The sequence below is a fragment of the Schistocerca piceifrons genome, chromosome X (genome assembly GCF_021461385.2).
Source record: "Schistocerca piceifrons isolate TAMUIC-IGC-003096 chromosome X, iqSchPice1.1, whole genome shotgun sequence".
Taxonomy (NCBI): domain Eukaryota; kingdom Metazoa; phylum Arthropoda; class Insecta; order Orthoptera; family Acrididae; genus Schistocerca; species Schistocerca piceifrons.
In genome coordinates, this window is record NC_060149.1 from 26,590,975 (window position 1) to 26,846,742 (window position 255,768).

The 255,768-nt window shown below is 40.0% G+C and overlaps 1 protein-coding gene across 1 annotated transcript; it reads left to right on the forward strand.

The window, feature by feature from the left end:
- The first annotated feature begins 7,028 nt into the window (after positions 1-7,028).
- Positions 7,029-154,307, forward strand: LOC124722164 (band 4.1-like protein 5). Its single transcript, XM_047247366.1, has 17 exons — positions 7,029-7,264; positions 37,914-38,018; positions 38,231-38,273; positions 45,660-45,836; positions 47,709-47,829; positions 52,949-53,036; positions 62,920-63,008; positions 63,180-63,281; positions 65,252-65,389; positions 65,476-65,595; positions 66,624-66,841; positions 98,634-98,777; positions 117,857-118,003; positions 125,337-125,400; positions 130,061-130,136; positions 130,769-131,476; positions 152,604-154,307. The coding sequence occupies exons 1-17, from the start codon at positions 7,115-7,117 to the stop codon at positions 152,766-152,768; spliced, it is 2,655 nt and encodes an 884-aa protein (XP_047103322.1). The 5' UTR covers positions 7,029-7,114; the 3' UTR covers positions 152,769-154,307.
- Positions 154,308-255,768: the final 101,461 nt, after the last annotated feature.

Here is a 255,768-nt window from a genome sequence, read left to right on the forward strand (position 1 = left end):
CCACAATCACCACACACGCAGCCAAAGGTCTGCGTTCATAAAGACCTCTGCCAGTGTAAATTCATAATGAAACATGATGACACCATATGCCCAGCCCTTCGGTCACCATACACAGGGCCTCACAAAGCACTGTCCCACAGGGAACAGACATTAGATGTACTAGTGCATGTCACACCAACAATAGTGTTGCTCCTGAGGCTCAAACCTTCATGGATCCTGCAGGACAACCACATTAGGCCCCTCACAGAATCAGCTGTTCACAGAGCTACCATCGCCATCACCTGCACAGGGTGTCTGCTCTGAATTGCATTACAGGTGCCTCATCTGAACGCCATACACCAACACAATGCTCCTACTTCAGCGGCAGAAACGAATTCTTATGCATGCTGCAGGCTTCAAACGACCTTACCACCATCATAGGGCAGCCATCCAACACATATCTCAATGAGACACGGCCCAACCATCTCTTGCTCACACAGCAGCCATAGTATGGTCTGTCTGGCAATCACCCTATCACTCGCCATCGATTCAACCCACCATGCACTGCACTTTCCGCATGCAGCTCTGTGAGAACATCAACAGCTTTGAGAGGTCGAAACCTCTCTGATGTTCTAAAGAGAGGATCTTTGGTAAGGACTACCAGTGCATTTTGGTGTTTTAATAGTGTGAAAGCTCTATAAAGTCACTCTATGCAATTAAACAATTCATGTATAACTGTGTCACACATCATTCAGTAGTGGTTGTAGTACACCTTAGTACCCATCTCCACAACCTTATGCACACAAGCTTAAAACAATGGTATTTTGGTCGGATCAAGATGGCTGTCTGTTGAAATTCTTGGCTTCACAGTCGTGATGTTAGGGCCTCTTCTTTATTTTATATCTCCATGATCAATTCATCACCTTGGTTTCTTACTGGGTGATTGAAAGCCTTCCACATTTGTTTCGGTTTTGTTCAAAACACAATCTGGTTTCATAACATTGTGTTCCTAATTATGATCTCGTGTGTGTGTGTGTGTGTGTGTGTGTGTGTGTGTGTGTGTGTGTGTGTGTGTGTGTGTGTGTTTCACTCTTTGATTTGTAGTGTGAATATGTTGCTTGTAGTGTGCTTAATTTTTTATTGCACCTGTAATACTGTGTGGCGCTGGATTTGTTTTTGTTTCATATAAAACAGAAGCTTGTTAAGTAGCATAGTGTTACACAGACATTTGTTCCTGCCTATAGATCTGTGTGTGAACTGCTCAACTTCAATGCATTGTACATATATTGTTTGTATTCTACTTTATTTTAGACCACATTCGTTGTTCCGCTATGGTCGCAGGTTCGAATCCTGCCTTGGGCATGGATGTGTGTGATGTTCTTAGGTTAGTTTCATTTAAGTAGTTCTAAGTTCTAGGGGACTGATGACCTCAGAAGTTAAGTCTCATAGTGCTCAGAGCCATTTGAACCATTTGAACATTCATTGTTGATATTTTCTTGCATTTAATGGAGAAGTCCAAGCTGACAACTTCTGACAGAGATGATACTCAACTTTACTACAGCTTCTCAGGGAATGAGTATGTATTTCTGCTTCGAATTGTGTTGCTTCTTGTCACCAGTATGCTTTGTAGTATTTGTAACACACAACGTAGTTATTGTAGTTATTGTACCAGGTATTATCACATAGCATAAATATTTTACATCGAAGCACACATTTCTATATGTGATAGAGTGTGAATGTACTTCTACTGTACTTAATTAATGCTATCACATTTAGTTAGTAAACTCTGCTTATGCATAATTCACTAGCAGATTCAATTATGAAAGTTTTAGAGTACATTTTAGTTGCTTTTAAATTTTCATTGGCGTGGAAGGATAATTGCAGTACATTGGTTTCTGAAGCAATGTATTGTTTGGAGTATATGTCAATAATGAGTGAACACATCTGCATAATTACTGCTGCATTTTTAGCATTTCCAAGGAAGAATGCATTAGCCCCTCACAAGCATTCCCTGACAACATCTAATAAACACCAATTCTGTCAAAAGCTGCTAAGATGGTATTCTCCATCGAATTTCAGAAAGTATAGAAAACAGATGCAAACTAAATTAAAGCAGAATATGAACAAGATACTTAAAAAGTATTTAAATAGAGCAGCTCACGCACAGATTTATAGGCGGGAACAAATGTCCACAGAACACTATGTGACAAAACCAGCCTCTTTTATGTGAAACAAAAAGATACGGAATCATTTACTCCATACAATATCATAGATGAATGCAAAAATAAAACAAAGTATGAAGAACATATTGACAATGCTGTTCAAAGATTTCACCACACACAAGAAAACATAACCAGAAACGCGATGCGATGAAAAGGACACCAACTTCTGTGACACATCATGCCAGACGATTTTTAACATGACCTTTGGAGCAATTGCTTCCACTCGATAACGGCCACACGGTCGCAACTGAAGTAATGTGTTTTACAATTAAATAATTTTACAGTTAAAGGCTAACACTAAAATTTAAAATTTTTTTCTGTTTATGAATCCCAGCTATGAAAAGTTGCTCCTAGTTTTTGGTTGAGATTTCTCGAATATATTGCGTTGCAAAGTCACAAAAACCTTTCAGTTTCCAGGCACACATTAACTGCTAGACTACAGGGCCTACCCATGAAGCATAAATGAAAAAAATTATCATCTAAATCAAGTATTTAGAATTAAAACTACAGATTTTCGACCCATATTTTCTCGTATTCAGAGTTCACAGCCAGGCTATTAGGAGTGTTGCTGTCGTTCTCTGTTTTCCTATCGTATCACAGGACCTGACTTTCTTTTATTTTTGCCTCTGTGATTGATGGTCCCATTCCGTTAAAGGAGGTTATTTCCAATGACGTAGTATATGAATTTTAGACCATAGCTCATCAGTGGTCTAAGGTGTAAACGGACTTAAAATGGTCTTTAAATATCATCTGTTATTTCTCAATTCCTGCCCTCATACATCTCAACGAGTTAATTGATACAGCTTAAGTTTCATCTTATGCCCATCATCTACCGCTATGCAGCACCTCCCAGATATTTACCTTCCAATATCCAATTTTCAAGCCATAACCTATTATTAGGCAATTGACTCAACTTACTGCGTAGCCACTTGCCACAACTTGTACAGCTACAGCCACCTTGGATACCTTAATCATACATTATACCTAGATTGGACAGTCAGTACCCTCTTCGAGTAACACTTATATCACTCCATTAGTTATTCTATATAAGTACGAACAACGTTCTCTTTATTTTGACTAGTACCACAGTCTACGACAAACAGACATGGAACTCCTGCAGTCTTTTGCAACTGCTGCTGCAGCGCTGACAAGCAACTGGCGCGTATAAAAACACAATGAAACGATTGTTTATTGTTTGTATGGAGTGTAGAAGCACATTCAAAACGCAAATGAGATTGTATTTCGGAGTTAATTGCACCGCTATAAGTTGTAACATCAATAAAAAATATCGCCAACGTTATAAAAAAACACTCCGTTTTGAATGTATTAAAATAAGCCTGAAATCCGCAAAAAGTTTGTGAACAGAAGTACAATCGACAAAAAGCATCAGAATTCAGAAAGTACATGCCAAGCATGCGGATATACAAGTAATCAGTTCATTTTGAACTTAAACACATCAGGTCACGATTCATTTTCCACCTTAAATGATTTTCGATGATGCCATTACGACTCTGGTACTGTGAACTGTTTATATTACACTGCACTGGTAATTTCATTATTATATGCTGACATTAACAGGAGAGGTATATTGGCATACTTGGCATATACTTTCTGAATACTGATGCTTTTTGCTGATTGCACTTCGTTTCACACATTTCTTTGCGAATTTCAGACTTACTTTAATACCTTCAAAACTAGGTATGTTTTTTTACAATCTTGGAAGTATTTCTTATTGCTGTTACATTGATGACATGGTCCCTTTTCGTATTGGAAAAGTCACCACCACTTTTAGTGACTGGGAAATATGGAAGTTACACCATTAAAAAAGGCAAGTTCTTCGTTTATATCATTCCACTCTTCTGTTACTACACACCACCAGCTTGGAGTGCTAGCATGACTGCAAGTGCCAAAACCTTTTTGACAACTGAAGCGACTCCAAGGCGTGTAGCAAATTGACTCAAAATATTGCATTTTTTTGCCCCATAGAGTTTCGAAACTGCCTATCATGGGGTAAACTCATATGGAGACTCCTGGTAACACTCCTTTGATTCGCCGCCACACCACTTGGAGCACTGCAAGTTTATCAGTCCATCATCTCGTTTTCTTATCAGCTCGTTTTTAGTCTTCTATGTTTGTTTTCGTTTAATTGTTAACAGAAGTTGGTTTCATCAAAGTGTTCTGCTGATTACGAGTTGTCCTGGATTGCGTTGTACACTGAAGTGCCAAAGAAACTGGTGTAAGCATGCGTTTTCAAATACAAAGATTTGTAAACAGGCAGAATATCGCGCTGCGGTCGGCAACGCCTATAGAGGACAAAAAGTGTCTGGGGCAGTTGTTACATCGGTTACTGCTGCTACAATGGCAGTTTATCAAGATTTAAGTGAGTCTGAACGTGATGTTATAGTTGGCGCACGAGCAATGGGACACAGTATCTCCGAGGTAACGATGAAGTGGGGATTTTCCCGTACGACCATTTCACGAGTGTACCGTGAATATCAGGAATCCGGTAAAACATCAAATCTCCGACATCGCTGCGGCCGGAAAAAGATCCTGCAAGAACGGGACAAACGACAACTGAAGAGACTCGTTCAACGTGACAGAAGTGCAATCCTGCCGCAAATTGCTTCAGATATCTATGCTGGGTCATCAGCAAGTGCCAGAATGCGAACCATTCAACGAAAAATCATCGATATGGGCTTTTGGATCGAAGGCCCGCTCATGCACCCTTGATAACTGCAACGACACAAAGCTTTATGCTTCGCCTGGACCCGTCAACACCAACGTTGGACTGTTGATGAATGGAAACATGTTGCCTGGTCGGACGAGTCTCGTTTCAAATTGTATCGAGCAGATGGATGTGTACGGGTATGGAGACAACCTCATGAAACCAAGGACCCTGCATGTCAGCAGGGTACTGTTCAGGTTAGTGGAGGCTCTGGAATGATGTAGGGTCTGGGCAGTTGGAGTGATATGGGACTGCTGATACATTTAAATTTGACTCTGACAAATGACACAAACGTTAGCATCCAGTCTGATCATCTGCAACCCATCATGTCCATTGTGCATTCCGACAGACTTGGGCAATTCCTGCAGGAAAATGCGACACCCTAACGTCCAGAATTGCTGCAGAGTGGCTCCAGGAACAATCTTCCGATATTAAACACTTCCGCTGGCCACCAAACTCCCCATAAACGAACATTATTTAGCATATCTGGGATGCCTTACAACGCGCTGTTCAGAAGAGGTCTTTACCCCCTCGTACTCTTATGGATTTATAGAGAGCCCTGCTGGATTCATGGTGTCAGTTCCTTCCAGCACTACTTCAGACATTAGTGGAGTCCATGCCACGTCATGTTGTGGCACCTCTGCGTGCTCGTGGGGGCTCTGCGCGGTATTAGGCAGGCGTACCAGTTTCTTTGGCTCTTCAGTGTAAATTCGTACTCTGATTACGTTCTTCTAGCATCTGTAATATTGGATAAGGTGGATGATTCCAAATTTATTTTTGTTTCAGATAAAACAGAAGCTGCTTTCGTTGCATGGCGTTCTGCTGTCTTATATGTATCTGTCATTGCTTACGAAACTGAGTATGAACTGACCGATTTAAATGCATTGTAAATATATTGCTCGTATCTTACGTTATTTTTGTTTGCATCCGTTTTTCAAACTTTCTCACATTTAATGGAGAGCTCCATGTTAGCAGGTTTTGACTGCATTTGTATTCAGCTTTATTATATCTTGCCACAGTAAGGGTATACAATTCTGCTTTGAATTATGCTGCCTGTTACCACGGAGTGGCATACATCTTGCAATGTCTTGCAGAGTATGGTTGTAGTAGATGTAAATGAGTAGGTCCTGTGCTTTGTGTACTTCCTTGCAAATGGTAAAAATGCGACAGGAGTTACGTAAATTTTTTCACGCGTCATTAACAGGTACAAACAGTATAACCTAGCAGAAGTCAATGATAATTTCGATGGTTTCCATTTCATGCGAGAGTACGAAATACGGAAGGTAATAAAAATAACGTAGAATACGAGCTGTATAGTTATAGTGCATTTATATCGAGCAGTTCACATACTGATTCGTAAGCGATAGCAAATAGATATGAATACCATGTGACGAAACCAGTTTCTATTTCATATGAAACAAAAACAAATTTGGAATCATTTAGCCCACGCAACATTACGGAAGAGGGCAAAAATGAAGTTAGAAGAGTGCAATACGCACAACAAGGCAGTAATGAGGAACATAGTTTCCACTTGATAACAGCCACACAGTCGAAATTTCAATATTGGGCTTTACAGATAAATACACTTTACCACCAGACGTACCCATAAAATATAAATGAAACGTATTATTATCTAGTACTCGTATTTCAAAAAGCAATGACACTGATTTCCGCGCCATATTTCTCGTATTCAAATTTCACTGCCACCCCACTTTGAGCGCTGCTATCGTTCTCGTTTCGTGTCGTTTAACAAGGGCTTTGCTTTATGATATTTTGGTGTTTTGTGCTGTTTGTTGTTGATTGTGCCAGTACTTTGACTTTCACAGTATTTACTATAATCTCTAAAACACCTTTTATTTCCAGTTTGTGCTACTTGAAAACGTTTAACTCAATCAGTTAGAAAATTAATAACGAATTATCTTCTCAGAGTTCTTATTACCAGAAGAGAATGCTAAATAATATTACGTTTACCCGTAGTTATTTCGTCATAAACAATGACAGGTTATTCCGCTCGACGCTGTTGGCAATATTTGAAACAATGCAAAATGTTTAAGTTTTCATTCTTCCGATAGTCGTAAACTTTGCCAGCGTTGTTTACATATCTTTGGTGTAATGTGTACACAGTGGTTTGTGTTTTGTATGTTAGTGAAAGGATTTATTTGATTTAATGCCTCGGATATAATTAACAATGTTACGGTTCCTTAGTCGTAGAAAGGGGCGTAATGCTCAAAAGTCCAGTCATATGAAATTAGGTTCTCAAAGATCTGTGGTGAATAAACATTCCATCCAGTGTAGGGTCATTCTTTTGGATGGCACTGACCTCTCAATTAATTTACCTGTAAGTATGATAAGGAGATTATTTGAATGTAAAATCTATTGTATTAAATTGATTTTGCTTCATTGCAGAGTCGATATATCAAGTACACATATCTTATGATAAAGAACGTACGTGTCAGTTAACTTCATAATCGTTATGTTGCGAACTGTTGTTGAAACAAAATTTTGCGTGTTATGTCAGTGTTCTCCGTAGGTCTGTTCACTGAACATAAAAATTATTTCCTGGCTTGTGTAAGTAGCATAGAAGCAACTATCGTACCGTTTCAAAAGTTGAAATTATAAACAAACATACTGATAATTGTACTTGATAGCAGTGATATACTAAGGATACGTTTCGGAACTTAATGTACAACCAGTGTTGGCATTTGTATAGTGTAGAGTAATTGGGTGGCTATAATTCCATGTCACTCATTGGAATTAGTTACTAGTTCTCAAGCTTATGTTCACAGTAACAGTCAAGTACTTATAGTTATCTTTTGCACAAAACTATCAGATGTTCAGTTAAGTACACACAGTGTGTAGTAGTATGGACCAACTGTCAAAATGCACTTAGTTTTATACCAGGTGCCATTGTTATAGAAATCTTTATAGTGTTGATTTTCAATTTATAAAGTAAGATTATTATATTGCTCAGTTTTCAAACTACAAATAATAAAGTGCTTTGTCTCATATTCACACTCTAAATCAGATGGCAAAATGAAACTGTGACGTGTGTTATCATTTGCAGTGTGGTAGACTAAGTGATTCAGGAAGCCCACCACTGTAATCAACACAATCCAGTGTGTCAATCACAATGTATTTCACCACTATTTTCCGCTGTTTCACTCCTGGTTTATTACCGGCTTTTCACACTTGTTGCATACAGCTTCTGTAAACTGTAATAGTTTTATCCTTTAAGGAACAGCTAAATGGTGATTGTTCGCCCTCGTTTTATTGCACAATTCATGTCATGTTTGGCATATTGTAAATCTGTGTCAGTTAAGTATTAGTACAGTTCGTGAGCCATATTCCATGTGCTAATAATAAGAAATTGTAGAGTTAGAGTATCAGCCAAGTATCAACATTATGCTGAATCAACATTTCTACATGTTTCATATCCACCATCATCACTTCTGAATTTTCCTGTTTTTACTTTTCAATTTTGAAGATAATGACTAGGGAACATACTGAAATGACACTTTAAATACATTAATCATATTCCATCAGCACCATGGAGATTATTCTTTTGCATGTTGAAAGAAGTCAAAGATATAAATTTAAGTGCATCACAATGAAATGACTTACCTTTTACACAGACTGTTGCGTAACGGTGCTGATTCTAAGTAGAAACTGATCTGAAACCTTGAATTTAAGACTTTCTGTGATCGTACTCTTAAGTAGAAGTTGCAAAACAGAATATTCCTTAATTCCATAGTAAATTCTACCTAGTATCAATGTGACATTTGATGTGTTCTGGCAGCTTGTTAAATATAAGGGACAGTCAGATGAAAATGAGACAGGAAAAAAAAGTAAGTAAACAGTTTATTATTTCAAAAGTCATCGCCGTGACTGTTAATGCAGTTGTCCCACTCTGAGACAATATGGTCAGCGCCTTCATGGATAAATGTTTGTGGTTGCCTACAGAACTGTGTTTGTACCCACACATGCAACTCTTCAAACAAAGCAAATAGACAACCATGAATGTCTTTCTTGAAGGCTCCAAAGTTTTCTTATCATTTGGGAGATATTATGACTGTATGGAGAATGTGTAAGGGCTTCCTAGTGAGACATCTGCAGCCTAGTCAAAACAACAGGCACGCCAGCCCCGGGAAAGTAATGATGACCTTTTCCTTTGACTGCAAGGGTCAGCTGCTTCACCCTACAAGAGAATGATGCCAATCATTAACCCACTTTTCATCGATTTTCTGGACTATCAAGTCCAAATGCCCAGGAATGTTGATGGATGGTGTCATTCTGTTACAGGTTAGTGCCCATTCACATGTTGCCAAGGTTGTGTTGACTGCACAACAGAAGTTTTGCTGGGGAGCCCTTACACACCCTCCATACAGTCCTAATCTCTCCCCACGCGATATACATATTTTTAGAGGCTTGAAGAAAGACATTCATGGTGTCAATTTGCTTGGAATGAAGAGGTGCACGCCTGGATACAGTCATGGTTCTCTTGGCAACCACAAACATTTTTCCACAAAATCACTGGCCATCTTGTCCCACAGTGAGATAACTGTATTAACACTTATGGTGATTATGTTTGAAATAAGCAGCTTCACTTACTTTCTTTCTGTCTGACTCAGTTTATCAACTCATTGAAATGTTTGTAGAAATTGCTTGGGCCAAGTGTTGCATTGACCATGTTTGAGAAAAGAGAAATATTGGCAAAAAAAAGAACATAAATGAGCATATGTAGGGTAAGGTGGGGTAAATCCGACCTAGTAATTTCTTGTGGCTGTAAAATGCTTATCCGAGGTTAGATCTTGACGTTATATACGTTAAATTATAGGTAATATAAAGGAGCAAAATATTTTTGTTAAACCATCAATAGTTTTTGAGATATCCATATTTTAAGAAACTTGCCATTTGCAAAAATGGTGGGTAAATCCGACTCCTATTTGTTTGGCTGATTTTGCAAAGAAATAGTTCTAAATGAATGGGTTTTTTTTGGGAAGTAATTATAAGCAATTATGTTTTTTACATAAACGAACAAAATACATTAAAAAATAATAATGTTTAGAGTACTAAATTTACTGAAAGTTAAATGAATGTAAATTTTAATTGAAAAAAGATGATTTCATTGCACATCGGTGCAACAGCAACGTCGATCTCGGAATGTTAAATCATGAGCGACAGCTCATAAAGATATTCCCATTTGCATTGCAACAACTGCTCGGCGAATATCGTTTTGATTGTGTGTTGTCATTTTTCATTTGTAATTTTGTACTGTTTTCCAAAAAATAACAAAAATTCACTTTGTTTACATTAATAAACGATTCCATACACATAAATGATAAAAAAATATGCTGTCAGATTTACCCCACAATGCCATGTTTCATTTAACACACATAGAAACAATTTACATGACATTTCCAACAAAAACAATACATACACTGAATAGGTCACTTAATGCACTACGAAAATCACTTACCTATTGTGGGGGACTGATGACCTTAGCTGTTTAGTCCCCCTTAAACATCCCAACAACCACCACCACTTACCTATTGTTTTGCAATCATTTTATTTAATAAGGGAAATCAATTGAAGCAATTTGCACAAAAATTAAATTGAAACAATCGAAAACTCACTTGTTGCCTTTTGGGTCTCTAAATGTCAAATGCGGCAAAGCTGTCTAGGTGACATTTTCATTATTTCGAATGCTCTATATGGTAACACTAATGCAAAATCACTCCACTTTGCTGTTTCTCACAAATAGAGGGCGGTTGGGTTTACCCACCCAGTCAGATTTACCCCACCTTACCCTGTGTATTGTAGTAGTAGTCAAAATATCAAGTGATGTTTTTACCAGTCTGCAGGGTGTTCTAGTAGGCAATTACTAAGCTGAACATCTGATATTTAAATTACTTCTGAGAAATTTTCCAAAAAAATTTGAAATGTTGTATGTTCCCTGTATTTTGTTACTGTAATGTGAGACATGTTACATGAATTACACAAATAAAATTTTCTCAGTGTGTCTAAGGCTGTATGCAGAATATATACATGCGTGAGTAATATTTATATGCAGGTGTCCCTCCTAAAAGTCTTCAGATGTGTTTCCTCTGGTATTTTGGCAGATGTTTGTAATTTCCTTTTGAAATGTGTTGCTAGAGTCAGCCCAAATAAATACTGCTCAACACATCTTTCATTTGATGCCCAGCATCAATGGAAAGCATCAGTTTGTTTCCCATTACAAACAAAATTAGATATGTATTAACAGAAATATTAAAACATGATGAGTAACCAGTACCCTGACAGCAGCTGAGCAACAATGCTGCATGGCAGTAGCATGCATGCATCCGATTGATTGACTCAGTGGGGTTATGGGACTAAATGGTGAGTTCGTCAGTCCCTGCAGCATGCAAGTTGATGCTGGAGTACTGGTTAGTCATAAAGTTTTACTGTTCCTGTTAATAAAGATCAATGAAATGAATAACATGCTAGGCTAATTTGGGACCACTCTATCAAATGAGCAGGTAAAAATCTGCTTTAAAAATCACTTTTGTAACAATTTGTCCATTATAGTTGGACTGTTGAGCTCCGTGGCCGTGGATAATGATATTTCATTGTAAAAATACAGCAACCAGCCACTTTTTAATGCGTTTTATTTATGTCAATATGCATTTCGGGTTTGCACCCATCTTCAGCTGGCAAATTACATGGATCTTCAGTTACTACAGTAGTACAATCTCGACAGCAGTTTGGATGCTGCAGCAGGCCTGTGCAAAAGCAACGATTCCAATCATTTCATGTAAGTAAAATGAACAGCTGATAGTGCGTAACTTTAAACTCGCGAAATTGAAGTAAATGATTGGAATCGTTGCTTTTGCACAGGCCTGCTGCAGCATCCAAACTGCTGTCGAGATTGTACTACTGTAGTAACTGAAGATCCATGTAATTTGCCAGCTGAAGATGGGTGCAAACCCGAAATGCATATTGGCATAAATAAAACGCATTAAAAAGTGGCTGGTTGCTGTATTTTTACAATGAAATATCACTTTTTTGTAATGAGAAAGAAAACAATACTTTCCATTGATGCTGGGTGTCAAATGAAAGATGTTCCAATAAACAAAATTTGATTGGACTGACTGCAGCCACACATTGTAAAAATGAAATTGCAAATATCTGCCAAAACACTAGAGGAAATGAGCCTGACGACTCTTAGGAGGGGCACTGGTATACAGTACCTGAATACATGTTTTCTGATATTACCTATACTCTTCCCTTAACAAATTCCTCTGTTAAACAGTTGTCAGGCTATAATGTTTTTATTTGTAGTTGTATGAAGATGGAAGTGCATAAAGAATGGAAATCTGCGTATAAATCACATGCTTGTCGGTAACCAGCAAAACGGGCCTTCAGTTCTTGTTCTTACTGGTAATCAAATAAATGGGCTGTCCTATCTCACAATTCTGGAATCTACTACTTCAAATTTTATTTCTTTACTGTAATATAGAAATTGAATTGTTATATTAAATTCATTGTTTTTAGAGAATAACTGTAAAACAAAGGTATTGGGTGACACTATGTGAATTGGCAACAGCTGTTAAGGAAATCATGTTGAGGTAATGGAAATTAGTGTATTGTGAAGTGATAAATCTCAGCTGATAGTATGTTTCTTTTAATTTTCTCATTGAAGGAAAGAAGATTGTGCGGAAAGAAAGAACCAGATGCATAAAATGTTATTTCGTGTTTAATTCGAAATAAAGAATATTTTTCTTCAGTTGGTCTTCAGTTTTGCACTCAACTGTTCTACAAATCGTTGTATCTTAGTGTCATAGGTGCTAGAATTTGAGGTGAACTAGACCCTTATTCATCCATCCATCCATCCATCCATCCATCCATCCATGCATGCATGCATGCATGCAGGGACCATCTCATAGTGATATAGGATTTTTTCATCACCATGAAAATAAATATCTTCAATATACATAGAATGCACACAGAATGTGTTACTGTGTTTATGAGGATAGGGCAGTGGTCAAATGTGGCTTTGATGAAGGATCCAGCCCAGCATTTGCTTGAAATGGTTTAGGAAAACTTAAATCAGGATGGCTGGATACAGCAAACTCTGTTCTCCCGAATATGAAGCCATTGTTTTAACAACTACACTGCCTCATTTGGTTTTCCCCTTCAGTACATCCTCTTGATCATACACAATTTGCACTAAATATCTTATGACAACTTGTTTTGCATTGCACATGCCATGGACCACTGCTGGTGACAACAGGATCACAAACATGTATGACACCATGTACTCCCTTAATTTGATCTGGGAAAACTGAGTCAACATCATCACTGTTGAGTGAGATGCTGAGGTCAGAAGAATGACATGACATTACTATCATGCACTATAGGCATTGGCACTTTTTCTGGTAAAAGCATTGCATTGTGATATACACTCCTGGAAATGGAAAAAAGAACACATTGACATCGGTGTGTCAGACCCACCATACTTGCTCCGGACACTGCGAGAGGGCTGTACAAGCAATGATCACACGCACGGCACAGCGGCCACACCAGGAACCGCGGTGTTGGCCGTCGAATGGCGCTAGCTGCGCAGCATTTGTGCACCGCCGCCGTCAAAGTCAACCAGTTTGCCGTGGCATACGGAGCTCCATCGCAGTCTTTAACACTGGTAGCATGCCGCGACAGCATGGACGTGAACCGTATGTGCAGTTGACGGACTTTGAGCGAGGGCGTATAGTGGGCATGCGGGAGGCCGGGTGGACGTACCGCCAAATTGCTCAACACGTGGGGCGTGAGGTCTCCACAGTACATCGATGTTGTCGCCAGTGGTCGGCGGAAGGTGCACGTGCCCGTCGACCTGGGACCGGACAGCAGCGACGCACGGATGCACGCCAAGACCGTAGGATCCTACGCAGTGCCGTAGGGGACCGCACCGCCACTTCCCAGCAAATTAGGGACACTGTTGCTCCTGGGGTATCGGCGAGGACCATTCGCAACCGTCTCCATGAAGCTGGGCTACGGTCCCGCACACCGTTAGGCCGTCTTCCGCTCACGCCCCAACATCGTGCAGCCCGCCTCCAGTGGTGTCGCGACAGGCGTGAATGGAGGGACGAATGGAGACGTGTCGTCTTCAGCGATGAGAGTCGCTTCTGCCTTGGTGCCAATGATGGTCGTATGCGTGTTTGGCGCCGTGCAGGTGAGCGCCACAATCAGGACTGCATACGACCGAGGCACACAGGGCCAACACCCGGCATCATGGTGTGGGGAGCGATCTCCTACACTGGCCGTACACCACTGGTGATCGTCGAGGGGACACTGAATAGTGCATGGTACATCCAAACCGTCATCGAACCCATCGTTCTACCATTTCTAGACCGGCAAGGGAACTTGCTGTTCCAACAGGACAATGCACGTCCGCATGTATCCCGTGCCACCCAACGTGCTCTAGAAGGTGTAAGTCAACTACCCTGGCCAGCAAGATGTCTGGATCTGTCCCCCATTGAGCATGTTTGAGACTGGATGAAGCGTCGTCTCACGCGGTCTGCACGTCCAGCACGAACGCTGGTCCAACTGAGGCGCCAGGTGGAAATGGCATGGCAAGCCGTTCCACAGGACTACATCCAGCATCTCTACGATCGTCTCCATGGGAGAATAGCAGCCTGCATTGCTGCGAAAGGTGGATATACACTGTACTAGTGCCGACATTGTGCATGCTCTGTTGCCTGTGTCTATGTGCCTGTGGTTCTGTCAGTGTGATCATGTGATGTATCTGACCCCAGGAATGTGTCAATAAAGTTTCGCCTTCCTGGGACAATGAATTCACGGTGTTCTTATTTCAATTTCCAGGAGTGTATATTTTAATGTGACAGGCTATTGTAGTTGTCCCTTTTCATTACTAACCCCCATTCTTGAATTTTATAACCCTTGTGTCGCATACATTAATTATGATGTATGTTTTAGCTGTCTTTTTAAATAGGTTTATTTTAGCAATCTTTTTTATCTGCTTTGAGCAATTTATTATACAAATTTATTCCCAGCGGAAAGTGCTGTTATGGGACTTTTTTTTCCTCTCCTTTCCTTGGTAAATGTGAATCAAAACTGGCACTTGTTGTACAATTATTTATAGAAAACTATTTTTTAAATACGTACTAATGTTTTCCCTGATATACACAACATATTTCTAGATGTACTCAATTGACGCAATAAGGATACCCAGTTTTTTAAAATGGTTCTTTACTGTGAGCCTGACTACTATTTTCAGTTATTATTCTTATTGCACCTTTCTGCAGTTAGAAAAGTGTGTCCATGTTTCGCTCCTTTGATTCCTTGAAAAGAAACGCATAGATAATAATTGAATATATGTCTTCGGATATTAATAAAACTAACATTAATAGTAAATTGTCATAAAATTTGAGCACATTTTATATGCACTATTACATGTAAAGTATTGCTGTGGTGATATTTAAACTATGAAGGACATCACATGCAATTTTCAGCTCACTGTTTCAAAATTATTAATGCGTGTATATCTGAAGTGAAGCAACATAATGTAACAAGTAATTGTAGGCATGGGAAAGTAAACATAGTCCTGTGGCCATACAATTAAGCAAGGAGCTTCACAAGCTTGTTTTGACATCAGATACTGACACACAAACATTACCAATTATAACATTTAACTGTTCTCACATTTTACTTTAAATTTTTTTGTATGAAAACTAGGTTGATTCATCCAGATATGAATTTCAAAGTGGAATGGTTCATTGTGTGTTGCAGCTGAGATAGCACACAACTATGTTATTTTGCACTATTAATTGAGAGAATTTATTGGAAAACATAAAGTTGCTGAAACCACATGAAATTAATGGTTGTTGTTTGATGTTTCTTAATTATTTGCTCGTGTCTGTATGTGACAGGAATGAATGAATGAATCAATTAATCACTCAATCAATCAGTCATGGCTTCATTTATGAAAACTTTCTTAGGAAGGTAATGTGCTTTATAGATATTAGAGGAAGGAAATACATAAAAAAGATGAGTACAGAAATGACGTACCATATAGGAGACCAGTGTCTTTAAACTAATTACTCTCCCTTTTATAAGGGCTTTTACAAACCCCACAGCACCAATGTTATTGTCAAAGAATGATGTGCATAAATTGTGATTTTTTTAAATGTAATAGTGGTGTTACTAATAAATAAGGCACCTTTCGGATGAATACAATACTTAGCAACATTTCAGTGGGCTGTAATGATGGAGGATCAGCGTTCCAGCCCCCATCAAGCCATTCAGCTTCATGTTTTCCAGAGTTTTACTGAATGATTTCGCATTAATATCAGCACTACCTCCTCCCTCCCACTCCATCTTGCCCCAGCTGAGCTAATACTGTCTCTAATGGCCTTAACATCAGTGGGACATGAAAATCTAGTTTTCGTTTAACTTTTGAAAGACAAGTTGAGCCATTCAGATCTGATTTCACCCAATCTTGTCAGACTTAGAATACCATGGCTTGCCACATTGTCTCACACACACACACAAAGGACCATGAAACTGTTGCTATTTCATAACTTATCGCAGTATTAATTTCATGGAGCATCATTGACAAACATATGACTGCAGACACTATTGAATTTTATACTTTATCTGAGTGGAATAAAATGAAAATGCAAACTTAAAGTGGGGCTTAGTAGTGTATTAAGAGCAAATGAGGGATGAAATTGTACCTATCTATTTACAATAGTACAGAAAACAATATCTTACAGAAATATTCGTACTGAACTTAGGATCTTAGTGTTTGCTTGAAGTGCATTCTGGTTCCTCCTTTCAATCCTCACTTAGATGTGACTGCAGAATTGAAAATTCAACCAGAATCACTCATCAGAGCAAAACGCAACCAGATGGTATGTAAACTCTTTGCAGTTCTGTATAAAATTATGTAAAATAACTTGCTCTCAATATAGCAGTGCTTTATCTTGAGTTACTGGGGCAACAAAGTAAGTGGAAAAAGATGCAGGTGGTTCCCATCTTCAAGTGTAGGCATCGAGCAGATCGCTGGAAGCAATTGAAGCAAATATTTGTACTCCTGTATTATGACATTTTTTGATGTCGCCTCTGTAGTAATAAACACACATTTCTAAACCCACAGTTGTGTTAAATTCTACCTTCCCTATTCTTAAAGATCTCACCGGCATAGTGATGTCCTTATGGATGAAGTGTTTGAATTCAGGAAGACATTTTACACAGTTCCATACTTTTTCGTAGTGGAATAAGTGCTTTGTGTCTGTATTGAAGATTATTTGGGAAACAGAACTCGTCATATTCAATGGGGAGAAATTGTCTAAAGTGAAAAAAAAGCTTTGGATGTACCCAAGGAAAGATAATAGGATTTTTACTGTTCATATTGTATGTAAATGACCTGTTAATTAAAATCAGGAGTTCCATGGTGCTGTGCATATCGGGAAATTGCAATGACTGAAAACGGTAGTAAAATGCAGGAAGATTTGCAGAGAATTGAAGTTTAGTGCAGGGATCAGCATATAACATTCAACATAAACTAATTATGACATGTTGCACTTAAGGACTGTTAAGGAAAGTTTGAAAATATTCTTGCTTAGCAAGAGTGACAGGGTATATATTGCAGAATGTCTGAGCAGTCAGCATCAAATATTCAGTGCAGACAGTGAAGATGTGGAGCACAAATGGATAAAATTGAAAAGCATCATTCGGTACACCTGAGACATATATGTTCGAAGCAAGGTTTTAAAGGATGAGAAAGGCCCAGTGTATTTTAATAGCCATGTTAGTAAGTTGCTTCAGTAAGTCACTTCATAATCAGAGAGAGCTTCATCACAGATTTAAGTGAAGTCAAACTCTAGCGGACAAACAAAAGTGCCGAAATACTGAATTCGATCTTCGGGAACTGTTTCACCATTCATTCAATTAATGCAATAACATTGAAATAGCAGATATTTATATAAGTGATCGCAGAATAGAAAAACAACTACAATTACTCAGTAGCGGAAAAGCATCTGGACTAATGAGATACCTGTAAGGTTCTACAGAGATTGTGTGAAAGAACATGTTCCCCTTCTAGCAGCAGTTTATCGTAGGCCAGTGGGTCAATAGACGGTACCTAGAAACAGGAAAAAAGCAAATGTAATTTTTGTTTTCAAGAAGAGTCGTAGGACAGATGCACATAATCATAGATCCATACCACAGACCTCAATATGTTGTAGACTTAAGAAGCATGTTTTATGCTCACATATTATGATGTTTTCAGAGAACAAAAGTCTCGTCTATAGGTATCAGCATGGATCTTGCAAACAGATATCTTGTGAAACTCAGCTCGCTTTGTTCCTCTGTGAGTTCCATAGCACTATAGACCTCAGTGCTTAGGTTGATACTGTGTTCCTAGACTTCAAGAAGGCTTTTCATAAAGTTCCATGGTGTCATTTCATGAAAAAAAAATGAATATTGGACCGGATTTCAGTTTCAAAAGTACCCCTAGAAAGCGTGACATGACAGTTATTGTTTACAATATGTAAATAAATTATTTAGTAGATAACATCAGAAACTCCATAAGACTGTTTTCATATAACATGGTTGCCCATAAGAAGTTAGCAATGCCAGAAGACTATAGTGAACTCCAGGAAGACCTGCAGAGGTTTGATGAATGGTGCAGAGACTGACAGTTGACCCTCAGAGTAAATATGTGTAACATATAATGCATACCTATTAGGAGAAATCGTCTACTGTACAGTTACATTATTTGTGACAATTTGCTGGAAGGAGTAACTAGCATAAAATATGAAAAAGTAACCATCCAGACTGACTTTAAATGGAATGAGCTCATAATACAAATTGTAGCAAAAACAGTTGCCAGACTGAGAAGGAAACATCATCAAGTTGCCCTCATATTTTGTGAAAAAGAAACACAGCTGCAAGATACGTGCTCCGGCAATTGATCCCACTCAAGCAGCCGCGCGAGGTAGCCATGCGGTCTGAGACATCCTCTCACGGTTCGCGCGGCTCCCCCTGTGAGAGGCTCGTGTCCTCCCTTGGGCATGGGTGTGTGTGTTGTCCTTAGTGTAAGTTAGATTAAGTAGTGCATAAGCCTAGGGACCAATGACCTCCACAGTTTGGTCCCTCAGTCCTTACTACAAATTTCCACTCTAAAATTTGGGCTGTAATTCTGATAATACACGGCTACGAACTTTCGAAAGTACAGCTTTAAACCTTCGTGTGTACAATTTGTCACCAATTCTGCCATGCTACAGCCACCTAATGCCTGAGTGCGAAGTGCTGTACATTGGAGTGACAACCAAGAGCTTCCCTACTCACTGGGTGTTGAAAGCTAGGGAAGAGGAGATGGAAGATGGACACATCTGCCCAATGTGTTTTGAAATCTTGTTTGAGAACACGTTATTTTACTTGAAAAATAGTAAGTAATTTGAATACGTAATATGTCAACCTCACACACATATGCATTCAGTGTTATTTTAACCATATATATATTTATATATAATGTCCGAGATATCTCCCCAAATTCCTATATCGATTTCAGCCATGTTTGGCACGGACACAGATGATGTCATGAGTATCAGCACTATGGGATTTATAATGTAGCCCCAATATGAGCAGAGATATGGGGCAGAACATATTTTTCCAGCCCCTAACATATAGGGTGCCCTGCACAACAGGTATCAGTCTGCCAAATCAAACTGCTTTGCAAGGGCAGCCTAAGTATCAGGGACAAGAACTGTGTTCTGGACCCCACTGTGTAGGATGCCATGCATGACACATGTTCCGTTTTAGTAGTATCAACCAGCTTTGCATCACAGCCTGTATGTCAAAGGCAAGTAAATGATTTTCAAGCCCCTGATGTGTAGCCTGCCCTGCAGGACAGGCATGTTGTGGGAATAGCATTGGCCTGCTGTATTGCAGGGGCTACACATGCCATTGAGCATGGCTGGGGACAGGTTGAGATGAATAGAGGAGGGGATGGACAGAATGAGAATGAGCAGCTTTACAGAGAGAGGAGAGGAGGAGGAGATGCGTGAGACAGGTGGAAGGCGTAGAGGGCTGTTGGAGAAGGATGAGTGAGAATTGGAGATGGAAAGAGAGAAGGGGAGGAGCATATGGTCAGAGGGGGAGAGAGGAAGATATAGTCAGAGAGGAAATGGACACAGAGGAGGAGGAGGAGGAGATGAAGAGACAGAGAGAGGGAGTGTAGAGGATGGTGTTTGTTGAGTATATGTGTCGAACATATATGTGGCCGAAGCCACGGGAAAAGGGCTACTGAAGAATTGTTATGTATTGAAGTTAATGATTTTCAGTCTACAACTTAATCATGGCTGTCATGTTGAGGAATAGCACATCTCCAGCAAGTGTATTTCACTTTACGGTTTTAAAGTCCGAAGAAGATAACACACAACAGTTATGTTAATAATTAAAAAGTGCTACACTACTTCTTTAATCACACACTTGTACATTTACACTGCATTTGTGAATTGCAATATAAAAATGTCCACAGCAAAGACATCTCTGGTGTCAGCTAAAGGTTAGAAACTGTGCAATTTAACACAATGAACGAAGTATATTACCAATGTCAAAACAGTATTTCATGAACTTCTCACTCACTCCACCATACAGTACTTCACATGTGGCAATTAAGTGGCTGCAGTGGGGCAAAGTGAATGGCAAACAATTGGTGCATGCAAAAGATTAAAAGCTGTACTTACAGAAGGTCATAACTGCATGCTATCAGAATTATGGCCCAAATTTTCACACAGGATCAACTGCTGTAACTGATATCTTTTCTCCTTAAAATATGAGATCAAGTTGGTGATGTTTCCTTGTGAGATTAATAGGAATAATCTTAAGGAACTGTAATTCATGCATGAAAGAAATGGCTTACGAAACATGTTTGACTGATTCTTGAGCATTGCACATCAGCCTGGGATCCTTACCAGGTTGGGGTAGTAGAAGAGATAGACAAGATCCAAAGAAGAGTGGTGCATTTTGCCATGGGATTTTTTAGTCAGTGTGAGTGTGAGAGCTAAACAATCTTGAGTGGAAAACATGGAAAGAGGGGTGTTGCACACCACAGAGAGGTTTACTATTCAAATTTTGGGAGAGTACATTCCTCCCACATGTGTCTTATGAAATGTCCACAAAGAGAAAATTTGAGGAATTAGAACTAATAGAGAGGACTACAGACTGACTTCCCACACACCGTTTGCAAATGGAATAGGGAAGGAGAGATCAGATAATGGTACCAGAAATACACACCACCACACAATGTCAGATGGCATGTGAAGTATAGATGTAGAAGTAATTGAAATTTTAAAGTACTGAGGCACAATACGCACTATTTTTTGGTCATACCACTTGTAATTAATCACTGGTAAGCCACAACTTGAAAACATCAAAATGTATTCCAAGGGATTCAAGGTAGGAGAAACACACAAAGCTAAGTGTATGGAAGAGAGCTGCCAGAAGGTTGTATTGGAAGCATCCTGAATAAGTGTCTGCTAAGAAGGTAGTGTACAAGACACACATTCAGCCAGTTCTTCAGTACTGCAGACCACCCATATGTATAAATTTTACAAGGTGAGATCGGTAGAAGAGTTAGGGAGTATTCAAAGAAGTACTACAGGAAGAGACAAGCAATGTATTACTACATCCCACAGACATCTGCAAAAATTACCACAATAGTAAAATCAGAAAAGTTCCAGCTAATACAGACTCAAAGAAACTGGTTCATCTGATGCGACACTTTATGATTTGAACAAAAGTGGTAAATGGCAGGTATACATGATGTATCCTCTGTCAGGCTCACCTTCTAAGTTTGCTTGTGGTATATAAATGTAATATAGATGTACTTGTTTTTCCAGTGTTAAATGCTATTTTGTTTGCTGTAACTACCTTTTCAGATGAAAATATATCTCTTGTTACTGGCCACTTTTCTGTGGTATGCAAATAATTAATGAACTGCTGTGATTTTGTTAATGATTTACATCAGTTTGTGTTCCAGAGTACAAAGTTCCTGTTAAGTCTTTTCACATTGAATACTCAAAGTATAATACATTTATACGGAAGTTTGTTTTGGATTTATGATAAAAAAAATACAGTTAATAATGGCAGTGGTGTAAAACACTCTTTATCTTTTATATAGCCTGTCAACTTTTTACACAGTTTGCTTAGTTTTAAAATTTTTCCTGGTGTTAATGATGGAAAGTGTAAAAGTAATCCCTTATAGGTGTGTGAACTAAAACTGGTATACAGTAGCTGTCCTTACAAATTCGCGTTTTCTTCTTGGTACCACATGTGCACCCACAGATGCATTGTCCCAGAGCTGTAGCCCATCATTCAAAATCGAGGGCTAGCAGTACTACATCGCCCCATCATTTTGTTATTTGGCTGTTATTCTGTACTCAGTACAGTTTTACACTGTTTATTTAGGTTAAAATCAATAGTCGGCATTGCACTAATATTTGTTTATTTACCTGTTTTGGCTTATGTTAAAGCTAACTTAAGAATTTTTGGCCCCCTGTGGCTGGTGCTGGTGGCTCCTCGGTTTTCTCATGATACCATGATCATACACTGTGACATGTTATTCTGGAAACAAGTAATTAAAATGCAGGACAAGGTGGTGTACGCAGCTAATTTGTAGGAGTGGGGGGGAGACTCAGAGTGGTTTGTTTGATTTTCTTGTCATTGCAGAAATAGTGTTTAAGCTCAGATTTGTATTTATGTGAAACAGTGGACCACTGATAGCTGCAGTATGCTGTGAGGGAAGTTAAACTGGCGATAATAGATGAACCTTCACTCTCCTCGTGAGTAAGGAGTGTTTTTGGGTAAGATACAGGTTATGGGGTAGTTTGTTGTTATTTACAAAATGTATGGCTAGGCCTAGATGATTCAGTGGGGTGGTTGGATGCTGGTGAATATCACCCGCATAAAAAAGTAGTGATTATGATAACATGGAAGATACAGTGCTCTCACAATATTGACTCTTGTAGGACACTTAAAGGAATGTGCCTTTGTCATATCTTTTCTCCACTGTTCTTCGCACATAATTGATAGCCAGTAGGTCAGATTTGCAAATTTTTGTGTTGTGATCAAAAGCTTATCATGATTGCACGGGAACATCACAACTGCTGTAGTTTTTACGTACTGTGTAGCTGGAACAGGGCACAATATAATTGCCTTTTAATGTCTTTAGACTTTTTTCATATCCACTGCCAACTTGATCAGCGTAGCTGTAGTGCTATGAAATGTCTTATAAAGTGAGAGCATTTACCCTCTAGTATTTATTTAACTGAGTTTGCTCTCTGTATTCCAGAGTCTACAACAGATAGTCTATAATTTGAGGATCAGTTTGGTGTTTCCTTATTATATTCTTGTTGGTACTGCAGCTATATGATTCAGTTATTTTGACATAATATTTCAGCATCCCATCTGGTTGCTGCCTTCAGGTGAGAACACTCTTTGCTGAATCTCACTGGAACTATTTGTTAGAGTTGCAGAACCATTAAGAATGTAATGAATTAATGCAGTGGGAAAGTTTATGTGGTCACATTGGTGTTTCCTTGCTTCGCATGGGATTTGTTATGTCATATTTAAAAGTCATGCGCTGCATCACTACTCCACAATCCATTGCAGCATGTGTGGCATAATGTGCATAAAACAGCTGCTTTCCCCCATTTACTGTGGCGTCTGGTGAAAATGACGGTTTGTGCACCTTATTGTAAGCCCATATATCTCCATTTTTAGTGTCATGATCCTCGTGTGAAACATGTTAAAGGAACTATATTTATTGATTTTCCTTGAAAAGATATTGTTGGAATTTTAACAGTAAGCCTCTGTGTGATTTACAGAGTCTTTCTTTCCTAAGCATTTTTGTGATACACATAGACTGAAATGAGTGGGAATATTCATATAAGATAGACATTGGAAAAGTCTTGTGGCAAACAGTGTTGCATTAATAAGTATGATCATACAAATGATAATGCTGTTGTGCCCTGCATATCGGCAGGTTTGGGTATAATAGGTGTAATGAATCTACAGAAGATCTTTCTAACCATTTCTGCTTACATTGTTGGGATTTTTACACTGCTGACTTTAAATGTAATTGAGAAGCGATTACTGAATTTTTCATTTGAAACTTTGTCAGCGTTTGTGGAAAATAAATTCCCTATTCCCATACTATGCCTTTTGCCAGAAAATTCGTAGTGGTAGGTCATTAAGTTTTAAAATAAATGCACTGTTGTTACAATTAAATTTTAAATAGATCATGCCTACATTCAACAAAATAGTGTCATTCTCAATGGCTGCTGTCATTTAAAATTTGCACATTAATTCTTGCTGTGTTGTCAGTAAGACAGGACATGAAGTTGCAAATATATGCAGTTTGAATGTAAAAATAATCCTCTGTGTAACATTTGTTCATACTGTAAAGGACACTGACCTATATTGCTATGCAGTGTCTGATATTTTCTATATGATGATAATAAAAACTACTGCACCACATAATAAATAAGAATGGTGCTACTTATGCATAAACTGAGTGAGGTAGGAGAGTGGTTAAGACATTGAGCTCACATTTAGGAACAGTAGCATTCAGCACTGATGACCTCGATGTTGAGCGCCCATAAGCCCCCCAGTAGCATTCAGATCGCCATCAGTCTTTTTTCTAACTTGCGTCAGGTAAGTGCTGGAATTATTTGTTGTTAAAGCTCACATTCAGTTCCATCCTGCATCCATCTCATGCTGATTTAGTGCTTCTTTTGGTCGTTGATTGTTGAACAATTCTTACAAATTGGTTGTACCTATAGGTACACCACCCCGTTGACATATTACTGTGGGGACAGGAAAATTTTGCGAAAACGATAATTCGAAATTAGCAGTTTTTAGGGAAGTAATGCGAAATTGGCGGGTTTTATGAGACCGTGAAATTTGTCATTCTACCACATAAAAATTTAGTTCACTAATATTCATAACTGATAGTTACTAAATGTTAAAACTGCATTTTGGATTCTAATCTCCTCAAGACTGAGCCTCATGTATAATCTTAAACTGACCCTTCATTTACCATGTAACGAACTTTGATGTGATGACAAAAATAGCACCAAAATTAGCAAAACTAATGAGGAATATGGCAAAACATTAAATTTAACAAAAAAAAACCACCAAATGTGACAAAAACACTGATTTAGGCAAAATAAAGAATTGTGAATTTGGCACAAAAATAGTGCCAAATTTGTAAAAAAAAAAAAAAAAAAAAAATAATAATAATAATACTGTATTTAACGAAAAAGTAACACAAAATGTGTCAAAAACCAACATTGAATTTAACAAAAACAACTGTGATCTTTGCAGGAAGTAATACCAAATGTAACAAAAAATACTCTGAATTTGGTAAATAAATAATAACAAATTTGGCAGAAATACGAACTTACCTAGAATAAATAATAACACCTAATTTGGCCATAAAATAAAAAGAATTTTTTTTCCTATTCTTAGATATCAGATGTTATTTTGTTGTCTGTCAGTCACAAGGCAGTTCCCCTTTTGTTTTTTGCACAGGACATCACGACTGGTTTCCTGTAATACTAGATCAATTTCAGTGTAAATATGCTTATTCTGTAGAAAGTCTGATCTTACAGTTTGCCAAAGAATGTTTAATGCCTCCATTAATAAATAAAATTTGTCAGTTTGCTTAAAATTGATATAGATCACATGTGGTCTATTCTTTGGATATCACAGATAGCCAACAAGGAAGATTACTACTTCAACATAAAACAAGATGACTCATACTACTAAGAAAGTATTTGTCATTGTTCTTTTCTTCTGTGACTGTTTTTGAATCTTATTCTGTGACAAGTTTAATCAAAATATATCAACTTGCTGACAGTAGACCAGTAGTTTATTCAATTACAAACTTGCTATTGTGCTCCACTGGAAACCAAAAATGCCAAGTCACCTGTACAATTTCTTGGAAAAAGGTATGCAGATGTGTTTTGAGCAGTGAGAGGAATGAGCGCAGAGGTGTGGACTCATTGTTTCGTAGATGAGCACCACTAATTGAAAGTATTGGTAAGTACACAGATTTTGCAGTATGAATCTTATTTCTTTCATTTCAGACTTCATACATAACATTTTGTGGCAGTAAATATGAACACACCCACAGTGAACTGCTCATCTGCTATTACCGACTTGGTCTGTTTTGATTAAAGTTGTCACACAATTGAAATCTGAAAAGCTGTTATGGACCTTCATGCGACTAGTAGTAGTTTCATAGGAGTGCAAGAAGTCTCAGTGGCCATCTTTTTAACTTTCTCAACAAATAACTTATAAAACAAATCAGATTCTGTGGAACTAAAAACTGGCAATTATGTTCACATAACACTACTACAATGTGTTTCGTGGAACTAGAATCAGAGATTAACACAAATTAAAAGAATTTCCTAATTCAAAAGTTGGTCTGGATACCAAAGTGCTGTGCTGTGAATCTTTCTAATTAGACAACCTTCTCATCATTGGAGCATTTGTAGCCTCTGGACAATGGAAAAAATTGGCATTTTTCAGCTCTGTAATGAATCTCAGAAATCGCTGACACTGCTGTTAATTGGGACATCAATAGTGCAGTGGGCATCCATACTGCACTGCAGTTTGGTATTTTCCATGAACACAAAAGTATTTTCCAAGTTAAAGTCAAAATAAAAAATTCCGAGTCAATCAGGCACTTAATTCTAAAGTTTTGGATTCCTTTCCTGACACTTAGCCTATCAACTAAGCTTTTAAATTGCACTTAATAAAAACCTGCAAGGAAGTACAGATGATGATAGAATAATAATAATAATAATAATAATAATAATGTTTGTTGTTTATTTATGGATTTTTTTGGTAAGTTACTAGCTTTGGTTAAGGAAAAATAGTGAATGACTGCACCATTTACCTATATTAATTTAAAATGCAGTAGTGATAACAAATAGTGCTGCTTTTAAAAATGGTATGTGTGTTTTAAACAGGTGTTATTCAAATCTTCCTCAAACCAGATCTGCTGTAGGTTCACACTAGTTTCTGTAAATCACTTCAAGCAAATAATAGAGTAAGTTCTTTATCAGGGCCATGATCATCTTCCTCTCCCATCATTTTCTGACAGTTCTAGTGTTCTGTCATCAAAGATTTCAATGACAAGGTATTAAACCACAGTGAAAGAAAGAGAGAGCAGGGGGCTTGGAGAGTAATCACAGCACATTTTCATTTCATTACACAAAACTGAAATGTGCAATAGTGCATAATATAGGCATAGGTCTTGGGTGTAGTGGTTGTGGCTGTGTGTTGTGCAGATTTGGCACCCAGTGCTAGAGCCCTAGAGAAGGGTGACAATACAGCAGACACATTTGCATGATGATGCATGTGGCCAGGTTATGGGAAGACTGGAGTCTGGCCACAGGCAGTACAAGATAGAATGGGAGAGCACCCACAGTGTCATTTCAGTAGTGGTCCCATCTGACAGATGATATCCTAACTACACAGGGACAAGTATTTGAGATGTGAGGATGTCACTGGTGTAGAGTGGTGAACTCCCTCTCAGACTTAAGTGCAGTTATATGTACTTGAACACTCTAGGCCAAAGGACTCTACACCACCACCGCCATTGACTATTGCTGACTGACATAGGCAACTTGTGCAACAATGGAAAGCATTACCTAAGCTGTGCAGGAGGAGTGAATGTAATTGAGTTGAGGAGCAGGTTAGGTTTAAACTTATAAACCTACCTGAAATAAGGGACACAAAGGGGAAAAAAGGACAGGGGTGTCATGAAATAGGAAAAGTGGCAGATGAATGCGTAGAATAGGGACTAATGGCAATTGATACCAAGAGGATTGTGTGACCAAATGATGGTTTTGTACAGTGTTTCCCTCTTGCACAATTTGGAGCATCTGGTGTTGCTTGATGCATCCTACTGTTGTGGATTGTGAAGCGTGTTCTGCTGAGAAACGTACTCTCCCATTTGTTGTCCACCCTCGTCCTTGATCACACTCAGACAGTAGTAATTAGTACTGGCAGAAAGCTGGTTGATGTTCATACACATAAAAAGCTGTGCAGTATTTGTAGCACAACTAGCGTAAGAGGCTACTTTTTTCAGCAGTAGCTCTGCGTGTAAATAGTGTATACCAGTGACAGGACTGGAACAGGTCTGTTGGGTGGATGACTGGGTCAGGTTTTGTTTCTGGATGTAGTCTCAGGGATTGGGGGACAGGAGTGGGATCCAGATGGCCCAGGTTGTTTTGCATGTTGGGTGAGCAGCAGAGTACCACTTTAGAGAGGTTGAAACGCTATTTCTAATTTCATTGAACAATGTTTGCATTGTCTGCTCACGTTTGCTAGGATCTTGTAAAACAGTTAACATTATAAATATTAATGATTTTAGCATAGCTTTATATCTGACATTGTCACCAAGCTCAACATTGAAATTGATATGTCTGCAGAGAAATAGGCTGGATTCCATTTGTTCTTGTTCGTTTGTGATCCTCAGAAGCCGCCTTCAGAATTAAAGCAGATATAGAGATTTTTACTTAAAAATATTTTTGTGAATTATTGTTGATCATTTGTGGGCTTGCTTTCAGTTTTCTCAACTTTATAAAATTTATCTGAAGTTTCTGTCCTGTCTTCGTTATCACTCTACCCTCACAACATTGTTGACATAGATGAAGAAAGGCAGTAACATTAGTATAATGTATACCTATAAACAATTAAGTTAAAGTTAGCTGCCGTGTCAGAGAAGCAGAAGTCATGTTGCTTTAGTATACCATTGGACTATGGCACTATCAGACCTTGTTGTGGCTCTCTGAGACAGTCAAAGACAAGATGGGCAAGGCATACATCTCAGTACATTTAATCACAGTTAAATGCAAAATGCACTCTGCCTTCAAGATGTGCTGTAAATTGGCTTTTTGTAGGCCACAAACCTAATCTAAGCATTTACATTTGAAGTACTTGCGACTGTTGCTAGCCACAGCAACTATAGCACAGTACTTGTTTGTGTGCAGCTTATGTTATCACCCATGCAACTGAATAGTCCCTCATTTCTATTTTCATTGTTAGTTTAGCACTTGTTATTTTTTCCCCCTCCTGCAGGGTAGCTATGGCAGTTACAAACTATTTTTAGACTGGTTTTTATTTTCCAGGTTTCTGTATTAGGTCTTTTAAATTTTCTTGTGCATACCTAATTGAACTTATCATTGAAGGGGGGAGGGGGATTGGCTGCTGTGCACAAACAGCTGCTGCCTCAGGATGAGATGACAGTGAGACATCTAGAAGACAGTTGTGACAGTTCATGTGCATCTGATGTCACCTTCCACCTCAAATATTTCCGTGCCATCTGATTTGCTTGACACAATCCTTTTCAACTTCTAGCTGAGGGTGAATGTCATGTCCAGGTTTTATGTTTCTGGGCAGAAGATACATGTGGGCACTCGATGCAAAGCTGTGCCTTACAACTTGCCAGTAAATAACAAACCATTGTCTATTACTGAAAAAATATTTGAGTCACCTCATCTGTTGAGATTGAAGATTTCTGCAAGGTCCAAGCATGCTCTCAAATGGCACACAAGTACTTTTTACACAATTTCTGCCAATCTCTGTGTTGTCAGTGGCTGTAGAGTAGCCATGGGTCTGTGAGGCATTATAGACATAAATTATCCCACAACAGCCTGTGTGCAGAGTATCAAGAATTGGTATTAAGTGAGAAATCTAGAGATATTCATCACCCCCCCACCCCCCACCCCCCACCCCACCCTCCCTACTTATCACTCCCATAGGGATCATGAAGATGAAATTAGACTGATTACAGCACACACAGATGTATTAAGCAGTCATTCATACTGTGGTCTATATGTGATTGGAACAGGAAGAAACCTTAACATGTGATACCATACTAAGTTCACTTTACCATGCACTCCAAAGTGCAAAGTACATATGTCGAAATATGTAGTGTGTGTCATCAGGCCTGTGCTGCACTGAATACCCACCACTGTCACTGTGTCAAGGGTGTGAAATCCTACTGGGAAAACATATGTATGTAATTTTCACATTCATGTGTTCCATGTGTTCTTCTCATCCTGGTCCCTGGTGTCAAGTATACCCTGTACTATCAGATATTGGAGGGGAGGGGGGAGGAGATAGAGATTATGTAACAGTTGCAGAAATTGTGAGAATTTCTTTTAGAAGTGCATGCCATGTCCAAATTGGCAATACATTTGTTCCTGTGTTGATGGATATGGGAGAAATTATTGGGTACAGATGTAACTGAGGGCGGAAGTGAACAGAATGGTCATTATTATTGTGTAAGTATGGTTTATGGATTATAATAAAGTATTTGAATGGATAAAAATTCATTTCGTATAAGGTTCTTGGAAGTAAAATCAGTTTGTATGACAGCTATAATCAGTGATGAAGTTGAGAACGTTTCAAACAACACTTGTAAATTCATTGTGTGTAGAAAGCTGTGCTGGTTGAGTTCTTTCTGTGGTGAGATAAAGAAACAAAAGTCCAAAGTAATCAAAATATCTACGGGTATGCTGCCGGTCTATAGTGTCCAACGGGCACAATATTTCGGCGATCAAACATGTCGCCATCGTCAACACTATAGACCGGCAGCATACCCGTGGATATTTTGATTATCAAATACGCCGGGAGAAACTCAAGAATCACAAAAGTCCAAAGTGATTTCAATGTTGCAGATTATTATTTTTGAGGAGCATAAGTCACAGTTAACTCTGGTCCACAAGAATGTGAAGCTCACTAATTGACAGAGACTAATTACCCAGAAGCCCTCGAAGTGGAGGCACAATTTGTGGCCAGAGAGTGACAAGTCAGTGGAAATAAGAAGTCAGTAGTTACGAGAATTAAAAACTTGTGTGTGAATCACGTGTACAGTATAAAATGTTTGTATTTGAGTAATGTTTAGTCCAGTTACTAAGAAACTAATAGAACCTTTAAGCACTGCTATATTATTCTTCATGAACTATAAGAAAACAGTGAAGCAGTAAATAACATCAATGCTTACAAGTGTAAATTGAGTACAGTATGTGCTTTAATGTGCATTGTAATATTGGATTTTCATGCTTATTTCATTATTTAGGGCCATGACCAGATTCTACCAGCACATACAGAAACTGACACCAGCCCACTTATGTGGAAAAATTTTGTAATAGAGCCACAAGAGGAAAAATTATGTAGTAGTACTGATGACAATTATTTAATTCTGGTCACTTATGTAAAAGCAGTGCCAGTGATGATGATAAATGTTTCAAATCCTACATGTACGTATATACTACACGCGCCACGTAATGGTGTATGGTGTAGGGGAACGTACGTTGTGTTCATTGTCACAACCCCATCATCAGGTTCCAGTCTCAAAAGGTGCATAGCCTCCATGTGACCTAGAATCTCTCTGATTTTATCTTCATGATCTTTTCACAAGATATACATAGGAAGAAGCAAAATATTGGTTGACTCTTCTAGAAACATACACTCTCGGAACTTTAACAGCAAACAACACCGTTCTGCTGAATGCCACTCTTGCAGTGTCCTCGGCTGGAGTTGGCTGAGCATCTCCATGGTGCTTTCACAGTTACTAAATGAACCTGTAACGAAACATACCTCTCTATTTTGGATTGGCTCTATTTCCTGTGTCCTTCCCATCTAGTACAGATCCCAGATATATGAGCAGTATTAAAGTATTGGTCAAACAAGGGATGTGGAAGCTATCTCCATTGTGGATAGACTACACTTTTTCAGGATTTTTCAAATAAATCTGTCTGACATCTGCCTTACCTGCAATTAGTTTTATTGATTGTTCCACTTTGTCATTCCTAATGCATACTCCAAGATATTTTATGGTTGTCATTGTTCTGAAATCATGGGTACTTTCTGCCTATTTATGTGCAATATATTTTATTTGTGTATGTTGAGGGACAACTGCTGATCTCTGCACCAAGTATCAGTCATCTGCAGGTCTTCCTGCATTTCGCTACAATTCCCTAATATTTAGACTTCTCTGATACAACAGCAGCATCTGCAAAAAGCTTCATGAAACTTCTGACATTATTCATTAGGTCCTTTATGTATATTATGAAAAGTAATGGTACTCTAGCACTCCCTTGGGTTACACCCAAAGTCACTTTTACTTCTGAAGATTTCTCTCCTTTATGAATGACATGCTGTATTGTGTTTGCTAGGAACTCTTCAATCCAATCACACATCTGCTCTGATATTTTGTCCATTAGGCAACAGTGCTGAACTGTGTCAAACGCCTCCTGTAAGATAGAAACAGCATCGACGTGGGTGCCACCGGTATCTACTGCTTTCTGGATCTCGTGGACAATCAGGGTGGGCTGGATTTCATACGATCATTGTTTTTGGAACCCATGTTAATTCGTGTAAGAGAGGTTGTTGGTCTCAAGAAATATAGTAATACATGCCCATAAAACATGCTCCAAAATTCTACAGCAGAGCAGCGTCAGAGATGTGGGCGTATAGTTTTATGTCTGTTCAGTGGTCTTTCTGGAAACCTATATGACTTGCACTTTTTTCCAGTCACTAGGAACAGTTTGCTCCTTCTCCGACGTAACGGTACATTGCTCTTAGAAGAGGAGCAAGTTCTTTTGCATACTTGATGCAGAATCTTATTGGTATTCCAGCAAGTTCAGTAAACTTCCTTGTATTGAGCAATTTCAGTTGAATTTCTGTCCCCTGGTCGCTTCTTTCAATACTTGTCATTTTGACATTATGCTGTGATTTGGAGGAGGATCCACAGTAAAATCTTCCTCAGTAGAACCACAGTACAGTCTTCCCCAGTGAAACTACTTTGGAAAAATTGAAGAAGTGAAAGGAGTGATCTATATTAAACTTGAAAAAACTTTCTATAGCCAGTGAGTGAGCTTTCTTTCATGGGAGACAAGAGTCGTATAGAATTTCCACCATTTGACTATTAATTGTTCATTTATTTTATGCAATCATAATATCGGTCTTATAGCATTTGAAAATGGTTATAAAGCCGAAATCATGATTGTGTAAAAAAATGAACAATTAACAGCAAACAGCAGAAATTTCTTTTATAGAAAATTATAAGCAAGTTCACATGAAGTAATATTTATGAATTACGACCAGTTTCGACGGTTTAAGTCTAAATATTAGGGAATTGTAGTGAAATGCAGGAAGACCAGCAGATGACTGATACTTGGTGCAGAGATCAGCAGTTGTCCCTCAACATACACAAATAAAATATATTGCACATAAATAGGCAGAAAGTACCCATGATTTCAGAACAACAAACTTATGTAAAATGTGCTGTATATTCTCCACTATGATGATGACATGGCACGAGTGATAAACTCGTAATGGAGTACAATTTATAACCAAAAATATTTTGAAAGTATGAAAACATACAATTTCCATTTCCTTCTTTCAATGTCAAACAGAAAATTTTATCACAAATTGTGATGGTCGATGCATTCTATGTAAATGCATTACATTACAGATCAGAAGATGACAGTTTCAGCTGTCGAAATCAGTTCTCAATAATAAATATTACTGAATGCAATCTTGCCTATAAAAGATTTTTTCGAGTTTTGGAAAAAGATGTTTTAGTATTTTGCCTTTCTCTCTGTCATTGTATGTTTCAGTGCCATTATGGTCAGTGTGTGTCCGAACTGTTGGCATTGACCCATTTATTTATTCAACATAAAACCATAACTTCTGAGGATTTTCTGTGAGATCAGGGGATGGAATTTTACTTTTGATTTCATTGAACTCTTCATGCATGGCTCTCATTACACCAATATCAACTTCGGTCAGTTTTTGTCTGTCTGTGGGCTTTGGCTATGTTAAGTTTGCAGTGAATCTCTCTCTCTCCCTCAAATTTTCTCAGCACATACTTGTCTAAGGAAAGCTGCACAATGCTCTTAAACTTCGTCTGTGTATTCTGAACATTTTCGGTCCTGGAAATGAAAGGTTCCTGTTGATCACTCAGGAGATCTGAAATCTCTCTTTTTTACATTTGTTAAGCAGAAATATCTTCCTTTCCTTACATCCTTATTTACAGTTGTACTAATGATGCTGTAATGGCCTTATGATCACTGATGTCCTCTTCTGCATTGAGTGAAAAATATCGGGCCTGTAGGTAACCAGATCAAAGGTGTTATAGTCACATTCATTCTGATTAACTCTCAAGGTAATTTTTGGATAAGTCATTTAGAATAATTTCACACAATTCCCTTTCCCTAGTCTCATCCTAATCAGTTGAGTCTCCCAATCTAACCGATGAATTGAAATCTTCCAATACTACAACATGACCAGGGACACTTATAACCTCTTCATTGAGTGCCCCTAAATGACATGCACACAACAAGGAAATTTACTCGAAATCCTATCCAAATTTTCTCTCAAATATTCTGCTACTACCGATTCTATAAAATCATCTGATGAACCATGTTTCATCCACCTTTCTGACATATGTGTCAATTGTAATTTAACTCTTATTAACATTCTCTTTCTCTGATGTATCATAATGCTACTCTGCCTAATTAATAGGGCTGTAACAATATTGTGAAAATGATAGTTGCTGCTCACCATATGCTGAGTCACAGAAGTGCCTATCCACAAATCAGCATCTCCACTATATGGTGAGTAGCAACTATCCTTTTCATAATATTGTTACATTCCATCCTGGGTTTTCCATTATTAAATTAATAGGGCTGTTATTTTTCCCTGTCTGAAATGAGAACTTGTCTAATCGGACCTGTGGAGGGATTTCCCTAGCCTAAAAGACCCACACCACACGTAACTTCGTTACCCTACTTCCTAAATGTAGTTCACAACTGAGCTATTAAGAGGAAGTCAAAAAATTTTCCATCTGATAGCATTTGAAAAATCTGTGTTCAGGGTAGTCACAGAATAGTCTGGGCCTCTGGTTTAAGCCTTCCACTTCAGTCCAAACCAGAGCACCACAGTTGGTTCTGGGAATGATGCTGCAAAATTCTATCTCTGCTTCCACCTGCATGTGAGGCTAATTGTCTTCACCAAAGCAGCCAGCTGTCTGTACGAACTGAGGATAGCCTCTGAACCCATATGGAAAGTGTCATTCGTGCTAATACGAGTCATGATGACACGTGTGCCCAGTGCACTCAGTTGCTACTGGCAGAACCCCCTCCACATCTCAAATATGACACCACACAGTATCAATATTGTGAAAAGGATAGTTGCCGCTCACCATATATCGGAGGTGCTGAGTGAGTCACAGATGTGAGATGTGCCTATCCACAACTCAGCATACCCCCCCAAAAAAAGGTCATGGTGGACACTGACCTTGCTTCCCATTTTGCTTAGGGGCTCCGTCCTCTACCTGATGTTGGAGCTCTCAATGACAAGCTGTCCCCTACTCTGTAGGAATCAGCACGGGTTTAGAAAAAGACGGTCGTGTGAAACCCAGCTCGCGCTATTCGTCCACAAGACTCAGAGGGCCATAGACACGGGTTCACAGGTAGATGCCGTGTTTCTTGACTTCTGCAAGGTGCTCGATACAGTTCCCCACAGTCATTTATTGAATGAAGTAAGAGCATATGAACTATCAGACCAATTGTGTGACCGCTACGGTCGCAGGTTCGAATCCTGCCTCGGGCATGGATGTTTGTGATGTCCTTAGGTTAGTTAGGTTTAAGTAGTTCTAAGTTCTAGGGGACTGATGACCACAGATGTTAAGTCCCATAGTGCTAAGAGCCATTTGAACCATTTTTTTTAACCAATTGTGTGATTGGATTGAAGAGTTCCTAGATAACAGAACGCAGCATGTCATTCTCAATGGAGAGAAGTCTTCCGAAGTAAGAGTGATTTCAGGTGTGCCGCAGGGGAGTGTCATAGGACCGTTGCTATTCACAATGTATATAAATTACCTTGTTGATAACATCGGAAGTTCACTGAGGCTTTTTGTGGATGATGCTGTAGTATATCGAGAGGTTGTAACAATGGAAAATTGTACTGAAATGCAGGAGGATCTGCAGCAAATTGACGCATGGTGCAGGGAATGGCAATTGAATCTCAATGTAGACAAGTGTAATGTGGTGTGAATACATAGAAAGATAGATCCCTTATCATTTAGCTACAAAATAGCAGGTCAGCAACTGGAAGCAGTTAATTCCATAAATTATGTGGGAGTACGCATTAGGAGTGATTTAAAATGGAATGATCATATAAAGTTGATCATTGGTAAAGCAGATTCCAGACTGAGATTCATTGGAAGAATCCTAAGGAAATGCAATCCGAAAACAAAGGAAGTAGGTTACAGCACGCTTGTTCGCCCACTGCTTGAATACTGCTCAGCAGTGTGGGATCCATACCAGATAGGGTTGATAGAAGAGAGAGAGAAGATCCAACATAGAGCAGTGCGCTTCGTTACAGGATCATTTAGTAATCACGAAAGCGTTACGGAGATGATAGATAAACTCCAGAGGAAGACTCTGCAGGAGAGACACTCAGTAGCTCGGTACGGGCTTTTGTTGAAGTTTCAAGAACATACCTTCACCGAAGAGTCAAGCAGTATATTGCTCCCTCCTACGTATATCTCGCGAAGAGACCATGAGGATAAAATCAGAGAGATTAGAGCCCACACACAGGCATACCGACAATCCTTCTTTCCACGAACAATACGAAACTGGAATAGAAGGGAGAACCGATAGAGGTACTCAAGGTACCCTCCGCCACACACCGTCAGGTGCCTTCCGGAGTATGGATGTAGATGTAGATGTAGATGTAGATGTAGATGAGGATGAGGTGTCCTGTACTGGCACAAATATTACCTTCAGCAAAGGGCAACTTCTCAAACCTGTTTTTATAGCCTAAGGGGACAGCCTTATGACTAGAACCCGCTTTTGTCTTCTGCCTATAGATGCACTACCTCACCACTGTTCAATATTCACTGTCAGGTGAGCCTCGAATGGCCAGGACAAATGACTTGTAGGGCACTGTGACACAAGGGATCATAGGTGATGCTATAGGCATCTAAGGTCCCAAAGCATTCCTCTGATACATCAACACCACTGCAGCCAAGGGCAGCAGCCTGAAGCATGTTGACCATGGTCTACATAGATGGTGACCAGTATTCCTACATCCATTCACAAATGCTGTTCTGATCAATCATAATCAATGTTCATCTATACCACAAGGAATAAAACACTAGCCAAAGCAGTCGCTGGATGCAATCTAATTACTGCTACTACCACTGCTTCTGGTTATCACTGCACTATGAAGTTAGTTCACGTGATATTAATTCTGGAAAAATATATAAACATGTTTAATAAATTGACACTAGTCAACACAATTAAATATACTGATACTGTTAAGTTCTTCACTGAAGCATGTGGAAACAAACACTAAATTAAACACTGTGTATGAACTTAAATTGTTGCCGCTCCTTTGTGTCCACTTGGCTCTACGGCTGTGACTACTTATAAAGTATAGAAACCACTGAGATGTGAAGTATCAGTTTGTCTTGGGTCCCCCCCCCCCCAGCTTTGCATCATTTGGGGCATCGAAAGAGAATCCTTGGAAAAGGTGCATTATGATTACTGTCTATTTCTGCAATGTTAATTGTCATACTTCACTGGTAAAGAGAGAGCTGTTACAGAATATTTACTATTGTGAAACCAGTTGTTACCAATTAAAAATTGAGAGTTTTATCACCTAATTCTTATTATGTAAAGTTATGGATTGACAAATAATAGTAATCTCTGCATTAGTGAAAGATTTAAGAAAGAGAGAGTGGAAGGGAGGGAAAGTGAAGATGAGTTCTTATTCCTTATTTCTATCGAGCCTATTATGTAAGGTCTGTATTAGATTCGTTTTACTTATAAAACAATTTTTCCTTTTGTTTCTGTAAATTGGATCAGCCATTCTTTTGATGTTCACAGAAAAAAGCTGTTGGGAGTGATCTTTATGAGCAAGTGTTCTACTCCCTTGACCTCATAGAAAAGGATTATTTTGGGCTGCAGTACACTGATGCAAACAATGTACAGGTACAACACTAGTATATTTTTGCTTGCAACATGTTTTTGTGATGTTCATGGCATTCATTACAGTGCTGATCCTCACCACATTTTTAACAGTCTATCTTTACTCACACAGTAAATATTAATATCTGATTTTTTAAATTTTATTTTCACCTGAATTGTGTATCTGCAACACAAAAATTTTTAATACAAACAAGATGTGTGTTGTTCATTTTCAGCATTGGCTTGACCCAACAAAGGCGATAAAAAAACAGGTGAAAAGTAAGTTCTCCCATATTATGAAATATTTTTTTATTCTATATCACAATTACCTATGAGTTTTGAACTTCAAAGAGTCCCTTGTGTAAAGACTGTTAGTAGACATAACACAAAGATACTTCAGGGAGGATATCCACACCAATGCCTATATGTGACACTTTTACCACTTGGTTGGCACTATTGCACAGGTTTTGCTATATCTGTGAGTACCCGAAGATCAGCACCCACAGCACCAGGAGAGAAACGGGTGAAGCCACAGGGTGGAAGGGCCACCTGTGGAAGAGAACATGACACTAACTGGTAGTGGAACCACATATGGCTGAATGATGGCAAATGGAAGACTGACAAGGACAAGCCAAAAGCAACCTATGCAAAGGAGGTACAAAGCAGAAACTTTCGCCACAACAATGGTCAATGGGGCAAGAGCAGACAGGCACAATCCAAATTGCAACCTAAGAGAGAGACCAACTGCCAAGTGAGGTTGGTATCGAATAGTCCAAGTACAGCGATGATAGTAACTGACAGTGTCAGATGTGAATACAGAACTGCCTGATGCGATACTATGCCCTCTAACAGCCTTCTAGGTCAATTTTGTCCAGTAATCATTCAACTTTGGCAGAGCCAGATACCAGGGGTTTCTTTGTGAATTATGATGATCACATTAAGAAACACATTGCTTCAAGTTTTTCTAGATTGTGTGCCCAGTGTTGGGCAGCTGGATGCCCATGGGCACGGGTGGGTGGGAGTGTGCAAACAGCTGATCCGTGGACAGGCGGCAGACAGCTGGCCCAGAGCCTATGCGGCAGTTTCGTACTGGCCAGGTAAATGCAGGAAGGACTGGCCAAGCGATTCATACATGCGCAGAATCCATGTAATTGGGCTACTTGTAGAGTAGCCTATACTAACTGCGGCAGTCTGTGAGAGAGTTGAGGCAGCATAGGAACAACCTGCATTACATGCTAAAATGTATTTGGACACAATCTAGAAATGAGCATGGAAGACACATTGATATCACTACTTGAGTTAGCTTTCACAGTTGCGAAAACATAGTGCAAGAAGCAAAAGTGATAGGCCTCAGCTCTCTTAAATTAATAAAACTTTTATCCATTCTGGATTTGAAACACTGCAACTGTCTTGTTAAAGGTTTCAGGAATTACTGCAACCAATCACCGTTTTCTTCGATTTTTATTTATTCATAACCAGTTTCGAATCTCCTGGCGATTCATTATCAGATGATACAATTTAGTTTGGAGTATTGTGGGGGGTCATGCATCTGTGGCAAATATAGACGAGAAAGTGAGCACTGTATATGGGAAGAATATTAAGATTGTAAGATTAATTTGATGGTATTACTCACCGTTTTTATTCTTGTTGCAAGCACTGCTCTGGAAAACAATGTATGCTTTCCAGTATTGTTAAATATCAAGTGAAACAGGCACTTTTCCACCGATAGTGACTCCCACATACTTTCAAAATATAAACTAACCATAGTGTGTGCTGTTGTCTCCAAAGAGTTTTGTGGAGGCAGAGATTTTCTTTGCTCATTTTTCGTTTTGTTTGGCATTCGTAATAAAATATATATTTATTACATAACTTTCTTTATAAAAATTAGTATTATGTTTTTACATTGCAATTTTTTTTTCTTTTATGCTATTTACAAAATCTACAACAAAGTGTTTAGGACAATATTTCTGGTAGTGAAGTTATGTTTGGCATGTTTCACATTGCTGAATAAAGAGGGTAGTATAAATATGGGGAGGGGAGGGGGGAAAGGGGGAGGGGGAGGGATTGGGGGGGGGGGGGGAGAGAGAGAGAGAGAGAGAGAGAGAGAGAGAGAGAGAGAGAGAGAGAGATTTGTGTGTGTGTGTGTGTGTGTGTGTGTGTGTGTGTGTGTGTGTAAAAAAGAGGTGGAGAGGATTGTTTTTAGGTGTGGTATGAGCGAGATGGGGAATGGGTATGGGAGTGGATGAGTACAGTATTTATTAGTTTTTCAAATTTAAGGACACACTAAAATTTTGGAAGAATGGGTTATTTGCTAAATCAATTTGTTCATTTAAGATGGTGTGGGGTGTTTCGTTGTTATGCATGAAAATTTCTAGTTGTTCCAAGAGGTCCATTTTTATTCCTTTGTCTGTGATGTGTAGAATGCTGATGTTGGTTTTTATGTCTGTGATTGAATGACTGTTTTGGGCTGGATGGGCTGCAAAAGTGGATTTATTTAAATTATTAAAACGGAGTGTGTCAGTGTGCTCTTCATATCGGATTTCAAAATTTATTCCTGTCTGTCCTATATATTAGCAAGAACAGCTGTCACAAGCTAATTTGTATATACCTGATTTGTGATATAGTGTGCTGGTTGTTTTAATGTTGTGAATTATTTTGTTTTGTATTTTGTTGTTTGTGTGGAAACTGATTTTGACTTTGGGTGGTTTAAATAGTTTTGCAAGTTGATATGATACATTAGCAAGGAAAGGCATACAGACACATTTAGTTTCTTCTGGTGCTGAGGAAAGTTTTGTGGATGGTTTTTGCTTAGTTTTCATTTTTGCATCTACTTCATCAGCTATGGTTGGGTCATAAGCATTGTTGTGGGCTATTGTTTTTGAAATGTTTAGTTCTTTGGTTTTTACAGCAGGTTCAGCATGAATTTCATTTACACAGTTGAGTGCTGATCTGAAAAATGCTAGTTTATGCCGATTTGGGTGGCATGATGTATTATTTATAACATCTGTTGTTGTGAGTTTCCTGTATTTTTCGAATTTGTGTTTGGTGTTGTGACATGTTACGTTTAAGTCAAGAAAATTAATTCCCTGTTGTGTTTGGTGTTCAGCTTTAAACTGTATTTTGGGATGTATATTATTTAGTTTATTGGCTGAGTTTTCTATTTCAGTTGCTGTTCCATTGTATAGTATCAATGTGTCATCAACACAGCATTTATAATAAATGACTTTGTCTTTTTCCATTGGATTATCTTTAAAGAATTTGTTTTCCAGATCATTAATATAGATTTCAGCTAGTAGGCCAGTTAAACCACTGCCCATTGCTAAACTGTCTTTCTGAATATAGATTTTGTTATTAAAGGAAAAGTAATTGTGAGACAACACTAACTCGAGCAAATCCATCAGTTCATAGATTCCTATGTTACTTAGCTTTTTGTGATGTTATAAGTTCTTTTTGATTATGTGAAGTGTTTCTGTTATAGGTATGTTGGTGTACGGGTTTACTATGTCGAGGGACGTAAATTGTGCTGTTGTGGGAATAGTGATATCTTTTATGCTGTCAGTTAGTTCATAGCTGTTCTTTATGGAGTAGTTGTTTGTAAATGTGTAGGATTTACAGAGAATTTCATGAAGTTTTTTGGTTATTTTGTATCCAGGACTGTTTATTGAGTTGTCTATTGGGTGTAGTGGGTGGCCTTGTTTATGAACCTTGGGTTGTGATCTGAGCTTTGTGGACTGTTGGGTTCATTATTATGCAGTGTTTGGCTTCAGTAGTTATTAGGAGGAAGTTGCATTAACGGTTTTTTTTTAATTTTGTTTTGGTAGTTTGGGGTAGGATCAGATTCTAGTTCAGTTATGTTGTTATTTTTTTAAAAAAATTCTAATGTTTTGTTAATTTGCTCTGATTCATACATTATTACAGCTGTATTGGTTTTGTCACCGTTAACCACAAGATTATTATTATCAACTAGTTAGTAATTTGTTTTAATGTTGTAGCCTCATTATGAATAATATTTTGGAGTTTTTTTGTTTTCGTGTTTTTCTTTATTATTTTATTTGCTTCATGTGCAAGAGCATTTAGGTCATTTTGATTTAGTTTTGCTGATAGGCAGGCTACCTTTGTGTCAGTTATTAGGTCTTTGACAGCGTTTTCATCAAGTTTGGGGGAAGTATTGTGTTTTAGCCCTTTATTTAGCAAATTTAGTTCTGTGTTGTTGAAATTAATGTTTGTTGTGTTTACTACCCTCTCAGAAAAATTGTTTTCCATCAGGTAAGATGGAGTAGGAGTTGGCGGATTTTTTGGCAATGAGGTTAGAGAGCTTTTTCTTTTGTTTAGATGAAATTTTCAACATTTCCTTATCCACAGATTGTTGAACTAACACTCTGAATGTTACAATTTGGTGCAGCATAAGGTGATTGTTTAACTCTAAGTGCAGCCTGTAGATGTCTTTGTTGAGTAAGTCTTTTTGTTTATAATGAGACCTAATTTCATTTTTGATCCATGTGACTCCGCATTTGCTTTTGGCTGCCTGAGCCAATTTAGGTCAATGATTACAACTTTGGCATAATTAGGAGTAATGTTTTCTAATATGCACTGCTTATTGAATTTAATGGCAAGAATAGTTTTCATTAACTTCAGTTTATACTTTCGGTATGTATTCGTTGTTCCTTTTACCTCACTAGATAGCAAAATAAAACTTTTATCCATTCTGAATTTGGAACACTGTGACTATCTTGCTAAATGTTGCAGGAATTACTGCAATGAGAAACATGCCAAACATAACTTCACTGTTATTGTTGTTGTGGTGGTGGTGGTGGTGGTGGTGGTGGTGGTGGTGGTCTTCAGTCCTGAGACTGGTTTGATGCAGCTATCCCGGCTACTGTATCCTGTGCAAGCTTCTTCATGTCCCAGTACTTACTGCAACCTACACCCTTCTGAATCTGCGTAGTGTATTCATCTCTTGGGCTCCCTCTATGATTTTTACGCTCCACGCTGCCCTCCAATGCTAAATTTGTGATCCCTTGATGCCTCAGAACATGTCCTACCAACCAGTCCCTTCTTCTTGTCAAGTTGTGCCACAAACTCCTCCTCTCCCCAATTCTATTCAATACCTCCTCGTTAATTATGTGATCTACCCATCTAATCTTCAGCATTCTTCTGTAGCACCACTTTTGAAAGCTTCTATTCTCTTCTTGTCCTAACTATTTATCGTCCATGTTTCACTTCCATACATGGCTACACTCCATACAAATACTTCCAGAAACGACTTCCTGACACTTAAATCTATTCTCAATGTTAACAAATTTCTCTTCTTCAGAAATGCTTTCCTTGCCATTGCCAGTCTGCATTGTATATCCTCTCTACTTCGACCATCATCAGTTATTTTGCTACCCCCCCCCCCCCCCCAAAATAGCAAAACTGCTTTACTACTTTGTCTCATTTCATAATCTAATACTCTCAGCATCACCCGATTTAATTCGACTACATTCCATTAATCTCATTTTGCTTTTGTTGATGTTCATCTTATATCCTCCTTTCAAGACACTGTCCATTCCGTTTAACTGCTCTTCCAAGTCCTTTGCTGTCTCTGACAGAATTACAATGTCATTGACGAACCTCAAAGTTTTTATTTCTTCTCCATGGATTTTAATACCTACTCCGAATTTTTATTTTGTTTCCTTTACTGCTTGCTCAATATACTACCAGAAATATTGTCCTAAACACTTTGTTGTAGATTTTGTAAATAGCATAAAAGAAAAAAAATTGCAATGTAAAAACGTAATACTAATTTTTATAAAGAAAGTTATGTAATTAATATATATTTTATTACGAATGCCAAACAAAATGAAAAATGAGCAAAGAAAATCGCTGCCTCCACAAGACTCTTTGGAGACAACAACAGCCACATTTATATTTTGTAAAGTATGTGGGAGTCATCATCGGTGGAAAATTGCCTGTTTCACTTGATATTTAACGATACTGGAAAGCATACATTATGTTTTCCAGAGCAGTGCTTGCAACAAGAATAAAACCAGTGAGTAAACCATCAAATTAATCTAACAGTCTTAATATTCTTCCCACATACAGTGCTCACTTTTTTGTCTCTATATTTGCCACAGATGCAATACCCCCACAATACTCCAAACTAAATTGTATCATCTGATGATGAATCCCCAGGCGATTCGAAACTGGTCATGAATAAATAAAAATTGAAGAAAAAACTGTGATTAGTTGCAGTAATTCCTGAAACCTTCTTAAATTAATATTTCCAATTTGATGGTGAAATGGAAATGTGATGCAGCAATTACAGATGACTCAGCAGACCGCACTTTTTACTTGCAGAGACTGCCAAGTATCAAGAAGAACATACTGACAAATTGACTACCTTCTGTTGCTGTTTTTAATGAGGAGTTTAGCTCTGTGTTAGCATATTTTGCTAGAACTATGTTGTTTTGACTCTTAAGGATGGAAATTTATTTTTTGTGATTTGGTAACTACCCTTAAGCCACACTTCAGTGACGATGTGATGGTATTATAAAACACTGATGAGATGTTGCATGCAGAGCTTACTGCAGTATATTGTGTAGTGTACCAATGTATGCGTGCACACTCTGGATATGTCTTACCAGCAACAGCGTATGGACTGTATAGAGCCCACCAGTGAGGTTGTGCTGCAGAATAGTTTACAGGAGAGAACTATAGCTTGGATACAGACTCACATGGTTAAAATTCCATCTGGACAGTTAGGGGCTGTTTTGAAATGCCAACTTTGTGCCATGCGTCAGTGATCCACATTATATGCGTGGGTTTGACGGAATTGTAACAGTGAGAATGGGGTTTCTCATGATCATATCCTTGTGTAAATGTTCTGTCTTCTTGTCACATAGAACTAGAGCAAATAGAGCAATGATTACCTCCCTTATTTTCGTCAGGAGCTGTAGGGGAGCGTTTGTCCACAGTATTGTATTTCCCAGGAGAGTCTATATTGCAAGATATTGGAAGTAGTCTCTGTGGAGTTCATAAAGCACAGAAATACTGCATTTGAAGATAAATTAAAAAGTGTGCCATGACATCTACTTGAAAAGTATGTTAGTAGTTGAAGGCTTGTTGTTTGATCCTCATGTAATAATTAGACCTCTTTTTTTATGGGTACTGTTATTTTCACTTCTGAAAATACTTGATGTATGTGAATATGGCCATTCACAACATGGCTCAGTTTCGATGTTAATTTGCAACTAACTGTGAGCAAGTTCTCAGTTTGGAAGTAAGTAAGAGCATACAACTTCCAATAAGATTATACTCAGTAAGGAACTTTGATGTTCAAACTGACCTGCATATCATATTGTTATGGATGGTGATAAAGGATACAGTCTCATACTGTACATAGGTTCCACTGGTGTACAAAATAATTAATAAATAACAGACAAGATCCCATTCTTCACCTTGTCTTATTCTCTACTTTTGTTGTACTTTTTTCAAATTATGTAGTGTTAATAGAATAAATATTAAAGTAACTGTATGCATAATGGGTGTGGGAGCTTGAGCAGCATAAGGCTCTTAGGGAAGATACACTAGACTGATATATTCAGTGCCACATTCCTTTAATAGTATTATTTGTTTTGAGTGTTAGTTCATTGCAATTGTTGCATTACACTCTCTCATTTGCAGTTGGACCTCCATACACTCTGCGCCTGAAAGTTAAATTTTATTCATCAGAACCAAACAGTCTTAGAGAAGAACTGACCAGATACCAGTTCTTCTTGCAGCTGAAGCAGGACATATTTGAAGGACGTCTAGAATGTCCTTACCAGACTGCTGTGGAATTAGCTGCTCTAGCATTACAGTGTATTTATTTTTTCTTTCTTTTCTTTGTAATTCTAGTTGACTCAAGACTTACAAAAAGTTGGTAAATGTGTCTTCAATTAACAGCACCTGAAATTGTGTAGTAACCTATACTAAATATTTCATGTAGCTTCTGGTATTGTCTGGTGGTTGATGTACTTGCTCATTTCTATGCATGTGTGATAGTTCTCACAGTGATTCAACTCCATGCTATTTTTTATTGTTTTACTACATTATTATTTAAATATGCTGCTGTTAATTGGACCCATAAGTACATAAATGCATGTGTTTTATTTAAATATTAATTTGAACAAAATGAAAAAGATAAATGAAAGACTAATCAAACTGTTGTTTAAGTACATAATAATTACTAGCTGGAATAACATAGCAATACAAAAAATTTATAAACAGCCAAGCTTCAAGGACTGTGGTTGTCTGATAGAGTTAAGGGGAAACCTGTAAAAGAAGAAAGCCACTCAAAGAATATACCATCTGGAGTGAGGCAGAAAAGGTTTAGAGAGAGAGAGAGAGAGAGAGAGAGAGAGAGAGAGAGAGAGAGAGACTGACTGACTGACTTTTTGCTGCCACTAATACTATTGCTGCTGTGTCTTCTTATTCTCCTCCTCCTCCTCCTTCTCTCCTCTTCTTTGCTTCATTATTCCACCAACACAAAAATCAGCAATAAACAGGACGAAATACAGATAAAATCAGTATGCGTAATACCTGCTGCAATATTATCATGTATTGAAATTGAGATGACTGTGTGAAATTTCATATTACGATTCTTTGCACATATTATATAGATGATTCATTGTAAGAACAGCTAAAACAGATAGTAGAGGCTTATGTTTCTATAGTTGGAATTGCAGCTTATTCATTAAAAGTATACACAAAATGGAAATGTAATCCTTCAAGTTATAGAATAAATAATTTTCTTGAAGAAACCAAAAACAGAGCTGGTAAGAAAACTGGATGACTGTAGAGTGATTTGGGACCTAAAGTATATGAAGAGTTGAACATTATTTCTATGTCATGAATGATAATTTGTCCTACACCCGAGGTCTTACTTTGCTTTGAAATTAGTGACACATGAAACCTGTCATGAATGGCAACAAATCTTATGCAGCTTAGTTGGTTTAAACTGTGTCCGGTTTTCCTTTCATAATTTACAATAACCAGCTCAAAACCCAAGATGGACAAAACTCTCATCACTAAAAGTGTTGGAGGAAATAGGGGGAAGGTGATATTCATTGATGTAAAGTATAGTGCAGGACATACCAGATCTATTTGTCTCCCTCTTTTCTTTCTCTGTCCTGCTCACTCATCAGCACTCATCTTGTACTCATTTATTATCATGAAGGCTCTAAATGGTTATTCTACACTCTTCATTGTATGTTAGAGCCATCCAGCACTCACAGTGTTTTCTTGTTTTTGAACAATTCCTATCTTTCTTTTTCTATCCAGCTGTCATCCTCTCATATTGTTAATAAAATACTATCACAAACTTTTAGACATTGTCTCTGGCATGCCCAAAATCCAGCATCTCTGGAATTGGATTGATTAATATTACATCTAATGTACATCATAATTTTCTGGCTTCTGATCTGCTGTGTATGGAAATAACCATGTTTTTTCTCAAAAGTAAATAATGTTTCTTATTTTCAGGTATTGTCATGAGTTAAGTTAGTGTGACACTTGGATGTCTGTGAACGTCTTGGTGCTTTTATTGTTATGACACGTCTTCCTTTTAACTTCATTCCTTACAAAAATATATGTAGTGCATTAAGTTATAAGCTTACAGACTAGAGCGACTGAAATTTTGCAATGTAAATCAGTTGTCTGCTTTCCTAATGGTGTAATTTGTTTTGGCTGTAGCGGAATTAGGTGATTATGATGAAGCTGTTCATACTCCAGCAGTGGTGTCTGAATTCCGATTTGTTCCAAATCAAACAGAAGAGATAGAAATTGCTGTGTTGGAAGAATATAAAAAGCTGGGGTAGGTTATCAAAAGTCAATGTAAACAAATGTTTAATATATATATATATATACAAACAACTATAATTTGTGTGTTTCAGCCCTGATATATTATTATGTTTGTACCTATATCTGGAGCACCTTCTACATAGATCTAGAAACACATCACACATTTAAATAATATGGATTTCAAACTCTCACAGCTCAGTAGCAGAATACCAGAGTAATTGTTGAGTTAGTGTTCGTATGTTCACAGTTTAATTTTAATCACACTGCAATGGTGTTCACTACTTTCGTAATCTACACTAATTGGTGAGCACCTCGTGGAGCACAGCTGGTAATGACTGAGTGCAATTTGGAAAAACCAGAGATTATTGGCAGTTATCTACATTTGCCACAGAAATTACAATCCAGCTTACAGAATTTATATTTATTTTTAGTGTGTTAAACACCTGTCACTCGCCCAATAGCAAATGCATTGAGTAGTACGTTCCTCATTTTTGGGCATGTTGATAGATAATCAGAGCCCTGGCAAATTATGCCCAGAAATGAGGGACATCATAATCAAGAACCTTACCACCCCTCATAAAGAGCTATTCCATCATCCACTCAACCTGCACAACGTCCTGGTCCATCCCTACACCCCTCCTACTCCCAACCCCTTGCCACAGACCTAGGTGCAAGACTTGCCTATCCACCCACCCAGCACTTCAGACACCATTCTCGTCACAGGCTTGTCCAACCTCATTGGAGGCAGGGCCACCTATGAAAGCAGCCATGTCATATATCAACTCTACTTCAATCACTGCACAACTGACCAGCTGTTATCCAAAGTATATGGCCACCGCCAAAGTGTGGCCAAGAACAAAGTTGACAACCCAGTGGTATAACATGCAGCTAAGCACAACATCCTTGATTTCAGTTGGTGCTTCACAACTCATGCCATCTGGATCCTCACCTCCACCACCAGTTTTTTTGAACTATGCGGATGAGAACTACCCTTTCAGCGCATCCTTTGCTCCCAAAACTCTCTTGACCTCAGTCTCTGTTAACCCACTGTTTCCATACCCTCCATCCAACAGTTTCCCCTTCATATGAAACTTCCTGGCAGATTAAAACTGTGTGCCGGATCGAGACTCGAACTCGGGACCTTTGCCTTTTGCGGGTAGGTGCTCATTTCACTTTCCCCATCCTCTGTCCTGTCACCATCTCCCATTCCATTTCTCCATGTCAGCTTCATCGTACACTGCACCACACCTTTTCTGGTACATGTGGGTCATTTAGCTACTCACCCCAAACCCTTTTCCTGCTTTCTGCTGCTCCCCATGCCACACCACGCCACTCTATATGACACAACTCCCACCCCACCCCTCCCTGGTACACCTGGCAAAATGCAATCCCAGTATTGTGTGTCCGGGGGTGGGGGTTGTGTGCGTGCTCTAGCCCAACAAAAGATTTAGCCTGAAAGCTAGCAAGTTGTTCTCTTTTGTGTGTGCCTGTTGATGAGTCAACTCTCTACATTGTACCAGAAGTTTCCTTATTATATTTAAGCACATATCACTAATACAAAGTGGATGCTTGTCTTAAGAGCTGCAGTGCCAGCACAGCATTGAACATTAGTTGACATCACAGAATATAATTTCTTTCTGCAATTTGCCTAAAAGTAATTTCAGCAATTTGAAAATGTTAGCTACTCATACAATGTGCTGTTGTCAACAAATATGATGAGAGTACAAATACAACAAATTTTGTTACGGGATCCTAGGTATGTAACATTAAGTTTCATTGCAAAGAATAGTTCATAATGTGCATCTTTCTCCAGACGTGCTGTACTCTGGAATATTTTTTGTGTATGCCGTCTTCAGTAAATTGCATGAAATGCATTTTTTTATGTGTGTGGTCCACCAGAGCTAGAATTCAATTGCAATTACAGTGGAACACATATATAAAAAATACATTTCGTGCTTTACTCTGTTTGTCTTCCTTTTTCAGAAGAGGTTAAAGTTTGACACACCTCCCACATTGAATATCAATTCAACACATCTTTCTGCACTGTGCAGCAATCATAAAAGGAGCTGTCAACCTCTAGTTTGAATACAACAGTATTTCATTACACATCCGTCTATTGTTGGAGCTTGATGCCTGTCTTCCTGAGACTCAGAAACTAGCTTTTTTAACTATTTAACTACCTGTAGTGGTTAGCACACTGGACTTGCATGCCTTGCTCTCCGTGACCCCCTCCCAACACGCATGCACACGCAAAGAAAGCAGGTGTTGATGCGAAAATTATCAAACTATCAGTTTAATAAGTCACGGCTGCAAAATACTAACACGAATTCTTTACAGACTAATGGAAAAACCAGTAGAAACCGACCTCGGGGAAGATCAGTTTGGATTCCGTAGAAATATTGGAACACGTGGGGCAATACTGACCCTACGACTTATCTTAGATGCTAGATTAAGGAAAGGCAAACCTACGTTTCTAGCATTTGTAGACTTAGAGAAAGCTTTTGACAATGTTGACTGGAATACTCTCTTTCAAATTTTAAAGGTGGCAGGGGTAAAATACTGGGAGCGAAAGGCTATTTACAATTTGTACAGAAACCAGATGGCAGTTATAAGAGTCGAGGGATATGAAAGGGAAGCAGTGGTTGGGAAGGGAGTGAGACGGGTTTGTAGCCTCTCCCCCATGTTATTCAATCTGTATATTGAGCAAGCAGTAAAGGAAACAAAAGAAAAATTTGGAGTAGGTATTAAAGTCCATGGAGAAGAAATACAAACTTTGAGGTTCGCCGATGACATTGTAATTCTGTCAGAGACAGCAAAGGACTTGGAAGAGCAGTTGAATGGAATGGACAGTGTCTTCAAAGGAGGATATAAGATGAACATCAACAAAAGCAAAACGAGGATAATGGAATGTAGTCGAATTAAGTCAGGTGATGCTGAGGGAATTAGATTAGGAAATGAGACACTTAAAGTAGTAAAGGAGTTTTGCTATTTGGGGAGCAAAATAACTGATGATGGTCGAAGTAGAGAGGATATAAAATGTAGACTGGCAATGGCAAGGAAAGTGTTTCTGAAGAAGAGAAATTTGTTAACATTGAGTGTAGATTTAAGTGTCAGGAAGTCGTTTCTGAAAGTATTTGTATGGAGTGTAGCCATGTATGGAAGTGAAACATGGACGATAAATAGTTTGGACAAGAAGAGAATAGAATCTTTCTAAATGTGGTGCTACAGAAGAATGCTGAAGATTAGATGGGTAGATCACATAACTAATGAGGAGGTATTGAATAGAATTGGGGAGAGGAGGAGTTTGTGGCACAACTTGACAAGAAGAAGGGACTGGTTGGTAGGACATGTTCTGAGGCATCAAGGGATCACAAATTTAGCATTGGAGGGCAGCGTGGAGGGTTAAAATCGTAGAGGAAGACCAAGAGATGAATACACTAAACAGATTCAGAAGGATGTAGGTTGCAGTAAGTACTGGGAGATGAAGAAGCTTGCACAGGATAGAGTAGCGTGGAGAGCTGCATCAAACCAGTCTCAGGACTGAAGACAACAACAACAATAGTAATGACAAGTGACCCATGTTCTGCATTATTTGTGGGGGGCTTTTTGAAGAGAAATATACCAGAAATCAGAGACCAAAGTTTCGAAAAATGTGTTGTTAATGTCAGTATTGTAGATCATGCACTTGGCATTTAAACAGGCTGCACACACAAAATATTTTTAATTATAAATCAAATCCCCTCAGATGTTATGAGCATTTACTTGTAAGCAGAAAGCTTGTTGCCATAATAACATAGATGTCCTTGGCAAATGAAATAAAAGTTGAGTCTGTCATCTTCATTCAGAGTCAGGCAAAAGTACATGCAAGAACTTCCCAAATCTAAAGAAATTTATGTACTGCAGTCATCTGTGTGCCCTTGGTGCTACACGTAAAAAGAAGAGCTAGTGTGTCATCTGAATTCAGCCAAAGATCAGCAAGTGGAACTTATTTGGCTTCTTTAGCTCCTTCAGCAGATGGTTGAATGCTGTTTGTGTTATGTAACACCACTTACCTAATATCTCTTCCCGTTTTCTCTCCAAGCTTTTCTCAGATTTATAATTTTGTGCAGTCTATCTGGACAGTAATTTGTGTACAGTAATTAGTATATGTGACAGATCTTCAGTTCCACAGAATTGTATTTGGTGACCAACCTGACCCCAGCACATAGCTACTGCTGGTTTATTTGTGTTGCCTAGATGACAAAAGCTCTTCTTTTTCTTGAAGTGGGTGTTAGTGCTACTTTTGTGAATTTCAAAGCTTTTATTTTATGATACATTTTTGTTCTATGATGATTTATTTCCAACAGTGACATGAAAACCACATTGGTAAATATGAACACATCTCATAAATATTAGATAATGGGATAAAGACTATGAAAATTTCAAAATGTTTTAAGTTTTTTGTTTCAATTGGCATGAAGTCCCACTGAATTATCCTTTGTAATTTGTTCTTTTTTAAATTATTATATTCTAATTATTTTGCAATTTCGTAGTCCTCTCAACAGTAATATTCCATTTTTACAGTGGGTTCTAGGGCAGTTGAGAATCTAGTTACATTACTTCATGAATTTTTGTCTTATAAACATATTCTATCCAGGTACTATAGTTGCTCTTTCATTCATGCCATTTCACAAAGAATTCCTACCATGGAATCCCCAGAAACATCACTTTATTCACGTGGTAGCTTATAAAGTAGAGTATTAAGTGTCCAGAATAAATTCCAAGCAATAAATGCACAATCTAAAAGCAGAAAGCAATGAACATAGCAAGTCTAGTACATTTAGCAATGTGTATACCGGCTGTACTGCCATGCCATCTTGTTCATTTTATATAAATGTGAGTTCTTTCAAGAAAGAACAATGTGACTCACAGTGAAAACTATAGTAAATATTTTATAGGTAAATTACTAAACCATCATTTAACCCAAGGTTTCACTTGATATACGTATATAGCGAGAGGACATAAATAAATAATCTTTCATATAAAATCACAGTTACAGTGGAATTAATTTCATGAAGATGCCTGCCTTCAGTGATTCTGTCGTAAATGATTTTCTGTTTATTTTACTCTTGTGGCTATCTCTTGAATTCCAGAGGACTGACTCCTGCCCAGGCTGAAATGAATTACCTAAACAAAGTGAAGTGGCTTGAGATGTATGGAGTAGACAACCACATAGTCTTGGTAAGCTTGAACTACAGTTTTATCCATTTATTATTTTATGAGTCGCTAAAAGTGTTAAACAGTGTTAATACAACTACCAAAACAGGGATCACAAGGTTGAAGCAATAACAGGAAAATCACACAACCTGAGCTTGTATATGCTGTAAGATGTCACTGTTGCTTTTGGGAGAGTGATTGAAATAATCAGCTGTCCTTCGTCTTACTGTTTCCCATTAGAAGATAAAATAATTGTTACCTGCCAGTCTTCTGTTCACTGACCATGGAGTCGTAAGAGCTGTTCTCTTACTGCAATTGTTTAGATTGGCAGAATTACTGACATAGAGAAATGAGGGAACAGGGGGAAAGCTTCAGGCTAATAACGCAAAGCACTTTTAAAAAATCAAACTATGTTGTTCATCTAAAACACAATGAATGGGGGGTAGTTTCATTACACAGTTAGAACGAAATAAACCCACAAGTCTAGATTACTTGGCATGCAGCAATTTTGCTGTAGGAAAATAAAAATACATGGAAAAAAATTAAAAAGACAAATGATAACTCGTACAGTCCATAGAGTGTCATTTGGTGTCTTTATATGAACTTCTGTAGGTAAGTAATAAGAAAGAAGATGGTTAGCCACAAAGAATTATGGATATGATTGCAAAAATGAACATTGTGACAAATTGCACCACATCACCATTGAAGAAATTGTGGTTCTGGCTGCTTGTGGAGCAAGAGGCATAATCGTGTAGTAAAGCTGGCTGAAGCAACCATGAGCATACTATTGCAAAGCATCCTAACTAAAACTGAACTGACTCTGTACAAGACTACTTCTAAGCTGCTGGAAGCCAAGCACATTTCCACTAATAATAAAACTGTAAGACCATCATGTCTCTCTGTTTGAATACTCTTATCTCCAGAACTAGTATACAAATTTTCATAGGGGTTTTGACAGAAAACTGAGCATAACTTGGTGCCATGTCTAGGCTTCATTTCAGGAAGGAAGGAACAAGAAGAAGAACAAAATTGCAATTTAAAGTTTCGTCTGCTCAGATTAGTAGTTTGAATGTTTAATCAACATGACATAGTAAACAAAAGAATGAATAGATGATACTGTTAGTTAAGTAGTACACCAAAGAACCAATAGACAGTGCTGTTAAGTTTTTAACTCAATGAAAGATGTATTTTCGGAAGTTTACATTAGTGACAGAACTAAGTGCTGCAATCTTATTTTTATGAATAAAAACTAATAGCAAATTTACTTGGCTAGGATATATGGATTTACTGATTTTGCTTTCTGTATTAAAAACAATGACATTGCTTTGCTCATTTTGATAGGTTTTATATACCGTATTTACTCGAATCTAAGCAGCACTTTTTTTCCGGTTTTTGTAATCCAAAAAACCGCCTGCGGCTTAGAATCGAGTGCAAAGCAAGCGGGAGTTCTGAAAAATGTTGGTGGGTGCCGCCACAACTAACTTCTGCCGTCGAATATATGTAGCGCCACACAGGCATGCTTTGTAGGGCACAAAGATAAATACTGGTACCAAAATCTCTGCGTCAGTAAATAAATTTAAAAAAAAAAAAGAAAGTGGAAGACGAGCCTTTTTCCTCCGCCCAGAGTTTCAACCACTGCGTTTTGGTACATTATCCAACAAAGTAAATACAAATTCTGTATTGTTGATCTTCGAATGTAGCAGTATTTCAATGTACTACGAAAATCCGACTGGCAAGACTGTTTGGGATGTTTGTCAATATGGCCAACTCTACGTTCTGAATTTTTTCCTACCTGTGAGAAGAGATGGTTGCTAATAGGAGCTTTTATGAATTGTGAATCACATGTCGTATTCTCTTCGCCATAAGATTAATACGAATATAAACATTTTGCCATGTATTGTTTCGTGTTTGTTACTATCTCATTTAAATCCTGTCTGCCTAATAAACTACGAAACTAGAGTGAGACAACAGCAAACGCGGAAGAATATACATATCATGTCATGTTTATATTCGTATTATTCTTATGCCCGATAGTGATACAGTCAGAAATGAAGCATGGCAACTGACTAGATTTTTAAATCTAACATGACTCTAATTTCTGTGCAGAATGTAATGAACTAAAGAGGCGCCTGCAAAGATTTTCAAACGGAGAAAAATTTTCGCTAAAATTTCGTTCAGAACATCATCTATCATACGCAGTCTATTATTTGGTTCTTGTTGATCATTATCAAAGAAAGAAGTAGTGTAAGTAACAACAAATGTTTTGCTAATGAGACGACTCTTCTCTATTTTTTATTTGTAAGCGGCGGTAGCGCGCACAAAAGCAAGCCACGCCGCGAGCGGCGACAGGCCGTAAACACGCACTATCAGAATGCGACAAACAATGCATGACACAGTACAGTAATGCATTTTCAGCTTAGAGTGACGTAAACACCTATAACAAAGAGAACGGCACTTGTCAGATCAAAGAAAAATAAGCAATCAATTCAAACCAGACGAAGCACGTGAAAAAGGAAGGATATCCGGACGGAGCGCGTGACGCGTAGCAATGGCTACTTGGTAAACCGTAACTGCTAAGCTTACGACTCGAACCAAACTACTGCAGCTGTATCGTCATTCATTCGACCTAAATTGTGTCTCATATTACAACTAGGCGAACTTTGTTTCAATTTGGAGGTGCGACCTAAAACTTTTCTCTCCCCTTGATTTTCGAGTCTCAAATTTCAGGTGCGGCTTAGATTCGGGAAAAATTTTTTTCCTTGATTTCGAGTCTCATTTTTCAGGTCCGCCTTAGATTCGAGTGCAGCTTAGATTCGAGTAAATACGGTACATTCTTTGCTAGGGAAAGCAAATTTATTAAGTTTGCTTTGTGATTTGGGTGCTTGCTGATTACATATTGATTTCGTTTTTTTTATGAATAAAAATGCTAAGAAAACAATAGATTCTTTCTTAATACACCAGAACAGCTAAAAGATAGAGGACAATGCTGGCTGAAGAATCCATTGAAGATTGTGAGATGAGAGTCACTGTGACTCAAGATCATCAGGCTGTAACTCGATCTTTGGAAATTCCTTCTGAAAGCGAGGCATGACATAACTCTGAGAGTGTCATACATAATCTTTATCCCCAGAATTCTTCACTTACAGAAGCTTTTCACCAGTGTTATGTCATATAAGTGGAAATTTTGGCAGGAAGTAGTGCAGGCTAGGGAGTTTTTATACTCCAGATTCCACTTATTCCTAACAGTTTAGCATTTCACTTTAAACGTGCACAATTCCCAGTAAGCTTACGTTATGCCATGACTATAAATAAAGCACAAGGCCAGATGCTGCGTGTTGCAGATGTGGACCTTAGTCAGTTGCTTTGCACACAGCCAGTTGTATGTGATTCTCTCCTGTGTTAGTGAAGCAAACAATTTCTTCATTCATCTCCCCAGTTATACTACTTTTAAGTGTTGTAGACAAAGACGCTTTATACTATCAGTAATGAAATGATACCTTCCAAGATCTGCAGCCGAATTTGACTTGGAGGGCATCTCTTTGTGGTTTTCTAGACTCGGACGTAGCAGAGTAGTGTGTCCCCTCAGACGAAAAAAGGTTCTTGTTACCAGCTTTACCGGGGATGGCAGTGAAGTTGTTTCCTGCGGCTTCTGGCTGGCAGGGTGGTGCGACTTGCTGGTATTAAGGTTGGGTAACGGTTGTGGTGCCAGGTTAATGAGAGAGGGAGAATCTAGTATCCCTACATAATGGCATATCTGCAGCTGAAATGTGAACTTAACAGCCCTAAATCGTACTGATTTTTGCTATTTCATGTTTTTTTAATTGATCAGTAGACATGAAAAATGATCCACCCTCATTGTTTGATGGTGCTCTACGTAGATGATGCATTGGTAGTTTCTGATAGCTGGGGAAAAGATATTTATGAATAAATTGGCTGACAAGAAAGTAAGCAGTAGGCCCGTGATATCTATCATTGAACTCAGGAGTGCACGTACTGTATGGCTCCACTATTGGAAACATGATTGTTGTGTAACTAAAATCTTTCTTTGCATGGAAATGTAGTGCACAACACCCGAGGCTTCTCCACGTAGGTTATACAACTCAGAAATTTCTCAGGGTAATAATTTGCAACCATTGTCCATACAACATAACAACCCTACAGATCAAAACTGTGTTCTACACCATGACTTGAGGCTGGAACCTCACCTTTCACAAGCAGTGCTATTCATGAGTCACACTGAGATAGCTCAGGGGGTAAGAGTTATGCCCATGAAAGGTGAGGTTCTGGGTTGGAATTTGACCAGAACTTTCAGATTGGCACACACTCCACTGCATAGTGAAAATCTATTGTGTACCCCAAATTGTACCACCTTACCCCACAACTCTTACCCATGCAGAAAGCTCCTTGTAAATTTTTCCTGTTCTACACTCCCAGCTTTGGCCAAACATACATTTTTGAGGTAAGAGCGATCCATTGTAGCACATACCAACAAGTAATCAGAATAAATGGCAACAAACATGTTGACTTTCTGTGTACTATTTTGAGTCACAATATTTTGTTTTGCTATCAGAGTTCAGCAGTGTGTTTTGAAGCTAAAATTCAATTTTTAGTTACCACATATAAATTACGTGGAATAAATATGATTTACTTTTTCACCTAGCAGTATATGAGATGAGAGAGCTTTTAATTTTGGAAGAATAGTAGGTCATAAGAAATTATGTGTAAAAAAAATCCAGGCTGGAATAATGACAATATTATTAAAAGGATAGTTGCTACTCACCATATAGCGGAGATGCCAAGTTGCAGATAGGCACAACAAGAAGACTGTCAAACAAGAAAGCTTTTGGCCAAGGAGTAGTTCGTTGTAATTAGACATCCCCCCCCCCCCCACACACACACACACACACACAGGTTGCCAACGCTATAACTGTGTGAATTTATGACAATTATTTCCATTCTGCCACAGATATTTGCCATCTGCAACAAATAAAAATTGCCACATTTGCACTTTCATTTAATGAAAGTTGACATTTTCTTTATGTACTGCAGGAGTCAAATCCCGCTCACAGCTGGCCTTTTATAACTATACACACGTTATTTGTACACTTACAGCTGTTGTTAAGCAATAACTGTAAAATATTACTTGTTATTTTAAATCATGCATAGAGATGAAATAAATTAAAACAGCACAGAGCAGATGAGTGGCAGGGGATGGAAAGACTGTGGGGTAGCTTGGTTGCATGAGTGTGTGAATTAATGTTTGGTACTTGTCACAGAGAAATTACCTGGCACACATTGGCCAAAAAGTGTGCCAGCAACTAAACAATGACTGCTGTGTAGTATAACAGTTTAAGACTTTTCTGGGTAAGAGGTAACCTGCAGAACACTATACTGTCTCAATGTTCCACCCGAGGACAAATTTGCTGTCTGTTGAAGGGGAATAATGAAAATGCCATTACTTTCAGAGCATTGTGTTCATAAGCATATGATTATCTAATGAAAAAAGTATATCCTTTGGACAAAAGTAGATCCTTTGGACTGCCATTCAATACACCAAAATGGACAATACTATTAAAGTGTCAACCAGACATTTTAAAAGAAGTACTAGGTTTAATTAAAGATAGGTCAACAACATTTTTACACAATTTGAAGCAATGGGATTTGATGAAATGAACATTGATAGTTGTATGAGCTATGATTCGTCCAACAGTATGATATTGGGACCACACAAGAATGTTCGTGTAGTTGCGATACAAAATTTATTTTCAAAGTGGAAGTTGCCAATATATTAAAATGCTGATGTCACAATGACAAGTAATTTATTACAGCCAATCATAACACAATTTCAAGGAGTTGTAGTTTTTATCATTTCTGTTACATGTGATATGGTAGCAAAAAATTCAAAAGTGTGGTAACAACTTTGTGTATCCTTTTCTAAGACAATTTTTGTTAAATTGGTGGACAATAAAGGAAAATTGAGTACCAGATTTGCAACCGTGCGGGGTAGCCGCGCAGTCTAAAGTGTCATGTCACGGTTCATGTGGCTCCTTCCATGAGAGGTTCGAGTCCTCCCTCGGGCGTGGGTGTGTGTTGTCCTTAGCGTAAGTTAGTTTAAGTTAGATTAAGTAGTGTGTAAGCTTAGGGGACCAATGATGACCTCAGCAGTTTGATCCCATAAGATCTTACCACAAATTTCCAGTACCAGATTTGCTGAACTATTCTGAAATCATTTTATTTAACAGAGTCACCCTGCCTGATAGTACTATGTGTACAAAGACATTAATAGACAATCTCCTGCTCACATATCATATATCAGAAGCTCGTGTCAATGTCGGGGATGTGCATGTCGGAATGGCTGCACAGCTATTTTCACGTCACATTGCCTAAACTGTGGAATATATTCTGCATAAAGATCATGGAGGAAACATCATCAAAGTGGTAAACGAAGTTTTTGGTCTGTCGAACTCAGGTACACCCATCAGTAAGCACCTCTGAGAAGTGGTTATGGTATCAACCTCAGAAGTCGAAATTTCTCTGAAAAGGTTTTTGAAAATCTGTTCAGTTGTGCAAGTGGGGGAAAAGGAATATTCTCCCATTTCAGAAAGGATTTCTTACTTCAGTAAATTAACTTTTTGGTCTTTTCATAGATGTGAAAGATACCCACGCTACCCACGCTGTGACTGCCAGACTGAATTAAGATTGTCTTGAACATTTGTTTTCTTGGATTTGTGGTCTTGGTGTATTTTCCAGTACAAACCAGAGTTTTCTACTAATACTGACTGGCAATATCACTAATATACTTTTCCCTTGATGCCCCCATTGCAGAGAACAGAGATCAGCTTTCTGCCTCTGAAAACTATGAAGAAGAAACTGTGTGAGAATTTGAGAAATTTAGTTTATTGTGCAACAAAGTAACTTAGATTTAATGTCAAAGTACTACAGATTAAGAAGACAGCATGAAATTATTTTTGTTTCTTCTCAGGGAGCAAATATTTTGCGTTGTTAATGTGGGGTAGAAACCCAAGCAGCTTTAGTACAATCAAGATTTCCCAAAATCATAAAGAAAATAATTGATTTATTTGTCAGAACAAGAACTTTTGTCTGCTGCATGTATTTAAATAAGAGATCTAAATTAGATGAAATGAAGTGCGCCTCGGCAAAAGAAATCTCTATACTGCATTATCTTGGCAACTTTGAGTTGAATGTTCTGCATCAATGTCATAAAGTAAGTTTTGTTATCAGTCTCATTATGTCCTCTGAATATGTCAGAACTAAATTCACATGCAAAATTCTAACATATTCACTGTAGTTACAAGCTTAAGCCATAAATACTGTTGGCAATCATATGCAGCCAGGTTTGGATAATGGCAAGTATTGTCAATACTACTTCTGCTTAGTGTTTTTCTCTTGACTGTTTCAATTGCCAATTCTTTTGACACATCTAACACCTTTCCAGTGAGATGCTCAAAATGAGATTAAAAGATGTGTGACAAACTGTTTTTACTGTCTCCGATCCACACTAACAAAGTGCACAACTGCTCTCATACTGGCTGCCAGATGATGTCACACATCACTGACTGTGAGTGTGTACATACCTGAATGACGTACCTTCGTACTCTGTGTACCTAAGGTACACATAATGTGGTGAGAGGATCACTTGTCAAAATATTGTGCTCTTTAGACAGTGATAAGCGGAAATACACCTGTGGACTGTTCTGTCGACAGGCCTATTGTTTATTCAGACATAAAACCATGATATGTCACATCCCACTTCCAATTTTCCTTCTCCTCTTTGACTTTAAAGAACGTGTTACCATGAGTAAGGAGAGAATTATTTTGTCTTCTATCGGAAGTCCAGATAATGGTGTCACATTCTGTATATTGAGCAGCTTTGTTTGTTGCATTTATCAGTCTCTTTATTTTGTGCTTAATTTCATAGCATTAATGTTTTTGTATCACAGTCTAATCAGTAGTATTACCAAAACTTGTGTAAATTTTAAGGTCCACGTGTGTCTAGATGGAAAGTTCTGAAAAGTAACTGTTCAGTATTTTGAGCTTGTGGGTGGCTGACAAAGTGGTTTGTGACTGCAATACATTGTAGATGATCTTAAGTGAGAGAAGCATTGATAACTGCCTCAAAATATATGAGGAAGCTAAATCGTAACCAAATTGAGACACTTTTGAAGTTTACTGCGTACAGATCAAAACCTTGAGATTCTTAATATGTGAAGTAACTTAATAGTTCTTTGTTAAGGCTGCAGAATAAGAGGGCTGCCTTTTTAAGTGTTAGCAAAAACAATTAAAGAAAATGTTTTTGTGTGTAAATTGTTTTACTGTTTCTCAAAATATTCATCTTTAAAATTCATACAGTTTTGCATTCATTCAAATTAGTTCCAGAAATATTTTCCCCCCTTCCAGTATCAATACCTTGGAAGCGCGATTTTCGGAGGATTCATTAGCTTCTCGAGTGATGAAATTCACTTTACACTTATTTTTCATAGAGAATTAAAAGAAGTCACTCAGCAACGAATCATGTTATTGCAACCAGTGAGATGTCTGTTCAGTTTTTTCTCCATCACGTAGTCAGTCATTGATGTATTGTGAGATAGCTGACATTGCCAGGACAGGGAATGCTGTGAACTTTTCAATTGTGGCAAATAGTTGTATAATAGTCACCGTTATCTGTTGCTTTAGGGGATAGAAAAGCAGTTAATACTTGCCCGTTGTAATTGAAGAAATGAGTGGAGAGTCTTGACTCGCTTCAGAACATGCAGTTTCATCTCCTATTACAGTGTCATGCACTGATTTTGCAGTTCCTCCATCAAATTGTTCGAATGTTTCCTCATGCCAGTTGATGCAAGCCCATTTTTCGTGTGGAACTGCTGAACATTCATGCAAAATTAAACATACTGCAGTCTTCAGTATAGCTAAAGGCACCTCTGTCTGATGGTAAGTCATGTGCCAGTCCTCGCCAGTTCTGTTGGACATGGGAACAACACTTTCCAGAACAATGGCAGTTTTCAGTCAATCTTCAAAAAATTTTCCACTGACGGAAGCACTGCAATGGGGAAATTCTGCATACCAATTTCTAACAGTAGCTTCTGAGGGTGATTGATTATAAAAAGTTGAACTGAGTGATTTGAGGCATTGTTCTTGAGTTAGACCATTACGAAAATCATAAAATGTTGCAATAACTAAAACCTTCATGTGAAATTTCTCCCTTTTTTTTTTTTTTTTTTTTTTTTTTTTTTTTTTTTTTTTTTTTTTTTTTTGCAATGCTTGCCATGACTAACTTATTGTTAAATAAATTACTTGGCCAATTTCTGAGCTGCCATTGTTTTAACAGTAACAAAGGACAAATTAAAAAAATAGAAATGTCACATCTCAATAGCGTTGCTTGGAAAGAACAAACACTGAACAGGCACTTGTAACTAAACTTTGACAATGTTACAGTTAATAGCAATTGTGGGGTAGGATGGGTAAAGAGATTGTTAGGACTTAATATCTATTTTCATGTTTTTCCAAAGGGTAGGGTAGTTTAGGTTACACAAACAGAAGTTAAAGCAGCCTCTGCTGATAGCTTGGTTTATTCTTGCTTACCCAGCAGTTAATGGGGCAGCTTACAACTGAGCACAGGTTCCAAACTATGGGATAACTTGGTATTTTTCATGTAGCCAAAATGTTACTAAAGTACTGACTCAAAATTGAGTACCAAATCTTTGGTGTTGCAGCCTGACACCACCAAGTCAGTGAGATACCCTGTGTGATCCCTGTAGTTGCGATTTTCCTACTGCTGTATTCTTACTTGCTTTGCTTTTTTGTAGAGTGATACGTTTCCTGTGATGCTATAATTTTTTCTCATATTGTATGTAGATATTTCAGCATTTAAAATACTGTTATTTTTCAGGGTAAAGATGGTTGCGAATATTCTTTGGGCCTGACACCCACTGGAATTTTGGTATTTGAGGGAACACAGAAAATTGGACTTTTCTTTTGGTGAGCAAAACTATGCTTTAAATGACAGTATAGCAAAATTACAGATTTAGATTTTTCTTTTGATGCCTAATAAAAGATTTTCGTAATGCAGATGTCATTGTTTGCAGAATGAACCAAAATAAGTAACTTTTTGATGAAGGAGAGAAGTTTTTTCATGTTTTTGTTTTTTAGGCCCAGGATTGGAAAACTGGATTTCAAAAAGAAGAAGTTGACTTTAGTTGTTGTTGAAGATGATGATCAAGGACGTGAACAAGAGCATACATTTGTTTTCAGGTGAATGATTATGTCACTGTGTAATTTCTTAGAGGAGGATGACTGTGTGTGTGTGTGTGGGGGGGGGGGGGGGGGGGAGGGGGGGGGGGGGGGGATGGGTAGCACACCTGTCTTAACTGGACAAGGTGGCAGAATACTTAAACCATGGCAAAGGAGTAGGGTAGAAATGATTTCAGCCGAATAGCCATGGCGTATTTCCTGCCTCATCCTTGTGCATAAAGTTCTGCTCTTCCTTGTTTTCTTTCACATATTTTTCCTCACCTATTACATTTTGTTGTGTTGCCATGTCTTCATTTTTTTCTATGTCCCTTGCAGTTTGTTTTGAGCTAATCTGACACCTTCTCCTTGTTAATTACTTTCTTATCATTGTTAAGCCTCTGCAGTTATGTAGTTATTGTCTTTACTTGATTTCCTGCACTGTAAGTTTCTCCTAGAGTTTGAAGCATTTTTTTTTCTCCCCCCACCAGCCTCAGCCCTCCTTACCCCTTATATGCTACCTTTCTTTTTTCCCGTTATAATTTCTGGAAGCTAGAGATTGTGCCGACATTCTGTGTTTAAGACCTCTACCTCAGTTTTTCTTTTTTCAGTATCTGGCAATACAGTGTAAAAATATGAATATTTTGGAAGAATTAGAGATACACACATATAAGAAATTTTCTGAAGGACTTAGTGAACAAACTGATCCAAAACACAAGCCCTACTTTGAAAATTTTATTGAAATTTTCGACAAAGAGATAGAGTGAATGTATGAAATCACAGATAACACATATAAAACAAATTTTAACCAAATAATATCTACCATCCCTATCTCCCAAAGATGAAACATCTGTAAACGTTCAGCATATAAAGATACCAACTGAGACAGCTGTCAAACAATTATCACAAACAATTTTATATTGTTAAATCCAAGTGATTACAATATTATTATTTCATAAAGACAGCTCACAGTTGACCCTTGGATACCGTATGATCTTCAACTCTACCTAGATGTAAGGAAAATAGTAATTTATAAAAATGACATTATTGATCATAAGTAAGATGTAAACAAGATTCGCTATTCACAATATTCACAGGTGCACTGAAAAAAGCAAACTTGTTGTGCAGAAATCTCTAAATACAAGCTAATTGGGTTTACATTGTAGCTAGTGGAACTGATTTCTTATAAAACATTAGTGAATGTTTACTAAGAGTTCTATACATAATCATGGAACAATAGCCAGTGTGGAAAAATAAACAAAAAGCTCAAATTGGCATATTCTATTGGGGACTAAAACTTGATAATAAATTGCTCAAGGACATGAAAAAATTACTAAAATAAATCTGTTTAAAAAGACAACTAAACATACTATTCAGTTAAAGATTACTTTGAGGACTCAGAGTAGGGGTGCGAAAACAATGACAACAACAACAACAACAACACCCTCTCATGTTACAGTACACGATCACAATGTTACACTTTTACAAGAAAATGTGTCAAGAACTACAGTGTATGATAGTAATGTCTTGTCATTTCCCTGAGTTCAGCATCTCACTCATATCATATTTCAAGTTATACAATTAAAATTACGTATGACCAAAATAACATTGTACAAAAGAGACCAACCAAATGATACAGTGCATTTGTTAAAACACTGACTTCACATTGTTCACCCTCTTTGTCCAGCCGTCTCGATTTAGGTTTTCATAAACCATTTCAGGAAAATACTGGATGGTTCCTTTAGCAGTGCTGTGGCTGATCACTTCTCCTATCATCATAAAACATATCTATATATACTGTATGTGTGTGCGTGTGTGTGTGTGTGTGTGTGTGTGTGTGTGTGTGTGCGTGTGCGTGTGTGTGTGTGCGTGCATGCTAGAACTAATTTGTTCATTGTATTATGATGATGATGATGACAAACCCGAAAATGAGACAATCTTTGGGTTCATAAATAAATACAAGGAATCAGCGAAACAGTGATTTGTGTTGACAGGTTACATAATGAAAAAGCCTGCAAACATCTCTGGAAGTGTGCAGTAGAACATCATGCATTCTTCAGATTAAGAGTTCCTGTGAAAGGTCCATCAGCTAGACAGAACTTTTTCAGAATGGGCTCTCGATTTAGATACAGGTAATGGTAATAAATTTTCTTTTGTGCATTCATTGTTTTTATAAACCTCAGTGACATTGATCTTTGTACTTAATCATTTATTTCAGTGGAAAGACCGAGTTTCAGACAACTCAGCTTAACAGAGCAAGACGAACTGTGCAGTTTGAACGCCGCCCGAGTCAGCGCTATGCTCGGAGACAATCTCACATTCTGAAAGAGCGTCAGAAGTAAGCTGTCATTGTTCTGTACTGTTCATATATTAATTATGCCCATCTTTCCTCTTGTGGAAGGTGGTAATACTTTCACTTTCATAAATTATTTTTGGATACTTTATGTTGATGTAACAATATTAAGTAAACAGCAATAATAAATTTCAAACAGTGTAACTGTTATGCTTAAGAGACTATTGATTCTGTTTTTACTACTTGAATGATCTTGTTTGTTAAGAGCACAATAAATAAGAAAAGGTCTAGATAGAATAGGGTTGAATGCACGCACATGTGGATATGAATATGTAAAGAGGATGTTGTCAATATAACATTAGTTATTAGAGAGCTGCAGAGCAAAAGATGAGAAGATTGCAAATGACATAAGATGGGGTAGGCTGGTACTCCAGACTTGGCAGTCTCAAAGAGATTTACTAGAAGCTGGCTAACTGAGTAAACACAAAACCAAAACACTGTATATTTGGAAATTAAATAGGTGAGCTATGTAAACAGGGAGTGTAGAGCACTGGCAAAATAATTTTGCTAAAAAAATGGAAATGTCGTGTGGCTAGGGCCTCCCGTCGGGTAGACCGTTCGCCTGGTGCAGGTCTTTCGATTTGACGCCATTTCGGCGACCTGCGCGTCGATGGGGATGAAATGATGATGATTAGGACAACACAACACCCAGTCCCTGAGTGGAGAAAATTTCCGACCCAGCCGGGAATCGAACCCGGGCCCTTAGGATTGACAGTCTGTCACGCTGACCACTCAGCTACCGGGGCGGACAATAATTGTGGTAATACCAGTTGTAGAGATAGTCCTGATAGGTTAAAATATATACAAAGAAAATTATCTCCAAAGTGAAACCACAATATTATGTACAAAAGAAAATAATATACAATTTGTATGTACCAGGAGGAATACACAGCAGAATGAAGCACATGTACTGCTATCCTGCACCCCCCCCCCCCCTCACACACACACACACACACACACACACACACACACCTAATTCAGATATTTTTAATTGTATCTTACTTTGCTTCCAGGAATCCTGCAGCAAATGAAGACTCAAATTTAAAGCAAAATGAGTGTGGCAATTCTTCTCTTTATGACTCAACTGTATCAGGAAAAACAGAAAATGTATCTGCACTCATCAATACAAGGGATGAGCCTGCAACAGATTTCCAATCAGTGGGCATTTCAGCCACTACTGCTGAAATTACAGTGCAGTCTGCAGATGTAGCAAAACCTAAAAATAGTGCAGGTAATAAACTGGTTTATTCTTTGTGTATATTACTACTAGCATTAAAGTAATTTTGAGCAATCGTATCCCCATGACAAAGGTTTTTTCCTAGATTCAGAGTTTTTATGTCTGATATTTGTAACGGAACAAAAAGTCACCAACATTTTACTTTCATTTCTGTAATTATGTAAAATTCTTTACTTTTATCCATCTTCAAACCAATGGACCATTTGCACTGCACTACTATTAAAGTTGTGTTAGCTCTCGTATTTTGCAAGCTGTTTTGTCTAGAAGTGTTCACTTGGCCTTGCCCTTTTATCCTAACTGTTTGTTGCTTTAAGCCACTCCATTGTCAGTGCTTTCATAGTTCTCACTATTTCAACCTCATCTTCTCTTACTTTCATGTTATTTCTTTTCTAGCCATTCGTGCGTTGCGATTTTGCAACTTATAATTTCCTACCTTTCTGTAGTTACTTCACTTTTAATTTACATTTCCAATAAATTATGGCCAGAATCCACATCTGACCCTGGAAATGTTTTGCAGTTTAAAATCCGTTTTTGAAAACCTTGTATTCCCATTATATAATGTATATCAAACCACCTGGTGTTTCTTGGTCTCTACCACATATACAAACTTCTGTCATGATTTTCAGCTTGAAAATCTTCAATAGTTAAATTGTGCTCTGTGCAAAATTCTACCAAGCAGCTTCCCTTTCACTCCTTTCTTCCATCCAAGTTCTCCTATTAGTTTTGCTTCTCTTGCTTTTCCTGCTATCAAATTCCAGTCCTCCATCACAATTAAAACTTCTTCTCCCTTAACACAGTGAATAACTTCTTTTAATTTATCATACTTTCCTTTCAGTTTTTCCATACTCTGAAGAACTAGTAGGTATATAATACTTGTACTATTGTGCTGGGCACATAGCCTAGTGCCTATCTTAGTTGTGATGATTAGTTTATTTATATTCATATTTTCATTATTAGACATTTAATTGTTGTGGTCTTCAATCCGAATACTGGCTTGATGCCGCTATCCATGCTACTCTACCCTGTGCAAGCCTCTGTATCTCTGCATAGCTATTGAAACTTATGTATATTTGAACCTGCTGTACAGATTCTACCCTACACACTTCCTTCCATTACCAAACTGACAACTCCTCGATGTCCCTGAATGTGTCCGATCAACCAACCCATTCTTTTAGTCAAGTCGTGCCGCAGATTTCATTTTGCCCCAGTTCGATTCATTACTTCCTCATTAGTTATTCAATGTACCCATCTAATTTTGAACATTTTCCTGTGGGATGACATTTCAAAAACTTTTGTTCTGTTCTTGTCTAAACTACTTGTCAGACGTTTTTCACTTTTGTAAAAGACTACACTGGGGGAGTACAAATACCTCCAGAAAAGACTTCCTAACACTTAAATTTTTTCTCAGTGTATGCTTTTCTTAATATCGCCAGTGTTCATTATTTATCCTCTCTACTTTGGCCATCATTAATGATTTTTCTGTACAAATAGGAAAACTCGTCAACAACTTTTAGTGTCTCATTTTCTAATCTAAGTCCCTCAGTATTCCCATTTATTTTGACTCCATCCCATTACCCTTGTTTTGCTTTTGTTGAAACTCATCTTATACTTCCCTTTCAAGACACTGTTTGTTTCAGTCAACTGCTCTTCCAAGTCATTTTCTGTCTCTGACAAAATTACAGTGTCATCTAGAAACTGCAAAGTTTTTATTTCTTCTTCCAGAACTTTAATTCCATTTCCAAATTTCTCTTTGGCATCCTTCACTTCTTGCTCAGTGTACAGATTGAATAACATCAAGCACAGTCTGAAACTGTCTGACTCCCTTCTCAACCACTGCTTCCCTTTCATGTCCTTTGACTCTTATCTCTGCAGTCTGATTTCTGTACAAGTTGTAGATAAATTTTGCACCCTGTATTTTACCTCTGCTACCTTCAGAACTTCATAGAGTGTATTCCAGTCAACATGTTCAAAGTCTTTCTCTAAATCTACAAATGCTATAAACAAAGGTTTGCCTTTCTTTGGTCTACCTTCTAAGATATGTTGTAGAGTCAGTATGGCCTCACATGTTCCTACATTACTCTGCAACTCAAACTGATCTTCCCCAAGAACAGCTTCTACCAGTTCTCTCATGCTTCTATAAATAATTTGTCAGTATTTTGCAACCATGATGGATTAAACTGACGATTCAGTGGTATTCACACCTGGCAGTACATGTCTTTTTTTGGAATAGGAACTATTACATTCTTCTTGAAGTCTGAGGGCATTTCGCCTGTCTGGGATATCTTACACACAGTACAATTCTACTCTTACAATTTTTCTGTGATTTATGCTTTATGAAAAAATGTTCTTGGAGAAAAATCTGATATAATTGACATTAAATGATGCTGACATGGCATTGGAATTCGAATAGTGTTTACAGACATTATGTGGTTCACTTTCATGCAGGGCACTCTGCTCAGCAGGTCTGAATTGTGAAAATCGGAACAGTTTGTGCTTTATCTCTTATCATTGCTCGGTATGGTGGCTGGTGGGAGTAACTAGATTTGTTTCAATAAAGGTCTCATGACAAGTCATCACTTGTAGCGCTCATTGATACCTGTGCCTCTTTGCATTGAAGACGCATTTTGAGAATTTATTCTTGTTGTCAAGTGCAAATATTTACGTCAGTATTTTTTGTAGTCTCTCACAAACAAACAGTGTGAGTGATAGTTTGCATATGTGTGATTTTCTGCAAAACAGCCTAATGGGGGAGAGACAACACCTTATAACCTCAAAAAGATGACTTCATTCCAAGAGACACAGAACAGCGCACATGCTAACACCACACACAATATTAAATGTAAATGTTTGTGCTTGACAATGAGAGTAAATTCTCAAAAGTGTCGTGCTAAGCATTTAAAAATATTTAACTGATACAGTGTGTCATTATTTAAATAATGAATGACTGTTACAGGCTTTCCAAAAACATTGATTATGATGTATGAAATTAAATCAAGCGTTTCTCTTTCCCATACAGTTAGCAGTTACAGTTACAATAGCAGCTAAACATAATACAAAATTCAGGTTTGATGTCTATTATGTACATATATCATACGTAATTTGTGAAAATGAAAAGGAGGATTCTGTATGTAGCTTTCACCACTTAAAATGTTGTTTCTCACATTTTACATTTTCCCACCATTTTGTAAAGTCCCTTGACAAGTGTAAAAGTGGCATTTCACTGTGTTGGGTGGAATAGTTTCATCATGCCTGGATCTCCCAAGGGTCATGATAATTGGGAGTGTGTGTTGTCTACTCATGGGACATTGTTTTAACTTGGGTCTTTCAGTTCTCTTTCAAATTCTCCTCGTAATATCTCATCTCCCATCTCATCTTCATTTATTTTCTCTCCCCTTTATACAACATTGTCTTAAAGTTTATTTTCCTTTTATAGCCCTTCTGTACATTCCTTCCATCTTTCTGTTCTTTGTTTAGTATGGGCTTGCCATCTGAGCTTTTAATATTCTCTCTTCTCTAAAGTTTCTTTAATATCCTCTAGGTGGCATTTATCTGTCCCCTTTTCATGCATGCTTCTAAAGCCTTGCATCTCTGATCTAGCTGTTCCTTCTTTGCCAGTTTGCTCTTCCTGTCAGTCACATTTCTAGATGCCTGGATTGCATTTAGCCTCCTTCATTAACTGAGTTTTTATATGTTCTTCTTTCATCAGTTAGATTCAGTACATTGTGCATTATCCAAGGATTTCTGCTGGGCCATGTATTTTGAATATTTGATTCTCTGCTGCCTCACTTTCTCCTCTTACACTCTAAAATGAGAGACTGACTTTTTTAAAATCACCCTACCAGCTGTTTAACACATTGAAGTTTTGAAGACTGATCTTCAGGGTAATTTCACAAGCCTTATCGTGCCGTATGTTTCCAGTTACAGGAATGCTGCCAATTCTTATTCCTTTAAACTACTTTAAAGAATATTTTCCATATCACTGAATGCTAACATGCAAATATTCTTCCTTTTGCATCAGAGAGATTGCTGGATTTGGCATGTAAGAACACTTCCTTGTTTTTTTAGTGGACCATGAAATAAAGATAGTGCCAGATTTTACTTCTTTGTCATGTCGGAAAGTTTAACATTACAATAGTTGTGAGCTTTTGCTGAATTGTAGGCATTTTATGTTTACAGACTATATCTCTTCAAAAGTAAAACTGACAAATTTGGCAGTATCAAAGGTTACATTTCACGGCTCGTGCTTCGTAACTAAGTGACCGTGATGTCAGATCACATTACCGAGGTCACATTGTTGACAAGGCAGAAATCCCTTTCTAATTTGTTAAATGGATTATCTCGTATCACTACAAAGGAAGTTGAAAGTGCCCAAAAAAACTGATCTATGTACATGTTGATCGAAGGAATTGATTACTGTATGTTTACTGTCATCACATGACACCAAGTGCAACCTCCATTAAATATATTCACAAATGTGAATATGGACAACTATCAGCTGTAGAATGGAATGACGACAATGAAACATTGTGCCAGACTGGGACTTAAACCTGGATTTCCCACTTACCGCAAGTGGTTGCCTTACCATTTGGTTATCCGTGCACAGCTCATGGCCAGACCCAAGCTTCCATACTGTCATCAACCGTGTGTCTACAACCTGTACTCATACATTCACTTACATATATTCCCATACAGGAAAGATACTTTACTTGAAAGTCACTCGCCTTATGTCAACGCTTAAATATGATATTGCAGTGCCTGGGGTATTCCAGTTTACAATGCAAAGTTCCTTTGGAGATGCACTCCTGGCCGTGAGTCTTGCACGACTAGCCAAATAGTAGAGCAAACACTCATGATAAGTGGGAAACAGTGGTTGATGGTCGTCCATATTTGCAATTGCAAGTACATTTAATATATTTCATGATTGCTGTAGTCACTGCAATATTGTAAGTGCAATCTGTGTGAAAGTGATAGAAATCTGAAGCTTACTTGGTCAGGTTAAGAACTGTGTAAAAACTGGATTTTAATTTGCAGAATGTTTCATGTTTATTCCCTAAAAGCAGACTTTTTCTTAAATCTAGGGGGAATACCAACAGAAATATTAGTTAAAAGTGGGATTTCCTTAAAAGCAGATTTCTTAATTCAAGGTTTTACTTTCAGAATGTTGCCCCTGCTACTACTGAAAAAGCTGCTGCTGTTGCTCTTCAGGAACCACATTTTTGTTTGACCTCTCCATAGATAACCCTCCAATGTGTTTGCACATGTGATATGACTATCTGTATCTCAGAGGCACACACAAGCCACTCCACCACCTCAAGGTCCATCGTTTGTTTGGGGGGAGGGGGGGGGGAGCAGCAACTCCTACACATTATTGTTATTTGATTATCCTATAGTCACCTGACCAGAAATCCTGTTCTACCTGCCATTGTATTTCATTAATACCCACTGTATCTAACTTCAACCTATCCATTTCTCTTTAGCTCATTCTATGCAAAGTAGAACAGAGGCCCCCCAACCATCTACAACCTGAAAGAAATTTGCACAGATGTTACTTAGAAAATAAAAATAAGCTGCACAAAATTTTTGCTCAAAATACAAACAAATCATAGTATTAAGAGGCGTCCATTGGAGGGCTGCTGAATGTTGTGCAAACTGCATGACACTTTTGGACCAATTTAGGGTGGTTTAAAATTTAAACTGCAGTGGTAGTGGTAATGTAAGAGAGATATCTGGATTAAATGCACAACTTTTAGTGCTCTTCACACTGTTAAAACTTCAAGGCTAAGTTATTTAGTGTTTTCATTTTGCGTGAGGTCAAAGTTGGAGGAAAATCAATCACCATGTTTTCAACCATTTTGTGACTGCAACAATTTTTTAACAAAGTAACTTACAAACCGTTTCATAGTTCTGGAGAAGTTACTAGTCATCGACTCTACCAACCACAGCAGATTATTTGTAAATATTCCAGATGTTATTAATACATAATCATTCTGTACAGACAGATATTCATGCAAAATACTATTGAACACAGTTTTCTGAAAACTGTCTTGCGCAGATGACATCACTTAGTTCCAGTGAGATGAATGTAGAATTATGGGCAAAGTTTAAGCAGACTGTAAATTGTCGTCTGGAAAGTTACATGCCTAGTAAGTGGATAGAGGATGGAAAAGAACCACCCTGGTTAATAACAAAATTCGGAAGATGCTGAGGAAGCAGAGGCTGTTGCACTCTCGGCTCCAAAGAGCACACACAGATGATGACAAGCAAAGTCTAGGAGAGATTTGTGCATATGTGAAAAACTCTCTGTGGAAAGGACACAACTATCACCACCGCAAAGGACACAACTATCACCACCATCACACCTTAGCAAAAGATCTGGCAGAGAACATCAGAAAATTCTGGTCCTATGTAAAATCGCGAAGTGAGTCTAAACTTCCACTCAGTCCTTTGTTGACCAGTCTGGTGTGGCTGTTGAAGATAGCAAAACGAAAGCCAAAGTTTTAAATTTCATATTCAAGAAATTGTTCACACAGGAGAATCATTCAAACATACCATCATTAGACAATCGGACAGACTCCCATATGGACGACATAGTAATAAGCATCCCTGGCATGGAGACACAACAGAAAGATTTGAAAGCAAATAAATCACCTGATCTGGATGGAATCCCCATTCAGTTTTACAAGGAGTACTCCATGGCATTGGCCCCTGACCTAGCTTATATTTATTGTGAATCTCTTGCCCAGCACAAAGCCCCAAATGACTGGAAAAAACCACAGGTGACTCCAGCATATAAGAAGGGTAAAAGAATGGACCTGCAAAATCACAGACCAATATCCTCAACTTTGGTTAGCTGCAGAATCCTTGAACTTATTCTCAATTCAAATATAATAAACTTTATGGACACTGAGAAGCTTTTGTCCATGAATCAGCATGGTTTTAGAAAGCATCACTCGTGCGAAACTCAGCTTGCCCTTTTCGCACATGATATACTGTGAACTGTGGACGAAGGGCAACAGGCACATTCCATATTTCTAGATTTCAGGAAAACATTTGGCACAGTGCTTCATTGCGCTCTGTCAACGAAGGTTTGAGCATATAGAATAAGTTTATGGCTTGAAGACTTTCTAAGTAATAGAACCCAGTATGTTGTCCTCGACTGCAAATGTTCATCAGAGACAAGGGTATTTTCAGGAATGCGCCAGGGAAGTGCGATAGGACGGCTGTTGTTCTCTATATACATAAATGATTTGGCAGACACGGTGAGGAGCAATCTGTGGTTGTTTCCTTATGAAGCTGTGGTGTACAGTAGGGTGTCAAAGTTGAGTGTCTGAAGGAAAATACAAGACAACTTAGACAAAATTTCTAGTTGATGTGAAGAATGGCAGCTAGCTCTAAGTGTGGAAAAATGTAAGTTAGTAGGAAGAATAAACCAGTAATGTTCAGTTACATTATTACTAGTGCCCTACTTGACACAGTCAACTCATTTAAATATCTGGGCGTAACATTACAAAGCGATGTGAAATGGAACAAGCATGCAAGAACTGTGGTAGGGAAGGCGAATGTTAGAGTTCGGTTTATTGGGAGAATTTTAGAAAAGAGTGGTTCATTTGTAAAGGAGACCGCATATACAGGGTTATTACAAATGATTGAAGCGATTTCACAGCTCTAGAATAACTTTATTATTTGAGATATTTTCACAATGCTTTGCACACACATACAAAAACTCAAAAAGTTTTTTTAGGCATTCACAAATGTTTGATATGTGCACCTTTAGTGATTCGGCAGACATCAAGCCGATAATCAAGTTCTTCCCACACTCGGCGCAGCATGTCCCCATCAATGAGTTCGAAAGCATCGTTGATGCGAGCTCGCAGTTCTGGCACGTTTCTTGGTAGAGGAGGTTTAAACACTTCACCATTAAGAAAAAATGTTGCTTCATCACTGGAAACAAGTTTTGCACTGAACGCATCCTCTTCCATGAGCTGCTGCAACCGTGCCGAAAATTCAAAGCGTTTGACTTTGTCATCGGGTGTCAGGGCTTGTAGCAATTGTAAACGGTAAGGCTTCTGCTTTAGCCTTTTCCGTAAGATTTTCCAAACCATCGGTTGTGGTACGTTTAGCTCCCTGCTTGCTTTATTCGTCGACTTCCGCGGGCTACGCGTGAAACTTGCCCGCACGCGTTCAACCGTTTCTTCGCTCACTGCAGGCCGACCCGTTGATTTCCCCTTACAGAGGCATCCAGAAGCTTTAAACTGCGCGTACCATCGCCGAATGGAGTTAGCAGTTGGTGGATCTTTGTTGAACTTCGTCCTGAAGTGTCGTTGCACTGTTATGACTGACTGATGTGAGTGCATTTCAAGCACGACATACGCTTTCTCGGCTCCTGTCGCCATTTTGTCTCACTGCACTCTCGAGCGCTCTGGCGGCAGAAACCTGAAGTGCGGCTTCAGCCGAACAAAACTTTGAGTTTTTCTACGTATCTGTAGTGTGTCGTGACCATATGTCAATGAATGGAGCTACAGTGAATTTATGAAATCGCTTCAATCATTTGTAATAGCCCTGTAGAATGCTGGCACGACCTATTGTTGAGTACTGCTTGAGTGTTTGAGATCTGTACCAGGTCGGATCAAAGGAAGACATCGAAGAAATTCAGAGGTGGGCTGCTAGATTTGTTACCAGTAGGTTCGAACAACACATAAATTCTATGGAGATACTTCAGCAACTCAAATGGGAAATGATTGGCGGTTGTTTTCCGTTGTCTGTTTGTGAGTGAAACAGGAAAGGAAATGACTAGTAATGGAACAGGGTACCCTTGTCACAAATGGTATAGTGGCTTGCTGATTATCTGTGTAGATGTAGATGCAGAACTCAGACCGAGAAGCAACACTTCATGAAAGTTACATTCATTAAATCTGTTTTAAGGTAATTCACTGGCTCAAATCCTTTTTTACAATTACAAAAAAAAAGAGGCCTTATGTTACTCCGAAACATCCAAATAATCAATTGTTCAAGGTGGTAAGTCAGGGCCAACATCTGTATCCATCTGTCCTACACAAAATAATTTTAATTAACCATTCATACATGATTCTTCAGCTTCTCCCCACATAATTCATGATGAAGTAATTCACGGGTGAACGCCCAGATGTCAGTGTCCAATGTGGACAACATTTCAACAAACGACAACATTGCCCTCATCAGGTGCTATGTGGTTTTATCTCCTCCCCCTCTGCTTCTGAACTGGAACTCTGTGTGAGGTTCAGACCTAGCATCTCCTCCCCCCCCCCCCTCGGCCTCCCACCCCTCCCCACCCATACTGCCAACTGATTGCTCAGTCCACACTTTGTGCCCAGTGACACATGCTAGTGGTAGTTCTGCTTCTGTTCTGCCTGCCACAATGTAACTTCATTGTGGTATATCAGTTTCATTGGCAGGGAATCGGCCGGCTAGACCCTGAACTTCTGTAGTCCAAGGTCGTCCTTCTGGATAAAGCACCACAAAATGAAATACTCAACGGCTGAATCCTCCTGAGGTTCCTTTTCTGTTTCCTCTTGTTGCTGTAGGACATGGCTCTCTTAATTTGCCATTCTGTGGAGCCATTCTTTTGGAACACCGTTCTCAGATGTTCAAGTTCTTGGTTGAGACTCTCATTGTTGGAGAGCGTGCAAGCCCTGTGTACCAGTGTTTTGAGGACTGCGCTTCTTTGCACCCAGTGGAGGCGGCTGTCAGCTTGCACCCACCTTCCCCATATGGCCGTGAACTATAGACTTTGTAACCAGCTGGCAGGAGGGGCTGGAGAGGCTGTGTGCAGACCTTGCACCCATTATGTTACAACGTTTTGAAGCTGCCTAGTAAAGTAAAATCTTATTGTAGGTTTAACAACAAAGTTGGGAACAAATATTTCAGTGTGACATTGGACACAAAAATTACTAATAGTTTGCTTATAATTATAAAAGGATGACTCACCTACAAGTTTGCACAAATGTGAGTATGGTATGGAGATGTCTGGCAGGATGTAAATAATTCAGGAATAAAGGTAACAACTCACCAAACAGTAGAGGTGTCATTGGCAGCACATAAAACATAAAACGTCACTACACATGTATACATATGTGCACATATATGTACTGTATCTCGAAAAATTATTTGTCTGTAAGACAGCAAAGTTTTCAGTCTTGTTTATGTGCCTGTTTACAACTCAGTGCCTCCACTACTCTGTGAGGCTGCCTTCACTCTTAAATTATTTATATTTGTACAAATGTACTGCTGTAAGTACCAGTATTAGACACATCTTCACACAGTTGTTTCCTGACATACTGGCTAGTATGTGCTGCAATTTAGTTGTTGGTGGCAGCTGCCAGTGATTCACCACTCTTTGAACAGCAGAGTATAAATCAAGAAATAGGAAAAAAAACTGTACAACACTCTTAGAGGGAATAAAACTAATTTATTTGAGCAAAAGGGGCTTATGCCTATTCTGAATATATTTTCTTTTCTTTTCATTTGGGGTGGTGATGCACAGACATAAATAACCTTCAGGCAGAAGTAAATAAGTGTCTCCTCTTAAACTGTGGAAACTGGACTGATACTCCTTTGCCCAAAGAAGAGTGAATTGCCATAATGACCAGGCTGCCACCAGCAATTAAAACCCAGAATTTGTGAGCCAGTGTGCCCCTGGAAACTGCTGTGTTGATATGTCTAGTACATGAAGTGAAACACTTGTATGCTCAATCGATGGGTGAGTGGCAACCTGTTCGCCTTTGAATTATTTCCATCGTAGATTTCAACTGTCATAATAATTCCTAGGTCATGGTTAGATATAGATTTTTGAAAATGTTTGACAGTGGTACTTCCAAGCTAATTTCTTTTAAACCTTATCTAGAGGGTCTCCAAAAAGTAAACCCTTCTGTAGTGCAAAATACATGTCCTTTCTAGTGAAACAAACTACTTTCAGTTTTAAGCTGTCCTAAATTTGGCCAGAACTTTCTTAGATCTCGCACAACATTTTACAGATTTCTGCTGAAAGCCTCTTAAAACATTGAATTTTTTCGTATTTTGACCTAAAATTTAGAACAGCTTAGTTTTATTCTATAGAGAACATGTGTGAAAAGTTTCATTGAAATCAGAGATGCGAAGGTGTGATATGGAATGACCCATTTCAAGTTCTTGAATCAATCTACATGATTAAGGGATCTTAACATTCCCGACTCTGAACACCAGATTTGTTTGTTTCTGATGATGGCATTCTCCTGAGCAGTCACCACTCAGATATCCAAATGGAGGACTGTGGTACTTTCTGAATATTGTGCCCAGGATGATACCATCATTATTAAGTCATTCAGGAGAGATCCACATCATCTGAAAATATACTGTAGTTTCCCGTGTTTTCTGCAGTAGTGCATTACCTACATAGCCAGACCATGTTGGCTCAAGTTACAAGGCTGTATAGCTGAAAAAGCTACTGCCTTCAGTGTTAGTCTGATCCCTCTATAGATACTCCTCTGATACGGTTGCACAACCTAAATACATAATCTAAGAGTTCAAACAATACACAGAATTTTAAAAACTTCACCACAGTTCAAATGCAAACATTTTAGATAAGGTTTTGCCATGGCTATTATGAAACAGCAATTGAAAGTACACCCCGCAGTAGCCAGTCACATTTATTATTTCTAATATGCATTTCAGATGGTTGAACATCTTTTGATTTGTGTCAATTTATAAGGTGCATATGTATGATTTTTGGTTGCTCTATGGCACTATCTGATAGCAGAGGATAGGAAACAAAATACTATTTTAGTGCAGCGCCCAAAGTTATGTGAAAGATGTAATTGTATATTTGCACAGTAATATAAATTTGAATACCTTTCAGTGGTCACAGGATCCTTTTCCTGTCATGTTTGTATCACATACACTTTATAAACGCTGAACTAATAAAGATGGTGTATTAGCAGCTAACAAGTACAAAGAACATATAACAATAATAATGTTGGCAACAGTGGCACATTTATATAATGTTTTTAATATTATATTAAGTTACCATATAGCTTCGAATCCAAGACTGCTCCAAGAGCAAGATGACCCCTGTTGATCAACAAGGGTTTACAGAAAAACGCGTGTGTGTGTGTGTGTGTGTGTGTGTGTGTGTGTGTGTGTGTGTGTGTATATATATATATATATATATATATATATATATATATATATACGTTTATTTTGAAAACTTACAAATCGTTGCCTTATTACAGGTAACTGAAGGAGACAGTTAGAGTACTGGTACACAGAAAATAAGATCAGATAAAGACATCCCTTAGTCAGATATAGATGCCACTAAGTCCTCTCCTCTTGGAATGGTTGACAGAATCTGCAGTGTCTTTCACTGTCATGGTTATCTTGCATTTTTCCCCATGGCAATGCATTTGTTACCCAGCACTTCTTAAAGCCATTCACAACTGATGCACTGGATATGAGTGTTCAAGTGGTGTGGATCCATTCTGCAATTGGTGATACTGAAGGCTTTATCAGCTTCCCAGTAGGGGCCTGGATTTGACCAATTTGAAGTAACCAACTGTTGTACAGCTGCTTCATATGGTCTTTAAATGGCTTATTCATCACAACATCCAACACTTGCTGCGAAGTCATGCCTGTTGGAATGACAAGAAGATCTTTGTTTAATTTCAGGATTTCTGCCTTCACTACTGGTGTCAGATGCCCGTTGAAAGCATCAACACCCCACAATTCTTAAGAAGAGCTCCTGGCCTCTTGCTCTAGACCGTACAGAGCCAATCTATAACCAACTCATTGGTCACCCACCCTTTTCCTCTGGAATGGAATATGACACCAGACAGCAGCTTACCTTTGGCTTAGTTTTATAATTGAGGGTGATGTAGGGTCACATCTTTGTTCCATCAGCAAAAACATGCATCACATTGATTTATGATTTGTCATTGCCCGTATTGTGAACCATTATACTTTTGGCACCTTGCTCCTTAAATGTTATACTGAATGGCATGTCGAAGTAAACAGGAGTCTCGTCGGTGTTCCAGATTTGCCCTTAGAGGTAAGTAAGTTCCCTCATCAGTCTTATAAAGTCTCACTAATACTCGACCAACTTCTCCAGGCACAATGCTGGAAGACAGTGAGCAAGGGATGTTTGACATCGCAGCACAAGTCTATTGCATCCTGTCATCCTTATACACCACCCAGAGCCGGCTGTAAACTGGACACAGTGTTCCTGTGCTAATTTACATGCTTTATTTTCTGCGATATCATAGGAAACTGCCATTCCTTCTTTGTTTCTCGCACACAAATGCCACTACTTCCATTTCAATATTTTTCAAAAATTATCCTTCATTAGACACTGAAGGCTTTCCTAATCTAAAGTGCATTTTTCAGGTGTCCTTTGTCCTTTTGCCACCTTCAGAGATTGGCTTCTGTGACTCCATACTCCCTCACCTAAGTTGCACAATTATTTGCTGCTTCTGCATGGTGAACAACCACTATTTAAAATTTGAATCATAGTAATGTCTGTATCCTGCTGAAAAATTCGGTGGCAAATAGTAGAGTTACAAAACTTCCTGACAGATTAAAACTGTGTGCCCGACCGAGACTCGAACTCGGGAAGCTCTAGGTTCTATTCAGTAAAGAAAAAAAAAATCTCCACGTTGTATGCTGCAAATGCAAGGCGACCCCTTACTTTTTGGTACAAAATTTTGATAAAAAACCTTACCTTGGATTCGGAGACATGCAGTAATATTGATGGCTTCCCCTCTTCCCTACACAGTTACTAAGTATTTAATTAGTTACTTAGTTACTTATATGTTTCCGTGATGATTTCTAAATAAACACTTGTCTGGCATGATGATGAAATCTAATAGATACAGATTCACCCACCCCTGAAGTTTGCATGCTCTGTCAGCTTTGGGGAAGGCTGGCTGACGGCTCAGAGGAAGGCAGCGCATATGTGAGGATGGAATGTAGGAGGTAGAGGCAGCAGGTGCATGAAATTGGAATAGGACACATGAGCACTGGAGCTGGCGAGGTCTTGCTGCGAACAATGGCGATGAAGTGATGTCGGGGATTGGGAGATCGTGATAGAACATTGGAAGGGGAGACGCAACTGTGGCCTCTTCTTCCTGCATTCTTCTGATCTTGCACATCGCAAACCTGCTGGCTTTCCCTAAACTGCAGACCACCCTCCCACCACCCTCCCTCCTGCACCATGTCTCTTTTCCTCACTTCGCCCACCCCACACAGCTCATGACCCCAATCTACATGCCTAATTGCAGCCTCAGTATTGTGCATTCAGCCAGCACAATGTAACTGTAAAGGAGGGGGAAGGATTCATTCGAAAGCTAGTGTTCCATTTATTCCTAAGTTATTTACTTTCCATGCCTTGTTTATATCATTGGCAGATATAATCCATACATTAATCAGTTATTTCTTGGATATATGATGCAATAGAGGTAAGTTTTCATAGAACTTTGAACTGCTATATTAACCACTGACTTTAGCATTGGTCAGTACATCCCCACATCAGTACTCTAATAAAAGCATCCATTTGCTATTCTTTATATGTACCAATTGTAGAAGTACATCTGTAAAAACACAACAGAAGCCATAAGCTTACTCACAATAAAAAATAAATAAATAAAAATAAACTGGGAATTTATGCTTAGCAACCCACAACACTATCATAATCCTGCCCCACCCACCCCCGTGCTATCTCTCTCTCTCTCTCTCTCTCTCTCTCTCTCTCTCTCTCTCTCTCTCTCTCTCTAACTTACACACACACACACACACACACACACACACACAAAATCAACTTGTTCATTATAATTATTAAAATGTTGTGTAAATTATTATTTTTATTTGTTCTTTGTACTAATGAGCTCCTAATGGTCTATGTTTGCTTAGTTCAGTGTATATGATGTAAATACAACAGGAAAAAGGAAAAGAATCCTGCAGCCACTGAAAGGCATTTATAATGTAATGTTATGTTTATTGGTTCCATAGACGATATACCGGTGGTTATAATTAAAGTACAGCTACTCACAGATGTCCAGTGTAGGCTGTAATTATCGTATGACAGTGAAATTGGGTAGATATTCTAATGCATTCTACATCTACATATGCGTACATACTTCAGGAGCTGCTGTATGGTAAGTGGCAGAGTGTACCCTGTACCACTACTAGTCATTCCTTTCCCTGTTCCACTTGCAGATAGAGCCAGGGAAAAATGACTTGTCTGTATGCCTCTCTATGAGTCCTAATTTCGCATATCTTATCTTTGTGGTCTTTATGCGAAAGGTATGTTGATGGCAGGAGGATTGTTCTGCAGTCAGCTTCAAGTGGCGGTTCTGTAAATTTCCTCAACAGTGTTCCTCAAAAAGAACATCACCTTCCCTCCAAGGATTCCCATTTGAGTTCCCGAAGCATATCCATAAAACTTGCATGTTGTTCAACCTACTGGTAACAAATCTAGCAGCCCGCCTCCGAATTGCTGTATGTCTTCCTATAATCTGACCTGGTACAGATCCCAAACACTTGAGCAGTACTCAAGAATAAGTTGCACTAGTGCCAGGTATGGGGTCTGCTTTACAGATGAACTTGATTTTCCTAAAATTCTCCCAATAAATTAAAGTCGATCATTCACCTTTCTTACCACAATCCTCACATGCTCATTCCATTTCATATCGCTTTGCAACATTATGTCCAGATATTTAAACAAAGTGACTGTGTCAAGCAGGACACTAGTAATGGTGTATCCGAACAATGCGGGTTTGTTTTTCCTACCCATCCACATTAATTTACATTTTTCTCCATTTAGAGCTAGATGTCATTCATTACATCAATTATAAATTTTGTCTGTGTCATCTTGTCTCATCCCACAGTCACTCATCTTAGACACCTTCCCATGTACAACATCAACAACAAACAACCGTAGATTGCTGCCCACCCTGCCCACCAGATCATTGATGTGTATAGAAAATAATAGTGGTATTATCACACATCCCTGGAGCAATCCTGAGAATATCCTTATCTCTGATTTGTTATTGCAGAACCAGTTTACACTGGACAAAATACTAGTTCCAGTTTGGCTAACAAGTGCAAATCTGGGAATGTGAATGCAAGAAAGAAATATAGAAATTTTTCCATGTGTAATGGATTAGGAATGGAACATGGGCAGGAAAGTTCAAACAAGTGAGAAAGCATTAATGTTGGTTTTATTATTAAGTGCCACTTACACAGTTTGGTCAGTATGAGCACCAGAGACATTGACAAGATGATGCATCCATAAAATGACGTTACCACCAATTGCTCGCAGCAGTTCCAGTGGAATCTCAGCAGTTTGTTCCTCTATGTTGGCCTTCAGATCATCAGGTTGAGACCGAACGTGTCCCTGGAAAATGCATTCTTTATGATATCTCCAGAGCAAAAAGTCACATGGTTCAGACCAGGTGATCTTGCAGGCCATGCATCGGGAAAACCTGTAGAGGTGATAAGTTCATGGAAGGTTCCATTAAGTAGATCTTTTTCCTTGAGGGTTCAGCATTCATTTGCTGAGTACAGGCTCAATGACCCCAATGTTTCTAAGCTGGGGAATGGTAAGTGCTGCCAGTACTATGTCACTGTAAGCTCTGGCCATGCTTCAGTGACCACAGTGTTGCACGGCAGTGGAACATTGTATGCCACAGGGAACGGGGATCTTGGCTTGATCACCCGAATCACAAGGATGGTATAAACCTCTACAACAAAAACCCTCAATCTCAAGGTGTGCTGTGCGCTGATGAGATGCATGGATATTGAGGAGGAACAGTCATTAGTGGGCAACTTCTGAGGAACGTATTGCACCTCAGTTGTGTAAGGCTTACCTAGGCACAAAGGTCTCTGCCTAGGTGGACTTGTATTTCCCTAGCTGCTTGTGGGACCTGCATGGATCCTTCGAAATCTTCCCTTCCTCCCACCAGCGGAAAAGGTGGGTCCACTGGTGGGTACCAACACCCACTCATACGAGAGGGCTCATATAGCCAGTCCTTCGGACTTGGGGATTACACAGAATCTTTCAGTATCAGGTAACAGAATAAATGCTGGTGCCCAGAATGTGTTTCTTATAGTTAAATGGAAAGAGGGGAGCTTCAAGAAAGTTTTGCCTTTTTACATACAAAAAAAGTTGAGAGGGAATTGCTGGAAGTTTAAAATTTGTCAAGCGCTTGCGAAACGGGACCCTGGTAAAAGAAACATCCAGTTCCCAACAAGTGAAGAACTTCCAGAAAGCCCAGTGTCTCGGGGAGTATACAATAGAAAGTGAACTGCATACATCTTTCTGCTCTCCAGCCCTTGCAGACTCTGTTTAGTGGGAGATCATTGATGACCTTCATTCCAGCAATCAGTTCACACTTCGCATTCACCTACTGGAGTGAACACTACTTGAAGAGAAGCCACTAAAATGGATGGTCAATGGGACTAAGTGGGTACACCTTCAATTGTAGCAAAGGTGTTCTTACTTGCAGGTATCTGGTTGACATTCCACAAAAGGAACTGAAAGTGAGTGGTCCCAGTAGGGCATCATTGAGGTGTAGAACATAATGAAACGGGTGGATGACGATCTCTTGAAATCTGGCTCTTCTGTACTAACTTGCAGCAGCATGAAGCTTTCAGAGCACGTTAAGGCTGGTTTTCTCCAACTCAATGTGTGGCCTTATCTTCCTAACCCAATGCACTTTTTTATATGCTAGTGCTTTGGGTACACTACCTTAGGTTGTAAGGGAGCAGCCACTTGTGGCAAATGTGGTAAGCCTTCTCATGAAAGTGTTCATTGTCCATCTCCTCCAAAGTGTTTAAATGTTCCAGGGATCACCCTGTATGGAGTAGGGGCTGCAGCATCTCCCTTAAAGAAAAGAAGATACAAGAGATCAGAACAGCTAAGCCTCTCTTGTATGGTGAGGCCATCAAGATCTATAAGGCCATGCAGCTACCGAAGTTTACTAACTCCTTTGTGTCTGTTCTTAAACAGCTGTTTCAGATGACTTATGGTGCTACCCAAACGGGTTGCTGGTGTCAGCACTAATACGTGTGCTACCACCAGAGCACACAGGTGTTGCAGGGAATAAAAGGGCGGATATAGCAGCCAAGGAGGAGTGTCATGATCCACAGCTATTTCAATGTGCCATACACCTTCATCCCTCATGCCATAGCCTCACTGTGGAGCTCCAGAATCTTTTGTCAGTGGGAGGATGAGTGGCTGGAAGTGATGGACAATAAGCTCCATCTAGTAAAGCCCACAATACGGCTGTGGCATACCTCCTTCCACCAAATCGACAGAACGAGGTCCTCCTTACCCATCTTTGCATCAACCACAGCCATGTGACGCATGGCCTCTTGCACTTGCAAGAGGATCCTCCAGTGTGTGGTGATTGTGGCACCCAGATCACTGTGTGCCATATTTTATTGGGCTCCCCCCCCCCTCCCCCTCCCTTCCCTCTTACCAGGGGGCACAGTGGATTTGCCGACCAACGTGTCCTCTATTTTAGGCAATGTTCAAATAAACTTAGAGTTTTAAAGTTTTGTGAATTGTCCAACATTTTTCCACGAGATTTCAGGGAAATGATTTTAATGTATTAACGGGGTGACTGGCTCGCCCATGCTTTTTGTAGGTGGTCAGCAAGTCACATTTTCCTGTGACCTTTTTTTTTTTTAGCACCTCTGCCATTTTACTTGTGTTTTAATCTCTTTTATAGCGCATTTTAGTATTTCTTTGTTGTCTTAGCGCATATGTTAACATTTTTGCCATTTTATTCATATTCGTTTTTTTTTTTTTTTTTTTTTAAAAAACGTCTGTAAGGGCGCTGATAACCTTGCGGTTGAGCACCTGTAAGCCTCAAATGCACACAAGCAGATCTTTCACTGGGTGAGTGACATGAGGTGCTACCTCATCTTGCACGAAAACTATGCTGTCCACACAGTTGCACTCTTCCAAAGCAGGATTCGCATGCTCTACAAGGAAGTCTCAGTAACATGCTGATGTCGCGACACACCTGAGAGGCCCTCTGGATGTATTCTCTTTGAAGAAGAAAGTAAATATGCTGTGAATCCACACAGCATGATCACTTGCGGCAAGTGTAGTGGCTTTTTGTGCACAACGCACAGTTTAACAATACCCCAAATTCGGCAGTTCTGTCTATTCACTGCACCTTATAGTGTAAAATACGCCTCGTCACTCCATAGAATATTACTCGGCACATGTCATAAATTCTGATGCATGCCATAAGCCAAATAGCAAATGCAGGATGTTGCTGTGGGTCATGAGGTTTCAGTTGTTGCACCATCTGAATCTAATGCAGAAACCAGCGTAAAATAGACTGAAAAACTTTCTGAACTGTTGACTATGGAAAGGACAATTTTCATGACATTGCATGAGCACTAAGACTACATGTGGGGCACTGCATGGCCAGTTATAGTAGCAGCATCCTCATCAGTAACTTGCACCAGGATAGGACACCTTCTTCTTCTTCTTCTTCTTCTTCTTCCAGATGCTACTTCAAGTTCACTCGTGTTTTCAAATTTCATTGTCATCATCTATAAACCATTTAATGACATCATCCCTCTCCTCAGACCTTTCAGTTTGTGACACTCTCTCAATGCAGCACTGTAATTGCTGCTGTTCCCATAAAACGACTGCATTAAGAGCGCATGGTCTCTCTTCTCAATAGCCATATTATTCACTCACAGTAATGCTTGTCTCAAATAACAGCGTGGATGTCATACTGTCATTCAAATAGTGTACAGTGCCAAATTTTCACGTGGTGCCCACAGTTGGAAATAATTTGCTTTCAAGCATAAATCCATTTTGGATTAACGTATCTACCAAGTTTTGCCGCCATTTGATAATTACAGCCCACACTGGACAACCGTGAGTAGTTGCACTTTCATAATAACCATGCGATGCATTGTATAGATCAACTCAAATTTGTATCACAAGCATAGAAAAAGAATGCATGTGTCCAGTAACTAGCATTTAGCAAGTTATGTATGTCAATATTCTAGGCCTGCACCATAGTAAATTACAGTTTTTGTTACATCATATATGAGTGTGTGCTTAAAAGGGATGCCTTCAAACTTTTTACATCAAAAAGGTTAGAGATTTTTAAATAAAATAAATGTTATTAACATTCTACGTCTCTATTCGTCATGTATTCATATTTATTTCTCAACAGTCGCTCTGGTGACTGACACATTTGTCCAAACGAGAGACCAATTTGTTGATAAAGTCACTGTATAATGTTTGACTTTGCTGTTGGAGCCACAACTTCCTCACCACTTCATGGCTGTCAAAGTGAAGTCATTGAAGGTGTTGTTTAAATTTTGGAAAGAGGCGAAAATCGCATGGGGCCAAGTCACAATTTTATGGAGGATGATTTACGAGAGGGAAACCAGGCTGATCTGTCGGCAGATGATGGTTGAAGGTATCGCTATAGCAAGCAGAAATCTACTAATACCAGTATTGTTGGCCCCTTTTTTTATCATAACCGAGGTGGATTCTTCCTACATGTCGGTCAGGGGTCTCAATATGATGTAGTAAATCACCCAAACTGGTAGCCAAATAAAATAAGTTTGGAAATTGGACAGCTGAAAGGTGTTTAGTTTGACATCCTGTAGACAAAAATGTTCTCTGTTTTTCCCAACTTAACGGATTTACACACACATTCCAACAACTGGTTATTTGGTGTGACCACTTCTGGCAGCAGTATAGGCCTGACAAATGACAGGGCATGCTTTGAGTGATGTCAACAATCTCATGTTGAGACAATAATGCCCATTCTTCATGCAGCGCTGCTCGCAAGTCTGGGTGGATGCTGATGTGATGCAACCCATGTCCCTAGTGCAACCCAGACATGCTCAGTGGGATTCAAATTGAGAGAGTGAGCAGGCCACGCTATGGGTGCAATATCTTCTGTTTCCAGGAAAAAATCAATCACCCATGCTCTATGAGGTCGAGCATTATCATTCAGCAATACGAAGTATGGGCCCACAGCACCTTGCAACAACCACACAGGAGGTTCCAAGATCTTGTCACAATACCTGACAGCAATTAAACCTTACCAATTTAACCGTACAATTTCATGAAGAGATGTTCAAGTGGTCAACAAAATCCCTGCCCACATTGTTAGGAATCCTCCTTGATATCAGTCTCTTTCCACAGTGTTTGGGTGCAAAATCATGTTTCACATCCCTCCAGATGCGAATACATTGAGAATCACTGTCCAGACCAAATCTGGACTCATCTGTGAAAAGAAAATTGGCCCACTGTTCGACTGTGCTGGTGGCATGTCGACAGCTCCACTCTAGACGTTCCTTTCTGTGAACATGCATCAGAGGTACACATACAGCTGGTCTCCGACAATAAAGGCCACTCTACTGATGCCATCTGTACACTGTTTGCCTCTATACAACATGTCCAGTGGATGTTGCGAGCCAGATGCCAGTTGCCGTGTAGTAGAGTCAGTGCCATCATGCCCTTAAAGCCAAATAACGGTCCTCTACACACAGTTGGCCCCGGGTCTTCGGGATACAGTTACGATCTCTATAAACTGTCACCATATCTGAGAAACAACGGAACGATTCACACTAAGCCATTGGCCCACATCAGTTTGCGACTGTCCTACTTCCATTCTTCCCACAGCTCTCCACTGCAGAGAGCTTGGTAGGCGTTTTCTCTGTACCATACTGCATTGTCTGTGACTGTGTACACAGTGACTGTGGATATGGGACTAACCAGCAAACACTGTCTATTTGATAGGTGCCCTGATGACATCATTAGCATGGTTGTCCTTTGATTGGAATGCCATTTTCCGTGCAGCACACGATCCTACTGACATCTGTTGACAGTTTGTGTGATTATATCGTGAATTAACACAGGATAGGGAAATAGTGGTTTGTTACTTTCATTTTGCATGCCATTGTATGCCCTCCACTGCTAGTTTTGCCCCTTGCCATCTGTGAGTGGTTATTGTACATTGTCTAACATAGGCAGTGGTCACAGTAATTTGAGTGTGTGTGTGTGTGTGTGTGTGTGTGTGTGTGTGTGTGTGTGTATTACATTGCAGTTTGTCTTAGATTGCAGTGCACATAAAATCACTTGTATAGGATGGCCTTAATTTGAATTTCATAGTGTTGTGTCTGGCCTCATGAAAGAAGCTCTGTTTCCTTATGTCATGTTTTGATAGCTCACATATCAGGAACATACACTCTAAGGCAAAAAAAAAGGCTCAGCATGAAGGAATTTTCCAAATAGGATGGAAATTGGTAGATGTGATGTACACGTGCAGACATACAAGCGATTACAATTTCAGGAAAAAATGCATGATTTATTCAAAAGAAAGAGCTTCACAAATTGAGCATGTCAGGAACAGGTTGGTCCACCTCCGCCCCTTATGCAAGCAGTTACTCACCTAGGCGTTGATTGATTGTTGGATGTCCCCCTGAGGGATACTTTACTAAATTCTGTCTAATTGGTGCATTAGATCGTCAAAATCATGAGCTGGTTGGAGAGCTCTGCCCATAGTGCTCCAAACGTTTTCAGTTGGGGAGAGATCCAGTTACCATGCTGGCCAAGGTGGGTTTTGCAAACACGAAGTCAAACTTAAAAACTCTCGCCGTGTGCAGGCAGTCATATCTTGCTGAAATATAAGCCCAGGCTTGCCATGAAGGGTCATAGCTTACAACCAAAGGGGTCCTGCTATGGAAACAAATAGAACCCCAGACCATCACTTGTGGTTGTCGGGCCACATGGCAGGCAATAGGTTGGTAGTGTACTGCTGTCCAGTGCATCTTCAGACACGTCATTGGCCTGGGATCTCATTGACTGAGTATAACTGTTTTCAGTGGTGAGCCCCACTTTGAATTGAGCCCCGATGACCAGCAAAGACGTGTCTGGAGACACCTTGGACAGTGACTGGATACCAATCTCACTGTCACCTACTGTACAGCCTGACAACCAGGAGTGGTAGTCTGGGGTGCCATTTCTTTTTATGGTAGGTCTCTTTTGGTGGTAATCTGTGGATTCCTTAGTAGCATAGCAGTATGTTGACAATATTGTAAGTCTCATTTTGTTGTCCTTAACGGCAAGCCCTCCTGGGCTTACATTTCAGCAAGATAATGCCTGCCTACACAAGGTGAGAGTTTCTACTGCTTATCTTCATGCTTGCCATACCCTACAATGGCCAGCAAGGTCACTAGATCTCTCTCCTGTTCAGAAGATTTGAAGCATTATGGGTAAGGCCCTCCAGCCAACTCAGGATTTGGACAATCTAACACACCAATTGGACAGAATTTGGCATGATATCCATCAAGAGGACATACAACAACTCAGTACGTCACTGCCAAGCTGAATAACTGCTTGCATAATAGCCAGACATGGACCAACACATTATTGACTTGATCAATTTGTGAAGCTCTTTCTCTTAAATAAATCGTCTAATTTTTTTTTTTTTTTTTTTTTTTTTTCTGAAGTTGTAATCATTTGTTTGTCTGCACATGTATGTCACATATACCAATTTCCAGCCCATTCTGGTTATTCCTTCATTTTGCATCATTCTTTTGTTGTAGAGTGTACTTCAATTTGTTCAGTACGAGTTTATATAGGCATATACTTGGTAGTATTATCATCTTAAGTAAATGCTGACCTATAAGATTTTCTCCATTTAAGCCTTGCTAACATTATTATTACTCTTTTCTATGTTTTGAGTACTCTCTTAATATTTTGTTTTGGGGATACTGTCCCCACAAGTTGTGTCGTAATGTAATCTAGACTTAATTAGTGCATAATATTTTATTTTCATTAGATTTGTGTCTATTTGGTTGCTGAATTTGTGCACGAATGTAGGTTTCAGCTGAGTTTTCCACTTACATATTCTATGTGCTTATCCCAATTTTCATTTTCATTGATCATTATCCAAAGAAATTTTGTATGTATGGCATTTTTTGCTATTCACACATCAGTGCAATTTTGATATCTTCGTTATGTTGGTTTTTTTTGGTCTGAAATTTAAACATAATGTTTTAGCAGTGTTTTTATCCAAAATTTATTTCAGCAAATCTTTGGATAGAGCTATTTCCTTCCAAGTTATCTCTTCCAGATTTTCTGTATTATTACCATTCTAACATCTGTGGAAGTAACTATATTGCTTTAATTTATAGCATTTAAGATGTGATTTGTGTATAAAATGAAGAGCAGTGGACAAATTATGGATCCCAATGGGACAGATGAGTGTAGAATTCTCACTTCAGCTGTTATTCTCTCACTTGACATTTTTGTTACTTCTGTATATTGGCTTCTGTGATGGAATCCAATCCCCTGTCTTCCCTCTTACACCATATACGCCAAACGTTTCTAATGTTTTATGGTCTACACGATCAGAAGTCTTTTTTTAGATCCATAAGTACTCCTACACATTTATTTTTAGTCTATCTCAATGAGGTCTATGATTGTATATATGATAGCTTTCTGGAAGTCAGATTGGCTTTTATTGCTTACCCCATATTTTGTCAGAAGTGCAACAGTTTCTGTATGTAAGCTCATTCATATATTTTTGATATGACTGGTAGAAGAACTGTGTGTCTACATTATTCTGCATTGTATTTGTTTCCATGTATTAGTTTAATCAGTGATGTCTTCAAGCAATCTAGAAACATTCCTTCCGTGGATTATGGGTTGATTTGTTGTGTAAGACGTTTTTTGAGCTCCTGCTTCTTTTATAGATGATATTCCATCAGTTCCACATGGTTTTGTATGTTTTAAGTTTTTATTATTATCTGAGGTGTTTCTTCTTCTGCCACTGTAAACAGTGTCATAGATTTGTTATGGGGATTAATAAATGATTTCCATATATTATTTTATCTAGAAACATGTAAAAAATGTTCTCACAGTTGAACATTAGATTTCCTCTAGACTCAAACAGACGGGGTCACGAATTCCATCTCTTAGGGACTCATGACGTCAGATAGGACATCTGGCCAGCAACTATCACTAAGATTGCCAAAATCCATACAAGAATGTCAACTCCATAGAGAAATGTGAAAAGGCAAGGAGAAATAGGAAGAAGGAGAAGAAGAAGATTGTATCTAGAATTTGTTTATTTTTCTCTTATTTTGTAGCCTGCTATGGCAAATGATCATTGAAGAGATTTATTGTGTTACTCTGTTCTGTTATAGTCTTTTGCTGATCATAAACTGTTTTGCTATGTTTCTGTGTAACAGATGGTGTACAATTTGCATTCACGATAGACCGACAAGCCCTGCCTTTATTGTCAGAACTATTTGTGTAAGTTTTTGCCTCTAGTTGTTTGGCTGCATGAAGTTCATTGACAATTTTTGAAATACTTTTTAAGGGTTTAATCATTGCTAGGTTTGTGAATCCTATAAACTATTTTTATTTCATTTATATCACTGTTCACGTATGCAATCAAAACCCTCCACATAACTTTGTGCCTAGTACTGAAATATTATGTTGTTTTCTGTCTTCTGCTAGCAGACAATGCCACAAATTAGTCAAAAGTCATATGTACAATATATACATGCCTCAGTAACTGGTATAAATTCACGTGACAGTGGAGCTTTAACTCTGCGAAATGTGTAGTGGAAATAAAAGTAAATTGTGAGAGGTTACAACTACTTGCTTGTTTCAAGTGATATTCACCACACTTGTCTTCTTGTTGTCTACATTAGAGCCAAGTCCATACCTACATTTACAGCTGCCTTCCCACTTTGTTAAAGTGTAGTGTTATTGTCTTATGTGCCACAACTTGCATACAAAGCTATGCCCATTCAGAGGTGCATCAGGGCTGCTGCACCCCATTTGAGTGGCCTGTGTGATGTATGCTATTGAGGTACAGTTCGTTTCACTGACCACAGCTTATAGGCACTCACCACCAGCAGCTATTCCTAGCCCCATTGTGGCATGGTTCATTAATTCAGTGGTGGAATGATTCCCTGCAGGGCAATGGCATATTGTGTTACCTGTAGGTCTCTTTGGCTCTGTTATCAGTTTACCAGTTCCCCCAAGTATCTATGATCTGTAAGATGTAGCAGTAAAAACATGCTTCTTACTCCATTTGATGAAAAGGAGAAAGTAGTCTTTTATATCATTTTCTCTACTTGATAATCTTGTTATAGTGCTTGTAAGGCACTGAGGGAATCTGAGCAGATGAGAGATTTCTTCCCTTGATTACGTTTCCTCTACAACAGCACCCTCAGGACTGCATACAAGTCAGCGCTAAACACAGTAAACATTTGGTGGGAAGATAAAAATTTGTACATGATCAAGGAAGATTACTGTGATTGCGATAAAATTATGGTATTCATCTGAAACATAATGAAATAGTGTCACATGCTGAGGAGTCTTAATATTATAGCCAACTGTGCAATAGCATTTTGTTCCTGCTTTTGAATGCAATACAACACCTGTTTTGTGTAGCATGAATTTTTTTAAGTCTGTGGTATGTTTCAAGAGGCATGTGGCAACAGATGTGACTGCACAGGTTGCGCATTTCCTGTAAATTACATTCTGGTGATTTGTGAGTGCAAAGCTGGTGCCCAATAGCGTTCCAGATATATTTTCATCGGATTCAGATCAAGCGTATTTGATGGCCAAATCATCAATGTGAGTTCACTGTCATACTCTTCAAACCATTGTAGCAAGATTCTGGCCTTGTGATATGGACAGTTACCCTGTTAGAAGATACCTGCCATCGCCATTGGAGAAAACATTGAGTATGAATGGATGCAGGTGGTTCATAAGAGTGCAGTCATGATCACATAGTCCACAGCCTTCAATTATTACCACATGTCCCCTGAAAGCTGAAGTGAATGTCCCCCATAGCATAATAGCGTCCTCCACTGACCAGTACTTGTGGTGCAGCGCATGTTTTGAGCAGCAATTCATCTGAATTATTGCATATCCAGACACAACAATCAAGCCGGTTTAACAAGAAACATGATTCATCCAACCAGGCGACACGTTTCCATTGATCCACATTCCAGTCATCTCGTGCCCACTGCAATCGTAATTGATGGTGTCATTGGGTCAAAATAGGAACACATGGGGTCGTCTACTGTAGAGTCCCATTTTCAGCGTTGAGAACTGAATGTTTTGCTCCAAAGTACATTTGCCTAGGCCAGCATTGTTCCCTATCATAAGATCTGTCACAGATAGCCTCCTATCTTTCTTTACGGAATGGGCAAGCTGACTACCTCCACATTCTGTGATCAGGTGTGGACATCCAACATGTTGTCACCTTCTTATGGTTTGATTTCACTGTCCTTCAGCCACTTTCTGCTGAAGCTCATGACATTAGCCCATGAACATCAACTCTGTCAGGCACTTAAATGTGATTTGCAGAGTATCCATGTAGATTGATAATAATAGGGACACAAACACCCAACCAACATCGCTATTTCCATGTGCCGGGCCATAACAGTCTGCCCTTTGTCAGTGTCCCTTATGTCACTGGATTCCCCTATTTGCGATCTGTCTCACCATTAGAATTGTCTGCTTCATTTATGAACTTTCCTTACTGTGTCACATGCCCACAATGCCATCAAGTAGCATTCAGTTTTACAGTGGGTAGTGGTCATCAAGTTTTGGCCCATAAATGTAAAAATTTAAAATGCTGAACATACACTGAAGATAATTCTACAGGTTGCACCTTTACTTTAGCTGCTTTGTAGAACATCAGTATATTGCACATAAATATTTAAAAGAAAGCCCATGTGTGGGAATCATGAAAGATCTACTTAGCCACTGACAGTTGTTAAATAATTGTTCTTAAGATGCAGGAACACAGCATGACAGAGATGTGTATATACATAGAACTTCTTGTATGTTTGGCACAGCATGAATAGTTCCTATGTGAATGAGAGTAATGCTCAATACAGGATGTAGGGAGGGGGCTACTCCTAAAAGCCACCCTCATAGTGGTCTGTATCATAATCTCTTTAAATATTAGGGTCTGGCAATGCTTCGTATATCCATAGCCAAACTAAAATCTTACAAAGATTTGATAAAACTTTAAGTTAGACAAGTTATGCATGCTTTCCAAACAATATGTCTAATGTTTATTTAAAATATCAAGTCCTTTTAGAGAACTTGCCTTCAGATTTCTCAGATCAGATGTGGCAACCTTGATAGCTTTTAGCCAAAAATTACATAAAAAACCTTGACTCTCACGCAGAGTTGAGGGAAATGAAAAACTGAATGTGAATTTTTGGAATGAACACACACATTTCTCACTTGAAAACCTGTATTTTCAGGCCTCTCCTGCAGCCTCCCAGCTGTCATTTGCAATTGTTGTGTGGTTGTTGCTATGCTGAAAGAAGAACTAAAACTTAAAAAGTTGTCCACGAACTCTAGCAAAATGTGTCGCAGTTGTTTGAGTGACAAGTATTTTGGCAGTGTGGAGATTGCTATTTCAAATTAACCCATGCCACTGCCACCTCTTGACATTTCCGTGAACTCTTTGTAATAGTCTCCCATTCAACTGCACCCTGATGAGATAGTTTATTGTGCCCAGGAATTAATGCCATGATCTCTCTTTTTCTCCTTAACAATTGTGCATCATTTCACCCTCCTCGTCAAAAGATTACAATTTTCTCTACAGTCAGTTGGCATTTGAACTTGCAAAAAGCCACCCTTCTGCCCCCAATTTCAGAGCTACACTAGAGGGCAGAAGGTCTTTTGTAGTTGGGCTGCACACTGTGCAATAGTTATCTCAGCGGTCTTGCAGATTGTCTCTGTAATTTATATAAACACAGGAAGTTGGTTATAGAGTGTACAGCTAGACTTGCTAAGTGCACATATTGATAACTTTCTTGTGGGTATTGTTATTTCTAGTGAATAAATCCAGGTCAAGAAATGGTCACTGAAGTGTAAGTTACTGACATCTTCCTACTGAGAAATTAATGCGTGGGCAGGAGACGTTGAGTTTAGACGAACTTGTAGCAGTACTGAAGTATGTGCTATGCATCATGTTCAGAAAACCTACAGTCATGAATAACTGAATGAGACACATCTACTTGTAATCATGTGACACTTCCTCTCCCCAGCTTCATTGCGCCATGAACCCCACTAGACAGTGAAAACATTGGAGTGCCACTCTGATCTATGACTGCTCAAACCAGTACCAACAACTCATCAAAATTGATTGGAACTGGGCCCAAGGTGCACGTATCTCACTTGACAGTGTCCCAGATGAGTTCAATGGGATTTTGAGGTCGGTCTGTGGAGCATTCCTCAAACCATTGTGACCAAGTTTGGGAGCAATGAGGTCTTGCTGCAGGTACAGCTCTTCTGTGAATTGTAGCCAAGCAAAAGATGAACATGAGTGGACAAAAGGTTCGTGGACTGTTTGCCAGCAAAATGTATCAGAAGGTTTATTTCATCCCGTGCAAACAATCTCCAGTGACAGTGTCCATCTGTGTTTGTTAATCCCTGTAAACTGTGATGTGCAGTGGAGTTTTAGCTTCTGGGCCCCAGTGTCAGACAGCCACAACTGGTCGCACTAATGTGCTGATATTAAGCTTCAAGCCCATCTTGGACTCGACTACATGCACGTAGCCAGTACAGAGATGGAGATGTGATCCACTGAGATGATGATTTTTTTAACAAACAGGGTACCACTCCTCATCACCTGACTTCCTTCAAATTACCACCAATTTGTTTCAGCCCCTTCTGGATGTAGAATGAAGATTCAAAATTGCCATCTTCTCTTTTTACTGCAAAAGACCATTCTGGCAACTAGTTAGCTTTGTGCTCCACCTATTATTATTATTATTATTATTATTATTATTATTATTATTATTACTACTACTACCACCACTACTACTACTACTACTACTAGTAGTAGTAGTAGTACTATTATTACGTCATCGATTTCGTTTGAGTGCCTCAGTCATCTTTGTTTGTTGGGTCTTTACATTCCTTGGTAGTCTAGCTAAGGCATTAGGTGAGTTAGAAAAAAGTGTGGTACATTCCGTGGAATTCTTACAAGCATCTAGAAACATGAACAAATAGAACAGTTTTGTACTTCTGTAAATTTGACATGACTGTGGAACCAGTCCGAAGGAAAATTTATAATGTAAACAGTGTGTCATTTGAGAAATGGTAGAAAATAATTGAATTATTGACCACCTCACAGATTACCTAATGTGAAGCATTCAGGTAGTCATTGACATTAGAGGCCTTTCAATGATGTAGTAAGCTGTGAAGAAATGATGTGCTGTCCCCTTTTGAGGGTTAAAAATTTGTTGGTAAGAACAGCAACATTGCCAGACAAAGTTAGAGAATTATTCTGCTTTTCATTAGCGTTCACACCATCCAGGACAGTGTTCTCTGTATCCAAAATTAGGTGTTATATTATTTAACTTTGTGCCTGAATACCTTTTCTGTTGCTGCAGTCATCAATTTACATAAGGAAGGGAAGTTGTGTAGGGCACTTGTCTTTGAATTGTGTATAGTTTCGTTCTGTGTGTGATTGTATTTTAATTGTTTGTGTATCATATTTACTGAGGTGGAAAATGGGACCAGCCCAGCATTTTCCTAAAGGAAAGTGGGAACTATCTAAAAACCGCTCTGAGGCTGGCTGGTGCACAAGTCATGGTCGTCAATCTACTGCACTGATTAGATCCAGGTCTGACCCACCTTCCTACCTTGCAAGCTAGTGTGCTGCACGTTGCACTACACAAGCAGGTAGTTATTTTTATGTTAGAGAAAAAGTAAAATAACCTAGTTACACAAAACTTCTGTTGAAGACAGGATTTAAATCTAAGACTGGCATCAGTCCATGACATTTCAGTATGTTGACCAACTTACTAACCAGACTTTGACATTATGCCAGTCATTGCCGCATTGCTCCATCCCTTCCTGCACAATGCTATATTGTCTTGTCAGATCCTTAATCTTACAATTATTTTGAGTGATGTAACTGTGTCCATCCTTTGTGCAAAGTGTAAAAAAATGTAGTTGCATCAAAATGTTTGTTTTATGAGCAATGCTGTACGTCTAATCTGGGTTGCCTCCTATTTGTTAGTATAAAATTTTTACACACACACACACACACACACACACACACACACACACAGCACACACACACACACACACACACATTCACTTTCACTTTTAGATGGTTTTATTAACTTATCAGTGCTTAAATGATAGTTTCACACTACACAAATGATTGAGGCTTTCCTGTGACTTTTATCTTTTTGTTACAATGTGCTGGAAATGAAATTGGTAAATGGGAATCATTATTTAGTATCCCTACAGTGACAAGATCATTAGAGCCAAACGAAGTGAATTGAAGAACTGTAGTTGTGAGGTAGTAGCTCTGGCAGTTTATTTTTACTTTCTGAACAGCACTGGTTAAGCCACACCTTCTATACTGCCCCCCCTCTCCCCCCTCCCCCCCCCTCCCCCCCTCTCCCCCCTCCCCCCCGCTCTGTCCCCCCCCCCCGCTCTGTCCCTCCCCCCCCCGCTCTGTCCCTCCCCCCCCCCCGCTCTGCCCCTCGCCCTCGCCTCTGCCCCTCCCCCCTCTCCCACTGCCCCTCTCTCCCCCTCCCACACACACACAAACAAAAATCGCCTATCATGATGAGAGGGAAAGATAGTGAAGTTGATACACTTGGCTATGAGAGCACCATTCACTCTTGTTTTCCATGTATTTCACACAAAATGGTCCTAGTATTACTCATCATATTTGACATGTGGGTTTGTCTCTTTCTTTTTTTTTTTTTGTTTTAGGTACTGCTTTAAATACAGCTGAAGACAGACTTGACTCATTGCTCAAAACTCTGGCAAAGAGACAATGGGTGTTGCTAATTCTGAGGATTCAAAAAATAATGCAGCATCAATGTCGAACACAACTAACAAGATTGATGGTGAGCAGTTTGTAGATATACATTTTGACAGTAACTATACTTGCTGTGTAAGATAGCATAGTACTAATGTGGCTAAAGAATCTGTGATCAGCTATTCAGATTTAAGTTGTCAATTCTTTACCAAGATAATTCGAAGTGAAATGCCCCCTTCCTCTCTGCCAGGGGCTCACAACTCTTGTTGAGTATGTATGTGGCAAGCCATTGCAATACTTCCTCCTTTCCTGTAATGCAGTTTTAGTCTCTGACTATATTTTTTTCTCTGACTTATTCTTAGGACAGATTCCCTGCTGACAACATAGAGCTTTCTTGTAGAACATCGATTCTGTCTTGTCAGACTTTGTTCCCTTATTTTACGCCATATATTTTGGTTAACTTATGCTCACTCCTGACAACATAGAGATTTCTTGTAGAACATCGATTCTGTCTTGTCAGACTTTGTTCCCTTATTTTACGCCATATATTTTGGTTAACTTACGCTCACTCCTGATAGCTGGGTTTAGTGATCATCCTTTAAAATTTTTTTTCATGTTGTGTGGGTCATGCATGGAAGGTTGCCCATTACACAGCATGGCAGCCAGTCCATGGGGGTGCTGTCAGGTATCTATACGGTGGTAGCCCCCAGTGAAGCAGTGATTGCACTATTGATGCCCTAGCTGTCACCTCCTTGCACTTGCCATGGAGTAGATGTATGTCCATTTGGGGGCACTGTGGCTGGGCAGTGACCATTACATCAGGTGGCCCTTGCTATGTCTTGGTCCATTGATGTCGCTAGGTCATCAGCAGTACATAAACTTTACCAGGGGGGTGATAGGCCGTCCCTTCTCGTGGTTCTCTATAGTACCATCTTTGGGAATCCCTCCTTGGATCCATCTGGAGAAGCAAAATCCTCCTCTGGCATCTACCGGTGACACAGCTGCCTCTCAGAAACCCTCTCCACGGACATCCCTGATCAGAGACCCAAGACCAGCCAATCGTTAAAGGAGCCATGAACTGTGGGTCCCAGGGCTGCCTGCCCTTCTTCCGTTCCTACACCCACAACAGATAAGCCATCAAAAGAATATCAGCTGCTGAAAATTGTGAAAGAAGAGGAGGAGGAGGAGGAGGAGGAGAAGAAGAAGAAGAAGAAGAAGAAGAAGAAGAAATCTTAGAAGAAGGCTACTCTGAAGACCACAGAGGTTTCAGACATTCATTGATGTTGTTCCACCCCGAATGGTGACAGACAACGATGCTGGTGCGTGACCTGTCCTCCTCAGGGACCCTTTACGTCTAACCAGGACACTCTCAGCATGATAATCAAATGGAACTGCAATGGATATTACTGTCACCTGCAACAGCTACTGCTAATATCCTCTTATTCTGCAGTCTGTGTTGCTCTCTAAGAAACACACTTAACTGATGACTGTTCCCCAACTCTTTGAGACTACCATGCATTCTGTTGGAACCATACTGCCCCTGAGAGAGCATCTGAAGTGGTCTGAACATTAGTTCACATAGATGTCATAAGTGAATGAACACGCTTCCTTGCCACTTTGGAAGCAATAGCAGTACAAGTGTAAACTAGACTTGCAACCACCATTGTAATGTTTATTTACCTTCATGCAGGACTCTTACTTGCCTTGAGATGACCACCATAGTCTAACAACATTTCTCCTGCATGGAGATTTCAGTGTGCACCACCTCCTGTGAGGAAATACACTTCAAGAGGCAGGTGCCTTCTGATTGCCTAGCTTCTTTCTGATCACCCTCCCTCCTCCCTCCCTCCCTCCCTCCCTCCCTCCTCCCCTCCCTCCCTCCCTCCCTCCCTCCCTCCCTCCCTCCCTCCCTCCCTCCCTCCCTCCCTCCCTCCCTCCCTCCCTCCCTCCCTCCCTCCTCCCTCCCTCCCTCCCTCCCTCCCTCCCTCCCTCCCTCCCTCCCTCCCTCCCTCCCTCCCTCCCTCCCTCCCTCCCTCCCTCCCTCCCTCCCTCCCTCCCTCCCTCCCTCCCTCCCTCCCTCCCTCCCTCCTCCCTCCTCCCTCCCTCCCTCCCTCCCTCCCTCCCTCCCCTCCCTCCCTCCCTCCCTCCCTCCCTCCCTCCCTCCCTCCCTCCCTCCCTCCCTCCCTCCCTCCCTCCTCCTCCCTCCCTCCCTCCCTCCCTCCCTCCCTCCCTCCCTCCCTCCCTCCCTCCCTCCCTCCCTCCCTCCCTCCCTCCCTCCCTCCCTCCCTCCCTCCCTCCCTCCCTCCCTCCCTCCTCCCTCCTCCCTCCCTCCCTCCCTCCCTCCCTCCCTCCCTCCCTCCCTCCCTCCCTCCCTCCCTCCCTCCCTCCCTCCCTCCCTCCCTCCCTCCCTCCCTCCCTCCCTCCCTCCCTCCCTCCCTCCCTCCCTCCCTCCCTCCCTCCTCCCTCCCTCCCTCCCTCCCTCCCTCCCTCCCTCCCTCCCTCCCTCCCTCCCTCCTCCCTCCCTCCCTCCCTCCCTCCCTCCCTCCCTCCCTCCCTCCCTCCCTCCCTCCCTCCCTCCCTCCCTCCCTCCCTCCCTCCCTCCTCCCTCCCTCCCTCCCTCCCTCCCTCCCCTCCCTCCCTCCCTCCCTCCCTCCCTCCCTCCCTCCTCTCCCTCCCTCCCTCCTCCCCCTCCCTCCCTCCCCTCCCTCCCTCCTCCCTCCCTCCCTCCCTCCCTCCCTCCCTCCCCTCCCTCCCTCCCTCCCTCCCTCCCTCCCTCCCTCCCTCCCTCCCTCCCCTCCCTCCCTCCCTCGCTCCGCTGCTCGCTCGCTCGCCTCGCTCGCTCGCTCGCTCTCTCTCGTCTCTCTCTCCTCTCTCTCTCTCTCTCTCTCTCTCTCTCTTCTCTCTCTCTCTCCTCTCTCTCTCGCTCGCTCGCGTCGCTCGCATCGCTCGCTCGCGTCGCTCGCTCGCTCGCTCTCTCTCTCTCTCTCTCTCTCTCTCTCTCTCTCTCTCTCTCTCTCTCTCTCTCTCTCTGCCCGACCTCCCCTGTAACGTGATCGTGTCACTTCCTTGTCATCACCCGATGGACTGATTACCCACATTTGACCCTTCAAAGAGCCAACTGGCAGATGTGTTATTCTGCTGTCACCTTCAGCCCTTTCTGTCAGACTGCATCAGTGAGGTAATGGGAGGCATCTCCAATGTAATCACATGCACCACTGGAACTGCTATGCCTCTTTATACAAGCCCCATCTTCTGCCACCTGTTGCCATGGTCAACGAAAGACATTGCCACAGCTATTCAGGATCGTTGAAGGGCTCTGCAATGTCTCGAGCAACATCATTCACAGATCATCCTTCTCGCTTCTGAACAGTTTCTCACTAAATCTCACTGTCTTACTAACCACAGTAAGAAGGAATGGATGCACTATGTCTCCTCCATGGGAATGAATGCCTCTTCATCCCAGATGCAGCCAAACTCTGTATTCTTCTGGGCTACCAAAGATCAAGAATTGTTCTGGGCCTCTTCCTTTGTGGGTACCAGTGTGTCACTTCTTGCTGACACGCCTTGTAATGCCCTACGTGACAGCATTGGCATCTTCTTCTTATGCCATAACCTTTCGAATGCATAAACAATAAATTGAAGACATCTTCCTATCCTTCACTCTATCATACCAAATTATATAATGAACCTTTCACTGACAGGTAGTTGCTCCAGGCTCTTGACTTGTCACACGATACTGCCCCAGGCTTTTATTTGATTCATAACCAGATGATCCAACATCTAAATGTTGTTCAAAGGCTCCATCTACTCAGGCTCTTATTTGGCTAGAAAGTGGTTTTATTCCATTTGGAATGACAAGATAGTATCATTGTCCCAATAATTAAACCAGATACAGCGACTGGGTGTTGTGTAGTCCTAATCATCATCATTTCATCCCCATCGACGCGCAAGTCGCCAAAGTGGCGTCAAATCGAAAGACTTGCACCAGGCGAGCGGTCTACCGGACGGGAGGCCCTCATCACACGCCATTATTATTATTATTATTATTATTATTATTATTATTATTATTAAACCAGACAAAAACCTAATGTCCATCAACACCTGCTGATGGATTAGCCTCCATAAAACACACTGCAAATTACTGGAAGGATGGTAGCCCAACAATTATGCTAGGTTCTAGAATTGGAGGGGGGAGGGGAGGGGGGGCAGTGGCTTTTTTTCCCTTATCAGCACGGTTCTAGGTAAGGGGCTACCCACAACCGACCATCTGGTTAGGTTGGCAACAACAATCTGATAGGCATTCTTCTAAATGCCAACATCTCATTGTAGTCTTTTTTGACCTATATAGGGCATACTACACCAGTTGGCACCATCACATGTTTCTCACCCTTCATGACTGGGGCTTTCAAGGCTCCATACAAATTTTTATTTGTCAGTTTTTATCTTACAAGTTGTTTTGGGTTAGAGATGGTACATTATTCAGCCTCCTATGGGTCCAAGAAGACAGTGTCCTGCAGGCCTCTGTGGTAATTTTGTACTCTTCTTCACGTCCATCAATGGGCTAATGACATCCGTTGGACCACTGGTCAACCCATGCTGTATGTGTAAGACTTTGCATTTGGTATAACTCGCAGTCTGTAGTCTTGGCTGAACGCCATCTCCAAGTGCTAGCTGAGGGCCTCTGCATTGACCCTTCCCCGTGGTTTCCCAATTTTCTCACACAGAAACATGAGTTGTGCGTTTCTGTCATCGTACCATGGTCTATCGTGAGCCAGAACTCTACATGTGTACCTAGTGCTTGGACGTTGTTGCACAGTCCCGATTTTTGGGACTCCTCTTTGGTAAAATGCTGAGATGGCTGCTCAATATTCATCAACAAGAGACTAGTTTGAATCCAAAAGTGTAACACTCTCAGCTTCCTTGTCCACACCTCTCAGGGTGCAGACCTTGAAAACTCTCCTCCGTATTACCAGGCCTGGTCTTGTCCCAGTTGGGCTATGGTTGCCAGGCGTATGGCTCAGCAGCACTCTTAGCTTTGAAACTGTTGGACCAACTCCATCATTGTGGAGCAAGACTAGCCACTGGCACATTACAGACATCCAGAGTGGTCCCGTAGTCAGTCTCATTGATGAAGCAAGGTTCTTCTCAGTTCCAGCAGTACCAACTCTTGCTCACTTAGGCAAACACCATCCGAAATTCCCTAATCGTCCAGCTCATCAAATTCATTTTTGTGTGCAAGGGACACCAACCCCCTGACATTAACCATCAAGTGGGATTAAAAGTTGAAATGCACTGTCACGACCTCTGCCTACCCCTGCTTAGAATGCACTCCTTAGGGAGTAGCAGGGTGCTACCATCATTTAGACTGATGGTTCTAAAACTGGGGATAGGCTGGTATATCCTTTTACATCTCCAACTGGTCAGGAACAACATTTGTTGTCAGAAATGTGTAGTTTTTAATGCCAGAGCTGATAGCAATTGATAGAGCTCAATGGTTTTTATTAAACAAACCTCTCTTGACCATGTTTTAATTTGTAGTGACTCAATGCGTAGTCTGTAGGCTATTGATTGTCGTGTCACCCTGTGATATCAGCTATTCATGACTTTCCTTCTGACCTTGGTTGTATAGCCTGCTCAGTTGTTTTGCTCTTTATCCCAAGTACTTTGGGTATCCCAGGAAATGAGCAATTGCTCATCCAACATTCATTTTGACAGTTTCAAGTGCAGATTTGAAGGTGCAGATGAAACCTCTCCTCAATCGGAGATGGAACATCATCTCGTGGGCTACTGCACCCCTCTAATGAACTACGCACTTTCAGCGAGACTACTGCTACATCGTACTCGTCCTTCCATTCCTCTGAGAAGGAATACACCATCCTATGTAATCTCCACATCACTCGACCAGATTAACCAATAGTTTTATTTTATCCAACTAGCCACCCCACATTGTAAAGTTCTGTGTAGGGAAAGTACGGCCAGCTTGCCAGTGGGCATACTGCATCCTCCATTTTGGGCTATACTGCACCGCTGGTGATACAGTGACTTCTGCAGCATATTTAGCTGTGTATATTAAAGAAGTGTACTCAGCTATTTAATGAATTGCTAAAACTGATCAGTGGCCTCAAACGGAACATGTCAGATATTTAGCAACAAAAAATCTCAACAAATTTAGGCTAAACAAATCTAAAAGCATTTGTCGTTGTGAGCATGAAACACAGTTTTTCCCCTGCTATCCTTAAAAATGTCTGTTTTATTATACGAAATAAAACATTGGATTCAAATATATATGCACAGAACCTTAGTAAATAGAATTGATAAATGTGCCTATATGATTATGTATGCTTTATATTTTGTCAGATCTAGCCCATAAAATTTTGTCTGCAAATTGTTCTATGACATTAGGAGAATAATTATGAAAGTACAAGAGAATACAATATTTTTAAAATTTGTTTGAATAAAACTAGGCTTACAATCAAAAGTAGGCTGTAGGAAACAGTAACGACTGTATTCCTTTTGATATAATATAGATTGGCATCAAAGTTGCAACCGTAATAATAGTCTCCTGGTAACATTAATTGTTACTGAATGAAAGGTCATAAGTTCAATCCTCGTGTAGTGCAAAAGAAATTTTCTTTTCTTTTTGTACATCATATTGTGTGGAACAAAGTACAATTTATTATTTTGAGCACCCTAAATGAAAGTTTAAGCCATAATGTACAGTCAATCAGGTCAAATTTTTTACCAGGCATGATAACTTTGTATAGTACCATTCACTATTTTTCGTTTTATGTGCCAACAGTGGCAGTTTTACATCTAAGATTTCTATTTGTAATGAAATTACCACTTAAACTATCCTATTAGCTCTTGTCACTGGGTTGGAAACTAGGTAACAGAAAAGTAAAAAGGAAACAGTTGGCCAAAAACACAGCACTGAGGATTTATTCTACTTAAAACTTCGAAAATACACAACACTTCATATGCTTCACACGTAACTCTTGGGCCCACAATGGTGCTAATGCACGTGATGCAGTTTCAGCCAATCCCGAACTGCGGACAGCGGCAAGCGCATGGGAATTAGGATGGCCATACTTTCACTTATACAGAGGTTTACCACATTGTTGTTGGGAAGCCTTACAGACAGTAGCTCACATCCTGGTGGAACACCTACTCCTTCTGGCTCTCCAGGTTAAGTGAGGTCTTCTGGCTTCTTTTCTTCTAATATTACCAGATGACTCATGAACAGATGTACTGGTTCACAGTTTTTTCCATGAAAACAGTTTTCATTTTCAGAGATAATGCTTAAAACTTCTTTTAGCATAGGTGCGAGATGGATGCGGTTGGGACTGGGACATCTCACATGCCATGCTGGGTGTGGGAAACCTTCAACCCTACCTCCTTCGCCAGCTACCTTGGTCATCCCTCTTTTACTCTGTTTTAATTGTTCTTAGATACAGTTAGCCATTTTTCCACTGCACGCTCTTTTTCCATTTTAGGGGTAGCCCTCTGATGAATAGTGGATGCTGTTCCCCTCTTTAATATTTTGATCATAACAAATCTAAGGTGGTACATCTGTGAGAGAGAAGGACCTCATCTCATGTAGAGCCCCAGATGACTCTCACCTGGCCCAATCTGCCCACTGACCTGAATATTTCTCTTGCCTTGTTTTATTATTGTTAGTGCAGCGGACGTCTATTAGGTTTCTATCCCCTCTCATCTTTTACTCTTATAAATCTTCTGGTTAGAAGGCATTCTTTACTCTGTAACTGCCTTCACCTGTAACCGTGTTGACAAGATGTCAGATGTTCTGTTGACTATCCATCATAACTAGTGTCAAAATCTGTCAATGCGTAACTGCTCTGCACTTGAATGATGTACCCACTTTCCCTCCACCCCTCGTAAATGTTTATATCTTTGCTTAATGACTTAGTATGTTAGTGGAGATCTCCATTCATACTGTGCCCCTCTGCAAAATTTCAGAGTATTTCACAAACACACAAGTTATGTTCCATTGCACTATTGCAGAATCTCCTCAGTGGAGTCAGGCTGCTATAACCCCACATTTGAGAACCCTCTTAAAAACAAACACACCACACACACACACACGTGCAAACGTGTAGAGGCTATTATGTACAGTGGTGCCTTAGATAGATGACATCTTGAAATATGTTCAGAAGATGGTATTTTTGTTCAGAAGATGGTATTTTGGTTGTATGTATCTGAAAACATAACATGAGCATCAGTAGAGGAGGATCGCTTGGCTGATATACACACGCTGCATGGAAAACAGTAATTTGTTCCCTTTAGAGGACACACCCAGTACTGACGCATGCTTTGAAATTTGGGCACTGTAGTTCAAAAGTATACAAGCTCTTGAAAAAGCTCCATGCCCATTGGTACAGAATCTGTTAACAGTAATTAATAGGCAAGTGGGAATAAAAGTGCTGACTGCAGCCCTGTCAACTGAAATGAATTCAATATTTTGGGTAGCATGTTTTTAAAATCAGACATACCTTTAGAGAGTATCCCATAACTACTTAATGGTACTATATTCTAGAAAGTGTGTTATATTTTGCTGAGAGATTATGCATATATTTTGTACATCAAAAATGCAGAAAGTGAACTATATCATGAAGGACCTTGAAAGTGAACAAAGAGACACTAGCTGTTTGCATTAAGATTGATTTCATCTCCTTGTTGACAACATTTTTTCCAGAAATGTGTAAGGGATATGATGTCCAGTTTATTCTCCATCCACCAATTTCAGCATGTGTGTCATACTCAAGTGGTTATGAAGCACCATAGTACATGTCATAAAACTGAGTCCCAATCTCCCAAAATATTGGACACCGTCAGAGTTCGTGGCTGTAGACAGGATCATCAAATGGAGCATGTGCTGTGTCCTTACAACATTTTACAAACTACTGTTACCGAGTTAAGAAAAACAACTCCTAGATGACCTCAAAATGACAACCCATAGATCATATCAAAACCTCATGTACCGAACATGTTTTAAACATTACATTCCGAAGGGGGCATAGGGTGAGTGGTGGGCTGGTGGGTCCAGTGGAAACACTGTTGACAGTTAAGAATGGCTTTTAGTGACTTCCGTACATGAGATGCCCGCTCTGTTGTCCCTGGCCGTCATTAGCGTACGGGCAGCGACTTCCACCCTTGCTGAGGAGCCGGTGCCATGCATTACTGACAGCAGGCCCATAGTAGACCAGCAGTCTTTAGAGGACAAGGCCGTTGATGTCAGGAGTGAACTACTTTCCTCAGCATCGTGGAGCCTGAATGGCCCATCACTCTGTTTGCATCACCAAGGTGGTGCACAAAGACAGCTGTGTACAGTTTATGACTCTCTGCCCTCTGGCAGGAATGAGATGGCATCTAGTGCAGTGGCACCATGTCCCACCAGGAACTCTGCACTGGTGGCAGCAGGTCGGATGACCAGTTGGTGGGGCTGTGGTGTGAAGTCCCGGTGAAGGGCTTAGTGCTGCTGGCAGGTGCAGCCTCATCTCAACCCCGTGGCTGCTGCTGGTGGTGCCAAGTCATCTCACTGCCCAGCGTAGCTCTGGTGTCGTCATGGTGCTGCTGGTTCCCGGCAACAAGAAGTGATCCCCTGCCTTGAAATTCAGACTTATTAATATGCGTCTGGCGTACATCTGTTTCACTGAAACACAACACCTAGACACGTCACCCATAATAAGATACTTGCCCTAATGTGGTGGCATCACCCTGCTCGCCACACAGTTGCCGCTGTGCAATACAGTTTACTGCTTCACTTGGCAATTCTGGCTTCACAATCCCCTTGCATGTCTGTTATTGTGACCCATGTTGCCACACTGGCGGCTGCCAACTTGCAGCTGTTAACACAACACTCCACATTGGTTTCCACACTAATCTGCAATATTTTTGCTGAAGATGTAATTTGTGCTCTAAAGACTGCATAGCAGCACCACACTGCCCCCCTCCACAGAGAAAATCCAATCCCTGAGGTCTTTTCCCAGCCCAGTTCCCTGCTATAATTACTTCTACCCTTAATCTGTAAAACAAGTACATAATGCTAAATTGGCTACTCTTAACTATTATGCAGTCACTGTATTAGTGTGCATCTGAAAAATCTATCTTTCATCCTTAGCTTGTGCTGCTTAGTCTCACACATCTCACAAGGGTCACTTGCCCTGCTCATGAACTCACATACTATGAAACAAATTTGACTACTTTGCCATGCTTATGCACAAACAACTTCTAACTCTCCATTCCACACCTACAAACTAAAATGGCTCTCTCTCTCTCTCTTAATAAAGTATCACTAATATATCAGCTTCAACAAAAAATTATCTGACTTCATTAAACACTTACACTTGGTATCTAATCTTTCTACTGAGTGTTTCTTAACTCTTTGTTTTGGAACAACTTTCAGAACTTTGTCCTTGTGACAACAGTTCTCCTTGTTCTTCCCAAGATAACATACTTCAAAAACAATCCTTACAAGAAAACCCCATACAGCACTACCATTCACAACACTTTGACAGTTAGTCCCACTTATTCCTCCCGCTGTAGTGCTCCTTACTGACTATTTTTTTCTTGAAATGCCCAGTTGTGTGGTACTTCTGCTCACCCAAAACAGCTTCTTGGTGTCTGGTGCCACTGTGTTATGCGAGTCACTTGTTAATGTATTTGTACACGGTTTAAGTGGTTTGTATTGTATACGAAACATACCTTGTGACAGCTCTACACTGGCAACAGCTTTATGTCACCGAAGGTTAACTTTGATGTAGTGTTCAGTCAGAAAGATTACTTAAGGCTCGTGTTGCACACGTCTCTCACTTCATACTCATCGTGTACACTAGACCATAGCTGTGCTGTAAACAGTTTCCTGTGCACATCAGCTACTTGTCCCACAAAGCTGTGACTAAGTACTTACTCTTGCTGCACATTCTTAACCTCTGGTGTACACATTCAAACAGATGCAGCCCTGTCGACTTGATCATCCATTCTACAAACTTGTCTCCTTTTTCTTTTCCTCTGTTCACCCTGCGTCTGAGGAAATATATGTGCCTTTACAGTTTCTGCCACAACATCTGCAGCATAACTACCCTCAAATCCTTGTGTATTACCTGTAGTATGTAAAACATTGTTTGCAGTTACACTCTGCACAACGCAAGAATCATTTGTGCTGGCACAGGCTCTCTGATCTCAACACAACCGCCTTCCTCACCCAATTGGACAGTTACTACTGCATGTAAATCACTCATGTTGCTATTCCGACACTTAATCACTTCGGTACAGACCACAGTCATTCCTGCTACCTCAGACTCCACAGTTCCACTGGATATTTGACGTAGCACTTCTGCATTACTCACCTTAACTTCGACGTCATTACACTGTCTCTCACATGAATTCAAATGAACTTGTATTATGACACCATCTACTACTAATTTAGTCTTCCCACTAAAAAAATGACCTAACCAATGGGGGCATTCTGTCTTACTCTTCACATAACTGACAGTTTTATCTATATTAAGGGTAGTCGGTTGACCTGCAGGAACTGCTAAATTATCCACAAGCTCACTCTTCTCCCTTTCAGCTTTTTCCTCCTCCTCCTCCTCCTCCTCCTCCTCCCCCTCCCCCTCCCCCTTCCTCTCCTCCTCCTCCCCCTCCCCCCTCCCCCCTCTCCTTTTCCTCACTTTTCTTTCTTTCTATTCTCTCCAAAAACCAAAATATTCCTCATGTCCCAAGGCCTGATTTCTATTATCCATTCCTTGTGCTCTTTCTTCAGCTTCTCCTTTTACTCTGGAATTTTGTGAAAAGTCATTTCCTTCATCTCACCATCAAGTGCTTCTAAATCATTATTGCACTCCACATTTCTGCCTGCAGCTTATCTACTTTGCCTTGTAAGATCCTCAGTGCCTCCTCCCTAGTAGCTCCTTGCAGTATCGACAGTGCTGCTACCTGTGGTACTGACCTCAACATGACTATCTCCTATCAATTACACAATTGTAAACAAGGAAAGAAAACCCACTTAAACGTATTGCTATCCTAAAACTTCTTGATACCTGACACGCTTAAATACTGAGCCATATTTCTTGCTTCGCATGAAACAAAATCAAATTGTGAAAACACTTAACTGTAACACTATCATATTACTCCCTACCATAACTTAGTCACTCTTACCTGAGTGGGTGCTCATACTTATTATTATACACTGAAACAATGACTGAACTTAGCCTCACCTCCCAAATCACTATTCGTGGTTAACAGCGTATATACAACTAGACAAAGAACCACATGTCTTGCTCATGACAGCCACACTACCCATGTCAACGACATGAAAACTAACATTTGTATTTATGCCTCTTCAAAAAATACCATCCATGTTCCCCTGTCACACACTGAACTTAAACATGATAACCTTGCAATCAAACAAAAACTGCACCCACCCCACAATGAAGATATTGCAGGCATTGTTGCTCCTTCTACTCTCACCAAACGGCTTGGTGTCAGAATCAAAGATCCCCAGCTGACATCACTCTGAAGGGTGCAGTGATGAGTGGTGGCCTGGTGGGCCTAATGAAAACACTTTTGACAGTAAAGAATAATTTTTATTGACTTCCATTTGTGACATAATGAGCCAACCACTCCTCTCTCTGCTGCCCATGGCCAGTGCTGATGTATGAGCGGCGGCTTCTGAGCTGACGACTGATAGTCATGAAGTAGTTGAAGTTAAGGAATTCTGCAAATTAGGCAGTAAAATAACAAATGGTGGATGGAGCAAGGAGTACATTAAAAGCAGACTAGCAATGGAAAAATGGGCATTCCTGGCCAAGAGAAGTCTACTAGCACCAAACATAGGTCTCAATTTGAGGAAGAAATTTCTGAGAATTTATGTCTGGAGTATAGCATTGTATGGTAGTGAAACATAGACTGTGGGAAAACAGGAATCGATGCATTTGAGATGTGGTGCTACAGATGAATGTTGAAAATTAAGTGGACTGATAAGGTAAGGAATGAGTAGGCTATGCACAGAATCGGAGAGGATAGAAATATGTGGAAAACACTGATAACACGAAGGGACAGGGTGATATGAAACGTGTTAGGACATGAGGGAATGACTTCTATGGTACTAGAGGGAGCTGTAGAGGAAGACAGAGATTGGAATACATCCAACAAATAATTGAGGACACGAGGAATTCGTGGCGGGCCCCATCAGACACCCCCCCCCCCCCCCCCCACACACACACACACACACACACACACACCACACCACCACCACCACCACCACCACCACCACCACCACCAAAAAAATGCTGAATTCAACTTCATGGAGGAACTCCTTGATTTATTATCAATGCATGATACAACTACACTCAGTGACACATTTCCTTGCTTAGGAGACATTATTGATAAATATGACATTTGTGGGGGAAATTTTCATTGATTGCAACAGATGGAGTGCTGCAATGGTTGGTCAAAAGCCTGGTGTCATTACTTTGATAAGGAACAAGGTGAAAAAAGTGAGTATCCATCTGGGAACCCCAGCAATACACTGCATTCTACTGTACATCGTATGAATTTCCTTGCAAAATGTGTCAAAGTAAGTGATGTCATGGACGTTGTTGTAAACAGTTGATAAGCTGAGATTGCACGGTTTGGGACGGCAGCAGGTGAAATCCTTCCAGGCAGAGATGGGGTGTGATTGTGTGATGTGCCATATTTTTGTGGACTATGCTGGTTGTGCAAGGTGTTTTAAGGCTTGTGTAAAGACATAGCATTATTCATGGACATGAAAGGAATGCCAGTAAAAGAGTTAAATTACCTCTAGTGTATATTAAATCTTGTATTTCTAACTGAACTTGTCAAAGCACGTGAATGTCTTGAGGACAACTTCTCAGGGTAGTCATTAACTAGTTATTGATGTTTTTGACACTAGCTTTGGGTTTTTCTTTTTTACATATTACTACTTTGGATAAAAGAACTTCCAGAAACATCACTTTTTAAATATTGCACCAGTTATAAAAGAAAAAAATATTGAAAAGGACACATTGAGTGAACATTTTGAGGAATTTATTACTGTTCTACGGGCTCTGGTCATGTATACAAAACTTTAATAGATTTAAAGTCTTAAATCACTTTGAACTTGATTTTAGTGTTCTTGCAACTTGTTATGCAGTGGCCGATGAAAGTTTGCTTTCCAAAATTAAGTTGGAGCTCATTGACTTTTAGTGTAGTTGTGTGCTTGGGAGAGGTTCAACACTGCGGAAAATACTGAAATGTTTTACAAGAACTTTCCTCATGAACAGTTTCTGCAGCTGTTTTGAATAGCTGCTTGAGTCTGCAGTATTTTGGGACCACATATTTGTGTGAAAGTATTTTTTCAGCACTGAAAGTAACAAAATTGGATCTTGGGAATAGTTTTACTGCTGTTATGTGATTGGAGCAATGCATGTAATAACCAGTCATCTCACTGCAGACATAAAGATGCTAGTGAAAAAAACATTTAAAGACAAAAGTAGAGTAATGAAAATAGATGTTTCTTTCTTTTTCATAAGTAGTAGGCCAGCTCCAAACTTAACACTTCTCAGTAAGATTATATGATAGATGTTTGATTTAAAAAAATCATGTATTCTCTGCTTACACTTTGTCTCTATTGTATTTGCGAGCAGGAAATTAAGTCAATGAGAGCGTAATGTTATTCCCTTTTTGTTGATATTTTTGTACCACTACAGCCCTCTTCTCCACCTTTCCTGACCCGTTCCTTAGTGAACGGAATGACAGGATTTTGAATTTTTCATACTGTTTGTAGTTTCTGGCAACCTATGCAATTTATTACTTTGTGGGGCTGTAATGCTCATTATAGCATTAGACAGTTGAAAGACTATTCTTTATCCCTTTGTTTGTCACTATTTCAAGCCTCTGTCAAACTGCAGACAGTCAACCGCTTTTCTGTCATCTGCTGGTGTTACTTGAACATGTGACCTGTCCTTAGTTTTTTATTTTTACAAAACTGGAGCAATACATTCACACTCAGAAGAAAGTGGAACTTGAACTACAAGCTGGTTACTCAGGTAGAAAATCAAAATTAAATCTCATTTACTGGCCGGCCGTGGTGGCCGAGCAGTTCTAGGCGCTTCAATCCGGAACCGCTTGACTGCTATGGTCGTAGGTTCGAATCCTGCCTCAGGCATGAATGTGTGTGATGTCCTTAGGTTTGTTAGGTTTAAGTAGTTCTAAGTTCTAGGGGACCGATGACCTCAGATGTTAAGTCCCATAGTGTTCAGAGCCATTCGAACCATTTTCTCGTTCACTGACAAACACTTGAAAACAAAATGGCTGTATTACAACTTAATAAATGACGTGCAAAACCTTACGTGACAAGATGATTCATAAAAGCATGCACGTTAGTGTAAATACAATTGCTTTTCTTCATAACAGAATTCTTGTAAGGTAACTATTACTACTTTTTCATTCGACGAAATTTTTATGTAATGGAGGATTGATCTTTAAGGCTACACTTCTACAAATACTTTGCAGGTGTTTTATTGTTTCATAAGTATTCACTGTATTGTCAAAGTCTAATAATTACGACAATGGAAAAAATACTAAGATGATTACGAACTCGAACATCAGCTGTCAGTCATGTATTGTCTTCAGTCCTGTTCACGAGTAAGGGAATGCAAGCTGTGCATGCATCATGTCTGCATGGCAGTACATACGTCTACAGCACATGTGGGCAGCTCATACGTCCAGCCCTGATGTAAATGATATTGGGAGCTAGGCATGTATAGGGTAATGGCAGAAGTGGATTTCATGACTCACTCCAGAATGAGTCTGTTGTCACCAATCACTAATAATAATAATAATAATAATAATAAGTAGATCAAATCACAAGCAGATGTACAATACTAGTAAATACAGAATACACCAGAAGACATGACACTGTAGCAAAAATAATACATCAATGACTTGCCATACAACATAAACTAATAAAACAACACGTTCTCACATACAAGTATGCACCACAAAATGTACTGGAGAATGGTGAATACAAATTATACTGGAACAGAACCATTATAACAGATAAAACAACACCACATAACAAACCTGACATCATACTCATCAATAAAAAGAAGAAATTAACACAACGAATCGAAATATCCATACCCAATACAACAAATATACAGAAGATAACAGGAGAAAAAATTGAAAAATACATCCAGCTGGCTGAGGAAGTCAAGGACATGTGGCACCAGGATAAAGTTGACATTATACCAATTATACTGTCAACTACAGGAGTCACACCACACAATATCCACCAGTACATCAACACAATACAGCTGCATCCAAACGTATATATACAACTACAGAAATCTGTAATTATTGATACATGTTCAATTACCCGAAAGTTCCTAAATGCAATGTAACATATACCGTACAGTTAAAAGGAAGTCATGCTTGATCAAGGTCCGCATCACTTTCCATTTTTAACCAGACATAATGTCTGAGAAAGGAAAGAAATAATAATAATAATAACAATAACAACAACTGAAAGAAATGGCATCATAAGTGAACTACTGGCAACATCTTTTCAGTTAACTGATACCACAACATGTAATGATACACTTCAAAGAAGGGTGCTTATCCTTATTTCTAAGTCAGCAAGATTCCTCAAAATAACTAGAGTTCTTTAGAAACATTGTGTGTATGGGATAAAAGCACACAGGCACCTGAAAGGAAGGGGGAATCTTTATGAGAAGATTGCAGAAGAAAATAGTGTGATACACTGCAGCTGTAGTGGTGGAATAGAATTCTGTACATGGAGTTTTGTTTGAAATGTAGGAAACTAAGTGTGACAGATGTCTGATATAGATTTGATGCACTGCTATTTAATTTGCTTACCCGTGAGTGAACTTCAAGGCTGAACTGCAGTAAATTTCTTAACTAAAAATGTAAAACTTTTGTAACATTGTAGATAACACATCAGTGAAAAATTCTTGGTTAACATGAAAGTAGGGATGGGAAATGAGAACATGTCTCAAGAATGCTTCTGTGCTTTACAAATAAAGCACACCTCACAAGACTCTTGACAAGATCATCATACTTCTTATATCGTGGTTATTTGTAGACTGAAATTGGCAAGAGGTCTAGATATCTTGCCCAGTGATTCAGTAGGCTGAGTGTGCATAGAGGTTTGACCTACTCTTTTCATTGAAAAATGTTATGCATGCAAGCTGGTATAAGATCTGCAGCATCGTATCATCCACCTCCCATACTCCCCCCTCCAATTACCAAATTGGCAATTCCTTGGTGCATCAGGTCTGTCTTATAAATTGATCCCTTCCTTCTTCAGTAATGCTGATATTTGCCTTATTGAATTTTTGTGTGATATAAAATTCTGAGAATTATCCAGAACATTGTACTGGTGTGTTATAATGCTGCTTGTCACTGTGCATCGCCCCACCCCTCCCCTTATTATGTGCACACCACCACACTAACAGAGAAAATAATTGCACAGATACTTTGTCAGGAATTATTATATTTTGAAAAAGCTTTTCAGTCATCTCCAACTAAATTTGTATCAGCAGTTCTGAGAAACAAGATAAAATATTCACCTTGTGTTAATATTTCAAAAAATATATGGACCTATGCTGCAGAATTAATTCGACTTTAGGACAGTGTAAAATTGAATTGAAAGAGAAGGTGGGCAAAGGATTCCATTCACCAAATTTATTTTCAACAGCCCTGGGGGAAGCTTTTGGATCCGTGAACTGGGAAAAGATGAAGGAGTAAGTGTTAATGCAACATACCTGAACCCCCTTCATTTTCCTGATGACTTTTTAGTTTTAACAACTAAGGGAACAACTTAACCAAACAATTCTTAAATGGAGCCAGAAAATAAATTATAGTAACACTAAAATACTATTTGCTCAGCACATTAGGGGAAAATACAATTAACAGGGAAGAAATCAAACCATCGATAAGTTTTTGTGACTAGGGTAGTTCAAGATGATGACTAGATGGAGAGGGAAAGACATAAACAGAAGATTGAAATTGGGTTCTTTGGGTAAACAAAGCTGAGTTTGCAGAATCAAGCTTTCGATGTGTGGAGAACAGTATATATCCGTAGTATTTACTTAGACGCAAAATGCGGAACCATTCACAAAACTGAGGTTTGATAAGTGAAACAGAGATGCATCTTGAGAAAAGAGACACAAAAATGAAAGAAAAAAAAAAAAAAAAATCAGTAGACACACTGTAGTGGGAGGCGTAATTATGACTGTAATGGCAATGAATTGGAGGATACAACATGTAGCCATGCAAACAAATGGCAGATAAATGAAATAAGTTCTATGCAGGATTGCAGAGACAAGAAAGAACTGAAAAGGTAGCCAGATGAAAGGTGCGCAGGTCTCATTGGAAAACATGTAGAAGCAGCAGGAATAGGTAAAGCTGAAGACCAAAATGACTGTAGAAATCAGGTGGTCTTCAGGCAGCAGTGAAAACTGAATGGCAGCAGCAGCAGCAGCTGTTGATGATGATGATGATGATGATGATGATGATGATGATGACAGTGGTGATGCCACCTCACATATAGTATACCATTAGTTTAATAATGACAGAAGGTTTATTTGTATGAACTAATTTCTTTCTCTTTCTTCACTGTACTCTTCTCTTTAAAGATATACTTAATAATTTACTTGTTGAATGACTAAGTTATGTTATTGTAGTGATTTTTTGAGGCACATCAGTGAAACAAATTTCATTATATCACATTGCCCCAACAACACTTGCCATCTCAATGAATAGAAGTATGAATTCTTTTAAAGGAAGAGTGTTTAAGACAGCCTGATTAAGAATCAATTAAAATGTGAGTATCCAAAAGTCTCAACAGTCATAACAGTTAAGGTAGAAACCTTGTGTGGTATCTGTCAGAAAGAACATAATTATTCACTTCTTGCACTACACTGCTATCAATAAATGTTAGAAACAGTTGACATACATAGGAATGATAGGAAAAGAAAAAAATGCCAGTCAGTGAAAGCATAAATATATGTGGCTTGGAACACTCTTGTAAAACGGTCATGTCAGTATTTAAGTATACTTTCTTAAGTTTGTTAATTGCTTCAATTCATGACATTTGCTTCATGTAACTTATTTATAACTCTTATTTCAGAGCGTGAGTCACTTTCGAGTAAAGTACTAGCTGCCGAATCTCCATCTCAAGGCCGTGTTGTGCCAAACAATCAGAATTCAAGATACATTGTAAGTGGAAATACACGTCCAATTCCTCCAGATCAGTTGAAGTGCAACATACTGAAAGGTAAATACATACTCTGAAAATTATCTTAAAAAGAAAAGCTGCAAAAAGTAGCAGTAATCACAAAAGTGGTAAATCACACAAGGACTGTCAGAAACATGAACTTTTGTACTTAAGCTTTATATATTTAAGTTGCTTCTGTTTTGCCACAAATAGAGTAATGAACAAAAGAAAAACATGGAAACTGACATACATGACAGTGGAAAGATAAAGTTGGGTCTCACGTCAAGGGAAGCTTCAAGGTACAGTTTGAGAGAGAGGGAGAGACTTCTGAAGCAGGAATTATTAACTCTGAAGCAACACCATTGGCTGTTGACTTTTTTGATTTTGCTGTTATCCAATTATGTTTTTGACTTTTCATTATTTTTCTATCATTCTTGTAGCGTATAATGTAGACAATGTAATGTTCCTCTCTCCTCCCCCCCCCCCCCCCCTGAATGGGCAATATGACAACCATAAAAAGTAAATAAAAATGTAAACATAAAAAAGTGCTTATATATGTTAACTCTGCACTTTGCCTTACAGTAAAAAGTTAAACGTGAACACTTTCGGCATCTGTATTAGACAAAGAGAGGAGAGTGTGATGGTGGGAGGGGGAGGGAGGGGAGGGAAGTATGAGGATGAAGGAGCATCAGGGTTAGGCAGGGCTTGGAGTGGAGGGCACTTCACTATAATTAAACCAATGTATTCATTGTAAAGTGGTTTCTAATGTAGCTTACAAAGGTTTTTCTGCATACTAATCTTTTGTGTTTTGTGAAATGATACTTTTAGATAAATAAAACCGCATTTTGTCACTCACAAAATAAAACTGTGAACTGAATTCCCTGGCCTCAGTGCTGTTGAGAAGCCAGTGACAGCAATTTGTAGTCATGATGTTATTTTATTTGTAAAATAAATTATCTTAATAACATTCTTGAATATTACCCGTAATTCCTTGAGTTTGTCCAGATTTTAGCTCTAATATTCAATCACTCCAGCAATATGGAAACCATATAAGAGAATGGTGGCAGTAGTTTCAATGTAGTAGCTAGTTCCACAGGCAGCAACTGGGACTCCAGAGATTTCAGCAAACATTTCATGTGTGAATGGCTGTTGGTCTGTTACCGGAAGTAAATACTCAACCCGGTAGTTGGATCTGCAGTTTGTATGTTGTCGCTGAAGCCTCAGTACACCGGTTCAAAAATACTGCTGTTATCTCACTATCTAGATCTGGACTTTGTTTTTGTAACTTTGATTGTGTATGGTTGTGTTTAAGACAAATCTGGCTGTGTTCATCGGTTCTGATCTGAGCTCTTGTTACTTGCAGTTGTAACATTTGCTCTCAACTCTGTTTTTCAGCTTAGCATGAATCTTGGCATGTTCATGTTATGTGGCTCAGGGCTGCAATCTGCCTAGTTTGTGTCTGGCTCTACTACAAAAATAGTATCATCAACTTCACATTTAGGAGAGGCCCTATAACACTCTGCTTCCTGATTAAGCATTTTATGTTGCTTTCAGTTTCTAGCTTATCAGAAGACAGTTCTTAATTATTGATCTCATAGGAGCATCAACTTTAAAAGTTGCTGTTGTTCCTCTACTGTAGTACAGATCTGTAATACAACACACAAAATATTGGAACTCTGTTATGTTATCAGCATGGCAGACACGGTTAAGAAGAAATAAAACAAGGTGTAATATAGTCTGTTGGCAAACTCATGAGTGAGTGAGTCCACACTCTGCCTACCCAGCTATGTCATAAGGCAACCACTTCTGAAATGCTTTAATGTCTTCCTGTAATCTGACCTGGTGGGGATCCCAAACACAGGAGCAGTACTCAAGAATGGGTCACACTTGTGTTCTATACAAGGTCTCCTTTACAGATGTAGCACACTTACCTAAAATTCTCATAATTAACTGAAATCAACCATTCACCTTCCCTACTAAAATTTGTATGTGCTCGTTCCATTTTGAGATGCTTTATAGTGTTACACGTAGATATTTAATCTATATGACTGTGTCAAGCAGCACACTACTAATCAAAAGATGTAATTGTGGAAAAAGTGAAGGAATGACAATGAAAGATTGCTAAATCAAAATCGTAGAAGAGGCTTTTGATGTCGGCTTATCAACTGGCTCATACCACGAAATCTTTCAGATGTTTTGTGACATTTTTTTCAAAAATTAATTTTAAACAAAACCAGCAGTGAATGCAAGCTGCTCAAGTCACTAAATGAAGTAAATAATGATACAGAACTACTGAAACAGGTCACAATAGATGATGAAACATGAGTTGACAGATATGATGTTGAAGATAAGAATCAGTCGATCCAGTGGAAGCAATCTGGATCACCAAGATCGGAAACAGCTTGACAAGTGCAGTCAAGTGTGAAGGCAATGCTCACATTCTTCTATTTTAACAATATGGTGCATGATGAGTTCCTGTCATAAGGTGAAACAAACAAGAAGGGAACTGCTTAAAAGTTCAATGCCATTTATGAGAAGCGATCCGGGAAAAAGTCCAGATGTGTCACAGAATAATTCACACTTTTGCACCACAATAATACACCAGCTCACACTTTGTTGTGTGTTCATGAATTTCTGGCCAAAAACAATACTATAATGATGCCCTAGCCTCCACATTTGTTCCATGTGACTTTTTATGTTCCAAAAAGTGAAGAAAATCACAAAAGGCAGTCTTTCATAGGCATAGATGAGACATTTCCTTACTTGTATCAAGTATTTGCATCACCAGTCAATTGCAGAATTTTTTTTTTTTACAGACCTCTTCCATAAGAATCCCATTTCACACGCCGTCTTATGCGAAACATTTTTCTGCCCAGGAGAAAGGATTGTTTCATTTTTCAGTGTTAAGTAATTTGCATAATACTTGCACTAATTTTTGGTTTATGTAAAAGTTCTCCATCATTTGTCAAATTACTGATTTTGTGAAGCTGTCAGTAATGATAGGTTTCCTCCCAAAATTCGTAGCACTCTTTCTTGGTGATTTTTGCAAACCATATGGCTTATTTTTACATTCCTTTCTGGTCCATCATGTTGTGGTAATACTGATTTTTGTATAAAAGAATTGCACAATAACAGGATGTACATGACCCGGTTCAACCAAAAGATCTGGGAAAAGCCCGAGAATTTTTTTCATCCGGGAGAAAACTGGGAAAAACCTGGGAATTTTTCATTGTCTTAGTTTTCAATTAAATTCTTGCAATTTTGACTGGTAGGAACTAATAGTCTAACAAAGGGTATTACTGTATCTCACTACTGCAGAATAATACTGCAGCAATAAAACATGAACGAGGGGGGGGGGGCGGAGTTGAAAATGCAAATGCACCATATACAACAACAAAACACGGTGCTTATACTAGCATCATCTGCCAACAGCAAAATGTGTCAAAGGCTATAGGAGGACTTGGTGGAATAACAAATTGTAAACGCAAAGAAAACAGGTACGGAGACTGTTTACTATTGCGAGACGTAAAGGACAATGGGCTAAATATCGTGAGGCCCTCGTCAGTTACAATCTTGCAACAAGACAAGCAAAGGAGTCATCCTGGAAGGCATTCTGTGAGGAAGTGGAAGGCACGGCTGCACAAGCCAGACTTCACAAGATTCTCACTAGAGTACCAACTAATCCAGGAGGTACATTGAGGAATGAGGATGGGGAATATACAAAGACAGCAATGAGAGGCTGGAATTGCTCCTCAAAACTCATTGAGGAACTAAATTCCAGACAATGCTTCTGCCAAGGATACGCAGGTGACCTTGTCATAGTAATACTTGGCAATTTCACTGACACAGTCAGGAATATGGCACAAGGAGGGTTGGAAATTGTGCAAAAATGGTGCATTAAACAGGATCTGAGAGTTAATCCTAAGAAGACTGTTGTGGTGCCATTTACGAAGAGACATATTCAGCATGCAAGTTGGAATCTAAAGCTCTTCGATGAAACTCTACCTGTGAAGGGGACAGTGAAATATCTAGGGGTAACCTTCGACGAGAAGTTAACTTGGACCCCTCATATTAAGAGTATCTGCTCCAAGGCAAAAAGCACTTTAGTGAATACGAGGAGGGCTTGTGGCAAAAACTGGGGCCTAAGCCCCAGGGGTATGCACTGCATATACACCACAGTGGTTAGACCTAGGATTTCTTATGGGTTCATAGTGTGGTGGAAGAAGGTAGAACAGCGGGTTGCTGCTAAAGAGCTTGCTAAGGTGCAGAGATTGGTCTGCTTAGCCATAACGGGCGGAATTAGCAGCACACCAACCGCTGGAATGGAAGCCATACTGGATATGCCTCCACTTCACCTTTGAGTTAAGATGAAGGCAGCAGCTGGGGCATACAGACTTAAAACTGGCCAAAACTGGGTCTCATACAGATATCCAGAATCACACACTCACATAGTGAGTGAGGTAAATATAGGTATGGCTGGGGAAATGCCCGCTGACTATATAGTAACTCCCAACTGCTTCGACAAGCCTTACAACATAATAATTGGAAGTAGGGAGCAGTGGGAGAAAACAGTTAGACACCGTACAGGGGACATCGTTTGGCTCACCGATGGGTTGAAAACAGATCAAGACGTTGGGGCTGGGTTGTACGGGGTTCAGCCAAGACTGGAGAGCAGCATCTCTCTAGGGAAACTGACCTCTGTCTTCCAAGCTGAAATTACTGCAGTCAGGGCATGTGTGAAGGAGAATATGAGTAGGTGCTACAATGACCGTAGTATCTACATTTATTCAGACAGCCAGGCAGCCCTGAAATCATTGGCAGCTCCTGCAACAAGATCTGAGATTGTTGCAGATTACCACAGGGCTCTGGTGGAGCTAGGGGGGAAGCAATAGGGTGTACCTGGTGTGGGACCCTGGCCACTCAGGGATCTGTGGCAATGAACAAGCCGATAGATTGGCTAGGATGGGAGCAACAACCCCATTTATTGGACCAGAACCTGTCTTGATAATCCCCAAGGCTATGATCAAATTAGAACTACGGAACTGGCTTAGGAAACAGCACGTAGGATATTGGACCAAGGTCCATAAACAAAAACATTGTAAGGTAATAATGCTTAAGCCACGTTTTAAAAGAAGCTCTGTAATCCTAGGATTGAACAGGAAAGAGATCAAACTCATGACTGGACTGATGACTGGCCATGGGAACTTCAAAAAACACCTACACACAATAGGTATAATGGAAGAGGACCCTAAATGTAGGATCTGTGATGAGAGTGAAGAAACTGCATCACACCTAATCTTTGAATGCAAGGCATTGGAGAGTAAAAGATACAGACAACTAGACCTGAAGAAATTGTGTCTAACAAAAAACTGGTAGAGGGACTCCTTGCACTATTTAAGGGCACTGGTTGGCTTTACTAGATATTCAGGGAGCGATACCGCATAATAAACCTAGTTTCGGTGCGGGCAGTGGCGGGTCAGACCTAAGCTGTTTTAGCTCTCCTGTTAAAATCAATCAATGCAACGCTTCATAACAGGAAATTGCCGCCGCTGAGTGTGACTTCACAACTGTTTACAATATATTCGTTTGAGCAGTTGCGAGTGAACTCCTGCCCATTTGCAGTTGGGTCGCGTATGAGTAGTACCTTCTACCGCTTCTGGCCACTTTCTAGTATTGCCCCAATTTGGAAATATCATAGATCCGGGGCTGATGCACAGAGTAGTCTGAATTGTAGGGGTAGCTGGGTAGTCTCCACGTGACCCGTGTTTACGTTTAGTGATTTTTGTGTTTCCTCTTCGTTTGGGGCTCTCATGTCAAATGAAAACAAAATGGATTTCTGTGGCCGGGAGCCATCAAGTGAATTAAAATACATTCACATAACTACGGAAGCCTAAAATATGTTATTAGTTTCAGATTTTATTTTATTTCCACCTCTCTGGGAGTCAAGCATTGATCTCTTTGCAGAACAATGAAGTTATTTTTGTTGGTTTGCTAAAGAAATTTGGCTTTTATTAATCTTTTCTGCTGAGGCAGTCAATTTATTTGAAACAAAGTGTTTTGATTCCACACTATTGGCCAGTTTCAACTGTTCACTGCATTTCAAGTACACGTTTCTATCTTCTAGCATGTAGGGCATTATGCCATAATAAAGAACCAAACATGAAGTAATACAGTACTGATACCATAAGAAAATATACATCAGGATCTGGACATACGAATTATGCATTTTAGTATGGTTCTTGAAATTCCCATGCTCTTGGAGTCTTGTTTCTTTTATGACTTTTGTTCAGTGTAATTCGAATTTATACTTTCTTAATGTGAAAAATGTAGTGTACATGTTGCTGCACATCAAAGATATTTCCAAAACATGTTTTTTCTCAAGTTTCATTTTCTGAAGTGCCTGGAAATTCTGCCCCATTTGTAAAACCATAACCATTCAAAGGATTGATAGTTTTACAGTTCTGAGGAAAAGTATACTGTCACTTAACACGGAAGAAGTGTATTTTCACCCAGGAGAAAGGATATTTTTATCTGGGAGAAATCCAATTTTTTTTTTCCTTCTTCTTCACGTATACATTTTGAATAATCCATTTTTTGTTTTGGCCTCTGTAGTGATGTCCTGTGGTACCATGGGTTGGGGACTTTCTTGTGTAACAGGACTGCTAGCATGTACCTGCAAACAAACAAAAAATTAATTACCTAACTTTATTTTTTCAATTTGATAATTTTAAACTTTATGATTGTCCTTTGTAAGTTGCTGTTTTTATATGTGTAGTGATAAAGAGAAGTTTTGGCTTTTCTTCATGAGCCTCATTTGCTTGGCTGAAGTTATCGCTCTCCTGCCTCCCACATACTGAAGGGTGGAGGCAGATGATAACATTCTCTTGTTTTTTTACATAGAGAACAAGGACCTAAAGAAACACTAGTGTGTTGATGCAGTGGGCACTTTGCAGTGAGTGAAGACCTGTTGTAGACATGATGAGTGTAAATAATTTTGTACTGCAATGTTTTTTGCATATTCCAGTACTTGCATAACACAGTTATTGAGTTCTAAGCTGATAAGTTGAGATGATGAGGGGGGAAACAGAGGAAGAAGAGTGACAAACTAAAATTAATTTAAATATTGATTAGCTGTTGTATTACGTTTGTGCATGTGGCCCACTCTGTTAAAAACATTAAGTTAGTCTACCATTACATAGCACTAGACACTAATATGAATCTATTTTTATTTTTGTCACATTAGTTGTTCATGCTTCCATCTAAATCATAACTTGTGCATGTAATATGTGTTTTTGAAACACTTTTTCAGTTGTTATCTTTGTTAAGCAGATATGATTAAATGATCTTTGAGGTATTTATTTGTTTACTGAGATTTTGTTTCCTCTGTTTTCAGCCAAAATTGAAGTAGAGTTGAAAAACAACAAAGATGATTTGGCAGAAAAGAACTTCATCCTCGGGTAGGTATAACATTTTATATAGGACTTCATAAAATATACCAAGTATTAAATCGGTACAGTATATTAAACCAAAGTTGAAAAATCCAGAACTAACAAAGCCGAGGAAGATAACTTTTGCTGGCGAGGTCAGTGTGGGTGCCTTTACAAAGATGGGTAAATAGCTCAATTTATTGCAAATAATGAAAATATAAAACAAACACACACACACACACACACACACACTAATGGGGAGGGGGGCTGTTATCTCCTGGCATTGTAGCCCAACTGGTATGAGTTGCAGTCTCGACTGTGCAGGATGGCAGGGAAATGGAATGGGTGGGAGATGGGAAGAGGGATGACTAGAATGAGGGGACCCTAGGAAAGATCAATCTGTTGTGAAACATGTTGATGCATTCGTGGAAGTGGCAGTCACCTATTCAGGTAAGTGAGGGCCTACTAGGTGAAGAGTTTATGAAAAAATGAAGGGTTAAGGTGGGCATTCAGAGTAGTAGAAGGAAATTAGGAATAATTACATTGAATGAGTTAGGATGGAGTAGAAAAGTAAAGGGGAGGATATATTGCAGGTAGAATTCCCACACATATGCATTGCAAAAGTTGTTATTTGGGGGGGGGGGGGGGGGTTGCTACCACTCAGATGGCATGGGCTGGGTGAAGCAGTCATTGAAATGACATTGCACAGCTTAATCTGCAACTGAATGATCAAGACATTCATTGGCCACAGTTTGCTAGGGGAATAGTTGGTTCATTGTTATATTTAATGTCATGCATTTGAAAACGGTTTTTGATGTGGCTGTTGCCTCTTATGGCCCAGCATTTGATGCCTTTGGGGGTTATGTAATGACAGTGGCATGCGTGGAATAGGAAGATGACTGGCACGTGTATTGGATACGCCATATATCAGGGTCTTCCACAGTGATATAACCCCCGGAACAGAGGATTAGGAGCAGAGAAGCGTAAGGACAGGGTAGGATATTGTGTGGTTTGGGTGGCTGACTTAACGCCAGTTTTGAAGGGTGGGGAGAATGTTCCTCATTTTGTGGAATGCTATGAAGTAATCAGATATATGGAGGAGAATGTGACACCCGATACCACCCAGGCCTCAAAAGGGTAAAATTATATTCTCAACTAACATTCTAGAATGTTTTTATTGTCATGAAGAGAATGAAAAGCACCTTCAAAAAGATAGTCAAGTCAGTGATGAGGAACGGACAATACAAAAGATACAAATTAAGAAAGGAATACAGAATGCGCAGATAATGAAAATATGTTAGGCACAACAGGCACCAATCTTCTCATCTTTCATAAAGGTTGTCAAGGCTTTTAACATTCCAAACGAATTCATCAGGATACACCAATTCTTTTGAAATGAGTAAAGGAGGCACATAATGAAAATGCAGAATAGTATGTTTTGGAAAAGTTAACAGTGTCAAATAGGGTAAAGTCCAGAGGGCAGAGATTCATCCGTTACTACAAGATAAAATCAAAAGCAATGTGTCCACATCTAGAAATACATTGACTTTCACACGGGGCTGAATTTGTCAAGTGAAAGATGATCTCAAGATATCTTATAGCAGAAGATTGGTATTATCAGAGCTGAAAATAGCACCAATGTGATGGATGTATTGATTAGGTGCACGCATTTGTAGCATTTTTCCACATGTTTAATAAACACAACAGATACAAAAAACACAGATTTTAGTCATCAATAATATATCCTCCTTCACTATTTACAACAGCCTGCCAACAGTAGGGTAACTTTTCAATTCTATGACTGTAGAAATCACATGGTTTTGAAGTGAGGAACTTGTCGAGCCATGTTCCGAGCACATTTTCATCTGAAAAGGAATTTCCTTGAAGGTTCTTTGATAGAGAGCGGAAAATGTAAAAATCTAAGGTTGCAAGGTCAGGTAAATAACATGGTTGTGGAATAACTCCCTAACCTAATTCCTGCATTGTGTTTTATGTATATAGTGTTTTTTGAATGTCTAGCGGAATGTAGGTAGGTGTTATTGTGGAGTAACATCACTTCATGCAGTCATCCTGGTCGTTGTTCATGGACTGTGTCTGCAAGGTGTCTCAGTTGTTGACAACAAATGTCAGCAGTGATGGTCAAACCTTGGGGAAGCAATTTGTAGTACACCACACAGTCACTGTTCCACCAGATGCATAAAATCATTTTTTGTGGATGTGCGTATGTGTTTATATAGGGAGTTGCTGCTTTGTTTAGGCTCTATCATTCATTTCTTTTCATTATGTAAGCGTAAAAAAACTACTTTTTGTCACCAGTAATGATACAGACTTGGAATGGTCGGTGTTGTTCACAAGCCAATTGATGATGAGCAAGCAGAGGTGCACGTGCGGCCACTCGCTGATATTTGTTATTTTGGCTTAAAGCGTGTAGTACCCCTACACCCGATTTCTGAACCTCCCCCATTGCACAATGGTGAAATGATCACAGTTCATCACATTTGCCAGTTCGTGAGTACACCTATGTGAATCATTGTGGATCAATGTGTTTAAACGATCTTCATCAAACCCTGAAGGTCTTCCTGAATGTGGAGAGTCACTAATGTCATAACAATCCTCCTTAAAACTATTTTCTTGCCATGCTCTATCCAATAGCATTATTCTCATACACGGTGCAAAAGTTTCTGACTGCCTCCATTGCACACTCAAAGTATCTTAGTTCATCCATGCATAAAAGCAGAGTGCACACTTCACAGTTTACTAAATATTAATCCCTATCCTGCATTTTCCCACTTTATGTATGGTATATGTACATAATAGGCATCAAAATACTTGCCAGGGACTTTTTTATTACCTGTTCCCATTGTGTTACAGGTGCAAAAAGAAAATTCACAAGTAAGAAAACCCGAATTTTATAGTGGGTACTCAAATGAATTCAGGATGAAACTGGAAGAACTTTGCTGATACTTGTAAGACCTTTTTGCATCTGTCTTACAGAGAATCTTTGCAAACTGTGTGGTGAGAGGGTACGTATTCCACAGGAAAAGTGACATTGGTGAGGGCTCTAGGATGGAGGGTGGCTGCATTCATAAGTGTGAATATCATGTCACCTGTTGCCCTCACCATAGATTTAAAAACAGTTTGTCACATACATATCCCAAGCAGAAGTTAGAAGTTTGTGCACTGTACCATCCGCCAAAAGAATACTTGGACAACACTTTGAAAACTTCCATTGGTCATCTTTCTGTGTCATTCCTCCTGGTTGATGATGTTATTACACAAAATGTGCTGTGTAGTTCCTCTTCTGACACAGAGCAAGAATCAGAGTTTTACACAGTCTGAGGACCTGTGCTTCCTAAGTACTCAGCATATGACTTATTCTGTCACTGTTTTGGTGTCATTCTCTGCTACTGACTTTTCAATATGCTGCCCATCTCTCATAGATGTTGCTCAGTGGGAACAGGGTAGAGACCATCACGAAGCAATAACTTCCCCTTTTGGATATACCTGCAAGACAGAACAACCCCTGAAATGGATGCTCATCAGGGCTAAGTGGATGCTATGTGGTCATACAGCACTGTTCAACCATCAAGACAGTGAGCAGGACTGGGTGGCTCACTTCACAAGCATGAACCAGCAGGATGCTGCCTCATTCATACAAAAATTCTCAGACCACCACAGAAATAATCCTGTCCCTTTGTGGAATAAATAGTGCCACTCTGCAGTCAGGGACAGTTACGTGCCACTGCGAAGTTTCGAGGGTGCCTCAACCACAGAAAAACTCTCGAATTATTGGATTGGAAGAAAGGAGAGCAAGGAAAGGTCATGTCAGAAGTTCCTGAACTCAATTAAAGAATAGATCCACTTATGTATGGAAAGCTGTCAGAAAGACAACACACAATCAAAGGCACCAATACCAACTATACATTCAGGAGGCTACACACAAGTAATGCAGACATTGTCCAAACAATGGCAGAAGACATTGTCCAAACAATGGCAGAATATTTTACTAACATAACCACCACAGTTATCACGGAAAGAGGTAGTTGGAATTAAATTTACATAAATGAGGAAGTGATAACAGCCCTCCTTTGTGAAGGAGTTGGTGTCTGCTACCTTTAAAACTGATAATTTCTTCTAGTAGTACTCAGATTCATTATGATGATGAGTTGTGACAGCTTAACAGTCAATCAGAGGAAATCCTCACATACTTTTAAATCAAATTTGACATGCAGGACAATAACATTCCTGAAATAAATCCATAATTACCCCCCTTCTGAAACCAGGACTAATATATTCTCAAGTAGGTATCGCAGTGTCATGCTTAATAGATGTGTAGGAAAGTTATTGGTACACATAGTTCATGTACAGCTGACTGTAACTGTCAAGACAAAAAGACACTTTGATCACTTATAGTCTTGCATTAATGCAGGTTGCGTGCCTAAAGGAACCTAAAGGCAAAGTACCTAAAGATGATGACTTCACCAGTACAGTGGGATGGAACTCTAAAACATTTCCTAGCAGCTACCTCACTGAGTTTTACATTAAAAAATTATTATTATTTCAGCCTTTGATCAATTTATAGAATGAAAAAGGCATATTATAGACAGCTATAAAGTCTGACACATATTGTATAAATAATATTTTATCTAAACTATTTTAGTATGCTATACATGAGATTTAATTGTTACAGAAAAAATCAGTTCCTGGATGATGATACTGCAACATCTTTACCAGCAGACACACCAAGTGCTACATTTGTTTCTGTGGTAAGTTTCTCCTGCAATGTATATGACTTTATCACAAATTTCATACTATGTCCAAATCTTTCTCTTGGGTAGGCAATCTAATCATATAGTTAAACTGGTGGTAAATTTGTTGTTGAGCTGGTGCAGTTACTGTCCTTTTTTTTCCTTTGACAGTCTGACGTGCAGTAATTCTTTTATGTTCCATCATGTCTGCTTGATTGTGATCTATTGCAATGTATTTCCTACACTAGTGTTTTTGTTGTCATTTTCCTTATTCATACATGTAAAACAGTTGTTACTTGTAAATGTAATAATTAATTGACACCCTACAAAAGGGAATATTTCTGTGGAAGTTGTGGGATTTGATGTTGTAATTGCTAATCGGAAAAGCTGAGAAATGATTAATGTATTTATTTATCCAAGTATTATTTTTGCACTCGCATATTCTGTAATAAAATTCACTTTCTAGGTAAAGAACCATTAGTTTAAAAATCCACTTATTTACTGTACGCATTTTGTGTGCTTAGATGTGCATGTTTTTGCCTCCTAAATGACTTTGTTGTGGGCTATATTGTAGTATTGCTGCTTGCTTCTTAAGTTTTTTGTTTCCCATCTCATGGTTTCAAATAATGTGCTTCCCTTGGCTGTGCTAGGGTGGAGACAAGCTTACTCTGTCCTTGGGAGGAAATAACACCTCAGTTGCTGATACGGGCGCCGTCGACTGCAAGGACGATTCCAACGATAGTGGATACATACGTAGTACTACACCAGTCACTGTTACCCATTTTTCCTGGTCTGACCGAGGGAAACTTGAACAAGTTATTTTACCTTCTCCTGATGCAAAAGAAGACTCAGAGGCACCAACCAATATGAAACTTCTGAATTTCAATGTAATTAATACAGTAAACACTCAGGCAGTCCCTTGTATGTCACCAAATACTGTCACACCTACACCACTTTCACCACTTTTGTATCACTCTCTAACAGTAGAAACAAATGAAGACAATATTTTCACCAATTCTCCAGTCTCAAGTTATAATTCAAACAATCCATTTATTAGTAGCATTTCATCTTCCACAACTAACCCATTCCATTTATTATCCGTAGAAAAAACAAGCCTCAGTTCTAATCCTTTCAAGGATCCTGAAACAAGTCCTGATAAACTGACTGAAAGCCTCAACTTCAACAACTACCAAGAACCAAAATCACCTAAGCTTCTTGAACCTAACATAACTTCAGAAACGAAGTTATCAGAAAACTTACCGTTGTCCTCATCCTCTCCCTTCACAAAGAATCACACCACATCTTCAGTGATGGAAAATGTGCCCAAGAGTCATGCAAATCAGCTCAAAGTTACAAAGGTAAGTGTCACACCTTGTGTTTATTTTCTTTATATAAATATGGAATCTTTTCTGCACATGCTTTTTGTATGTACTGCTCGGGTTGGTCTCCATTCTAATAAAGTAATGTACAGTAAGATTTGCAAGTGCTGTTTCTGTGGGACTGTTACAATGTGTTTGTAAGTGTGTGTTATGCTTTTTTCCGTTTTTGTGAATCACAACAGATTTAATGTATAATGTAAAGTGTATATTAAACATGAACTGTAGTGCCAACAGTGCTTGATTAGGCCCGTTTTACACTGTCAAAGATTGTTGACAAATCTTTTGTAAAAGCCAGGAACATGCCCTAACTTGTACAAAAAGATATGATAGAAGTACCCAAGGACACGGTCGAATATTTTAAAAAGTTCTTTTATAAAAGATATTTGACAAAGTTTGGGAACATCCCCCTCTTTAAAATCATGTAAGAATTCACACAACTATTTCAACCTTAAGAACAAGTTGGGCAAACCAAGATCCCTGTTCTCTGTGTGACACAGCAATACATTACCCTGCTGCTTTGTTGTCACTAAAACACACCAAGAGTTAATGGAAACAGAGGGCTACTGGCTCACGCCAGGTCTGAGTTCAGGAAAAGCCAGGTTTAGCAATCTGTTCACAACTGAGGTACGGAGTTCCCAGAAGTGCTCACCAAGTGCCACAAGTGCAGCAAACATTGTCCCCTGCTTGTGTAACATAACAGTAAAATACGCTAATAAAGAAAGCAGGGAGAGCATTGTACAAGCTAAGTTTGATACTTGAACACCACACACTGTAGAAAACCAAATTGATAATCAAGTACGAGTGTGGGTAAATTGTACAATGCAGACAGTTTAAATAAGCAGAGTTGTGATCAACAAACAAGATAAGAATAACTCAGTGGTTTGACCTTCTTATTACACCTGAAGTCCATAAGGCTGACCACGTTATAAAATGAATGCCAACCGCTGTGCTGGTAGCTGCATAGCACTGGCAACAGGCATGCGCTCTGGCGAGGTCTAAGGTGACTGGAACATTCTTAAGTGCTGGGGAAGTATTTCTGTTCTGCCACAAAATGCACTACTGCTCATAAACTAAATATTCTAAAATAATAAGTTACATTTGACTTTTACCTAGATGATGAAATTAAAGCTTAGAATAGAAGTACAGTTTATTCAGTAGATCAGTGATGAGAGATCCTCAAAGATGTCACACATGTGGATAATAATGCAACTGAGCTTAACACATTTCTTGAAAAACTTTTAGATGGCATCAGAAAGACAGCGTGGTAGACACCTTTTTTGTCTCAAAAGTGGTAACGAATTAAAAAATTCTGAAATATGCAAACGGAAGGTTAGTTCATACATAAACATTACATATAGGGAGGTGGATGAACACACACTGCCATAAAAAAGACAAAACAATTTTTTTTTCCAAACGTGTTTTACTTTCAGTTGCAACAGCACACAGTAGTATAGGACAGAAACACGGACCTGAAACATCTTAAGAATCCCTCAGAATAGTCTCTCAATGAATCCATCACACACTGCCAATGTTATGGAAGACACCGAATACCCATGGCCTCACCATGAGTGATTCGTCAGATCTCAATCGTCACTGCTATGACAGTGTCTTCACGTGTTCAAAAGTGTGTTCTACACAATAGCTCTTTAAGTTTTGGTAGGGCTCATAATTACAAGATGATAGTCTGGTGAATGTGGTTGATGCTCCAGTACTTCCTATCCCCATTGCGCGAGCAGATTCCACATATACGCTGCCATATGGGCTCTTGCGTTGTCCTGAAGAATTAATGCATTGCATAGGTGTTCAAGACATTTCTCCCAAATAGCCCGTCATAGGTGTTGTTGCAGGAAAGTAAAACAGTTGTATAGTGCATTAATAGTGTGGGACGAAATGGCACAAAATCGCTCCTCTTAATGTCATAGGCTATGATAACCATTAACTTGACAGGGGAGGGATTGTGGACCTTTGTGCCTGCTACCAAGATGACCTGATGAATAGCAAAATTCAGTGGCATTTTCAATAAAATAATTTAGGGTATTTGGCCACGTCATTATAAACACTAAAGCAACTAAATTTCCACTGTTTTAACCACAGGGTGTATACGACCCGGGACAACCGGGAGATTCGGGAAAAACCCAGGAATTTTTCCATCCGGGAGAAAACCGGGAAAAACCCGGGGATTTTTTAGAATTCCAGGAATTTCTCATTGTTTTAGTTTTCCGTTAAATTTTTGTAACTTTGGCTGGTACGAACCAATACTCTGAGAAAGAATATTACTGTATCTCGCTACTGCAGAATAATACTGCACCAATAAAACATGAACGAGGGGGGGGGGGGGGGGGGGGGGGAACAACTTAAGTTGCAAGGGAAAAGTACCATATACAAGAACAAAACACAGGGGGGAAAATTCGTATTATTCTTCAGAAGCTAGAGAGTATGAATGAAATGTGAAACTATTTCCTAACATCAAATTTTTTGCTTGTAGTAGGCCTGATAGCATTTGATATTGGTACTTCGTTCATTATATTCTGTTGTGTTATAAAAATTACCATTTGTGCCAAAACAGTCTCGTTTATTTGGTGTGTGTAACAATTGCTGCAATATTAGGCCGGCCTATTTCATTTTGTCTAGCAGTGACAAAATACACGTAAACAGATCGAGAAACCACACCAGTCTTGGGTACTATTTGTATTAACAGCTTTTCTAGTATTAGACAACGACATTTCGTTCTTTCATGTACCAAAACGTTGACGAACTTTGATGAGATGCTAGACTCTTTTCCAGAAAGGAAAATACGCCATATAAAGATGTGGTAAGATTAGAGAGAAAAAAAATCAAGGACTTGAGGATTAAAGAAACGTGTACCGTCTTGCTTGTCTCATGTCTACTCGTTTCATGTATCCTATATTTAATTTTATGTCACACAAAACAGCAAGTTATTAGCTAATAGGCAGTAAAAGACTGCAAATTTTCTGAAGAGTTCTTGTTCTGCCGGTTGCAGATAATCCTATCCGGTATCAGTTGCGAGATTTTTTTAAAGAGGGGCAGGATGTCAAACCAGCTGACTGGTAGCAGGAGAGGCACCACAGGACATTTTAATTTTCACTAGCCTCAATAAAGTTTGATGGCACCCATTACAAAATATTAGACGTTTGAATTCCACAGAGCGAAATACAGAGACATGCGATGGAAGAATGCTGTGTGAAAAGTCGTGGCACTGCACTTCGGCACACAGACCAAATAACATGTCTTACGTTCCCTCGAACATATATGTTTTATCTATCAGACTCGTCAAAAAGATGTGCACTACGAAGTGAAGATATTTTTGAAAAGTCGATTTTTTTTTTCATCCTACCTCAAACGCTGGAGGGAGGGGGAGGGGGAGCGCCACTCTCTAATATTGCCCCGGATCGGAAATATCATAGATCCGGACCTGATGCACAGAGCAATCTGAGTTGTAGTGGGGAGGTGGTAGCCTCCACGTGACTCATGTTTACGTTAAGTGATTTTGCTGTTTCCTCTTCGTTTATTGCTCTCACGTCAAATGAAAACAAAACGGATTTCTGTGTCTGGGAGCTATCAAGTGAATTACAATACACTCACATAATTACGGAAGGCTAAAATATGTTATTAGTTTCAGATTTTATTTTGTTTCCACCTTTCTGACAGTCAAGCGTTAATTGCCTTGCAGAACAATGAAGTTATTTTTGTCGGAAAGTAACATGTGGTGTTTGATGGAATTCGAATCTATACTTTCGTAATACAAAAATATGCAGTGTACATGTTGCTGCACATCAGACTTCTTTCCAAAACGTGTTTTTTCCCCTGAGTTTCGTTTTCTAAAGTGCCAGGAAATTCTATGCTGGTGTATGAAACCACAACCATTGAAAGGACATAAGTTTTACAGTTCCGAGGAAAAGTATACTGTTACTTAACACAGAAAAAGTGTATTTTCATCCGGGAGAAAGTGTATTTTTAGCCGGGAAATCTGGAAAAAATCCAGGAATTTTTTTTCCTTGTCCACGTATACACCCTGAACCAACTTGGTGCGGTTCTCTTTTGTGTGAGATAATCAAGGAAAAATTCTTGTCACATATTTTTATATGCATTTTCTGGGATGTAGCCGGTAGTGATTTAACTGTGTTGGTAACAAACAAAACTTACAGCTTTGATGATAATTTTGAGGCAGAGATCAGTTGGAGTCTCCCTTCAGACTCAATGATCGGAGGATGCTACTTCTTCTGAAATCAGTGTGCACAGGTGCTGAAGGGAGCTTTTCAGGTTGTCAAGGATGTGGACATCTGAAAGGCTTTTTTCAAATGAAAGAGTTGGTTAAAAATCACATATCACATATTTTCAGTACAGGAAATGCTGACAGGTGTGTCCAGGTTGGTCTATGAAACAATTAGCCAGTCTTGGTGGCCATAAGATGAAGTAAATTTTGTGTGGAACAAAGTCCGAAAAAAGATGCAGTGTGTGTGTCCAGCTGGGAACTGATGCTCCAGGCAGTGACCAAGTGACCAGTAGACATGTTGTATCACTCCCATGCTCCCTGTTGACTGCTACTAGTGGGTGTATAGTCGGCATGTTGTCAGAAGATAATGATCCTTGGTGATACTTGAATATTATGAAGAAATATTAAAATGAAAAATTTAAAATAAGGATCAGAGTGTGTAGATGTCTTGCACATTTCCTCCCCCTTCTATAAGGCCAACATATAGGGGGAAGGTGACCCATTGGGGTGCTTATAGTTAGGGGTAACAAAGGTCTGGTACTTTGCACCGTGGGTTTTGAATCCATGCCGGATGACATGGACCTCGATTACCCCTGGAGGTCTCTCCAGCCGTCGCGCAGTAAGCCGTGGTTGCGTGCGCACTCTTGGCCCACGTATAATGTGAGGGCGCCACGGTGGAGCACGTGGTCCCAGCGGCCAGTAGTGATGTACTCTATCATGTATTTAAGCACCTGCCTCTCGCCCAGCAGGCAGTCTGACATTCATGTTAGTCTATCGACATCTCGCCTACAGACAGCTTGTTTACATTGCTTTGTTTCCGTGTACAAGTGAACGTTGTGGATTCGTGAGGTTTCGCTTGTGACCCCATTGCTATTTGCGTGTTGTTGTTCATTAGGTCTTGCTCGGTCATCCGGTGTTGTTGTTGTCCATCCTTCCCCGTTCGTTTTGTATGTTCGCGGGCCGCTGCCGCGCTTTCGTTCTCGGCAACCCCGCAACCAGAACGTTCACGGTTACATTTTGTTAACGAGGTAAATGGTGGTAGTTGTTAGCATGGAGGGGAAGTTGGTCTGTCTTCTGGAGCTACAGCAGCAGCTCATGCAGCAGCAGCAGCTGCTCCAGTTAGAATCTTACAAGTTGCTACGGTTGCTAATGGACAAAGTCGATGCCCAGGACGCATTACCACAACAGTTTCCGTGTCCTTGGGTGTTCGATGCTTTCCCACGTCTGCTGCCATTCCCACCATTTAATGACACTAAAGAAGACTGGGAAACATACTTACATCAGCTGAAACAACATTTCATGGCTTTTCAAGTCACAGATGACTCCTTGCAACGGTCGTTGTTTTTGTCTTGGGCCTCTCCAGACACATTCTTTCTTCTCCGCAAGTTGGCACCGTTGTCCGATCCTGTGCCTCTTTCTTTCCAGAAGATATGCCTTTCGCTGATGAACTATTATTCCCAATGCTACCATGTGGTCGCCTCTCCGCTGGAGTTCCACCAGTACCGTAAACAGCCTGGTCAATCATATTGTTCCTGGGTCACGGAGTTGCAGGCTCTCAGCCATCGATTGCGATTTTACGTGCACCAATCAGCAGTGTAAGGCTTTGTATGCAGACTCCCTGATCTGGGATGTGGTGGTTCAGCTGGCTTCCGATCCTGAGGTCCGCACTGCAGTGTTGAAACTCGATAACCCCTCCTTGGAAGAGATTCTCCGCATTGTACACTCCTTTGAAATTGCTCAGGTGGCTAATGAATGTCTTATGGGGCAGCCGCAAGTGGCGGCAATCGATGTGTCTCAGCAGTTTCCGCCCTCGTGATGTCGACGTGGCCCTGCCGACAGAGGCCAGTGCCGTCGGGACTCCTCTTTGTCTGACATCTCTATGGCATCAGCACCTCCGGTCGCCCCTAGTCGCTGGTCCTGCGGCCCACTTCCATCGTGCCCACAGTGCTTTAGCGCGCATTCTCGAGCTGGTTGTCACCACCGCTGGAAAACGTGCACGCTATGTAACAAGGAGAGCCACATCCGATTGGTTTGTCATAATCGCTCGACTCGCTCCAGTGCTGGGCCTCAAGATACCGTCCATGCTCTGCAATCGGTAGTCCCACAGAATGACCCATCAGCGCAGAAGCTTTTCCTCACACTCTGCCTTTTCACTGAGGATGTCAGTTTTCAGGTTGACACTGGGGCCACCATCTCCCTGATTAATATGGCAACGTATACCCGCCTGGGTTCTCCTGAGTTGTCCCCTCCCTCTCAGCGTTTGGTCGCCTACAGAGACGGTTCCGTTCCCCTTCATGGGCAGTTGGTCGCCCAGGCAACGTACAAACGTGTTACCCAGCTCCTTACCCTATTTGTCATCGACCATCCATCCGCTTCAAATATTTTTGGCCTGGATGCGTTTCACCTGTTTGGCTTTTCAATTTCTGATGAAGTTAAGGTCGCTTCCATGGCTGTTCCATTTCAGGACTTGGAGAATCTGTGCTCCGCTTTTGCGTCATCGTTTGCAACAGATCTCAGATGTGCTTCCAATGTGCACATCACATTTTGACCAATGCGCAACCTCGCTTTTTCCAAGCCCGACCCCTTCCGGTGGCCTTACGGCCGGCAGTCAAGCAAGAACTTGATCGGCTCCAGGCCACTGGTGTTCTGGAGCCTGTGACATACAGTTCCCTTGGCAACACCATTGGTTGTCATACGGAAACCCAATGGGTCCCTTCGCCTGTGTGGGGACTTCGGCGCTACTGTCAATGCTCAGTCCCTCATCGACAGTTACCCCATTCCTCGACAAGAAGACCTTCTCGCCAAGCTTGCCGGGGGGAGAGTACTTCCCATGATCGACCTGGCTGAGGCATACCACCAGTTACCCTTGGATGCCGATTCCCAGAACATCTTTTGGATTTTACATGTGCCTTCCATTTGGTGTCTCTTCGGTGCTGGCCATTTTCCAGTGGTTCCTGGAGTAGCTTACGCGGCCTATCCCTGCCTGCATGAATTATCTGGGTGACATCTTGGTCACCGGGCGTTCCCGCCAGGAACATTGGCAAAACCTCAGTGCCTTACTTCATGCTCTGTAATCTGCAGGTTTATGCTGTCGGCTGGACAAGTGTTGTTTTTTTTCATCCGGAAGTGGAATACTTAAGCCACTGGTTTAGCAAAGAGGCATTCGCCCTTCAGGTCATAATGTCGAGGTCATTGAGGCCCTTTCTCGTCCCAATGACTTATCTGAACTCCATGTCTTTTTGGGCAAGGTTACTTATTACTTAAAGTTCTTACCCCAGGCTGCCTCCATTGCTCAACCCCTCAATCACTTGCGTTGCAAAGGGGTGCCTTTTGATTGGACTCCTGTCTGTGACCAGGCTTTTCTCTGTTTAAAGGTGATGCTGAAGTCCACCCATAGCCTCACTCCTCCCTTCTCTCTGGACCGCCCTTGGTTGTGGCGGGTGGCACGTCACCATACAGCATTGGGGCCGTCGTCAGAATGCCGATGGCTCCGAACAGCCCATCGCTTATGCATCTAAGATGTTGACCCCAGCCCAAGAAACTACTCCCAGATTGAAAAGGAGCCCCGGGTGATCGTGTTTGCCATCCAATAATTTCACACCTATCTCTTTGGGGCAAAGTTCACCCTCCTGATGAACCATAAACTCTTAGTTATGTTTTTTGGACCCCACTCTCACCTTCCAGATTGGACGGCTCAATGTGTCCAGCACTGGGCGTTATTTTTACGAAATTGCGCTTACACCTTTCCGGTATAAACCCACCGGCCACCATGCTAATGCGGACGCTTTGTCACATTTCCCAGCAAGCCCCGATCCTGTGTTTGACCAACAGGAAGTCCTCTGCTTTCACATTGATTCTGCCTGCCGGAATGCGCTAGACAGTCTGCCTCTTATGGCTGCTCACATTGCTGCGACTACCTGCCACGACCCTATCTTGCGGCAGGTTCTCCGCTACGTGGTCCATGGGTGGCCCTCCTATATTATTCGTCGGATGCAGACCGATTTCAGCCCCTGGTGCTACCTGTCCTACAGGCTCTCCGTGGTCGTCGATGATGTCCTTCTGTTTGGTACGTAGTCAGGTGCCCATTGGGTGGTCATCCCTCCAGAGTTGCAGCATCAAGTGCTCAGTTTGTTACACCGGGGGCACTGGGGTATGTCCTACATGAAAGTTTCGGCTCTCCGGCATTGATGGTGATATTGACCACCTGGTCTGCGGGTGCACTGTGTGTGTGTGTGTGTGTGTGTGTGTGTGTGTGTGTGTGTGTGTCACCAGGCAAGACCCCTCAGTCGTTCACACCCTGGCCTGTGCCTCGCTGCCCCTGGGATCGCATCCATCTCGGTTTTGCTGGCCTGTTTTCAGGGTCCATGTGGTTACTTATCATTTATGCCTACCCCAAATACCAATATGTCATCCACATGGCGTCCACCACTACGGAGGCCACACTCACAGCCCTGGCCCAGGTTCTCGCCATAGAGGGCCTGCCTCACACATTGGTCTCCCAATTCACAGCATCCTCCTTCCATGACTTCTGTGAGGACAACGGTGTCAAACATATCCATAGCCCACCCTTCCTCAAATGGCACGGCAGAGAGGCTTGACTGCACATTTAAACAACAGTTGATGAAGGCGGTCGACACATCTCCAACCACGTCGGCCCTCACCCTGTTTTTGAGCACCTATCACACCACGCCAATTGACGGCCGCAGTCTGGTGGAGCTCCTCCACAGGTGACAGCCGCGGACCCTGCTTCATTTGCTGATGCCGTCAGCCTCCCGCCCTCACTCCTGGTCCTCTCAGCATTACGCCCACAGTACAACCATGTAGACCTGCATGGTCATCATGGCCCATGGGCAGCGTGTCAGGTCGGTGCAGATGTCGAAAGGGTTGGAGCACCGTCGTCGTAACCAGCTCCGCCCACATGCCCCCGCAGGACTCCCACCGCCATCTCCTCCTCCACTACCTCCTTCGGGTACAGATGTGCTCCTCGAGTTGCCGCCACTGCCCCCGGTTGCTGCCGCCCCGTGGGCCTGCCACCGGCCCTCCCCACCCCCAGGTGGATCGGCGGCTCCCTCTGCTGCCCTGGCCTTTGGCTCGGCCGTCATGGACACATCGGACATCCCTTCCTCCCTGCCACCGGTGGTTGACCAGCCTGGGTCTTCTCCCATCTGCTGACCGCCTCAGCACCATCCGGGGTGTTTCTGCCCCTACGCACAAGTTTCAGGGGGAAGTATCTGGTATCGAACACTGCAGGTTTCGAATCCATGCCAGGCGGCATGGACCTTGATTACCACTAGAGGTCTCTCGAGCTGTCGCGCCGTAAGCCGTGGATGCACACGTGGTCCCAGCGGCCTATAGCGACGTGCTCTATCATATATTTAAGCACCTGCCTCTCGCTCAGCAGGCAGTCCGATGTTTGCATTAGTTTATTGACATCTCGCCAACAGACAGTTTGTTTACATTGCTTTGTTTCCATGTACGAGCGGATGTTGTGGATTCGTGCGGTTTCACTTGTGACCCCGTGTTGTTCGTTAGGTCTTTCTCGGTTGTCCATCGTTGTTCACGTCCGTCCTTCCCCATTCGTTTTGTTTGTTCGCAGGCCGCTCCCATTTGGTTCCGCTGTGCTTTTTTTCTCAGCAACCCCACAACCAGCATGGTTGCAGTTACAACAAAAGGTGTGATAATCCAAGTTTGCCAGGAGGACTTTAAAAAAAAAACTACGGTATGTTGTGTTACTGGCGTGACATTAATAGGATGGTACTGTTGTTGAGGATGGAAGTGAAAGGTGGCAATAGTAGCCCAAATTGCCACAGCAGTGGATTAACATGAGCAACAGGAACATTTAGTTATCTGCATCACTTTTGTAAAATGGTATGAACATGATGCCAAGAGAATACAAATACAGTCATCATGGAAATAACACCTTTTAAATTGTCTTCTTTATATAAAAATAAATTTTGGGCAGACAAAAACCTAACTTGAGTGGCAGTATCCCACAGCAGTGAAATAAATCTTTTATTACTGTTCATTAAACTTCGATTGCAAAATACAACTAACTGAACCCATCAGATGGTAAGAACTATAACACAATGGAATCCCATGTGGGCATTAAGAACAATCACACACAGTAGTTGTGAATCCACAGAAATATTTAAAAAACAGCTTAGAAATCTCGTTGCTAAACTCATAGTGATAGTAATAGTTTGGATACAGATAAACATAGACATTATGATTTACCTGGGGACAGGCAATTATTCAAAGTCAAAATCAACCTTTTAATGCAGCTAAATTAAAGCACACTGAGTCAATAAAAGTTGAATAAAATACGTAGTTCATCATATTGTTTCAGAGAGAATGTGAAAGTTACATGTAAGCATAAGCCACTTATTTAAGGTTGAAAGCTGCAAAAATTACTTCCATGATGATCAGCTTAACTGGATAAATGTAACAAAATTTTAGTATACACAGCATATAGCATGGTTCATTGTTTTTCTAAGAAAATATGAAACTTACATTAAGCAACAGGAGGACTATGGTGCAGACTTAACCACGTTCATGAGGTTGTCAGGCACCCAAAAAATGGAGGAAGACTGTGTAATTGATAAATGTAATCATGATTGCCAGAATGAGATTTTCACTCTGCAGCAGTGTGTGCACTGATATGAAATTTCCTGGCAGATTAAAACTGTGTGCCGGACTGAGACTCGAACGCAGGACTTTTGCCCTTCGCGGGCAAGTGCTCTGCCATCTAAGCTACCCAAGCACGACTCAAGACCCGTCCTCACAGCTTCAGTTCTTTCGGTACATCGTCTCCTACCTTCCAAACTTCGTAGAAGCTCTTCTGCGAACCTTGCAAAACCAGCTCTCCTGGAAGAAAGGATATTGCGGAGACATGGCTTAGCCACAGCCTGGGGGGGGGGGGGGGGTTCCAGAATGAGAGTTTCACTCTTTCACTCCACTGCAGAATGAAAATCCCATTATGGAGATGCCCCCCAGGCTGTGGCTAAGCCATGTCTCCACAATATCCTTTCTTCCAGGAGTGCTAGTTCTGCAAGGTTCGCAGAAGAGCTTCTGTGAAATTAGGTAGGTAAGAGACGAGGTACTACCAGAATTGGAGCTGTGAGGATGGATCTGAGTCATGCTTGGGTAGCTCAGATGATCGAGCACTTGTCCATGAATGGCAGAGGTCCTGAGTTCGAGTCTCGATCCAGCACACAACTTTAATCTGTCAGGAAGTTTCATAATCGTGATTGCATTGTAAATAACTAACTTAGTGTTGATAGTTACAGCATTATTGAAAGCTAGGTCACTAAAGGCTGCAAACGTAAATTCATGCTTTGATAGAATGGAAATAATCGTGGGAATCCAAAAGAATGAACTCCCACCTCTTACTTGACTTAGTTTCTCCTGTGTTAGGTAGCATATCACACAAGTTTTCGCCAGCAAACTCGATCAGCTGCCAGGTTTGTAGCTTCCTCCCATTTCATGTCCATATATTGAAGATCCTCAGTAAAACTTGGTTTCCAGGTGTTAAAATGTCTTCCTCTATTTCTGAATGCATCCATTGGTTTCCACAACAGTGCTGGTTTTATGCATACAACTGTCACTAACTGCTAAATTCATATCGCTTTTATGAGCATCTTGCACTTTTATACAGTCGCTTACCTTGCCCCCAAGTTCCACTGTATCTTATCTATTTTTCCCCAAGATCTTTTTCCACTGATTTGATTTTAGATTTTACTATTACAACTTTGTCTGTAATTTTCTTCATATCCACTCGGACACATTTTAATTTATCATCAGTTGCTTTTTCAAGGTTACCCGTAATTTTTCAACTTCATTGTTCATAGTGGAACCTATTTCAGTTCACATTGTACCCACATCAGTCCGAATTGTATCCGTGACTGTTCGCAATGTACCTATATCTGTTTGAATTGTACTAATATTATTTGCTATTTTATTCATATTATTTCCCAATCCCTGGATCATTTGCATTAGCTGAGACATCATATCTCCCTCACATTCATTCCCCTTGCCTGAATTCCTGCTAGCTACACTTTCGCACTCCGATTTCGGGCTAACCGGCTCACTTCCGTTTTCAGAATTACGCATACTAGGTGACTGTTTTATATTCACGAGATCTATAAGTGGAGCTTGAACTTCAGAGTTAAACAATATCTCACTATTTGCGCAGGCACTTATCTAATCTGAGATGGTTCCCTCTTCCATGGTGATGCCGTCAGTTGTAGTGGAAGTCGACATTGAAGACTGCCCTGGAGTACTCGAAGACGCTGCCGTCGTACTGCTATTGATATGCATCCGCCACTGGAAGTCGCCTGATGTAACTGTTGCTGCTGCCGGTTACCGCATGTTCCAGCCGTCTCCAATACCGCTGTCCGTTAAACATGCTAACCACTGCCGTTCCCTGCACTCAACTTATTTAGACTCTGAGCCCCCACGCAAATTGCCTTTAACGTGACAGATTAGGGCCTCTATCAATAGCATGTGTTGTGAAAATTACTACATAATTTCGCTATTTCCAAATCCCTACTTATGGGGAAAAAAACCGACCTCACACTGTGTTTTGTGAGAGGATCACTTTGCATAGTACACTGAATAACAGAGAGCAAAGGAATTACCACTTTGCAGGACACAAATTCCAGCCGAGCCCGAACCCCCAATTCTGGGCTTTCAAATAAAAAATGTGGCCCTCAACTAAGTACCCTCTGACTCAGAGTTGAAATATTAAAAGTTTTGGCTGGTTTCGTTGTCTAGGGGGTAGGATATGTAGTAGCCGTATTATATGCCAAATACTGTTCAGTCCACAGTATACAATATGAATGCACACATGAATCAAATGGTTGAAGGTTCCTATCACTGGGCAATTGCAAATTTTGAATGTAACATAGAAATTTATAAATGAAAGATTGCAATTAAATAAAATCTGCATGTCCTATCTTAACAACTTTAAATTATTAGTACGATAACAGAAGTACTTTTAAGAATGCTGTTCATTTCTGCAAAACACTTATTGGTGTCAATGGCCCAGCAATTAAATAAAATATAAGTTGAATAACAGGGAAACAATAGATTCCTACTTCACGTAATTAGTTATGAACAACAACATAGCTCGCGAGATATTCAGTCTAAATGCATACTACGTCTTCACTGCAGAAGCCACAGAAATCTCACAAGTGAACAAGTCGGCACTACGAAATATTTCTACCTCCCGCGACCAGTCGTAAACATATCCACACACTCCAAGTATTTTCTGTGACCATCCGTCGCACCTTCCTGTCCAGCACTCCCTCGTGTCCTGTGTGACCCGATGTTCCTCCCCTCTTCCATACAGTCTCTCCATTGACTTCAGTCGCCTACCGTAGAAACGAGCGCTGTGATTGGCTAGAGCACTCGCGCCATGTCTCCAAGCCAATGCACACTCACAAACATATTGAAACACATACAAAATACTGGATTTACATTTAACTAACTTGAAATTAAATAAATTTTCCTACAGCAGGACCATAAACACGCTCTCCCACACATTGCTAAATACATAAACAAATTAAATAAACATATATCAAAGGCAGATTAAAACTGTGTGCCGGACCGAGACTTGAACTCAGGACCTTTGCCTTTCGCGGGCAAGTGCTCTACTGAGTTCGAGTCTCGGCCCAGCACACAGTTTTAATCTGCCACGAAGTTTCATATCAGCGCACACTCCACTGCAGAGTGAAAATCTCATTCTGGATATATCAAAGGAATAGAAGCAAAAGTAGGCCAGTAGCCTAATCTCTCTGTGCTTTCCAAAACACAGTAAATATTTGACCAATTTCTTTATGAATAGTATATATCGGATATAAACAAAAACATAGACGAATAAATATATATTTATAAGTATATTTATGGCCTGATGCGATCAATAATAATTGGCCACTTTGACCTCCAATAACTCAAGTTACATGCCTGTAATTCATACCAATGTAGGTTCACACTAATAGCTTTCTAAAGACACGTCAGTTGACAAAATGGGATGTACCGTTTAGATTTTGGAAATTTGTTGCTGAGTGTTACTTGTATAATTTACAGTCAGATATTAAACTTTAAACTAATAAAGATATTGAAAATCTGATCACACCATCAGAATCGTCGTGCAAATAATGGCAATGTACATGTTTCTTTTTGAGGTATCATGATTCCTCTGGCCACTATTAATTTCTACGTGAACTGTGAAATTTCTGCCATTATGGTTTCACAAAGTCCACCATCTTTGGCACTTCAGGCATACAAATCTCCTTCATCGACACAAAGCACCTTCCTCAACACAGTGTCAACATGGAATTCCCAGCCACACAGTCGGCCTGGACCAAATGCTGGGGCTGCCCCACTTGCTCCGGGCTACTGTTCAGCACCACATGGTCGTGGTTGCTAACAAGCCCCAGCTTGCCGAGTAGCCCGTGCCAGCCATGCCAACTCCAAACTTGAATATTTTCAGGGCGCCCCAGCTCACCCGTTACCTACACACACACACACACACACACACACACACACACACACACACACACACACACACACACGCACGCCTCTGCATGGTGTCAGCTGGATACACATGCCAGTGCTGCATTTCGCCTGGTGGACTAGGTTGGGTGAGGTGGGTAGAGGGGGAGAGAGGCGGGAGGCAGGAAGAGGGGTTGGGGGTGGGTGACTAGTGGCTTGGAGGGAGGCAGCTGGTTTGCCGCCCAGGAGTGTGGTAGGGAGGAGTGGCATGCAGTGAAGGTGACATGGAGACATGAATTGGGATAGGGTGCTAGGATGGAGAAACGGAAAATGTTGGGTAAAGAATGTGAGGACAGTGAGTTACCAGAGGTCAAGGCCAGGACGATTACAGGAGCAAAGGATGTTTCACAAGAATAACACCCATCTTCGTAGTTCGTGCCATTGGATACACATCCTTCATCTTATGGCAGTGTTGCTGTTACTTTTTATGCAACCCTAGTAGTTCACTGAGAGTTGGATTGTAAGAGGCTCTGATGTTTGTGACCATAGATTCTGAAAGTACTGCAACCCTTTACTTAGGGGGATGGGATTCACGTTCACATTTTGTTTTATCTCCCCGTTTAGCTTTTTAATAGTTTCGAACACCTGTGTTTGGGATCTGCATATATCGTGTTCTAAATGGGACACAAATTCTTCCCAACTCTATCTCTGTGTTATATCACTTTTCCTATGATATTCTATTGTATCTTCATGTTTTCATGTTGACAGATATTACACAATGCTTCTCATTTGTCTTTCAAAGCCTTTTCTTCAGAATCTACTTCACACATGGAACATGGAACAGTTTTCTTACTGTGTTTACCACATGTGTATATCTCTTTATTGATGCAGAGTATTGTTGATTTGTTCACTTTGCCTTGCTATTCTGCTTTTGACTGGCTTTTAATAGTACACAGATGACATATACCTTCATGAGCATCCGTTGCACTAAAGTTCTTATTGATTTTCTGTCGGAGAATACACTCTATTGCTGAAACCACAGACTTATGCAGTCCTGCAATATTCTGGCCATCAGTGCCATAGAATCATTTCATTTCATTTTCTTATTCCAGCCTGGGAAGTTGAGTAGAAATAATGTGTAATCATTTATGGCTGCTATATCCACAAGAAGAAAAGGTAGATAGTTTAACATCCAATCGATGATGCCATTAGATATGGAGCAAACCTTGAATTTGATAAAGAAATTGCCCATGCCCTATTAGAAGGAGCCATCCTGTCATTTGGTTTCAGCAATTTAGGGAAATCATGGAAAACCAAAATCAGGATTGTGTGTCGGGGATTTGAACCAGTTCTCCCAAATTTGAGTCCACTGGGCTAACCACTATGCCACAAGACTGTAAACAGTGGAAAATAGCCACCTGCTTGTAGCTCTCTTATTTGAATATTTCCTTACCATTTTGTCAGTTGTCTCATCTGTCTGTCATAAACCAAAGAGAAATGAACCATGCCCATTCTAAAACTATTGTTGCTATGCACACAGAGAAATTTTATGTCTGGGTTTCTCATATTACCGCAGCACTATTATTTATTGTATAAGACATTTGTCGAGAAAAGTTACACCTACTACTAAAGGGAGGGGGACTTATGACCACCTCTGTTAGGCTAAAATTTTTGGATTAAGTTTAAGTTAAGAATTTAAAACAATTATAGACTCTGGTAGAGGATTTCATTAACAACAGCATATTTTCTCAAAATTGTAAAATATGAAGTACATGACTACATTACAGTGAGTACAAAAGGCTGATTTAAAGTATCCTATGAGCCCCTCCCTTCCTTGGTTGATATTGCTGGGTTAATGAGCACTAAGTGAAGCCCCAGCGTGGAAGCTTGTAAGGCCATTTGGCAGTCGAATTGTAAATATCCTCAAGCTGTAATAGTTAAATTTGAATAAATTGTTTGTGGCTCGTGGCTGTATTTAAGTTACAATCTTTCTAACTCTTATCACATCAACAGTACAGCAACATTTCTCATAATGTCTGCTCTCAACAAGATAGCATTTTTTGTCTTCTGTTGACAGTAATATGTGTAAGGGAAAGGGTATACACAATTATTCTGCTGCAAATAAAGATAGAAAATTGTCAACCAGCCATGTTCAATGCCACGCCAGACATAGACGCAAACTTGAGTGCTTTCTGCCACTGGTAATTTCTTGGATTTCTAAATTTCACCTGTTGCTAGCAATTTATTGGTATCTCATCTTGACTCTAATGACTTACCTGCATATTCTCTTAACGATTTCATTTGTAATCCCATTTGTCCTAGATGTAGGAACCTACAGATCTCTGTCTCCTTTCACTAAATTTTCTCATTTTCAGAAAACTGAAGGAGAGATCTGTTTTACTTCCTAAAAACATTCAACAGCCAAGATCGCACATATGTTTATCGATTTCGACAGAAGTTGCTGCCGTCTTCAGGTCTCACAAAAACTTAGCGTTATGAAATGTGTGTGTGTGTGTGTGTGTGTGTGTGTGTGTGTGTGTGTGTGTGTGTGTGTGGGTGGGTGGGTGGGTGGGTGGGTGGGTGGGTGTGTGGGTGTGGGTGGGTGTGGGTGGGTGTGTGGGTGTGTGTGTGTGTGGGTGTGTGTGTGTGTGTGTGTGTGTGCACAGACATTTTATAATGTATTGATTCGTATCCACATGAGAATATATCCAACGTAAAATGAACGTGTTTCATAACAGAAAGATTTTGTAAGATCCGAAGATGACAGCAAAGTCTGTCGAAACTGCTTGTTTTAAATAATGAAATGTTTATGCGATCTTGGCTGTTCAATGTTTTTAGCATTTCTTCTTTCGCTTATGCCTTGTATACTGCTGCCATGTAATTAGAATGTTATTTAAAGCTACAGAAGTTGATTTTTCTGGAAAAATATTGATGGAATAGTCATAATTGTAATTAATCCAGTCGTACAAGTTAGACTGTTTAGTATCACAGCAGAAACATTTACCATTGGTGAATGTTCGTATAAAACACAAACACAAACAACCTAATAAGAGTCTATCATAACAACTAACTCCACAGTTGGGTCAAGGGTATTGTGTCATTCTGACTGAACATCACTTGATCCCCTACATAAGTCACTGGACAGCAGTATGGAGATGTATATGATCAATGCATAATTTTACTGGTCATTAATATCAACTTTCATAATCTCTAGTAACTGTGTTCCCCTCAAATAGCATCTCAGTTGTCCTCATATTGCTGAGTGATCCTCACTCCATTCCTGGAAAAAAACAATCCATAACAATACTGGTTATCGAATCAGGCTTTTCCATGAGAGCAGCAATGTTAATTGCTTTAAAAAGGGGAATAATAACAATAGTAACCTTGCAGATTTAAGACTCAATGTTAATTAATTCTTAATCAAACCCATGTGTGTGCCTTTTTTAGTGTCTTGTGTACATACACTCTTGTTTATAAATCCTTTGCTGAAAATAAGTATTAATTTGTATTGAGAACTAATATAATGTGTACATAAACTGTAACAATGGGTCCATGTTCTCCCTACTCAAAATGTGTTTTAATATAATTGTCATCAAAGTTGTAGTGTGAGAAACCTTTTTCAGTATTTAAAGGCTAGCAGATGCATGAAAGTACTTTGATTTGTGACCTTCAGTAGTTCACTACAAGAGTCAAATGTAGAAGCTGCAACACTATAAAATTGTCTTAAGATGCATGACCGGTTGATTAATGACACTTAGTGCACGGACTGGCTGTTGACCCTCAGTACAAACAAATATTTATGTGTTGCTTGTAAATAGATGGAAGTACCAGTTACTAAGAAGACATTTCTGTACTCATTAGTGGAGTATGTTCAAAAAACAGTTATTATTGTTTGATAAAACAGCAGCCAGTTACTGGGAATAGCCACAACTGTAAAATACCTATGACTTTGCATCTAAATCAGTTTCAAGGGGTACAACCACATAAAATTAATTGTAGGAAAGACATAGGAATAGACGAGATTCAGAGAAGAATTTCACGTTCAATTATATTTTGTTTAATTATTGTGTGAGCATCATAAAGATGCTTGTCTGGTTGCATTGGCAGATGCTATAAGAAAGGCACTGTATTGTTTCCTCTCCTATGTTGTCGTGGTCTTCAGTCCAAAGACTAGTTTGATGCAGCTCTCCACACTACTCTATCCTATGCAAGCCTCTTCATCTCCAAATTACATCAGTTTGGACCTGCTTATTGTATTTGTCTCTTGGTCTCCCTCAGGGTTGGTTCGAGAACATTTTTCCAGATCATTTGGCACCCCCTCCTCATTTCCCTCATACACTTTCACCCCTACTAACTGTGATATGCATTGTATACAAGTCTTGTACTTGGGCACCCCTGCCACCCATCTCAGTGTGGTACCCAAGCAAGTGTCCTGTATAAAAATCTTAACAGCGGCAGTGTCCCTCTCAGCTTGGCACCCCAAGCAGTGGCTTCTGTCACTTGGACCTTACACTGGCCCTGGTCGCCTTCTACAATTTTTAACCCCCACACTTCCCTCCAATACTAAATTAATGAGTCCTTGAGGTCTTAGAAAGTGTCCTGTCAACTGATCCCTACTTGTAGCCAAGTTATGCCACAGGTTTATTTTCTCTCCATTTATATTCAGTACTTCCTCCTTAGTTACATGATCCATGCCCCCAGTCTTCAGCCTTCAGCCTTTCATTTCAAATGCTTCTTCTATTCTCTTCTTGTCTGAACTTTTTACTGTCCACATTTCACTTCCATACAAGGCTACACTCCAGACATGTGCCTTCAGAAAAAGACTTCATAATGCTTAAATTTGTATTCGATGTTAACAAGTTCCTCTTCTTTAGAATCACCTTTCTTTCCATTGCCAGTGTACATTTTATATCGTCTCTGCTTTGGGCATTGTCAGTTATTTTACTGCCCAAATTTTTAGTGTCACATTTTTTGAATCGAATGCCCTCAGCATTGCCTGATTTCTTTCAACTACATTCCATTGCTCTTGTTTTGCTTCTGTGAATATTATCTTATATTCTTCTTTGAAAACACTGTCCATTCCATTCAACTGATTTTCCAAGTCCTTTGTTGTCTCTGACAGAATTATAATGTCATCAAAAAAACCTCAAAATTTTTATTTCTTCTCCCTGAGCTTTAATTCCTTCACCAAATTTTGCTTTCATTTCCTTTATTGCTCGCTCGATGTACAGATTGAATAACACCGGAGACAGGCTACGACTCTGTTTCATTACCCTATCAACCATTGCAAGATAAGTCTTCTGGTCAGTATTGCCTTGTGTGTTCCTACATTCCTCCGGAACCCAAACTAATCTACCCAGAGGTCGACTTCTACCAGTTTTTTCATTCTTCTGTAAATAATTTGTGTCAGTATTGTGCAACCATGACATTTTACATTGATAGTTAGGTAATATTCACACCTTTCAGCACCTGCTTTCTTGTGAATTGGAATTATTACATTCTTCTTTGACATCGTGCACATCAGGTTGAATATTTTTGTCATGGCCGGCTCTCTCATGGATATGTGTAGTTCTTCTTTGACATCGTGCACATCAGGTGGAATATTTTTGTCATGGCTGGCTCTCTCATGGATATGTGTAGTTCTAAGGGAATGCCATCTACTACTTGGGTCTTGTTTGAGTTAGTGAAAGTGCTCTGTCAAATTCTTCTTGAAGTATCATATATCCCATCTCATCTTCATCTACTGCCTCTTCCCTTCCTATAGTAATGGCTTCAAGTTCATATTTCATGTATACCCTCTCTATATAGATTCCCTCTGCCTTTCAGCTTTCCATTCTTTCCCCCTCCCCCGTATGTCTGACGAAACGACAAATACAGTAACATCAGAGATTAGAGCCAATAAGATGCACACTGTTAGGTGGCTACTGGAGTATAAATATATATGTACTCAGTTAATGAATGAGATATTTCATGCCATGAAACATAGAAACTTTATGTCAAAGATATGCAACATATGTATGGTATTTCAGTCTAGATCAGTGGTCTGTTCTTGGAAAGCTTCTATCTTGTTATCCAACTGCAAAGAGCTTATGTGAAATCTTAAGTGTGTAATTGATACTGGGTGTAGGAAAGTGCATAGTACATATGAGATGCTAAAAAAAGTTCTGGAGTACAGGTTTTGCAGATGATTTAACTAAGCTGATTTAGTGTATATGAATATGTTCATGTTAATAAATTGTAATCAGTTTTTTGCAACATCAGATAAAATTGATTGTTTGTGTCTCTCATATATTTACATTGGAACATATAGTTTTAATCTGTTTTGTGTAATATGCATACTGATTAGTTCAGATGGTAATGTATTTACTTTAATTGCAGGAATGTTCAACTGCTAGCAGTAATTCTCCAGCTACTAGCATATCTCCAACACTCAATCAGCTATCACCCTGGCTTGTATCATCGGAGTCTGTCTTTCCATCTAGTGTTAAAAACAAATCAGAAACCATTATTCAGAGGAAAACTGTGATTACCACAGAACTCTAAATTGTAGTATAATGTTTTCAACATCACATTCTACATTTCGTATTTTGGAACTATACCATGTGTATGTCCTCATGAAGTATTACTGAAGGAGATTTTGTTTTGTATTTCCATTTCTTGCTATTTATGTTTTGAAAACAGTGCATACGTTTGTTCATGTGGCAGTGGATGCATGTCACTTCAAATTTTAATATATATTGTTTTCCATTGGATATGTATTAGAAACATATGTAACTGTGATAAATTATTTTTGGAACCAAGATATTTTCTGAAATAAGACACATTAGGTTGCTATAGCAAAGAGAATAGTAATTTAAATGTTATGTTTCCTTTATGAATCTCATGTACTTAATGTGACCCCTTGGCAGCCCAGTCTAACAGGGTTTTGAAGGAGTTTTGTCTCTGTAGAGTAGTTTATTATAGTTCATATTCATTCCATAATTATTTATATTTTTCCAATTTCCACTGATAATGTGCCTTGTACTAGTCCTTTATGTGTGGTACCAGTAAGTGAAAATTTAGTCCTTAATAATGTGACCGTCCATATTATAGCAGCTATAAAACTTACCTTCAAACAATGTGAAAGACTGAATTGACTACAGTTATTTTTTACTACATTGACAGATACATCATTTATAATTTTTTATCACACAGAAACACATTTTTGCAGATATCGAATGAGATTAGAATGGACAGAATAGGAGGTGAAGGAACTGTAGGTGCTATTAGCTTTGATTTTTAGTATTTCTTGTGTTTTTATGTCAATTTTTATTTTCTTGTAACTTGTCATGAATACTTAGTTATACCACACTTGTCCTAGAGTTTACAGTAACTTGTAGGCAAAGTGCCAATTAAATTGTGATGTTGTTTATTTTGTTGTGTATACTTTGTGCAAAATCTAAACATTTTTGTTATTGTCTGTACTGTCTGTTGGGATATGTTAAAAGTCCTATCCACATCAAAATAATAGGATATGTTTTGCACAGTCTTCTTTTGAGAGTAAAGCAACTGAATTCTAAATCTTTGTATTGTGCCGATTCTCCATTTTGCTTTCTAAACCCTGTTTTTACTGTAGTAATTTGTGTTGTTATATGGTGTTAATGGTTCAACGAGAAACATTCCTGAATTAACCATAAAGAGGTTATAACCGTCCTTTGATAGTTCTCTATTTCTTGCTTATCTCTATACAATAATATTTTCTGATATACTGTAGTCAGTGATTTTGAACAAACATATACCTTATATAGTCTTAAGAGAAGCAAGAAATGTTGCAGTACTTAAATAAGAGAATCTTTGTGATATGACTCCTCAGAGTATTTTAAAGTATATAGTTGTTTCAAGGGAATATTTTATTATGTGTTTATATTTAAAGCTGTCGGTGTGTACCTTCAAATCGACTGCAGATGAGATTTTTCCATTTTAATAGATTTATAACAGAGTTCACAATAGAGATTTTACATTCAGATGTGCGCTATATAAGCATGATATATGTTGTTATGCCTTATAAGTGAATAGAAACCAATAAATGAGTTTTCAATTGTGTTTGTAATTATTATTTCCTCCTCTTCATGTAGAAAGTAGACGTGAGTTGTCATTGATCTAGAAGTGAGTCATCATTGATCTGCTAAGCAAATCCAATGATTACACAAATAATTACACACTGCTGGCCATTAAAGCTGCAAAATAAAGGACAAAAAATAATGAAATTTTACTAATGTGTATGTACAGTATACTACGAAAATGCGTGATTAAATTTGTATGTGATTGGTGGGTCTAAAGGGTGCAAAAGTTAGTACACACAGCTGCTACCTCTGGCAGCAACATTGAGTCTAACTCAGCTGAGCATAGAGTCGAACTGAGTTTGGATGTCAGATACAGATGTGACATTCCATGCTGCTTTAGCTCTGTGCCAGAGTTCATTGATCATAGTGGCCGACGAGTGGCGATGTGCCATTCACTTAGGAATCTGTGACCAGATGTTATGGTTGAGAAATCTGTAGATGTGCTGGTCAGGGCAACCGTCAAAACATCATCTGTATGGAGATACATCAGGATCGTACAGGCAACTTGCAAACTTACACTGTCTCGTTGAAAGACAATGTCGAAGACAGAGCACAGCCACTAGCCTTAACTGGTCATAAATGCAACAACTGATATTAAATTACTGGCTTTGTGAGCCATAGATGCTTGTGTTGTGTACACAGTGACATCTTGTACCATCACACCTGGTAGTGGACGACGACAAACGAAATGTGGCAACTTTCATTCTCCTCAGGGCTGCTGTACAAAAATACATCCATTATAATGCTGTTCCGATAATTGAAAGTTGTTGTAAACACGACTTGCCACTCCCACATCCAGTATTATCGCAAGTACCACTGTCGGCGCACCTCTCTCTGCTGCCACGCTGAGGAAAGCCGTGACTGTGTTCCCTGTTCTGACAGTCTAATGCTTCAGACATTGCCACACTGGATCTGATACTTGTCGTGCTTTGAGCAGTTTTATTTCCTGACTTGAGCTATGTGATGTAGATGCAGAATTGAGCAAATGATACTTCTGTCCTCTTGGGCACTAGTGCATGGGCCATTGATCCTGCATAACATTGAGTGTTGCCCTCTCGAATCTGTCTATTCTGTATTTGTGTGACGGTTGTGGGATCACGACTGACATAAGCAGCAACATTGTGAAACAATAAACTACAGTTTCGATGGGCCACGATCCTACTGCTGTTGAGTTCTGACATGCTGGTAGATGTTTCTATTTCTTACGTGAGTCATACCATGATGATCTCATACAGAGCCACATCCAAATGCAATTTATAAATGATTAATCCACTGCATAATATTTCTTCTCATACAGAACATAGGTAGGGTTATTGCTACCTACTTTGTGCTGTTGAACTGAAATGCTAATTGTTTACATACACAAGCATGTAGTACACTTAATGCTGACTTGACATTTGTTATTTATCGCGTGTTTTTAATGTTGAGCAGTGTGTATGTAATTATTCAGATGCAGAGGAAGGTCAGCTGGTCATACAGGTAAAACTCTTATTGTCAGTCCATTTAATTCTTGCGTGGACACCATTATTTATAAGCATCGGGAATGCTACCTGTGAAGATTTCTTAAAATATATACTCATCGACAGATTTCTTTGGGTTATTTACACCATAGCTTCCTGCATGATTGAAATGTACTCTCGGATGAAAAAAGAAAGTCGCACCACAAAGGAATTATCTGAATAGGATGGTAACTGGTACATGTGACATACATGTACAGACACACAAATGATTACAGTTTTAGAAACAAATTTGATGATTTATTTGAGAGAAAGAGCTTCACAAACTGAGCAAGTCCATAATGCATTGGCCCACCTCTGGCCTTATGCAAGCAATTATTCAGCTTGGCATTGATAGAGTTGTTGAATATCCCCCTGAGGGATATTGTGTCAAATTCACACGTTAGATCGTCAAAATCCCAAGCTGGTTGGAGGGCCCTGCCCACAATGTTCTAAACGTTCTCAATTGGGGAGAAATCCGGCGGCCGTACTGGCCGAGGTAGGGTTTGGCAAGAATGAAGACGCAGTAAAAACTCTCGTAGTGAGCAGGCAGGCATTATCTTGCTGAAATTTAAGCCCAGGATGGCCACGAAGGGCAACAGAACAGGTCATAGAGTGTTGTTGACATACCACTGTGGAGTAAGGGTGCCACAGATGACAGCAAAAGGGATCTTGCTATGAAATGAAATGGCACCCCATCCCATAAGTCCTGGTTGTCAGACCCTATGGCAGGTAACATGTTGGTGCCTCACCACTGTCCAGGAATCTACACACACGCACACGAGCTGCAGCTTCATAATAATTTCAGAATTGTTTACTAACTAGTTATAAAATATCCTCACTCTGCAGCAGAGTATGTGCTGATATGAAAAATCCTGGCAAATTAAAACTGTGTGCGGGACCGAGACTCGAACTCGGGACCTTTGCCTTTTGCGGGCAAGGTATGCAGGAGAGCTTCTGTGAAGTTTGCAAGGTAGGAGACGAGGTACTGGCAGAATTGAATCTGTGGGGAGGGTCGTGAGTCATGCTTGGGTAGCTCAGATGGTAGAGCACTTGCCCGCAAAAGCCGAAGGTCCCGAGTTCGAGTCTGTGACTGGCACACAGTTTTAATTTGCCAGGAAGTTTCAATGCCTGTCTTAATTTTGACGTTTCCATTGGGTTAATTTACACTCTGAATTTAAGGATATTAGATTTGAATATGTCGTCCAAAAGTAAGGTGGTTATAATTAAACTGTCACTACCTGAGAGGGCTCGCATGATAAACGAGTGATCGTAGGACAGTGAAAGTGTTTTAAAACGTTTGTAAGGATTTCCAGAAGAGAAATGAATAAACTATTGAAAGAAACATATTTTGATTTCCACATGAGAGGGTAATATTTGTTAATTGCATACCATCTTTACATTCCAGGTTACAAACGTGGCTCAATATGATGACCATCTTCTCCAGGACAGCCTGAACCACATTGGAGATAGCATTTCACAATTGTGCTTAGCACTTTTTTGAATAGTAGGCCATGGAATGTTCAGCTGTTGTGGCACATCTCGCGCACTGCCTGACTGCTTGAGGATTATGAATTGCATTCACTGTTTTCAGCTGTGGCAGCAGTTTCTCCTTCAACAATCTGTTATTTATTTATTTATTTACATGTCAAGTTCTGCAGGACCAAATTGAGGAGCAAATATCCAAGGTCACGGAACATGTCTCTTTGGTGTGACGTCACCTGTGCTGCACTGCTGTTGAAATTGCTCGTTAATATTTTATAAAATTTTTGTTTTCAGTTATTTATTTTAAAGTTTATTTGTGTTAATATTAACTTATTAGTGGATTTTCATTAATCTCAGTCTTTCTTCCTGTGTGAAAGTGGTCTATTATTCGTGAGTGTGCTTGCATCATTCGTCTAAGGCTCACGCCTCAGTAGTGTGTTTACATTTTGTGGCGTGCACTGCTGCTGTAGTGGTTATAAAGCTAAGTACTGACAAACTTATTTGTGCACTGTTATACAGTTGTTAAATTTAATAGTTTTCAGCGGTGTTTCGTGCCGTTTGTGACGAAATAACGATTTAATAAACTTTTGGAAACATTCGCTCGCTGTGTTTCTTTAGAGTTTTCTGTGCTTTGAAGTCATTTAGTAAATTTCGTGCTTTAGTATTCAACTAATGTTTCTTATTGTTTCTAGTGAAATATTTCAGTAAAATTTTCATTCAATGTTTTAACTTCGTTTAGTGTTCCAGTGGCCATTTGAATTTTTTGGCTTTAGCTAATAAAGTGTGAAGTTTTGTTGGTTTTGGTATTGGTTGTGGTGTAGTATTATTAATACAAGTAGTTGCTTTCTTAGTAGGCAAAGAATTTCGAGACCATTATTGTTAGTTCTATAAATAGTTCTACTGGTGTAACTGAACTTTGGTAATGTAGACATATAGTTTTTCTCAGTAACTGTAAAATTTTACCACAAGTGAGAAGTGTGCGCTCTTTCGTAGGTTTGCGAGTAGTGAGTTACGCTGTGGGATTTGTTCAAAGTATATTCATTGGGGGGAGTGCAGTACGGAAGCCAGTGGCCATTTTAGTGAGATCCTCTCCTGGGAATGCAGAATCTCTAGTATAAATAAGTTGATAGAGGAGCAGGAGTGTAAGATCTGTGCCCTTCAGGTGCAGTTACAACATGCAAAGGAGGAAGTAGATAGGTTGAGGAGGGTGAAGGGTGGTGGGGGAATGGGAAATGGCAGTTGGCAAGAAGGCAGCTAGGAAGAGGGGGTATTCAGACAATTTTACTTTGCGTATATGCAATAGATTTCACCAACTGTCAGAGTTGAGTGGAGAGGAGCCTCGTGTAGCTGTAGATGTAGTGAACATGCAGCAATCCTCAGCAGTTATGAGGCCTAGGTTAGTTGCAAAGTCTAACAGAAAGAAGTTGGTTCTGCTGCTAGGTTGTGCGGGCCAGCAGTTGCAGTAAGTGTTGGGGAGTGAGTACCAGGTCACCAGCATTGTGAAGCCCAGTGCAGGGTTGGCTCAAATGACTGACAGCATAGGGGAGTTATGTCAGAATTTTATGAAGGAAGATCAGGTAGTGATAGTGGGTGGAGCAGGGAACAATCTTGATAGGGACAGGGAATATGATGTAGGTGGTGACCTGGCAAAGATAGCTACTCAAACTCATGGCACCAATGTGCATTTCATGCAGCTGTTTCAGCATCATGAATGGCCTCACCTTAATGCGGCTGTTAGGCGCATTAACACGGGGCTGGTGAGAGCGCCGATACCTGCTTAAAGGAAGTCCCTCTAACTAAGGGCTCACCTTCTGAGGATGTAATGTTTCCAAGTAGAGAAGGAATTAGCATATTTCATCAAAATATAAGAGGTATTAGAGCTAAAGTTAGTGAATTGCTTATAGATGTTGACTTTGAGATTATTGGTACATCAGAGCACCAATTAAATAATTTGACAGTTCAGAGGCTTACTTTGCCAGGATGCAGATTAGCTGACTGTTTCTCAAGGAGTTCCTTGTGGGGTGGGGGAGTGGCTGTGTACGTAAAAAACAGTATTCCATTTGAGTCCACAGGCGTATCACGACACTGCAGTGAACAGATATTTGAATGTTGTGCAGGGCAGTTGAATTTAGTGAAACTAAACTTCTAATTGTTGTGGAATCGGTTGTTGGTCGAGCAGTTCCCAAATCTGCAGTTAATTCAAACTTCTGAGGTCACGTTCTTCAACCTTGGTGTGAAAAGAGGACCTCTCCATATTTCTTTAATGTGTCAGTACTCGTGAAGAGCAGCAGCACTTTGCTATTGTCTACAACTGTAATGAACACTGATGCTTGTGTTTCAACCATATGGTGCCATACTAGCACCGGTGCCTAATGACAAGTCATGGCACTAACACTACTAACAACACAAATCCTAAAGCATACAATCCTACATCATTCTAGAAAAATTGGTACCCACAAGGTAAATAGTTTTCCATCTACACTGGCTCAAATAGCAAAACACTGTATTTCTTAGTGGGTTGAAGACAAACAAACATCATTGGTACTGCAATGTGATGCTAGCTTAATGCTCACCGTCTGTTCACTTGAGTACAGCTAGCCAGTTTTCTCACTTTCATCCACATAACAAAGGCCTGAGGATCACGTAAATACACCAAAAAAAACTGGTGTAGGCGTATGTATTCAAATACAGAGATTTGTAAACAGGCAGAATACGGCGCTGCGGTCGGCAACGCCTATATAAGACAACAAGTGTATGACGCACTTGTTAGATAAGTTACTACTGCTACAATAGCGGGTTGTCAAGATTTAAGTGAGTTAGAACGCGGTGTTGCAGTCGGCGCATCAGCGATGGTACCCACCATCTCCGAGGTAACGATGAAGTGGGGATTTTCCCATTTCACGAGTGCACCGTGAATATCAGATAAAACATCAAATCTCCGACATCACTGCGGCCGGAGAAAGATCCTGCAAGAACGGGACTGTTGAGGCTGGTGGAGCCTCTGTAATGGTGTGAGGTGTGTGCAGTTGGAGTGAAATGGGACCCCTCATACATCTAGATACGACTCTGACAGGTGAAACGTACGTAAGCATAATGTCTGATCACCTGCATCCATTCGTGTCCATTGTGAATTCCGACGGACTTGGGCCATTCCAGCAGGGCAGTGCGACGCCCTACACATCCAGAACTGCTGCAGAGTGTCTCCAGGAATACTCTTCTGACAAGGAAATGGTCCAATGAGACATGTCAAAACCACCCTGAAATTTTTTACACAGGAAGAAAACAACGAAAGAAATGCACTGTTGAAATTTTAGCTGCTAAGAGACACTGCAAGTATTAAAAAAGAAAAAAAAAATAGCTGAAAATTGCCAGGCGGCGATAGGAATATACACCCCTACTGGCGCTGTAGCAACTGCGCATGCGCAACAAGCAAGGCGGACACACACACACACACACACACACACACACACACACATACACACAACCGAGGTCGGCGGTACATTTGTAAACAGAAGACACGAGACAACCGGATCTTCATTTGTAAAGGACGTCTCATGTTGCTGTTCGTTGATAGTTTCTCTTACACTACAGTACACGGTTACTATTCTCTCGAATTAGCCACTCAGGCAACATCTGCTTTTTTTTCAGTATTGACAATACAGATAAATGATGATGATGATTGGTTTGTGGGGCGCTCAACTGCGCGGTCATCAGCGCCCGTACAAATTCCCAATTTTCACACAGTCCAATTGTTTCGCTTTCTAATCTAACCACTGTTACGAATGATGATGATGAGACTGTGCGGCTGAGTCCTCCCTCGGACATGGCTGTGTGTGTTTGTCCATTAGGGTAATTTGGGTTAAGTAGTGTGTAAGTGTAGGGACTGATGACCTTAGCATTTAAGTCCCATAAGATTTCACACATATTTGAACATTTTGAAATGATGCGGACAGCACAAACACCCAGTCCCCGGGCAGAGAAAATCCCTCACCCGGTCTAGAATCGAACCCGGGACCCCGTGATCTAGAAGCAGCAACATTAGCCACTAGACCACGAGCTGTGGACAACACAGATAAAGCTGAATTAAGATTTATCGTGATTTCGTAAGGCATGCCTGCTAATAGGAACCTTTTTTCCTCCAGTTTCACAATAATGTGGAATCCAATTAACCTCAATTTAGCAATGATGAAATATGCAGAACGTGATTTCCAGCCGAAATCACCTACTTCTCCTGAGGACGTACATATGTGTCATTAGTTAGTTGATTTCCTTGACATTCATTCGGATTATATCGATATTCCGTTTGAAACTGTGGATACGTTAGAAGAAATAGGAAATAACTGTGACAATTCCATGAATTGTGGTTCGGACGACGTCTATTGTGCCAGTAACAGTTCTGGGGGAGAAAAAAGAACTGCGGCAGCTTTCAGCGACAAAGAAAAGGCAGTGAAATACTGGTTAAACGAAGGAGGGAAAAAACGCTCGAAGTTACGCAGTGTGCAAAGGCGTTTCCGTTTAGTAAAATCGGAGCGTGAACTGTACGAATAGAAGAATCGATTACATGAAGTAAGAAATATGTTCCAAACGGAAACCCGAAACCATCTGAATAAAAAACTGTTCGAAAGATTTAGAACTGCTCGTGAGAGGCTATGCACCGTTACCGTGATCTATGAGACTGGGGACCTCCGAATTGCATCTGACATGAACATTGCTAATTTCCAGGCTTCGTCTACCTAGCTACGCAGGTTCAAGAAATCGTACAGAATAGGAAGTCGCAAAATTACCAAGTTTACGTCACGTAAACGTGGAGAGCAGCTGCCAATGATACACAATGCTATAGAGAAATTCATAGCTGACATAGAGACGAAACGTACTGCTATCCCCGCAACTGCTGTTTATAACGTTGATGAGTCAGGTTTCGTGAAAGAACTGCGTGTACATCGCACTTTATCATTATCCGGGTGAAAAAAAAAACGGAGTCAGTTGCTCAATCAATGAATGCAATGATACATTCATATACGATAATGCCTGTGATAAGTATGTGTGGTTTACTGGTTCCACAGCTGTGTATCTGTCTTCAAGAACCGCAAGGCAAATTAGGACCAAAATTTAAAAAATTGACTATTTAGTGTAAAAAATCTTGTAATCGGCGTATCAAAATCTGGAAAAATGGGAAAGAATAATTTTCAACATTTCGTTCGAAACGTATTCCTACCAGCTGCAGAAACTAATTCATTGCCTTTGTTGGGTACATGGTCTGGACATAATGACGTCTCTTGTTTTTGTGGAGGACGACGAAAAATCTGTAGATGTAATGTGGATTCCGCCTAGAACTACTAGTGCAATTCAACCTCTCGATAAATAATTTTTTCGACAGTGGAAAGCATTTTTCGGGAAATTATCAGACAACATAATTTCCGATACCTCTCTGTTATTTCCGGTTTGTCAGCGGAACAGTATTCTTAAGCTCCAGTCATTTGTGCACTACCAGTTTTCTTCGTCACGCTTTACGAATTTGATCAAGCATGCCTGGTATGCAGTGCAATATGCAGAACAACGGCCGAGGCCATTTCTGACTCCAACCCAGTTCTGTCTAAATAGATCTGGTGGTTACTGGGAAGTTGCTGACTGCATCAATTTTTCCTTTGTCCAGTGTGCCTGTTGCAAGAAAAAAAGTTTGTTTTTGTCATTCAATAGACACTTCGCATTTTTGCGACTACTACAGGGAATAAAGAAAGAACTATTTCATTGACAGTCAACTGTACAACATTCAAACATTACTATAAGGAATGGCCTACAGTAATTATTAAAAAACCTAGTACGGCAACACACACTTAATTTCAACAAATTACAAGTCCTCATTGATGGAAGTCGTCTGTGACATCTAACACAGCCATGATTTTATTTTCTCTGCTATCCACTTTTATCAGAATTACATGTGCAAGAATTGAATTGTCGATATTAAGTTATTTAAAAAACTGTTTGCATAGTTTAAGCCAGGTTTTCACCGGAGCAAACAAACTAACAAGCACGAGCAAAAGGGAACTCTGTCTGGTGTATCCGGTAGGCCTCTTGTAGGTCTTTCAACTGGACGCCACTGCAGCTACTTACGTGTCCCTAACCTTCCCCAGTTACCTAATTGGAAAATGGAGACCTGCAGTTTAACGTGGAAACCGAACCACATGTTTTTCGTGGCCACTCCAACACCTGTGATAAGCGAATGCTCAGTAAAAAATCATAGTGAAAAAGTTGTGGTCTGAACGGGATTTGATCCCGCGCACTCTAGATCACGAAACGCGCGCCTTACCACCTTCTTTCTTTTGTTGATCTCATTTTGTTCTATATTGTTCGTGGAATTTGTTCGGGGCAATGTCCGATGATACCCGTTTAGGATCTTCGTTGATGCGTTCACTCAGTTTTTTATTACAGAGAATAGCTAACCCTCTGACCAAACACGCTGAGCTACCGTGCCGGCAGTACCACTAGACCATTTTTGTTTTAGGTAAAAAACTAAAAAGCATAATATGACCATTAGACCTTACACGCATAGCGGAAACGCTAGCTGTGTCACCTCTTAAGATGATGCTCGACGTCGGTAACTAGTGTTCCGTTTATAAATTTCCCCTCAATGGTAATGAGAAGCCAGGGAAAATTTTTGACAAGTGCTAAGGAGAGATGGAGATGTTATTCCGCGTAAAGTGCACGATCTCCACGCATGTCACGCTTCCATACAAATTGAGACACTTAAATTCTTCCTTCCCTGCGCCATTTTGCATACTCCCTCAAGAACAGTGTGCTTGCAGTAGATATGTTTTGTATGTTCTAGCTCACTAACTCACTCACTAACTCAATACCACATTTTCTGATTAACTCAACCGATTTTTTAATTCATTCCAACCAATTTTTGAACTTTAGCTCAATACCTCAGTTTTTGGTTAACTCTACCGATTTTAGATATTTACGTCGTTACCCTCGTTAACCAACCGATTTCTGAGTTGATTATTTTATTTAAAAGGTGATCGTAAGAAAAAAGTGTGCACCATTCTACAAAAGGTGATCGTAAGAAAATAAATAAAAATGAATTAGTTAACAAAGGTAAATTATTCACTTTTAGTTTTTACTTTCCAAAAATACTTCGAAAGGAAATGTAAACAAAAAGTTAACACTTCTATAATTTTTTCTAGTTTTTTATTCATTATCATAATTAACAATTTTCAGTAAGTATTTAATGTTGTGCATCATATGTTAGATTCTTCTTTCCATACATAACTATATAAGCAAGTGTATCATTTGGAAGTTAATCATTAAAAGTTGCACAAAGTTTCATAGTAGTTTTCTGTGTAGTTACAATATTCTTTCTACAAGTCATATTGATTACATAAATTGGATAATTCGTTATGAAACTAAATGGGTTAATATCAATATCTGATTTTAGTAGAGTAATTTGTTTAAAATCGAGAAATGTATTGTAAGCTTTGAGATAATTATTTGGTGGATTAATATTCCACATTTCCTGTGGAAAAATTTCGTTTCTAACATTTTTCAAATACATATTCTGTAGTTAAACATGCTGAAATAATGATAAGTCAACTAATTGATTATTTTTACGATTTGTCTGAAATGCAACAAACACAAAATATGGCATATCAAATTCTGTCGAGTTATAGTAATTTGTGATATCAAGTTTAAAGCTCTTCTTGCCAGATAAGCCAGAAACTTCTTCAGTTTGAAGTTCCTAAAAAGAGATTACACTTTTACGATTTTTCAGAATATTTTCTCGTTGTTCAAGTTCGTAATTTCGTTCATATTTAACAACAGAAACACGAATCTCTATAGATTCTACAACAATTTTACCTTCTTCTGGAAGTGTATCTTTTATTTCAACACTAGCATCATTTTTATCAGCCCATCGAAGAATTGTGCCTCCAGGAATTGAACTACATGTAAAAATTACAGTTAACTCTCCTTCCCACATAATTTCTTTGTCATCTTTAAAAAATCCACCAAGCATTGACAATGGGTAAAGTACTCCATTTCTCTTACTATTTATTTTTCCAGTGTTAAGAGTATGTCCTTATAAGCTTATTTTGTCAGCAACAGACGAAGTCAGATGTAGTAAAACTGACGAGAAAATAAAAAGATGTTCAGTTGTAGATAAAATATTGTTCCCTTTCTTTACTGTTATGAAGTCAAACAGTTTTGCTACATAATTATTGATTCACTTCTTGTTTGATTTTCCACCATACACTGGATAATCCATTCTATCATTTCCAATAATACTAAAATTCATGTACAATTGTGCATGATGTGGATGAAGCCACCCATCTCCAATATTTATTTCAATTTCTGTATCTTTGTTGTGAGCATTTAAATTATTTTTAGTTTTTTCATTCACAGGCAATGAGCAAAACTGATAACTCTCAATTTTATTCATAATCTATTAAGGAAAAATTTAATACGGCTTTCTAAAGCAACTGTCACTGTAACACCATTAAAGTCACTAAAATTTTCGTTTTCATCAGTTACAGTAATTTCTAAGTCTTGAACAGGATCAAAAATAGAAATATTTAGAGGATAATGTGGTTCACAAATTATATGTGTCGACCAAATTCTGCATTAGGCTTGAATGAAGCAATAATGTTAGCTTCTCTATGAAAATAATCATCATGCTTTACAAACATTCCATCAGCAAGATTGAAATTTATATTGATCAACTTGAATGGAATAATTTTAGAAACATCTTTAGCCACAGCTTTTTCTTTAGCCTCAATAACTTGCTTACCGAAGCCAAGCAAACTTCCAATACTATCTGCTATATCCATAAACAATTTTATGTCACTCTTGATAACAATTCTGTTTAAAATTTCATCTGCTTTGATGTGAATATTTGGCTTTTTCAAATGAAAATTTTTTAAATTTTTTTTAAAATTATACTGACCTATAGGAATTTCTGTTGTCTCTCCATCACAGTAAAGTTTGTTATTTTTCTGTAATATTTGGAGTTTAAAAAGTTGAATAAAAATCGACTAGTGAAACATTAGCATAATTGGCACAGTCAATCGTTTTCTCAGAACAGATGACTTACCACTCAGTTGAAATAATCTACTCATTTACTACTGAAAAAATTATTAATAAATGAGCAAAACTGATTGGGAGTCAAAAACAAGACTTCCAGAAAAGAAGTTGAAAAACAAACATGGTAAGTTTTTGCCAAATTCTATTCGATGTGCAGTAATTGGACTGAGTTGATGTGGAAAAACAACATTAATGATTAATAATTATATTTTACCTCCAGGATGGTTGAACTGGGATGAAATTTATCATTTGTATGTTTATTGAAAAAGTTTAGATGAACCAAAATATCAAGAATTTATAAACAGATGTGAAAAAATTGTAGATAAAATTGTTGAAAATAGTGAAGAAATCATTCCATTAGATGAATGTGATGAAAATTGAGTTGTTGTGTTTGATGACTTCATTCTCAAAAAATCAAGATATCGTTAGAGATTATTTTACTAGAGGTAGACACAAAGGAATAGATTGTTTTTACTTAGCTCAAACGTACAGAAAATACCAAAACAGTTAGTCAGAGATAACATAAATTTTTTAAATATCTTTAGACAATATGATACAAATATAAATCATATTTATCATGAGTTTGTTGGAGGAGATTTAAAGTTTGATAATTTTAAGGAAATGTGTAGTAAATGTTGGAATGGTCCGGCCAGTTGCCCTTGCGGTCTAACGCACAGCTTTCTGGGCAGGAAGGAGCACATGGTCCCCGGCACGAATCCGCCCGGCGGATTTGTGTCGAGGTCCGGTGAACCGGCCAGTCTGTGGGTGGTTTTTAGGCAGTTTTCCATGTGCCTCAGCAAATGCGGGCTGGTTCCCCTTATTCTGCCTCAGTTATACTATGTTGGCTATTGCTGTGCAAACAAGTTCTCCACATACGTGTACACCACCATTACTCTACCACGCAAACATAGGGGTTACACTCGTATGGTGTGAGACGTTCCCTGGGGGGTCCACAGGGAGCCGAACCGCACAATAACCCTGGGTTGGGTGTGGGGTGGCAGAAGGGTGAAGTGGACTGTGGTAGTCGTCGTGGGGTTTTGGACCACTGCGGCTGTGGCGGGGACGGAGCCTCTCTGTCGTTTCCAGGTCCCCGGTTAACATACAATAGAATACAATACAAATGTTGGAATGATGAGTTTGGATTCTTTATGATAGACATGACTAGAAAACCAAATGAAGGTAAGTTCAGAAATAAAATACAACACTTTATAACAACATAAACATTAATCATAAATGTAAAACATAAATGTAAACATCAAACATAAACATAAACATTAAACATAAATATGATTAACGTTTTTTCTTCCTTAATAAATGTTTGCAAAGTAAGATGAAGAAGTTGTTAAAAAAGCTAAGTGAAATAGAAACAAAGCTGAAGAATTGAAAGAGCAATTCGAGTTTTGGGAAAAACATCCAAGAACAGAGTATGAAAAATATAAAAAAGATGATCTTATTGATGCTATCGAAAAAGTAAAACAAGGAATTGATGGTTTAGGTGATAATGTTTTGAAAGTAATTGAAGAAAACAGAGAAGTTGAAATCAGATGATTCCATATCGTTATCATATAGAAGATTTAGGAGATTTATTACCAATTAGACAATTAAAAGATTGGTCTGATGGTATTCCTGGCAGGCATGACTACACATTAAGTAAATCAGAAATTCAGGATGTATTGAATAAATACCAAGAAGAGAAATAATCTCAGACACAGTCCAGCAGTCATCAGAATGAAGCTAAAAAGATAAATGTTAGTGAGTAAATGTTTGAGTATATTAACCATAGTGAAGCTAAAGTTTTTGGATTGAAACCTGTTGGCATGTTTATATATGTTGGTAATTTACCAGTTGAATTCAATGGAGATAAATTAACAATTGGTGGAAAGACATATGAAGGAACAGATGGATTAACAAGCCTCTAGTAGAAAAACAAATTACTACGGATGATATTAATGAAAAGTTCGATGGAGTAGATTTATCAAATTATGCAGATATATTAGACAATTCTGGAGCATTTTATTCTGATAATAATCCAAATAAAATAAAATCAATAAAATACAAATATTTGATAAAACTAATTGTTGATGACTATTTTCCAAACTTAAGACCAACTATAGATTCTGCATTCGAAATGCATCTTCCTGGTTAGCGATTGTGTGGTCCAAGAACGAAATTAGAAGAAAGAACAGCTAGAGGAGATGAAGGAATAAATCCATTAGATGAAGCTTATAAACAACATTATATTACATACAGAGATCATAAAGATTTAGAATCTAGACACCAAGCTGATAATGAACTTCAGTTAGCTGCAAAAGAACGAAGTTGCAGGAACAGCAGTTAGAGGAATAATGTACGGAAAACGAAAATTAGGAATGGGACTTGATCCTGATGAAAATGGCTGGGGTTTATAAAAATCTTTATGAATTTTTAATCATTATAAGAATCTTTATTAATTTTTAATCTATATAAAAATCTTTATTAATCTTTAATCTATATAAAAATCTTTATAATTTTTAATCCATATAAAAATCTTTATAAATTTTTAATCTGTATAAATGAATAACTTAACGATCGATTATACTTTGCTACCTAGTGGAGACCAAACCAACATTAATTAAATTAAAGTTGAATAATGAACAATTAAATGTGATTGAACCATTTTTGACTGGTGTTCAAAAGAGAAAAAAAGAAAAGAAAATTGGTGGAAATTTACTTGTTACATTAGCTACTCCTGTTGTGAAAAAAATTATTGAATATCTAACAAAAAAGAAAGAAGCTAAAGGACTAACACAACATGAAAGTGGGTTTCTTCCATTATTATTAGCTGCATTTCCATATCTAGAAACTGTTGGTTCACTAGCTGGAGGATCTGCAGCAATTGCAAATGCAGTACTAAACAAGAAGAAAGCTGATAAAGACTTAGAAGAACAGAAAAGACATAATCAAGCAATGGAGAAGAAAGCTGGAACCGGACTGAACAAAGCAAAAAAAATCGAAGAGTTGATTCAAAAATTTAATATTCGTTTATATACTTTTGACAGAGAAAAACTAGCTAAGTAATTGAAAATTAAACACTTCCATGGTGTATTCATGACTGATGAATTACCAAATAAACAATCAAAAATTGAATGTAGAATAGTAAATTTAGATATATGTGATCATGTTGGTACTCACTGGATATGTTACTATAAAAATGATAAAAAAATTTATTCATTTGGTGGTAATATAGCAAAACAACTAGTTAAATATTTGTGGAAAAATGATCTGTACTACAATAGCGAGAGAATACAAAATTTTGATGAAGTAATGTGTGGCCATTTGTGTCTATTTGTTTTAAAATTGTTATGAGACAATTATAATTTTAATGATATTTTAGATTTAATAAATGGGCATTTTTGGAAATAATAGGTCAAACTAAATAAACTAAAGGGCTTAGCGCGCCTGCATTCGATCTATAAAAAATAAAAAGTGATATTGATCCAAAAATAGAAAAAATCAAAAGTGAAATTGATCCAAAAATATAAAATATGATTAAGCAATTTCAATCATCATTAGAGACAAAGATAGGCGATGCACTTAAACAATTTCAGAAAGAATTTAATGCTATTTTTAAAGTAACTAGAGGTTATATTGGCTTTAAAGGTAGAAGACTTGCACATGTAAATGAACCAATTGATGCAAAGGATACAGTGAACAAACATTACTTCTATAATGAGTTATCAAATGTTGTTACAAAGTCTTTATACACAACACATTTCAGCAACTGTGCCACAACAACAGACTTTGATGAACAAATAAAGCAGAATAATGAAAGTTTTAAACAAAATTTAACAAGCATTCTGACACAATTCGATAATTACTTTACCAAGAGAGAAATAGAAATACTTTTTACAGATAACATAAAAGATATAGTCCAAAACTCTAAAGACATGAGTAATCTTAAAGATAAAGTATATCATAGGTAAACAATTGAATTTACATTCATGACTGGAGGCGAGCAAAATATGTACAATTTCGAATACGATTCCATGCTTAAAAGAATAATTGTCGATGGTAAGAATATAAATAGAGACTTGAAATTTGATGATTTTGATATTAAAGTAAGTGTGGCTGATAAGGTATACCAAATAAATAATAATAATCAATCCATAATAGTACACAAATCAAATTTTGTAACTGTAAGATTCAAAGATTCTGTTAAAACCGTTCCTGTAGATGTAAAGTTAATTGTATTTGGTGAAATAATTTAAAATTTAATAAATTTTATCTATATAAATGGATAACCATACTTCGAATTTAGTCCTTAAGGACGATCACATTTATTGTTTGAAGTGTGAAAAATTTACTGAGACACATAATCCACACAGAGTAACAACAAAAAATGGAAGGAAAAGAATTGAAGGACTTTGCACAGTTTGTAAATCTACAAAGAGCAAATTCGTTAAAAAAGTTTGTAGTCCGTGAAGGTGTAATTAATATTCATGAAGAAATTATTAATGAATTACATAAACTGATGAGAAAAATTTTTAAAAGAAGACAGGTTGTCTCTCTAGGTATAGATGATTTATGGCAAGCTGATCTAGTTGAAATAGACTCAGGTAATCTAAAGGAATTTCAAAAATAAACCAAGGATACAAATATTTATTGACAATCATTGACATCTTTTCTAAATTTACATGGGCTGTTCCTGTTAATGATAAAACAGTTAAAATGTGGTTGATGCATTCGAAAAAATTTTCATAATTTTCTAATCTCATTATCTAATAAAACTTATTTCCTATAAATGGTGAGCCTCAAAAATCTGTATGTCTGCAAACTGGATGTTAGAGCAAAAGAAAATAGTGAAATTGACTGGAAATATGCATCAATACATTGTGAATTATCTGAAGATTTTATGAGAAAATTTCAAGACAAATTACATTGAAATATTTTATCATAGTGTAAAAAACTGACTAAAGATTTTATCAGAGAATTTCGAGATGGATTAAATTGAAATGGTATATCATCTAACCAAGTATTGTCTGAAGGATTCATTAGAGTGTTTTAAGATAAAGTAAATTGGGGAGATATATCATCTAGCTATGTACTGTCTGAAAATTTTACAAGAGAATTTCAAGACAAGTTAGACTGAACTTCAATATCATCATTTAAAAAAATTATCTGAAGATTGTATGAGAGAATTTCAAGATAAATTAGACTGGGTTATTATATCATCTAGACAAGAACTGACTGAAGATTTTATGAGAGAATTTCAAGACTGGAATGAAATAACAATTGAGCAACACTTAGCTGAAACTTTCATTATAGAATTTCGAGATAAACTTATTTGGGAATAATTTTAAAATATCAGTACATATCAGATTCACTCTTACAAAAAATATTTCATCCTTATAAACTAATTGAACAACCTGACGACATTGAATGTTCTATATGTTTAACTTATGAAAATCATCAATTTGTAAAAACAAAGTGTAATCATGTTTTTCACAAAGAATGTATTGATGGTTGGCTAGAGGAAAGAAATAATTGTCCACTGTGTAGAAGTAATATTAAAGTAATTATTGAAACTCATATTGGATTATGAGTCTGATGATGATTAGGTTAAATTGTAAATGATTGCAAAAATTACTTTTTCACAAATCTAATAAATTTTTTTCTATATAAATGGAGCAGGTTCAACAGCAGTCTTCTGTGAAATCCAAATTTTGCATATACTGTAATACTGAGAAGTCAATTGATTATTTTACATTACAGAAATACACAAAAGATGGTTACATAACGATATGTAGACTATGTATAAATAAATATCACGTAAAAAATTACAATGAAAGTCGAATATCTAGCATATGTGGAAAAAGTGTTGCTAAATATTATTACAAAGAATATTTATGTCTGATTCCGAGTGAAGAACATTCAGAAATATTATTATCAATGAATAATGAAGAAGCTGTCACTGATCAAGCATCTACAACTACAAGGAAATGTAAAAGTTGTCAAGAAATTAAAGATATAAGTTTTTTTTACATAAATCCTTCACATAAAGACAACTATAACAATAAATGTAAGAAGTGTACTTTAGATTACATGAAGAATAAGAAAAGCAAAGCAACTGAAGCAGTCAAGCATATTTAACTTAATGATTAATTATCTATTAAATAAGAATTCTTAACATCTATTAAATAATTATCCTTACCATCGATCTGAAGCGAGGAGGCACTCAAATCAGCATGCACTACAAAAAGGGGAATGCTCCTGATGGTGGGAGTTGTTAAATTGTAAGATTTTTTCCCTTAATGGGCATTTAGGACACATACCGGTTTCCTGGTAGAGCAATCCATAATATGCTTTGATAATAAGTCGCTTGTGGAAACAGTGTTGAGACATCTTAGGCAAATGTGCTTTTTAGCCTTACTCAGTTAGGAGGAAAGGAGTCACAAAATATCTCTGATTCAAACAGAGTGATAATCGTCTCCTGTAGAGATTAGCAGCATGTTTACATGCAACTTACACTGACCAGAAAATTCAGAGGAATGATGGGCTCCAACAACTTTGTTTGTAACTTTACAATCTTTATCTGGCTTGTCTCTTTCAGGGTATAAACAAGAACCAATATCCCAGTATTCTGTGCCTCAAATTTAGGAATGTACTGGATTTTAACAGGGAACTCTGTACTGTCAAAGCTATAGAACACATGAACATCAATATCTCTGCCACATGGAGATGTGCACTCTGGATTTTTCTTATTATTTTTCTCAGAAGCAGGGATTGACGATTCAGAACAATAGTTGTCTTTCTTATTTTGGACGTTAATACGTACCTTCTTATTAGATACATCATTAGGGAGCTCGAAATAGGTGGCCCCCCGTTTATCGGATTGAAGACATGTGTATATATGTCGAGGTGTAGTACTCAGCTGAGTGCTTTACCTGAGCCTCTAACTTCCATCTCGGAAAGCTTGGCCTGTATATCACTCAAGATGGAATCATGAAACCACTTAGTAAATGAGGTGCCTCACAATACCAAGCCATTTCCCCCCAAATGTACACAATGCTTGTTTCCTCCACACCTGAGTCCTGCATGAGCTCACAACGTAGCTCACTCGGTACTTTATGGCGGGGTACTGCCGATTATTGATGATTTTGAGGAGGTATGCTTTCAGAAAACTAATTGGGTCTCTGTGCTCTACTGCTGGGTTCCCTATATGAGAAAACGAGATGAGCTCCTCAAATGCAACCTCAATCACCTCGAAGTTTAGCTGTGGCATCACATTACTAATCTGGTGTCCGTGTATAACAGGATGAGTGAGGGAACTGCCGCTAGCCACAGGATCACTGAAACCATCACTATGACTAGACTGCAGCCATTCTATCAGTGACACTGGATGTAGTGAGGAAGAGGCGACACTCAATGAGGTGCACCATTCTTCGATGGATTCTTGGGTGGTGAGCATGGGATGGCACTGGATCTGGCCAGTGAGAGCAACCTGACTGCAGGGATGGCTGCCGGCGAGGAGTGCTGGCAGCTCCCAGCCCTGGTCTGGTAGCCAGCTGGAGGGATGGAAGCCCATGGCTGCCAGAGAGATGGAACTGGTGTCACAGTGGCAGTGGCAGTAGAGGCGGTGGGGGTGCTGTAAAGGAGTAGCTGTAGAGGGAAAGAGAGATAGAGAGAGAGAGAGAAAGAGAGAGGGAGAGATTAAGTACAAACACATTATAAGCTCACCTGCTTCTGTAAAGGAAGAAAGGACACAAAAATATTAAGCTCCTCACAATCGCCTGCCAATACGGAAACAGTAGACTGAATTAGAAAACAAAACCTATACAGCAGAGGGAAAGACATACAAATTACTATGAAATTTTTTTTAACAGGAATGTGTGTTTACACGGCTCAAGCTGTGATGAAAATCATTTATCACAGGTAGCTGCTCTAGGATGGCCAGCTGTTGCTGCTCCTCTCTCTTGGCCACCAGCTGCTGGTCGAGCTCAGCCAGTATCTGGGGTATCAATGCTACAAGAAGAGGAAGAAGAAGAAGAAGAAGAGTTGTCTCATGCCACTGAATCAGCACACGAACTACAGGTAGGCAGCGCCAGTGGGCTGTCCTCTGGTGGTAGTGTGCAGAACTACATCATTAGCATGTCTGACTGTGGCAGAGGCACAGTCACAGTCCGCTGCCTGCAGTCCCAGCGCAGTGTAGTAATGTTGCTTGTACTCAGCTCTCAGTGTAGTGCAGTAACAATATTTCTGCTCGGATGGTCAGTGGACAGTGTATGTATCTCCATTTGTAGTGCGTGTTAGGCGGTATGTTTAGAACACCATTAGCGATGATTTTGGGTCTTCATAGACGTGGTTTTTTTGTGATTTGTTAGTCCTGCCGATCTGTAGCAGCGTTATTAGAGCAGAACACGACTGAAATCTGTAGCAGCGTGATTACATGCGGTGAGTGTTTTATATACCTGTGACGATGTTTTTAACTACTATTTCTTTCTGATATGTATAATTTACCATACAAAAGATCTTTGTTTTGCCAGATTCGTTTAGCGCAATATGTAGAGCGTTTCATGTTGATTTTGACGCCAATTTCGTAGCGGTATTGCATACGCGATCAGAAAAAAGGGATCCATTTACACATTTAATTACTTTTTAATAGTTCGAAATTTTTTTCAAGATATTGCACCTATCAACAGCAGGAAATGTTGAGCTCTTCCCGGCAAATAAAGAGATCCAATCCCTGGAAATTGAATTTTGTAAATAAATAATATCCTCCGCAAGATAACTGACATTGATTTCAATTTCGTGTTATGAGATCCTTCCAGTCCAACAGGTTAGCACAGACTGAGTGACATTTCCCGCCCGGAGCCTTTCCCTCCAATTTACAACAGGGTAACACCTAGAATAAAGGAAATAACCACCCTATATCTTCCCACACCAACAGCTCACTACAGACTGAGCATTTTTTTTCTGCCAGTTTCCAGGTGTGGAGGGGAGAAATGGGGGATGGGAGGGGAACTGTTGGAGGGGAGGTGAAAAATTGGGGAGGGGGAAATCCCATGACATCATCCAGTGACATCATCAGTGGGAAGTTGCCATGTCTACACCAGAGGGTGGGGGCTGGGGATTTTCCAGAGGGGGAGGAGAGGGGAGGGTCCGCCACCTTTAATAAATGAAAACTGTGCCAGAACTCTCTTTACCCCACTAATTCCATCTCAGTAGATGTGTAATCAACGTGGTAGATTGCTAAGTGAAGGAGCCTGGGTACGATTTGTGACTGGGTCACAGATTTTCTCCACTGTGGAACTGGGTGTTGTGTTGTCCTTATGTTTGTATCATCATGACATACTATTTAGATGGCTGAATGGGCACATTCCGAAGGTCAATAAATTGAAAAGAAATGTTGACCTAGTCAGGTCACTAGCATGCTCCAGATCAAATAGTTACATACTGACAGTGGTCATCAGAGTCACACATTGGCCAGAAACCTTTCTAATAGCCTACATGGCAGCAGAAACAGTAGCACTGGCCTTAGTGTCAGGCTGGATTGTGAGGTTTGGCATGCCATAAGTTATAACGATAGACAGAATAACGACAGACAGTTTGAATCTCTGCCTTCTCATGAGCGTTTATCTCTGTATGGCTCCGCACATTTGAGAACCACCATCTACCATCCTGCCATCAATGGGATGGTAAAAAGATTTCATAGAACTTTTAAAGCAGCTTTAATGTGCAGTGGCGAGAAATGGACAGCCACGCTACGATTGGTTCTCTTGGGTCTACGAACTGCGATTAGGGGCGACCTAGACTGTTCAGTAGACCAACTGGTTTATAACGAACAACTAATGCTGCCAGCGGAGCTCTTTTCTGCAACACCGGGGCAGCTCCAGTCATATGAGATGACAGCGGGCCTTCAATTTATAGTTATAACACAGAATGGCCCAATTTCGGCCAAAATCGCTGCAGGGACATAGAGATAAACCAGTTTTCGTCCATAAGGATCTGTGCACCTCTTCACATGTTTGGCTCTGTGATGTAGTAAGTGTAGTCTAGTGTAAGGCTTCCACTGTGACCAACTTACACAGGTCTATACAAGATACTTCCGTGGCACAATAACATGTTTCGCATTGATTTTCATGGCAAACAAGAAATAGTCTAGATCGAAAGATTGGAATCAACCCACCCAGATGAGGATACCACTGAAGAGTATCAGATGCCCCCCGATGGGATTCAAGAGTTCAAACACACAGGCTGAGCAAAATATACTGGCAGGATAGGACGACGCCAGTAGTGGAACAAACTATGTTACTGTTAGTGCTGGTTGCCTACATAAGGGGCAGGTATGCACTCAGGGGCAAACATATTGTTCTCCTTTGATTGCCAGGTACTTAACCTATTGTTCTCCTTTGATTGACAGGTAATTTACCTATTGTTCTGGTAAATGGATCATTCCCTTTGATTGACAGTTCCTTAACCTGTTGTTCCTCCAACCCTCCCACTCCCCTGCCCATCTCAGGAAACCACCCCCCCCCCCCCCTTGTTGCTATAGGTACACTTTCAGGTCTGAGTTATTGGAATAGCCCCTCTCACTCTTATCAGTTTGATTGACTACTTAATTAAATTTATCAAATAATTAACCTCTCCCCCTCGTCACCGTTTCGGATCCCGACCTGCTTGGTTGCTTGCTTTCTACACCAACTACAAGACCAAATGTAATTTCACATGGTTTGTCAGAATATCATAGCATTTTTTTCGTGATACTTTTCGATATGAAGCACATAGCAGTATGGTACCAATCGCTTGCACAGTGTAATTCCGAAGATACAAACTGCAAAATTATTTCTCTAAAAACCCAAAACTTAAGCGAGGTGGAGAGTGCTGTAAACCCCTGAGTAAATAGAAACTTATCCCGCCTGCTAAAATCTTTACGTGAAAACTCGAAATAAATAGAGGATACTGATATTTCCATTCACGAATACCGATGTCGGTGATATAGCAGATTTGAAATCATCCTTATAGTTTACAAAGTCAAATAAGGTGTGTCTCTTGTCTAGAGAACCAGCAAACATGTCTTCCATCCATCTTTCGCCTGCTCGATGCATACACTGCAATCGCTGTTCTCTCAACTAAATAAAGAGGGTAAATGTGAAGAAGTAGTCAACCAGAATATTTACATTGGAGGGATTAATGGTCCAGCACAAACACATGTCCATATTGAATCTTCTCAAATTTCGGTGGGATCACGAAAGACATCCAACACATACTGCGTGTTAGTTCGCTATTCAGACGTCTAGAGGACGACATGGTTAAGTCAGCTACAATCCTGCTTCCCAACAAGCCTCTCCAGTCAGGCAGCTCCTACTGTTAGCCAGAAACGTGAATCATTCCCGCCACGGGCCACCGCCGGCGCGCCCCGCACACCTGGACAGAACTATCCTAGGAAACCAGTCACAAACATATTTGATCGCTATACTTACAATTAAAAGTTACGATCGCAGTCCCAATTGAACGACATTCAGCAATGAACGAAGTACCGGAAATACAACCTGCTGACGGCTGCAGCCCTCTAAATTGAAATATCAGTACCATTCTTATAACTTGACATACTTATCCCTTTCCTATAACAGTACACCACGTCAAATCCATACCTTCCTGACGACCACACATTTTCATTCCCTTTACACATGTCGGACCACACACACATGCTCTATAAACCTTATGCTTATGGTGAACCTACCACAATCCCCTACTACTAAGTATAATACTTCGCCAATAAATCACTGCTGACGATGCGAAATAACACTGAGAGAAAATCAGCGATGGGTGGATGTGTCTCATAAGTTTCTCTTGCGAGTGCTACCACTGTCTTAGAAAGAGAGATGTAACCGTCTTACAAACTGCCAGATGTTAAAAAAACACAATCGCAATAACTACTGTATGTTACTGTCACAAGCGGTCTTGGTTCTACAGGTGCACAGAAGTATCCATGTTAAAAGCTATAATGGCTTTATAAATCGGGGTATGGCATTACCTCCAAATGCTATGGTTTTTCCAAATACCACGACACTGAATATAGACGGTGATCGTAGGAGTGTATATTATCAGACCAGCAGTGCGGTTACACGTCGCCGACGGTAAAATTCCACCGTGGTTTTAGGTAGTCCCTATGCATCTTGCAACTACCTTCAGACTCTGCACTTCCATCCCTGCAGCTTTGCGCATGTGATATTCCAATGTAAGTCAGAACTAAGTAAAAATCGAAGAAAGTTGTATCTACCACCTTCTGCAACCTATGTAGAAACAGGCTAATTTGTGATACTGCAACAGGACTGTGTTTTGACCATTCGATGGAAACGGGAACATGTTGCCATAGCCCCGCCAACTGTGCATGATGTGTAATGTCAGCATCAAACGAAGCCTGCTCCTGCAATATGAGGTAGTATAAAAGACAGTACGGGAACTTGGGGAAAGATGTGGATTTTGTTACTACATTGTGGTGCTTCTCTAAACTACAAACAGGTCTTCATCCGATAGAGAACTCGATAAGATTTTTACCGCATCTCTCTTCTCCCATATATCGAAAACAAATACCACATGCATGCCGGCATCGAGTACATGTGACGATCCTATTAAATATACAGGTATTGACCCACTGCACAGACCAGTTTAAAGTTTCATCACCTGTACTGTAGGAGGATGACCGTATCCCGCAGAATATACTGTAAATCACAAGAGACGCTCCCTGTGACCCTGTGTCATTGTTTGAAACATTGTTTCTTTCTGCTGTAACACATTTTGTACACTGCCATTTATTTTGTTTTGCTGCCACGACTTCGAGGTCTGTGTCAGGTTCTAAACTGACATTAACACGATATGATCCATTGCCCCACACAGAAAACTAGATATCGCACGGTGTAAATCATGTTGTTACTGCTGCCACCATAACATACCATACACAATATATGATTTTAAATAAAAGACAGTTACAACATAAGGGAACTGGAAGAGCGTTGTGGAGAGTTTCCAAACATCAGTCCAAAGGTAATTGATGACCTCTACATTTCAACTCACCTGTCACAGTGATGGGGTAGCTGATGGCTCTGCATTCCGTTTCGACTGATTCCTCACACTGCAGTCATGTACGCGATCCATGCTAGCCATCTCAAGAAGGAGTTGCCCCTCCACCAAAACTCTTTCCCGAACTCAAACAAGCGATGTCAGTCAATCATTATGTGGTAACCGACAGCGTGTCAGTGGATGGATGGATGGTATGGAAAAGACACTGGTTGTGTACTGAAGTAATAAGCATCACAGTTGATAGTGCAAACAGTTTTAGCAAGTAATTTCAACACTAACCAATGTTGCGACAGCATATTTCCCAGTTTCAGTCTCATAGCTAAACCGCCCCTTCTCTTCTTTGCAAGTATCATTACGAATGTTGATAGATGACTGTGCAGTACGTTCATTCATTGTTAATTGTCGAACACATACATCATCAAAGTATACCAGACAGCACTCTAAATATTTCTAGCACCTCGAGTATAGTGCATCATTTACGATCTATCTCTCTGCGGATGGGAGTCACAGAGCATTCTCGCAGTCTTAGGATAAAATTAGGGACTAAAATGCCTCCCCACACTGTCTTTGACCAGCTTGCCTTGAGGCACCATTACCAGTTTAATCTGCAGCCGACCGGAAGTAGACCACTACATTCTGCGTCTCGAGAATGAATGGAGCTAGCCGAGACTTCACCCATCCAAGGGCACAAAATTTCTCCAGATGCTCCCATGTCGAGGAGATTAACAGCCCTTATTGGTGTATAGTAACTGATTTGAAAGTGTTGTGATGCAATAACAGATGATTAAGAAGAACAAGAAATGGGTGATTTTTATGCATGATGGATCTCCAGACAGATCGAGTTCAAAGCATTTTTCGTAAATCAGCTAGACTATCAATTTTAAAGTATCGTTCCAGTGTCTCGGACCAGTACCAGGAGGGAATTGGTAAAAGAGAACATAAACACACTCCTTAGGCACTTAAAACAGGCTTTAATGTTAGATCGCTTGTGTTTCCAACTTATCAGTCATGTGAAATGCAGCGCTGTTAATATCCCAATGTAAGAAATATATTTACAGTGCATGACATACATCCTTCTTGCATGTTTCTCTACCATGAACTGTGGTAACAAACTGTAAAACGAAAAACCTACTTCCTCAAAACAGTGGTCCTGTGTGATACATGCACAATGTGGCTCTCCAGAGATGTATAGCGTCCACTGTTAACATCCGATCATGGTTCAGAAATTATATTATGCCCACATCAGTCCTATATAAACTGATCGTTAGTAACGAAGAATACCTCTTACAAGGAAACAGAGAAATGCACAGCAGCAGCATCCGACATGTGAAATTACAAGTCATGTTGCCACTAATTCTGTAAACAACACATCTGTCAAGCGGACATTTACACAGTAATTGCAGTTTCTCACAAACATCTATTACTAACTTAGATTCATCTTAGTTATGAAACTTAAGTACCGATTTTACACTTAACATGCGATAAGGGAATGGAGTACATTGTATAAATCTTCGTTCGTTTAGAGGAATGTGTCACATTTCATCACACATGAGATGGAAGTCCTCTGATGACCGAGAGGTTTACTGTTAACGATCGCAAGTAGACACTTCTCTATGACCCACACAAAACACGTGGTTGTATACGAGTCGAATGTAGGCTATGTCACACAACTGATGCATCCTGACAGAAGATCAGGAAAAAATGGTCAAATGAGCTACAGCAACTTCCCAAATGGTTCAAATGGCTCTGAGCACTATGGGACTCAACTGCTGAGGTCATTAGTCCCCTAGAACTTAGAACTAGTTAAACCTAACTAACCTAAGGACATCACAAACATCCATGCCCGAGGCAGGATTCGAACCTGCGACCGTAGCGGTCTTGCGGTTCCAGACTGCAGCGCCTTTAACCGCACGGCCACTTCGGCCGGCAGCAACTTCCCAGTCTCTCTCTCTAGAATGCATCGTCAGTCTACCATTAAGTAGTACCTCGTTACAAAATCCTTCTCATCCGACTACTCCATCCACTCTATGTCATCCTTTAACGCGGATGAAAGTAAGTTTAGAGGCAGATGATTCTCTGTCTCCCTGAAGAGCGGCCAACATAGTAGTCAACTCGCGTGAACCACTGTTACCTCAATAGAGATACAATAGAATGCTGCCTAGACGGAAAAAATGTGACTGTTTCCCCAGTTCCCTTCTCTCCTATATTGACATATCCTCGGATTCCTCTTGCTGTCGCATACTTGTTCTCATGTCCAACAATTGTTCTGCGCCAAGCAGAAGACATGGATGTACCTCCTCAGTTTCCCCACATTTCTGTGTATATTCCCACAATTTATATGTCTTTTCCACAATTCTATCGATTTTTTATGTCAGTGCTACCCATGGGATCATGACATAACCTTTTGTTCCGTGTTCTAAAACTGCTTGTAAATGTAGTACAGCTGCCCACACCTAGCGCAAATTCACTGATCGAGAGGCATAGTATAGCACTGTAGTAGATTGTATCCAGTCGCATCCACCCTGTATATTCCACATTTGCAGACCGTCTGCTCTATTTTCTGTATGTCTATGTATGTGCATGTGTCGTAGAAAATTATGTGTACTATAGATACTGATATTCATTCCAGAACCACTGTCGTAAAGAGGAGATATATCCAGTACATTGCTCGGTGTCAGACTGCGGCAGCAATCCTAATATTTAATTGTAGTTACACTGATAAATATGTGTCTCGTTCCCAATATTCTTGAGAGTTTGGAGATGGCCTTAGAAAGCACAGCAGCAAACGAGCATGCCGTTCAGAGAGTCCAAGAAAGTTTTCGACTTGTGATGATTTGGCTTGCGGCTCCCACTGGACGGGTAAATAGTGAACTAATACCCAGTTTGTGCTGAACTGCCTTCAGGACAGCGTATGTCGCGTGTATACTCTGCAGAAATTTGAGATGATACAATATGACGAGTGCTTGCACTGGGAGCATTGATAGTGTTCTCCCGGGAAGTGGGGTCGTCCATGGCTGGCTGGCTTCTGTCTCTGGATGACATGTTCTTCCACAGCTGCGGTCATCAGCCCCATTTACAGTGGTAGTTCCCTCGGTCGGCGCTGCACAGCAGCACGGTGAATACGTGGAATTTATTCGACGATCAGTAGATCACTTTTGCAGCGTTTAACTGTCAGTGCAAGATGACCATCTGTACAAAATAGTTTTTTGCCACTGAAAGTCTGGTCTGCAGAAAACAATGGTGGACAGTGCTTTCACACCGGCAGCATCAGTAATTTGGCGGGTAGTGTAACGTTCCCTGGCAAGCTCACACTATTAATAAACTAAAATTTAATTGTACCATATACGCCGCTCTGAGCAATTTGTATATACTGTAATTATTTAACAAAAAAATATTATTGAATTTTGTGTAAAAGACATTCATTATTATTGTAATATTTTCTGTAGTAATATTCTTTCTGTATTTAGGATGGTAATATTTCTATATTCATAATACAATTGCGAAATGTGTCAATATCTGCGATAACAAAAATGTAAAATTCAGCCACAGACGAAAATAATGTTATATGATTAAAAAGAAATGTTAATAGTCAGCAGTAGTATAAAAGCACAATGTACTACGTATTCTTTGGTCATCCTCCTTTAGAGCTGAAAGCGATAGGAAGCTGTGACGAAGCGTTTTATGAATGGGTAGACTTCTTTTGTCTGTATCGAGATTTAGCCGCCATTAGAGCAGAAATTACAAACTAGTGTAAGTTGAATTATTGTTGTGGTATAAATACATCATAAATTATCAAAAGTGTGTATTATTAATGTAAATTAGCTTGCCCATGTCATCTATAATATTTCTTTAAAGAATTTTCAGCATTTTTAGCGGTGTTGCTGGGCTGTGCCGCGACCGATCGATTGCAGCGGCGGCACATTTAAAAAATTGTTCCGCTAAGAAAAATTAACCAAACCCGTAAATCGGGAACAGATAAAAAATTAGCAGTGAATTAAGAAAATGTTCTTCTTTTGCAGCGATCCTGAGACTGACGGATTTTAAAAATGGTTACACATTTGTGCATTCATAGGCGGATAGTTAATGTTGAAATTTAACAATTTTGGTTCTTTCAAATAACTTAAATGTATAGGGATGTGTGTTTTATCAGTGACAATTAAACGTCGGCTTGGCAATATTTAACCGTTTTCTGCTAATAGAGACAGTCTTGTGTTCCATAGCTAACGCTGGGAAAGAATTCAGTAAATAAATAATATAAAAAAAAACCCACTGCATTTAGAAAATGTGTGCCAAGGCCGAATTATGTAAAAGATTTAATTCTCAACTAAATATTCTTAATCAGTTAATATGAGTTCACGTAATTTTAAATGTACTTAGTTCCGTGTAAATGAATTTTTTATTACCACCCGTAAATGAGAGGTTCTACAACAAAGTTCGTTCGTACGTACAGAAAGAAAGAAAGGCAAATTAGTTAACTAAAAGCAAAAAATTTAAAAAAAGGTAACTGATTATTTACTTTTATTCTTTAATGAAATTCCATTAAAATTGGCAAATTTCATTAAATTGGCGCCCAACGTGGGGCCAGAATATGCAGTGGCCACAAAATACCAATGAGATAACTAGGGAATTATTGTAGTCGAACTTTGTTGGAGAACAACCAATAATTTTTTTTTCATGTATTGTATGTATTGCCTAACCAATATTGTGTGGTAATACCTGTATATGATTTTTTGCATGAGAACACTATATACTCAGAGGCAAGCTGAAGAAGAGAGCTCATTATATCGAAAAATTTATTACCTACCACAATACCAGGGGGCAGCTGCACCCAAGATAGATCACCAAAAGGTAAAGCTACAGTGTAGTTGTCCTGTGGGTAGTAAAGTAGCCTCAGTGCAGTGTTCTCGGATCATTAGTGGTGTGCTTGGTGTTAGTGTTTTTTTTTTTTTTTAAATAACAGGACATTTGAGTAGTTAGTCATTGTAGTATATAATAAGTGTGTTTCAACAAATGACCATTTCTTGTGTGATTATGTCAGTGAAACCTGAGTGTTAGGATATTTAGTTCAGATTTTGTTTCTTTTGTTGAGTATGGTTAGATTGCGTAGTCAGAAAGATATCAACATGGATAATGAACAACAGTTAGCAAGTAGTGATACCGAGTTAGAAAGTGGGGCACAAAGTAATGTTAGTAGCGTAATTCAGGAAGTACCATGTGAGAATCTGGGGGCAGAAGGGCAAGAAATGTTGCCACTGCCAGCCAGTGATTCAGTTGATAGTAGAAATACTGTGCCACCCACAAGCACTAGACACGGACCAGAGAGTGGTGAGGTGTCAGAAGTGCAATCATTAAGAGTTATGTTCGAGCGCATGCTCAATTTCCAAGCTGAATTTGTACGTAAACAAGCAGAACGCGATAAAGAACGTGATGCTAAACAAGCAGAACGCAATAGAGAATGTGATGCTAAACAAGCAGAGCGTGATCAACGCTTGAATGAGAGAGACTTGCAGTTAATGCAATCTTTGGAAACTATGCAAAGTGAGATTGTTAGTTTGAGACAAAACTACGAAACCATACCCAAAGCTGTGCAAGAACTGAGTGACAGAGTAGATAATATCCAGGTGGTTAACGCCAGTATCGTGGGTGAAATTAGTGTACTGGCTAACAGGATGGAACAATTAGAAATTGACACAAGTCAAGTAATTGAGCACAAAATGTCCGAACAAGTGCACAAAATTGAAAACGAATTTATAAAAAAAATAGATGAGAAGGTGCACGCCGCGATTGAAGCCAAAGACGTAGGCTCCAATGCGGAAGTGCAGGACCTAAAAAAGGTGGTGCACACTGACATTCCGCTGTGGCAGCGGAATGTCAACCGTCGTCTTGCAGAGCTGGAAACCAGCTTGCTGCACGGCGGCGCACAGGCGTTTGTCACGCCAGCCAGGTCCAACAATGATAGGCATATAAATACAGCAGTAAAAAATTGCGACTGCGAGACAGAACAGGCAACCAATGTTAGCGAAACAAATAAATGTCACTCCAAAGTAGTGATTGAAGAAAGCCTGATTAGAAACCGACAGTTTCAGATCTTTACAACGGAGAAGAAATCTGTTCACCCTGTAGTGTTTATCAAGGGATTTAGAAACATTTTGCCTAGCGTTTGGAGTCATACACAGAAAATACAGTTCGTTATGTCTTACATACAAGTCAATTTTAGCCTACAGAGACTACACTGTAGTTACGTAGGACCTTGCAAGTAAAGTGAGACATAATTTCAAAGGAGTTATTGAACAATATGCCTAAATCCGGCTGGAATGCACAAATAAAATCTACTCGAACATAAATATAGATGATTTTTGGGCAAACTAATACGAAGTTTTAATATTTGTTACCATGTACGCAAATATCACACACCTTGGTAAAGAGCGAACGAAGAAGTTACGAATGTGCTGTTATAAAAATCGCACAACGGACATTGTAAATAAAAAAAAACTTAAACAAAAGTGCAGTATTGTGTGGCAGAGACAGACAGTGACTGTTAAACCTGCAGCAATACGTCACGAAGTTGTTTTGAACAAACAATAAGAAACTGTATCATCGCCGTGTGTGCAAGTGAACAAGGAACTAGCACGACACGAACAGTGAGCCGATAACGGACGGTGGACCAAGTTAGTGTCAAACTATAACTCTTTGTGTGTCAAGGGACGCTAGGAAAGCGCATTGACTACAGAGATACATTTTGTCCTAAGGTGAGAACTTGCATGTGACTAATGACAAGACATGACATGGTGAAAAAATATTGTGTGCCCATAAAACGTGTTACTATGACAACGAAACATTGTGGAAACCAGACTAGTGAAGGCTTACTGAATAATAACTGCCAATAACCGTGTGCGTTTTTTCCCACAGCAGGAAAAATGCCCATAAGGATAGTACACTGTTTGTGAACTTGTTGCATGTTTGCTGGAGCTCTACAAGAAGATGTCACACGGGCGAGCTGATATACAACGCGCATCCGGCTACTTCAGCCATGCAGCGGCCGCAGCAGCCCGTAGCAGACCAGACAGCCACACGCCTCTCCGCGCCGTAGCTGTCAACACCGGGGGCGGTGACCTACACGGAGCCAACGCGCCGCGCCGAGCGCCGCTCAACAATCACTCCGCACCGCTCACCAACCACAGCATTATTGACATAGTCCAAAATATTTACACAAACTGCATAACATGTCAATGACTCCATTTTTGATAAACATTGAACATTTATTATGTATATTCGTAAACTGATAAGAGAAAATGAACACTAACAAGTGTAGGAGATGGATTTGTAACACGTAGGTAGTGGGAACATTATAAAAAGTGACGTTGTGCTAAGTGATTTCAAAAAACTAAGTGATGTATCCTAGGACAAGTGACCTTGCAGTACATCGCAAAAATTGATAATAACGAGTTGTTAATCACACACAAAAACTTTCGTTGAACTGTATGTGACTGTGATATTATGTAACCATTGATGACAAACTGCTATATCAATTCAAAAGAATGACTGTTAAAGAGATAAGATTAATCATGAACCAACTGGGATGGCTGGGCTCCGGCACAGTTTTGCCCAGGTTTCCTGTCTGCCTTCGCCCAAATGGGGGAGCCATGAACATATATAACCCTGGGACTAATTAAAAGAGCCATTCCATGAAAAAATACAGAATTGTAAAGAACGTTACTGGCACCATTGTGTCAAAGTATAGAAACTCTTTGCCAAATGCTGGCAGGGGGCAATGTAACGTTCCCTGGCAAACTCACACTATTAATAAACTAAAATTTAATTGTACCATATACGCCGCTCTGAGCAATTTGTATATACTGTAATTATTTAACAAAAAAATATTATTGAATTTTGTGTAAAGGACATTCATTATTATTGTAATATTTTCTGTAGTAATATTCTTTCTGTATTTAGGATGGTAATATTTCTATATTCATAATACAATTGCGAAATGTGTCAATATCTGCGATAACAAAAATGTAAGATTCAGCCACAGACGAAAATAATGTTATATGATTACAAAGAAATGTTAATAGTCAGCAGTAGTATAAAAGCACAATGTACTACGTATTCTTTGGTCATCCTCTTTTAGAGCTGAAAGCGATAGGAAGCTGTGACGAAGCGTTTTATGAATGGGTAGACTTCTTTTGTCTGTATCGAGATTTAGCCGCCATTAGAGCAGAAATTACAAACTAGTGTAAGTTGAATTATTGTTGTGGTATAAATACATCATAAATTATCAAAAGTGTGTATTATTAATGTAAGTTAGCTTGCCCATGTCATCTATAATATTTCTTTAAAGAATTTTCAGCATTTTTAGCGGTGTTGCTGGGCTGTGCCGCGACCGATCGATTGCAGCGGCGGCACATTTAAAAAAATTGTTCTGCTAAGAAAAATTAACCAAACCCGTAAATCGGGAACAGATAAAAAATTAGCAGTGAATTAAGAAAATGTTCTTCTTTTGCAGCGATCCTGAGACTGACGGATTTTAAAAATGGTTACACATTTGTGCATTCATAGGCGGATGGTTAATGTTGAAATTTAACAATTTTGGTTCTTTCAAATAACTTAAATGTATAGGGATGTGTGTTTTATCAGTGATAATTAGACGTCGGCTTGGCAATATTTAACCGTTTTATGCTAATAGAGACAGTCTTGTGTTCCATAGCTAACGCCGGGAAATAATTCAGTAAATAAATAATATAAAAAAAACCCACTGCATTTAGAAAATGTGTGCCAAGGCCGAATTATGTAAAGGATTTAATTCTCAACTAAATATTCTTAATCAGTTAATATGAGTTCACGTAATTTTAAATGTACTTAGTTCCGTGTAAATGAATTTTTTATTACCACACGTAAATGAGAGGTTCTACAACAAAGTTCGTTCGTACGTACAGAAAGAAAGAAAGCCAAATTAATTAACTAAAAGCAAAAAATTTAAAAAAAGGTAACTGATTATTTACTTTTATTCTTTAATGAAATTCCATTTAAATTGGCAAATTTCATTGAAGTAGATTCAGTGACAGATGGGCTGTCCTGTTAGGATCATCAGGAAGAATGCATTCTGTGTTATTCGAGCCTATTTTCGTAAACAGGTCCTGTTAGGACAAGAATTTCCATGCGGACAAGCTGAGTCATCATAAAAGCTCCTACAAAAGGGACTATGAACAGTTTCTGTGACACTTTACGAATTCCGAGATGGGACTGATAAGTAATGGATGGGCTGTCCTGTTGGGACTGCTAGGGAGAATGTACCCTGTATTATTCTGGGAAGCATTGCAACAGATTTCTATAGCACGTTAAGAGGGAGATTTTGCTGTTATTTACATGGCCATGTGATGTCAGTATAACACTGAGAACATTTGGCAGTGGTACGACAGCCACACTGGGTAGGTAAATGCGTGCACGGCTAGACGCAGCTCGCATGTCCCATTAGGATCGCTAGGAACAATGCACCCTGAGATATTCTGGGAAGCATTGGAAAGGATTTCTATAGTGCTGGACCTGCAGCTCTGCCTCATGGTGACAGCAAGGGTGCCTAGGTGAACATATATTTCGACAGTTATTAGTCAGGTGTTACCTATCAGAGGGATGCCGCCACCTCATCCTTGCCAGGTCCGAACTGACACATGCATGGTTCGGCAGCTGATGGCCGCATGCTTTGTGATCAAAAAATTTTTAACTGAGTGTAATTATGTGTAATATGTTTCCTGACGGTATTCCTTACGCAATCGGAATAAAAATAGAAATGTGATCGGTATATTTACTTCTTTCACAAGACCTGCATCTTTCCAAACAGCAGAGAATGATGAGCAAGTGAAATCCAAGCCCCGCGAACTGACTTTTTTCATAAAAGAACAATACACCCTTGAATTTCCCCTTCTGAGATCCTTCCTCTACACCACAGAGCCACTAATTTCCAGGTAAAGGAGGGGAAGGGGAGAGGGAAGGAGGCAAGGATGGGGATGCGAATGGGGTGGCGTGGTTGGTGATCGCTTTCCTGAAAAATTCTTTAAGTAAATAAATAAACTATAGTCCATACACTGCCATAAATAAGAAGCAATATTCTATACATTGCCTAAATTGTTTAAACAATATTTCATACACTACAATCGAATTGCCTCCAAATGGCCGATCAACAGGCTCCTTTTCCCACCAATTTCTGGGAGGGAGGGTGGGAGGGGAGGGGTTTTATCAGAGGGGGAGAGGTTAATTAATTGATCAATTTAATCAAGTAGTCAATCAAATTGATATGAGTGAGAGGGGCTATTCCAATAACTCAGACCTCAAAGTGTACCTGTAGCAGTGTTGGGGGCAGTTTCCTGAGGGGTGAAGGGGAGTGGGAGGGGGTCAGGGAACAACAGGTTAAGGACCTGTCAATCAAAAGGAACGATCCTTTTAGCAGAACAATAGATTAAATGCCGGTCAATCAAAGGAGAACCATAGGTTAAGTACATGTCAGTCAATGGAGAACAATAGGTTTGCCCCTGAGTGCATACCTGCTGCCGATGTAGCAACTCACTCTAACAAAATGTGCTGGAACATAGTTTGTTGCACTACTGATGCCATGGCTGCTGCTCTCCACCGCTTACAATCGTCCTCAACTGCATGTCCAGCTATGATCACCAGGCTCAGCACAACAGTGATGCATCAGTTTACAGACGTTCTGAGCAGTTGCAATTCTAAATAATGGGGCGGGGGGCTAGTGTAGTGACCACAGATAACGATGTTTGAGACAAGATAATTTAATTCATGTGTTTTATCTTCTGTTCCCCTGTCTTTGTTTACTGTTTTTAGCATGCTTTGCCTGTACAACCTGTTCGTTGTAAAATGTGTTTTTACGTGGAAAATAGACTGTGTTCTCTGGATCAGTGTGAATTCCAGTTTGGTTTACCTCTCACATTCATTCCTTACTACCATAAAATCCTGTAAGGTTAACCTTCTCGTCTACTGGTGTGGAAAGAAACTGCTGTTACAAGAGGCAGAAAAGCAGAGATAAAATCATCTCCACAGAGTGGTGGAATCTAACAGGGGTGTTTGGAACTATCACTACATAATCGGTTTTCTGGCACATTGCAACACCCAAGGACTGATACAGTTGAGCATTTTAGCTGCTTCCACGAACAGGTTCAGTCACAACCCTGCAGACAGTAGGCTGTAGCACGCTGTCCCCTGGCGAGTAGCAGCAGGAAAGCAACCCACTGAGTCTGACCGGAAGATAGCAGCCTTTATTAGTTTATTCCAAAGCACTAGGACGTTTAGAATATTTTAGAGGATATGTTAGTTTCATTAAACTAAAAGATTAGAAGAAAATGCGCCGAACAGCCATAAAATTACTAGGAATTGTGCAACAATATCATGCACCACTCCTGGCTTACAACTATTTCTACAGGTTGCACCAGTGTTTAAGAAGGGTAGGAGGAGTAATCCATCGAACTACAGACCTATATCACTGACGTCGGTTTGCAGTAAGGTTTTGGAGCATATACTGTATTCAAACATTATGAATCACCTTGAAGGGAACGATCTATTGATACGTAATCAGCATGGTTTCAGAAAACATCGTTCTTGTGCAACGCAGCTAGCTCTTTATTCGCACGAAGTAATGGCCGCTATCGACAGGGGATCTCAAGTTGATTCCATATTTCTAGATTTCCGGAAAGCTTTAGACACCGTTCCTCACAAGCGACTTCTATTCAAGCTGCGGGCCTATGGGATATTGTCTCAGTTGTGCGACTGGATTCGTGATTTCCTGTCAGGAAGGTCGCAGTTCGTAGTGATAGACGGCAAATCATCGAGTAAAACTGAAGTGATATCAGGTGTTCCCCAGGGAAACGTCCTGGGACCTCTGCTGTTCCTGATCTGTATAAATGACCTGGGTGACAATCTGAGCAGTTCCCTTAGGTTGTTCGCAGATGATGCTGTAATTTACCGTCTAGTAGGGTCATCTGAAGACCAGTATCAGTTGCAAAGCGATTTAGAAAAGATTGCTGTATGGTGTGGCAGGTGGCAGTTGACGCTAAATAACGAGAAGTGTGAGGTGATCCACATGAGTTCCAAGGGAAATTCGTTGGAATTCGATTACTCGATAAATAGTACAATTCTCAAGGCTGTCAATTCAACTAAGTACCTGGGTGTTAAAATTACGAACAACTTCAGTTGGAAAGACCACATAGATAATATTGTGGGGAAGGCGAGCCAAAGGTTGCGTTTCATTGGCAGGACACTTAGAAGATGCAACAAGTCCACTAAAGAGACAGCTTACACTACACTCGTTCGTCCTCTGTTAGAATATTGCTGCGCGGTGTGGGATCCTTACCAGGTGGGATTGACGGAGGACATCGAAAGGGTGCAAAAAAGGGCAGCTCGTTTTGTATTATCACGTAATAGGGGAGAGAGTGTGGCAGATATGATACACGAGTTGGGATGGAAGTCATTAAAGCAAAGGCGTTTCTCGTCGCGGCGAGATCTATTTACGAAATTTCAGTCACCAACTTTCTCTTCCGAATGCGAAAATATTTTATTGAGCCCAACCTACATAGGTAGGAATGATGATCAAAATAAAATAAGAGAAATCAGAGCTCGAACAGAAAGGTTTAGGTGTTCGTTTTCCCGCTCGCTGTTCGGGAGTGGAATGGTAGGGAGATAGTATGATTGTGGTTCGATGAACCCTCTGCCAAGCACTTAAATGTGAATTGCAGAGTAATCATGTAGATGTAGATGTACAGGTAAACTCTGCAGACCACTGTGAAGTGCATGGGACAGGTTACATCCTATACTATTTATACAAGCCCACTCACATGTGAGTGTAGGACAGTGAAGCTAGGGGAGCGTAACCCCACTTCCACTGTTGCCAGATTATCGAGAATGGCGGCGATGACGTCATACGTCTGTAGATTTGGCAACAGCGCATGACGTCATAAAAGATGACGGATTTGGGTGGGAAGATAAGTCAATTGGGCTACCTCCACTAACCTAACCCTCCCACCCCTCCCCTCTCCTAGAAAATTGTGGTAAGTTCAAATTACATCAGGACAATGCAACACACCTTTACTAACGTAAGAAAATGGCGGGAAAATAGGTCACTTGGGCTACCTCCACTAACCTATTTAGAATGAATTTTAATACCTCAGCTGCTGATGGGCGTTGATATATACCAACGGGGACAGGTGAAAATGTGTGCCCTGACTGGGACCCAAACCTGGGATCTCCTGCTTGCATGGCAGATGCTCTATCCATCTGAGCCACTGAGGACACAAATGAATAGCGCGACTGCAGGGACTATCTCGCACACACCTCCTGCGAGACCCACATTCTCACCTTGTATGCCCAAACACTACATTCGTAGTGTCCCACCCCAACACACTCCTTACTCGTGGAAGACATTCTTATCAAGTCCCATAAAAGTTCGGGGAATATGTGTGCATCCACACAGAAGAAGAAGGTCATGGCCGGTCGGCGCTGTCGATACGAAATAATACTGACCGAATATCAACGATGGGTGGACTTGTCTCATAAGTTTTTCTTGCAAGTGCTACTACCGTGTCTTAGAAAGAGAGGTTTAATCGTCTTACAAACTGCCAGATGTTAAAAAACCTGATCGCAACAACTACTGTATATTACTGTCACAAGCGGTATTGGTTCTACATGTGCACACAAGTATCCATGTTAAATGCTATACCGGCTTTATAAATCCATGTATGGCATTACCTACAGATCACATGGTTTTTCCAGACAAATACCTAGACAGTGATCGTAGGAGTGTATATTATATGACCAGCAGTCCGGTTACAAATAGCCCACGATGCAACCTCTTCATAAAATCGCTGAATTTTGAAAGTGATTCAGCTAAGGAATGTGGTATTAAACCGCTATTTGCAACCCCTTACGCCGCTAGATATTTCTTCAGTAGTTGTAACGTATTCTGTCTCAATACCATGTGAGTGGTTCAGTGATATATCCACTGAGTTATATGCAATGACTGATTGAGGATGATCACAAACAGTAGTAGATATTGTGCTGATTGATGGTGTAAGAAATATGCGCTAGCTTTTAAGATCTCTAGTGTTACGCTATCTGCTAGACGCTCACTGTGACACTGTGGCGTTGTTTGAAACACTGTTTTTTTTCTGTTCTAACATGCTTTATACACTGCCATGCATTTTGTTTTTCCGCCAGGTCTGTGTCAGGTTCCAAACAGACACTAACACATTCTGATCCACAGCCTCTTGCAGAACACTAGACCTCGCACTGTGACATGATTGACATCATTCAAGAGGGCTGCTGTGATGTCAGCTGATGACGCGACTGACGTCGTTCAAGATGGCCGCCGTGACGTCAGCTGATGACGCGAGTACCATAACCCAAGATGGCGTGAAATTGTCACCACCCCCCCCCCCCCTTCTAAGCCAATCTGGCGGGAACTTTGAGTTTTGGAGGGAAGATAGCTCAACTGGGTTACCTCTACATTTAAACTCATCTGCCACAGTGACAGAATAGCTGATGGCTCTGCGTTCCATATCGACTAATTCCTCATATTACACTCGTGTATGCGTTCACAGTTGCGGTGCTAGCCATCCCCAGAAGGTGTCACCCAACCACAAAACACTTTCTCCAACTCAAGCAAGTATTGTCAGACAAACATTATGTTCTAACCAACAGTGTGTCAGTGAATGGATGGGATGGAAAAGACACAGCCGATGTACTGTAATAATAAGCATTACAGTTGACAGTGTGAACTATTTTAGCAATTTTACAGTAATTTCAACATCAACCATTGATGTGACAGCATGTTCCCGAATTTCAGTATCATAGCTACACCACCCATTCTCCACTTTGCGAGTATCATTGCGAATGTAGATAGATTACTGTACAGTCCATCCATTAATAGTTAATTGTCGAACACACACATTATCAAAGTATACCAGACAGCACTCTAAATATTTCTAGCACCTCGAGCATAGTGCATCATTTACGATCTATCTCTATGCAGATGGGAGTCACAGAGTATTCTCACAGTCTTAGGATAAAATTAGAGACTAAAATGCCTCCCCACATTATCTTTGACCAGCCCGCCTTGAGGCACCATTACTAATTTAATCTGCAGCTGACCGGAAGTAGACCGTTACATTCTGTGTCTCGCGAATGAATGGAGCTAGCCAAGACCTCGCCCATCCAAGGACACAAAATTTTTCCAGATGCTCCCATGTCGAGGAGATTAACACTCCTTATAGGTGTATAGTAACTGATTTGAAAGTGTTGTGATGTAATAACAGATGGTTAAGAAGAACAAGAAATGGGTTATTTTTATGCATGATGGAGCTCCAGACATATAGAGTTCGAAGCATTTTACGTAAATGAACTACGCTATCAACTCCAAGGTATGGTTCTAGAGTCTAGGATGAGTACCTGGAAGGTATTGGTAGGAAAGAACATAAACACACATACTCCTAAGGCTACAACGTTCTGCACTTAAAATGGGCTATAATGTCAGATCGCTGAGGTTTCTGACCTATCAGTTGTGTGGAATGCAGCGCTGTTAATATTCCAATGTAAGAAATATATTTCCAGCGCATGACATACAACCTTCTTGCAGGTCTCTCTACGATAAACTATGGTATCGAACCGTAAAACGAGAAAACTACTTGCTTAAAACAGTGGCTCTGTGTGATGCATGGAAAATATAGCTTTCCAGAGATGTATAGCGTCCACTGTCAACATCCGATCATGGTTCACAAATTATACTATGCCCACATCAGTCCTATATAAAATGATCGTTAGTAATGGAAATACCTCTTACAAGGAAACAGATAAACGCATAGCGGCGGTGTCTGACATGTGAAATTACAAGTCATGCCGCCACTAACTTTGTAAACAGCACATCTGTCAAGCAGATGTATACACAGGGGATTGCAGTGTCTCACAAACACCTATCGCTAACTTACTTATGAAATTGAAGTATCGATTTTACAATTAACATATGGCAGGGGAATGGAGTACAGCACATAAATCTTGTGGAGGAATGTGTCACGTTTCATCATACGTGAGATTGAATTCCTATGATGACCAAGAGATTCACTGTTAACGATCGCAAGTAGACACTGCTCTAAAACCCACATAGATCAAGCGGTTGTATAAGAGTCGAACACACGCTATGTATACATTTGCTTGACAGATGTTTTGTTTACAAAGTTAGTGGCGGCATGACTTGTAATTTCACATGTCAGACATCGCCGCTATGCGTTTATCTGTTTCCTTGTAAGAGGTATTTCCATTACTAACGATCATTTTATATAGGACTGATGTGGGCATAGTATAATTTGTGAACCATGATCGGATGTGGACAGTGGACGCTATACATCTCTGGAAAGCTATATTTTCCATGCATCACACAGAGCCACTGTTTTAAGCAAGTAGTTTTCTCGTTTTACGGTTCGATACCATAGTTTATCGTAGAGAGACCTGCAAGAAGGTTGTATGTCATGCGCTGGAAATATATTTCTTACATTGGAATATTAACAGCGCTGCATTCCACACAACTGATAGGTCAGAAACCTCAGCGATCTGACATTATAGCCCATTTTAAGTGCAGAACGTTGTAGCCTTAGGAGTATGTGTGTTTATGTTCTCTCCTACCAATACCTTCCAGGTACTCATCCTAGACTCTAGAACCATACCTTGGAGTTGATAGCGTAGTTCATTTACGTAAAATGCTTCGAACTCTATATGTCTGGAGCTCCATCATGCATAAAAATAACCCATTTCTTGTTCTTCTTAACCATCTGTTATTACATCACAACACTTTCAAATCAGTTACTATACACCTATAAGGAGTGTTAATCTCCTCGACATGGGAGCATCTGGAAAAATTTTGTGTCCTTGGATGGGCGAGGTCTTGGCTAGCTCCATTCATTCGCGAGACACAGAATGTAGCGGTCTACTTCCGGTCAGCTGCAGATTAAATTAGTAATGGTGCCTCAAGGCGGGCTGGTCAAAGATAATGTGGGGAGGCATTTTAGTCTCTAATTTTATCCTAAGACTGTGAGAATACTCTGTGACTCCCATCTGCATAGAGATAGATCGTAAATGATGCACTATGCTCGAGGTGCTAGAAATATTTAGAGTGCTGTCTGGTATACTTTGATAATGTGTGTGTTCGACAATTAACTATTAATGGACGGACTGTACAGTAATCTATCTACATTCGCAATGATACTCGCAAAGTGGAGAATGGGTGGTGTAGCTATGATACTGAAATTGGGGAACATGCTGTCACATCAATGGTTGATGTTGAAATTACTGTAAAATTGCTAAAATAGTTCACACTGTCAACTGTAATGCTTATTATTACAGTACATCGGCTGTGTCTTTTCCATCCCATCCATTCACTGACACACTGTTGGTTACAACATAATGTTTGTCTGACAATACTTGCTTGAGTTGGAGAAAGTGTTTTGTGGTTGGGTGACACCTTTTGGGGATGGCTAGCACCGCAACTGTGAACGCATACACGAGTGTAATATGAGGAATTAGTCGATATGGAACGCAGAGCCATCAGCTATTCTGTCACTGTGGCAGATGAGTTTAAATGTAGAGGTAACCCAGTTGAGCTATCTTCCCTCCAAAACTCAAAGTTCCCGCCAGATTGGCTTAGAAGGGGGGGGGGGGGTGGTGACAATTTTACGCCATCTTAGGTAACGGTACTGGCGTCATGCTGACAGAACATCAGAAAAAAATGGTCAAATGATCTGCAGCAGCTTCTCCCTGTCTCTCTCTCTCTCTCTCTCTAGAATGTATCATCAGTCTACCATTAAATCGTACCTCATTACAACTCCATCTCAACTGATCAGTCCATCCACTTTCTGTCATGCTTTAACACAGATGCAAGTAAGTTTAGAGGCAGATGGTTTTCTGTCGTCCTGAAAAGCGACAAATACAGTAGTCATCTTGCGTGTATCACTGTTACCCCAATGGACATGCAGTAGAATGCTACCTCAACGGCAAAAAATGACTGTTTCTCTGGTTCCCTTCTCTTCCATGTCGATGTTTTCTCGGATACCTCTTGCTGTCACATGCTTGTTCCCATGTACAAATTGTTCTGGGCCAAGCAGAAGACACACAAGTACTTCATCAATTTCCCCGTATTTCGGTGTATATTCCTTCTATATGTACATATTTCCGCAATTCTATCCTTTTTTCATGTCAGTTCTACCCATGTGGTCATGACATAATCTCTCGTTCCGTATTCTAAAATTGTCTGTAAATTTAGTACAGCTGCCAACACCTAGCACAAATGCGCTGATCGGAAGGTATAGCATAGCACTGTACTAGATTGTATCCAGTCGCCTCCACCCCACATATTCCACATTTGCAGAGCGTCTGCTGCTTCCTGAATATTTGTGTAAGTGTCGCATGCAACGCCGGTGGCCTGTGCCAGGATGATTCACGTTTTTGGTTAATGGAAGGATCTGTCTGGATGGAGAGGCCTGTTGGTCTGTAGGAATGTATATGACTTAACTGTGTTATCCTCTAGACAACCGAATAGCGAACTAATAATTAGTATGTGGTGGATAGCTTCCGTGATCACATGGATATTTGAGAAGATTGAATATGGAGTTGCGTTTGCGCTGGATTTAAATTGTTCAGATTCTGATTTAAATTGTTCAGATGACTGCTTCTGCACATTTCGCGCCTTTATTTAGTAGAGAGAAGATCGATTGTGGTTTGTGTATCTAGCATGTGGAAGACACGTTTGACGGTTTCTAAACATGAGAAACACCTTACTTGACCTAAAAAATTATAGGGATGATTTCGAATCTGCTACACAACCAGTATCTGTATTCGCAAGTGGAAATATCAGTTTTCTCTATTTTTATCGAGTTTCCGCGTAAATGTCTTCGCAGACATGAGACGTTTCTAGTTAGTCAGTGGTTTACAGCACAACCCAATTAGCTAAAGTTTCACGTTTGTAGAGAAATAATTTCCAGTCCATATCTTCAGAATTAAGTTGCGCGAGCGATCGGTAGGGTACTGCTGTGTGCTTGATATTGAGAAGTACCGAGAAAATTGTATAATATTACGGCAAACCATAAGAAAATGCATGTGCTCTTGTAACCCCAGAGTCTGGAGATGGGTGTAGAAAAAGCAAGCAAGCAAGTAGGTCCAGACCAGAAACAGTATTCCGTTTGTGCCGAGGGGCAACGAGGCCGAATTTGTAGAACAGCTCTGAGCGTGACTTTTGTCCTCTCAGGGTGCTCTGGTCACCTGTCAGGGGTGTATGAACGCCGACCTCACAGGGAAATATCTAGTACTGCAAAAGCTTTATATGGTGCTGTCTGTCTTTGTGGTATATGTACGAATGACGTAAAAGGGATGAGTTTGTATAGCACAGGATACGAATTGTATGTTTACTACATCGACACAATATGCAGTGATATATTGCTGGGTTGAAGATTTGTTTCACGCTCTAATATTCAAGCTCCTGTCCTCAGTGGGAGAGCAGTGTAACTGAGTAAGAGTCTTTCCATATTTGACGATCTGTAGGCCACTTTGTAGGGTTTAATTGTCGGAGCAATATGATGATCTGTGCAAAGTACAATCATAATGCACTATTCATTCACAAGACTTCCTTTTTGCCGGGACATAGAAGTGTCTACAAACTGATTTGAACAAGATGGAGGCAACGTATGAACGGGAAGTTCTGAGAAAGCAAGTGTTCAAAGACAAGTTGAAACAGATCACCCATCTCTGGCAGGGATACCGTCACTCATCCACCACAGTGGCATTAGGACATCTCAAGACCAGTAGCTGTAGGATGCCGAAAATTATGGCCATTTTCTTCTCTTCTGTAAGACAGTGCACCGAATTCTGTGTGCATAATTATTCTGATTTCCCCCCATCTGCGCTTGGAGAGTGCCTCTCCTTCCAAACAACAAGAATGCTTTTATGATTAACGATATTTTCGCAAGTGTGCACAGGCTTTTAGTGGTGAGAACGTTTAATGTTTATGAGACGTATATTGATAGCAATACGAACATTTCGCGTGATGCAACATACACACTGGGTACACGTGCACGGCTAGATGCAGCTCGCAAGTCCCGTTAGGATTGCAAGGAACAATGCACCCTGTGCTATTCTGTGACGTCAGTATCCACAGGTGTAGCTTCAGCAACAGAAAACACACATACTGCCCAGATGTGTCTCATGTATGGGACCATCATGAGGGCTCCTTGGAGTTCCGTGACGTCAGTATAACACTCGAAGAACTCTAACTGTATACCCGAAAGTAGACCCAACTTTCACCTGCTCGCTGTATGCAACAGCAGCATGAGTGCAATGGCTCGCACTGGCTTGTGTCCGGTGGCGGGTCGTGGCTGTGTCGACGCGCCCACGCCCTTTGAGCGCCTATGCTCTGGAAATAGGTCTTTGCTCCTGTCTGCTCGTGTCAGCAATAGTGCCTAGGTGTTCACGTATTTAGACAGGAATTTCTCAGGTGGCAAGTATCAAAGGGATGCCACTGCCTCATGTTTGAGGGACCAGAAGGGGACCTGTGCATGGCTTGGCAGCAGACGGTCGCATCACTTCGCGGGGGCTGCGGTGCATGCCAACTTCTGGGAGCATATGTGGTAGCCTCCTGTGTGGTTCAGTGGACAGGAGACAGTGGGCAGTGCCTGCGCACATTGTTTTTATGCCTGTTGGATTATTTTGCGAGCAAGTTGGTAGGCTGTGCTATGCGTTATTTGTACAGTTTACGAGTTGTTTTCGTGTCTGCACATCAGTGTACCACATTATTTAGGGGGAGTTTGCATGTATGTGTGCTGTGTACTGAAATTATTTCAGTAATTTTGGAGTTGTTTGTATGTCTGCAGAGCGTTATTTCCGTAATTTACGAGTTGTTTACAGGTTTGTAGGCCTTGTGGCGTGACCCCAAGCATGTCAGAGAGTGTGTTTTGCATCAGTGTGATATAATGTGTCTAAACTCCATCCTTAAATAAATTGTTCCAAATTAAATAAAGTTCACTCCTTCCTTTCTTCAGCAGTCCAGCACCGGCTGAGTCATTTTCCCCTCCAGACAGCTATTTTGGGTTACGTCACGGAACAGACAACAGCGCCCTCTGGTGGCAGTACTGTGTACTATGTCAGTTGGGCTCTGGACCCCATAGTGACCACACTGTTTCCCGCCATTTGCCCCCCACCTCAGACCGCCACCTTGGATTATGTCACACAATGGATGGCAGCATCCTCTGGTATCAGTACTGTGTACTAGGTCAGTTGGATTCCAGGCCCCATTGCGACTACACTTGATGGCGGTACTGCCTCTAATTGTTTAAATAAATAGTGCATGCAAAATAATGACTTAGTCCAGCAAAGGACGAGTCCTCTTGCCGCAATTTCCTAGGATGAGGTGGCAGTCAAATGACTTAGGTTAATGGAGGTAGCTCAACTGCCCTTTTTTCTTAGGTTAGTAGAGATAACCCAATTTACCCATCTTCCCTCTAAAGTTCAAACTTCCTGCCAATTCCTAGGAAGAGGTGGCGATCAGATGACTTAGGTTAATTGAGGTAGCCTAATTGACATATCTTCCCACCAAAATGCGCCATCTTGGATGGCGTCATCTCCGCCATCTTCGATACATCTGGCAACAATGAAGAGTTGGGGAATGCTCTCCTAGCTCTATTACTGGAGATGCAATGGAGTGGTCCTGTAGTTTTTCTTGGCCGTCATGACACATCATTAAATCAACAGCCATTTATTTCTTAGAATTCTACAATAACTCTGTCTTCTTTGCAGTGAGGCCTAGCAGAAGCCTTGCTGAGCCCATGTTGCACAGAGGCGCGAGTTAGTTCTTCAGTGCCTGTTGAGGAAGCTGCCATCTTGGCCCTGCCATTGTCCAGGGTCAGTGCCATGGCCTTGTTGTAGGAGGGTATGTTTGCCAGTGCAGCACCACATCATGGTGTGGCTGTGAACGTCCGTCGGAGCCCCAGTGCTCTCGCTGAGTGAAGCTATACTTAGCCTTGGCCCAAGAAATCTACACGCCCCTGTTGTCGGTTGCAGAGGTGGCATATAGAGTGGAAGGCCCAACAATGACACAAAGGACAGTCCAAGAAATGGTTCCAGCATACAGTTGATAAGGCAGTACTTACACTGCTCAGAAGTGGCGCCGCAGCACCCTGCTCCCAAGCTGAACAGCTCGCATGTGGGCAGATCAGGTCTTCATTCATGGAAGATCAGCCTGGCCCTTATCTTTGAGTAGTCACAGGTATCACTAGAAGGAATGCAGCTTATTGAGCTGAAGTTCGCTCCACAACTGGATGGCTGGCAATAGACTTCAAGCTGGCGGTGGCAGACGACACATTGTCATAGTAGCCAGGTCATCCAGCAACTAGCAGAGCTGGCCTTCCATTGGTATCAGTTATGCAGATGGAGTGGCCAGACTCTGAGTATTGAGGGAAGGAAGGTAAGAATTTTAGAGCAGTCGATGACATGATACCCTTGTACTGGTCACTGAACGTGTTCCCATATTCTGAGCCTGTCTATGTTCATGGCTAGCCTAATGTTTAATTTCAGATTTTCAGAGCATTCCTTTATGCAAAGTTTGCAGCCTGAAAGGCGTTCTTGCGTCATCCCTAGGTGAACTGACTACAAGTAGGCCCATCACAGAAGAGCATTTTATATTCTCTGTACTGTTCTCTATAAGCTGAATCAGGTATTCTCGAGATTCTCTCTCTCTCTCTTCCTCTCTCTCTCTGTCTCTTTCTCTCTCTCTCGCTCACACACACACACACACACACACACACACACACACACACATTCTGAAGAAATGAGCTCTCTGCTTGTTTCTACTGCCGCTCTTTCGAGCGTTATCATTGGTTATGCCATCTTTGCATACCTGAGGGGCGTGCTTCACGTAGTGCTGTCCTTTTCGGTTCCAACAAAATGTTATTGCTGTATTTAACTGCTATTCTGCTATGCAGCATATCAGTTATTAGGACTTTTTCCCATTTCATTCACATATGAAGTGTGGAAAGTGTGATTGTTTAAATGTCTCTGTGTGCATTATAATTAGTCTAATCTTGTCTTTGTGATCAGTATTGGAGCAATGCATAGAGGTTGTAATACATTCCTGGATTCAACACTTAACGGTGGTTCAGAAACTTTCTAAGTAGGTTTTCACAGGTTAGTTTGTGTCAGTCTTTAAATGTCTTCCAGTTCAGATGTTTTAGAATCTTCATGACATTCTTCCATGGATCAAACAAATATGTGACCATTCGTGCTGCACTTCTTTCATTAACCCCTGTTAGTCCTGCTTCGTTAGGGCGCTACAAACTTGAGCATTAATCTAGAATGGGTCGCGCAAGTGTTTTGTATATAATCTCGTTTGTAGGTTGATGGCATTTTCCTAGCACTACACAGATTAACCGAAGTTGCCACCTGTTTTACCTGTGACAATTTCATATTTCTACAAATTTTTACGCTCAGGTATTTGTATGAGTTCACACATTCTAACTGTGACTCATTGATATTGTAGTCAAATGATTTGGTACTACATTTTTTCGTGTTGCAAAGCGCGTTTTTTTAAGTTTCTCAACATGCAAACTGATCATCATTATTGAAACTTACTACTAATTTGCAGTATACATCTAGTGACAGACTGTGAGGACACAAGGCAGTAACAACAGTAGTGAGAAGAAAAAACGCGCTTAGTCACTATCGAGCATCTGACTTGCATAGACAGAGTAATTATTGACCCTCACAATACAAATTGGGTGGGGGTACTTTGTGTCTGCCTTTTGGAAATTATTGTAAGCTAGTCAGGTGCCTAATATTTTAAAATTTTCAATTTTTTTGGTTTTTAATGAAGCATTGTACCAGGTTCCATAAATATTTTCAGTTAAACTTAACACAAAAATTTAAAATTTAATATAATAATAAAGGAAATCTGTATTTTTAATTTATTTCTGATGGGCATAAGGTAACCTCATTCTGTTGGCAGTACATGCTATTGAAAGTGCATTGGTATAGGTAAGTGTGTGCTAAAAGATATTTTCAATTTCTGGACCCTACTTATACGTCGGCATCTCTTTAAATAGTATGTTGTTAATATAAACCAACAACAATTAGCTAATTTTGTTTTTGTTTTAGTTGTTTACAGTGGGTATAACGTAACCCCCCCCCCCCTCCTTGGTATACATGTTAGTAAAAATGTGTTACGATTGCAAGGCCTGCAGTAGAGTCAGCACAACTGAAATTAATTCAAGTTCCAAACCAGCGCAAGTTCTCAAACCTTCCAAGAAATGTACTTAATTTTTTTTTGCTTTTAAAGTTAGCTTGAAACCCTATGAAATCTAAATAAGGTTCTACCACACGATTTCTAACAAAAACAATGTTCAAAGTTAACAACTGTACTGCAAGCAGAAATAAGCAGCCTTCCAAATACTGTCAGAATTCTGCAAACTCTTTGCACTGTTGCCGCACGGGGTTGCCATGCGGTCTAAAGCGCCTTGCCATGGTTCTTGCGGCTCCTCCAATGCAGGCTTGAGTCCTCCCTCAGGCATGGGTGTGTGTGTTGTCCTCAGCGTAAGTTAGTTTACATGGAGTAAGTGTAAGCCTAGGGACCAATGACTTCAGCAGTTTGGTCCCATAGAAACTTACCACAAATTTCCAAAAATTTGCACTATTTCACAGTAGAAATGTTAGTGTGTGAAACCAATGTTCACATGAAATAATAAAAGTTTCTCAGCTGCTACGCCATCTAGATTTCATAAATCCATAGATGTTCCTCAGTAGGAATGCGACAGGCAATGTGGACAAAAATTGATCATTGACCTATGGGTTGCCTAAATGCCAGGGACATATGCATAAAGTCATCAATGACCTTCGGGATTTACCTCATCGATTCATCAATGATGTTGAACATATGAAATCACCATGCCCATTTCCTCCCCCTCCCCTTTCCTCTCCTCTAATCAGAACCTAGTAGTAAAACAACAGCCAATCACAGCCTAATATTTTAAAATGAAACAGCCAATTGCAGTGTTCAAAGGAGTTCAGTGTGAAGGTGCAATATGAAGATTTTTAATACTGTAATTACGTGTGACGAATATTTCATAACAATATTCCTTGTGTGATCGGAATAATAAGGCGCCACAATTGTTTAAATATCCCATACTGCCTTACACCCTAAAAATGTTTAAATAAATGGTATTCCATACACTACAGTATATTTCCCGACAAATTCTTGAAATAAATAAACTATATACCAAACACTCCCTTGTATCATATAAATTGTTTAAATAAACAATATTTCACACACTGCCTTGTCTACCAGAAATTGTTTAATCAATATTCCATACACGGTAATCGATTTCCCGACAATCAGCCTATCAGCTAAATCTTTTTCCGCCAACTTCCTGGTGCAGGAGTGGAGTGGGTGTGGGAGGCAAGGGGTTAATTAATTGAACATGTAATTTAATTGGGCAATCAAATTGATAGAGTAGGAGTGGGCTGTTCAACTAACTCAGGCCTCAAAATGTGCTTGCATCAGCGGGATGTTGGAGGTGGAGGGGGAGAGGGAGGGGTGGTTTCTCTTCTGAGAACGACACATTGTCCCCAAGGGGCCATAACTCAACTCCCCCCCCCCCCCCCCCCCCACAGGGTCATAAATCATTTAACCGAACAGTAGATTAAGGGGAGTGGAAGGGGGTCATAAATCAATCAAGTTCGCACCTGGATGTATGCTTGTCCCTGATGTAGGAAACCTGCAATTGGGGATGATATCCACTTTGACCCACTACTTATGTGCCTACCTATTGGTTAGCCTACCACTATATTTCAATTATAGTAAATAATTACTCATTCTGGTATGCATCTGAAACACAGTATTAATGTAGTGTGGTGTGCAGCAAAACAGTCTAGAGATAAACCAAATAATAATTATAGCCCATCGGAATTCTACAATATGCAAAGCACTGAAAGTGCAATGTCTGATTTAGATTACTAGACACATAGATATTGTTATCAATAACAGTTTTTGCATTGGGTTATTATTTGTTACTGGACGCAGGGAATGCCAAGCCCCCAAAGTTTTTGGCAGTATTTGTGGTTTGTAAGTATTATTATAAAACATGTAAGCGCCAAGCTGTTTTATTAACCAAAGAAGCACAGAGTGGGGGAACACATCACTTTTTGCTTTATTCGTGTTGGCACTATAGAGTACCAATCTCCCTACATTTCTGTTCCTTGCTATTTCTGCCTCTCTCAGCCCTCCTCTCTTCTTTGCTGATCTCACCTGAAGTAGTGAGTAAACTACTTCTTTTGCATTTTTGATTTCTAGTATTTCAAGCATTTGAAGTGTATTGAAATGCTTGGCTTAGGACAGTTACTTGTCTGGTTGTAACACAGCAAGTTATTACAAGATAACATTGGTTGCAGTAAGGCACGCAGCATTCTAGTATGGTGGTGTCAGGATGGCTATGTTTTTTTTCCGCTCTGCTCACAGCACTGCTGACCCTGCCTACATTGAGAACTGCATAGCGTCACATTCAGTCGATATGAAGATTCATACCCTCTACGAATCTAAATAGTCCATATTAGTTATTATCAGATTTTACTCAAATTTGGCAAAGCAAGTCTGGGATGTTATAAAAAAGGAAATGGGGAGAGGCAAAAAAACGCAGACTAACATACTGCTAAGGGAGGGGGTCAAGTAATAAATGATCCACAGCACTTAGCAAACTATGTAAACTAGCATTTTTCAAGTATTACAGAGAAGCTACAGCAAAAATAGAGGCAACTTTCACGTGCGTCCAGCAGCGGCTCGCTGCTGTGACTGCGCATGCGTCCGCAGCACTTCGCGGGGGCTGCCGTTAACCCTCCTGTGCGGTCTAGTGGACAGGGGGTGGCTGAGGGTACTTTCGTGAATTGATTGCGTGTCTGTTGCATTATTTTGCGAGCAGATCTGTAGGCTGTTCAAATGGTTCAAATGGCTCTGAGCACTATGGGACTTAACATCTGAGGTCATCAGGCTCATAATGTATGTGTTTGTGTTCCAATATGTGTAAAGGAGATGACTATGTCCAGTCATAAGGAAGGTACAGATATTTCAATTTCCAGAGCCACAGCCATCAGCAGGGTGTATTTCCGATGTCGTTCAACTGAGACCGCGATTGTAACATTTAATTCTTAGTATAATGATAAAACATATATGCAACTGGTTTTCTAGAATGATTCGGTGTATGCATGGCCTGTGGTAGGAATGATTCACGTTTCCCGTTAACGGTAGCAGCCGTTGAATGCAGAGGCCTGCTGGAGTGTAGGAATGTATCTAGACGACCGAATAGCGAACAAATACTTAGTATGTGTTGGGCGGCTTTCGTGATCAAGTGGAAATTTGAGAAGATTGTGTATGGAGGTGCGTTTGGGCTGGACCGTTATTCCCTCCCATGTAAATTGTTGGGTTGACTGCTTCTGCAAATTTCGCGCCTTTATTTAGTTGAGAGAAGGTCGATTGTGGCGTGTGCATCTAGCATGTGGAAGACACGTTTGCCTGTTCTCTAGACGTGGGAAAGACCTTAGTTGGCTTGTAAATTATAGGGATGATACGGAATCTGTTACATCACAGACATCGATATTCGAGAGTGGAAATATCAGTTTCCTCTATTTGTTTCTAGTTACCGTATTTACTCGAATCTAAGCCGCACTCGAATCTAAGCCGCACCTGAGAAATGAGACTCAAAATCAAGGAAACAAAAAAATTTCCCGAATCTAAGCCGCACCTGAAATTTGAGACTCGAAATTCCAAGGGAGACAAAAGTTTTAGGCCGCACATCCAAATCGAAACAAAGTTGGTCCACTGTAATATGAGACACAATTTAGGTCGAATGAATGACTATACAGCTACAGTAGTTTGGTTCGAGTCTTAAGCTTAGCAGTTAAGCTTTACCATGCAGCCATTGCTATGCGTCAGGTGCTCCGTCCGTTTTTATACTCCCGGGTTCGATTCCTGGCGGGGTCAGGGATTTTCTCTGCCTCGTGATGACTGGGTGTTGTGTGATGTCCTTAGGTTAGTTAGGTTTAAGTAGTTCTAAGTTCTAGGGGACTGATGACCATAGATGTTAAGTCCCATAGTGCTCAGAGCCGTATTTATACAGGTACCATTCCTTTTTCCTTTTTTACGTGCTTCGTCTGGTTTGAATTGATTGCTTATTTTTCTTTGATCTGGTAAGTGCCGTTCTCTTTGTTATAGATGTTTACGTCACTCTAAGCTGAAAATGCATTACTGTTCTTTGTCATGCATTGTTTGTCGCATTCTGGTAGTGAGTGTTTACGACCTGTCGCCGCTCGCGGCATGGCTTGCTTTTGTGCGCGCTACCGCTGCTTTAAACAAAAAAAAGAGGAGGAATCGTCTCATTAGCGAAACAATGGCAAGAGACTGCTTGCTGTTTGCTGTTACTTACACTGCTGCTTTCTTTGATAATGATCAACAAGAACCAAATAATAGACTGCGTATGATAGAAGATGTTCTGAACGAGAGTTTAGCGAAAATTTTTCTCCGGTTGAAAATCTTTGCAGACGCCTCTGTAGTACATTACATTCTGCACAAATCATCTTAGATTTAAAAATCTAGTCAATTGCCGTGCTTCATTTCTGACTGTATCACTATTAGGCATAAGAACAATACGAATATAAACATGAGATGATATGTATATTATTCCGAGTTTCGTAGTTTATTTGGCAGACAGGATTTAAATGAGATAGCAGCAAACACGAAAGAATACATTGCAAAATGTTTATATTCGTACGGTATTATTCTTATGGTGAAAAGAATACTGCATGCGATTCACAACTCATAAAAGTTCTTATTAGCAACGATCTCTTGTCACAAGTAGGAAAAAATTCAGAACGTAGAGTTGGCCATATTGACAAACATCCCAAACAGTCTTGCCAGTCGGATTTTCATAGTACACTGGAATGCTGCTACATTCAAAGATGAACAACACGGAATTTGTATTTACTTCGTTGGATAATGTATGAAAATGCAGTGGTCGAAACTCGGGGCGGTGAAAAAAAGCTCGTCTTCCACCTTTTTTTTATTTTATTTACTGACGCAGAGGTTTTGTCGCCAGTATTTATCTTTGTGCCTGCAAAGCATGCCTGTGTAGCGCTACATAATTCGATGGCAGAAGTTAGTTGTGGCGGCACCTACCAACATTTTTTCAGAACTTCCGCTTACTTTGCACTCGATTCTAAGCCGCAGACGGGTTTTTGGATTACAAAAACCGGAAAAAAAGTGCGGCTTAGATTCGAGTAAATATGGTACTCAGTGGTTTACAGTACGCTGCACCTAGCAGAAGTTTGGGGTTTGTAGAGAAATAATTTTCAGTCTATATCTTGGGAATTACGTTGCGCTAGATCGGTAGGATGCTGCCTAGCGCTTGACATCGAGAAGTACCGCGAAAATGGTCTAATATTATGGTGTACCATGTGAAAATACCTGTGTTCTTGTAATTCCCGAGTCTGCAGATGTGCTTAGAAAAGTGCGCAAGCAAGGAAGCAGGTTCAGAGCAGAAATAGTATCGCGTCTGTGCCGAGAGGAAACGAAAAAAATGGTTCAAATGGCTCTGAGCACTATGAGACTTAATATCTGAGGTAATCAGTCCCCTAGAACTTAGAACTAACTAAACCTAACTAACCTAAGGACATCACACACATCCATGCCCAAGGCAGGATTCGAACCTGCGACCATAGCGGTCGCGCGGTTCCAGACTGAAGCGCCTAGAACCGCTCGGCCACAGCGTCCGGTGAGGGGAAACAATCCCAAATTTGTAGAACAGTTCTGTGACTTCGGTCTGCTGAGGGTGCTCTTATGTAAAAGGGGACGATTTTGTATGGCACATGATATGAATTGTATATTTACTACATCGACATGGTATGCAGTGATATATTGATGGGTTGGATATCGGTTTTAAGCTCTAATATTCAAGCTCCAGTGCTCAGTGAGAGAGCAGTGTAATTGAGTAACAGTCTTTCCGTATTTCACGATATGTAGGGCACTTTGCAAGGTTTAGTTGTCAGTGCAATATGGTGATCTTTGCCTGACCACAGCGTAATCTAATTGACATCTTCCTGCATCTCCCACTGACAGTATTTTGGAATATATTCATAGGATGTAAGTTATAGTACAAAACACACCAAATACGATTTTGACAAATTCCAATATGGCGTTTCCTGGGTGCTTCAGCCGAAGTATATATTTGAAAGGAGCATAATCACAGTATCTCTTGTAACTTATATGTGAATAAAGGCAAGTCCTTGCTTGGCGAGTATAGCAGCAAACAGTGCGGCGAGCAGCGACAGTGCAGGTTAAATGTGCCGGAAAGTCTCGGAGGCTCACTTCACTTTGGTCGAGCTGTGCCGGTAAGGTGCAAGCAGAGAGATGTAGCACCAAACCAACCTGAGATTTAGCTCTGATCAATCTCTGTGAGCTGAAGGCAACAGGTAAGTAGTCATTGATCAAGATGACTCTACAATACTTATGGTATCTCATGGAGTTTGTGATGCATCATGCTGCCCCTGTCACTGGGGTTAAATCAGTTACTAAACAGCTACTAGCTAGATATGGGTAATTCAGTTGCTCATGACTGTTGTAGTCTTCGGTCTTTCGCCCATGATTCGGTTAACGCATATTGCATTTGACATAGGTTTTGCATTTAGATTGATTTTTACAGCCTTCAATCATTCAACAACTGTCGTGAAATATGAAACATTGAATATCTCCCTAGTAGTGATCGTCTGTTGAAAACAACGCCAGATGATAGCTGCTACCTGCAAATTATGGCCCGTAGGTATCCTGTGAAGATCCAACCATACAGAATGAAGTCAGTAAAACCATTCAAAAACTAAAAAATAAAATCAGTAGGCTTAGATGAAGTACCAATGTGTGTACTGAAACAATGCATAGTGGATTATACAAAGCCCCTTAACAAATATAATAAATGGATCCTTCATATCAGAGACATTTCCACAGCAGTTAAAACAGGCCAAAGTTGTACCTTTGCTTAACAAAGGTAATGCAGAAGACATAGAAAATTACTGGCCCATTTCCCTGCTGTCAGCATTCTCAAAAATAATAGAAGCAATTATGAAAGACAGATTAATGAATTACCTAAATAAATACAATCTTTTAAGCGAATCACAGTTTGGTTTCTGAAGTGGCAAAAATACGGAGTCCGCCATAGTAGAATTCACAAAAGTTGTGCTTGATGCTCTTGATAAGGATGAGTGTGTCACAGGCAATTTTTGGATTTATCTAAGGCGTTTGATACAGTCGACCACAAGATTCTATTAAATAAATTAGAAGCATTAGGAATAAGATGGGTAGCTAACGACTGGTTTCAATCATACGTAACAGATATGGTACAAACATACTTCAAATAGATCTAAACATTTAGTAAAACACTTATCAGAACCAAAATACATTAATATATGGGTTCCACAAGGTCGCATATTAGGACCAATACTGTTCCTGATATACATCAATGACTTTCCCAGTAGTTTAACTCATGGTGAAAAATCCTCTTTGCTGATGACAGCAATATTAGGGTCACTCAGAAAACAAGACAACTCCTTGCCGAGAAAGAATTTATTTAAGAGGAAATAGTGTCAAATTTAAATTTGCTTTGTTTTGTATACTTGCTGTAGTGTCCGTTCTTGTCACACAACGGAATATTAGCGCCCCAGATGCGCTTGTTCTTGAAAAAACTTGTTTTTTTGCTGAAGTATCAATAATCGCGACATAACTCGAAATTTTGTGTGACATGAACACAAAAAATTCTATTCAAGTTTTCTTGATAGTGCAAAATTCGTTTTGAAAAGACTGCTACTAGTTTTATCAGTGTCTATTGTCGCAATAAAAGTGTAATTAAACGTTTCTAAATCGTATTCAGCTAACACATTACGTATTGTTTACTTGTAACGCCAGAAATGCATATCCTTCTATTTCCATCTATTGTACTATAAATTATTTCCCTATTTAGTTACCTGAAGATATGACATTTCGGTGCCTTCATATATTGTAATTGTTTTACAATTTGTATATACAGGGTATTTCAAAAATGACCGGTATATTTGAAACAGCAATAAAAACTAAACGAGCAGCGATAGAAATACACCGTTTGTTGCAATATGCTTGGGACAACAGTACATTTTCAGGCAGACAAACTTTCGAAATTACAGTAGTTACAATTTTCAACAACAGATGGCGCTGCAAGTGATGTGAAAGATATAGAAGACAACGCAGTCTGTGGGTGCGCCATTCTGTACGTCGTCATTCTGCTGTAAGCGTGTGCTGTTCACAACGTGCAAGTGTCCTGTGGACAACATGGTTTATTCCTTAGAACAGAGGATTTTTCTGGTGTTGGAATTCCACCGCCTAGAACACAGTGTTGTTGCAACAAGACGAAGTTTTCAACGGAGGTTTAATGTAACCAAAGGACCGAAAAGCGATACAATAAAGGATCTGTTTGAAAAATTTCAACGGACTGGGAACGTGACGGATGAACGTGCTGGAAAGGTAGGGCGACCACGTATGGCAACCACAGAGGGCAACGCGCAGCTAGTGCAGCAGGTGATCCAACAGCGGCCTCGGGTTTCCGTTCGCCGTGTTGCAGCTGCGGTCCAAATGACGCCAACGTCCACGTATCGTCTCATGCGCCAGAGTTTACACCTCTATCCATACAAAATTCAAACGCGGCAACCCCTCTGTGCCGCTACCATTGCTGCACGAGAGACATTCGCTAACGATATAGTGCACAGGATTGATGACGGCGATATGCATGTGGGCAGCATTTGGTTTACTGACGAAGCTTATTTTTACCTGGACGGCTTCGTCAATAAACAGAACTGGTGCATATGGGGAACCGAAAAGCCCCATGTTGCAGTCCCATCGTCCCTGCATCCTCAAAAAGTACTGGTCTGGGCCGCCATTTCTTCCAAAGGAATCATTGGCCCATTTTTCAGATCCGAAACGATTACTGCATCACGCTATCTGGACATTCTTCGTGAATTTGTGGCGGTACAAACTGCCTTAGACGACACTGTGAACACCTCGTGGTTTATGCAAGATGGTGCCCGGCCACATCGCACGGCCGACGTCTTTAATTTCCTGAATGAATATTTCGATGATCGTGTGATTGGTTTGGGCTATCCGAAACATACAGGAGGCGGCGTGGATTGGCCTCCCTATTCGCCAGAGATGAACCCCTGTGACTTCTTTCTGTGGGGACACTTGAAAGACCAGGTGTATCGCCAGAATCCAGAAACAATTGAACAGCTGAAGCAGTAAATCTCATCTGCATGTGAAGCCATTCCGCCAGACACGTTGTCAAAGGTTTCGGGTAATTTCATTCAGAGACTACGCCATATTATTGCTACACATGGTGGATATGTGGGAAATATCGTACTATAGAGTTTCCCAGACCGCAGCGCCATCTGTTGTTGAAAATTGTAACTACGGTAATTTCGAAAGTTTGTCTGCCTGAAAATGTACTGTTGTTCCAAGCATATTGCAACAAACGGTGTATTTCTATCGCTGCTCGTTTAGTTTTTATTGCCGATTCAAATGTACCGGTCATTTTTGAAACACCGTGTATGTATATTTATGCATTTATGTTGTTGTATAATTAGTTTGCTTTGTAAATATTATTTATATTTTTTCGTTGGGTCTTGCCTAGGGAAAACTACACTATCGAACGATTACATCGATAGGTCGTGTGGAGAACCAAAGTGTTTAGGACCTTTGGTAGTGTTAACTCTGCCGCATGGAGCGTGGGCAGGGGGAGTCTGGCTGGAGTAGGGCGGTGGAGCAGGTGTGTTGTGTGATGCTCCCTCGAGTTGCTGCGCTTTCAGGGTTTGGCAGCATGTAATTGCGCTCGAGTTGCTATGATAGTTTCTGACACGGTGCGCAGACGGGAAGTACTAGCTGGCGCACATCAAGAGCCCGTTTCGCCTGGTGACCGTGTAGAGAAGAAGGCGCGCCAACATCCAGCTTCTGCAACAGCGATGGCCGACAATGAGTGACTGTCGCCACCTCCTCTATCGACGACTTCAAACCTTCAATCAACCAACAAGGAAGACTAAAAGCACGTAAAGTTTTAGAACTGTATGGCAGACCTCAACTTTTCAAACTGTTGCATCAAAAAATACAGCAACTTAGCATGAACCTTTGTTGCTCATTGTCCCAATTGCATTACCAAGCAGGGTCCCTTCCTTTTCTGGAATGAACCCGAGTGTCGTTGAAATTCATACGCCAGCATTAAAGTAATATCATTCCATTTCACTGCTTTAATTTCAAAGTTCAGTTAAAGTATTCATAGCTGGCTACAATATTTAGATTACACGAGCAGAAATTAAGAGTGCGAGTTTTGTTACCATATTTTAGCTTACTTGTGACTGCAGCTCAGCTTGGTAGGTACTAAATTTTACTATTGTTAATTGTTCAGAATCACTTAATTCAAGTTCAAAGTTAAATCTCTTATTTCTAAATTGCATAGATTCAAATAGCTTTTGAAATGATTGTTGAGATAGCCCAAGACTAATCATACACTCCTGGAAATTGAAATAAGAACACCGTGAAATCATTGTCCCACGAAGGGGAAACTTTATTGACACATTCCTGGGGTCAGATACATCACATGATCACACTGACAGACCCACAGGCACATAGACACAGGCAACAGAGCATGCACAATGTCGGCACTAGTACAGTGTATATCCACCTTTCGCAGCAATGCAGGCTGCTATTTTCCCATGGAGACGATCGTAGAGATGCTGGATGTAGTCCTGTGGAACGGCTTGCCATGCCATTTCCACCTGGCGCCTCAGTTGGACCAGCGTTCGTGCTGGACATGCAGACCGCGTGAGACGACGCTTCATCCAGTCCCAAACATGCTCAATGGGGGACAGATCCGGAGATCTTGCTGGCCAGGGTAGTTGACTTACACCTTCTGGAGCACGTTGGGTGACACAGGATACATGCGGACGTGCATTGTCCTGTTGGAACAGCAAGTTCCCTTGCCGGTCTAGGAATGGTAGAACGATGGGTTCGATGACGGTTTGGATGTACCGTGCACTATTCAGTGTCCCCTCGACGATCACCAGTGGTGTACGGCCAGTGTGGAGATCGCTCCCCACACCATGATGCCGGGTGTTGGCCCTGTGTGCCTCGGTCGTATGCAGTCCTGATTGTGGCGCTCACCTGAACGGCGCCAAACACGCATACGACCATCATTGGCACCAAGGCAGAAGCGACTCTCATCGCTGAAGACGACACGTCTCCATTCGTCCCTCCATTCACGCCTGTCGCGACACCACTGGAGGCGGGCTGCACGATGTTGGGGCGTGAGCGGAAGACGGCCTAACGGTGTGCGGGACCGTAGCCCAGCTTCATGGAGACGGTTGCGAATGGTCCTCGCCGATACCCCAGGAGCAACAGTGTGCCTAATTTGCTGGGAAGTGGCGGTGCGGTCCCCTACGGCACTGCGTAGGATCCTACGGTCTTGGCATGCATCCGTGCGTCGCTGCGGTCCGGTCCCAGGTCGACGGGCACGTGCACCTTCCGCCGACCACCGGCGACAACATCGATGTACTGTGGAGACCTCACGCCCCACGTGTTGAGCAATTCGGCGGTACGTCCACCCGGCCTCCCGCATGCCCACTATACGCCCTCGCTCAAAGTCCGTCAACTGCACATACGGTTCACGTTCACGCTGTCGCGGCATGCTACCAGTGTTAAAGACTACGATGGAGCTCCGTATGCCACGGCAAACTGGCTGACACTGACGGCGGCGGTACACAAATGCTGCGCAGCTAGCGCCATTCGACGGCCAACACCGCGGTTCCTGGTGTGTCCGCTGTGCCGTGCGTGTGATCATTGCTTGTACAGCCCTCTCGCAGTGTCCGGAGCAAGTATGGTGGGTCTGACACACCGGTGTCAATGTGTTCTTTTTTCCATTTCCAGGAGTGTATTTTATTGAATTTCGTAGTGCTTCAGAAACAAAGTTCACTATTAATTTCAGTCACTAAATTAACTCTCAATTTTCCAGTTATATTAATTCTTTTGCTAAATTAAGTCAGAGTGTAGCGAAATTTATTTCTTGTGACAAACATTCAGTTTTCACACAACACGTGTCAACCTTCAGTTGCCACGCCTTTAGTGCTAATTATATGTGCATTAATCTTTCATTTTCAGTTATTATAGTAGCTGTCCATAGGACTGGCGACCGTAATTTTCCCCAAATCTCAAATATCTAATTAACGCCAATTAATTGTTAATGTAACGACCGCACATTTACTTTCTTTATTAATTTTACCATTTTCTCAAAATTAATTTTCACCAATTTCATTTGCATTTTTCCTTTAATTTCGATGTAACCCTTTCTTCCCTCTTTACCGACAAATTAACTTCGGTGACGATTGCTTTTCCCAAATTTCCATTAGGTGCACGCAGTTTAATTTTCACTGTCATTAAAGTCGATAAGTGAGGGGGAGGTTACATACTAGTTAGATAGACGAGATCTACACCTAAATTTTCGGAGTTATAAACGTTTAAAAACCTGACCAAACACGCCTGATAAAGTAAATTCTCTAAAAGCAAATTCATTACAAATTCATTATTCTGTCACTGTATCTCTAAATCAGTACAAAAAAAAAACAACAACCACCGTACATAAGACCTTTGTGTCGCTTTTTGTATACACACAGCCAACCTCGCGTCCTTGACAAATTTAAAACATTCTTTAAACTTAATTATTCTTTCGAAACCGACCATGAGTGAGAAATGTGGGAGCCGTTATAGGGTAGTGAGTAGAGGGATTTGTTGCCAATCTTGTAGGAAATATTTTCACTGGGGGGGGGATGCAGTGGGGAGAATTTTGGGAGAACAGAAGAGGTTCTCTCTTGAAACTACAGAGTATGCAGTAGGAACATTTTGATTGGGGAATGGGAAAGGTAAATCTGTGCCCTTCAGGCACAGTTGGAGAAAGCAAGAAAGGAACCCAAAAGGATCAAGGTAGTGGGGGGGAGAAGGGTGGTTGGGAACTGGCAGCTGGTAGGATGATAGGAAGAAAGAGAACGCCCTGTGACAGTTTTATCATCGTCATCAAAAACAGGTATCTACCACTACCAGAGTTAAGTGGAGAAGAGCCTCAGGTAGAACGAGGAGCAGGAAATGTGCAGCACACTTCAGCTGATGCCAAGAAGCCTAGGAATGTACAAAGTGTTAGGAAGAAGAAAGCGCTGCTGTTAGGTAGCCATGGGCGAGGTGTAGGCCCTCAGCTACAGGAAAGTTTAGGGGCAGCGTACCAGGCCACCAGTATCTTCAAGCCAAATGCAGGGCTGTCATGTGATAGACGACTAGGGTTTTTATGTAAGACCTTTATAAAAGAGGACCATGTAGTGATAGTGGGTGGGGAGGGAAACAGTTTGGACTGGAATGGGGCATATGACATAGGTGGTGACGTGGACGAGATAGTACACTTTCTTGAGCTGTTCCAGCGTCATGATCGACCACACCTTGATGGAGCTGTGAAGTGAATCAATGTGGGGTTAGGGACGGTTCTGAGGACAGCCAGCTTTGCTCATGTTTCTGTGGTGCTCGGCTGGACTATCAATAGATGGGGTTTCACTAGGCATGGCCTGCACCTAAAGAGGACTGGGAAGAGAGGATTGGCACAGCTGATTCATTCAAGTATAGGGCGTGGATCTCGGGCCACGCGTGGTCAAATACCTGTTGTCATAAGTAGTAAAAGTAGGTCTTTTTTAGGATAAATACAGACAACAGGTTCCCCTGCCTAAAGAGTATATCCAGCACTTTAAAAAATACGGAAACAATCACTAACAAGACAGATTTTAACACCTCAAATATCACATATACCAGATGTCACAAAGAAAAACTATCCACTGGAAAGAGTAACATGGGGCATTTCACAGACTTAACAATCCTCCATCAAAACATGCAATCAATAAAAAATAAAATACAAGTATCAGAAGTTGAGCTCCAATCTTTGATCTGCACAGTAGTTTGTATTACTGAGCACTGGTGCAGAGACACACAAATACAACATGTAGTATTATCACTGTATGAAAAGGCAAACTCTTACTGTAGAACTACTTCAAAGGGTGGAGGATCATGCATTTATATCAGAAAAGGAACACAGTTCAAATCAAGACATGACCTCGGTACAGTAAGTGAAGACAAACACTTTGAAATAACATCTATTGAATTAACAGGGCTTGATATCACCAAGAAATTAATGATTTTGTGTGTGCATAGATCTCCCAGTGGTAGTGTGGACACTTTTTTCAATAAGTTAACAGAAGTTCTAGATAAAGTCTCAAGTACGAAGGCCAATATAATTCTGTGTGGGGACATTAACATCAACACTAACATCATAAATGAATCCAGCAGCAACATCATAAACATCCTTCAAAGTTTTGGCATGTCTCTAATGGTCAAAAGAGCAACAAGGGTTACCACAATGACTTCAGCAGTAATTGACTATGTGGCCACAAATATGGACAGGGAAAAATGTGATGTAGCTGTAAAAGATCTCGGACGATCAGACCATCTCTGTCAAATAACAACACTAAAGTCAGGCACTGAACCATTCCCAAAACTACAAAGCTACAAACAACATCTATCAGAAATCAAAATAAAAGATTTTTCAAAGGAACTACAAAAAGAAAGCTGGGAAGAAGTGTATAAGGAAACCAATGTGAATATGAAATTCTCTAAATTCTCCACATTGTTTAAATTGAAGTTTGAAAAGGCATTTCCAAATGTATCAACATCTCACAAAAACAGATGGATAACATCAGGTATTAAGAAGTCCTCCCTAACACTTAAACACCTCAGTTCCATGAAAAAGATTCGGAATGATCCAGAATTCTTGAATTCCTATCATAGATACAACAATATCTATAGGAAGGCACTGATTGCTGCAAAAAGTCATTTAATGGCAACATAATATATAATGCAGACAATAAAAGCAAAGCAGTCTGAGGTGTTATAAAAAAGGAAACGGGGAGAGGCAAACAAATGCAAAACAACATACTGCTAAGGGAGGGGGATAAAGTAATAAATTATCCACAGCACTTAGCAAACTATGTAAACTAGCATTTTTCAAGTATTACAGAGAAGTTACAGCAAAAATTCCCCCAAACAAATATAGCACATGTAAATAATGTTGCACTAAATACAATGATGTTACTTCCAACCAAAGATCTGTTCAGAACATGGGATTTTAACTGCCAAAAAGCACCTGTTTTGCAATACATTTTATACATTGAAGGATTAGTTTGCTAAAACAGAGTAGGGGTTTGATAAAAAAATGTTATACAAATAAATAATAATGATTATAAAATATCGAAAATTCCACACACCACCTTCACTTTATGTTTTTTTCCTTCTTTTTTTCCTTTCTCGAAATACTTACATCAAGCTATGCATGGCACAATACTAACACCTCTTCCCCGTTCCGAGCTCAACATTTCACTCATTATGGAGGGATGCTGACTCAGTTTTTCGGGATAGCAAATGGGAAGTTGTGATACAGAAAATGGCCCAGAGATCACCAGTGTGTGTGTGTGTGTGTGTGTGTGTGTGTGTGTGTGTGTGTGTGTGTGTGTGTGTGTGTGTGGTGTGTGTGTGTGTGTGTGTATGTAGTGAGTGAAGTGTTATGAAACAATGTGTGTATAGTGTGTGCAGTGACTGATAGTGAGATGTGAGCGAACAATGTGGCATTAAATTATTCAATAAGTTATATGTGAGAAAAGTAATGTGTACCAGGAGTAAATCTAATGACTGTCTCTAACTAGAAGTTTGTAATTATATGTGTAAAAGAATGAACCTTTTTAAAATTGGTCTAAATTTTTAAATGGTTTTACATGTCCTACTTACTTGTAAAGAGAGATCTACGGACGAATAAATCTACTACTACTACTAACTGTGCACTGCCTATTTGCAGACAAATGGGAAGGCTATGTCAACCTAAAGAGTATGTAAACATCTCCACACCAACAATTTGACCTGTAGGTGTCTGTTATAAAGAATAGTAAAAAAGAGGGCTGTGTTATATGAAGAATATTGGCAAGGAAACACCGGGAGTGGAAACTGGATCAGTGGCAAGATCTTTTCACCAATAAACGTAAGAATTATCGGATATCTGATGATCGTCACGGAAAAGTGTGGGGCAACCAGATGCCAGTACGCATCTTGAGCATGTTGTCCTACAGGTTATAAAAGGACATCCTCATCTACCATTACTTTTCCTCAACAGTAGTAGTCGATACTAGTAACATTTTCCGAATTTTGGACGGGTCAATATTATCTCAGCGGTTTTTCTGAAAAATTTCATATAATTTTGTACACAATAAATTATATTTCAAGCTAAAATTTATGAAAAGGAATTACTTTATTATCGATGTTACAAAGGCTATGTACTAGCTCTGAATGTAGAGTTAATTTTCTTTTTTAGAAACATTTGACAGTGCGAAATATTTGGGACACTTAAAATTTCTATTAGTAATTCGCAATGTAGTATTGTTTGTTGTGTTTATTTCTTAATTCATTTATAAAGTAATAATGTACATTAATAGAAACCAATTTTTGAATAAAAATTGTAAACCCATTGGAATACTGTTATTACCACAGAGTGGTAAGCAGGCCTCTAATGTGATCGGTCATATTTTTGTATTTTGGACAAACAACGTAATTTCAGCTTTGTTAATGTGAAAATTCAAAAGACAGTGTGATATAGTAAAATGTGAGACAATAAATTATCTTAAAAACAAAACCTCTGTAACGACATTCTTCAAAACGTTTTGGATCAATTGAACCATGAGAACCTAAATTGTGAGACATTCAGCTTCAAGCATCAGACCCCTAGACATGAAGAACTGGAGCCAACTGTGCTAGAAAAAATAAGGAACAAGTTTATTGTAGATCTTACTTCTCTCGAATCTTCTGAAAGGACTTTTCCATAGTGGACAGTAGCAAGAACATGGAAGAGGGGATGCATTACAAGGTTGCGCAGGGATATGGTTCAATCATGGTACAGTGATGTGGCGTGTATCATTTACAGAATTTTGACAACTCTCGTTGCCAAGGGCTGTTCAGTGTCAGGACTGGATACCCCAACTTGTTGTCCAGCATTCAAGACAGCATTTTGGCGATGGATTCGTCTTTCAAGGCGATAATGCACAAGCATACCACATCCAGCTCATGGACATCTTCCCTCAGGAGTCAGAAATCAATTGAATGGAATGGCCAATGGTATCTGCTGACAAGAACTTGATTGAACATCTTTGGGACCAGTTGAAACTTGCAGCATACCATCACAGGAATCCTCTTCACACACTGATTGACCTCATAAGAACTGCGCTTAAAGAACTAGGGTGCCTGAACGGCAACAGTCTGGCAGCCTCGTGGCAAGCAGGCTAAGGAAGATGCAAGCATGTTACTATGCACATTATGCAGCAACAGTATATTGAACGTTACGCAATAGCAAATTTTAATCTTACTGTAGCAGTGCAGCAAGATGGAACACCGCATGTACCCCAACAGGCGCCGAAGTATCACAGTGGAATGGGGTCTCACGTTGGGGGCCAAACTGGAGTGGTCCAAGTGCAATGACCAATATGGGGGGAAGGATGAGTCCTTCCGCTGCTGATCAGGAAATCACTGGTCACTGGCTCTACCGCCGGAGCACTGTGGGTTCAAAGTGTGGAAAGGGCTACAGGAGTCTGTTGGAGCTGGAGATGGCAGCAGCAAGACGGTTATCTCTTTATCAAACCAGCAATCTATATAAGTTACAGGTGCATACTGTCATCCGACAGTGTAGCCAAGTATCAACACATGCCATACATCTTCCAGAGGTGGGGTCAGCCATCGATCACACAGCCGATTGTACTAGGAAGCAGTGTAACAAGGGTGGTGGCAGATGCTACCTCAGTAGTGCCAAGGCCTTGCACGGTCAGGATACCTTGGCAATGCTGTGGCAGATACAGTGGCTGTGAGTTACTGCTACACTACTGCTGAGGTAGCTGTGCCCTGCCTAGCTGAGGCGAGTGACAGATTCCAGGAGCCACTAGCAGTTCAGTGACTAGGAGGGTATTGGTTCGACACTCAGAAGTTGCAGTCTGCAACAGGAAGAACATTGGAGGTCTCACAGCGGCAGCCAACACACAGCAGACGCTGATTTGAGGCCCAGGTGTGTCGACATCTCACCCTATCCATCCAGATGGCTTTTTTGTATGTCCACGCAGGATTTTTTTGCACCTGAGGTCACATATGAGGCCTGTCATGCACCATCAAAATGCCTCAATCCTGCGTCATTACAATACAAATGAGTAATTTTGAACAGACTGCCATAATTTTGTTTATTGTTTTGATTTCATTTCACAGTAAAACTTGATTTTTACTTTCATAAGACTACTATTTCATTCCTTGTTCACCTTCAATCACATGCAATAGACATTCATATGGTGCAAAACCTTTTTTGAGCAGTTTACATTGGAATCATACAATTTATAAAAAAACTGATGGTGCTATATCTCATCCAAAGATCTAGTTAAGTATAGAAAGTTATCAGAATCAGTAGTGGCAGCGGAGTCCTGTGTACTGTACATCATATGAATGAACAACATCACTTACAAGTAGTATGGCTCGTATTATAAAGCATGCCTGAAATGTTTAGGGCCAGTATTACACAAATGGCAGAAGATTCTAAGCATAGTATTTTTAATATGAGGCAGCAATGCTTGGAAATGAATATTTTTGGCCTTGAGTGAACGACACACGAGGGTAACACAGTTAGAAACTGCTCACATTTCAAAACAAACAGCTGCTCTGAATGTATGAATGCAGAGTCTCGCGGCGATAACATTGAATAAAATGTTCTCGGGTTTCCAACTGCTTCAATTGCTTAAAACTTGCTTTTAAGCAATTGACACGGTTGGAAACCCGAGAACATTTTATTCAACTGCTCTGAGCATTGATATTTGTGGTGAAACCTTCAAAAACAATGCATACTCGAGTGTGATGTTTCCACATTAGGGTTTATCACTGTTTAGAATTGCTCCCTTATCGTGAATCCGGTATGAAAAAAATGGGACTATACAGTTTTGAACTCAGATCTCAGTTCTGTCAGTAGATGCACAATAAATAACTAGATAATTATATCTCATTATAAGTGCCACTTCTTAAAGAACTCAGGGTAGGATCCTGAAACATCCATATAATTTTATTCTAAAGGCTGAGACACTATGTAGAAGGAAATCAGAAAGATAAGTCTATGTCAGACTGAAACTTCTGGAAATAAAAAAAACTGAATCCACTCTCATGCAGCATTGATCGGTGGGGAAGGGTCGGTCGTCTGTGTTGTTGTTGACGCTATCCTTCAATCCACCTACCTCGATAGGATTCTTGCCGATGTATCTTCATTCTGTGGTATCAGATACGTTCTAGGCAGTGTAAAGCAGCGTTGATGAAACCACTACATAATACCTACCACACAGAGGCCGTGTAACTCTACCTGAAAGTTCGTCAGTTAAAAATCGGGCGTTCGAGATACTCAGTCTACTTGCAGAAAAGCGTTTAAAATTAGATTAACTATGTTTTTATTAATACTGAAACACATTAAATGGCTATCAAGTCCATATTTAATATGGTGAAACGTTATCATGGAAAGTTCACTGTCTGTGTAACAAATATTTACTCGAAAAAGCAGCCAGAATTTTAGCAAGTCCGGCCCGACTAATTTTCACGTTCTACCAGTCACAGATCCACAACTATTCGCGAGTTAAACTTCAGTCGTTTCAGTAGTCTTCTTCGTAAGAACTGCTCACCAAGATGTTCCGTACAGAGCACGAAATACGCCTCGCGGAGCTGTTACTACGACTAGAAAGTTCACACGCTCATATCTCTCAAACTATTTAGCTTAGAAACACCAAACGTTCATTAAAATGTTCGTAACTCCAGTCACTTCAGTCACATTATGTTCGAACCGAAGTTAGCTCACTATTTCGTCATCTTACAGAGTATTTTTAAGGAGCAATCTAACACCGTGTTATCCGTAGACTGGCTAGCAAGCGACTCTCCCAATGTACTCTTCTCTCTGCACACCCGTCTATTCGCGCGGGAAAAGCTTAATTCTGATTGGCTGTTGATCTAAACGACCAAACAGAACGTTCCTTCCTGAACCTACTCGTAGCAAATCTTTCCTTATGCAATCACTAATTTGATAGTAATTAATGTCAGCAAAACATCAATTTCCTGTATTATGTTTAATCAAAATAAGCTAAGTACGAGATATTCTTCAAAGTGATAAATAAACTTATTCCGCCTCTAACTGCCATTATCGCTGCTTTTATACAAAAGCACGCTCACACAGACACGTGTCTCACCTGAATCGTGGTTGCTACATAACTTTCCCATGGTTTTTTTATACAAGGTTTTACGTGAAATGACATAAATTTTATCGTAAGTCCCACATATACTCTCTCAGTCATTCTCACGCACTCACGCAACAAAATATAATCAAATAACAACTTTGACGGATTTTTGTATAACGTAATGCAAAGTGACTAAAGTTTTAAAAAGAAAATTCTAATTCATTGATTATTATGCTCTGACAACTTCGTAATGGCTTCAAATGATAATGAAAGTCAATCTGTTATTGTTCCTAACTTGCTTTCAAAAACAAGCGTAGGTTTTAGGACTTTTAGGTAATTGTCTTTATCTCCGGAACTATAATAAATAAAAATCTGAAATTTTGACAGCATCATTCCATTAATAACAAACGGCTGTGTACCAAATTTGAATAAAATCTGATATTAACTAATATGGATTATTTAGATTCGTAGAGGGTATGAATCTTCATACTGGCTGATTGTTACGCTATGCAGTTCTCACGGCAGGCAGGGTCAGCAGTGCTGTGAGCAGAGCGGAAAAAAACATAGCCATCCTGCCACCACCGTACTAGAGGGCTGTGTGCCGTACTGCAACCAATGTTATCTTGTAATAACTTGCTGTATTACAACCAGACTAGTAACTGTCCTAAGCCAAGGATTTCAATAACTTCACATGCTTGAAATACTAGAAATCAAATGATGCAAAAGAAGTAGTTTACTCACTACTTCAGGTGAGATCAGCAACGAAGAGAGGAGGGCTGAGAGTGTTACATTCTTGATTTTCTTTATTTAAACTAACGACTTGTTTCATTTTATGTGTTTCTACAATCGTGTTATAATTTCATGTATTGACTCGTTCCATGACCATGGAGACTTCTCCTAAATGTGGTCCCACGGAACAATAAATAAATAAATAAAATAAAAAAAAAAAGAGATAGCAAGGAACAGAAATGTAGGGAGACTCGACTCTGGTATTCTATAGTGCTAACACTAATAAAGGAAAAAGTGATGAATTCCCACTTCTGTGCATCTTTGGTTCATAATACAGCTTGATGGTTACATGCTTTATAATAATACTTGCAAACCACAAATACTGCCAAAAACGTTGGGGTCTTGGCATTCCGTGTGTCCCTTAACAAATAATAACCCAATGCCGGCCAGTGTGGCCACGTGGTTAAAGGCGCTTCAGTCTGGAACCGCGCGACCGCTACGGTCACAGGTTCGAATCCAGCGTCGGGCACGGATGTGTGTGATGTCCTAAGGTTAGTTAGGTTTAAGTAGTTCTAAGTTCTAGGGGACTGATGACCTCAGATGTTAAGTCCCATAGTGCTCAGAGCCATTTGAACCATTTGAACCATTTGAATAACCCAATGCAAAAACTGTTATTGATAACAATATCTATGTGTCTAGTAATTTAAATCAGACATTGCACTTTTAGTGCTTTGCTTATTGTAGAATTCAAATGGGGAATAATTATTATTTGGTTTATCTCTAGACTGTTTTGCTGCACACCACAATACATTAATATTGTGTTTCTGATGCATACCAGAATGAGTAATTATTTACTATAACTGAAATATAGTGGTAGGCTAACCAACAGGTAGGCACATAAGTAGTGGGTCAAAGTGGATATCACCTCCAATTGCAGGTTGCCTACATCAGGGGCAAGAATACATCCAGGGGCGAACTTGATTGATTATGACCCCCTTCCACTCCCCTTAATCTACTGTTCTGTTAAATGATTTATGACCCTGTTGGGGGGGGGGAGGGGTTTGAGGTATGGCCCTATAGGGACAATGTGTCATTCTGAGGAAAAAAACCATCCCTCCCTCTCCCCCTTCACCTCCAACATCCCTTTGGAAACCTCCAAATCTATAACATGCTCTTCGTTGGTACAAGCACATTTTCAGGCCGAAGTTAGTTGAATAGCCCCCTCCTACTCTATCAATTTGATTGACCAATTAAATAACTTCATCAATTAATTAACGCCTCTCCTCCCACACCCACTCCCCTCCTGCACCAGGAAGTTGGCAGAAAAAGACTTAGTTGATAGGCTGTTTGTCGGGAAATCGATTACAGTGTATGGAATAATGTTTAAACAACTTCTGGTAGACAAGGCAGTGTGTGAAATATTGTTTATTTAAACAATTAATAGGATACAAGGGAGTGTTTGGTATATAGTTTATTTATTTATTTAAAGAATTTGCCAGGAAATATACTCCAGTGTATGGAATACCATTTATTTAAAAATTTTTAGGGTGATAAGGCAGTATGGGATACTTAAACAATTGCGGCGCCTTATTATTCCGATCACGCAAACAATATTGTCATGAAATATTCATCACACGTAATTACACTGTTAAAAATCTTCTGATTGCACCTTTGCACTGAACACTTTTGAACACTGCAATTGGCTGTTTCATTTTAAAATATTAGGCTGTGATTGGCTGTTGTTTTACTACTAGGTTCTGATTAGAGGAGAGGGAAGGGGAGGGGGAGGAAATAGGCATGATGATGTCATATGTTCACCATCATTGATGAATCCATTAGGTAAATCTCGAAGGTCATCGATGACTTTATGCATTTGTGCCTGGGATTCAGGCAACCCATAGGTCAATGATCAATTTTTGTCCACAATGCCCTTCGTGTTCCTACTGAGTTACACCTATGGACTTATGAAATCTAGATGGCGTAGCAGCTGAGAAACTTGTATTATTTCATGTGAACATTGTTTTCACACACTAACTTTTTCACTGCGAAATTGTGAAAATTTTTGGAAATTTGTGGTAAGTTTCTATCGGACCAAACTGCTGAAGTCATCGTTAGACTTACACTTACTCCATGTAAACTAACTTACGCTGAGGACAACACACACACCCATACCTGAGGGAGGACTCAAACCTGCATTGGAGGAGCCGCACGAACCGTGGCAAGGCGCGTCAGACCACATGGCAACATCGTGCGGCAACAGTGCAAAGAGTTTGCAGAATTCTGACAGTATTTGGAAGGCTGCTTATTTCTGCTTGCAGTACAGTTGTTGACTTTGACCATTGTTTGTGTTAGAAATCGTGTGGTATAACACATCGAATGAATGTTACGCTATGCAGTTCTCACGGAAGGCAGCGTCAGCAGTGCAGTGCGCAGGGCGGAAAAAAAAACATAGCCATCCTGCCGCCATCGTACTAGATGGCTGCGTGCCTTACTACAACCAATGTTATCTTTTTATATCTTGTTACAACCAGACAAGTAACTGTCCTAAGCCAAGGATTTCAATACACTTAAAATGCTTGAAATACAAGAAATCAAATAATGCAAAAGAAATAGTTTACTCACTACTTCAGGTAAGAGCAGCAATGAAGAGAGGAGGGCTGAGAGAAGGAGAGATAGCAAGGAAAAGAAATCTAGGGAGATTCGACTCTGGTACTCTATAGTGCCAGCACAAATGAAGCAAAAAGTGATGTATTCCCCCACTCTGTGCTTCTTTGGTTAATAATATAGCTTGATGGTTACATGATTTATAATAATACTTAAAAACCACAAATACTGCCAAAAACGTTGGGGTCTTGGCATTCCGTGTGTCCAGTAACAAATAATAACCCAATGCAAAAACTGTTATTCATAACAATATCTATGTGTGTAGTAATTTAGATCAGACATTGCACTTTCAGTGCTTTGCATATTGTAGAATTCAAATAGGCTATAATTATTATTTGGTTTATCTCTAGACTGTTTTGCTGCACACCACACTACATTAATACTGTGTTTCAGATGCATACCAGAGTGAGTAATTATTTACTATAATTGAAATATAGTGGTAGGCTAACCAATAGTTAGGCACATAAGTATTCGGTCAAAGTGGATATCATCCTCAATTGCAGGGTTGCCTACATCAGGGGCAAGCATACATCCAGATGCGAACTTGACTGATTTATGACCCCCTTCCACTCCCCTTAATCTACTGTTCTGTTAAATGATTTATGACCCTGTGGGGGGGGGAGGTTGAGTTATGGCCACTTGGGGACAATGTGTCGTTCTGAGAAAAAAAACACCCCTCCCTCTCCCCCTCCACTTCCAACATCCATTTGGAAACCTCCAAATCTCCAACATGAACTTCATTGATACAAGCACATTTTGAGGCCTGAGTTAGTTGAATAGTCCCCTCCTACTCTATCAATTTGATTGACCAATTAAATTACTTGATCAATTAATTATCCCCTCGCCTCCCACACCCACTCCCCTCCTGCACCAGGAAGTTGGTGGAAAAAGACTTAGCTGATAGGCTGTTTGTCAGGAAATCTATTACAATGTATGGAATAATGTTTAAACAATTTCTGGTAGACAAGGCAGTGTGTGAAATATTGTTTATTTAAACAATTTATAGGATACAAGGGAGTGTTTGGTATATAGTTTATTTATTTATTTAAAGAATTTGTCGGGAAATATACTGCAGTGTATGGAATACCATTCATTTAAACAATGTTAGGGTGATAAGGCTGAGTGGAATATTCAAACAATTGTGGCGCCTTATTATTCCGATCACGCAAGGAATATTGTCATGAAACATTAATCACAAGTAATTACACTATTAAAAATCTTCCGTTGCACCTTCGCACTCAACACCTTTGAACACTGTAATTGGCTGTTTTATTTTAAAATATTAGGCTGTGATTGGCTGTTGTTTTACTGCTAGGTTCCGATTAGAGAAACGAGAAGGGGAGGGGGAGGAAATGGGCATGATGATGTTACATGTTGTACGTCATTGATGAATCCATGAGATAAATCTCGAAGGTCATTGATGACTTTATGCATTTGTCCCTGACATTTAGGCAACCCATAGGTCAATGATCAATTTTTGGCCACAATGCCTGTCGCGTTCCTACTGAGGAACATCTATGGACTTATGAAATCTAGATGGCGTAGCAGCGGAGAAACTTTATCATTTCATGTAAACATTGATTTCACACACTAACGTTTTCACAGCGAAATAGTGCAAATTTTTGGAAATTTGTGGTAAGTTTCTATGGGATCAAACTGCTGAAGTCATCGGCCCCTAAGCTTACACACTACTTACTCTAAATAAACTAACTTACGCTGAGGACAACACACACACCCATGTCTGAGGGAGGACTCAAAACTCCAATTGGAGGAGCCACGTGAACCGTGGCAAGGCGCTTTAGACCCCATGGTTACCCTGTGCGGCAACTGTGCAAAGAGTTTGAAGAATTCTGACAGTATTTGAAAGGCTGCTTATTTCTGCTTGCAGTACAGTTGTTAGGCATCGTGTGGTATAACCTTATTTAGATTTCATAGGGTTCTGAGCTAACTTTAAAAACAAAAAAAAATTAAGTGATTTTCATCGGAGGTTTGAGAACTTACGCTGGTTTGGAACTTTAATTAATTTCAGTTGTGCTGGCTCTACTTCAGGCCTTGCAATAGTAACACATTTTAATAACATGTATACCAAGGACGGAGCAGGGGAAGATACTTTATACCCAACGTAAAAAACTAAAACAAAAAAACATAATTCGCTAATTGTTGTTGGTTTATATTAACAACATACTATTTAAAGAGATGCTGATGTATAAGTAGGGTCCATAAATTGAAAATATCTTTTAGCACACTCTTACCAATACCAATGCACTTTCAATAGCATGTACTGCCAACAGAATGAGATTATCTTATGGCTATCACAAATAAATTAAAAATATAAATTCGTTTATTGTTATTCACTTCTAGTCTCAACATACTTTTGAAAAAGATGTTGATGTGAACCCAAAAATAATGAATACGACATTCATTGTGAAAAGTCACAGGAGTTAGTGAAAGAAGTACAGCACGAATGGTCACATGTTTGTTTGATCCAAGGGAGAATGTCATGAAGATTCTAAAAGATCTGAACTGGAAGACATTTGAAGACTGACAGAAACTAACCCGTGAAAACCTACTTAGAAAGTTTCTGAACCAATGTTAAGTGTTGAATCTAGGAATGTATTACAACCTCTATTCATTGCTTCAATACTGATGACGAAGACTAATTACAATGCACACAGAGACATTTAAACAATCACTCTTTCCACACTCCATATGTGAACGAAATGGGAAAAAGTCCTAATAACTGGTATGCTACACAGCAGAATAGTAGTTAAACGCAGCAATAAAATTTTATTGGAACCGAAATGGACAGCACTGCGTGAAGCACGCTCCTCAGGTATGCAAAGATGGCATAACCAATGACAACACTCGAAAGAGCGGCAGTAGAAACAAGCAGAGAGCTCATTTCTTCAGAATGTGTGTGTGTGTGTGTGTGTGTGTGTGTGTGCGTGTGTGTGCGTGTGTGTGTGTGTGTGTGTGTGTGTGTGTGTGTGTGTGAGGGGGAGAGAGAGAGAGAGAGAGAGAGAGAGAGAGAGAATGTCGAGAACACCTGATTCAGCATGTAGAGAACAGTGCAGAGAGGACAAAACGCTCATCTGTGATGAGTCTACGTGTAGTCACTTCACCTAGGGATGACGCAAGAACGCCTTTCAGGTTGCAAACTCTATAAAGGAATGCTCTGAAAATTTGAAGTTAAACATTAGGCTACCCAAGAACACAGAGAGGCTCAGAATATGGGAACACGTTCAGTTACCAGTACAAGGGTATCATGTCATCGACTGCTCTAAAATTCTTGCCTTCCTTCCACCAATACTCAGAGTCTGGCCACTCCATCTGCATAACTGATACCAATGGAAGGCCAGCTCTGCTAGTTGCAGGATGACCTGGCTACTATGACAATGTGTCGTCTGCCACCGCCAGCTTGAAGTCTATTGCCAGCCATCCAGTTGTGGAGCGAACTTCAGCTCAACAAGCTGCATTCCTTCTAGTGATACCTGTGACTACTCAAATATAAGGGCCAGGCTGATCTTCCATGAATGAAGACTTGATCTGCCCACATGCGAGCTGTTCAGCTTGGGAGCAGGGTGCTGCAGCGCCACTTCTGAGCAGTGTAGGTACTGCCTTATCAACTGTATGCTGGAACCATTTCTTGGACTGTCCTTTGTGTCACTGTTGGGCCTTCCACTCTATATGCCACCTCTGCAACCGACAACAGGGGCTTGTAGATTTCTTGGGCCAAGGCTAAGTATAGCTTCACTCAGCGAGAGCACTGGGGCTCCGACGGACGTTCACAGCCACACCATGATGTGGTGCTGCACTGGCAAACATACCCTCCTATAACAGGGCCATGGCACTGACCTCGGACAATGGCAGGGCCAAGATGACAGATTCCTCATCAGGCTCTGAAACACTATCTCATGCCTCCCAGCGACATGGGCTCAGCAAGGTTTCTGCTAGGCCTCACTGCAAAGAAGACAGAGTTATTGTAGAATTCTAAGAAATAAATGGTTGTTGATTTAATGATGTGTCATTAGGGCCAAGAAAAACCACAGGACCATTCCATCGCATCTCTAGTAGTAGAGCTAGGAGAGCATTACCCCACTCTTGCCAGATGTATCCAAGATGGCGACGATGACGTCATCCAAGATGGCAGCCTGTAGACTTGACAACAGTGCATGACATCATCCAAGATAGCAGCGATGACGTTATCCAAGATGGCAGATTTAGGCAGGAAGATAGATCAATTGGGCTACCTCCACTAACCTAACACCCCTCCCCCCCCAGAACAACCTGGGAAGTTTAAATTTCATCAGCACAATGCAACACACCTCTACTAACCTAAGAAAATGGCGGGGAGATAGGTCTATTGGGCTACCTCCACTAACTTAAGTCATCCGATCGCCACCTCTTCCTAGAATCTAGTGGGAAGTTTGAACTTTGGAGGGAAGATAGGTCAATTGGGCTATCTCTACTAACCTCAGAAAATGGCAAGAAAGAAAGGCCAGTTGAGCTACCTCTATTAACCTAAGTCATCTGACCGCCTCCTCGTTATAGGAAATGGCGGCAAGAGGACTCGACCTGTGAGATGTGCTGCTGTAAGCCACTGACCTAACTAGAAACATGTCACGTCTGCGAAGACATTTACACGGAAACTCGATAAAAGTAGAGGAAACTGATATTTCCACTCGCGAATACCGATGTCGGTGGTGTAGCAGATTCGAAATCATTACTATAATTTTCAAGGTCACTTAAGGTGTTTCTCATGTCTAGAAAATCGGCAAACGTGTCTTCCGCATGCTAGATGCACAAATACAATCGATCATTTCTCAACTAAATAAAGGCGCGAAATGTGCAGAAGCAGTCAGCTGAAGAATTTACATAGGAGGGAATAAGAGTCCAGCCCAAAAACAACTCCATATTCAATCTTCTCAAATTTCCACGCGATCACGAAAGCTATCCAACACATACTAAGTATTAGTTCACTATTCGGTTGTCTAGAGGGGAACACAGTTAAGTCATCTACATTCCTACAGCCTAACAGGCCTCTCCATTCGGACAGCTCCTTCCATTCACCAAAAACGTGAATCATCCCTGCACAGGCCACCGGCGATGCACACGACACTTACACAAATATACAGAAAACAGAGCGGACGCTCTGCAAATGTGGAATATGCGGTTGTTGTTGTTTTTGTGAAGCCATCGATCCATCTCGCAGGAGTCGCCTACGACAAGATATTGATTATTAGAAACAACAACAAAAAACTTGTACTGAATTTGACTATGCGTGATATTGATTATAACTACGAAAAGAATTAAATGAATAAGTAAAAAGTTTATACCAGATGGAAGTGATGACTGCAGGTCATCATTCTAGATGTATACCTCCATAGAAATCCCATTTTCCTCTTGAGTCGTAGCAACATCTACAACAACGAATTTATATATACCTGACACAACTGTATACGATAAAAAAGTCTAGTGGCAATATATTACAACTGTACTTACTTTCTTGCTGCATTTCAGAATCCAGCAGCAGCAGCTCAATGCCCCATCTGCTGCTTTAACGCTGCGACAGCGAGATCAAAAGTTTTATAAACACTTGTTATGATCTGAATACATCAAGAGCTGTTTTCTGAACATGTAAACCATCACACAGAATTTGGAGATGTACTTCATGATGCTAGCACAAGCTCTTCCACTTGATGGGGATTTTCAGGTTTCCAGTTGCTGCTGCTCTAATGCTAGAACAACAGTAGAAATGTTATAAACACTTGTTACGATTTGAACACTTTAAGAGATGCTTTCTGAACATATAACTATCACACACAGAATTTTGAGATGTACTTACATGATGCTGGCACAACCTCTTCCGCTTGCTGGAGACTTTCAGCCTTGAGCTGGTGCTCTAATTCCAACTGCATTTCGGGAATGAATGCTGTAATAGTAAGAAAAAAGAACTTTTGTAATCACTTGTTACGAAAATGCATCACAATTTCGGAAAATTTTAAATAATTTGCTACGAAATTTCATAACTGTTACAATTTGAACTCATATTTTTTTTTTTAAACACTTACGTGACAATTGACCCAAGTTTGCCCGTTTCCCACCACCACTTCCGCTGGCATCTCTGCTGGCTGAGCGTTTGATGGTGTAGGAATCACACTATGCACTGTCAAAGACTGATGATGATTGTGGTGGGGGTTGGGATTTATATAGCTTCAGACTCCACCTTCTGTTTTGTAGAGGACTAATAGGAACACAGAGTGCCATACCAAAAAAAAAAAATGGTTCAAATGGCTCTGAGCACTATGGGACTTAACATCTATGGTCATCAGTTCCCTAGAACTTAGAACTACTTAAACCTAACTAACCTAAGGCCATCACACAACACCCAGTCAGTGCCATACCGGCAAATTGTAACTTGTATTCTTTTTTTTCTTCAAGCAGGCTTGGTGCAGCTGTTTGAGGAAATTATCACATCTGTGGGGGGGAGGAAAGAAAGATCTGAGACAAACATCCTGTGTTTGTTTGCAAGTGGATGGAATATTGGATGCAGCTGCTAGATTTAGAAGAACACTCTTCCCTCATTCTGAGGCAGATGGATAGTCTGACACACCCATCTTGTGCTTACCGGCAAGTGGATCGAAGATTGGATGCAGCCGTTAGCTTTGGAAAAACATTCTTTGTTCAGTCTGAGACAGATGGGAAGTCTGACACGTCCAGTGACAGCTGCTTCCCTTGAAAAATATTTTCCTTAGGACAGAGCTGTGGCAGATGGCGCTAACCTCCGAAGCCGGTAATGACCAACAAAGCGCGCCTTGGGAGCAGAATTGTGTACATATTCCAGCTGCCCTCTGCCACGTCCCTGACCGAGGCAGACACGTGGTCACCAGTAGACCACCGGACACGTGGTCGAGCGGCGAGCGGCGCATGTGTCGCGGTTGCGTCATTAGACCGCCTAACGCCACTCGCGTTAGCTCGCGTGATGTGGCGCCTTTGATGTCAGAAGGCCCGCAGCGGGCTCCTACACCTGCGCAATAGCGTGTATAGTCAACTAAACAATAGGAGATAAAAGGAGGGCCACCTCAAGTGCAACTTGTTCGTTTAAAATATAGCCCGCACGCACCGCCCCTGGGCAGAGAGCGGCTGTGTCCGGCGACCGCTTTGGCCCACTCGCGATACACTGCATGTCTTTAGACAACGACCCTAGACCACACAAAAGGGAAATTAAGTAGTATAACCCCACCCATCCGGGGGATGTTCCTGATTTCTATTTCAAATGTCAGCTGTTTGCGAAATAGAAAACCCCTCCCACATAGAGCGAACGCAGCCATACACCGGTATCCCCAGAACCGTGATAAATGACTGCTATCCTGACTGAGGGAGAGCCACGGCCTCGTAGGGAACTCGCCCGCCATTCTGCACTGGACTGTTTAACATCAACTCGACTCCTATAACAAAGCAACCATTAAAAAAGAAAAACACAATCATTTTACATTCGACGACAACAGTTGTACGGTATCGTCAGTTTTTGAGCTGTATTGCGCTTTTATGCCGTCCTTGTGTAGCGCTATGCGTGTAGTTGTGTAATTAGGACGGACCTTTGTGATTAATTACGTAATTAGGATCGATCTTAGCGTCAGTTTACCGACCAAATTAAATAAAGTACACTAGCATACCCTTCCTCTCCCGCATCTGGAGAGTTTCCATGTGTTAGGGGGTGCACTTAGGCTTTCCATCCAGGATCACCAGGGCTCGAGTCCAAGAAATGGCACCGCCATTTTTAATTTCCCATCAATTCCAAGCGCCTCTGGTGGTTTAATTGTGTTGGGGGGGGGGGGGGGGGTATACTTGGGCTTTCCGTCCAGGAGAACTAGGTTTCAAGTCCCAGAAAGCGGACCGCCAATTTTAATTTCCCACCAATTCCCGGGTGGGGGTGGGGTGGGGTGGGATGTCACCACAGCCCTGGGACAAAGAAATTCCCGCCAAAATTCGAAATTCCCAACAAAATTCGAAATTCCCGCCAATAGGGTAGGTTGAGGGGGATGGGAGCAGGGTGGGGAGCAGGGAGGGGGAGGAGGGGGCTGGGGCACACGTGCAGCTAAGAAGACACGTGACATCATCTGGGGGTGGGGATGGGCTTGGTCGAGAGCGGGGGTGGGCATGGGTGGGCTTGGTCGGGGATGGGGGTGGGGGTGATTAATTGATCAATTTAATTAATTTGCATATCAATTTGATATCAAAAGTGTCCTGACACCCTCACTATACTACTACTATTGTGAATTGCAGAGTAGTCGTATTTTGACAAATAAATTAAAAATTACTATAACTGTTGAAAAATTAAGTAAATATCACTAATGTGGGTCACTCATTCAAATTCTTCAGTGTTGAAGTCATAGATGTCTTGTGATACACCCCTGAAGGAAGTACTCAGCCAAACCAGGGTAGGGTAGGCGATTGTTTACTCTTCAGCCCCAAATGGGTCGCATTGGGGACGTTCTCAAGCCCCCCATTGAGTCGGGTTCTTGTTGCAGATACCGTGGTTTGTGCAAATCCTGTTGATGTTGCACCACTGTCTTCTTCTGAGCGAAAATCCTGATATCCTCAAAGTTGCATCTGTCACGAGGTGGGAGTTTGTGGCAATCTGACAATGCAAACATGATATCCAGTGATCAACGAAGTTGACGTCATTGAGATGGTTGGCGACTACTATGGGTGGATATCTTGGCTTCAGTCTCAGTTGCCCCTGGTTATGAAAACCTGCATTTACATATATGGAAAGGAGTGGGTTGGCATCACATTTATCCAACTATGGTTTGAGGGCTGCCAGTTTTCTACTTTGGGAGATACAATATTACTCATTAATGGTAGCCACTGCAGCAGATTTGTTCAATAGTTTTCATTGCCTGATTTAGCTGTGTGTTGTCTAGATTGGTATGACTGCTTCTGATCCAGAGAGGAGCACAGTATTCTGCAGCTGAATGTACAAGGGATATCATGCTAACTTTTAAAGCTTTGGCTGTAGTACCTCATGGCATGTTGGCCAGCTTCTGAATAAGGTTAGTTCTAGTTTTGCTTTTTCCTGATAATTTTTTTCAGGTATTAGTTAAAGGTGAGTGTTCTGTCGATAGTGACACTGAAGTATGCAGTGTCTGGATTATGATCCAATGTGACTCCATCATAGTGAACAACAACAGTTCTTTGAGCTTCTCTGTTGTTAAAATGAAGTGATGTAACATCAGTTCAGTTCGGATTTGGCTAGAGCCCCCATGTTTTGAAATACTCAATAATTATGTCAAGGTCTTCTATCAGCACATCCCCAGTTTGGGGAAAGCTCGATCTTTGGGTACCAATGGCAATATCATCTGCGTACATGAATTTCTGAGATGTTGTTGGAGGTATACCTGAGCTGCACATATTAAATATTAGAGGAGCTAGTACAGAGCATTGTGGTAGATCATTTTGTAGTTTATGGAAAATACTTGACTTCCAGCTGAAATGTACTTGGAAAAGTGGGTCACTGAACATCTTTTCCAAGTATACTTCAGTGGAAAGTCTAGTATTTTCCATAGCCCACGAAATGGCCTACCACAAGGATCTGTACTAGCTCCTCTAATGTTTAATGTAGGTGTAGATTACAATTCTCTTTCAACACAAGGATGCATTGACAATTCCAAGCAACAGTTTTCTATACATAGAAGAAAAATCTGTGAAAAAGGATGGAGGACCTACAATCACATCGCAACTTACGTGTAATTCTTTTACCTTCCTGTTTCAAGAAATAAGATACAAACTGAATTGAGTCGAGATTGACTGCACAAGGAATGGTGGACTCATATCAACCCTTAAAACATAAGATTTCTGCATCGACTTTGGAGCTGAATGGTTTACCAAATATTGGATGGTTCATAGATGGGACTGACAAGTGACTATAGTTGCTTGAATGTGTGTATTCCACTCAAGATGTTTATGGGATGCTTTGAAGACATGAAATGCGTCATAATGAATTCAAAGCAGGAACTAATTCTGAAATGAGGTAAAAATGGATAATAACTCACATTTATGAACAAAAGGATCAGCTTGAAGAGAATAATATTGTGTTGGTAGAAATGTATGAAGTTTTTAAAGGTACTGAATGCTGGTATTAAATTGCCAATAACTTACTGTTCATAGGAACCGTCTGAATTTCCAATTTTACCAACTACATCCAGGCAGAGATGGGTCATTAAACCAGTTGTTCAAACAGAAATGTCTTAATTCACTGGGCTGGTGGAGCAAACCAACAGGAAGTGAAACCTAGAAAAGGATTGGAACATGTTCAACAGTTGTAAACTAACCAATACTAAAGTTTACTTTAACTCAGAGTTTTACCCATGTGGTAAACTTATAGCTAAACTGGAGGAAAAACGTGTATGACCTATTGTATGACATGTGCATTAGATTTCACCCTTCCTACTGTGAGGGTGATGATGCTGAATTAGGATGCATGCTCAGCCCACAAAAATTTAAAGCTTTTGTACCTATCATCATGACAGATTGATCAAAGCAGAATGAAGACCAGTATCAGTTGCAAAGCGATTTAGAAAAGATTGCTGTATGGTGTGGCAGGTGGCAGTTGACGCTAAATAACGAAAAGTGTGAGGTGATCCACATGAGTTCCAAAAGAAATCGGTTGGAATTCGATTACTCGATAAATAGTGCAATTCTCAAGGCTGTCAATTCAACTAAGTACCTGGGTGTTAAAATTACGAACAACTTCAGTGGAAAGACCACATAGATAATATTGTGGGGAAGGCGAGCCAAAGGTTGCGTTTCATTGGCAGTACACTTAGAAGATGCAACAAGTCCACTAAAGAGACAGCTTACACTACACTCGTTCGTCCTCTGTTAGAATACTGCTGCGTGGCGTGGGATCCTTACCAGGTGGGATTGACGGAGGACATCGAAAGAGTGCAAAAAAGGGCAGCTCGTTTTGTATTATCACGTAATAGGGGAGAGAGTGTGGCAGATATGATACGCGAGTTGGGATGGAAGTCATTAAAGCAAAGACGTTTTTCGTCGCGGCGAGATCTATGTACGAAATTTCAGTCACCAACTTTCTCTTCCGAATGCGAAAATATTTTGTTGAGCCCAACCTATACAGGTAGGAATGATCATCAAAATAAAATAAGATAAATCAGAGCTCGAACAGAAAGGTTTAGGTGTTTGTTTTTCCCACGTGCTGTTCTGGAGTGGAATGGTAGAGAGATAGTATGATTGTGGTTCGATGAACCCTCTGCCAAGCACTTAAATGTGAACTGCAGAGTACTCATATAGATGTAGATGTACATAAACGTTTAAATCAGGAACAAGAGATGCCCATATAGAATTTGAATCATCATAAAATTTCTGTAAGGATACTGCAGCATGCACATTACTGCTACATGAGCATGCGATTATCCAACGCATTTCATGATGAATCCTGAAAGTGCCAACATCGTGATTAACACTGAAGACTTCTATAATGAATGTCGACAGATCGTATTTTAGGCTGTTGCTGCAATAACATTTACAAATGTTGGACATGTTGTCAACAATGTCTCCACAAATCTCACATAATTGAAAATGTTCAAAGTTTCCATGCATTATGCTGGGACGACCCTGAAATGGTTACAAAGATATGCTGAACTGCTTCGAATTTTCGACCACATAGACCTGATCATGTACGACAAAGGTAGTGAGAAGGCTTCAAAAATGCGTAAGATTTACGAGGATGCTTCAATTTCTAACCTGGAACTGCCTATCTATCTAGCAGCTAAAGAAGATGTATGGAGAAGAAAAAGAAAATATTACAACATGTTCCTGAGATAATGTAAAATTACTTTTAAGTGTGCATGATGGCCGATAGTAGGATCTGTAGGCATCTAGATAGTGATAATGGCTGAAATGAAAACCAAGTATTTCCATTATAAAACCAGCCAGTCCTCCAGCTTTATTCCTAGTAAATAAGGTAAACATCAGTGCTTTGGGAGGCCACTGGAAGACTACGTGGACATGGTGTCCATGAGGATAGGAAAGGAATGTCTGTTCAGATCAAGAGCTGGCTGACAAGAGAGGCAGAGTTCTAGGCTCCACTGTGCTCTTCAGCAAACAACTGGCCCCCATGTGACCATTTTGAACTCTTTGATGGTGCGCTGGTGCTTCTGACACTTGTTCTGGAAGTGTTACCTCATCAGTGACGCTTTAGAAAAAATATCACTTAATCAGCATTGCCAACAATGCGAGTGGTGCTCGCCTGGGCCGTGAACAGGGTGTGGATTGATGCTGGCATCCAGTTAATATCTAGTACTGGCTAGCCTGATTCTAGCCGCAGTTCGGAAGAAAACTTAGTTACTTCTAATTTCGAATAAAATCTTTGCTTGAAATAAATTTATTTTCCATATAGTCAGCTGGCCCACCTGTCAACATCTACCCCTTCCACAGGAGCAGAGAATCTGGTCCAAAAAAAGAGAAAAGTTAGTTATGTGTGATGAAAATGCACCCTACGACAGATGAGATTCATTAAAGACACTATTCAATGAGGGGGTACAATTAGATTTTACTTGATTTTGGTAACTAAAGGTGTATCATGGCATAAAATACTATAGATGATAATATTAGCAATAGTAATAATAATGTTGTCTGAGGTGGCTTCAGCTCAAGAAGAGTTCTACAGTAATAGCCACGAAGCTGGTGAGGCGTGTTGGTGGTACAGTGTCTGTGGTGGTGTGCTGACCTTGTGAGTGTAGTGATGGAGTATGGGCACCAACAACGACAGCATATCGGCTGCCGAGTAGGGGTGGCAGGTGCGGTGGCCAGCCTTCGCACTGGAGGCAGAGCTGTAACACTCCATTGAATGGGTGCATCATTTGGGGTTCAGGAGGCTGATTTCAAACGAGGGGGGAATTAAACAGTTTGACAATAGTTCTAGAGGTCACTAGAACCTTTAGCAACTAGATTTACTTTATAACTGACAATAAAGATTAATACATTCAATAAGACATGAAATGTTGGTAGTACAGCTTCTAATGATGGACTGCAAAGTGCTGACGCGTAACTGGGTTGCATGAGTGTTATATCAGACTGACGTTTTTGTTTTGCGTATTGGTATTCCGGTTGCTAAGAATTTATTTACCAATTGTCATTTTGTATTTGTGGTTCACTGTTGCTATCTGAGTTGTAATAAAGTAATTTTCTCATTTGGAGATAGTGAGTGGAGCTGTGAACACTAGAGGATGGAGTGCCAAGTGGAGATATCGGAACATTTCCGACATATTCTTCTGTGTGACATCAACAGAGAGTGACAGCAGCGGAGACAACCAGAAACATTTGTGCCCTGTACGGGGATAATGTCATTGGACAGAGCCCGGGAAGAAAATGGTTGCCTCGTTTTAAGGAGGATAGTTTTGACATTAGTGGCTCTCTACATTCATGAAGACCTTCGGACTTTGATGAAGAGTGTTTAAACGCATTACTCCACAGTGATACATGACAGTGTACTTGAGAATTGGCAAATGTGATGAACTGTGATCATTCCACCATTGTGTGACATTTCCATGCAATGTGGAAGGTTCAAAAATCGGATGTATAGGTATGCAAACTTTAAGCCAAAATCACAAAAATCAGTGGGTGGCCAAATGTGCATCTCTGGTTGCTCGTCATCAACTGGCTCATGAAAAGCACCGACCATTCCTATACTGTATCGTTACTGGTGACGAGAAATGGTGTGTTTATGCTAACATAAGGAAAAGGAAGGAATGGTTGGGCCTAAACAGAGCACCCACTCCCTGTAGAAAAACGTGCGCTCATCCAAAAAAGATAACGTTATGCATGTGGTGGAACAGAGATGCCATGATGTACTACGAATTGCTTCTCCGAGGTTTAGCTACCACTGCTGACATCTGTTGTCAAGAGCTGAGACGTCTTGCAGACACTATCCAAGAACAACGACTAGAAAGATTGCGTGAGATGATGCTACTCCATGACAGAACGCGCCAACATTCTGTTAAACTGAAAAAAAAACAAAAAAAACAGTATACATGATTTGGCTTGGGAAGTCATTCCGCACTCAACTTATTTGCCTGGTCTTGCACCCTTATTTACCTGATCTTGCGCCCTCAGATTTTCACCTATTCCGCTATCTAACAACCTTCGAGGTACATTCTTTCCGGATGAAAATGCGCTCCAAACATAGCTCGACGAGTTCTCCGCTTCAAAACCATGTGATTTCTGCAGTTGCGGAATCGATAGTTACCCCAGCGTTTTAAATAGTGAAGAATAATATATTATCGATGACAAAAGTCTCTGTTATGTGGATCTGTTGTATTTATTAAACATACGGAAAAACGCTACGAACTTATACACCAACCTAATGCAACAGAACTTGCATCGTTTTTGTCATATCTAAGGTAGCTGTTCAGTTGGAGATCTCTTAATGGATGATCACTAAGTTGTACTGGATCGAATTTCTAACCTCTTCGTGCTGCTGTACTAACTCAGTAGCTACACTTCGGATCTGCCTAATCGTAGCTAATATGTTATCCTCAATATGGGCAAGCCATACACATTAACGAACAAGAATGTCATGATTTTCAAGAGCAAGAAACGTAACCTGATGAATGGCTTTATTCCAGCGATCAGTATCCAAATGATCAGGAGTACCGAATACTGTCTTCGACACTGTTCCACCAGCACTGAACCAGGCTCGATGAACACAGCAGGACGATAGAGCGTCGGCAATGCTTCGCAATTGTTTCAAAAAAAATTCAAAGGCTAACAGACATTTTGTACCTTGTAGAAATGCTACTTCTTCTTCCTTCAGTAACATAAGACTAAAGTTGGTTATTATCACAAATCGCTGAGTGGTATACAGTAAAATGTTCAGCCGTTCAAATATCATATACAAGCTGAAGGAGGTTTTTGAATTGACGGGGTGCCAACGACACTAATGAACAAAGTAAACAGAACAGACCGCCTCATTTCATTTGACTGTCAACGACGTGCGAACACACAGTCGCTCAGGTATTTGAATTAGCAAATGAGGCTGTCACCATTTTGGGGTATATCAGTGCTATTACTACGACAAAATGCCTACCTAAAAATGCATCAACACAAAGTGTAAAAGCGTTAAAAGGGACTCCCACGACTGGGTTAGATTTAAAACAGTGAAGTGGTATGTTCCACACAAGACATCTGCAGTAAATAAAGATGTTAGTGATTACCTGTAGTATGTTATGGCAAACCAGTTACGTTGTTCAACGGTGATAAGCGTGCGTGGCTTAACATTCGAAAATTCAAGTGAATAATCATGAATCGATGACCGTCCATAATACAATGAAAGGAAGCAAGTCAGCATCAATGTGGGCCCGCTGCCATACTGAATGTGCTTACATTCGTCGAATAGTCTGCACTCGGGAGGAGTACCAGTTATAGTAGAATACATGGGGCCCTATCAGCTCCCGCTCCTAATGACGAATCAGCAAAATTTGTGAAATAACAGAGGAATTTACAAGGTGTTTCAAAAATGACCGGTAAATTTGAAACGGCAATAAAAACTGAACGAGCAGCGATAGAAATACACCGTTTGTTGCAATATGCTTGGGACAACAGTACATTTTCAGGAGGACAAACTTTCGAAATTACAGTAGTTAAAATTTTCAACAACAGATGGCGCTGCAAGTGATGTGAAAGATATAGAAGACAACGCAGTCTGTGGGTGCGCCATTCTGTACGTCGTCATTCTGCTGTAAGCGTGTGCTGTTCACAACGTGCAAGTGTGCTGTGGATAACATGGTTTATTCCTTAGAACAGAGGATTTTCCTGGTGTTGGCATTCCACCGCCTAGAACACAGTGTTGTTGCAACAAGACGAAGTTTTCAACGGAGGTTTAATGTAACCAAAGGACCGAAAAGCGATACAATAAAGGATCTGTTTGAAAAAGTTTAACGGACTGGGAACGTGACGGATGAACGTGCTGGAAAGGTAGGGCGACCGCGTACGGCAACCACAGAGGGCAACACGCAGCTAGTGCAGCAGGTGATCCAACAGCGGCCTCGGGTTTCCGTTCGCCGTGTTGCAGCTGCGGTCCAAATGACGCCAACGTCCACGTATCGTCTCATGCGCCAGAGTTTACACCTCTATCCGTACAAAATTCAAACGCGGCAACCCCTCAGCGCCGCTACCATTGCTGCACGAGAGACATTCGCTAACGATATAGTGCACAGGATTGATGACGGCGATATGCATGTGGGCAGCATTTCGTTTACTGACGAAGCTTATTTTTACCTGGACGGCTTCGTCAATAAACAGAACTGGCGCATATGGGGAACCGAAAAGCCCCATGTTGCAGTCCCATCGTTCCTGCATCCTCAAAAAGTACTGGTCTGGGCCGCCATTTCTTCCAAAGGAATCATTGGCCCATTTTTCAGATCCGAAACGATTACTGCATCACGCTATCTGGACATTCTTCGTGAATTTGTGGCGGTACAAACTGCCTTAGACGACACTGTGAACACCTCGTGGTTTATGCAAGATGGTGCCCGGCCACATCGCACGGCCGACGTCTTTAATTTCCTGAATGAATATTTCGATGATCGTGTGATTGCTTTGGGCTATCCGAAACACACAGGAGGCGGCGTGGATTGGCCTCCCTATTCGCCAGACATGAACCCCTGTGACTTCTTTCTGTGGGGACACTTGAAAGACCAGATGTACCGCCAGAATCCAGAAACAATTGAACAGCTGAAGCAGTACATCTCATCTGCATGTGAAGCCATTCCGCCAGACACGTTGTCAAAGGTTTCGGGTAATTTCATTCAGAGACTACGCCATATTATTGCTACGCATGGTGGATATGTGGAAAATATCGTACTATAGAGTTTCCCAGACCGCAGCGCCATCTGTTGTTGAAAATTGTAACTACTGTAATTTCGAAAGTTTGTCTGCCTGAAAATGTACTGTTGTCCCAAGCATATTGCAACAAACGGTGTATTTCTATCGCTGCTCGTTTAGTTTGTATTGCCGTTTCAAATATACCGGTCATTTTTGAAACACCCTGTAGAAATTCCACAATTAAGCAAAATGTCCACATAGGCTATGAGGGCTGATATTTCGCTACAGTTCGCGAAGTTTACTCACAAGGAACCTCTTGAGTGCGAGGTCGCAAGTACAATCTTTAGTAAGACTCATTTGAAATGTTGTGTTAACAATTATGACAAGAAAAAATATTAGCTGCTAATGATTCAGATCTTTAGTAAGACTCATTTCAAATGTTGTGTTAACAATTATGACAAGAAAAAACATTAGCTGCTAATGATTCACCATGTGCATCAGGAGGACGACAGAAAACGAGTGTTTGGGAGGCGCAGAGGTCAACCTTCTGTGAGTTGTATGTATTACACTTCACTAAATGGACATCATCAACATTCAAGAAATGTTCAAAACAAACCATTAACTTGCACCATGAACACCCAATGGAAAAACCGCGCGCCACAGTGATCACAAAGGTTCGCACCATCAAGATTGAAGGTGAACTCCTTAGGAGTTAAAAACCGTGCAGGATGTTCAGCTAGGTATCCACTCTTAAAGATTGCACACAGATTCATATTGGTGTAACGGGTTGATGAGAACTGATGGAATTTGATGAGAAACAACCGAATGCGAAACAGTCTGTCATGCAGCTTATCGTGAAACTGACTATCCTTTAAGGGTTAGCTGCAGATAGTGCGACAATATGTTTTATAGGCACTGAAAGAACAAACATCCAGAACCTGAATTTGTTCTGTGGTTTCAGGTGGTATGAACTGCAATGTCACACATTTTTCAGGAGGGATAATTTGTTGTAAAGGATTACGATTCTTGTACGCAGACCAGCAGTCAAGCAAAGATACGTTATTTTGGCCAGCTATTGGGCAAAATCAGTGCTCATACCATATTTGTAGTTCTGTTACACCCATTTTCCCACTCTTGCTTGCTGTGATGTAAATATTACCTACTGCCCCTGCAAGATGCACACGAGAAAGAATCGTAGCAGGCGCCGACCTCTAACGTCTCGAAGCACAATAAATAATTTTATGGCTAATTTATCATCCAGATTGACAGTCAGAATAACTGTCATGCGAGCGCGTTAAGGCACTGATGTTAGTTGATTTTGATACAACTCTCTTGGTACTTTTAGTTTGCAAGGTTTCTATCATATCTATTTCCTTCTAAAATACCGATTGATCGGAGTTGAAAACAAATTTATTACTGCACGATGGGATAACTTTGTTTACCTCATCTATAAATTTTCTGGACGACTCCGCAGTTTGCTGTGCATCATGAAGTTGACTCTTTGTTTGAAATTGCATTATCTTACGTCTTCAATTTCTGTAGCACTGTTTGAAGGTACGCAGCCAATCTCTGCTTCCATTGAAATCTCTGTAATCTACATCGCGCGCAACTTGATGTGCATAACGTAGTAGTTCACTATCATGCACATGCTCTGCCACTGACGATGGAAGTTTGAATATTCACCGTGAAACCGATCTCCAAGGCGGCTACATATCACCACAGACTGTTTCGATGTAGTAAACACACAATTCATATCCTGCGCCATACAAAATCACCACTTCTGCATCCTGCATATAGATATCGACCATCAGACACTCGTACATATACCACGAAGACTGTTGTACAAAGGCTAGGTCGGTTCCCCTTGGCACAAAGACGTTACTGTTTCTGGTCCCCGCCTGTTTTCTACACCCATCTCCAAACTCTAGGATTACAAAAACATATGTATATTTACATGGTTCACCAGAATGTCATACCATTCCGCGATACTTCTCGATACAAGCACATAGCAATATCAGTGGCATAGTAGTATCGCTTGCAGTGGCGGATTTACATATGGGCCCACTAGGCAAGGGGCCTAGAGGAGGCACCTTAAGGGGGGCAGCATCTTTTACTCTGTACCCATTTTAACCTGTTGCGTTTTAAAATAACTGCGCTTACAGACGACAAAAACTTTTAATAAACAACTTGCTAGTTTAAATGAGCCTTAAGAACGAAATTCGACAATACAATCTAGGAAATATACATAGTTTACTTGATGACTGAAGGGAAATTTAACATTGGATTTCTGTCTGGTATCATCTTCATGATTTTTCAAAATATTTTGAAGTAAACTGTCAGAACAGCAATCTATAATACAATGTTTGAAACGTTATTATTCTGAGAATGTTGTCGACTTCTACTTAACCCTATCATATTTTCCCCATGAAAATACCGGGACCCCTGAAAAGCTGTGATAAACTAATCAGCAGTTCCTTAAATACTGTAACATGAGGGGGCCTCAGTATGTAAAATCCAACTCTACTTAAATTTCTTGTAGAAAATACGGGGAAGTATCAAGTCAACCCTCCATTACTCTAATTTTTTTTTGTCGTGTGACTAGGGCCTCCGGTCGGGTAGACCGTTCGCTGGGTGCAAGTCTTTCGATTTGACGCCACTTCGGCGACTTGATTGTCGATGGGGATGAAATGATGATGATTAGGACAACACAACACCCAGTCCCTGAGCGGAAAAAATCTCCGACCCAGCCGGGAATCTAACCCGGGACCGTAGGATTGACATTCTGTCGCGCTGACCACTCAGCTACCGGCGGCTGACATTATTCTAATAAATGTGAAAGCTCTGTGGTCTTCAATAGCTAAGCTTTGATTTAATGACGCCCGTTTAACAAAACATGTTGATACTGGGAATGTTTTACATTTTTAAACACATGTTCATACGAAAAGAACATAAACAGAATATCTAATAAAGTGTGAAATACACTTCACAACAGTTAAAATTTTTTTATTTACTTATTTTGGCGAAAAAAGAAAAAGAAATCAACTTTCGTTTTCTCATTTATTTAGCTGCAGCTTGCACGATATCAAAGTTCCCGCTCTGTGCAATCGAATAGTATGTGACATTGCAAATTTTATGTTAAACTTTTTAACTAAGCTTTTTTTCTTTGAGGAAAGGCTATTTTATTCTATTTTGGAACAAAAGGTGCATTTGCGTGTAGACATAACAGCAGGGTTCACACAAATGACAACACACCACATCAACTGCCAACAAGACTACTTAAACTTTGTAGTCTGCCTTCTCTGCCCACAAAAACCGCTAAAATGTTATAAGAATAACTTGGATAAGAGTCGATCCAGCACACCTCACTGCAAGAAATTGCAAAAATTATTTGCTTTTTAAATTAGAAAGACAGTGTCAAGCATATTCAGAACACATTCCCAACTAAAATTCCGGCAACGTGGGAAACAGAAGCCAAAAAAGGGACTGTTCCGTTTTCTTGACGATACGAATTCCAGCCCGCAGGTGTGCTTCTACTGATCACTGATAACAGAGAAACAGGGGACAATGAAATTAAATTATTCTGCATTGTCGTTCTTTCATAGCACAGTTACGATGAGTAATCCGAGTTGGTCAGTTCATCGCTCCCTGTTTGAAGGAAAAATCTTTGTGCTCGTGTGCCGTGTTTAAAGTAAAAAGCTTTGTGCTCATGTGTGGTGTAGTACGATTGGAACTAGATACAGTCTTTCTTTCTTTCTTTCCTTTTACAATTTTTTTCCTTTGTTTTGACTGTTGGTCGACAATTTTGTAAGTGCCTCAACATGAATAACAGTGAAAAAAGCAAATGTGCAAAATTAAGTGGGGCGGCGTTTCGGAAATTATCAAGGAAAAGGCGAGAACGAGAAGTCGATGTTCTAAAAACGCTTGGCACAGTAAATAAATGTTTCGTAAAAAAATATTATTGGCTCGACTTCTAGTTCAAGTAGTACGGATGATATTTCTGGCATTGCAGCTGTTGTAAAAGAAGTAAATACAGACGAAACAAAAGTTAAAAATGAAGAAAACCAAATTGTCCCTGATTTGGAGTTTCACGAAAAACTAAATGTCGACTCAGACACTAGAAAAATAAATAACTTCGTTAGTGATGATCCAGCTGAATGGTGTGTCAATGAATCTACAATCGACATTCTCTTACAACATGGCATTAATCAAAATTGTAACGGTGATTTTACTAATTCAAGAAGATCAATAGGCGATAAAACCAGATATTTGAACAAACATGTATTTTACTATAAACTTTTAAATGGTGAATCAACTTTGCGTGATTTTCTGGTATACTCCTCTAGCACTGGTGCTGTTTTTTGTGCTCCATGTAAATAGTTCAGAGGTCAGGCCGCAATTGCTGCTAATGGTATTGCAGATTGGAAAAATATTTCAAATATTTTATCTCATCATGACAAATGACTTGAACATAAAAATTCTGAGTTATCACTCTTAACAAGAAAAAAGTCACTTGGAACAATAGATAGCCATTTCGAGTCATATGATGAGACAGAAAAAAATGTACTGGCGCAGTGTGTTGAAAAGGGTGTTTGCAGTAGTGAAGAAGCTAACAAGTCGTGGACTTCCCCTACATGGACACGTTGAAAGATACCATTCATTACATAATGGTCAATTTATGATGTCTCTTGAACTTGTAGCCGTGTTTGATCCTTTTCTCGCAGAGCACATTGAACGATATGGAAATCCAGGGCAGGGACATAAAATTTATCTTTCTTCAGCAATCTGTGATGAAATAATAGAGCTTCTTTCTGAACGAATAAAAAGAATTATCTTAAGTTAAATAAAACAGGTCAAATATTTGTCTATAATAGTAGATTCTACTGCGGACATTCCACATATTGATCAATTGTCTTTCATATTAAGATATGTGAACGAGAATGGTGAACCTGTTGAAGGTTTCCTTCTGTTTTTACCAAGCCCGGGACACAAGTCCGAAAACTTAGCTCAGGCGGTACTAAAAGTCCTGTCTACAAATTCCGTTGATATTACTGACTGTAGGGGCCAGTCATATGACAACGCAAGCAATAATTCTGGTTTGCAGGCACGCATTAAAGAACGAAATCCGAAAGCGCATTATGTGCCTTGTACGGCACATTCTTTGAATTTAGTCGGCAATGGAGCTGCAAGCTCTTGTCGGGAAGCATGTTCATTTTTCAATGTAGTGCAAAACCTTTATAATTTCTTCTCTGCTTCTACACAGCGCTGGGATAAACTTCTTTCTTTCAGGAAACCTGGAAGCAAAACGGTAAAAAGTTTATCAAAAACACGTTGGTCAGCAAGAGAGGAAACATGTGTAAGTCTATATGAAAACTGGGAGGGCGTTATCAATGCCCTCACACATATTGCCAATAATACGTTTGAAAAACTACTTGTGTGAAATGAGGCTTTATCTTTATTGAATCAACCCAGCATACTAGAAACAGTATTCATGATGTCGGTTCTGAAATTGGAAAGTGTAAATATTGATACTAAAATAGTACATGAATTATATGAATCACTTGTAGGATGTATTTCATCTATTCGTGGCATGTTCTACTATTATGAAAATAAATTCATGGAGATTGTGACTGATGTAGACTATGAATGCACCTATAAAAGATCATGAAAACGCAAACTTCATGATGACGAAGAAGCGGACTCTGATAAAGTTTTTCTGACTGGAAGCGAAAAATTTAGAGTCGAAACATTTCTCCCAGTACTCGACAACGTGTACGCTGAATTAGTGAGGAGGAAGGAAAGCTACAGAACACTGTTGGAGTCCTACACAGTTTTCAGTAACCTTAAGAACAGTTCACCTGACGATATTGCTCAACGTGCAGCAAAACTACAAGCGTCATATGACACAGATTCAGAGCCTTCCTTCCCTAGTGAATGTATACATTTCGCGGAACTTTCGAAATCTTCTGAGATTAGCGATATACCGGTCGAAATGAGTAAATTTTTACGAAAAGAGAGGTTACAGTCCGTGTATCCGAATGTTGTCATTGTTCTTAGAATATTTCTGCGTATGACACTTACAAATTGTTCAACAGAACTCACGTTTTCGGCTCTTAAAAGACTGAAATCGTACCTATATTCTGCGTTGTCTGAGAGACTGAACGCCTTGTCCATTCTTCACATCGAAGCCGACCTCCTAACTGATAACCGTGTGAACTATGAAGATATGATCAACGAGTTTTCTGGCGGCAAAGCCATACGCAAACTTTGCTGACTGGTGAGTTTGTTTACTTGTTTATTCATATTAGTTTTAAAAATTTAAGATTATAATGTGATTTTTATTATAACTTACAGCACATTCATTGGATTTACAAACTACGTATTACCTGTTTATTTCACAACTGCCGATGGCAGAACGCGGAACTAAACCTCGTTTACGTGTAGACGTGACCGAAGGCGCCCGACAGTACTAAACAATACCTGAATGGCCCAGGCCGCTGGCGCAGTACAGTCAAGTCATACTGAAACTGTAGTATATTACAAGTGATGCGTATTCTTGGCGTCTGCTGAAATGTATAGTTATCGCGGAAATATTCGTTATCAGAGAGTACGCTCAGATGAAAAACTACCTTAATAAATAATGTAGTTCAGTTCTGTCGATAAATATGTAAAAGCTTTGCTAATACCATTAGAAAGAGCTATGGTGAGAGCAGTAGCTGCAGTACAAAACTGTTCAGCCCTTACATGGATTAAAGGTATTGTGTACATTTATCATGCAGCATCTAGCTACACAGAAACTAATGCTTAACATGTTAATTATTAGATTATAAAACAAATTTGATTTTTCCACACTAGTCTGTAAAACTATGTAATATCAAATCCAGTTCTGTGTTTGTTCGCCTGTATTTGGTTATTAGTTCGTGCACCGAAATCTCTATTTCATTTTCACATCTTACGCTTTCCTATAGATTCACGTATTAATACTAAACGTGTTTTTTTTTATCTGCTATACATTCAAGTTATTAGATCGTAAAACGATAATTTAGTTTTAATTTTGAACGCATCTCTGCAAAAGCACGTATGAATGTATGACACGTTCACTTCAATTTTTAGATTGTAACACAACTTTTTTATTTTCAAAAGTTTCTTGTAAACGAACATATTAAAAGTGAATGTACAACAAAAAATCCGTTGTCTCCTACACGCTCTGTGGAATTTTTAGGCCATAAAAGAAAAGTTATTTTCCTTGTGTTCGTTTCTGTTGTCTTCCGACAGAAGAATGTGTTAACACCACGCAGTTTTAAGTTTGTTTTATCCTCTGTAGTACATCAAGTACAGTTCAGGAACCATATTGTATTTTGACTGAGCACGACTAGACTGCTGACGCGTCCTTCAGAACAACGAATAGCACAGTACGGAAACAGCTCACAGCGCTCCCACCCAAAACGGCAACTGTGAAGTGATCGGGTAATAGTTATTATATAATACATGTTTTCTTTTGGGGCGGGGGGGGGGGGGCATACAATATGGTGTGCCTAGGGGCGCAAAATTTTTAAATCCTCCACTGATCGCTAGCGCAGTATAATTCCAAAGATATAGACTGGAAATTATTTCTCTAGAAACCCGAAACTTTAGCGAGGTGGAGCACGCTGTAAACCACTGAGTAACTAGAAACTTATCTCGTCTGCGAAGAAAAAATAGAGGAAACTGGTATTTCCACTCGCGAATACCGATGTCGGTGATATAACAGATTCCAAATCTTCCTTATAATTTACAAACTCAACTAAGGTGTACCTCATGTTTAGAGAACCAGCGAATGTGTCTTCCACCCGTCTTTCAGCTGCTGGATGGACACACCACAATCAATGTTCTCTCAATCAAATAAAGGCGGGAAACGTGCAGAAGCAGTCAACTGGACAATTTACATGGGAAGGAATAATGGACCAGCGCAAACACACGTCCATCTTCTCAAATCTTCTCAAATTTCCACAGGGAACACACGCGATCACGAAGGCCCTGCAAAACGTACTGAGTATTAGTTCGCCATAGCCGCGGGGGATTAGCCGAGAGGTCTATGGCACTGCAGTCATGGACTGTGCGGCTGGTCCCGGCGGAGGTTCGAGTCCTCCCTCGGGCATGGGTGTGTGTGTTTTTGTCCTTGGGATAATTTAGGTGAAGTAGTGTGTAAGCTTAGAGACTGATGACCTTAGCAGATAAGTCCCATAATATTTCACACACTTTTTTTTTTTTTTTTTTTTTTTTTTTGAGTTCGCTATTCAGCCGTCTAGAGGACGACACGGTTAGGTCAGCAACATTCCTGTACCCCAGCAGGACTTAAAATTCGGACAGCTCCTGCCGTTAGCCGGAAATGTGAATCATTTCCACCACAGACCCTGCTGCCGCACGCTACGCACCCGCAGACAGAATCGTCATAGGAAGCCAGCTACACATAATATTTGACCGCTATACTTATAATTAAATATTACGATTGCGGTCACAATTGGACGACATTCGACAATGAGCGAAGTGTCGGAAATACCCCTGCTGACGGCTGTGGTTCTGGAAATAGAAATATCTGTAGCATTTTTATGATCTGACATACTTTTCCATGCAAAAAAAAAAAATCGATTTCCTTTGCTATCACAGTATTCCATGTCAAATCCATACCTTCCTTACGACTAAACATAGTCATTTTCTTTGAACATGTTGGAACACATACACACACATACTTTATAAGCCTGATGCTCAAGGCAAACCTGTCACGCATCCCCTACTACTAACAAGGGAACCTCCCCATCGCACCCCCCTCAGATTTAGTTATAAGTTGGCGCAGTGGATAGGCCTTGAAAAACTGAACACACATCAATCGAGAAAACAGGAAGAAGTTATGTGGAACTATGAAAAAATAAGCAAAATATACAAACTGAGTAGTCCATGCGTAAGATAGGCAACATCATGGCTAATGTGAACACAGGAGCGCCGTGGTCTCGTGGTTAGCGTGAGCAGCTGTGGAACGAAGGGTCCTTGGTTCAAGTCCTCCCTCGAGTGAAAAGTTTAATTTTTTATTTTCAGACAATTATCAAAGTTCAGGCACTCACACATAATCAAATTCGCTCTCCAATATTCCAGGACATGTTCAGATTTCCTTGGACATATGCAGGATTTGATGGTCTACACACGGAAAAATTTGAAAACGTTAAAAACATATGTTCTGACAGAGCACAGGGAAGACTGTGCGACTGTGAAACTGTTGCATTCATTTGTTGCAGTTTATGTGACAAACTCTTATGTTTTCATCACTTTTTTGGGAGTGATTATCACAGCCACAAGAAAACCTAAATCGGGCAAGGTAGAAGAATCTTTTTACCCATTCGCCAAGTGTACAAGTTAGGTGGGTCGACAACATATTGCTGTCATGTGACGCACATGCCGTCACCATTGTCGTATAGAATATATCAGACGTGTTTTCCTGTGGAGGAACCGGTTGACCTATGACCTTGCGATCAAATGTTTTCGGTTCCCATTGGAGAGGCACGTCCTTTCATCTACTAATCGCATGGTTTTGCGGTGCGGTCGCAAAACACAGACACTAAACTTATTACAGTTAACAGAGACGTCAATGAACGAATGGACAGATCTTGACTTTGCGAAAATAAAGAAAGTAAACTTTTCACTCGAGGAAAGATTTGAACCAAGGACCTCTCGTTCTGCAGTTGCTCACGCTAACCACGGGACCACGGCGCTCCTGTGTTCACATTAGCCATGATGTTGCCTATCTTACGCGTGGACTAATCGGTTAGTATATTTTGCTTATTTTTTCATAGTTGCACACAACTTCTTCCTGTTTTCTCGATTGATCTGTGTTCAGTTTTTCAAGGCCTATCCACTGTGCCAACTTATAACTAAATCTGAGGGGAGTGCGATGGGGAGGTTCCCTTGTAAGTACAATACTCCGGCAATAACCGATTGCTGGCGATACGAAACAATACTGAGCGACAATCAGCGATGGGTGGACATGTCTCATAAGTTTTTCCTGCGAGTGGTACCACTGTGTCTTAGAAGAGGGGCATAATCGTCTTACAAACCGCCTGATGTTAAAAACACGATCGTAACGCCCATGTTAGTATCACAATCGGTCTTGATTCTACAGGTGCTCACAAGTATCGCTAACAATATCCATGTTCAAAACTATACAGGCCTTATAAGTCAAGGTAAGGCATGACCTCCGAATGAAATGGTTTTTCCACACAAATACCGCGACACTGAATATAGACGGTGGTCGCTGGAGTGTATATTATCAGACCAACAGTGTGTTTGCACGTCGCCAATGGTGTAAGCTCATAACAAAATCACCGCATTTGGAAAGTGATTCGGTTAAGGAACGTGGTACGAAGCCGGTATTTGCAACTCCCTCACGCCGCCACTAGATATTTCTCCAGTGTTTGTAACGCATTCTGTCTTGAAGCCACGTCAGAGGATCTGTGATATATCCACTGGGTTATAGGTGATGGTTGATTGAGAATGATCACATATGGCAGACGGTGTGCTGATTGAGGTCATAAGAAATGTACACAGGCATTTCAGATCTCTAGTGCTATGCTTTCAGTAGAAATGCTGTCTGCAAATTTGAATCAAGCGTTTCCATTCAACCTCATCAGGACCATCAGGAGGAATGCATTCGGCATTATTCTGGGCTGTTTTCGTAAACAGGACCTGTTAGGACAAGAATACCCTTGCAGACAAGCTGAGACATTACGAAAGCTCCTACAAAAGTGACAATTAACTATTTCTGCTGTACTTTACTATTTTTGGGAAGGGTTGGTACATAATCGACTGTCTGTCCCGTTATGACTGCTAGGAAGAATACCTCCTGTGTTATTTTGGGGAGTATTGCAAAAGATTTCTATAGCGCATCCAGAGAGAGACATGGCTGCTATTTACACAGACATGTGATGTCAGTATACCACTGACAACCTTTTAGCTGCACTTGCGATGGTGAGGCGATAGGCAAACATCTCTGCTGCATCATGTCAGCAATGGTGAATACATGCGCACCTAGACACATCTCGCATGTGGAACCGGCTTGAGGGCACCGTCTTGGGGGCTCTGTAGGGAACAGTTCACTGATACGTCACGGATGAATTTCTTAATGACAGTCCGAAAGCGTTTTTACATACAATGAGTGTTTGTGCACTGCATTCAAAATGGTTCAAATGGCTCTGAGCACATCTATGGTCATCAGCCCCCTAGAACTTAGAACTACTTAAACCTAACTAACCCAAGGACATCACACAACATCCACTCATCACGAGGCAGAGAAAATCCCTGACCCCGCCGGGAATCGAACCCGGGCGTGGGAACCGAGAACGCTACCGCACGACCACGAGCTGCGGACTGTGTGCACTGCATTATTTCGGCTGTTTAAGCGTTGTGAGCATGTCTGCAGAGCGTTACACATGCATTAATTTTTTGACAATTTCACAAGTAGTGAATGTGTCTGTTGCACTACTTCGTGAACAGGTCTGTAGGCTCTGCAATGCATTATTTCAACAGTTTATAATTAATGAGGGTGTTTGCAGAGCGTTTTACAGGTATTATGTTGACAAT

Bases quoted from the DNA above. Each gene is read 5' to 3' on its own strand.
- LOC124722164 (XM_047247366.1), top strand. From the start codon at position 7,115: ATGTTACGGTTCCTTAGTCGTAGAAAGGGGCGTAATGCTCAAAAGTCC. The intron at 45,837-47,708 runs GTATTTATTTTT...TTTTGGCTGTAG, and splicing joins AGCTGCTCTAGCATTACAGT to CGGAATTAGGTGATTATGAT. The intron at 66,842-98,633 runs GTAATAAACTGG...TTTTTGTTTTAG, and splicing joins AAAACCTAAAAATAGTGCAG to GTACTGCTTTAAATACAGCT.